General features: G+C 42.4%; 10 protein-coding genes and 1 non-coding gene across 20 annotated transcripts; 7 read left to right on the top strand and 4 right to left on the bottom strand.

Annotated features, from left to right (window-relative positions):
• The first annotated feature begins 2371 nt into the window (after positions 1 to 2371).
• LOC139608993 (ras-related protein Rab-37-like) lies at positions 2372 to 21738 on the top strand. Its single transcript, XM_071463176.1, has 9 exons — positions 2372 to 2642; positions 12748 to 12858; positions 14760 to 14801; positions 14995 to 15061; positions 15157 to 15209; positions 15398 to 15463; positions 16010 to 16066; positions 16349 to 16425; positions 18029 to 21738. Exons 1-9 carry the CDS (start codon positions 2487 to 2489, stop codon positions 18132 to 18134), a joined length of 735 nt encoding a protein of 244 aa, XP_071319277.1. The 5' UTR covers positions 2372 to 2486; the 3' UTR covers positions 18135 to 21738.
• A 1702-nt stretch (positions 21739 to 23440) lies between these two features.
• On the top strand, positions 23441 to 46154 carry nherf1a (NHERF family PDZ scaffold protein 1a). Its single transcript, XM_071463556.1, has 6 exons — positions 23441 to 24109; positions 39027 to 39197; positions 41237 to 41390; positions 41525 to 41571; positions 44592 to 44696; positions 45324 to 46154. Exons 1-6 carry the CDS (start codon positions 23633 to 23635, stop codon positions 45477 to 45479), a joined length of 1110 nt encoding a protein of 369 aa, XP_071319657.1. The 5' UTR covers positions 23441 to 23632; the 3' UTR covers positions 45480 to 46154.
• Positions 46155 to 46943: 789 nt separating this feature from the next.
• On the bottom strand, positions 46944 to 101887 carry LOC139609238 (caskin-2-like). Of its 7 annotated transcripts, XM_071463555.1 has the most exons (24): positions 101744 to 101887; positions 98971 to 99057; positions 97748 to 98232; positions 81922 to 81985; positions 79664 to 79715; positions 75582 to 75679; positions 73419 to 73564; positions 72859 to 72954; positions 70174 to 70307; positions 66894 to 67002; positions 66512 to 66620; positions 66279 to 66373; positions 62384 to 62501; positions 59587 to 59715; positions 59283 to 59369; positions 57618 to 57745; positions 57232 to 57313; positions 54382 to 54455; positions 54084 to 54194; positions 52861 to 52962; positions 52619 to 52757; positions 50288 to 52531; positions 49945 to 50182; positions 46944 to 49320 (listed from the first exon to the last, which is right to left on the bottom strand). In XM_071463555.1, the coding sequence occupies exons 7-24, from the start codon at positions 73560 to 73562 to the stop codon at positions 49224 to 49226; spliced, it is 4236 nt and encodes a 1411-aa protein (XP_071319656.1). In that variant the 5' UTR covers positions 73563 to 73564; positions 75582 to 75679; positions 79664 to 79715; positions 81922 to 81985; positions 97748 to 98232; positions 98971 to 99057; positions 101744 to 101887; the 3' UTR covers positions 46944 to 49223. The 7 variants fall into 7 exon arrangements, with proteins under 7 accessions (XP_071319656.1, XP_071319649.1, XP_071319650.1 ...); XM_071463548.1 differs by lacking the exon at positions 81922 to 81985; XM_071463549.1 differs by lacking the exons at positions 81922 to 81985; positions 101744 to 101887 and adding an exon at positions 99829 to 99935.
• A 4701-nt stretch (positions 101888 to 106588) lies between these two features.
• Positions 106589 to 112208, top strand: mettl9 (methyltransferase 9, His-X-His N1-histidine). Of its 2 annotated transcripts, XM_071462489.1 has the most exons (6): positions 106589 to 106765; positions 106955 to 107116; positions 108057 to 108247; positions 108332 to 108541; positions 110381 to 110565; positions 110652 to 112208. In XM_071462489.1, exons 2-6 carry the CDS (start codon positions 107021 to 107023, stop codon positions 110879 to 110881), a joined length of 912 nt encoding a protein of 303 aa, XP_071318590.1. In that variant the 5' UTR covers positions 106589 to 106765; positions 106955 to 107020; the 3' UTR covers positions 110882 to 112208. The 2 variants fall into 2 exon arrangements, with proteins under 2 accessions (XP_071318590.1, XP_071318589.1); XM_071462488.1 differs by lacking the exon at positions 106589 to 106765 and having other exon boundaries at positions 106791 to 107116.
• A 552-nt stretch (positions 112209 to 112760) lies between these two features.
• Positions 112761 to 118821, top strand: kdelr2b (KDEL endoplasmic reticulum protein retention receptor 2b). The gene is made up of 5 exons (XM_071462490.1): positions 112761 to 113017; positions 114472 to 114572; positions 114849 to 115007; positions 116149 to 116401; positions 117723 to 118821. Exons 1-5 carry the CDS (start codon positions 112927 to 112929, stop codon positions 117755 to 117757), a joined length of 639 nt encoding a protein of 212 aa, XP_071318591.1. The 5' UTR covers positions 112761 to 112926; the 3' UTR covers positions 117758 to 118821.
• A 2509-nt stretch (positions 118822 to 121330) lies between these two features.
• Positions 121331 to 127562, top strand: LOC139609160 (uncharacterized). The gene is made up of 7 exons (XM_071463444.1): positions 121331 to 121507; positions 122384 to 122586; positions 122764 to 122865; positions 122991 to 123086; positions 123552 to 123662; positions 123749 to 123872; positions 125359 to 127562. Exons 1-7 carry the CDS (start codon positions 121483 to 121485, stop codon positions 127365 to 127367), a joined length of 2670 nt encoding a protein of 889 aa, XP_071319545.1. The 5' UTR covers positions 121331 to 121482; the 3' UTR covers positions 127368 to 127562.
• A 989-nt stretch (positions 127563 to 128551) lies between these two features.
• Positions 128552 to 135260, top strand: LOC139609159 (zinc finger protein 135-like). 2 transcript variants are annotated; one of them, XM_071463442.1, is made up of 7 exons: positions 128552 to 128740; positions 129914 to 130116; positions 130781 to 130882; positions 131151 to 131246; positions 131437 to 131547; positions 131823 to 131946; positions 132775 to 135260. In XM_071463442.1, exons 1-7 carry the CDS (start codon positions 128713 to 128715, stop codon positions 134841 to 134843), a joined length of 2733 nt encoding a protein of 910 aa, XP_071319543.1. In that variant the 5' UTR covers positions 128552 to 128712; the 3' UTR covers positions 134844 to 135260. The 2 variants fall into 2 exon arrangements, with proteins under 2 accessions (XP_071319543.1, XP_071319544.1); XM_071463443.1 differs by having other exon boundaries at positions 128691 to 128821.
• A 1007-nt stretch (positions 135261 to 136267) lies between these two features.
• trnar-ccu (transfer RNA arginine (anticodon CCU)) lies at positions 136268 to 136340 on the bottom strand. The gene has a single exon. It is a non-coding gene; the product is annotated as a tRNA-Arg (tRNA).
• A 508-nt stretch (positions 136341 to 136848) lies between these two features.
• wdr45b (WD repeat domain 45B) lies at positions 136849 to 147924 on the top strand. 2 transcript variants are annotated; one of them, XM_071463447.1, is made up of 10 exons: positions 136849 to 137043; positions 138179 to 138253; positions 139881 to 139982; positions 140464 to 140551; positions 140907 to 141001; positions 141182 to 141372; positions 141463 to 141548; positions 143256 to 143357; positions 143458 to 143579; positions 146090 to 147924. In XM_071463447.1, the coding sequence occupies exons 1-10, from the start codon at positions 136977 to 136979 to the stop codon at positions 146194 to 146196; spliced, it is 1035 nt and encodes a 344-aa protein (XP_071319548.1). In that variant the 5' UTR covers positions 136849 to 136976; the 3' UTR covers positions 146197 to 147924. The 2 variants fall into 2 exon arrangements, with proteins under 2 accessions (XP_071319548.1, XP_071319547.1); XM_071463446.1 differs by lacking the exon at positions 136849 to 137043 and adding an exon at positions 137713 to 137984.
• A 2455-nt stretch (positions 147925 to 150379) lies between these two features.
• On the bottom strand, positions 150380 to 159621 carry foxk2a (forkhead box K2a). Its single transcript, XM_071463445.1, has 9 exons — positions 159151 to 159621; positions 157693 to 157887; positions 157415 to 157556; positions 156959 to 157105; positions 155422 to 155615; positions 155118 to 155320; positions 154638 to 154895; positions 154356 to 154553; positions 150380 to 151031 (listed from the first exon to the last, which is right to left on the bottom strand). The coding sequence occupies exons 1-9, from the start codon at positions 159444 to 159446 to the stop codon at positions 150817 to 150819; spliced, it is 1848 nt and encodes a 615-aa protein (XP_071319546.1). The 5' UTR covers positions 159447 to 159621; the 3' UTR covers positions 150380 to 150816.
• Positions 159622 to 167110: 7489 nt separating this feature from the next.
• On the bottom strand, positions 167111 to 171754 carry LOC139609163 (transmembrane protein 238-like). The gene is made up of 2 exons (XM_071463448.1): positions 171099 to 171754; positions 167111 to 167396 (listed from the first exon to the last, which is right to left on the bottom strand). Exon 1 carries the CDS (start codon positions 171657 to 171659, stop codon positions 171108 to 171110), a length of 552 nt encoding a protein of 183 aa, XP_071319549.1. The 5' UTR covers positions 171660 to 171754; the 3' UTR covers positions 167111 to 167396; positions 171099 to 171107.
• Between the last annotated feature and the right edge of the window lie 67589 nt (positions 171755 to 239343).

Below are 239343 nucleotides of genomic sequence, written 5' to 3' on the forward strand. Positions count from 1 at the left end.
TCACCTCAAATTTCCCTGAGGAAGAAAGAAAAAAACTGTGACACAGGCTCTGCACAGCTGAGTCTTGTGCAGACTCTAGTGGAAGTTACTGAAACTGACCTCAGGCTTTTTAAAAGTGATTAATGATTAATAACCAGGATGATTCGTGCCTGTTGAAAGGACCCTACTGTTACACAATACATTTCAAAGGTTGCCCCTGTGTGTGGTAGATGTAATGGGTTCAGTGGCAAACACAGACAATGTTGGTTCATTATATGGAAATAAGAGATATGTACTTTACACTTGGACCAGAGAGGCACTGAGGTTTTTAAGTGGTTTAAAAATACTCTATTACAAGTGAAACGTTTTCTACTTTCAAAAATGGTAAAAGTACAACTAGTGACAGCAAAATGTACTCACTAAAATGCAGCTGAATGGCCCCTGTCAAGGTTTTGTTATTATTATTACTGTTATTATTGATATTATTATTATTACAGGGTTTTTTTTGGGGGGGGGGGTTCAGAACATTTTTAGGGAGTTGAGTCTCAATTCCTCATTTTTCATGTTTCGTCCAGAACTCTTCTAAAATAGAATTATGAGTAATTATGATACGTTGGTAAATTTGACCACTTTACAGAAGGAAATGAGAAAATGAGGAATTGAGACTTGACTGTAAAAGACCTGCAGGGTCTCCCTGTGGTGAGACTTGACTCCCTAACAACAAAACTCTGTGAAAACTGTGAAAAATAGACTATTAATACAGCTTAGAAAGCAAAATGTTAATTTGTTAATAGCCAGCAACCAGAGAACTGAAAGAGTTGGACACTTGTGACTTGACTTGGACCAAGCTCTGACACTGGGAAGACTGGGAACGGCTGCAAGAAGTCTTATTCCTCCAATCAGAAGCTGCACATACTCAGTTAGACCCTCCCCCAGCAGATTTGGAATATTAAAGTATTTTTTTTCATGAGCTGTCTTTTATCAAACTGTCCTGACCTTTTGTGTGAATTAGTCATAACGTCATTGTCAATCATTGTTTTGTTATAAATGGTTAGTTTGTGTCACACTCAGAGTGTCCTGCAAGCACCTGATGGTTGAGGACGGTTACAACAAGTTGTTGTGACTGTCCCCAAACTAAGCAGCCAAATCAACACAGACCACACAACAGTAGGCATCAACATTTTCAGTTCAAAATAGACAAAATATGCAGCTAATTTTGTCCCATATAGATACAACAATAATTACTCAAGAGAAAACAAACAAGTTATAAAATATTTGCCTGTTCTGTTTATCATAAGCAATAAAATAGATAAATTGTCCCTATTTAATTAATGAATTAACTATTAATATCAATATTAATAATATGCTTATTGAGACAAGGAGCAAAAGCTAATTAGTGAAATTTAATGTTTTTTCAATATGTGGTAGGCCTCCCCACGGTCGGCCTCATATGTAATTATCTTTAAATTGTGTGGATAATTAGCAGATGTAAGCTTAATACATACAACTTTTGTTGGTCCGGTCCAAAGAACCTCTGAGCTCAGTTCTGGTACTTTTAGATGTAAGCGCTGCCTTTGACACGGTCGATCAACCCACTCTCCTGCACCGTTCAGAAACCTGGGGGGGTCTCCAGCAGAACTTCCTCTGGTGTCATAGAAAATGCCTCTTCCTCTGTTGCCCTCTGTGGTATTCCTCAAGGTTCTGTTCTCGGCCCTCTGCTATTTTAAATGCACATTTCCTCTCAGTCTGATCATTCATTACCACGGTGTCTCCCACCACTCTTACACAGAAAATACACAGTTACATGTTAATTCAATGATTCTGATAGGTCCCACAAACTCTGCTTCACAGTCAACTTGTTTCCTTGCCCAAAAACATTAAGTAATCTGACAGAAATCTTTATTTTTGATGCACAACTGGAAGCTTTTACAACTCAACAAAATCACCCAAATTAGAAAAATCCTGTCTCCATTTAATTGTTATTTTTCCTCCTTTTATTTCCCCTTTTCTTCCTGTAAAGCTCTTTGTAACTTTGAAAAGTGCTTTATAAACAAACTTTATTATTATGATGAACTGAGAGAAATACAAAGAATTGTTGCAGCCGTCCGCAGTTTCTCCCACAGTGATACAGGTCGGTGCTTGAATGCAGCATCTTCCCTCTTTCCTCATCCTCACATCCCCCCATCCTCATGTGTCATTCTAAATTTCACATCCTTTCCAGCTGATGATGGCCTGCTGCCATCATCATCCTCACCTCCCCCACCCTCAGTCTATTGTATGTGGCGTGATGTGGTTGAACGATCACGACGTGCCTTTTAAATGTTAAGTGATGTAGGCAGAAGACCGTGATTCACTCCAAAGGAGGAGCTTATTGAGGAGCGTGGAGCGCAGAGCAGAAGGTGGCGTGGGGGGGGGGAGAGAGAGAGAGAGAGAGAGAGGTGAGGTTTGGTGTTTTTATTCTCCTCTCCAGGATCCTCAGTTGTAAAAGCGCAGAGGAGGACGACAGCATGGAGCGGATGGAGTCGATGGAGCCGATCTCGGCTTACTACACCACGGCTTACCCGGAGATCCAGCCCGACAGCGGCTACGGTTCCGGAGAGACCACCGAGAGCCAGGCGAAGACTCCACCGGCCCCGACATACGACGAGGAATTAGTGCACAAGGTATGAAATGAATTTGAAACTTTGCAGGACTGCTCTCAGGTCAGCTGTGAACCAGCTGGAAGCGAATCTTTGACACCGCGCCCCGTGCTCCTGGCCCGGTACGCGCCTCCTGCGCTCTCCGTGGTGCTGATCCGCGCTTGGACGCGGTTTTGCTGGGTCAGGTTCCAGCCTCGTTGCGCGTCACATTTGGCCAAAGCACACATTTCCGTCAGAGACGAGCTTCCTGCGTCGTGCTGGGGAATGAGGCTTTGAGCAAACAGTTCCAATCCTCCACACCTGTCAGCATCACTCCTCAGTCATTTCTAAACATAAATCCACTTCCGTTCTTTAATGAGCAATTGGCCTGTGTGGGAGGGGGAGGTCTGCATCAGGGTGATGTGCTCGTGCTGATCTGACATCCGGACTGTGAACATCTCCAAGAACAAGCAATTCAGTGATGCTCCCCAAAGTTGAAACCTTCTGTCTTTTAACCACGACTCACAACAATAGAGTCTCAGTGGTGAGGAGCCTCCTACACAACATCTCATCAGTGAGGGGGAGGGCAGACAGAGGGGGTGCAGCGGGTCCAGAGGACACTTCAGGCCACATCAAAGTCTGGTTCCAGGTGTTTGGGAGACTACAAGTTTATTATTCCAAAAAAAAGAAGATGGGTGATGAGTTAGAAAGCAGTGAGTTTTAACCCGCCCCTCATCTCTGCTTGATGATATATGACAGATTGAAATGTCCCATAGATACAGGTCACCCACATCCATATGTCAGGTCCAAAAGCCTTAGATGGAGACAGACATGTTTGAAAACACTAAGAAAAACATAAGCATGTAAAATTTTTAAATGTGTTGTCTTAATAAACCTGCATATGTAAATTAAATACAGATATTGTTAAGATACATGGTCACAACATGTTACAAACATATGTACATGTACAATATTTTACTGTGGGTATTTCATATATGTTCTTCATATATCAAAAGAATGTATAGTAGGATGATAATTTACCCCCTTATAGGTGACATATATGACAACATCACTCTTAATGTAGACACACATTATGTCACAGATTATTTTGGTTTGGATATGTGAGGTAACTCTGTTTGCTCAATGCAAACTGGGAGATGAGGCAAAAGTCTCTGAAAAGCTTGTAATTGAAACTTTGAGACTTTTATTGTACATATGCAGTAATACAAGTACTTCATGTTGCTTTTTAAATAGCAGTACTACGATGTAAAAATACTACATTACAAGTAAAAGTCCTGCAGTTGTAGTTTTATTTAAAGCTGCACTCATCAATATTTTCACATGAACATCTGATGAAATGATGATGTGTGATGAGAAAAGTGTCACTCCCAGTGATGAAGCTTCCCTCAGCTCTACTGAGCGTTTTAGCATCCTTCAGCTCATTGTTTCGCTTTTACGACTTGCACCTCTAATGTTTCAGTCTGAATGTTTTGGTTCAGTCTTTGGTGGAGACCAAAACAGAGACTGAATAATGGACTCAGATTTCTCAGGTGTCCAGAAACATGACTTCAATGTCATGATGATGTTTCTCTGTAACTCCTGGGTGATGCGACTTAAATAATCCCTCTGTCGAGCACAAACTGGCTAACATGAGCTAATTGTCATGTGATGGCTCTGGTTGTACTCACAGAGAGTTACAGTGACATTTATAGCAGTTAAGGCTACGACAGCCTACATACACCAACAAGCCCTGACTTCCTTCTAGTGCTGACCTTTGACCTGTCTACAGAGGGAAAGGAAGAGAAGAGAGAAATTCCCTCTGGGCTTCAGAGAAATGTCACATTATATTATATTGTGTTGCAAAAACAGCCTCAAGTTCAGAGTGAGGGAGCTCAGTCAACGCTCGTGGGTTTTTTTTAATATCTTTAGTTCACAATGTCCTACTTCCCTTTTAAATATCCGTCACTGTAAGAAATTAGTGCACAGGCTGATTCTTTTATATCTTAATGTATTTTCTAAAGTGAATGTAATAGTTGCTTAATTATAGTTTAAATTATTTTCATTATTCTGATGATGTTTGACAGTTGAAAGAAAACACTGAGCTTGTCTTGAAAACTAAACACAGACACAGTCAGTTTCATGTTGCTCCTCAGGCTGCTGATGCTGCTGAGTGACTCTGTCATTAGTCTGAGTTTAGTGAGAACTGAGTTTTCCTGACGCCTAATTGGTCTGATGAGACATGAAGCTAATGCATCCACGCCGCTCCTTCACCAGCTTCCTTTAACTGCCTCAGATGCTTTGTGTGTCTTTGTGCATCAGTGCTCCTGTTGTGAGAGGAGCAGGTGTTTAACAAAGGGGCAAATTATAACAACACAAGCTGTTCTTGAAAAATCAGGAACGGTTCTTTAAGGTGAACTGCATCAGTCCATTTTATCCCTGTCTCACTTTTTTTTGTTACTGTCTCTTACATTGTCTTTTTTTACTGGGGGGGTAGTGTTTTTAGTCATTACACAACAACAGTGCTCTTTCTTTGAGTGCTCTTTAGTTATTCCAGTGGCTGGACACGGGGCTGAAATGACTCTGTGGTTCTGTAACGCTCCTACGTCTCAGCACCGCGGTGACGCTCCCCATGCACAGCCAGTGTTAGCATCAGGTGCTGGTTGGTTGTGGGAACATCTTAAGTGAAAATAAAAAATGAACCACCACACACTGAGATGTGTCTTCTGACCTGTGGCTTCTTCAGGTTCACTCTGCAGAATTACAACAGCGTTCACATGATTTTAATGGTTTTAAACAGGTCTTTAAAGAACAGTATAATATTCATAACTTTAAGACCAGAACAAGCTTTCAGTTCTCTCTGAATTCACTCCTGTTTGTGGCTCTCAGTCTGGAGCCCACTGGTTCCCATTAAAGGTCTTTAAAGCTGCACTCGTCAGTATTGTTGATGGGAACAAGGACCATGTGTGCTCCGAATAATGTCTTTCATAGTGACTGAAAATTATCACCAACTCTGCAGCATTGTTTAGGTTGTATGGCCTTTCTTATCAGCCTCATTTCAGCAGCAGCAGCTGTTGTTTTGATCTGACGTACCCAGTGTTCCCCACCTGAGTGTTTTCAGTCATCTGTCTCTTACATGTCTGATGAAACAGCTCCTATTTTAATCAGCCCAGCTGTCTGCAGAGGGCTGCAGGAATGACTCTTACACACAGTAATGAGCATTTTACCACCTCTAGTTCCCTCATCCTGAAGTCGGTGGATTTTTTTTAAAATGGGTTTTTGGTTAGAAATAAGGTCTGTAATTAATGTGATTTTATTCTCTGTGTTCAAATCCATCAGTAAATCCCTCAGTCCTGATTTCTTCAAGGACGGGGGTAGACTGTCCTTGTAGAAAAGGCCAGTTGCTAACAAGAGTCTAAATGAGACGACAGAGGTTGTCGGGGACGTTAAACGTCATCAGTCCAACATGAAACCGACCTCCTCACCAGTCCACCTTTACAGCCTCGCTGTGTTTCTACAGACTGTCACTAACTCTGTCAGAGGAAAGGCTTCTGTAGAAGAGCTCAGAGCTGAATCAGACTACAGGCTGGAGGTTAGTGGTGGTGACGGTGAAGTCATGTGACCGTGGTGTCGTTGGTTTAGAGCCTAACACGAGCTTTTTACTGCTGCTGGTTGGCAGGATGATGCTAATCACCTGCAGCTCTCTATAAGACCGGGAGCACGCTGGCTGTGTGGGGTTTGCATGGTGCCATGTTAACCAGTTAGAGTGGACACACATGACATTCAGCTCCCAGCAAAAATAGCTGTTATCGTCATAGTGACATCATACCAGCCACATTACATCAAACTGACACCTTCCACTCGTTTTCTGTGTCTGAACCTGAACATGACACTGACATGAAAAAATAGAGATATACTTTTAAACCATTTTATCAACTGCTTTTGACATTTTCTGTCAAAAATGAAGAATGAAGAATGAATTTATAAGACAGAGCTGGCAGCAGCAGACACACACACACACAGCCAGTGTGTTCCTGGCATCAGGTTGTGTTACAGCTTTTTCTGACCTTATCTGTGAGGAGTGAATCATTCTGTTTGTTTGCTTTCAACACTTCTCTAAAACACCAGTCGAGAGCCCCACATTATATTTGCTTCATGCTGATGCTGAGGTTGATTTATTTATTGCACTCTGCTAATTTCCATCTGGTTATTTTATCTATGAAACATGACATAAACTGTAACAGAAGATTTCAAGCTGTTTGGGATAATGCACAAGCATCTTCACCCTCCTACAAAAAGATCAGCACACTTACAGACGCACACACACACACACACACACACATACACACACACACTATTTGTGTCAGCCATCGGTCTGACTCTGGGAAGCTACAGTAATCTGCCTCAGTTTCAGTTCCCAGCTGTGCAGCGTATCAAACAGTAAATTAGCAGCAATATGAGAAACGTCAGGCTGAGTTAGATCCCAGCCGTGTCACACACTTCATGTTCCCCAGGAGAACAAAAAAAAAAGTTCCCACCTCAGGCAGAGGTCTTCAGCACGTCACAACCGGGGAGATGTTATTCTGATATACAGTAGAGGGACGTTTATGACCATGATGGCCTCTAAGTGGCCTGTTTCTCAGGAAGTGCTGGGTTTGTTATCTGATTCCTTACACACACATACACACACATACACACTATACATCCTCTACAGCATCCATGTCTAATGCTCGAACATCTGCGGAGCTTCCACTTAATTGCCTTAAGTCTCCAGGGGGATTTATGAGACAGGCTGACTTCCCAACTCTTCCCAGCCCTGTTACCACGGAAACAGCATCATAACACCCCCCCCCCCCCCCCCCCCCCAATACAAATACATGTATGCATGTATAGTTGTTTCACTCCACTGGTTCTTTCCTCACACACACACACGCAGGCGTTATGTTACACACTCTCAGGAAACTGATTCCAGTAAGTCTGATGAAATAATGATATTGCTGCTGGTTTGTAATTTGTGTTGTTTCACTCGAAGCCACAGGATTCATTTTTGTGTTGTTGTGGCCCCGAGCACAAAGTGTTAGTACTGAATAAATCATTGTGTTTATCTACTACAGCATCAGCTGCAAATGCTGTTGTTTGTCTCTACATATTAGTCCTGTGATAGACTGGGGGGCCTGTCCAGGGTGAACCCCGCCCTCACCCAATGTCTGCTGGGATTGGCTCCAGCTCCCCCGTGACCTTGTGAGGATAACCTGTATAGAGAATGAATGAATGAATGTCTTACTAATCAAGTTTTACGTCCAAGACAAAAGAGAACGACATTAACCAACTACATTATAATAACAATAAAAACAAATCAAAAGGCATCACACAATAAAACCTTTTTATATAAATGTGTCTTAACTGAGATAAAACAGGGATCTGACAGTTGCTGCTTTTTCATTAACCTGCTTAATTATAATAATAACTAAAAAAAAAATGAGTAAGGGAAATGTGAATTTAAAAAATCTTGACTCCAAATGTCGCAATAAAATGTATGAGCTGGTTTTTCAGACTATTCCACGCAGCAATATTTCACAGAAGTTAAATGTAAAAACTTTTCCTGCATGTAGGTCACATGACATCCAAAAACACTGCAGACTATTATCTCCCAGAAATCCCTGATACAGGTGTAACAGGTTCCATCCTTACAGACACTATGGCTGCTGCAGTGGATCCAGTCGCCCCAACAATTAGCAGATGCTGGAAATCCATCACCATGTTTGATTGGACTGATATCACGAGCGGAGAAAGTCACTTCTACTTTGTGCAAAACTGCAATAATGCAGCTTCTATGAGTCTGATCTCTTCTGGCAGGTTTAGGGGCCCTGACAGCAAAGGCCCCGTCTCCTCTCACCTTAGAAAGGCCAGCAGTGCACAACAGACTGTGTCCTGGCTCACAGGTGGATAAAAGCTCAGAAATATAGTGGGGGCCCAAACCTGGCCTTAAAAGTCATTGAAAGAATTTTAGAATCAGAAACAGGCAGCTGGTGTAGAGAAGCTGAGACCAGGCTGATGTGAACACATTTTTTTGGACTGAGTTTGGAGCTGAGCTGCAGCATTTTGAACTGACTGTAGGCAGAGGATGGACTTCCGACTGAGACAGGATTATAGGGAGTTACAGTTGTCATGGTGGGAGGAAATCACAGCACGGAGGAGTTTCTCCAGACCTGAGGAGGAAATAAAAAACGGAACCTCAGCTATATTTCACAAATGATAAAAACTTTGTTTACCTGGGCTTCAAAACACAAGTCAAAGATTACACCAAAGTTATTTAAAAAACCCTCCTGACTTGTCCCAGTGTGTGAAAGCCAGGACTGAATGTTATTAGATTATAAACACATCCACAGTCCTCATCCCGAAAAGTTTTCCTCTGGTAAATTTAAAAATAAAAGTTTAAAATACAAACATTTATGTGAAATCTTATTTTTTCCTCATCATAACTACTTAGTTATAGTAAATAGTGCTGCTTTACCTTTTCATCACTGAACAAACAGTTTACTTTCAGCTGCTTCAGTGACTTCTCTGTCAGCAGTGTATTTGAAAGGTAGGGTCCTCAGCGTGTCTCCTCCTCCTCCTGAGGCCCGACTCTTCTCTGAGAGTCTCTAAAATCCCTCAGATCAAAGCGAAGCTATAAAACCTGCAACTGTTGAGAAAAGCTGCTCCAGCGTCTCAGCTCTAATCCTCTCCTCTTCATCCCCCCTCCCTCCTCTTCCAGTAATCATCATCCAGAAAGCATTGAGACAAAACTCAGCTATAGTTAAACAGATGTTTGAATTTCACTGATTCCACTTTTCTTGCTGTGTCTCACTTGTGTAGTTGCTCCAGGTTCAGGGCTGCTTGTTGACCACCTCTGACTTTCCATGGATGTTAGAACTGGGTCTGAATTTGGATTTTAACCTCTACTAGACAGCAGATACTACAGAGATGACAGCTGCATTTTACAGACGTCCCCTAAACGCCTCACAAGCAGACTGTTGGTTGACACAAGCTACAGCACACATCATCAGGGGCCCCACTGACAGGGTTTTGGGGTTACTGGAGGTTTAAGTGGGTTTATAGTTGTCATTGCAAAATGTGCCAATATGAGGGGCCATTAGGGGCCCCTGTGTCATTGGAGGCCCCAAACATTTTCCTGATTTGCTTCTCCTGATGGTCTCTGTAAACAAACCACTACATGAAATCATTTGGATTTAACATTGTAAATGAGCAGGACATTGATAATATTTCTCTTGTACAGTCTTTTTATAAAGGTCTTTGAGAGTCAGGCAGGAAAACCCCAACTTTTTGTTGTTTTTTTTTGTCTTAGTTATTTGAATTGGTTTGGCTTCTCTGTTTGGTATTTTATGTTTTAAGTATTTACTCATCTATTTTTTTGTATTTTATTTAAATTTTTCTTCTTGTTGGGTGACCATAATTTAATTTAGGTAGTTGGTCTAAATTGGTCCTAAATTGTTTCCTTCTTATCTATTTTGACTCATCAGATTCATTATTCTTGTTTGCAACTGAGTCTCATAGAAAGCTTTAAATGGGTCATGAAGCAGTACAATAAAAAAAAGATAATATTGGCTGTAATATTACAGATTTTTTTTCCCTGTTTCCTGCTAGAAGCTCACTCGTGGCAGCACTATGCAGTAATTGGCTGCTTCAGCCTGTTGCTGCGATACATCATCATCTCCGCCATATTGGACCGGGTAAGACTGGCCTGGGAACAATATGAGTTAATGGAGGAGCTACAGTTTCTCTGGATAAAAAGTACTATGACATTTACATTTTCCAGCTAATTTCAATGAGTCGTTATTATATTCAAGGGTTAACGATCTATGTGGAAATAAATAAAGGTTTTGTCTCCAGTTACGTGATAGTTTAGGCTGCAGTGACTGTGCATCAGCGTTAGGTTCACACCTCGCCAACATGGTGGAGATGTTGACGTATGATCCAGCGCTCAATGCGGCGTCTGCGTATATATGTCTCTGGGTGTGTGTGTGTGTTTGCTCTGCGTTTACCCATAACACCCTTCTGTACGTTTCTCTATGTTTATACATCTCTGTACGTATATATACCCGAACCAAGTTTTACAAATTCTCAATATGAGCTTCAACTCACTTACATTTCCAAAGCTTTCGAGAATGAACCATGAAGATCAGCTGATGACGCACTATGTCCAGACGTTCACAACAGGGTGACGCACTCGACTTGCATCAAAACTCCCAAATCCTTTCTCTAAGAACAGCCTGGCTCACTGTGTGTCTTGCTGACTGTATCTGTCACAGTTGGAGGTCACAGTGTGTGTGGAGGTGTCGGGTCTGAGTGACTTCTCTAAGTGGGCTGCAAATGAAAGGCAGGCCTGTGTGAAAGTGCTGGTCACGGTGACTAAATCGTCGGCCTTGAATTCATTTAGTTTTCTTAAAGGTTGTCTCCTCCGGTTTGTGAGTCACGCTGTAATAATGGTTCTCTGCCATATTATTATTTGTGTTGCAGCAGAAATGTCCAGCGTGACGCAGACGCTGACTCATAACTCAACATTAGAAAATGATTGAGTTCAGCAACAGAGGGTTTTTAAGGTTGACTCTGATTCCAATACAGTTTTTATTGAACCTGACCTGAACTCATTTTACTCAGTTTATCTAGATATACACCACACTAACACCAGATTACCTCCCTTTGCTCTCAAAACATGGATTCCACCATGTTGACATGATTGCATCACATCATTTCTGCAGATTTGTCAGTTCATGCGTCTGTAACCCTGAGTCTTGTCCTGTCTGGTCTGTAATCACCACCAACACAGGAGGACAGTCGACACCACTTTGTTCTGCTCTCTTACCAGCCCCTGTGCATCAGTAGACTGTGACATTCGCACCTATATTTTCAGATCCTGCTGTTGACTTTTCCAGCTCTTCACAGCCTCTCTCCATGTTGTACATCTGACCTTTTTATAGCAGCTTGTAGCCTCAGATTCTTGGACAAAGATCTTTTAGTTGTTGCTGAGGCAAAGCAAAAAACTGGAGGTGACAGAGCTTTCACAGTCAGAGGAAGCCAGGTCAGCAGAGTCAGTGAGCTCTTTCTAATCTCCACTTAAAACGTACTTTTATCGATGAGCCTTTCCCAGTTTTACTTAATTCTGCTTTTGCTGGTCACACTGCATTTGGTCTATTTGCTCTATTTGCACTGATACTAAGACACTTTAATTTTAATTGTATTTCTGATTGCTTGTTTTCGATGGTTGCATTACATGACCTGCATGTTTTATTTTGCTGCTTTGTGCAAAGCAAGAAAAGTGCTCTATAAATTAAGTAATCAGACGGTGGGAGGTTCAGTTACTGGTTCCCCCACTCTACGCTTCAAAGTGTCCTTGGGCAAGATACTGAACCACAAACTGCCCCTTGATGTAACATCAGTGTTTGAATGTGTGTGTGTGTCTGTGGGAATGGGTGAATGTGGCTCCTATTGTAAAGCTACAATGCTGTAATGTCCATTTACCACATTCCAGAGGTTTTCTACTGGATCCAGGTCTGGAGACTGACCTGAACTCACTGTCAAGTTGATGAAACCAGTTTGAGACATGGAGCATTATCTTGCAGGAAGTAGCCATTAGCAGATGGTGAACTGTGACCATGAAGGGATGAACATGGTCAGAAACAGGACTCAGACAGACTGAAACATTCAGACCAGGACTGACTGGTATTAAGGACTGAAGTGAGTCAAGAAAACATCCCCCAGACCATCACCCCACCATCACCCCACCACCAGCAGCAGCAGCCTGGACTGTTGGGTCCATCAGGCTCTCACTCTACCATCTGCTGCTCACTAATGGTTTTTCTGAAAACTGTTTTTTGTTTGTTGTAAAAACTCTGCAGACTGTTTTGTGTGAAAATCCCAGAAACACTGAAACCAGTGTCTGACACCAACAATCATCAAAGTCTCTGAGGTCACATGTTTGACGTGAACATTAACTGAACCTGGATCTGCAGGAGTTCATGCACTGCTGCCACATGATTGGCATAAGCAGGTGTGCAGGTGTTCCTAATAAAGTGCTGAGTGACTGTGTGCACAGAGATAAAGGTTGGGTCGGTGTTGCTGAGTGTGTACGTGTGTGTGTGTCTTCCTGCAGACGATCCTGGTCGGGGACAGTGGAGTGGGAAAGACGTCTCTGCTGGTGCAGTTCGACCAGGGAAAGTTCATCCCCGGCTCCTTCTCTGCCACAGTTGGCATCGGATTCACGGTGTGTGTGCACAGTCTTTTACGTATATGTGCACTACATTCAAGTCAAGTCAACACACCACATTTTCTCAGTTGTCTCTTATAGTATCCAGCCATGCTGTTAGTTTTTTATTTATTGGCCTTGTTTTTGAGATGTATCTGTGTAACATTTCTGCTCAGACCAGAGCAGCACGAAAGCTGCTCCACAGTGCAGCTGCTGCACGGTGCAGTGAACTGTAACTCCTCCTCGTCACGCATGTTGATTAGTAAGAAAACTTAAACCAATTTGAGACAGTGCATCACAGAGTAATTTGCTGGTTTACTTGCTACTGCTGCCTCTCGACACTGTCACAGTGATTCTCTGATGCACAGTTTTAACACACATCTGCACGTGTGTAGGATAACATGCTATATCATAACTAATCTCAGAACAGTGGAAGCAGACAGCCTGATAAGCACATTTCTCTGTAGCTAGCTAAAGTTAGTCACCCGTCGAAGATCGCAGGATTACCCACAATGCACCAATGTCCACAAACATGTTGTATTTTTAGCTTTAAGTGTTGAGGCTGCACCTTATTCGTCCTGACAGCCAAACACTGAATGATGGTAAATAGAAATTAGTTCATGTCAAGTCAAGTATTGGAAAAATTACACATAAAAAATTCAACAGCAACAGATCTTTCCAGATGTTGCTCCCCTGATGCCTCTGATAACACACACAGGCTTTTGACTCACACAAACAGAAAACAGAGACACTGCAACTCAGCCACGCTAACGTCCTGTCAACAGCCTGCTAGTGCTCTGTGACGAGAAGTCAATGAGCTGTGAGTGATGAGTGGAGAGAGGGCCCTCTCATCACTGTGTGTTGATAAAGGGTTAGATAGTGACCCCGGCCCCTGCTCGACATCAGGATGTTCCTATTTGTTCTATTTCCCTGGTCTGGGGGGGCAGACCCTCTGGACTGGGCCACACCACAACATCCTCCTACAAGTCTGGTGATGACAGTAGATCCTCTCGATGCAGACACTTCAGGTTTTGTTTCAGAAGTAAAACGGTGGATCAGCAAAGTTCATCTCCACCAGTGGTTCTCAAACTTTTTCACATCACAGACTCTAAACTGACACAAACTAGACCACGAGCCCCCGTCTGGTCACTCAAACAGTAACACATATATTCTGTTATTGAGTTACTTATTGAGGAATTGAGTAACAAATTACTCCTCTTGTTGCTGGGGCCCCCCAGGAACCCCCTTTAAGGGCCCCACTTTGAAAATCACTGATCTACACATCTTCATTCAACAGCCAATGCTTGAAGACTGGTGACGCAGGCGCACCAAGGACAAGGTGGTGCACTACAGTAGCTGGAAGGCTAATGGCCTGTCCCAGAGCACAAGCAGAAATCCCTCACTACTTATTCAGGGACTTCACCATCTCATATTACTGTCCGAACATATAGTGAGAATTATCATACCCTATATAGTAGACTCATAGTATCCCATAATTTCCCCTACACTGTGCTCGCGCTGAAAGAAAGAAAAGCGCTTCAGTGAAAATGAGCTGAGTGTCCGACCGTGTCACCTTGAGTATTTACTTCAGCTCTGCAGGAGAATCCACTAAAATAAAATAATTCTGCTGATCTGACTCAGCCTTTAATCCCTTAAATGAAAAAACTGATCATTACAGTAGCTCCAAGGGAAACAGCTGACAGTGAGGTCTGGATGATCTACACACACTGATTCTTCAAAGAGATGCTGCTGTTGACTTTTTACCATTTTTTTATTATTATTTGAGTGGAGGCAGAAATCTCTAAACCTGGACAGATAAACAACCTGCATGGAGAGATACACTGAAACTAACAAGATGTTTTTTCCTTCTCCGTCTGCTCATTCTCTCATCATTTAAAATCTGTCTCTGCTCCTCTCAGAATAAAGTGGTGACTGTGGACGACGTGAAGGTCAAACTGCAGGTCAGTGAGAAAATCAGTTCCAGTGGAAAAAAAACAAAAAAAACTTGATGTGCTGTCACAATAACAGCCTATTTCTAGAGCACACACTGGTTTCATTCTGGGCAGCAGTGTTGTAACTGAAAATTATAGTTAGCCATGTGAAACCAGGCCACAGCACCAAGTATAGCTTTTCTTTTTCCTGCCTCTGTTTCAGATTTGGGATACAGCGGGACAGGAAAGGTTCAGAAGTGTGACACATGCATATTACAGAGACGCACATGGTGAGGCACAAATCTACAGCACTGAGTCACAGAGGACTTTTCCTCCATGACAGTTACTGTGTTTATTCATCATCTCTGTTGTTTTGTCCTCAAAGCCTTGCTCCTCCTGTACGACATCACCAGCAAATCATCCTTTGACAACATTAGGGTAAGTCTGGGATAAATCTACAGCCATGGAGACGAGCGGGTCAGGAAGGGGAGGGCCTTTAACAAAAACTAATAAAGCCACAGAGAGCTGACACCAATCAATCATCAATTAACCTCCCTTCTGAGTTTCAGTCTCATTTTCTTTGACTATGCATTTATGTGTGTGTCTGTCTGTCTTTGTGGTTTCAGGCCTGGTTAACTGAGATCCATGAGTATGCACAGAGCGATGTAGTCATCATGTTGCTGGGCAACAAGGTGAGAGGGAAAAGCTTGAGAAGCTCAGTGAGTGAGGGGAGGAGATGGAGGGGGAGGTGATCTTTGGCGAAACCTGAGTGGAAGACTGAGGTTTCTAATGAGAGGAGACAGTACGATACATGTGGGTGCTGGATTAAATCAAGGTTCAGAATATTAACTGAATAAACTAAAGGAAAGCTACTGTATCATACAAATGGAAGGAATTACATCCAATTAGCAGGTGAATTGAAGAGAGGTTTGATGAGCAGTTACTGGTCAAAAATCAGCGTCAAGGATACACACAATGTGTTTAAGTGAGAAACCCTGAATGTAACTATATCTTTACTTCTATTTTGAAGGAGTGAATATTTTTATACTGATGATTCTGTCTTATTCTGCAGTCTGACAACGTTTGAGACTTTTTAAAACAAGCAAATTTATTGTGCAACTTAAATCTTGTAAGATGCAAACACCTCTCACACCTTAGACATCTTAGATTAAGAACACGTGTCTTGTGAGATGTTATATTTTCCAGCTCTGTCTTAATATTGTGAATCTCTGTGTCAGGCCGACATGAGCAGTGAGAGGGCGATCAGGAGAGACGAAGGAGAGAGGCTGGCCAGAGTGAGTGCTCTGCTCACAACTGTACAACCATGACTGATGCTGTTTCTACTGTTTATGCAACAGGCACAATGCACAATACACTGACTGCAGCTGGTATCAGTGTAATATTTGCATTTCATTTGAATGGTGCTAAATATAACACAGCTCAGTGGCTGTTGGTGTCCGTCAGTGTATTTAAGCTAAATGTATGTGATAGTAAATGAGCTCATGGCCTATAATAAACCAACATTAGACATAAATATTAAATATTCTAATGTTGTTTGCTCCTCTTTGTGTCTGCAGGAGTATTCAGTTCCCTTCATGGAGACCAGTGCCAAGACTGGAGTCAACGTAGAGCTGGCCTTCACCGCTGTGGCCAAGTATGAAACTATGTTCTAACATTAACACAATACACACCACAACTTCTGAATCTGCATCTAAGCAGCCTCTGTTTATTCATTTATTAGATCCTTCTTGAATTATCATCAATATGTAACTGATCACAATTTTACATTTGTTTGAACTTTTGGCACTTTTTTTCTGGAGTACAATTTTGAAAAAAAAATTAATTTAATAATCCACATTACTGCACTAACACATTAAACACACTTGAGGTTAAACATTTTTTTTTTATTAATTATGCAATAATAACATTGTTAGATAATCACAAAGTTTCAGGTATTTAGCAATCTATTACAGTTTGAAGCCATTTTTGTTAAATTGTGATGTAATAATAAAAATAAATAAATAATTTTGAAAAGTTTTTACCCCCTTACTTCCATGCAGAAAACTAGGTTTTTTAAAAAAAAACTATATTAAATTGCAACTAGTGTATTAATGTTATTATATATTTATGAATAATGAATAGAAACCCATTCAAATATGATTAATTTGCAACAACAATTATTGTGATTTAATGAACTTTAATCATATTACAATACAAATGGTCACATTGTTTTCTTTAAATAAAACACCTTATACCATTGATTAATATGATTTATATGATTACCGTGATTAATATGAAGAATATTAGACAATACAAAACAGATCTAACTTGTTTATGTTAATACATCAAAACTGTTTTAATTTACATGAGAGAAGATTTAATAGTTAGCATTACATGAATATGTTACAGTGGAGCCAGGACCACAAGAGAAGGATCCAAAACAAAGAGATGCAGCTCAAAGATTCATTCAAGAATGGAAACACACAAGTTTACTCAATGGTGTCGGTGACAGGGTCAAACTGCAGCTACAAAATAAAACCAAACAAGTCCAGTGTTTCAGCAACGAAACAAAATCCAGAGCTCAGGTAAAAAAAGTGAAAATGTAAAAAGTACAGTAAATAAATACAGACGAGGGGAGACACCGGTACAACACATGAGGGCAGAGCAGGTAATCACAGAGACAGCAAACACTCTGGAGCAGGAAGTAAAACAAGCTCAGACAGCTAAGGAAAGTCATTTCAAAATAAAACAGGAAATAACACAGAGTCCGAGCAGTCACACAGGGGCAGATCTAACCAGGATATATTTTAATAAAACATTTGACTTATTCTGTTTATTTACACTATTCAGAGATACACTGTTTCCATAGACGTTAGTCACTCCCCTTCTCTCAACACTGCTCAGACTAAACCACTCCTTATTTTATTTGCATGTTCCTGCTTCCATGGCGAAAAAGCAAAATATTTGTTCCATGCTTCCCACAGAATTTTCTTGTTACCACAATGTAAAATTCTCAACAATAAAACAACAGTTTTAGATCGGCAGCTCTTTGAGGCAGGGGAGCACAGCTGGCTTTACGCGTGGTTGAGCAAAATTACCCCACACCACATAATTTACTTCAGAACCCAAACAATACTGAAAGCATCAGCTCGCTGTGGTCAGGGAGGAGCCTCCATTTCATCAGAGGTGGATGACACAAACTGACCTAAAACCATCCTTCTGTGCCGGTTTCTAAACTGTCTGGTTCTGTTCCTCAGGGAGCTGAAGCACCGAGCCATCCAGCACCCGAGTCAACCCAAGTTCCAGATCCACGAATACATCGAGGCACAAAAGGAGAAGTCAGGCTGCTGCAGCTACTTTTAGATCTCCTCTCCTGAGTCCTCCTCCCACGGCTCCGGGTGAACAGACTGTCAGAGACACACCGAGAGCTACCGAGTGGGAGGTGGCCCCGTCAACTCACCGCTGCCCCCAAAATATGATGCTGCCATTCATTCAAGACTGAAAGCCAAAAGTAGATAAGGGGAATCAGAGGAAGACAAACCAAGCTGCAAACTGATCTGAGAGCAGTTTCCCTAACACTTTAGACTGACATTTATCATTATGAGCGACTGGTAGGTGAAATAATATTTAAAAAAACATTCATATCATATGTAAATATAGCCTCACAGTGTGCTATTTGCTTTCTTCATGAGAGTGAGATGAGAGTGTGTTAGGTACAGAGCTGGAGTCAGGATGTGGTATTAGCTTAGCGTACAGACTGAAGGTAGGAGGACACATCCAGCCTAAATACCCCATCATTACAGTGTCAGTGGTTGGATTCCCAGCTGGGAGGGGGCACTTTGCTGCATCTCATGTCCCTCTCTCTCTGCCCTTGTTTCCTCCTGTCAGTAGTTCCTTCCAGTAGTTGTTGAGACATTTCACTAGAAAATATAATTGTCAACTTCATGGTAGTGCTACAGCAAAAATTAGGGAATCATCACAATCAGTAGGATTCATCCTCTAATTACCATGAATGGACACATTTTCATGTTGATCTAACCAATAGTTGTTGAGATATTTCAGCCTGAACCAAAATGGTGTGGACTGACATTACCATCCCTGCAGCCACGCCACTGACTATAGGCACAGAGTTCATGCAGGAGATACGTCCCCCTCAATATTTACATCTACGTTAAGACATTTGACAGATGCTTTTATCTGAAGCAACTTTCAAGTGAAGGAGATGGGTAAAGCTTCAGTGCAGAGGGAAACCTTGGTGTCAATATTAAGCACTGCATCTATTTGATAAGTGCAAGGAGATTGTGTAAGGAAGTGCAGCAAAAGTGCATAATAAGTGCTAGTTAGACATGGGAAGGTTTTAGGAGAGCAGCTCTTGGAAGAGATGAATCTGGACTGAGACTGTCTTGTGTGTGGGGATGACAAAGCCAGATAACGCAGTGGTGGAGAAAGAGCACATGGCTGAATGACTGAGGTCAAGTAGATGGTGCAGATCCAGAGGTCACTCTGAGGGCAGCATGCATGAGTTGAATTTGATTTGTGCGGCCATGATTGGCCAGTGTAGGTCCATGAGTAGCGGAGTGACAGGTGCCCTTTTGGGCAGATTGAAGACCAGGTGGACCATCTGCCAGGGTTTCACTGCGCACAGAGGAAGGCATATTTAGAACATGACTGATGATCATGGAGGAGTCAGAACGGAAAAATATGAAGACATTTCTTTCGCAAAAAGTCTCAAACACAAGTAAACAGCAGCTGTTTTTAAGTTTACTTTTAGAAGTGCTGTTTGCTAGATCCTGGTGTCTGAATTCTGCTCTTTTCCTTAACATAATTAAAGACATTTTCAGCTTAAATTGATGCATAAATATTCACCAGAATTTAGGAAATGAAGTCATTGCTCCCCCCCATTGTTCAAACGAAACCTCCGCCCATGCTGCTAGCTTAGCTAAAAATACACCTGGGAACATTAGTCAGCGTCAGAGGCTTTAGATTGTATCTTGAAATGTAACAAACAACACAGCAACTATTTCTTTCGGTGTAGGCGTGTAGTGACTGTGCCCAGCTGTTGTTAAGAAATATTTCCAGCACAAAATTCCTTCCAAAACCACCTTTTTTTTTTTTTTTTTTTTTTTTACATTTTTGTTTGTTAAGCAAAGGAAATACCTGATGTCGATCAGTGAGCTGTTAGCTGTTTCCGCCTGCTTCCAGCCGTTATGCTAAGCTATGCTAACTGCCTGCTGGCTCTAGCTTTAAAGTTAGCTTACATGAATAAGGAGTAGCATTAATCTTCTCATCAAACACTCAGCAAGAAAGCAAATGAGTCCAAAATGTCAAACTTTTCCTTTGAGGAAATATATAATTCATACTTTCCTTCAAGGTTTTTATTTATTTATGTATTTATTAGTTGTTTGCCTTATAAAAATGACTGATACTTGACGTTTGATTTAGCACCACATCACAGCTGATACAGGAACAATAAGGCTCTGTAAACACACAGTTTAGCCGGAGTGGAGGATATTGTGGAGCACCCACACACCACTGACATAAATCAGCTGAGAACACTGACAGTCTCTGCTGAACCATCCCGAGGGCCCCTCTGAAAAAAAAACTATATCGCTGCAACCTTGTGTATAATGCAATCCACCAACAGATCCAGACGAAGGCCACACACTGTGTCATGGATGCAACTCAAAGCCAAGTACGTGGACAAAAGCCCCGTCTGTCTGTGATCCAGTCAGACTGGTTCAGTCTTGACAAACTGCTCCTGATGAGTGACAGGATGCTCAGTGAGTCACCAGAAGCTGAGGGACACATCTGGAGAAAGAGCTGATGTGCTGAGTGAAGTGCACTCTGTTTCTGAACACGTCAGAGGTTAAAAAATGTTTGGTCTCCTGAAATGTTTCTGTAGAGGAGGAATGCTGCATAAGAAAACAGAATACTTGACAATTATCTGTGGTTGGATTTCCAGTTTTGTCCTTCACTAGGAAACTATGTATTTGTGAGTGAGTGAGAATTCTTTTTTGACATGTTGGCTGCATTACGTTCCTCCTAAAAAATGTATATTTTGCTTTAATGGCCTGATTACGACCTTCAGTTAAACGCTCAGTTGCATGTTTGCTGGATTGCATGTACCAAATCTGTGTGCAGTGCCTCCAGAACATCTGAAACTCTATTTATATTTGCATCAAGATGAACATAGAAATATGAACAACTAATTAGCATATCTAATCAAATCTGAACTCAGTTCTCAGGGGTAAATTTTGTTTTGAAATACAAGACTGAGTATATATATATATATATAAATCTACATCTTCATAGCTAAAAGCTAAAGTCCTTAGTGAACATGTTAGCTAACTGTTGCCATTAACACATCCAACAGACACAAGTTGAATCTCTGGCCACCAGATAAATTGAAGTTCAGTGTTTACTCTCCTTTTACCTCTGTGTTGGTCTCCACCAACACCTGAGATTCATATGTGGTTCTTTAGCTGCTCAATGCTACGCTTCCGGTCACCAGCTAGTTACTAACTTTGCCATTTGTGGGTACTGCATGTTGGTTTTTGCTGATTTTTATTTTTTAAAAAAAGCTCTAAAAAAGTTGCAAACCAGACACCCAAAGCAATTACTTAAACATATTCATTTCATTCATTGGTAATATAAAAATATTGACTAGTGCAGCTTTAAAGCACTGATGATGTCACAACAGATGTTCAGGTTTTACTGTCGCACAAGTGACTTTATGGACTTCTGTTTGACAACAGTATGCAATGCAAATATTTCATATTGATATTATTGTTTGCTCTGAGTCAGCTCAGGTCTAATACAGTTTATAACCTAAAGTTATTCAGATCGTGGCCGTTAGACTTTGTCCACACTGAACACTTGTTTGTGTTCAGATACGCTGATAAAAGTTGTTTTTGATGTTGTTGTATGCTGCATAAAGAATAAATTATTTTTAACTGAACACACTTTATATCAAGAGAAGTCTCCTCCGCATGTTGTTGTAGCCACAGTGTGTGTGTGTGTGTGTGTGTGATGCTGTCATTCACTCAAGACTAAAAGCCAAAAGTAGATCAATGGAGTCTCCTGATAGATAAACTCATTTAATAATTTTTGCCATCTTCACAGTGACAGTATTAACATCTGTGTGTGTGCATTTCAAACTCTAACACTAGAATCTGGTATTTTTTGCATCATCACCTTAAACATATACCATGTATGAAATTTAATTAATAGATATCTTGCTCAAATATTGAATCTATTGATGAGTTTTGCCTAATTTAATATTTCATTCATAAAATGATCATGAAACATGTTACTTACTGCAATAAGCCATCATTGTAAAACTTACAGAAATAAATAGAAACAAAACTTCCTATTTGCAGGTCCAGCCTTCAAAATAAAATAATAAGTAGTAAACTACTGTATATAGAATCAAAATAATATGTCTTCACTGTTGTCAACCTGAGGTGTTGCCTCTCAGTGCCCTTTGAGACAGTTCTCATTTTGTGGAGGTCATGCAAGGATTGTGACCTTTCTTTGACCAAACTGTGCTGCAAGAAAAAGGTAATTTGCTTACTGATCTTGTAAAGAAAGCCCTGACAGCACTGTCTCCTGACATGTCTGCAAGTCTGAGCATCTTTGGGCCAATGAAGAGCAGCATCTAAATGCACCGGGCTCCGTTCATCTCCCCGACTGTGCCACTGGTGCTCTGATCAAACTGAACACTATTTATGGCAGGTATTAATCCTGACCAATATTCACCACCATGCTCCTGCCTCCTCTACGACAAGTAGCTCAGGAGATCAGAGAAAAGTAACACAGTCGGACCTCACTGTGTACCTGCTTATACATAACTGAGGCCTCTGTGTTTTGCGTCTCGTCAACCCACTGACAGGGGACCAATAGTTTTCCAAAGCAGAAATTTTGCATTTTCATTATCACCATCATCATCAACCTTTAGTTTCTCAAGGTTAAACTGAAGGCTGACCCTCATTTTAAATGATGCTGAGATTAAGCAGAAAGGAAAGACACCAAACAGCAGAAATACAAAAATCAACAAGTAATCCAGTTCTGAGAGCAGGTTTGATGAGCACCGACACTGGGGTCTGTTAGTGAAGTAAGATAATTTGGTTATTTATTCAAGAGTGCTTTGTAATGTCTGATATGTCACAGTAGGTGAAATGTTTTAAATGTGAGATTTTTTTTTTTTTTCCAAGCGAGATGAGACTCGGCCCAGCATATGCCTGGGTCCTCAGCCTGGGTCCTTCCTGGGTACTTCCACATCTGGGTAGATTCAAGCTGTTATCCAGCTGCCAGCAGGAAGATTTTCTGTGTGTGTGCACCAGAATATGGATAAGATTCGGGCAGGGGAACCGGGGCTTGACTGGGCTTGAAGAAAACCAGATTTATTTTGCTATTTACTTTTTAAGATACTCTCATTTTAAAAAGCAAAATCTAGCTACTCACATTTTCTGGAATAAAAAGATGCACGACCACTGTTCACATTGCTCACGGGTCTCTGCAGCCCTGATTGCTAATAAAGTATTGTCATTTATTTTGAAAACCGTGTCAACCTTCTTGCCATAGCTTGACAGTGGTACCTCCGCCCAGAGCGGGACGCGTCGGCTGCAGGCGGAGGAGAAGAGCGCAGCTCGGCGGGGCGGGGAGGAGGCCTGTGACCGGCGGGGAGGCGTGAGAGCTCAGCATTAGCAGCGGAAAGTTGTCTGAGACTCAGTTGAGCGGAAGTGAACTGTGGCGGAGTCGCTGCGCGGTACAGGTGTCACTTCTTCTATGGTTTTCGCGTGAGTCCTGACTTTCAGGCTTTGAGGCGGTTTGCAGAGCGGGGACAGAGAGCCAGAAGCAGCATGTCAAGCCTCCGACCCAGACTGTGTGTGCTGGAGAAAGGGCCCAGCGGGTACGGCTTCCACCTGCACGGAGAGAAGGGCAAGACCGGCCAGTTCATCCGGCTGGTGGAGCCCGACACCCCCGCCGCCGCGGCCGGGCTCCTGGCGGGCGACCGGCTGGTGTTCGTGAACGGGGAGAGCGTGGAGGGCGAGAGCCACCAGCAGGTGGTCGCCCGGATCCGGGCCACCTCCGGGGCGCTGGAGCTCATCGTGGTGGACGACGACACGTCTGAGCTGCTGAAGAAACACAACCTGCAGTGCCGCAAAGAGTTCGTCACGGAGGGGATTCCCTGCCCCGGCGGGGACAGCGAGTCAGACCGCGGGGACTCACAGAGCAACGGCACCTCCAGGGAGTCCAGCCCGGTGCCGGTGCCGGGAGAGAACGGGGACACTTCTTCAGAGAGGTCGGGGAGGCTGAGTGTCAGCTCCAGCACCAAGGTGAGGGACAGAAGCTCGCTCCCTTTAAGTTGCACTTTACTTATTTTATATTCTGTTCTGTTCTGTTCTATTATAAAGATAAAGCCTTCCAGAGGTGTCAGGTCAAAAGGTCAGTGGTTAACCTCCTGCCCTGTGAACAGGAGTTGGCTGCCTCTATAAAATCCTCCATCATGTAATTTGGTTTTGTAATATCAATATACACAGTAACATTATACAGAGAACTACCTGGAAAGTCAGGTAAGAAACTTGACCATAGAATTATTTTCTGGACTTTAGATAAAAACATGTTTCAAAACACAAGTTCAACTTTTCTGGAGGCATGGGTGATAACCAGAAATCAATATCTGATACAGTCCAGCCCAAATATCATGATATGCAATTTTTTATTTCCTTTTTTAGGATGTTTTTAATAATATTTTGTTTATTTTATGTTTCATTTGTTTTTTTTTAATGATAAGACATGTTTATATGATATCTCTCTCTCTCTCTCTCTCTCTCTCTCTTTATATATATATATATATATATGTGTGTGTGTGTGTGTGTGTGTGTGTGTGTGTGTGTATATATATATATATATATATATATATATATATATATATATATATATGATATGTTTCAGGTTTTTTCCTATTTCTATAATTATCTAATGTTCAAAGTTTTATTTGTCACATGACAAGGTACAATGTATAGTAAGCAAAGTAAAGGGTCGATCTCAGCAGCAGGACAGGCTGCAAAACAAAACAAAAAAAAGTCTACTTTTATGTTACATGAAATCTATTCTATCCATTTATTCTAGTCGAGAAACAGTTATATCCATATGGAAATACATATTTATGATTAATCCAGTGCATTATCTGTATTTCAATGTAAAAATCATATTAAAAAATGAATATTGCTTAGTTATTGATCATTGATTTGCAGCATTATTCATAATGTCGAATTACACCCAGATATTAAAGGGATCACAAATTTATATCATCTCACTATATATATATCTCACTTGATATATTGTAATACTTAATCTATAGAAATTAATAATAATTAAAAATACAATGTGTTCACTATTACTGCACTGTAGGTTAGATTAGTCAGATGCATTAGCCGAAGCAGCAGTGGCCTCCAGCTTATATCTCTCTGATCTGAGGCAGCGCTGCCTGTGAGCTGGTTACGTGGGAATAGATCCCCTGCTAAGTAGCCTCCTCCACTTGCCAGTGAAAGGCTAAAAGCTAAGACAGAGAGGAATGTCCAGGCCTGTCGTATAAGTGTGTGTCACTCTCTCTGCTTCTCTCTCTCATCTCCTGAAGTCCCAGTCGAGTTTGGCTTGTTGGATCAGATGCTTTGTCAAATTTGCACCTCAACGAGGCCTCTCTATTTACATTATCTAATACGGTTTTTAGGAGATAGAATATCACCTTGTTCAGAGTGTGTAGAATTTAGTGTTAGATGAAGGTGTGTCGACATTTTTGAAATTCCTCAATGAGCTTTGTCATAAAAAGAGCTTGATTAGTAACAACGCTCATGGTCTGACTCCCTGTCTGAGGCCTTGCACCACAGTAAATCCTGCTTGTGTTGTTGGTTATAAAACTATTTTGTAACATTATTATCACTTGGTTGTAAAAATAGCAGATTTCTCAGGCTATGTAACTGTTTTAGCCGGAGCAAAGTCTGGGCCTGGTTTAAATGTTGTGTAACAGCAATGCAAAATAGCCTCATTGTGGAGGTGTTCAGCTTTGTGTAACTGGAGTGTTTTTATTTAAGACTTAATATAAAAATAATGGGATACCTGTTTTTTTTTAGACACGGCCCCCTCAGTAGGAAGGAGATAAGGATCAGCAACAAAACAACCTGAAGCAGCTGGTGGTGATTCAGTCTTGCCTTGATTACACTGTAAAATCTTTAATATCATAAAGTCAGGGTGAGAACTTATGATTCTTTTTATTATTGATCTCCTTATCTATGAAGGTTTAAAAGTTTGCATGGACAGTGGCCATGGACTTGGCACTGTTATTGTTGTACTATACTACACTGGGTGTGTGCACTTCACATGTGTTCAGACATGTGTTTTTGGTCTGGACAGTCTCATGGTGATAGAAATGGACCCTCGCACAAATGGGATAATTGATTAATCTATTAATTGTGTAAGCATTTTAGTATACCTTTACCTGAAAGTGGGACAAAGTCACTGTGTGACAAGTCGTTAGTCAGTCTTGGACATGAAGTCACAAGCTGAAGCTGTGTTTAAAATCTAAAACAGGTCATTATGAATCAGGAACAGAGGCAGACTCATCAACGGCCAAGTTTGCATCCAAATTTAATGAATGAATTTCATCAAAATTAATGTGCATTTCCATGTTGAGTCAGACACATCAGGATAAACAGCTGGTTGCACCAACAACTCACCTTGATATCCACTCTGAGGCAGCGTGCGGTCATACCGGGACAAATCCGTGTATGTGCGTGTGTTCTGGGACTGGGCTCACTACGTCGACCCACACAACAACAATTTGGAAAACAATATTGAAAAGATATTTATGTTTGTTTCATGTAACAATTTGAGGAGCGACCTTTTCAGTCCACACAGAGCTGATGTTTTTGTCACATTTTGTTTTCATCGATTGGCCAAAACTTACAGATATATAACTTATAGATATTTCAGCTGTTTTGTGATTGGCTCCTGTCAGATTGATTTAGATATATCCCTGTTTATCTATTGTCAAAATATAGATTTGATTTCAGGGATGTCCTGATCGAGTTTTTTGGCCTTGAATGTTCATTAAATATGTGTCCGACAGTAGTAGACAACTAAATTCACCACACTTTATTGGACCAGAGTCTGACTTTAGTCCAGGTTGTGACGACAGTGACCCTCTCTACATGTGGCTCCTGTTCTGCTGTTGTGAATGGGATTTCTAGGTCTCTTTCCACCTCGGTGGCTCGTGCCCCATCACTACTACTGTGAGCCCCAGTAAAGTGAAAAGCCCAGGCTGACCAGCTGCAAACCTCCTGCTACTTTCCTCCTTAATGGGAGGCATGACAGAGCCTGGCTGATGGTCTGATCCTGGCCTCTCAGTGGGATACACTTGAGTGGGCTGGCTAATGATGACATGAAACCAGCCCTGCTGAGCATAATCATGTTTAAACAATTGTTTCTTTCATATGTTTGCCTGTGGTGAGACCTAGTATTGCAGTCCAGGGCTCAGTCACCAAACTTTTTTCACACCAGAACAACCAAAACCCTCTCGGTGAAATCCTCAACAAAGAGCTGGATATCTCATTCTGCAGAGGTTGCTTTTTTTCCTGGGGAGATAAAAGCATGAACTGAGTGAGCATGTCATTGTATTATGGTAACATCCTGGCCTCCAGCGACTCAGTCCTCCACCACACCGAGGACTGTCTGCTGGTCACCATAGAGACTCCCAACAGCAAAAAGAGAAGAGGCTTTGTCCACAGTGTTTGCATGAGGAGAAAGATTTCTGGGCCAGGGAGGAAAGGAGAGAGGACTCTCACGCCTCCAGAAGGAAGCCACGCTGACCCTGAAATACCGACACCCTCTCTTTACACACACTGTCAGTAGGGATGGAGTGAAGTGAGAGTGTGTGTGTGGGCAAAAGGTTCTGGCCACAGCATTAAACAGCGATTTGTTCTGTAGTTGTGGATGTGAAATGTCAGACAAATGATGAATGAAGACGACCCTGAATGAACGGGCGCTTCCATCTCTCTCCTGTAAAGCTGTAAAGTAACTGCACTGCTGTTTTTAGGGATGGACCTATAGATGCAAATCTCACTGACTGACTGAGTGAGTGATCAAGTTACACCACCGGTTGGTCAGCCAAGTGTTGGAGTTTCCCTATTGGTTGTTAAGCTTTCAGTATGATTCGATGTAAACTCGGCACCTTTGTTGCAGCAGTGACCAACTTTTCAGACGCCTTCAGCAACTTTTATCAAAAAAAGCACCTTGAGACGTATCGAGTGACAAACCTTAGTGAGAGTGTGAGGTCAGCCACACCTCCCTGTACTGACCACACACTGCCTCTCTCTCTGAGTCACAGGGTTGCACCGTATTACATATACATATACATTTACATTCACAGTTCAGTTGCAGTTCTTTCTCTCTCTCTCTCTCTCTCTCTCTCTCTATTAGCTGTATTTGCATCCAAGAAAAGCTGCGGCTATGAAACTGAACTAAGTGGTGGTGTATGCAGGGGACGTTGTTGTGAAACTATAAAGCAGGGCAAATGTAATGAAATGTAATATTAATTTAACACTAAAAACAATAATAATAATAATAATAATAATAATAAGTTAGTACATACATGGGAAAAGAAACCAGTTCTTGTCAGAACACTGGCAGAGGCAGAAGTTATGGGCGGAGGCTCTGATGATGGTTGATCACTGAGATCATCGTCCACCAGAACGACCTCACTGAGTGATCATTTCACAGTAAATACACAGACATCACAACAGTCTTTGTCTTTAACTGAGGTGTTTGGTGAATGTGTCAGACGACGATGTGGTTATAACTTCAGGATTTTAGCAGCAGCCTGGAAGTGACTGCTTGTTCACAAATAGATGGATGGATAGATAGATAAATAGATAGATAGAGAGATAGATAGATAGAGAGTCTTAAAGGGCCTCGTTTCAGTCACCGTTTTAAACTTGTTTCGTTGTCTGGCAGCAGAAACAGAAAACATGTAAATGAGAACAGCTTTATAGTGAAACTGACACGAGGGAGAATGAAAATACCCAACAGAGCCTTATATTAGGTTTTGATCTGGTCTTGTCAGTTTTTAATGAACAGCCCATTGGTTACTCATTTGGAGAAAACACTTACTTATTAAATTTTCCCCACCACCTCAGACTGGGTGCTACTTGGCTTCACAGAAGAACTTCAGACTTTGATCCTTGTACCCGGAGTGAAGGCCTTGAGGCAGCGCTCATCTTTACTGAGGAGCTTTTCTTCTTTAGTGTTTCACAACATCTCTTATCACTCAGCTCATATAACCCTGGGAAAGAACAATTAATCTGTCACTTTATTGGCTCAGGTAGTGAATGTGCTGTAAATCAAGATTACTGTGATGTTACTCAACATCATTGACAGGCTGTTTCCAGCTGTGGAGATTAGAGACAAGATCTCAGATCTGCACATGGTCAGTTCAGCATTTTATAGTTTTTTCATTAAAAAAATGTTTAAATAAAATAATATAACCCAGTACAGTCCAACAGCACCACAAATGACCATTAAAGTAATTCAACACCCTCTCAAAGATACTCACTAAAAACTTTAAGATTATGATCCTCATTCAGGGAGGATTTAGTACATGTTTGTTGTATTATACATCATTAGTCCCGTCTAGGTGTACCTAATAAATTGGCATGTGAGTGTCGATTCATTTAAACACCATGTGGATCTGTATGGCCTGGATCTATGTAATTACTGGGGTAATCTGCAGTATTATAAACTGTTAGAAAAGTATTAGAAATGATTTACAGACATTTTTTTATGGCTGTTAAAGGAAACAGAAAATGTACAAAGGCCAAATAACAATGTTAGATGCTGCATGTTGTAAGGTCACGTTACCATAGCAGCAGCAGTGTGTAAATTACTTGCTCCACCTATTAATAATCCTGATGTATCAGACTGTGCTGTCGTGCTGTTGCTGCATCTTTAATAAAGCGCTCCCTGATGCTTCTGCTTCAAGTGACCGTGCATACCTGCGGTACTGTTGTCATCAGACATTTAAACCTGCAGAGCTTGGGTCTGAAAACCTCCCACACTCCAGACGATCCTGCAGGTTGTGAGGCTGCAGCGTGCATGCTCTGACCGGGCGCAGCCATCTTTGTGACACACCATTGTTGCAGTCGTTGTCAGTAACGTGGTTGCGTCGCCCCAGCCTGAGCCGACTGCCGTTTAATGTTTTTCTTTTAAACTTCTCTGTCAACGCTGCACTTCCTCATGTTTTCATATCTGAAGTCGATCGGAGGAACAGTTTTCAAGAAAATAGAAGGACAGACAGAGATTTCTTGATTTATTAGTCTATTAGTATTCAAAAGTTTGAAATTATTGTTTTAATTACATCAGAAACAGAAGGGTGAAGTAATATTAAGTAAATAAGTAATATAATAACTTTTATATTTTTATTAGCCGTCCACCCTGAGTCTTGTTCTGCTTGAAGTTTCTGCCTCTTTAAGAAGGTTTTTCCCTGCCGCTGCTCCCAAGGGCTCATAGTGAATTATTGGGTCTCTAATCGATGTTGTAAAGATTACGATCCAGACCGGCTCTGTTTGAAAAGTGCCTTGAGATGACTTGTGTTGTATTTTTTGACCTGACCCTCACGTGGAGCGCACGCTCACGTTTAAGAATTTGTTTTTTGGATTCAAGTTGTGAACAAAAAAGGGAAAGGTTGTGTTACTGAGACCAGATCTCGATGACATCGCCTGGGGCAGCAACTTTTCATCAGCTGGGTCTTTATCCGGGCCGCCGTCCAAAACAAACTTCATGAAAGGACTGCTGGCGTCACCTGACTGAGATCCTCACTGCCTCACTGTTTTCTCAGTGACATAGTCTAAATAAACACGCACCCAGATACAAAACTGCTGCTGGTCAGCCAAGCTTCCCTCAAGGTCCTTTATTCTTAGCATCAAACAACAAGGACACGTCCATTCATTTTTCAGCATCTGAGGTTAATGGAGGACATGTTCCCAACACGGACTTTGAGCCGTTGCTCCTGTGATCATTTTATTCTCCTCTGCACCGACTGGACCGTGATGTTAAACTGTCCACTGAAAGTCTGCAGATCTATCACAACTGTATCAGGGTCTTTGGGACGACAGGGATGATGATTACAATTGGTGCAAGTGATTTTGAAGTGTCTTTGCAATCTCTTCCCCTCTCACACTGAATGAATTGCTCCTGTATTACATGTGAAGCTGTGCGCTCCGCCGGCTTTCTGCTCTAATCACTCAGCTGTTTCTAAGTTGAGATTCCAGTGTGACCAAACAGACTGACATGTTGAATAGGTAGAGATCAGTGGGGATACAGAAATGTAATATGTTCTGAAATATGGACATTTGAGATACGTTTTACTGATGAATTAAATAAGGATTCAGTAAACCATCTATTTATAGCTGCGTATCTGAGTCTGGCCGAGGTGGCTACGTTAGGTAGCCCAGACGTCCTTCCTCCTGACTGCAGCTTCAGACCGAGAGTAGCGAGCACGTCAAAGTGACAGGAAGTCATTCATTTTCCCTGTGAACCCTGTGAACCTCTCTTGGCAGCGAGCAGCGGCATGCCCGTTGGTGGTGCGTCTTGGGTGGTGTCAGTGTCAGAGGAAGGTAATGAGCATTTATGTGGTTTGTGGTTCATTTGTTCCCAAATGTTGTTCCTCCAGTGGAGGACAAATTGATAACTGTGGTGGCAGGTTTCCTTTACGATGAGTTCCTGTTTGCTTTAAATAAAAAGTGCAGTGGTTAGAGAAAGGTGTCTGGCACTGCAGTGTTCAGGTGAGTGTGTTGTGTTGTGTAGCCTATAATATATTTTGTAAAAACTGTGGTGATGTGAACTGATGTGAAGTAGTTGGTAATTAAAAATATTAAAATATTAACTTATACTATATTAAGTACCTGTGGTGAGTTGGTAGAAAAATACTGGCTGACTTCTCTGTTTGCTTTGTGGAGCCTTTAAATAAAGTTTGCAAGATAAAGCATTCTGAAAAAAACTTGCAAGCTGTTATTCATCTGTGTCAGTGCGACCACAAACCTCAACGGCCTCCTTTGGGTTTGAGCGTACAGCAGTTCTTCCTCTGAGTCTAATCCCAGCAAGATATGTCTGCACAGTCTCTGGGGGGGTCCAGGGGGAATCCTGATCAGCTGCTGGAACCACCTCAGCTCTTAATGTGAGGAATCTCCTTTCGTCTTCGCTCTGTCTTTAAGGGTGGACCCAGAAATTTCAGTGAAGAGTTTAAAGCTAATCCCAACATATGTAATAATCAAGAAGCTTGTTGATATTAGCATTAATGCAATCACCTGTACCACCCGCCTTATACCACTCTCTGAGCCCTTCACCCTTTGGCTAAAGACGGGCCCGGACACCCTGCAAAGGAATCTCAGTTTGGCCACTTGCTAACAGTGAGCTAACAATAGCATCAGCAGATATTTCTGTAAATAAGACTGTTTCAGTTCTCCTGACAAAATATTATTAATAATTATTACAAATATTAAAAAATATATTTATTTATTTATTTTATTATATTATTTCAGCAAATGTCTGTCAGCTAAAATTTAAAGTAGCTTGGCATTAGCAGGATTCTGATGTTTTGTGAACTTTTCTTTACCACAACAACAAATTTCAGCAGGTAGATTTTCCTTGTAACTCTCCACCTCGACAAGAGGCTCAGCTGAGTGGCTAAAACACGACATGAGGTTGTAACATGAGACGCAGGTATGAGGGGAAAAAAGAAAGCTGAAAAGTGGTGCATGAATCTTTCTCATTTCTCATTTCAGAAGTGGAGTTTATGTGCACAGGCTGTCTCTGTAACTACACACACACACACACACAGCAATGCAAACATGGGTTCATACAGACACACAGCAGGTTCCTCTGTCAGCACACAAGTTGTGCCGTTGGGTGGAACCTGTGAAGAAACCACTTCCTGTCCTTGCAGCTAGTTGCTATAGTGCTGAGGCTGGATTGTTTGTTTTGTCTCAGCCAGTTAATGATAACCACAGTGCTCCAGTAACGGCAGCTCAGTGTAGTGTGTGTTGGATTATGTAAAGCTAATAACTTCCTCTGGCAATAAACGCAAAGCGACCACGCTCACCGTGTTGGTCAGTGAAGCCCGGTCAGGACGTCACACAGAGACACAGTTGACTGGTAGTCAGTGTCAGGAGCATGTGCGTCACAGCACATGCCCAGACAAACCTGTTAGGTTGGTCCTGCAGAAATAGTTCAGCCCATAGATTACATGGGACTTTTACAGCATGTGTGGGGGATCGCCCTCTCTGCGAGTCAGCCCTCATTATACCAGGATCTGATGTTTGACTAAAACAAGCTGTAAAATCATTCACCTTGAAAATGACAAAACACTTACGTCAAGTTACTGAAACAACAAAATGAAGAAACTCTGCGTCTGCAAAGAGTGAAAGAGGCTTGAAATCCAGCCACAGAGACAGAGTCACTCTGATCTCCCCCCTGACTCAGACACATGCCTCTGTGATCAGCTGACACAGCTCAGATCTTTCATCAGACCTGACAGTCAACGCTTCCTGACAAGTAACAAGCCCGTACCATATGTGACGCCTGCTGTCAGGCTGCAAGAGAAAATGTCAAACATTAAAAACTGAACCGAGCTCAGGACACGGTGTCACCACTGCGTCTTCACTTCTCTGAGAGCTGGATACTGGATGTGTTTCTCAGATACACTTGATATGACTCATGTCTGCTGTACGTTCAACACATAAAGGGTTTTCAGACAGTGAGCTGAGTCAGGAGGAGGTGCAGGCGGGGGGGGCATGAGACAAAGATGCTGCATGCAGTGAGAGGGACAGGTGTGTGTCTGTGTTGTAACAACAGGAGGTTAGTGATGGTCATTTGCTGCAGTTCTCACCTCAGACAGCAGCAGCTCCACAGGCACTGAGCTCACACACAGTAATTATACACATATTTCTAATTTTTTATAAATCTTAGAAATCAGAGATTCTCCAAACTTTCCTGAGAATCATCATGTTTTAAGTTTTCCTCAGTATCAACATTTTCAGTGATGGTTGTTTGTACATCACAACCTGCGTATTGCTTCATTGTGGTATTTTCATGGTGCCACTTTGCTTTAGGGGCCACAATTGTCTGCACAGTTCTGGTCAGTACACGTTGTGTGTGGGTTACTCTGCTGTTCAAGTTCATGTGTACTGAGCTGGTAATGAACATGTGACTGATGGTGGCTGATGCTCCACTGGAGAACTCTTCCCATCATGCCAGGTGGAGTAACACTGGTCAGCATCATCCACCAGCATCAGGATCATCAGGGTCGTTACTGTTGAACTTGGTGAAGGTGTGAAAACAGGTCTGATGTTTATTGTCAGGACACGGTTGCTTTAGCAATAAACATTAGAGGTGACATCAGTGCAGGCATGCTGCAGACTCTCGGCTGGACTTTACCCTGTGGTGTCATTTCTAAACAGCGCCTCTGCCACTGCAGTGTTGTGCTGTGTTGTGTGTGTCTCTGCTGATACTGTGGTTTTCCTGTGTGTACTGAAAATCAGAAAGTGCTCGAGTGTCACTTTTAATGCAGGTTGAGCTTGAGACGGCTGCTGTGGAAGCTGCTTTTCAAATCAACACAAAAACCTTCTCATGTTGCTAATGTGTCTAAACGTTACTCATGACTGCTGCCGAAATGTCTGTTCACTCAGTTCTCAGCTCTTCACACTGCTACGCCTGCTGGGCTGCGTATTAATGGTGTCTGTGGTGCACGACTTGACCCACTCCTCACTGACTGTGCACAGACTGTCAACAGTTTTGAATCTGATCAAAAGGAAACTCGGCCTGGCATCCTTCCTGAGCCTCTGTTGCTCCCTGCATTATTCCTCCTCCAGCTCCCTGCTGGGTGCTGTCACTGCGCCCGGGCCTCAGCCCTTTAGGCCTCTCTGGGCCCAGCTGACAGAAACAACAGATTTAATCCTGTGGGAGAGAGAGATCTGACCAGCAACATGTTAGCAGGAAGGCAGAGATACAGACTCATCAGGTGGGAAAGTGATGCTCCTCCTCAGGTCGTATGTAGAGTCACTGGTTTTGCAGAAAGAGGAAGCTAAAGTATGAGTGGTAGCCTGTGTCTGGTCACTTCCTGTGCCACAGGCTGATTCTCTGCTTCCTGTGGTGCGTAAATGGATTATGAGGAGCTCGTTCACCTTACATGACACGAACTCTCTTTGGCAGCCAACAGTTGCTCGTCAGATCATTCACCTGTTTGAAGGTGGAGGTGGAGGTGAGGGAAGGCCTGGCCGCCCTGCTGCTGAACAGTGACCTTTAGGTTGTGAACCCATGAAGTGCTGAAGCTGCTGATGTAACACTGTCAACTAATGTTAGATTCATCTAATAGATAATGTACTTTGTAGTGTTTCCGAGTAGAGAGCTACTGGTGTTCTAACTCGCCTCCTCCCTGTCGTACCCGCCCACAGCGCTGGTTATCAAATGAAAGCCAGGGAAGGGACCTTTAATCCACGAGTTTATCCTTAAAGCTGCGTTCAGCCTCAATCAGAGTGTTTCTCCCAGGATGCAAAACGTGAAGTACACCTCACTGTCTGTTTATTGAAGCCTGTAATTAAAAAAATACAATGTGGTGGTTTTTTGTTTAGTTTTTTTCATGCTGGACAACAACTGAATCACCTGTGCTTAGTCTAACGCTGAGTCTGTTGTGAAGTAAACACATTACTGAAACATGCAGAAGCCACAGGTGGAGGACACTTGTTCTGACTGAGGATGAGAAGCTGTTTCCAGTAACGCAGGGGACAGGGAGAGTGGACGCAGCTGCTTCAGGAGCTTCACCTGGAGGATTTTAGTCTGGGAAGTTTGACAATCAGCTGTATTAATGAAAACAATAGTACCACAGCTGAAGATTCCTGTTCACGTCATGGTAACTGCAACTGGTAAAGTCATGGAGGTTTCTCCACCATGACTGAAGGGAGTCCCCGGGGGGCAGCAGATTAACTTTCAAACAAAACACTGATGTATTTTCATTTAATAAAGGTGAACATGTTGACGTGTTAGCAAACATTTGTCTACTGGCAGCAGACACAGCCACGTTAGAATTCACTGATGTTTCCGGTCGCCGAATGAATGTGAAGCTAATTTTCTCTCTGTTTTGGTCTCCACCAACTCTTTCGTTGCTCCACTGTGTTCACCAGCTGGTTGCCAACGTTGCTGGGCAGGTTGTGTAGAGTTTTCTAAAAACAGCTGTTTGCTGCAGTGTGAGGCGAGGTGAGGATGCTAACCACGCCCCACAGAGCTGAGGTGGACTCGTGGTCATTTTCTGCAGGTTCATCACGTGTCACAAACATGTAGTGAACTGATGGACTGTTAAATCCTCTTATCAAGAAGAAGGTGCTGGCTCTGCATGTGAGAGGAGGTGATTGTAGTGTAGAGAATTCCAGTGCACTTTGCACCTCACCTGTTATTTCATCCTTATCATCTTCATTAACTGCCATGGTTGTGCGGGTTTTGTCATAAATGTGTGATCACATCCAAAGGTTCGACCTGACAGTCAGCTCCTCTCCAGTCCTCTCCCAGGACGTCTCAGCAATCATCAACCACCCTGAGTCCACATTAACCTCTGGATCCGCTGTGAGTGGCTGAGAGTCCGAGCCCCGTCCTGCCTGAACGCTGAGGATGCAGTAGTTGATCTTAAACGGTCACTTGGCAGAGAATCATTTACAGATGCCCGTGATAGCTGCGGCTTTATCAGGTGGTGGAAGTTCATCAGCTGGGTGGGGGACGCATTTTATCAGAGCGTCACAAAACTGTTTCTGCTTCATGCACATGTGAGCTGTAAAGCGTTTAGAGGCTTTCTGAAGGTTTCTGCCAGGGCAAGAAAAAGAGGAAACATAAGGAAAGAAGAAAAAACAAGTGAGATGGACGTTTGAATTTTTATCTCACATTTAGACTAAAGATGATAAATGAAAATGACTTTATGTCAATAACGTGAGGTGGAAGAAAATATCAATACACTTGAGTATCAACAACAGGTTTTGTGATACTGTACATTCTCATAAACACTGTATAAATTCTTAATGAATAGTTTACATGCAAAGATTCAGAAATGAACAGTGATTCATTTTGTGTTGCACAGCTAACGTTAGCATTAGCACCAATAACGACTGAATCCAAACGAGTTGGACCGCCCACCCAGGTAGATAAAATCCCTCAGTGTCACCTCATTGCATCACTTTATTTCACTCTTCTCAAGCTTACTCATTTGTTCCAAGCACCTGTTTGTGTCACTTTCACTGCAGTAACTGGGACAAAGGAACCAGAGCGTCCACCAGATGTCTGCACATGAGGCGTTTAGGGTACATTTGTAAAATATAGCTACGGAAAATAACCTGGGTTACACTCTTCACCTCCAGATTGCACAACATATCACCTTATTTACAGTATCACAATATGTCACAGTTTATTGAATCGTAATTATATTGTGATTCGTATCATGATCACCGGCTTCCTCCCAGTACACAGCTCTGATGCCACAGTGAGTCAGAATCATGAGATTTTAAGTCTAAAATTAAACTGTGTAGCTCATCATTTTGACCTAAAATAAATAATAATGATTATTAATAAATCCTTATTATCTGATACTTTAGTTGTAGTACTTATGAATTTTGACTTATCATGAATATTTTTACTTTCCTAACTTTTCATCCATTGATTTTCTTTTCTTGGTGGAAGTGGCTGCAGCTCATCCTCAGACTGGACCATAAGTCAAATGTCCACAGTTGAGGACAGGATTGTGAAAGAGACTAATTGTCTTTACTGTGTATGTTTGAAGGACAGTTGGCAGCTGCCCCACCTGGAAAATTTTTGCAACTGACGTACTGGAAAATGACAACACCTTTATGGAGCTGACCTGTTTATTCATAGGAGCTGATGCAGCAATCCATCTAGAGTCGCAGCTCCTGACGTCAGTGCAGCAGTTTTCTACCTGCACGTCTGTTTTTGAGGCTTCTTTCATACTTGTATGTAAATAGGGAAGTTAGATGACGTGCACAGCATGTAATGATTGTGTTGATGTGGAATCTCAGATTGACGTGAAGCACATTCACTGGAGAAAATGGAGATAAACTGCACTAAATTGTAAATGAGTGACCATGACTGAGAGCAGACTACGTCACATCCTTTTAATCGAGCACAGTCAGCGAGCTCGCTCTCTGCTGCTGTGTGTCTGTGATTCACTTTAAAAACCATTAAACCACGAGTGTCGGAGGCTGTAAATATGAGAGCTGTCAGCTGTTACATTTACAGCTGTTGTTACGTTTAATCTGAGTCATGAAGGGTTTGTTTTTATGATTTTTTTTTAAAGAAATGTCCAAATCAAAATTCTATGTATTTATATCAGAATCTGAATTTTCTTAGTCATTTAATAATAATATTAACTGACAAACAGAGTCTAGCACTGAATAATTCCTGTGTTGCATTAACTGGTGACAAATACTGTAAACCTGAAGCCTTAAGCTAAATGTTGGAGAAAAGTGCAGTGGGAATTTATGGAAGAGAGGTTAGGGATGATAAAAACAAAAATTAAAGTTATTGTAAAATGATTTCAAAATGTCCAAACTTTGACTTTAAGTGAAAGTTAAGAGACAGTAAGTTCAAATTTAAATGAAGGCATATTAACTAATTTGTAATATCTCATAATTTTAAGTTAGTAAACATAATAATCAGTTCACTACTGACTTCATATATTATAATTGTGACTTAAAATGTCATAAATTTGACCAAAATTGATTCAACTTAAATCATGTTCAGTTTTATTTAAACTTCCGTCAGGGGAAATAAAATAATTCTTTATTGTTCATTATTTATGCATTAATTGATGATTCATTGTTAATTATGCCCTAATATTGTATGGAATTCATATTTGAATTACTAGTTAATGTTTTTGACTTTGTCTCTCATATTTTTTACTTAACTCAACATTTGAACTTGTTACCGGTTATTTCTTTTTTGAATTTAGTTATTTTTCATTTTCTTCCTTTTTTCTTTTCCTGGTTGAGTTAAAAATTCCCAGGAAATACACAGAGCCGGGACAGAGGGTCTGACATTGCTACACATTTGAAGTTAAAGCCTGGTTGAAGCTATGTAGTGTGTATTATTATGACTGTTTGCACCTTTAATTAACACTTACACTGATTTTCTCCTGTGTGTGTGTGTGTGCAGGATGAGAGGGTCGGGCTGCGGCCACGTCTCTACCACCTGAAGAAGGGAGCTAACGGCTACGGCTTCAACCTGCACAGTGAGAAGTCCAAACCGGGTCAGTTCATCAGAGCTGTGGACGAGGACTCCCCAGCACAGAGAGCTGGTCTCAGACCACAGGACAAGATCATCCAGGTACAAACACACTCCTCCCACCTCCAAGCATACAGTCACTGTTTTCATAGTGACTTAGTGGCTTAATACTGTGTGTGTGTGTGTGTGTGTGTGTGTGTGTGTGTGTGTGTGTGTGTGTGTGTGTGTGTGTGTGTTCCTGTGTTTGTTTGTGTATCAGTGTATCAGCTGTAATCCTATTACACCAGTGGGAAGCAGGAAACTGAAATCCCTGTGTGTGAGCTGCAGAGTGTGTGTAACTGTACTGTGCATGTTTTTACGTGTGTGTGCAGATGTGTTCATATGTCTGTATCACCTGTGTGTGTGTGTGTGTGTGTGTGTGTGTGTGTGTGTGTGTGTTGTTGAACATGGCAGGTTCAGAGTTAATCCACTTACTGTGTCTGCAGGCCTCTCACATGCGGGGGGGGGTATTTACATTATTCACATTAGGGCAGTGTGGTGTTCAGAATGCTGAGAATGTGATGAGTTCTCTGCAGAGGTCAGAGGTCACCTGAGAGAGCTCTGTACCACCTGTGGACATTCACAGCCGGTGTGGGAGCTGCTGAGGCCGAGAGGTTCCTGACAGTGATCCCGACCTGAGCTCGTCCTCCCACAGGAATTCCTCAGTCACTTATCTCCCTGGATGCTTGATTAGTTCCAGCTCCAGGAGTCGGTCTGTGTTTACCCTGCCCTGTAAAAACAGTGTTACTGAGCATCCTCCATCACTGGCACCATCCCTCTTCTCACTGTCACTCCATTCATTACTGTTATCTTCTAAACATCACACTAACTCGGCTCCTCGCCTCGTCTGTGAGAACGATCAGAGACACAGTTTATGTTCTGTGTTCCAGCAGTGAAAGTTCAGCCACAGTGAAGGATCAGCTGATCAGGTCAGATGTAATGACTTGTTTTTGGATGTAGGCTCTGAAATTAAGAGACTGTGGTGGCAAACCTTTCTGAAAACTGACCATAACGTCCTGAATTCAGAATATTAAATATATCAGACCTCTTGTTCTTTGTAAAGGAGGTAATGAGGCACGACTCTGTGTGACTTGTGCTTCTGATCAAGTCTCCAGCTGCTGCACAGTCGTTGCCCTGGAGGCTTCTGGTTTTTAACCCATGAAAACGTGGAGGACAGACTCTTAAGGTTTCCCAGCAGCGACAGAATCTCCAGTTAGACCAGGTCCACGCTGACGTGCTGGGTGTGGTGATCCTGACGTGGGTGTGTTGTAAACGCTCCACCTCCAGGGTGAAGCTGCTGCAGCAACAGCTGTGACACACATCCAGCAGTAAAATCAGTTCACTGCTCTGTAGAGAGGACGACGGAGGCTGGGATACAGAGAGAGAAGTATGAGAAACTCACTGCAGCAGAACGAATGCTAACAATATGAAAAGAGGAATGAAAGTGAAGTCATGTTGGGTGAAGTTATTGATGAGTATTGATTGATAAAACCTGCAGACAACAGTGTGAAGTATGTGAAGCTCAGTGTGAAGCTGCTGGAGGTCAAGAAACATGATGTGAAGACAAGACCTCAGGACAGATCTGTAACTTTAACAGCCAATCAGAAGAGAGGCTCAGAGCTCTTCCTGAGAGGCTCAGAGCCTCTCTTCTGATTGGCTGACTGTTTTCTGAGTATTTGAATAAAAATATAGCAGATTTCAGGTAAACACTCAGAGAAACCAAATCCTGCAAGGTTGGATGGTGGGTCCAGGTGGGCGTGGGGCAGAGCTGAGGGCGGTGAGGGCGGTGACTGCGGTGACTGCAGTGACAAGTTGTGACATCACAAAGTTCCAGAAGTCCTGACGGCTGGTTTTAAGGCTCAGTGTCTGAATACAGGCTGTGTGCATTTCTCTGTGGACTGAGGCTTTGATACTTTCACAGTGTTAATATAGAACCTAGACCTGCTTTATAATCACAAACACATGGACATCTACCTTTAGACTGGATGGAGCTTTAACATTTATCTGAAAATCATTTAACATTTAGTTGTTGTTCTTTACAAATGTAACTGAAAGACATTTTCCTCCCCTCCTCCCCCCTCCCCTCCTCCCCTCTCTCTCAGGTTAACGGTGTGTCAGTGTTTGGGATGCAGCACTCGGAGGTGGTCGCAGCCATCAAGGCCGGAGGAGACGAGACCAGACTCCTGGTGGTCGATGCTGAGACTGATGATTTCTTCAAGAGGTGCAACGTGCTGCCGACTGAGGAGCACATCACTGGTAACACACAGACACACCAGCCTGTCAGGGTCACTTTAATTCCATGTGACAACATTATGATTAAAAACGATGAACGGCAGAACGATTAGAGATCTGACTGTGTAATGACACCAGGCCTCTGTCCTCCACTGTAGGACCTCTTCCTGAGCCGGTGTCACCGAGAGCATCAGAGGAGGAGGAGGTGAGGACCACTGCACACACACACACACACACACACACACACACACACACACACACACACACACACACACACTCACACTCACACTCATACAGAGGGAGGCCTGGAAAAGCCCTGCTGATCCTCTCTGAACATTCCTGGTAGCAGATTAGGATTCTGTTCTGGACAGTGTTGTGTGCAGCTCAGTCACTGCCTTTACACACACACACACACACACACACACACACATACAGCTGATAATAATAATTTATAAACTGAAGGTTACAAATATTCAGTGAACTGTAAACTGAGGCTTGATGATGTTTTAAATCAGATCACAATATTTAAAATAATTTCAAACGCTGAAAAAATCAGCACATAATAATAATAATAATAATAATAATATTAATAATAATAAAATAACATTTAAAATCAAATTAAAAAGATTAAAGCAAATAAATGATAGATAGATGAAGATGTGATAGAAATCGAGGTTCACTCAGAGTCGCAGGAGAATCTGGGTGTAAATAAAGTTTTGGGGGTTGAAGTATTGACACTGATTCTCTGAGTTGGTGATGGTCGACATGAAGACTTCACAGGGTGAAAGATGATCACAGTGATGTGTGATGTCACAATATCATTATAATGTTATTATTGTTCTTATAATTATATCATATACAATATTATTTTATATTTATTTATTTTTCACATTAACATTATCTATATATTTATATTTATGTTTGTGGTTGACGGGACGGCGGAGCAGCCACATTTTAATGACACAGTTTAGATTCACACTCTGTTGGAATGTCGGGAGCGACAGATGTCTCACGTCCTGAGTTTGGGTCAGAAACCCTGAATCCTACATTTCCCATGATGCAACTCATTAGTGCCTTTTGTTAAGATGCGTTCCATTCACCTCAGATGTACGAGCTGGGAACGTCGTCGACTACGCTCCAGTACAAGTCGGAAGCTTGTTGTTGTTGATAAAGCGTTACACTGTATTTCTCGCATACAGTCACCATGGCAACATGTCAGCAGATAGAAGGTGGACAGTTCTGTGTGTGCGACACAAATAAAACAGAAGTGCGAATAAACAGCCCCACATTAATGCACAGGGCAGCCATCTTGGATTTTCAGGCCTGGGTTGAGGAGGTTTGTTCCAGTTTGACTTGTCTCTGGGAACTGGGGGATTCTGACATCCAGGTTCAGATGGAGCTCATCATCAGACCCCCACTGCCTTTAGATACCCAGTTACCTCCATCATCATCACTATGACATCATCAGGATACTCTACCCTTGGCGGTGGCCTCCATGATCCTGATGTGTGAAATGAGTGGCGGCCCTTTAATGAACAGGCGGTGTCGGTGTGACGCTCCACAGCCAGAGCAGGCTGAGTTTATCAAAGGTAAACAAGGAGCAGGTAAACAAGGACCCCCCCCCCCACCCCACCACCCCACCCCACCACCACCACCACCACCACCACCACCACAACCACCACCACCACCACCACACACACACACACACACACACACACATTGAAGGTCAGAGGTCATCATGAGTGTTTATGGCGAGCGCTGTGTTATGTAATAGCTGGTGAATGAGTGATTGTTCCTGCTGCCTGTGAGTGAGTGTGTGAACAGCTCGTTAGTGACCTCATTTGCATAATCCCCAACTCGCCTTGAGAGTTAAAGCCACTTCAATCCCATGATCCTCCAGGACACAGAAAGGGGGGGGGGGGCGGGGGGCAGTGCTGAGCTCTTGTTGCCATGGTGAAGGGTCAGCTACAATGTCACCAGAGGGGCCAACCCTCTGTTCCCATGTTGTCAGTGTGTGTGTGTGTGTTTCACCTTTACAGAAGCACAGAAACTTCCTGCAGCAGATTAAACTGAAACTTTGTTCTGCAGCTGTTTGTTTGATGTCACATGACGCGGTGGTTTTCAGTCACGTGACACAACGTCGAGTCTGAAACACAAAAATATAAAAGAGCAACAAACAGTTTCTGAGCTGCAGCCACGAGGAGTCGAAGACGAGGAGTCTGTACGTGACTGTGCAGTGTGTGCATGAAAAAGCAGTAGTTCGGTGTGTGTGTGTGTGTGTGTGTGCGTGTGTGTGTGTGTCTTTAGAAGAGCAGCTGCTGAACATGAAGTGAATCACAGATCAGTGACTGTCGACTGTCCAAGCTGGGTCGGGGTTGGGGGGGGGTCACTGCCCTCTGCTGGACAGCAACAGGAACTAAACTGCACAGTTCACCCTCTTTTATCAGAATCAGAATCAGAATCAGAATCAGTGCAAAACAGTGACAGCAAGAAGGAAAAGAGTAAAAACAAGAGTGAGAAGAAGACACTCATCACAGGAAACGCTTCATCATCTTTTCTCCATCACTGTGTGAAGAGTTTTAACTGGAACGTGTTTATTGCAGTAGAGAAACTGTCTCTTTCAGAGCTTTGACTGTGTGTAGAGGATGTTGATCTATATTTCTGTAACTGTCAACAAGTCTGTGTGGCTGCAGCTAGTGACACAGTATCTGACCATGAACCACAGACCATGAACCACACTCCAGATTTAATTGGACTCATAAAATACAGCAATTATATATCAATGTGAATAACAGTCAAATCACAATAAAACAATATAAACACCCCCCCACCCCCCACAAAAAATAAATAAATATACAAAATAACTGAAGCTGAAAGTCAAGACACATTGGAACTGTTAAGATAAGATGAGATCGCCTTTATTAGGCCCACAGTGGGGAAATTCACAGTGTTACAGGAACAAAGTGGCAGTGCAGAGAACAGGAAATCTGCAAGAAACTGCAATAACAAATATTTAGAAATATAAATAACAACAATATAATAATGTACTAAATATATAGATACAAAAAATTACATATTTACAACAGTAGCAGCATTTGTGGGATGTTGACAGTTGCATAATCAGGGTAACAGCAGATTGATACTCTGAGCTCCTCCATATACGCTGTGTGCTACACATGACCTGTGTGTGTGTGTGTGTGTGTGTGTGTGTGTGTGTGTGAACAGGCCTCAGCAGTGATGAGGCCTAAAGGCTCTGTGAGCTCGTCGGCTTCCAGCGCCTCCTCCAACGCCTCCCTGCCAGCAGCGACCCCCGGTGCCCCCCCTCCTCAGGTACCATCTGCAGCCTCACTCTTTCTTCTTTTTAAACAGTAGATGTGTTAAAGCTGAGTCAAGCACAAGAGCTGCGTCCGTTCATTTCCTCAAAGCACCGCTGGTTCCACATGGACCCAGTTTTCTGTTTCTATGATGGAACAAAACGTCAGATCAGGAATAAAGTTGAGATATTTTCAGAAACAATGTAGCGTTTGACAAGTTAAATTATGACTTATGAAATTATGACTTTTTAATTTGAAATATTATGAAGTCTGTGTCAAAATATTTCAACTTTATTCTCAAAATCGGAGATTGTTTTTCCTCTAATACTGTTCAGATTTAGTTTCGATCAGTGGGTGTCCTGAAACGACATACAGTGTAAATAATGCTGCATATAAGACCCTTCAGGGTACAGGGGGGTGTCATGATGGTAGACTGTGGATTATGAGCTGAAAATATCAAAATAGGTTTATTATTAAAGTTTGTTGAATTTACTGTTTGTGAATAAATCCTGAAGATTAGTTTTTACATTTTTCACCCCAGAGAGAATCGAGGCTCCTGGAAACAGTTTGACATGTTTGAAATTCATTAAACATCCTGGTTCAGGCCCAGAATAACAACCCGTCTGTGGATTTTTTTTTTCAGGTTGAGAGGGCCCCGGAGCCGGCCCCAGGAGCCGACAGCCTGAGTCTGAGTATGTCACTGGCTCAGGCCAGAGAAAGAGCCCATCAGAAACGATCCGCCAAGAAAGCCCCAACCATGGACTGGAGCAAGAGGAACGAACTGTTCAGCAACTTGTAAACACCATCATCATCATCATCATCATCATCATCATCATTCAGCTCCGTCTCCTCCAGACCCGTCTGTCCTGCCCCCCAGTGGAGAATCCAGAGAGATAATCAGTCTCTGGATTTGGTTTTGACCATGAAAGACATTTGAAGTCCCGTGTTAAACAGTATTATTTGATGATTTTATTGTTTTAATTTAGGGTTTTGCCACTTTTGAAAAGTCAATGTCACACACAGGAATGAATGTTAATATATGAAGAAGAATGTTTGATGTACAGTTCCTCACGTGAGAAGGACCACAGCAGGAACCGGAGCCGTAGGGAAAATAAATTATTGGCAGATTTTAAATCTACAGTTGAAATGAAGGTCAGACGTCGGTGTCTGAAATCAGCAACTAGAATGAAAGCATAAACCTTTTCGTTACTCAGTGTCTGTGAATGACTGGCTGGGTAGCTCTGCTGAGCCCTCACTGCCAAAACAACCCGACAGTCTGTCTCCCCTCAGGAGCAGCGTTCAGACACCGTCAGCGTGTTCACGTCGGCCCATGGCTGAGGCCACTGTGTAGTTTTAGAATCGTGAGACAACCTCCAGGGTTTCTGACATCACGATATATGATTCAGTAAAATTATTTTTTTCATGTTGCTCCTGTTCGATTTGTACATACATGAATAAATGATTTAAGAAGAAACTTTGTTTTGACTGATTTGCTGAAATTTATGAAATTTTAAAACTTCTGTACTTGACTTTAACTTCTGCCTCTAAGGGTCTCTCAATCAACTCAGTAACAAAAGACGGTGCTGGGTGACATCATGAAGCAGTGTGGGATCATGGGATTGTAGTCTCCTCCTGGTCTGGACCATCTCAGTGTCAATTCTCCACAGAGGTCTCCTCCCCTCCACAAATAACAGAGCAGCTGATTAGAACCAGTAAAAAATTAAAGTCACTGATTGGTCGATGCTCTTCAGTGACACAGGACGTCTCTGATTGGCTGGAGCTGTCTAACATTTCCTCAGCTTGTTTCTGTGATAACTTCAGATCCAGACGTCGACGACTGAAATCCTTCATCTGGTTCAGACACAGAGCTGAAAACCACCGAGGAGGAGAGAGAGGATCTGAAACATGAGGCTTCAACCTGAGCTTCTGTCTGACAAACACAACACTGACACCTGACCAGACAGGATATGACATCACTGACAGGCCACCAATGAGACGGAGAAGTCTGTGATTTTAATCGTGGTCACACTTGATGGAAACATCTGGGATAAAGCGCAGCTCTTGTCATTTTTAGACATTTTAATGTGGAAAAGTTTCAGATTCTACTGTTTACACTAATTTCTCATTCAAACTGAAAAATTTTCAGCGTTTTCACCGATGACGCCAAAAAAAAAGTCAAAAATTTGCACCCACTCACATCTTTCCAGTGAATCTAACGTTCACTTTGTTTCCTGTGTGCATGCACCTGAACAAACAACACGTCCTCAGTACAAATTCTCCTTTTAATGATTTCCAGGATGATACAGAATTCAGTGGAAATATTAATAAAAGCAACATCCAAGAACAAATAGTGCTAAAACTTTAAAGTGTTGATGTCAAAACGTCTCACATCTTGAAATCTTCAGAACACGTCGACTCCCTGATTTAGTTTCAGTTCAAAACTCAGGGAGTGCAGAGGAGGAAGGGTTAAAGATGGCTTCAGGTAATGGCTTTTCTCTACTGGCCTCACTGAGAGAGGATGGCTCACAAACAAGCATTCGACCGCACAGTAAGTGAATGACTGACAGTGGAGTTAAAATCAACAATAAAAGCATCTTTTCATCTTTTTGTGCAGGGAATACTCAGTAAGGTGCATCAAGAGGAGAGCGATGGGGAAATAAAAGAAAGGAGTAAAGTGAAACATAAATTTCGCTGCAGTGAAACAGTTGAACTTTGAATCTCTTTGAGATCTCAGGCTAAAACAAACCTTTGGGCATCCTGAATCAGTTGTTTCACAGAGTTGGTTCTAATATCTAATCCCACTACAGGCTCAAACACATGGAGGAGCTGCTGCCAATCAGATGCAGCAGCATGGAGTCTCGAGGAGTGTGTGCCAAATTCATTTAAATGAAACATTATAAAATTCAACATGAAAAAAGAATAAAAATATAATTACATTTGCCAATTAGTAGTTTCTATTTTCTCTATTATGTCTCTAAATGATGTTTAATAATCAAATTCCACTTTAAGATGCTTCAGTTTCCTGCTTTAACATTAACAGTTTGTCATTTAAAGACAACGTATTTCATCTTTAAAGCTACAACACGGGTTAGGGTTGTAGCTTTAAACCCTAACCCTAACCCTGGAGGTCAAACCAGAACTAGCTCTCAGCTGACGCAGGAACCAGGAGCCTGAGTCAGCGACAGCACCGTCTGCCAGCAGCTCATATGAGCTTGAAGCCTCAATGAAAGTAGTCGGCAGCTCCTACGCCTGACTTTGGCCTCCTCTGATTGGATAGAAGGTCAAACTGCAGAACTTCTACATATCATGATATGTTTTGGAGCATGTTTAAACTAAAAAAATATCAGAAAAAAGAAACTGTAAATGTTAAAGGTAGAAACTAATGAATTGTGAAACTGAAATATGACAGGCAGACACAGTAAATGGTATAACAAAAAGATTAAAAAATTCATCTTGTAATTCCATTTTGAAATTCAATTCTTAATTTAAAAATAAAACAGGGAAATAAAAATATTAATTGGAAAATGTATGTTTCTTACTTTTTTATAATGCATATTTTTTATGTAATTTTAATTCATTCATTAATTTTTTTTTTTTTAAATATATCAATATACAGTATAAACTGACTTTAACTATTCTGATGGCACACTACAGCCTCCATACGAACACAAGGCTCCTCCACAGATACACAGTCTCTTACAGTGTTCAGTCACTCACAGATTATTAACCTGGTCGACCTCACCTTAACATGCTTCAACAGGTCCCACAGTTCAAATGTCTCCTTGTCTTTGGAAACAGCACAGTTACAGTAAATTCACTTCATAGCACCCTGAGGCGAGCTGCCACACCGTCCACACCGTTGACGGGAGGCGGGCTGAGCTCCACACGCTCTGAATAACGACTTCAGTCAGAACTGATGAACGTGTTTCCACCGACAGTGACAGACCGAAACCTGCTGAAGACTTTGGTAAAAACCTGTCAAATCAAATCTTCATAAATATGGAATATGCTGCTTTTAATACAATAAACAATATTTCCCCATGTTATAGACAATAAGCAGCAGTGTACATGGATATATTTATAAAACACAGTGATGCTAATATACACCAGAATGATTTAAACAGTGGATCAGTCCATAGGAACTCCATTTGTTAAAAAACAAACATTTAGAGGTATAAATACACTCAGTACAAAGATACTGACTACACACATACACAGTGCCACCACACACTTATCTATACATTTACTGGTAATGTGAATTTAATGGACCCTCATTCCCTTTAGTGATAATGTAGTGAACACACACGGGCATCTGCAGCTGATCTTGCAGCTACTCTTTGTTTCTGCTCCAATAACATTCCCAGGTGTGTGTCCTAAGGCGAAGTGCTCGCGTTGAACTGGGCAAGACTGAGGAAAATTTGTGCAGGAAATCCTCAAATGTGACTCGTCCAGAGTCAAGTCTGGGTTCTGGGCTCCACAGTCTCTGGTCTTACCAGCATCACAGGGTGGAATCCTGTTGGCTGGAGTCTCTGGATCTTAGAGGTCACTCCAACATGGCGTCCAACTGGTCAGCCAGGTCATCAAACATGTTGCTGATGTCATCCAGAATATTTCCTGCAGCCTTCACCGTGCTGCTGCCGCTGAGGAAGAGACGGGACAGAGGAGCATCAGCCTGCTGAGTCACTTCTGACAATGGTCCTAAAAAACAAGCTCTGAAGTACTTTGTTGATTCTCATGAGGAACCATCTCAGTTCAGATCAGAATAAATTTAAAAAAAGTCTGACAGGCAAAGAAACAGGAGCAGCCAGACTGTGGTAGATAAACCAACAGTTTAGCCAGATGATCTTAACCAGATAATCTAAACCAGATTATCTACACCACTTTATTTGGAGTTAAAACTAGCGATACAAAAAAAAAAAAGTAATATTGTGATTATTTTCAAAGATATTATGATATGAGTCACAGCTTTAGTAGTAATGGTAATTTTTGCATTTTATTTTCTGTGAAAAAAAATATAAAAAAGATGATGTGATTTTTGCTTGTTCCCTCACATCTGTAGAACATGATTTGCAGACAGGGGATTCTCTGTAGCACCACTATGCATTTAAATTGCATTTACACACTGACCCTTATAAACCTACTGTCAAAGTTAGATAAATTGCAGTTACACTTAATTTGTCGTGGAAACAACACCACCTCACTGATGTGTGTGTGTCTGTGTGTGTGTCTGTGTGTGTGTTTGTGTGAAGATCTCAGGTCTTTACCCGTCCACATTGCTCCCCTGTGCCAGCTTGTTCTCCACCACTTTCAGAGCAGCCTCCAGTGACGTGCTGGTTTGTTCCAGCCTCTTGTGAGCCAGCACCTCAGGAGCAGCCCCACTGGCCTGGGGGGTCGCCGCTCGCCCTGCCTGACCCACTGGTGCAGGGGTGGAGTACGAAGGAGCCTGGACTGGAGAAGATGGAGCAGCTGAGGCGGCGCTGTGGACCCCGGCGAGGTTCGGTCCTGTGGGAGATGAAATGCTGGTTTAGATTTGAAGTGGGAGAAGTGAGAAGTGTAAACGCTGTGTGTGTGTGTGTGTGTGTGTGTGTGTGTAGGGGGGGGGGTTACCTGCTGCTGACGGCGAGCTGAACTGAGGGAGTCTTGATACAGAAACACCAGCAGCTCTGTGTGGACTCTCAGGCTTGGACATCACTGTCTGTGGGTGCTTCACAGCTTTGGGGCCGGGGGCACAGGTGTGTGTGTGGATGCTGCCCCCCAGCTTCTGGGACACTGTGTGAATCTGTACGCTGGTCAGTTTGGGGATGGCTGTTTGTGCACTGGGTTGTCCAGGAGAGACTGTTTTCTGTGGGGTTGTTGGTTTGCTGCTGGGGGGTTGTTTGAGAGGACTGGAGGGTTTCGAGGACACTGGGGGCTTCAGGCCTTTTCCCATGGAGCCGACTCTCTGGAAAACGTTTCTCTGAGGTTCTTCGTCGCTCTGTGCCCGGACATCATTGTGTGCGTTTGCACTGTGGTGTGTGGTTTGCGGGTGGGTGTTGGAGTGGTTGTCGTCTCTGCTGGGTGGAGACGCCTCCTCAGGTGTGGATGCGTCTTTGTCTTTGGGTTTGTGTCGTCGTTTGACTGTGTCAGACTCTTTCAGATTGAACTCTGGGAGCTCCAGGCTGCTTGGGGTCTGGACCGGATGCTCTGGAGGAGCCTTAACTTCAGCATTGCCCCGGGTGACGACCACGATCCTGGGTCGCTGTTTGATGGTCAGGTTACCCTCCTCGGCGAAGGGCAGATGGTCACATGAGCTCTGCTTTGGAGACGCACTCTTTGATCCTCTCTCACTTTTTCTTGCTTTCTCCTCAGTCGCTCCCTCAGCACCTCCACCTCTCTGTCTGTCAGCATCTCCCTCCGTTCTCTCACTTCCTGGCCTTCTTAAGCCCCCAACGCCCAAGGCTGGCACAGGTTTAGAGTGCTGTAGGACGATGTGAGGAGGAAGTCCGTGTGGAATGGGGGAGGGAACGGGGCTGAAAACAGGAGATGCAGGGATGTGTGCTGGTGGGGGGATGTCTATCCTCCTGGACGGACTGCTGCTGCTTCCCTCCAGCCGGGCTGCGATGCTCCTCACGCTGCCTGCGCTCTCCATCTCCACCCCTCCCTTCACCTCTGGCTCCACCACTTTCCCGTTTCCTGGTTGGCGTGCTGGACTGCCGCCAACCGAGCTCATCCTCTTGGGTGGTGGCGGGGGCGGGCCTTTGCGTCGGGAGCGCACCGCGAAGGAGTGGCTGCGGTTGATGTGGCGTTGGGCCCCGGTGGCACTGGTGTGCCCGCGCCCTGGTCTGCGGGACAAGGTGGCGTAAGAGGGCATGGCTGCAGAGGAAGCAGAGGTGCAGGGGGGAGCCAGGTCGTCGTCTTCGTCTGGCTCGCCATCAGACAGGGCGTAGCGAGTCAGGCTTTGGGCTCGCTTCTTGTGGGGGCCCCTCTGGGTGTCATTGGCTGGGGCCTGTCCAGGCCAGGGCCCCAGGAGAGCGACCGCTCCAGGCAGAGGCTTGGACAGCACACGTGGAGCCCCGTTGACGCCTCCTGTTTGAGCCTGGATGTAACTGAAGGCCTTGTGAGTGGGGGAGGGCTGCAGGGATGGAGAGGAGGGGGAGGAGGGGGGTTGGTGCTGAGGCTGGTAGTGGCGGGTAGGGGACTGGAAGTGTTTGGCCTTGGGCGGGACGGCCGGGTAGGCAAAGCGAGGCATCTTGCTCGGGGTCAGTGGAGGTGTGAGGGGGGAGAAGGGGAGTTTGCTGGGAGTCACAGACCGACTCTGGTGCTCCCACATCTCAGTCGGTCTCTGTCTACTTCCTCCACGCTTGACCTCCTCCCCTCCTCCGCCCCCCAGACTCTCCTCAGACCGGCTGGAGCTCCTGGCTGCGGCTTGCTGCTCCTGAGAATATCCTGAATTTGAATGTCCAGAATTCCCAGAATTCCCTGAGCCACGTGACCGCGTACTGATGCTCTCCTGACTGACTGACATGGCGGATGTAGCCACCGCAGAGGTCACGCCCCTGATAACAAATGTCTCTGCGGCGCCTCCCGCCGCCCTGCCCATCATGGCGCTCTGCAGCTCGCTGCTCAGCTCGCTGTCCTGGAAGGAGAGCAGGGCCCGAGGGGTGCGAGGGGAGGGGCAGCAGTTGTCAGCAGGAGCGCCAGAGTGCATGTGAGCGTGCACGTTGTGTGTTGGTGTGTGTTCGATAGCCACCAGCTCCAGAGCGGCGGGGGGCTTCCGTCTGAGAGTCCCGCCTCCAGTTCTGTCGGCATGGTTACAAGAGCGCTGAAGATCACAGAGTCTCTTCACTGCTAACATCAGCTTCTTTTGATGACCTGAGACACAGACCAAAGGTTCCAACAGGTCACAGTCACATCATCTAATTATTCCATAAAAAGACAGAGTCTGGTCTCCTCTCTCACCCAGTTTGGTGATGCCGATCTCCTGCAGGTCCTCCCAGGTGATGTCTTTGACTATAGTAATGGAGTCGTAGCCGTTGTCACACAATCTCTTCTGGTACTGAGGAAGTCCAATCACACTGAGCCACTCCCCCAGGTCAGGCTGCAGCAACACACAGAGACACACACAGAGTAATGAAGTCATAATAAGAGGTGCATTTCATAAATGTCAAAACATGAGTGGGACGACGGAGGTGCTCTCTCACAGGGATGTAATCAGGCAGCCACTCAGGGATGCTCAGTTTGCTGATCTCCATTGAGATCTTCTTCCTGTGGCCTGGTTTGGTCACTCCGATGGCCGTCAGGTCCTGAAGAACAGATGATATGTAAAAACAAAGAATCAACAATTGACAATTATCCAAAATATAACGAACCATGGTGAAAATATCAGTGACTACAGTTTCTATACCTGATGAGCACAACAGGGTTTATATTGTATAGAGTTTGAATTTTCTTTAAATAAGTAATGTGTTAGTATATAACTCAAGAAGATGAATATAAAATGTGCATTTCTCAATTTTAGAAAAATTTGGTCAAATTTTTATTTGGCCAAAAACAAATATGACAATATGAGGATGAAAAAAAAGTATAGAGGTAGAGGATGGTAAGAGATGAACAACAGAGAGAAACATAAGCAAACAGAGAAAAAACAAACAGCAGGCTAAAAATGTTGCCAAAAAAAAAAAAAAAAGCATTTTCCCATTCAAGTCAATTTAATTCAATTTTATTTTATTTGTACCAAATCATAAGATACATTAGCTCAAGGCACTTTACAGGGTAACCCTGACAATATCACATCACACATTTAAGTGTCCCCTGTAAATCTCCATTGTCTTGTGTAAAACTTGCAGTATTTGTGTATTTGCTGCCTGTGATGTCAGATGAGTAAATATGTTTATCAGTTTGTTTGGTTTAGTTTTTTACTGGTAAGCTGTTCTTTCTAAATTCAGTGTGAAACTATCTGAAACTGTCTGCAGTGCAGTGCTTCGTTTTGCTTGTCACCATAGCGACCTGAAGATGCCTTATGTAGCAATTTTCATATATCATAGTAAAATTTGTTATTTTTTATACAATAGAGGAAGATTAATTGTGATATTCTGGTGAAAATAATTCACAACAGAAACCCAATCAGGTCAGAGGTCATCATTAAGCTCGGCCTTTCACCTTCAGTTAGAATTAGTGTTTCCTCCAAACACTGTAAAGAGGATTTTTCTTGTCTCCCTCTGGTTGTTTGTTATATTACGGACACAACTGTACGACAGAAAATCAACATATTAGAAGTGATTTTGTTCTCACTCCCTTGAATCACCAGAAGTTCAGAAAGCTTTGGCTCCACCCTTTTCTCTCTGTGCTGTAAAGTAATCAAACTGTTTTCTCATCTGTGTTAAAGTCAAACACTCAAAATTCTGACTGTGACACTGACACACACCTCAGGGGTCATCCTGCTGATGGTCGGGACGTCATATCCTGCACTGATGAAGTTGGATGTGTACTGCTCCAACTGGAACTCACACAGCCACTGATAGATGGCCTCAGAGTCCTGACGACAGAGAGGAGGGAGGTTTATGAGACTTAACCCCACACACACACACACACACACACACACACACACACACACACACACACACACACACACACACACACACACACACACACACACACACACACACACACACACACACACACACACACACACACACACACACACACACACACACACAACTCACCTTGCCCTCCAGAAGGTGCTCTGGCCTAATGAAGCCTTTCTGAGGTGTGCCGTTCACCTGCCGACGGGAACCACCTAGAAAACACACACACACACACACAGATGGTTCATTGAGAGTGACTGCAGGGTCACTGAAGGAAACAAGAGGCTCATCCAGAGGAAGACAGGACAAAGAGTCAACAGTTTTCTCCATACAGGGGTGTGTGTGTGTGTGTGTGTGTGTGTGTGTGTGTGTGTGTATGTGTGATGGGGGATGGGTGAGGTGTGTTTTGGGTCTCTCCAGGTGAGTGAAGCTGTGTTATCTACCTGCTCTGAAAACCCACTGAGCCATGGCTCCTCTCTCTCAGATCTCTTAGGAATCGTTTCCTGTCTTTAGCCTGAGGTGAATGTTTGACCACGCCGTTCTCTCTCTGCTCGTCCACGCTGACAGGATCCATCTACCTTTTAATTAGCACCATGCTCAATAACCTTTATCGATAGAACAGCTCTGAACACACAGAGAAACTATGCAGTGTTCAGGCAGATGGGAAAACTCATCTGATTACAGAAATGTATAAGTTGGAGTCAAGAAGCTATTAGCTTAGCTTAGCATGAAGACTGCAAACAGGGGTAAACAGTTAGCCTTCACAGCTCACACTGTTTGCTGTTTGAAGCAGTAAATGGACATTATAACCTCTGACCTCCACCATGAACATTCAACATGACTGACACTGATGAGCAGACAAAGTTATGACGGCAGAGAGGAACAGAGGATAAGTTCATTTGAGCATCTATGAATTCCCACATTTATGTGACTCTATCAGGACTTTAATTTTAAAAACAAAATGTTGCAGAAAAACATCAAATTAGTTGTTAGCTCCTAGCTCCAGCTGCTTTGTAGGATCATTATATTCTCTACTTCGTACAAACTGTTTGCTTTTGGTCTGAAGCCTCAATCACAGTCTTGTTGTGACAGCTATGTTGTCAAATTTGATTAAACAGCATCTAGTGAAGAGGTACAGTATTTGTCCTCAGGGTGAAAGACAAAACTTCATCTTCAAATTTAGGTCGAGACACACTCTTCTTCTTCTTCTTCGACATCAATATTATATAACAATACAAGTCTAGAATTAATTCTTTAAAAGAGCCTGTCACATTTGAAGGGTACAGACATTTTCAACAGGTCCTGAATAATTCTTCATAGAAGTTCAGAACAGTATCAGTCCATCAGGAGAATCATCTTCACTGTCTCCCTCTGCCTCCTCCTTCATGTAAAGTGTGAACAAATCCTCTGACAACAACATCAGATCGGTACATGACTTCTTACCCCTCAGGAGGAACGAGAGCGGCAGAGCTCCTGACGTTTGGCACTTCATCCTACCCTCAGCCTGTCCTGCATCACACTACACACATTTCTTCTGTTTCTCTGTTTCTCCTTCATTTAACAGATGTGCTCTGCTCCTTCCTGTCTCCTCCCTCCGACCCCTCCCTCCCTCCTACTCACCCTGAGGTCAACAGCGTCCCTTGGCTCTATCTACCATGTCATCCCCTAATATTTTGAAAAGCCCCTTCTCAGCAGAAACAGTGACTTCTGCACCTGCTGCTCAGATCTGACACATTTTCCTGCTCTTTATTGTTTCCTTTGAGAGGTGATCAAGTGCTTTATGTGTTGTGTGACTGAGAGACTCTGCTGGTTTTATTGGTTTCTGTGGTGAGGTGAGGTGAGTCCATTCTCACTCCCTTCATCTCATTTCCTCTCAGACTGACGCCGGTAAAAACTCAGTCTGCAGAACCAAAGCGCTGCAGCTACATTCCTCAGGTAAAGTGATGTTACACAAACAGGATCTCTCTGGTCTTTGACGCTGTTTACCATCATGTGTGCCTTGGATACGGATCCTAAAAGTGGTTTAAGTTAAGTTTTCCCTCTTACCTGTTTTTTCAAGACAGAAATAAATATTTTATCCCTTCAAAATAAAAGTGAAAGGAATGACAGATTGTTGAGACGCTGTTGGAGTAAAACATCTGAGATTTCGAGGACAGAAAGTCCAAACATTTGAAGGAAAAAGTCATAATATTAAGTGAATAAAGTCATAATATTAAAAGAAGAAATACTACTCCAATACATTGAGAACAAAATCAAACATTTCCAATAGAAAATGTCATAATATAAGGAGAAAGAGAACCTGCAGTTCTGCAAGTGTGAAGTCAATTATTTATGGGAAAATGCCATAAAAATCATTATCCGTCCAAATTTACAAGAAAAAGTCATATTACAAGAAAAAAATACATTTACCAGAGGGAGGCGTAGTATTTCAAGTTAAAAAATCTTACAGTTTTACAAGAAAATGCTGTAACATGTCAACATAGAGTCAAACATTTAAGATATTTTAAGATGTGAATGACAAGGATGTGCAGCTGCATATCACATGTAATAAATAAATGATAATAATAAATGCCAAAACCACTCAAAAAAATAATAATGTGTATGATCTTAAGTTTCCCACACTTAAAAGAAATGAAACCAATCACAATACCTCAGAAAAGGATTAAAGCCCTGGTTTATGAGGAAGGGAGAACTGTCTCTGGCTGAGAGAGGAGGTGGGGTTATTTGAAGGAAACAGTCCTGACCCAATCTAATAATAACCTGCACATAACTTATATAAAACAACATGCTTTTCTCCAAAATAAATATTTTTATTCTAATACTAAGACTTTATTTTCATGATATTATGACTTTTTTCTTGTCTTGTTTTTCTCATTAAATTACAGCTGTTTCCTCAAATATTTCAACTTTATTTAAAAAAAAATTCAAAAGGAGATGAAACAGACAAAAAACACAGATGTCTGATGTTTCACTGATTCCTTCACTTACCTGTGGATCCGTCAACCTGTTTGCTGCGGTCGGCTCCTGCAGTGTGGAGGTGGTCTCCTGGTTCACCAGCAGAGGGAGCCATCTGCACACAGAAAACTCCACCTGAGCAGGTCAGTTTATTCAGTAATAAAATCTTCATTCTTTTGCTTTTTACCAGTGAAAAAAATCATCTGTTTCATTCTGACATGTTTCAACATGTCACAGGAAGATTTTAGGGAAATTATACAACAAGCAAATCTGTATCTGAAGACCTTTGATCCACAGTTTTCATGGTGAGTTCAAGATTAATAGATAAAAATTTTCTAACCCTTTGTGTTTCAGTATTACAGTCCAATGGCTTGCTGTTATTTGTAAGTAACATTGTGGTCTCTCTGAGCAGGTCTAACCTTTCCAGTGTCAGAGTTGTGGCGGTTTTGAGTCCCGTTCTGCTTGTGGCTGCTTTCAGAGCTCTGGCCACTGCCGGCGCTGCGACTGCTGCCCACACTGCCAGCACTGCCAACGCTGTTCCTGTCACCTGAGAGAGAGAGAGAAACAAGAAAACAAGAAGAAACAGAAAAAAAACACAGAGAGAGAGAGAGTCGTTGCAGAGTAAAGTGAGACTTTGAGAGCTCAGAAACTGGGAGAGAGGAAGAAAAATTGTAGAGTGTAATTCACTGATAAAAGTCTGTGGTCTGAGTGCACTGCAAAAAACAAAAAACTACTTTAACAAGTCATGATTTCATTCAGTTCTCTTCACCCTGAGGAGTAGTTTGACATTTTAGGAATTACATTTATTTGCAAATGTTAAATGAAAAAAACTCTCATATCTGTGTGCAACTATGGAGCTAAGGCTGAGAGGTAATTAGCTTAGCTTAGCATAAAGACTGGAGGCAGGGGCAACCAGCTGCTCTGTGCAAAGTGCAAAAACTCCAAAACTCACTTGTTGTAGATCGTGTTTGTTTAACCTACACATTAATATCTTGATCACAGCCGATATACAATAATATGCATGGGGGGGTTATGAAAAATGTGCATATGGCGGGAATATCGAAATTGGATATTATCAGATATCATCCCAAACCTCGAAATATAAACTATTCGTAATTTTAGCTGCAGTTACCTTCATGTAACTCCTGTGGCTGTGGTTCAGGATCATCCACCAATCAGAGGGTCAGTGGTTCGACTCCCAGCGCCTCCACTCTGCATTTCGAAGTGTCCTTAGGCAAGATACTGAACCCTGAATTGCCCCGATGCATCATCGGTGGGTGATTGTGTGTGTACGGTAGAAAAGCGCTGCATTAAGCTTTTTGAGTGGTCAGTCAGACTAGAAAAGAGCTGTAGTGCAGTCAGTTCAAACCTTCCTAAAGACACCAACTGTCATTTTCACAGTCTGTTTATGTCTAAGATTAAGCAAACAACACACACAATGTGTTAATTACTGAGCTGTTATGCTGAGATGGAAAATTACCTCCCGCCTCAAGCTTCATACGTCACACAAAGACATGAGACTGGCAGCTGTCTTCACGTCTCACTCTTAAAAAAAAAAAAGCAAATAATCTTCCCTGTTACTTATTATTATTTATTCATGAATGATCTGGTTATATTATCTCTGTGCTTATTAAAAGAAAAACTAAAAAAAAAATACAAATGTCTAAACTCAGCACCACAGGAAATGACTTGTTTCAGTTGTTTTTTAAAGTTTTTGCTGGGGTGGAGGCAGATGCACCAACAAGCTGCAGAAAACCTGATACCAACAAAAAACACTGGAGTCAAAGAAAAGGCTCTGAAGGAGATACTTACTGTTATGTCCTGCTGAGGGAAAATAACTGTGGTTATTGTTACTGGATCACTGGGGGTGTGAGTAGTGAGTGTGGGGTGGTGGAGGCGGAGGGGGAGGGGGAGGGATTTGCAGGGTGGCATCGCAAGGTCAAGACTTTGGGATATAAAAGGATAAAGATGGGAATAAGCTTCCTCACAGAGGCCCCGTTTATCAGGGGCTGGAGCTGGTCTACGGGTTCACACAGGGTCAGGATTTGGGGGGTGGGCAGGCGTTTGGGACCACACACTCTTACCAGTGGGAGAGCTCCTGAGGACCCAAATGTCCTGAGTGGGGCTAGCAGGACTAGCTGGGGCTGAGAGCTGACTGCCAGGTGGAGCACCTAACAAACACACACACACACTTTAGACCCACACTCACTGTTACCCTGCACACTGTAGAGCTGGGACTGGATCTACCAAGCTCACCACAGGACTGATCCAGAGGAGACGGGGATCAGGGTGGTGTTTGGAGGGGAAATGTGAGACCTGGGGGGTATGAATGTGACACAGGTGGTGAAAAGAAACCAGAGTGTTAGAAGTGTGTGTGTTTGTGTGTACCTGAAGGATCATAGCCATGGGTGTGTGAGTCATCAGTCTGAAAGGAGGGGCCGTGGCTTGAGGGAGGAGCTCTGGATGCAAAGTGTTGTCGTTGGCAGGGCATTGAGGCTTGGCGGGAGAGGGTGCCCCCTGGGGTCAGGGAGACAGGTTTGGGTGGAGACAGACATGCATGAGTGAGGGAAAGTGGATCCTGCACATGCATGTGTGCTGGTGAGTTTGAGCTGCATGCACAGGTGTGAGATGACATCGTGAACTTCGTCATGTTCATTGAGTTTATGGAAAAACCGCAGATTCACTGTAAATCCCTCTGGTTACATAAGACGCTGCTCAAAGGGAGCGTGAGATCACCAACGACGCAGAGAGGGCTTACTCCTCCTTTGTCTGTTGTTGGTCCATGGTTCCCACCATTGACATTATCACAGAGCTCAGGCGCACGCACACGCACACGCACACGCACGCACACACACACACACACACACACACACACACACTGCTGAGTTTGCCTCATAAGCAAAGAGCCTGTCACCGACTTTAAGTCAAACTCTCTTTCTCTTGTCTCTTCTCCCTCAAGCATGAGCAAACACACACACACACACACACACACACACACACACACACACACACACACACACACACACACACACACACACACACACACACACACACACACACACACACACACACACACACACAGAGCACATAATATTCCAACGTAGACTGTGAGGGCTTTAGCACTGAGCTGACACTCGGCAATCTGGCCATAGTAATCCTATTAATGTGTGTGAGTGCCTGCATATGTGTGTGTGCAGCCTGGTTTGTTGAGGACCTAGAACTGAAGTGTTTTATCTTGTGTGTGTGTGTGAGTGTGTGTGTGTGTGTGTGCGTGTGTGTCTGCGTGTCTGTGTGTCTGTGTCTGCTGCTGCTGCTGGGCCCCTCGCTGAGCTGGTCCCGCTGTTTGAATGTCAGTGGCTTTACAGCTGCAAAACAAACACGGGGCTCATATTCCTTTTATTCACAGGGATTAAATCAGATGATTTACAAGCTCGCTGAACCCCCCAGTGACCACGCATGCCAACATGACAGATCCTGCTTGTGTACAAGTGGCGAGATATATTCTTAGCCCAGATATAACCATTGCCCTGGGTCAAGTTAGCCCTTTTAACACCACTCTGGCAGCTCAACCCCCCAGTGTACCAAGTCTAATATGGCCCTGTGACCCTGAGTTATTATAGTCAGAGGATGATATGATAGTGAGCATTTAGTCTTTTGCTCCATATGTCAAGTCCATGTTATCTGGTGTTTCACTGCAAATAAGTGGCACATTTTCACAGTTCTCATCAGTATTATTAGCATATCAGTGCATGGATTCTTTATTCAGCACTGTAATGTGGAGCTGCTGTAGTTAATGGAGTGATATCAAGTATGGGGCTGTGGGTGTGGCTGTATAAACCTGATCCAGGGCAAAAACGTGCCTCCATGACCTTAACTGCCACCTGTCTCCATGTTTATATTGTGTATGTGCCCTACAGGGCAGAACAGTGGGGCAGCTGACTGCTCTGCCTGGTTGGTAATTCAGCCTCCACTTCCTGTGAGTTTGGGGTTAAACGAGGCCACAGATCAAAGTCATCTCTGAGATGGAGGAAATGTTTTATGTTTTTTTAAGTTATTACGACGTATAGAGTGCATAACAGTGACGTTATTAAACATTATTCCTAATAAAAAATCCCCCAAATAATGAAAAAACACACTTTTCCAAATGAAGTGTTGTGATACAACCAACAGGAGACTACTGATGTGAGAAGATTTTCGAGACAACACAGTGAATGAGAAGGAAGATACTGATTTTTTTTGTAGTATCTGTTTTCGTTGCTGCACTTTGCAGACAGCCCCTGAGCCCTCGACTCACAGCTGGCTGCACATAGAGACCAGTGTTGTTTCAGCTCCGACGACAGCTCGTTTTGATGAAAACTGGGTTGTAGCTCATTGTCTAAACTGACTACGGCAGGAGAGAGGGATCATTTGTGTCATAACAACAGAATCTCTCCATGTCTCAACCCAAGCATGAAACAGAACTTAATCAAATCCTGTAAATGAGCCATTGTTATGTCCACTGATGTCCCAGTGTGTTTTCCAAGTGAGTTGCAGGTTTGCCCCGCCCCCCTCCTCTTTCCCTCACTGGCTGCCTGAACCGTCTCACCTGGAGCTTGTGCCAGATCATGGTCAACTGTTTGTCACTTCCTCATCAGTGGACATCAGCCTCCCAGAACTGCTGTTCCTCCCCTCTTTGGCCACCAAGCTGCCTATTAATCTGTTGTGTTGTTGCTGTGGTTGTTTTTTGGACCTTGTGAGTAGGATTTGTTTGTGTCCTTGTGTATTGACTGTGTTTCTAAGTGTTTCTGCTGAACAGGCCACTTTATTGATGTATTGATGTCTTTTTGTTTGGCTGTGTAGGTTACCTGAGATTTAGTTCCTAGATAGCATGGGGAGTTTTGTTTGTTATTTTGACCTTGGTGACCCTGACATTTTCTTTTGCTTCAAAACCAACCCCTGCTACACTTGCTATGTTCTTTGCTGTTGTAGTTTGTCAGAGTAAACTTTTGTTACAAAAATATAAACATTATATTGTTATAACAAGAAAGGTTTCTTGTTATAATGTGATAACAACTTGAAAACATCTTGTTATAACAATAAAGTTTTTATATAACGTGATACTGATCCTTTTTTTTCTGACGTGGCAGCGACACATTTCTGTACCACTGAGTGTGTTGAAGTTCATGCAGATGTTGTGTTTGTCTACCTGCTCGTCTGCTGAGGACCTCCACCACTGAGGGGGGGAAGAAGCCCACCCGGTCCGTGCCCCGCTGGCTGTCATGGATGTGACCTTTCCACCGGCCGTCTGAGTGCTGCTCCAGGACCTGATACCAACAAATCATGAGCACAGAGCGGCTGAGACGTGTGTGTGTGTGTGTGTGTGTGTGTGTGTGTGTGTGTGTGTGTGTGTGTGTGTGTGTGTGTGTGTGTGTGTGTGTGTGTGTGTGAGACTGCAACCAGCATTATCCTCGCAACAACTCACAATCAGATCAGACTGTAGAACACAAACAATCACTGTCAATTAATTTAACCGTAACTTTGGTGACTGTTAAAATTTATTTTCCCTTTGTGGGGAACAAAAACAGCTTTCCAAACATTTTCTCTTGTCAACTACACATCAGCTCTTAAGTATGCGTGTCATGTGTGTGACTCCTCCAGGCATGCTTTTAAGACCATAATGAGAGAGCCAATGAGCTGGAAATGCACAGTCTATTCATTGTGAGTGTTAACAAAATGCCTGCAGAGGACAAAAAAAAAAAAAAACACCTCTGCCCTGACAAGACACAGCAGCACAACAACACATGAGTTCATACTGGAGTCTGGGATGTCACAATGACTTGTATAAAGATATCAAAATACACATCAGTAAACAGATAAACACGCACAAATGCACGCACATGCATGAATTAGTGCAAACATCGTGTGAGGGAACGAGCAAACAAGCTGGTAATGAGAGAGTGACAGCAACAAGTTAGCGCCTGTTTCTCTGCTCCTGCTCAGGGTTCACTAAATTACCCCACAACATCCCACACAAATCCTAACAACAGGACTCCACTCACAAAAATCTGCATCTCCTAATCCTGTGATTCCACTGCCACTGAGGGAAGCAGCTGCAACAAGCTGTAGACTGAATTTCAGCTGAACTGATTTTACAGCAGCCGCAATAAAACAGGGAAAACACATACAACACACCTGTATATGACCAGTGTTAAAGCACTCGCTGTACAACACAACAAGCCTTCACTTGAAAAAGGGGCAGCACAGTGAATATGTGATATGTGAACATTAAGAGAAATCCACACTGCAGTGTTTTTGAAAAACACTGCATGAAAGAGGGAAGTTTCTGTCTCCAAATGTATTAGTCCAGAGTGACTCAGAAAAACAGACTTTAACTATGTCAAGAGGTGACTCTCTGTGCTTCTTTCTCTCTGAGGCTCTATTTTTTATTTTTTTTTTGTCAAGATCAGACAACACCGTGTTCTTCTGAGACGGTGATCAAAGAGCCACAAATTCTTGGTCGACACACAGACGACAGCTCACATGTCGGACCCTGATAAATTACAGCTTGCAGACTTTCACGACTTGCGTGACGGTACAGAGGTCACTGGAAGGATGTGGAACTGACTTCCACAACATCGCAGTGTTTACAGCTGAGTTCATTCAGCCACTCTGTGTCACTACAGGTCAGTGCCACAGAATGTGGTAAAAACTGTCAAACTAGAAAAGAGAAAAAAAAATCTATCCATCATGTGACAGCCGACACAATAACAAACAGTCACCTGTCACAACTCAGTCTCAGTTTTGTTCCTGACACTCAGCATTAGGGCTGAATGATATGGGAAAAAACAAAAATATATCATATTGTGATTATTTTGGCAGAGATTGTGATTGAGATGAGTCACAATTTCAGTTGATCACTTTTTCATTTCATTTTTTTACAGACAAAGTTTTTTTAATGATGATGACGTGATTTTTTTTGACGTCTGTCAAGCTCCTGAAGTTTGCAGACGACACCACTCTCATTGGACTCATCTCTGATGGCGATGAGTCTGTCTACAGGTGGGAGACTGAGCGTCTGGTGACCTGGTGCAGGCAGAACAACCTAGAGCTAAACGCTCTGAAGACAGTGGAGATGATAGTGGACTTCAGGAAGAGCCCAGCCCCACCCACCCCCATCTCCCTGTGTGACTCCCCCGTGGCTACCGTGGAGCATTTCCGCTTCTTGGGAACCACCATCACACAGGATCTCAAATGGGAGCTAAACATCAGCTCCCTCATCAAAAAAGCTCAGCAGAGGATGTATTTCCTGAGGCAATTGAAGAAGTTCAACCTGCCAAGGACTATGATGGTGAACTTCTACACCTCCATCATTGAGTCCATCCTCACCTCCTCCATCACCATCTGGTACGCTGCTGCCACGGAGAGGGACAATAACAGACTGCAGCGTATCATCCACTCTGCTGAGAAGGTGATTGGCTGCAATCTTCCGTCCCTCCTGGACCTGTACACCTCAAGGACTCTGAGGCGTGCAGGGAAGATTGTAGCTGACTCCTCCCACCCTGGACACAAACTCTTTGTGACACTCCCCTCTGGCAGGAGGCTGCGGTCCTTCAGGACCAAAACCTCTCGCCACAAAAATAGCTTCTTCCCATCTGCTATTAGCCTTATCAACAAGGCTAGAGAGCCCCACTGTTGCTGATCAATTGCACCAATCACCAGAAGAAATTCCTTGTATGTGAAAACATGCTTGGCAATAAAACTGATTGTGATTCTGATTCTGATTTTTGTTGGGTCTCAACATCAATTGTTTATGGTCTTTTTTACCTTCATCAAAAAAGTGGAGCTTCTGTGATTTTCAATTAACTGTGCAGCTCAACTCAGCATCTGTTGGCTCAGGCTGATACTGTGCAGACTGATCCTAGTATCAGTAAAGTTTAGCTAAACAGGCAGAAAATTACAAAAATCTCCTACTGTCTATAAGATGCAAACCTTTGTATTTGTGATGATCAGTTAAAGCCCACAGTTTCACTGTGAGTTACCTGGAGCTGGTACTGAGGACAGTGATGGTCGAACAGAGCTCAGTATCAGTGAGAACTGTTGGGTGGACGGTTGAGTGGTGCTAATCCAGGGTCATATGGATGAGGCACTGCTCACAAATAAATTTGTTTTCTTTTTAAGCCACAATGTGTAGAATCCATAGACTTTTTATAAAACTGGACGTAGACTCTGGGTCTGAAAAGTGAAGCCAGTGATGAAGAGCCTTAAAGCTTCATTCTATCTAATGACCATCAGGGGGGCGACTCCACTGGTTGTAAAAAGAATCTGATTGTATTGAAGTCTATGGGAAAATGTCTCTACTTCTCATTTGATTTATTACCTCAGTCAAAGTTTTCCTGATGGGTTTATGTCTCAGTCTCTAGTTTCAAGTCTTCTTCAACACAACATGATGTTAATTTTTAAATTATGCTGCATTTAGAGGAAAATAGACCATAAAGCAGGGGATGCATTGGGGTGTGGCTACCGTGTGATTGACAGACTGAACCTGACAATCAGGATAGAGGACAGAGCAGGTCAGATCCACCCCTCACTTGTCCTCAGCTGCACCTTCTCCTCCAAATATGGTTTCTTCTGGTTTCAAAAATCCCACGTTACGGTGGGTTGATACGTGGTAGAATCTGAAAGTTACTGACTTTGGCACTAACCGGCAGTTGCACCAAAAAACAGTGGCACTACTACACCCCGCTCCCTCACCCAATGTATCTGATCCGGGGAGATGAACAGGCTGAAAGGAAAACCAAATCTGAAAATGTTCTGATGCAAAGTGGCTTTAAACCACTATATGAAATAAATGAAGATAACAAAGAGAAAAAAGAAAAATAAATTCATTATTTTCTGTCACAGACGAAGGCCAGGAGCCGCAGCTGAACATAAAGCAGGAGTATGGCAGAACTACTAAGAGTCTGCCGAGGCGCAACAACTCAAAACTTATCTCATCAAGCCAAAACAGGAGAGCTGCAGAGTGAAGCTACAACTCAGTGTAGTGAACAGCTTTTAAAGAGACCTGCTTCTCTCAACAAACACACACAGACAGACACAAGTACCATAATGAGGTCTCCAGCCCGGAGGTTGAGGGCGGTGGGGTCGTGGAGATTCCAGTAATCCTTCACCGCTCTGACCTGGAGAGAACTTGATGCCTCTGCACAGACAGAAAAGATGGAGTCAGCATCAGAAGACACAGACGGCTGAGTTTACTCCACTGATTTCTATTCTGACACCTAACACCACCAAAAATCCACATTTTCTAAAGGTGATAATGAAGTGAAGAGCTACCGACCTCTGAGCAGCTGTTTGATTTCCCTGCTGGCTGAGGAAGTGGTGAACTGGTTGACAATATCCAGAGCTGTCTGGTTGTAGGTGTTGCGCATGTTCACATTGATGCCCGCCTAAACACACACACAGACACACACACAGACACACACACACAGACACACAGACACACACACACAGACACACACACACTGTGGGATTACTGTGGACTTTTAAAACAAACCCTCCTTAAAATGCCTCCCCCTTTTATTAAAGAACAACAGTGGAGTTGTAGAGTTGTGTTTTCAACATTGTCTTTCTTTCTGCGCCTTTAATACAAAATGATCAATGTCAGCCTTCGAATCTCATATCAGCTGAACTGACATTTTGTTTGTGCTGTCTTTGCTTACATCAAGCAGCAGCCGCACCACTTCAGTTTTGCCGTACAAGGCAGCTTCATGCAGGGACGTTCCCGCTTTGGTGGCTCTGTTGATGTCAATACCAGCTTTGAGCAGCAACCTAGGAAATTGAATCAGAAACATGCATGTAAGGCCACGGGCAACACTCAGAAACAGAGTCATCCATTCAACTGTTGCAGACATCTGCAACATCTCATTAAGCCATATACCCCCCACTCATCCACCCACACACACACACAGATATCTCTCTGGTTCTGTCAGAGGCTCAGATAAAGGAATGCTGATGCTGTTGTATCCAGAGTATGGTGCAGAAGGAAGAGGAGGAGGAGGAGGTCCTGGTCCTTCACAATGTGAAGATTGAGTCTGGTTTGGAAGATGTAAACAACACTGAAGCACTGCTATCATCCAGCTTCATGTGCACATTCAGTGGATCTTACACTTCTGCATCTACTCTCTTTATCTTTGAAATATTGTGACTTTTACTGTAAAATTACAGCTTGTAATCATAATATCATGATCCATTTTTTTCTTGGAAAATTATTTTTTTCTCATAAAAAGTATTATAGTATTATTAAAATAACGTTAATTGAATTTTATGAAAAAAATTACAAGATAAACACATTTCACCGCATTTAACACATGAAAATTGACACAGATTCCACTTGTTTACTACACCAGAGTAAAATAAATATATTGTGATACTGCAACTTCATTCTATAAATATTAAACTTTATATACTTTTAATTTATAACTTATAATCGTAATATCATGATAGATATAAAAATTTATAATTTTCCTTAAAAAAAATACATAAATATATTTTTCTGTTATAAGTGCAGATTTTCTAAAAAAAATCCATATCACAACATTAAGTTGTAACTTTGTGAGGAAAACATGATTGTATTATATATTATTATATATTATTTTGAGAGTAAGTTGTAATTTTATGAATGTAAAAAAAATGCATTTATCATCTTAACATTACAACCTTTTAAATTACAATATTTCAAATGTATTCCCTTTATACTGCATCATAAGACTGAATGATTTCTTGAAGTACCACATGTGTAACAATTGTTTTTCAATTTGCGAATATAAAAAAGCTGGCTGTGGATAAAAAAAAAAAAATTATGGTGACTTGTAAAATGTGAATATTGCTTCCCTTGTCTTGATCACACTAAGTGGAACACCACTGGGTTGGACAGACAGGAGAAATATTAAGCCATGATGCAGTATGATGAAAAAGAAGCCTGAAGCGAACCTATTGTAACTTGCACCTTCATCCTTTACTCAGCAGAAAAAGCTTTAATCTTGTTGGAATGAAACCTTGAGAAGGCTGAAAGTCTGAACACTGTCATAAGGCTTAGACTTCTCTGTCCTGCAGATTATCACCTGCTTTACTCCTATATGTGTACTCTACAGAAACTGCACTGCATGTATACATTAAGTATAGCTTACTAGTGAGTTTATATATACACAATACTAAATCAACAACAACCATTTCCTCTGGGACAAAGTCTTCTGTGTTCACATGTTTGCAGCTGCTAACCAGACCTAGAAAGCTTCTCCTGCTACACAAAAAGTAAGTACCATAAAACGTCTGCTGCATAAGTATGGCAGTCTTTGAAGAGACGTAAATCCCTTAGTGGGAGATCACAGGCAAATTCTCCTGAGTAAACTCTGAATAAACTTGCGTGCTAATGCAGTGAAATTTTTTTATTTCTTTTTGTGTGACTTCTCTCCTGCACGTCTACTGTTCAACATTGCAGTTCAGGCAGAGTGGAGGATGGAGCGGGTGTTGCAAAAGGACTGATCAGATAATTCAGAAGATGGGAATCGTTGGCAGCATGTCTGAGAGGCAGGGTGGAGCTACTTGGCTAAGTACATACATATTTACACAGATATGCTGGTATAAAAAAAAAACTGCACCAAGCCACTCTCGGGTATCTGAAAAGTGTGATGTCAGTGGGATGGAATATCACTACAGTATAGCATGTGCTCTTTTTAAAAGAGGAGATTGTGACTGGGTTTGCTTTTTGTAGCTACTGCAAACTGATAGTACTGTTAGTGGTTGTTGTGTATATAGTAGTTAGTAGTTAGTAGTGGAGTAACAGCAATAGTAGTAGTAATACCACTCAGTGAAAGCCCTAGTAGATGGTGGTAGTAGTAGTAGTAAAAATAGTTGTTACAGTAGTTGAACTAGTGATTAAACTAGCTTTAGTAGCAGCAGTAGTTGTAATAGTTGTAGCAGTAGTTACTGTGTAGTGGCAGCAGAGGTTGTAGCAGTAATAATAGTAGTAGTACCAGGAGCAACATTTTAATACTAGTAATGATTGAAGTAGCATTAGAAGCAGTAGCAGTAGCAGTAATCACAGCAGTGGTAGAAGTACCATTAGTAGAAGTACAGGTAGTACTGGCAGTAGTGGTAGTAGTGGTTATATTAGTAGTAATAACAGTAGTGATGGTAGCATAAGAAGCAGCACAACACTGGTAAAGGTGATAGTGTTAGCAACAGAATTAGCATTAGAAGCAGTAGCAGTTGTACCTGTAGTATTAGTATTCCTAGTTACTACAGTAGCAGTGTTATCACAGCAGTAACTGTAGTAATTTTAGTTATAGAGGTACCAGAACTGATGGTAGAAGAAGTCATCACATTACCACTAGCACAGGTTGTAGCTGCTGTAATAGACCAGTAGTAGCAGTGCACTGATAGCCTTAGCAGCAGTAATGGTAGTAGTAGTAAAAACAGTTGTAGTCATAGTAATGGTGGTAGAAGTAGCATTAGTAAGAGTAGCAGTAGAGTTAGTGGTGGTATCAGCAGCAATAGCATTAGCCTTTAGCCTTTAGCATTAGTAGTAGCAGTAGCAGTGACAGCAATGATAGCAACAGTAGTAGTTGTAGTAGTAATGGTGGTAGTTGCATTAGCAGTAGCACAAGTTGAAGCAGCTGTAATAGTGATAGTAGTAGCACTGATAATAGCCCTAGCAGGGATAATATTAGCAGTAGCAGTAAAAAATAGTGGCAGAAGTAGAAGACACAGGAGTAGCAGTGGTATTTGTAATTCTTGTAGTAGCAGTATCAGCAGTAGTACTGGGAGTGGTAAGAATAATTACAGTAGTAGTAGTGGCACCAGTGGTAGCAGGGGAAATAGCAACAGAACTGACAGCAGCAGTAACAGCTGTGGTTGAAGTAGAGAGAAAGTGTCGGGAAGATGAAAGAGCAGAAATACACATGTAGACTTCTGTCACGCTGCTCCTCGCTTCAGCCTTACTTGATGATGTCTTTGTGTCCATTCCTGGCTGCCAGGTGGAGCGGGGTGGTGGATGGGGAGTCCAGGCTGTCATGCCCTCCCTCCCCCTCTAACAGCGCTGCCACCATGTTACTGCTCAGCAGCAACTGAGCCACCTGAGGAGAAACCAAACACACCATAATGAAGATGAAGCTGCGAGAACACAGAGTGGCAGAATTAGGGCAAGAATTACAGCATTAGCAACATGAATATATATGCAAAGCCAAGCTAGCTGAGGCTGCATGGTAGAAATATATGAACTAAAATAATATACTGTATATGACGTCTTAGGGTAAAGATAGCCCAGAGAAGCTTATCCACCACTCAGCAGCTGTCTAAAGATACTTTAGCCTCGAATGACACAAACACACACACACACACAAAGTATGGGTGTAACAAAAACAGCCCAAAGCTTGAAACTGCAAATTCAGACCAGACAAGAGAACATTTTAACAGGCAGGAAGTGTGTGTGTATCTCATTCTGAATTACAGGGAGAGCTATACACAAGAGCCGGGCTTATCCGCTGATGTGACAGACAAACAGCAAAACACACTGCGATGTGCAATCTCTTTAATGTTAGTGTGCGTGTCCAAAAAGAGCCACTGAAGCTTATTTCCCTTTCACTCAAACAAGTTTAATTTATCTGGGTCACTTCATCTTAGCCGTAGTTCATGTTCATCAAAAAAGGATGAAATAGGGTGTTTTCACATACAAGTAATTGGATTAGAATAACTACACGAATGAAGCAAATCACTACATGGAGTTTTAGTCTCTCAATAGAAAGACCAGCACAAGTTCACAGTTCTCCAAATGGCACCGTGAGGTCCTTCAACAGCACTGGAGCACTGATGCCTATGAAGGTCAACGTGGCTTGTTACACATCTGTACCGGTGTATCTCTTAGAGCTTCATGAAGGGGACTGGTCTAGCTTCAGGTTCTTGAAGACGTTTCACATCTCATCCAAAAGGCTTCTTCACTTCCATCGATCCAAAATGTGCACATTACTGTCCTTAAACATTTGTCAACTGTCCTTTGGATGTAGGCGGACTGCCGAGTCCTGACCTGCAAAACTGGCTCAGCTGTGTTGTGTCATGCACTTGTGCCGTTGTTGCGTCTGTGCATTCTTCACTGCAGTGATGATTTAGAGGACTGGCGGTTTGAAAGACTAAAAGAAGCCATCTACATCAACCTGGAACGACCATCACTAAACAGAGGAGGTGGGCTACGACACTTACAATGCAGTCTGAGATCACTCGCCAGGCAGGTTAACACCCATCCACACTATAACCCAGGTGACAGTAACAACTCATATGTTGTCCAGGTGGGTCAACGGCTCTCCTTAATCCTCAAGGATTTAAATACCTGGAACTCCCCACCAGTCAGCCAGAACTGAAGAAGCCTTTCAGGTGAGAGGTGAAACGAGTTCAAGAACCTCAAACAGGTCTGGTTGTCTTCATGAAGCTCGAAGAGACACCATGACCTGGACGACTTGGAATCTTCTTATATGTTGATCAATGAGCAACAAGAAATTGTAGAATAGATTTATCAAACATATATTTGAGGTCATTTCAAAATTTACCAGGAACCACCAACATTTTAACAAACTAACTAACTTTGATTAAGGATCAGTTTTAATTTATTCGATAATTTGGATTATGACCAAACAGCTGCAAAACTAATGACATTCTCAGCAGCCTCAGCTGTACTTTGTATTTATGGCAAATTAACTAAGAAGGTGAACATGTGCATTAAAATGTATGTTAGCATACTGTTGTTAGCATTTCACTAAAAGCATTGTTGTGCCTACAAACAGCCTCACTACCATGGCTCAAATTGGCCTTAAATCTTATTTAATGTGTCACTATCCTCAGCAGTTACACTACAGGCTACAGAGACCCTGAGAGCTCAACACACTGCACCTTAAGAAAACATCTTCATCAATTTGACAACGCGTGTGCTGCAAATACACACAACACAACCAAATACAGACACGCGCTGCAAGTAGAAAAGACGACAACAGAAGTGTTTCCAGGGGACACTAAAAAGTGATGAACCTGGCTGGGACACAATCTGTGCTTTGTGATGTTTGAAGTTGAAGTACTGAACAACAAGCGCGTCCCAGACGGGTTCATCACTTTTTCTATCCCCTAGAAACACTTCTGTTGTCGTCTGTGCTACTTATAGCACATTTGTGTATTTGGTTGAGTTGTGAGTATTTGCAGCATGTGTGTTGTTAAACTGATGAAGATGTTTTCTGAACTGGTTTGTGTTTTTTCCTATTTGCATGTGTTTTGAGTGTGTTGAGACACGTTGAGGTATAACAGGTACTGACCTGGATCTCAATTACTGTCAGACATTATAAAGTTAATCAGGTTTGATTTACTTCAGCATCAATATCATTTTTATCTTTCTATATCAGACCCAGCTTCTTCTTTTATGAATCCAGTTAATGTGTGTATAAACTGGTATGTATAGCTTTTGTGTATATGTATTGTCTCTCTTGCACCTGAATTTTGAAACCTGCTACTGATGTTTTTGTATTGATGATGCTAATGATGGCAGCGAGGACAGGACAAAATATCTCATCTCGAGATACAATTAAACACATTCTGTCAAATACATCATGCTGGAGGTGGCAAAAATATGACACACAAATGTTCTCATACCTTCAGTCTCCCAAACTCACAGGCCAGATCTAGAGGAGTCTTCTTGGCCTTGTTCATCAGGCAGGGATTAGACTGGTGCTGCAGCAGCATCTCAGACTGAGAGTGAAAACAGGAAAGACAGTGATGTCACCTCATGTATAATAAACATGCACTCACATGCTCCTCATCCCAACATCCTCTGTGTGTGTGTAGATTTTTTGTCTTTGGACAGAAGTAGAGGAACATATGATAGCTCTGGTCCAGCCTGTGTTCAGTATTGTGTCTTGTGACCTATGGCTTATATGACAGGTTCAGATGTGTGTGTCTGTGATGTGTGCATCTGTCCATTAAGACATTCCAGGAGCCAAAGGGGGTAAGGAATATGTGTTCAGTGCCTGTAGACTCTTGTGAAAAACCTGTGTCATGGTATTGATGGTATTACTGGTATTGTCAGTGGACAATACTGGCTGAGACACAAAGGGGGTAGATTTCAGTGAAATGCGAGGACAGGTAATGCCTTGAAACTTTGCCTTTGGCAGCCGTGTGTGTGTGTATGTGTGTGTGTGTGTGTGTGTACTCACCACCTCATAATGTCCATACTGAGCAGAGAGGTGTAACGGTATCTGTCCATCATGTGAAGGGGAGTTGACTGAAGCACCGGCTCTCAGCAACAATAAGACGGAGTCAGCTTTACCCTGCCATGCTGCGTAGTGGAGAGGACGCATGCCTGCAGACAGGAACCAGAGTGAGGGACAGAGTCAGTGAGACGGGAGAGGAAAAGACGGAGCATGAGCTCACTGATTGGTCTGGTTCCCAGACTCAGTGAGAAGTGAACTAAAGAACACTTCTGATTTTACATGTCAGTTACTTTACTAGTCACACAGTGAGATACTCAGTCAATGTCTTCTGTGGCTCTGACAAGGGTGATAAAATAACCCTGATGATGTCATATGTGATGTCACCATGGTCACCAGGATATCCCAGCTCAGGCTTGGAGATTACAAAAAGCCAGTTTTACAAAGTTGGGGCCATGAAATGTAGGCTCACACTTACATATGTCTGAATGTCTCTCGTAAGTTCCCCATCTTAATCAAAACACAATGCTGAATTGTTGGAGGGCTACGGTGGCCCTGAGAGATCAAGACACTGCAGCTTAGAAAACACATGCAAACAGACAAAACAAACAAATTCAGAAAACATCTTCATCAATGTGACAACACAGGTGCTGCAAACACTCACAAGACAATGGAAGTGTTTCCAGGGGACACTGAAAAGTGATGAACCTGCTGGGACACCCTTGTTGTTCAATGCTGTGTAACTTTTGAAGGTAAAAGCATTAAACAAGTGCACATAGATGTATCATAATACATTTATTATAACACATCTATGCATGTGTGTCCCAGTCAGGTTCATCGCTTTTTTTGTGTCCCCTGGAAACACTTCTGTTGTGTTGTGAGTACTGATGAAGATGTTTTCTGAATTTGTTTGTGTTTTGTCTGAATTTGTTATGTTTTGCATGTGTTCTCTAAGTTGCAGTGCGTTGAGCTCTCAGGGCCACCGTAGTGTATCTGATTAAAGTATAATACTGGCATTATTTTATATATTTGTTAGTGTCAAGAAAATTCTATGAAAAGACCAAAAGGAACAATGTGTTGTGTTGTACTCTCTTGTGTCCGATGTGTTACCAATCTAGCAAACACAGAGAGACATTAGTATTGAATTTGGGCATTTATCAGGAGACTGTGCAGCTCAAAGTGTTGATCTGTGCAGCTTTAACAACAGGTCATAAATATACAGTATGTATAAGGCACAGAGTCTAAATAAACTACAGTGTGTGTTCATGGTAATGAAAGAGCAATGCAACAGTGAGGCTCACTGTGTGTTTTTGCACTTTCAAAAAAACACTTGGCAGATGATTGGATGAACTATCTGTCTGTCGCAGGATAACTTCAACCAATCAGATTCTGCAGCCTTTCCATTTTTGCCATTACCACAAGTCTGGATATACACACGATACTTGTCAGTAGAAAACATTCCTTGTTGGTTTTGGTGTTTTCATGTTGCCAATGAGAAACAGATAAAACCAAATAATTTGTGAGGAGATGAACTCTTCACTTCAACTCTGAAGGTTTACGTTTCATTGTGCTGCTCATCCCCCATCCAATGTCATCTGCTGCCCTGAGGGCGTTAGATCTCAACACATCTTGTCTTGTGATCAAGTAGTTAATAAAGTTATGGTTGCCTCACTCATAGTGCATCAGCTCTTTTTCCCTGAGGGATAATAATATATTTCATAAAAGTGTAATATTCCTGACAGGTGATTTTTATTTTAACAGTGAAGCGGCCTGCCACGGCTGGAACTGGCTGCAGGAAACTCTAGAGTCCAAAAAAGTTGCAAGGAAGCATTAAAATTTAAATTCAACCTGTAAAATGTAACTTCAGAAATCTATAGCTGACCTAACAGAAGTTTTGAGTGCCACACGCCTCTGGCCTGAGTGGCCGAGATGCCACTCCTTCACAAATTCTACTAAATCTGTTCCACTTGGGGTCTGAAGATATTTGTCGTTGCACGACAGTCAAACTTCAAAGTGAATCATATTTATTCATATGGGTCAAACTTATTTTCAGCTGAGTGTCAGAAAGTTTCAGGCTCAATTTAACCCCAACTGACTTCCAGAAATGAACTTTTTTTTAGTTATGGGCTTGTGTGGTGACGCTGGTTCAGGCGGTGAAGCTGTTGATACCGTTGATGTCCTTGATATCCACTGTGGCCTGGGCCTCCAGCAGCAGAGACAGCAGCTCCGTGGTGCCCGTCAGAGCGGCATGGTGCAGCGCTGAGAAGCTGTGGGCGAGACGGAGGAGGAGAGAGAGAAGAAAAGGGAATCAAGGGAGAGCGAGAGGGAGATGAGAGGGGTCATAAATCATAGCAATGACTTTACAGCAGGTGAGTCCTTTTCAAAACTCAGACTGAAGTGTCTGTCTGTGTGTGTGTGTGTGTGTGTGTGTGTGTGTGTGTGTGTGCAATCCCATCACAGTGTGCATCTGCAGGATACCACATTACAACTATAGGCTAAGATAAGAAGTGATGTGTGTTCATGTGTGTGAGCTCCCTGGTGTGTGTGTGTGTGTGTGTGTGTGTGTGTGTGTGTGTGTGTGTGTGTTTGAGTTCATCCAATGATTGTATATAAAAGGTGGATGACATCATAGCTCCTATGAAGTGAAGCCAAAACATTTCGATCGCCCCCTGTTGTCTGACTGCAGTATAGGTTATAAGCCCCGCCTCCTCCATGTTAGCGGATGGGACATGAGCTGAACTAAAAAAAATTTTTCCCAAAGAGTTTCTGTCATTCTGTCAGTTCTTATCATACTGATGCTCAAGTGTTAATTTTTCTTTTAAGTTTGTTTTTCATTAGTTAGATGATGCCAAAAAAAGGGGGCGTATAAGCGATTGGTGTATAAGCGAGACATTGATACCGTGGCCCACCCCCTGATCACTCTGGACCCAAACATCGTCACCAGCCCAGTACGACAGCGCCTGATCTGGAATATTCTGGCTTCATTTAGTGCAGTGGGAGGAGGTAGAGATGTGTCATCCATCTTTATTTACAGTCATTGGAGTTCATCAAAGCGTCAGAGATGAAATGCGTGTGTTTGAGTCAGGGCGTCTGTCAGGTCATAGTAGATTCCACAGAGGGAGAAATTAAAGACATAAATCCTTGGCGTGGAGTTTTTCTTTTGCTTGGGGGCAACACAGACACTGAGAGTGTTCCAGGGGAGGTGACCCTCCGAGGCAGAGCTGGAGCTGGAGCTGGAGCTCGCTCCACTCATAAGGGGGGGTGAAATAAAAACTACAGTGCAGAGGGCTCTCTGCTGAATTCACACAGCCTCAGGCAGGCACAGCAGAGGCCCTGAGCTTTTGGGCACCAGTGGTAATAAACAGCTCAGCTACACATGGAAAGAGAACTGACTGTAGCTGTGTCAGTAGAAGTCAAAAACGTGAATTATCAAGTTTTCACTGTAAACAGCATCTTTCATCATATGTTAAAGCTCCATATTTTAACTTCTTCTGTGTTTTATCTGAAGTGTTCATCTCCATAAGAAAATATATTTGTGTGTTTAAAAACCAAAAACCATCTCAGTGTAGTTTTACATCTCCTCTCTCAGGCTTCTCTCTGGAGCTCTAGTAACAACAGGTCAGTCAGCCAATCAGAAGAGAGGCTCTGAGCATCTCTTTTGATTGGCTGATTGTTTTCTGAGTGATCTACTAAAAACAAATCAGATTTCAGGTAAACACTCAGAGAAACCAAATCCTGCAAGGTTGGATGGTGGGTCCAGGTGGGCAGGGCTTGGGGCGGGGCTGAGGGTGGTGACTGCTTTGTTGTGACATCACAAAGTTACAGAAGTCCTGACGGCTGGTTTTAAGGCTCAGTTTCTGAATACAGGCTGTGTGCATTTCTCTGTGGACTGAAGCTTTGACTCTTTCACAGTATCAATATAGAACCTAGACCTGCTTTATAATCACAAACACATGGACATCTACCCTTAGAATGTGGGACCTTTAAAGTGAACTGCCATAGCTCACATGGTAACCTAAGGTATCATCAAACAGTTAAGCTCTCAAACACTTTGTCATTGTATTATGTAAAAAAGTTAGTTCATTGCAATAAAAACAGCATAAATGTCTCAGTTGTAATGGATTTCCTTCCCACAGGAAAACTATCTAGTTACAGACTGAAAATACAGGTTGTATTTAAAGGATTACTTCAACATTTTGGGAAATTAGGCCACTCTTATGTCTGTGTGTTAATTACAGAGCTGGAGCTGGAACAAGATTAGCCTAGCGTAGCCTAAAGATTGGGAGTAGGGGAAACAGTTAAGTAGATGAAAACAAACACTACTAGTACCTCTAAACTTAGCTGAGTAACATGCTGCATCTCCTTTATTTAATCTGTATTAAAAAATAAATGTAAAAACAACTACTTGTGGTTTTAGGGGGAGTTATGTGAACAGTTAGCTTTACTAAGCTCAACTCACATGGGGCCCTATTTTAACAATTTAAGCGCATGGAGCGAGTCATTTTACGGTTGTGTCCACATCCACTTTAGCTTGTTTAATAGCAGATAAAACAAGTGCAAGGTAGTAGGTGCGCAGACTGTGTGGGCGTCTCCATGCAGTTATATCAAGTTATAACCAACCAGTGGGACGTATGCAGAGGTGTAAGTGGTTATAGTGCAGCCTGGTGTCGTTTTCAGGTGATTTAACGAAGGTAAAAAGTCAAATGTGATGGGGCTGTGCTCTGGAACAGCTGCACAATGCTAAAAAGTGGTTTAATCATGCCACGATACACCTTTAAAATATAAATAGTCACATCTGTTGATGCTTTGCGCTGGTGTGAGACAGGGCCCTCTGTGATACTCTGTGGTTCCAGCCAAGTTAGACATTATCAAGTTTAGACGACTGTGTAAGTTGATAAAAAATCCAAGAGATCTTTCTTTCATCTTATCAGTTACATTGTTTAGGTCCCGATGCTCCTCAGCCACACACCCACAAACAGAGACACACACACACACACGTTCATTCATCCATCTATCCACTTGTCCAGCTGATCAGACCTTGTCCACATCCTGAGTCACCTGTTACAGCCACTGTCTAAGTCTCACCATCTGAATCTGTCTCAGGAATGGTGTTGACTCAGCCACTGTTTGCTCACCTTCCCCTCTCCTCTTCATCCTCTCTGCACTGATCTCATATATCACAGGTAACCTCCTCCTCTGTGTCACTCACTTAAACACACACACGCACTCAGAAATGAACATGTTTGATTTCAACACCCCTATTGTGTACCACCTCCCACACACTGCAGTGACCCTGCATGTAGACACATGCATCCGGCCTAAGTCAACACATACACACTGCACATACACTAACCTGATGGCCTACTTTGATAGATAGTAAAAAAAAAAAAAAAACACATTTGATGGATAAGAACAGAGACTAAACAGCTTGAATAAAAAAAGTGTCTTTGAAACAAGAAAGAACACATCTCAGTCCAGAGAGGACCCAGTGGAGAGAGTAGTGTAGTACTGTTACTTTGTGAAGTCAATACAAAATAAAAAATAGTCATTAAAATAACTGTTTGTGCAAAATTATCTCCAGAAAAACGCTTCACAAATGTATCTTCTTCAACAATCTACCAACAAATAAAGCCCCAGAAAAGTGTAAAATATGGGATCTTTAATAATATATAATTGTATTGTAATTTCTTTTTTAGTTAAAAATATTGCATATGATTGGCCCAAGCCAATTTGACAGGTGTATTAACAGGACTATGAGGGGGCAGGGCTTCACTGTGTCAGTCAAATCTCCATCTACAATTTACAAGTATAATTAATTCAAATAAAGTTAATTAAAAGTTACTTAAGGAGAAAATGTAATGTGTTACCACGCACATCAGGAAACAGTTACAGTGAATCTCATTGATAATTTCCTCCAGAACACAGTATATCTGTCATATTCTAATATTTGACAGATGAGTTGTCAGATATGAAGCAAATCCTTGCTTCTAACTAAACAAACTCAATTTCCTGTCACTTTTACATGAGATATTAACATATGTAGTACAGTCACTACATGTGTGTGTGATTTGGTTATGAGACTGCCAGCCACAGGTTGGACACTTAAGACGGTGACTATTGCATTGTATTCTTCTGACTCATGCTTCTCTCTCTCTCTCTCTCTCACTCTCTCTCTCTCTCTCTCTTTCACACACACACACACACACACACACACACACACACACACACAGAGACAAACACACTCCTCTTACCCCTCTGAGTCTTGGTAGTTGATGTTGAGCCTCTTGGTGGAGCCCAGCAACTCTGGAAAAAGATGGAGAAAGGAGATGGGTATATGGTGACATATTTGTCTTTTCATCAGAACTCTCCAGAAATCCCTCCATCCCCACAGGACCCTGTGTATTTTCACAGTGTTTTTTTTTCCCCTGCACTTCTCCCCATCATCACTCCTTCGTTCAAACAACCTGACAGCCCTGACAGGACAGAGAGCTTTCCTCACCTCCTCCTGCCTCACCCTCCCTCCTCTCAGCACGTCTGACAGCCTCATGGCAGACAAATGATTCATAAACAAATGATTCTGCCTTGCAGAAATGTACCATTCCACCTCATTTACACTGCTATCTCCTCACGGGTCTTTGGAATTAAGAGTGACAACCATAAAACATAAGCATGCCAGGACAAAACGTGTATATGTGTCCTTTTCCACAGGAGCGCTCGCTGCAAAAATAGCATGACTCTGTTAGCAAGACTGAACAAGTTGTTTTTCACTCACCTTGGAACAGACAGACCGCTACTTGTCCCATGTCTTACTCATTCATTCTGTACTCCAAAAGGGAACATAATGTCATCTACTCATCTAATCTCTTTCACCAGTCCTGCTTCTGCCACAGTAAAATCTATACAGATGTGCTGGAGAATAAAATTCAATATTTCCTGCGTTTGGTTTCAGACTGTTTGCAGAGATCCTAGTTGAATACCAGCTGCCTAAACTGGTTCGCAAACTAGTCCCAGCTGTTACATAATATAAATATTTTCCAGAAGAACTTCAAAAGACGGCTACAAAGTGGTCCAATGTTGTTTTGTCAAAGGTATCAAAGTCAAAACTTTTATTGTGACAACACTAATTTCCTCTTCTACATGCATAATCCTCTTTTCTCCAAGTATCCAAGGCAAATCAAAGGTGGCCATCATCTCAACGCTCTGCTCAACCCTGACATCCTCATTTTAAACTGTATCAAACCAGACCTCCACACATCTAATGGGATACATCTACCTCCGTCTCACACATTCATCTCCGGCCCCTCAGCGGGACTGGAAACTCTCCTCACACAGCTAAATATCCTTGGACGTCCTACAGCAGAGAGCTACTGTAAAGGCCCCACAGTCCACCAAGACCCACACAGGATCCGAACTGCCAAGCCCTCAAATACAGAGCCATTCATTGCAGTCAATCTGCCTCAGTGTTTTCTCCCACATAGATGTGGAAAATCACAGAAGTATGTGTGTGTGTGTGTGTGTGTGTGTGTGTGTGTGTGTGTGTGTGTGTGTGTGTGGTGGTATGAATAAACTGTGTAAACTTATTGTTCCATTAGCAAACAAGCTAACAAGTTTGATAACTGGAGGTTAGCTCATTATTAGCGCATGGTTTTATTTTCTTCTATTATTTTCTTTTCTCATTAAGCTTTTATTGAATTAAATGGTCAGAAAACAGAACAGTAACAGAAAAAAGAGAAACTCAACCTATCTGATAGTATGTGGTCCATCTGAGTTTAGAAATGTTGCTGCTGCCCTGATGGTAGATATTAAACTGGTAGAGCAATGATTTTATCATCCATAGGAATGACAGCTAAAGGTGGCGCAGTGGTTAACACTGTCACCTCACAGCAAGAAGGTTCTGGGTTCAAACCTTCCGGCTTCCTCCCACAGGCCAAAGACTTGCACGTTAATTTTTGACTCTAAATTGCCCATAGGTGTGAGTGTGAGTGTGAATGCTTGCTGTCTCTATATGTCAGCCCTTTGATACACTGGTGAACTGTTGAGGGTGTACCCCTCCCTCGATCCAGTCAGCTGGGACTGGCTCCAGCCCCCAGCGACCCCTAAAAGTTTAAGTGGTATAACTAATGAACAAATGTACGATGGCTAAAACTGTGAAATTAAACCCATAATAAAAGAAACCAGAAGAATCTCTCAGTGGAAATGAGTGAATTTCCATGAATTAATCTTATGTGGCAGAAACATGGATTACATCATCAAAGGTGAATGCTGCTGTAAAAAAGCTGAGACTATAAATAAAATAATAAACAAATATGAAGCAATTTGTGAATTCATAGCACAATGATCCCCACTGGAGCCCAGATTAAATATTCAGTTGTCTTCTTTGTGGTTTATGTATGTTATCATAAAGGGAAACTATTCTGATTTTATAAATATTTCATAAATATTTAAGGAACTTAATACAAGATGTCCAACATTTCTCCTGGAGCTCCATGGATAAAGAATAGATTCTCACTTCCATAGTCCAGATATCAGTTCCCAACGGAGCCTCCCATGTCAGCAATGCAGAAATTCACGCCCTGTGGGGGGGGGTTGAAGGAAACTCTTGACCAAATGACAACATCTATATGCACAGCCTGGTCACAACGAGTCATGCTTTATAGTTGATGCAGTCATTTTACAGCAGTGAAGTGAGGTTTACCAACAGAGCCGTGGCAGAGCTGCTGCTGCGGAAAACACAGACACAGAAAAACAGGAGCCTGAAGGCACAGAAAGGCACATTGATAATGAGACAGATAGAGGGGTTGGGCTGCCTGCCAGGACGGGGTCTAAACTGTCCCAGTGGTATGGAAAGAACAGGGCCTTTCAGGAGTTCTAGTTACAACATGAGCCAACATTCCTCACATAGCACACCCACTATGCTATCCTACTCGCTCGCTGTCTCTCCAACTGTGTTTCTACACAACTGTCAACCACCTTCTCTCTGCTCTGCTCCCTCCTCCCTGCTCCCTCCCTCCTCCCTCCTTCGTGCAAAAGTAGTAGGGGGCTCAGATTCTGACATCACAATCAATTAAATTACCAACACGCTGACTCTACTTCTGTGTGTGTGTGTGTGTGTGTGTGCCCCCACTCCTCACCCTGTAGGAGCTGGTGCGAACAGATGTGTAGTAAATCTCAAGCCTTGTGTTTTCTTGCAGAGACAATGAAATTACAGGGTTTGCTCTTTGCAGAAAGACGATGTCGCTGCAAACAGAAATTATTGAACGCTGTGAGCTGAAGAGTCGTCCGTGTGGAAGCCCTCCATTGTTTTCTGTGGTTACAACAAACAAAGCAAAGAGACCACGTGATGCTGTGTTTTGATAGCCTCGTCAGGTGCATGAGCAATGCTCCGAACCACTGCTGTTATGCTCCCTGAGCACCTTTCTAATAAGAGCTGAAGCATCTGGACAGAAGAAAGGGATGTTGGTGCTTTGATGTGGAGAGAGAGGAGCAAAGGAACGCTCAAAAGAGGAGGAGGAGAAGTTAGGGTCTATTCCTCCTTTCAGGTGAGATAGGGGGAATGTTTTTCATTGTGTGTGTCAGGTGCACAAACAAGAAAACATGCAAAGGACTTTCTGAAACACATCAGTGTGCAAACAGCTCTGAACCTCTTCAGAGGAAGACGAGAGAGGAGGGGCAAGAGCTGGAAAATGTAAATAAAAAAATAAAAGACAACAAAAAAAGATGGTTTGCTTGTGTTTGTCTGCAGCTAACAGAAGCGTGTGTTCTTTTGGTTTTCACAGCTGCAAAACTTAGTTTAAAATGTCTTTGATCATCTTCCACCCGTCTGAAAAACTAGAGGGAAATGCATAAAAATAAAGGGAAAAAACCTAACCAAGACAGTGAGCTTAAAGGCATCAAAAGTCATGTGATAACTCATATTTCTGTGTGGCTCTTGTCACTATGGTCAACACTTTTTACATTAAACAGTCATTTAATTAATTGTTATTATACTAGAATCACCACCTTGTGGATGTTTCCTCCACCAACCAGCCAAGTTACAGGAAATATGGTCACAGTCTCTCTTTCCTCAGTTACAGCATTGAATAATGGTCCGAAGCGGTGCAGTGCAGACTTATGGCAAGAAATGTATTCTGTGAAGTCATGTGACCTTGACCTTTGACCCCCAAAACCTAAGTGGTTCATCTTTGGGCCCAAATGAACATTTGTGCCAAATGAAATGTGAAGAAGAGGCATAAAAATGGATCAGTGCAACTTTTAAGATGTAATATTGGCAAGTCCAGATGTCTCCATTCACTCTCTCTCTCCTACAGCAACACTTTGTCTCTTAGGCTGATAAAATAAGTGGATTTTAACATAAAAGTCTGGTCCAATTTTATAAGTTGCACTGACAGAAAACCAAGTCTTCTTTTGCTGTGTGCAGCTTTCGGACATTTGGCCTTTTCTTTTACTATCTGAGCACATCTGTGACACTTTGTCTTACAGCATCTTGCCTCGCTGAACTCTGTTGCCACATGTCACCGTGGATAAGACCATGTAAGTGTCAAGACTGACTTCTGAAGAAAGAAAAGCTTTTCCAGAAGGAGTAAAAATAACAGAAGCTACTTGCAGACTTTGTTCTTTGCAGTTTTAAGTTTTTACTCTATATCTGATGGAAAATAGTCCCTGCAGTCGTACCACAGGGAATTCAAGCCCGCTTCCACCCACACCGGCTTCTCATTAACAAAAGTAGAGAGACACACTTGATTCAGGAGTTGCGGGTTGGGACCACAAGGAGCAGAAGGTATCCAGCAAACAAACAGCAAATCCACAGCGGCCCAAATACAGGGGAGAGAGAGAGAAGGGGGTAATTTAAGGTCATCATCTGTCTCTGTCGATAAATGGTTTGTGGTCAGGTAAGGACCTCATCAAGGGAAACACTTATCTAAGGAACACATCCATCTCACTGTGCTGATTACTGAGAGGGTAAACACAGCGCCTGAATCCAAACCACCAAGGCAGAGCGGGGACTCGACTTCACTCCAGCTGTCCCACAGAATTCCTAATACGGCTCCAAAAACATGGTCAGGAATGCACATGTTTCTGCCTTCAACACACTGTTGTTGTTCATCATAAGCAGGACGACAGATGTTTAATATTAACTATACATTTAAAATGAAGGAAAACAGAAGGAAAAACACAAACTCATAACCCAGGGAGGAGTCCGCAAATTGAAATTATCTTTTAAATCCAGCTGACAGTGTCTCCAGCTTTAACAGCGCCAGTGTGAACTGGGATGTTAAGTCTCACCAAGTGGAGCCATCGTGCACATCTCTGCAGTGAGGAGAACAGAGGGAGAGTTCGACTGTGTCAGCCTGAACTGCTGCTGCCACGGCTCTCCTGAAGGAAACACAAGAGTCACTCCAGCTTCAAAAATAAATCACTTCAGTGCTGAGCAAAGAGCGTGATGTCGAGGTATCTGTCGGTGTCAGAACCCAGTTCCTACTGAAGATGGTGAGAAAATGTTTTAAAGGCTGGATGCCAGAGTTGGCAGCAAAGATTTAGCCTTTTAAACACTTGATGTGTCTGAGCTCTTTTGTTTTATGGTTCAATTGATCTGTCAAGTCTGTTTTGTGAGGCCATCACAGTTTAAAGCCTGAAAATATAAATGGAGTCTCCCTTCAAGCTTTTTTTAAAAAAGGTGCGGCCTGCTGTGCTATAAGTACTAAAGGCATATATTATGATTCGTCACACTTCATCTTCTTCCAATTCATCTTCCGAAAAAGTTTTGGTGCGTAACTCGTCCCGCAGATTTGAGAAACCCAGACAAATTATTTTTTAAAACATACTGCTCGATCGGGTATGGTGTGCTATACAAGTAACCATGGCGATGAAAATGGCAGAAAACTGTGAAAAATTCCCCATAGAAATGAGTGGAGCAACATTGTGAAAGCGACCGAACCCACCGCTCTTTGGAAACTCACAACTTCGTCAAACTTTAACATAGAAACATGGTTGGAATTTTAAAAGAATCACGACACTTGAGGCTTTTTAGGGTTAAATGTGTATGTTGACAGCCATTACACTTTTCACAAAATCACAGTTTACGATTTCATTACATTTCAGATTTTATAATGGGTGTGTATTACACAGAACGTTGACTTAGAATTGATGAAATCACACTCACTCCAACCATCCCTGAAAATTTTCCTCTGACAACCTCCTTTAAATGCTATAATTTCCAACCTTAGTTATTAACTAACATTTATCCATTAATAAGAAGATTCTTTGTTCTGCATCCCTACAAAAATCAATTAAACCAAACAAGCAGTAGGTGAACTGTCTATCAAAATAGTGGAGTGCACAGCAGGACTCCAACTGTTTGGTCGTTTTATGATCTTGCCTCTGTGGTGTTTTGGTTCTCAGCATGCACAGCACAAGAGCAGGTGGACAGCCATAAACAGGTGGAAATTTCAAGCCAGTTGTTTGGTATTTGCTGGGAACAGACACCTCCAATTCTGAAGTCACTCTGCTGCCAGTTACATGATTCTGTCAGCAACAGAAATGTAATCACAAAATTGTGGCAGTTATGGAAAAATGCTGAAAATTGTATTTATTGTGTAGATTTTAGTGAGCTTTCACAAACCAGTAAATTACTTGATAAATCTGATGCATTTAAACTGAAAGTGTCACATCACACATTACACACCTGTACAGATCAGACCGGCAAATTATAACTGCCTGGTAATGTGTGAGACACTGGATTATCATGCCTACTTTCCAACTTTTCTTAGGAAAAAAAAGTGGCATTTAATGTTCTATACTTGACATGTATTATAAAGTTTTGCAAAAATATGGTCCTATATGAGCTCAGAAAAATATATCTGAACCCAACAAATGCAACTGACTGTATCACGCCTGTAGCTGTCCACGGCTGCTACCTGCATCACCTGAATTTGAATTTGGACACTGTCAACACTGTCAGACACTGCCTGTCAGAGATGCTGAGGAAAGACATCTCACTGTCAAGTGTGATCAGCTGTAATCCTGCTAAGTCATAGACACACAGCCTGATTTGTAATGCATGGTAATGCAGCAGGGTGAATGGAGGTCTGTACAACTGCCTGCAGAGACAAACAAGCCCTAAAGCAACATCAGCATCAGTCTTTAAATACGTGAGTGAGCAGCAGCCAGATGGGTTTTTCCTGACAGAGTGCTACCTGCCACAGAAGCTTTTGTTTTACCTCTGCCTGCACCAAGAGACCATGAGTTTGTGTTGTACATACTGTAGATGTGAATGGAAATGAAACTAGTTTGCTTGCATGTGTGTGTGTTTATGACAATATGTTCAAGTCAACAGTCATAAAAATGTTGTGTAGGCTGTGTGCATATGCTGTTGATGCAGCTGTAGTTCACTGGCAGAGTTTCCTACAACTACAGAGGGAAGAAGGGACAGTATAAACAGAGCACACCCCACACCCAAGGGCATACACATACACCAAATTTGCAAAGTGACACACTTTAGCCTCATCAATTCTTCATCAGTTGCTTCACTGCTGCATCATTTGCCATAAGAATAAACTCTGGAACTAGGTCTTGAGAAAAACCCTTAACATCAAAACAGCTCTGGGATGTATCATCCAATAAATTTGCTCCATTGTTAAAAATGTAGAGAATAATCTCCCGTGGTGCCGCTGGCAACTAGGTCAGAGGCATTCAATATTCGCTGACAATGAGCCAGTGTGGAAATGAAACAGATGATCTGTGGTGATGTGTTGCATTCTGTGTATTAGTGCGTGCACGTGAGCCAGCGTTGCTACATCTGTACACTTCCCACAAAACAACAGCAGATTAGAACAAGTGTAAACACACCTGCAGGTTTCATGTTTCATAACATGTCTCAACCCTGCACCTCAGGGACAAAACACTTTACATACCATTCAAATAATCTGTTTACTCGACTTACCCAACTCGCTGCAGAGCCCCTCCTTTATTTCCATGCACTCTCTCTATTTGACACGAGTCTCTGGGTTCGACCGGTTTACTACCTCAAAACGCTGGCCTTGGAGGTAAAAATTGTGCTGGTTATTAATATTTTACATAAACCTATGTCTGGACAATGTGATGGCATAATGTACCGCAAGACATCATTATTACAATACTGGATTTAATATCATTTTTGCACATCACAATATTAACTTCCATAGACTGTGGTATATGATTTTACATACTTAGATTTACTGTGGCTGATCAATATATCTCTGGGTTTACTTTGGTAGTACTTTAATGTTTTAGCATTGGAATTTCAAACTGGATTTGAAGCAAAATTAACCCTAAATTGCACTAAAAATTACTCTTTTTCTTTCACATCATAATTTTGAGCCAAGCGTGTTAGTGGCAGGAGACAGGCCATCCAGGACTGAAAACAACATTTCCTATAATGGGCAGCTATGCAAAGTTCTTCCAAAGAGGCTACAAATGTCCTGCAAATGACCCTGACAGCTACACAAATCTGTGCAGCCGGAGATTTTCACACTCAAACAGAGGGAGTGCGTCTCTGTGCTCAAATGTCTTCACTCAGAAGCCGTAACAGGCACATGATAGACTCTCATTTCTACTAATGATTATTTTCAATAGTTTATATTTTAATTATTTAATCTGTATAATATACATCTCCAAGATATCTTTGACCCACAGTACAAAAGAGCATATTTACAGAACGTTTAGCCTTTTTGCCTGATAATTACTTAAATGATTGATCAGTTACCAAAATTGTTGTTGATTAATTTTTTTTGTGGATCAACTTAACAATTAGCAATGAACCAGTTCACTGTTTCAGCACTGTTAAAAAAGTAAAAGTTTGTACCAACTACAGTAAGTGTCTTCTAATAGGAAGACCTGTCACACAGTATGATAGCAGGTTTAATATTACTACTGACTCTGACTGTTACCATTGGCAGCAGTGCTTCATGTGCTCCACATAACACAGTGTGCAGGATTCACTGGTGGGAAACCGTTGAGGGATAAGGTATATTATTACTATTTATTATTACTTGGAGCCCAGAATGCAAAATCTAATTTTTGATGCATGGATCATCTTAGTGTAAGAGCAGACACAAGCTTCCCAGGTCACAGAGCACCAGGGAGAACACACAGTAACATTTAAATGAGCAGGTAGATATTTTAACAAACCAGCAGTTCCTTTAAAACATCCACAGTTTCAGCAACCTGGTAAAGTGACAAGGACTTTAGAGACAAAGAAAAAAAATGTAAAATAGCTTCCTCAACAATAGCTTTTTTTGTGTAGCGGGAACATCTGGGGCGCTTGTGGTACATAAATGTACTTTTGTTACAAATGGTGGTCAAGGTAAAGGCGATGCTTTATTTTATGGGTCCACAATTTCCTAATCAATTCCAAGACATTTTCTGGAAATGTCTATTTTCCATATAATTAGGAGCAGATTACATATTACTCACCAGGAAACCACCTTGGAAATTAGAGTACAACAGGGTACTAAACCAATTATTTTACCTTAATTGGACACTGTAATGCATCCACGTTTGAACGTGTTTACAAAGAGAATCACAACTCCACTCAAAACTTTTATAAGTCTCTAATAATCAATGATTATTTTCAACACACAAAGAAAGATCTGTTTGGTCTAATGAGATGTTCCACTCCCTTTTCTTTTTCTCTGCTGTGTCTGGCAGCAAGGCGAGCATGGATGAGAGAAAAATCTCTATCCCTAAACCACAGCTATTACTGAAGAGGACTGGGCTGTAATCAGAGGAAATATGACACAGGTTCATGAGGAGTTCACCTGCCTGGAAAACTTTTGTGTATTTGTTGTACAGCTCATCGCTGTCTGCTCTTTGATGCTGCAGAGTTGTCTACTGTACAGCGTCTGCTGTGTGCAGTGCTTTACTACATTACTTTACATTTTAATGCAATTTTTCAAACAAAGCTAAGACCTTTCCATTTCACTAATGACGGCAGCTTCTTTGCCATGTGATTTGTTTTGATTTGTACAATCTCAAAAAGTAAGTCACACTGAGCTCAAAGTCCTGGACTTGGACCACAGTGGACAGCAGCTCAGCCTTGAGGCCATCTCTGATTTAGCTGCTGAGGTCAAAGAACAACGAACCAAACAATCGATTTCACATGCGCTACTTTTCTCAGTGACCCCTCCAGCTAGTTAGTTAACCGTCATGTGATTATTGGACTTATACACCAGCATAAGGTCACACATTCCTACATGGACGGAAAAGTCATTAAATTTCTCATTTAGCCTTAGAGGCATGGATGGATACGCTCTTGTGCCTACATACTGTGATATGTTACTTAAATGTTTTCTTAGGACCAGAGTGACGGCTGCTCCTTGCTCATGGACACCAAAGTGTCCTACACTGTGAGGTAGTGAGGTAGTTATCGCTCCACTAACCATATCCAACCCCCTATGATAACAGCGTTATCATAACCATTACATCTCATGGCTGAGGAAACGAACATAAAGATTCAAGATTCATGATTCAGGATTGTGCGGTGTCACTTCAAATCACAAGATCTAAATACTAAGTACAATAAAAGACATAATCCTATGGTGGGTGGTGCAAAAAAATGTAGTAAAGTGACCACGTGCAGGACATGAAAGACAGAAAGACTTTCTACAGAATACAGCAGGTCTACCGAGCTATCACACAACCAGCTTTCAGCAGTTCAGACCACAACTTCATGTTCCCACTTGACTCCACACTACAGCTGCAAGGTGGGCTGGAAATAACAGACTGGAGTGTATTCAACAACACAGACGTGGATGCGTATGCAGATAACGTCACTGGATACATGGAATGTATTACCACCAACACTGTACCTTCATTTCCAAACCCCAGACCATGGATGAACCCAGACATTTGTAAGAAACTAAGGGAACGAAGAACCACCTTGAAATCACTGGACTCTAAACTCCACTCCAAGTACGATTTTCAAAAGGCCAGAAAAACTGTAAAACCAGATCACAAGAACAAACTGGTAACCTACTGTTGAAGTACGTAGGCGCTCTGACGTAGATGACGAAGATGAAACAGACATCTAGCAAGTTTGTTTGGAAAGCTTGGTCTTGCAAACTTTATTTTAAGGGCCTGCAAAGCAAACAGACACACCAACCACTATCTTTGTGCTACACATTTAAGGATGGGTAAACCCACCACTGCAATTATCAATTCCTCCTCCACTGTGCTTAGGAACAAATGTTTTATGGGAACAAAAGTTTACACGGTTGTGTTCTCTAGAACAGAGCACGTCTACACTCCGATTGGCTGCGGCCAAACCGCACCAGAGCTCATTACCATAAAACTGTCTGGACTTCAACTTTTTCTGACGTTCACACAAACAGAGCGCCACCTACAGGCTGCTCGCCACAAAGAGACGCTGGCTAACATAGAAAATGAATGAACTCCATGTATGTACAGTTTGGCTGTAGTAGCTGTGACATTGCTTCTCTTGACAAACTGAGCTTCATGTGTAAAATCGATGTAACGCCCCTTTAAATATGACCTGAATTACATCTGTAAGAGCAGAGGCACCCTGACTCAACTCCTGCCAGAAACACAAACCCACATAAACATCTGTGTTGTGAGTGCATGCATTATTGAAATAATAACAACAAGTTTAATAAAATATAGGGCCCAATTCACCCCCAAAACAACAGCACCAGAGCAAATTTAAGTGGATTTAGGCAATATAGTTTTGATAAATTGACAGTTTGAGTTACAGTTCTGCAACTGATATGTTAATATCACATCTTAAAAACCTGCCCACACTCTGCTTTGGTCTGTGGGGAAACCAGATGATGGAAAACAAACTGCAAAAAGGTTGCACTGAAAATTTGAATACATCAGTAAAGCAATCTCTGATTCCACTTGTTCCCTCCATGACATACTGTAGCTTTATCTGACACACACACACGCACACACACTTTATATGCATATCTTTACACTTCTCATTGCAATGAATAGTGTCTTATTCTAATGCACAGCAGCTTCTCTAACAACTACAAAGCCAGCAGATATGAGCAGCCACCACAGATGATGACTTCTATTTCCTATGCACAGTAGGTGAATGAAATGAAGGTAAAAAAAAAAAAAAAGAAGAAGAAAGAAAAGAGCGAGATAACGTAGAAGATCAAAGCCACAACAGCAACCTCTCCTGCTGATTCTCATTACTGCTAACAGATACTGACGCAGCCCAATTCCCAATTGGGAGGCACATTCCTCACACACACGTATATGCATTCACATGAATACACAGATGCACACAAGTGAATCCTGCTTGTCAGACAGTCACATTATCCCTGTCTGTACAAGCACAAAAACAGTTCCACACTAACTGGAAGCACTCCGCCTACAGATACGTTTTCTGTTGTTGTTTTATCACAGAGCCAAATCCAAACACATGAACACAGTTGCAGGGCATGTAGAGGCAGGGCAGCACCCAGCGACACCGCGCCTCACTCTCTGAATGCTGCATTCATACGTCTGCCTGACTGATGGTTTGTTTTTTAGAGACAGAGGAAAAGAATGGAGCTAAATGGAGATGAGTGGCAGACTTAACTATGTGCAGCCTGTAGCAAGAAATAAAAGGCTACTGCAACCACACACACGCACGCACACACGCACACACACACACACGCACACACGCACACACACACACACACACACACACACACACACACACACACACACACACACACACACACACACACACACACACACACAGCTTAATTCCTTTGGAAACTTCCTCAGCAATCCTAGACAGGCTACCCCATCTGTCAGAGGAGGAAGGGGGACAGGATTAATGTGTGTGTGACTCTGTGTGTGTGTGAGAGATACAGTGCAAGAGTACATGAACTCGAAAGCCGTTCACACACTACTTGGCTGCTACCCAACTGTCTGGCTAATAAAAGCAGAAGACTGATTAGCCCAGTTAGCTTGTTAGCTATTGTGCTAACCATAACAGCATGCTCCTACAGACTCAAAACACCATGAAAGACATGAGAGAGAAGTTACAGAGTTGGAGGAGAAAGAAGTATGGTTGTGTTTGGACATGTGCAGTTAACATGCACATAGATAAGACACACTTGTGCACATATGCATGCATACAGCTCTTCTTAGGTACTCTTAAGTCTGACAGACTTCTAATCTGACACTAGGCCAGATGGGTTATCCCTAATTCAAGGTAAAGGAATGAAGGCAGGAGGAAGCCAAGATGAGGGATGGGTGGGGGTGGGGGTTGGGGTGGGGGTTGCTAAAAAAAGGAAGGATCTGCAAAAGCAAGAACACAGACTTAATGTCTTAACAAAATTGTTCTACATTTTGGGAGATACGCTCATCAGCTTTCTTTCTGAGGGTGAGGGGCTACTGCTCATAGCAGACACAGTCGGACTGATCATCAGGCACCACACTGCTGGGCCGCTCTCTACCAACTACAGGGAAATAATATCTGTGTTTCAGCTTCTAAATGTTCCACTATGTTTACCAGCTGGTCTCTAATAGTGTCTGCTGTTTGGTGCTAAGCAGGTAGTGGAGGGTGGGTTTTTAGAGCTGCCTGCTGTGGCTGAAAATGACAGAGTTGTGAGAGTGAAGTTGTGGGACAGACAGCTGAACAATGAGCTGAAAATCACTACGAAGTTCCATAAACCCAAGGGGAGCTGCAGATTAAGGTGATAATTCTCTGGAGGTTTTTCACAATGAGCAACCTGTTTCACACTGTCATTCAATTCAGTTATTATCATGAAAATATCCACTATAGCTGCATTAAAGCCAAGTAAAATGCATCTTAATATAATGTAACTCCTGTTGCAATGCCCCTGTGGCGGGCCTCCCGTCACGTATAGTCCAGGTCCAGAATGTAGCAGCCCGTCTGGTCTTCCATCAGCACAAAAGGGCACATGTCAATCCACTACTCAATGACCTCCACTAACTACCCATGGCCACCCCAATCTAATTCACCTCACTAATGCTGCCTTCAGAGGGACTTCTGGGTAACTCAATCATTCAGCTTCTCCTCCACTGCATTCCTCCAAGGAGGGTTATCTGGCACTGTCATCCCTGCACACAAGACAGTCTCAGTCCAGGCTGTTCTGGTCTGTGGTTCCAACAATGGTGGAACAAGCTACTGAAGACCATCAGAGCAGAGCCGTCCCTCTTTATCTCCAAGAATCTCTTGAAGACTCATCTCTGCTGAGAGCACCTCCTCTCCTATCAGCTCCAACACCCGAAAATGCCTAATGAGCACTTACTATGCACTTTCAGTTCATTTATTTACTTGATCTCCTTGCACTTATTGACTAGATATAGTGCTTGGTACTTGCATCAAGGTCTCCTCCTCCAGAGTCACTTTGGATAAAAGCACCTGCCAGATGAGTAAATGTAAAAGAAGTGAAGCAATGCAAAGCTGTTTCATCTGAGAGCAGAGAACCGGGATAACTTCAAAATCTGAGGACTTTGATTAGATTTTATGTTCATGTCTGTGCAGGACAACATACCTACAATTGTTCATTGAACTGCGTCTTTAAGGAGGGTGAGAGCATACGGCTGATGGAAGGACTGAAACAAGAAATGGAATCTTAAAGCACAATTATTCATCACCAGCAGAGCTTCGAATTTGACTCAACACTACAGGGGCCTGGCTGCATAACAAAGATGTGAACAGAGAAATGTTTACAATGAAGTTTGTTCAAAAAAATTAGAAAGTATAAATATAAATATAAAGGTCATCAATGATTAATCAGAAAGAAAAAAAACTACCAGTATGAATTGTGAATTTCTGTTTTTGAGGTGTGAACAGAATATCCATTGATCAAGTATTTTTTATCTCTCTGAAAAAAAAATAAAAAGAGATAAATCATTAGTACAATATTTTACATACATACTTTACAAAATGTGTTTAATGTTGATGTGAGAGTTTGTGGGTGGTCATTACAAGTATTCATCTGGGACTCTGCTGATAATAACAAAGCAGTGACGTCATTATGTTACTCACAACTAAGTGTATCAATCAGCTTCACTTTGCATGGCTTCCTGTGGTTAGCTGCAAGTCTGATGGTGATTGTGCCCAAGATTTGTGAGTCATCAGTAAACTATATATGGATCAAATGTCTGACACAACAGATGTTCAAATATGATCTTTTGCCTTTGTATCGTGGCTGTTTGTCCATCTGTCCGTTGAGAATTACCCAAAGGCCTTCTGTTTACCGTGACAGAGGAGAGGGTGGCGCCGTGGGTCAAGATGAAAGAAAGCATGTGTTGCAACAAAAGACATTGTAATCATGAAGCCTTTTGAAGAACCTCTAGTCTTTAATGGTCCCCATTCCAGGAGGGGCAAACAACACCCACTCCAATGAACTCCCAGTCAACAATGTGTGGGAGGGGGGCACTTTGGCCAAGATGACTTCACGAGTCAAGCTGTCACTCTAAACGCAACAGAATGCATCAGGACAGAGGCTGCAGCCCTCTGTCTAACCACTGCATCTGTATACACCAAGCCCACCTGACTTGTCAGCTTGCAACAGCTAAGCAAAAACTGAGACTGTGGTAAGTCCACTTAAATTGACTGAACACCCAGCCTGATGTCAGCAGACGGCTGATCGGAGAAGAAACCTCCCATCTCAGCTCCCTGTCCATCAGCCAGCGTCGGTGCCGTCGCTAATCCCCTCGGGACACTGCAAGTCTCCTCAGCCACCTCTCAGCCACTTTTATAATCAGGTTCCTGCACCTCGCAGAGCAACTGCTCTGATGACACAAATAATGGTGTTCAAAGGCTGAAGCTGGTTTCATTTTCAGATTTGTCTTTAACTAAGGCCACACAAAACACCAAGTGACTCCATTTAAACCGAGACAGTTCGTCACATCTGAGAAATCAGTGCCACAAAATAAGGAACTAAACCTGTTTGTATTTCCACCTCAGCTGTAGAACTGTGAAGATTAAGAATAGTCACTGATAATCAATTGACAATACTAAGACTCTACAAACATGTTAGCAGCTCAGTAAGGCACAGTGGTGCTCTGAGCTAAATGCTAACGTCACCTGGTATAATTTTCACCATCCTAGTTTAGCATGTTAGCATGTTAGCATACTAACATTTGCTAATAGACAACCTTGTGTTGCTGCTAGAGGAGAAATCAGGGGATTACTAAAGTCATCAGAACATTGTCTGGGAACAATGAAAATCTGTAGAAAATGTGGTGCCACTACTTGAAGAAGATGTTGATATATTTTGCTGAAAGAGTGAAAAGTTTGACCTTTTCTACTGGCTATTTTTTTGATTAATCAATTATTTGTTCAATCCAAAGATGTTAAAGATGACCATGATAGAAAAGATCACCAAATTAACAAAAGTGTTGTTGATTTATCATCTGTTGACTGAAAAATTGATTAATTGCCAAAACACCTACAATGAATTTTGAAAAGGAGGATACATCACTGAGGGGAATCTTTTAATGTGAAGGCCCCAGCCCAAGGCTTAGTCTGGGGCCTTGGGAATGTCCAGCATGCCGACCTGACACCACCCTAGCAGCTTATAAAAGCAGCTGACCCCTCCGGAGGATTTGCACTTAATAAGTTTTGTTTGTTCCAACAAAGTCACTTAAACACTGGCAGATCACAGAAGGCTGTGAGTATAATCATGGGCAATCAAAATCTTTGTGTTCCCCAATATAAATCCCCAATAATGTCCACTAAATGATCCATCAGTGACATTGCACAACCCTATTTTGGGGCAGCTGGCTTCAAAGCAGGTCACTACACACCAATCAATCAGCTCTTATTGACAAGACGGTGGAGGTCATCTGCAGCTCTGTCAGACACTGCAGGTTCTGACTGAAGTGGCAAATGACCAACTGCATTGAAAATGTTCTTCCAGGGTCCTTGAGGATCAGTGGTGTTGAAAGCACAGTGTGCACAAGTGTGAAAGCGAGTGTGAGGAAGGTAAATTAAGAGAGACACACAGACACGCACAGTTTTCTGTTCATTTGTGCAACAAAATAACACTGTCTTGCACAGAATTTGGAAAACCTTTATCTAATGTTCTTGGTCTGCAAGTGCAGTAAACTTTTATTTAGCACAAATGAGCAAGTGAATCGAGGCAATTTCCCACGTCATTCCACACAGCTACACATTTTCAAAAATGACTTAATCAGCAATAAAGAACATTTCTTCATTCATTAGTTTGTGTATGTAACTTACCACATTTGTCTGGTTTGCTCAGCTGAACAATCCTGCTTTAGAGTGAGGTTGGGACCCCCTGACTGTTATGTATGCAATTTACTTCAGCTGCTTTCAGGACTTCCGCTTCAACTGACGCTTTTCTCAACCAACGTCCTTGAACTTGCACTTGAACTTCAACCAAATCTACATCTTCCTTTATTGATTCAAATATTTGTGTATTTATTTTATCATCCATTTATATCTCTTTAATGAAGAAGTCACTTTCAATCCTCTATAATTCTCACTTGGGAGCTACAAATTTGAATTTGGCTACTGTGCCTTGCTCAAGGGCACCTTAATGGCAGTTACTAAAACAGTTGAGAAAATTACTCATTCACTTTCCCAGCTGCATTGTCCCAGCCAGTGTGACAGTCATTCATTGTTCTCAAACCAAAGTACACATACACTGCAGTGCAAAAACAGACAATATCATTTTTCATATTTTCTGCCAAGTGGCGCTCGCTGTGTGTGCAGTGTGTAAAGTGTGTAACAGGCTTTTTCCCGACAGCCACAGCTTTGTTCTCAGACTTGTCATTGAGCAGCCAGCCATACTGATGAAAGCCCAGAACAGATAACGCACAAAGAGAGGCTTCAACTTCACAGCCTGCTTGGCCTTAATTTTCCCCGGGCTTGGATAAGGAAGTACCCTGTCTTTTGCAACAATGCTACTGTAAAGAGAGCTCGCTTGTCGCCTGACTTGGAATCTACACAGATAAGGAACTCTGAAAGAAGAAGAAAGCCCCCTAAAACCCACACAGCAAGACGTGTGAGCTGCAGGGGTCTGCGTTCAGGAGATTAGCCTGTGTTGTGCCTCAGTTTGAATCCACTTAGTTTCAAATTGTCCCTGACCCGGCTGCTGGAGGGGGCTGTGTTTTGTGGTCGACAGCTGAACCCGATCCTGTGGTTATCTCAAAGAGACTGCACTTGGTTTAGAAGTAACAACAACATCGCCGCTGGCATGGCTCTGGTACTGCTATCTAACTTCTGTTTCACAGTGGAAACAATCACACTGGCAGGCCCAGAGCTCAGAACAAAACAACACTGTACAGAAATAATAGAAAACCAACTATCCCCCTGCCTCTGATGGCTGCACACTTACTGGTTTTGTTGCACTTGACTTTGGAGAGAAGCTTGTGAGCCAGCAGCAGGTCCCCACTCTTCACTGCCACCAGCAGATCTTGTTCTTTCCCCATGATTACAGACCTAACCACAGACACACAAACTACTCGCAGTCATCAGCCAAGGTCACTTTTTTTGGTCTCTTCAATGCTCCTTCAGGCGGATGGTTTCAGCAAACATTTGCCAGAGAGTTAACAGGCAGCTGCTGAATCCCAGCCATGAGGTGACGTTGTGAAGGGACAGCTAGAGAGAAGAAGCGTCAGGTGAACTGGTCCAGGAGGTCTTCTTCCTCATGTTGTTGGAGCTTGGATCCATTATCTCTGACGATGGTGATCTTGGGTTTGGAGTTATACTAGAACTAGTGGATGTTTAGTTTCCTGCAGGGCTGAGCATGTGTTCATAGTCTGTCTCTGTCAACCTGGAGGGAGCAGCAGCCCAGCCTGCCATCACACCGCAAAGAGAACACTAGAGAGACAGAGACAGAGGAAAATTACTGTAAGTCCACAGACACTGAGAAAACACATTCAATGAAGAGAGTAGTCTCTTTATAGTACTTCCATAACAATGACTCTGTAGGGCTGGGAACAAATCTCCAATGCTTCTTTATTACTTACCAGAATGTGTATCTGAACTGAGCTCTTGCTCAAATTCATACTTTTCTTTACTTATTCTTTGATCATATCGTTATAATTTAAATCAGAACTTTGCTCATTTTAGACAATTTGATTTGAAACACTGGTGTTACTAATAACATTATTAACGGCTCTGATGTATTTAAGTTTCTCAGTGTTGCAGTGAGGCAGCGTGCACAACAGCAGAACTGTGAAACTGAAGCAGCTTATTGGAATAGACATCATTCATTTTATTATTCACAAATTATTTTTTTTTTCCTTCTGTGATATGTCAAAATATCATCTGTGAAAAAGCCCTACAGAGCCTAACCAGTAAATCAACCTGCCTGATAGATCGACCCATATTAACTCTCTCCAGATGCACCAGTATCAGTGTATGTATTGACCAATAAAGTAACAAGAAGCTGCCGTATAGATTTGCAAAACATATAATACATATACATATATTTGAGGCAATAGAGTGCTGCAGGAATGCATTTTGCACTTCCTGTTCCCTCATCCTGAAGACTCTGGGTTTTTTTATAGGTTTTCGGTCAGATGACTGAAAGGGGGGGGGGGTTACATATCCCACCTGGCCTGGGAACGCCTCGGGATCCCCCAGGGGGAGCTGGAAACTGTGGCTGGAGAGAGGGGCATCTGGAGCCACCACGATCTGACCCTGGATAAGCGAAAGAAAATGAATGGATGGATGGACAATGAAGTCATGTGACCGTGATGTAGTTTCTTTATAGCCTGACATTAGGGGTGATTGCGTTTAGGCTTCAGAAATCATTAAAGTGGTATTCATGAGTGAAGATTATAGTGGGGGTTTTTTTTCTTTTTTTTGCAATAATGCAAAAGCCATCGTCATGGGAACCAGAGTGATGCCAACATCCAAGTTGGCCAACAAAAATACATCATCCCTGCAGCACTCTGTGCAGAAAGTGTCTCATTATAAAGTCTGATATTTGTCAGCTAATACATCTTTATCAGATACTTTAAACTCCAGTATCAGTTGAGTTATGTTACTGATTAATATGTTAATTGTTTTTTTAATCATTGAATCATTTAGTCCAGTGGTTCTCAAACTTTTTCATGGGCCTCACTGTAGTAACTGCAGTTTCCTTTCCACACATGGGTCTTTTACTTTACATCTCATTTTCCTGTCTAAATAAATCTACTAACCTACTAATATTCAAGATATTCAGTTTATAATGTTAAAAAAACAGTGAAAAGCAGCAAATTTTTGAGAATTTTTTGAGAGAGAATTTTTGTCTTTTTTACTTGACAAATGACAAATAATGAATTAACAAAAGTTTTCTTCTAATCATTGCAGCACTACTTCTGCTCAATGCCACATAAAGTGCTGTGCCTTCAAATCAATCAACAGAGCAGTTTTTGATGGATGAATGCTGTCAGGATCAGGCACACAACTTTAACTTGACCCAACTTTTGTTTGTTTTCTCTGATCCAGGAAGTCCAGTCCCTCGGGAGTGTGCAGCTAATCTGTTAGTCTTCCCGTGCAGGAATAAGGTCTCCATCCACTGATAACATTCCCTGAAATTTAAGGAAGCATCTCTTCAGTCAAATTGTGTCTGGCATTCTGCCTGCTTACGTATTTGGAAAAAGATCAGTATTTTTCTCTCCTAGAAGGAAAGTGAGGCAGAGCTGACTGCTGCTTCAGAACCAATTTCGCTGAAATCCTAATTGCACAGGACAACAAGTGAAGAAATGACACTAAAAATGACACAATATGACCAGGAGAAATGTTCTCCAGCAGGGTAAAACAGCCCCCTGGGTTAGTCTGTTTCTACCAGTGAGGCAACATCACTCAGACACAGCCTCCAATTAGAACAGGGGTCCATTCTGTGTGTAAAACAACTACAATTAGGACTCCCAGTGAAGCTAAGCTCTGCTTGCATTCTCTGTAAGCACAACACAGTCTATTTTGTTTCTAAGTGAGTATTTATGTATGTATGTAAGCAATCAAGAAGTTCTGAGAGTAAAAAAAAAAAGGCAGTTGAATTTGTTTTGCAATTCTCAAAAGCATTATTATTCTGTTTGTCATCCCGACGGACATGACAAACCCACTCATGTAAATATTCCTCCTCAGCAGCAGGCTCGTCTTCGGCTGTGTTTGAGATTAGAGTCTATGTCGTGCCTCGGGTACACTTTGCAAGTCAAAAACATGAGTAGACTATCTTGTCTACCAGCTTCTTTAGGGCAGATGGTTCAGTTATTTCTCAGGACTACTGGGTGATCGTGCAGGAGTGTAGCCCCACAGCAGATGCCAATGCATGTCTCTGCACTGACACATGATCTAAAACTAGCCAGGCACCTTGCCAGGCAGTAAACAACTGCATAGCCCTTCAGTGGCATCAGCCAGAATGTAAACAAGGAGTCCAACATGGGCTTGTTAGCCTAAATGTCAATGGATGGAGCAGAAGTTAAACGGGGTTCTCATGGAAACCTGAGTGACAGGTGTCACACACGTAAGGAAGCTTATAATAAATCCTTCAATCAAGACACGACGGTATAAAATAATGATAATAATCATTAACAAATAACTTGGTATTATAATCAGGTGGAAATTGTTATATTAAGAAGCAAATGAAAGCAATTTATTGTCATTGTTCTGGCTCCTTTAAAAATTGGTTTTAGGTTGAAAAAGCTACAGTATGTTTTCGAGCGCAAAATACAACGCTCCGTCCCATCATGTGCACACCAAACCCAGTGCTAGACTCTGGTAATTTAATCCAGTGACGCTTTTCAGCAAATCCAATATAAACAGACCTTTAAGAAATCATTACTGTTGCAAAGCTTGTAAATCCGGCATTTACCAAACCACAAACAAAATCTGCAGCAAGATATTATTGACGTCTCAAGTTTAATAACGAGCTCACTGCTTTCTTCCACCAAATTAAACCGAGTGGGATGAAACGATTGCTCATATTTGATTTTTTTATCTTAAAGTCATCATACATGTGCTGCCGTTAGCTTGTGAACTACAGCTCATGACCGTCAGATATTTGACAGCGCTGGGAGAGTTTCCCCTGAAGTACTGGGGATAACGACCACACACATTCAGCCGGTACCTCCGTCTGAAAACAGCGTTTTTAAGCTCAAACGACCAGGTCCGACTTTTCAGACACATTCGTTAAAGTTCGCCCGCCGCCATATTCATCGTGTAACTCGCGTCTCTTTGGTTTGCTAACTTGTCAAGTCTCAACTGTCAAGGTGTCCCCCCCCCCCCCCGGTCCTCAACACGTCTTCCCATCCATAACGACACAACGTCTGTGTAACTGGAGGTCGTGTCAGTGAATTTCTGTCTAAATAAATGTGTAAAAAGAGATGAGCGCTCTCACCTGCTGCGGCCGGACAGGACAGGTGGTGACGGGCGGGTTCTGTGGAGAGCCGCCGGGGGAAGCGCCGGGAAGCGCCGGGCGGAGGAGGCGGCGTCAAGCCCACAGCAGGAAAACAACACACTTCCGGTGCCGCCTTTCACAATAAAGCTCGAGTCATTCACGTGGTACGAGACATTGAAACTTTGGTTGTTAATTTTTCTGTCTTTTTACACGTTTGGTTCATAATGTGCCATTGAGAATTAGCGAACTATTTATACGCAGAAAATATTTGCTTTGAATTTCTGAATCAGCTAAGCGTTAACCATTTTATGGCTTTGCCCGCAACTTATTTAAGTTTTTATTTTGAAGACAAAATTACATAACATCTGAGTATATAGCATCTCTTATCCTTCTTAAATCCGACTAACTTTACAGAGATTTGGTTGTTTAAGCTATTCCTGGATAACCGGAATCCCACAGCCAGAGTACAACAGAAGTTCCGCAATCAAGAGAACAAGTCATTAATAAATAAATTCAACTAATGTGAGCTTGTTTCCTCAAATAGTTGGCTTCCTCAGTGCAGACCCTGGATTAATCGCACACTGGGAGTCTCTCTCAGTTTAATTTATCCCTCAGGGGCTCAAATGTAAAGGTTTTTGTTGTATAATTGAATTTACCTGTCTGGGTGATGGCGGTGAAAATGAAACTTCCAATACCATCATGTATTATTTAGACAACTTCCTGCCAACATTAAGGGAAATTAAACCGTGGCTCCTCTCCCTGCGTTGGACCCCCTGGAGCCCCAGCGAGGACCCCCGCGGAGACGTCGAGGAAGACGGTGTGGTTGTGTTGTGGCGACACCTGCAGGTGGGAACCTGGTACTCACACGTCATTATCAGGCGTCTTTGGTGTTCCCCTCCACAAGACCGCAAATAGACCTCTATCTCAACATGTTGTCAAGACATAAGTGAAAATTTTAAAAGAGTATGTGTTAATTTTATACCCAGTGTGCAGTATTTCTTTCTATTTCTTTCTCTCAATTTCTGCGTGAGCCCTCACATTCGTTTGTTTAATATAATGCGAACATTAAGTACTAATTTTAGGATGTTCTAAAAATCTACCAGTTTGTGAGATAAGAAGTGTAAAGCCTATGTTCAGAAATCTGCCCCCTGCTTGATTTATAGTAGTTATCAGTAGCAGTTTTTTTTTTTTTTATGCTTCAACAGCCTCACTAATTCAATGAAACTACAAAGAAAACAGACCGTAACATTTGACAACATGATTTTCATCCATTTCAGCCTACAGAAGTAGACTTTTGAGGATAAAGGTTTGGATGTGAAGGGAAACTGAAAAAGGCTGTTTTTGAGACAGAAATGCTCAATAGTTTGTTATTTATATGTCACCATTCTAAAGCTGAGAATAGATTCCTCTGGAGATTCCTGCAGGAAAGGTAATATCAGGTTTCTTTGAGGAACAGACAGCATATGTTCTATTATTCATAGATTTCTTTTGTAAACTCTCCCTGTCATGTTTTTCACCGAGTGTTTCCTCCTGAAAATCTGCAACGGCATAATATGGGCAGAGAGCATCTTATTCAGAAGGTCACCTGTGAAGAGTTAGAGTATACCCAGGTAAACATCAGAATCACAGCCATCACAATTCCTGCAATTCTCTATAGAGAATATGTTTTTATTATCTCAACAGCTAAATGAATCCATAGTCCTAATCACTGTGTAAAAACAGATTCCAACACAATTTAAATAGACAAAACAGATAATAAAGATAAAATATATAATACATTAACAATGTAAAAAATGTTATGTCTTACTACAAGTTTACAATTATGTGATTCCCCTGGTAGGGTGCGTACCATGAAAGCTTAGTCTTAACCGCAGTGGCCAGAGTTTGACCCTTTGCTGCATGTCATCCCCTTACTCTCTCGCCCCAGCTGTTTGGTCTCTCTCACTGCAGCTATAATAAAGGCATTAAAAAAAAAAAAAGAAATCATAATGTTGACTTAGTGCATCAAAAATATAATTTTCCAATTTTTAAGTTACTCTATCAAAAATATTAATTAAAAGGTCTAAATTATGGGGCAATGCGTTTTTACTTATTATTTTTGACTAGGTCAGAATGATGAGATGAAAAGTCAAAATGATGACAGAAGAGAAAAGGTTTCGGTCCAGAGGGCTAACAGCAGGGCTTTAGCGCCTCTGCTTTACCAATGAAAGCTTCAGGTAAAGGTAAACTGATTTCTGTAAACATTAGACAGCTGATCTTCGTCTTTGGTTTTCAAGTTTGTTTGATTATGAACTGGTGGGTTTATTCATTTATTCTTGTTTGTGTCATATTTTTCTCATACACACAGAGCAATGTGAAAGCCACCAGGAGTCAAAGACGCCCAGAGAGAAGGGCGGGCGGACCGCTGCAGAGACAGCCGCACCTAATACGCACACCAGAAGAAGAAAGGTAAGCGGAACCGGAAGTCACCACAATCGCATATTTGAAAGATGGCGGTGAACGATGTTTACACTGGTCGACCCAGGTGGTCTGAGGATATGGAGGTGAAATACTCAATAAAACACCTCATCACCTAGTTTTCCATAATCTTATATTAAAGCTGTTTAAGTGGCCCATATCTTATAAAGGTAGATGTCCATGTGTTTGTGATTATAAAGCAGGTCTAGGTTCTATATTAATACTGTGAAAGTATCAAAGCCTCAGTCCACAGAGAAATGCACACAGCCTGTATTCAGAAACTGAGCCTTAAGACCAGCCGTCAGGACTTCTGGAACTGGTTTATCTGAGTTTTTACTGTTTTATCTGCTATATTTTTATTCAGCTACTCAGAAAACAGTCACAGACCTGTTGTTACCAGAGCTCCAGAGAGAAGCCTGAGAGAGATGTATTACACTGAGATGGTTTTTGGTCCTTAAAACCACAAATACATCTTTGTATTGATATCAACACTTGTGTCTAAAGCCTCTGCTAAAGGCTCCATAGCAATGACAAATGATAATAGGGACAGAGGATACTTCTGTCTCCTTCTCCCTTGGCTGAAATAAGACTATTTCTTGCCGTTTGTTAGGACAGCCGATAACAGATTATTATATAGTAACTTCAGCCAGCTGATGAATGCCTCACTGAAGCACAGTATGTCCAGAGTGGGCGCCAGACTAACTACTAATGGATGAGATACACTGGGAAACAGATCTTCTGTGAAATAATCTCATCTATCCAGGGATTTATTTTGTTTGCTGCCAAATTCATGTAACTTGTAACTGTTAATCGAATCTGATGCTCTGTTTATGAGTGAGCCAGGGGTTCAGTAGAGCCTTGTTAGCCAAGATTGTTTTCAAATGTGTCTCAGACGGGTTTCTAAAGTAAGTCTTTTCCACTTCCGTTAAATCTCAAGCGCTGTTCATCATTTACTCTGTGGATTTTGTTAACTGTGGACAAAGCCACTCTTTCTGTTTCCACTGTTTCAAATGAGTCTGTGGGTGCTGAACAACACTGCATCTGAAGTCTGATACACCCAGTATGCAGACGCCTAACATGCACGTTCCCTCTGTTACAGCTGGAGCAGTCAACAAAAGACATGAGCACACAACAGTACAGTGAGGACAGTGACGCAGAGAACACGACCTTTTCCCTGGACCATGACTCCGGCAGGTCTCACTCACCTGCTGAGAGTGCTGCTGCTGTCCGGAGCAGCTGGACCGTGGAGAAGGAGGACAGGTTTCTAGAACTGTGGCAGCAGCACGAGTGTCTGTACAACCTGTCTGCAGACAAATTCCACGACAAGATGGAGAGGGAAAAGAAGTGGGCTGAAATCGCTTCTGCTTTGGAACTTCCAGGTGAGGGCGTCGTGGGTCTGTCTGATATTGTGTACGACTGCAGCTGATACTTTACTTTTTAATCAACTTATCTGTGTTATCTCTGAATTAATGGACTTATCAATCAGTCAGAGTAATTCCTCAGAGCCCAAAGTTGATGTCTTCAACTGACACGTTTTCTTAACATTAATGTAAAAAAAGAGGCAAATAGCTAATTCTCACATTTGAGCACATTACATTTTTACTTAATAACTCACTTAGTTTATCCTCTCATCATTTCTTTCTCTCACTGAGCTCTTAGCTGGACACAGTTTATTTTAGGTTTCCTCATTAGCATAATTCAAGTCTCTAAAATCGCCATAAGGCTACTGGCTCTGTTCTGTTTGGAGGAAGGTTTCATTCACAAAAATGTTACCAAAGAGTAAAAAGTCAAGTCCCATTTCCACAAACATATCAAATGTTGAAATGCTGAAATTTTATTGTTTTATGACAAATATGGGCTCAATTTGAATTTGATACCAGCAACACATTTCAAAAACATTGGGACACTGGCAGAGCATGATATGGTGAACAGAATATTAATATGTGTTTTACTTCCTGTTGAGCAGACAGACAGTCTGTAGGTGACCTGTGTGACATGTCTGGACCATTCGGAAACAGAAAAGTCTAAGGACAAGAAAATCTGTGAATGTCACACATTGTTTTAAATCTCACATACGTGTCGCTTAAGAATAAATCTGGTCTATAGCTAGTTCTTGTGTGAGGTGGCTGTAACACACAAGATGTGCTGCAGTTTCTTTTCTCTTATATAAATATATCTTTTCGGGTTTTCATTCTTTTTATAGTCTCCTTTTGTACTCATGTCAGTTAAGTTCAGCTAATATGTGCTGCTGTTTTACCTTTTTTGTTTAGTTTTTTTGGTCAATAAAAAATTATTGGTACCTTTCTCCTCAGTTTCATGAAACAGTTTTAACAATTTTTTGTTTTGTTTTGTTTTTTTTAAAGAAAGCTGTTCCCGGGGACACATTTAGCGGTAACTCAGGAAGTGCAGAAAATGCGGATGTGAGTTATTGTTGTCACAATGGGCAGGTACCACGCCGGTGAGAGACCACCTGGACCTCTGTAACAGATTACCAGACAATGGATTCAGGGCTTTAAGATGTGGGGTAAATAGCAGCTGGTTTTCTTAGACCCGCCGCACCCTCAGGTTTGTTGGTTTGTTGTCTTGGAACTGGAGACATGCTCCGGCGTGTTGCTTTACAATTGGCTGCCTTTACCTTCCTTATCATCTAATATTAGCCACGTCTCTGCGGCCGGTCTGTCCGCTTCTCGCAGTGCCGCAGCTGCCTGTCAGCCTGTCTGCTCAGAGTTGTTGTCCGTTATGTGTCACCTGCAGCTGAGGACGCTGGTTTTTGTAGCCTGGGTGCTGGGCTACGTCGCCTTTCTGCTCTCCGTGAGAAGGATGTGGACGGGGAAGTACGTCCGCAGTCCGCTCGTCCGCTCCCTGTTTGTGAGCATGGTGAGCGACAGCGAAGCCGCGGCGGCCGAGACGCAGGAGGTATGAATTATTGATTATTGATCATCAGTCAGGTAGATGAGCTTCACCTGGCCACAGCCTGTGCAGGTTTGAGAGACTACTTGCAGTAATGTCCCTGTGGAGCCTAGACTCAGATGTGTGCTCGTTTTCCACATGAACAAGCTTTACAGGTTAGACTTGTTCACACTGTCAATGGGATCTGAGGCTTATCAGGCATCATGGGGCATTTCTGTGTGTGGCTGCTTCTCTCTGAAACATGCATCTGAAATAAGTTAGCACAGGTTGTTAGATAGCAGCCTGGCAGATTTATAAGAGTGGCTTTAATGGGTGATATCAGCATGAAACCTTAAGCTTTTATTCTGTTTATAAACACTGATATTCATGAAATATAATTCATAATCAGTAGGTCACAAAAAAACAGGGAAAGTATCAAGAACACTCATTTAAGGTGGGGGGCATAGTTTAACAAGACCTTCTAAAATGTTTGGTACATCAAATAAAAAATATAATATTCAAAAGATTGTTTTTCTATACATAGATTAAGTATGGTGTCATATTTCCTTTACTGTGAACTGGATTTTTTTGATGGTAGTCTTGGATATATTGGCCAATAGTTTTGTTTTCTTGATACATATCCCTTTGACTTATTTTCATTTATTTTATTTTTAAAATTGTGACCAAGATACAAGATACAGGGAAAAATAAAGGTGACAGTGGTCTCTGGAGGACAAACACTGTTTCTAATTTACTTCAAACCTGCTTTCGGTACTGAAATTTATATATCAATATATTTGCTATAAGCTGATATTTGCCGATTTACTCATTTAAACTATGAGGGTACCTGGTGTTTAGGGAGTAGCTGCTAAACAAGTCTCCGAGTGTCTCTCAGTGAAAGCTTCTTTAATTTACTCTTGAAGTTAAAGTTGAGTTGTGACTTTTATTTTTTCCTTTCTCTCTCTAGTGGTACCGGTGCTGTCCTGACCTGCTCGGAGAATCAGTGCGGCCCCTGTTCGTCCAGAGCCACCTGGACTCAGGTACCAAGGCTTTCCTCAAGCGGAGTGTGGAGAAGTCTGGCTGGCTGTTCACCCAGCTCTACCATTCTTTCGTATCAACAGTCCTCGGCCCTATGGTCTCACGCACCTCCATCAATGGGTCAGTAGGACAGACACGCCTCCGCCCTCTGCACGTCAGCAGTGTGTCGTCATATGACGTGTTTTTTTTTTTTTTCTGTCTCAGGTTCCTGGGACGTGGCTCGATGTTTGTGTTTTCTGCAGAGCAGTTCCAGCAGCTGCTCCAGATCGGTCCAGAGTGGAGGGCCGAGAGACTCCTGGACCTCGGAGCCGGGGATGGAGGCGTCACAGAGGTGATGGGAGCCCATTTCAGAGAAGTCTATGCAACCGAGGTCTCATTACCCATGAAATGGCATCTTCAGAGGAGGAATTACAAGTGAGTAGGCTTCTCTGTGTCTGTGCTGTTTCTTTATTTAGCTTTCTCTCAAATCTTGAGCATATCGTGTTGGTTAGCTCGATGCTCTGTGCACAGATTCAAAATCTGGAGAGAACGGGTCCTTTATTTGGAGAATCATTCATTATCATTATTTCCCCTGTGATAAGTATATCTGTAGGCCTGGGTGATACAACGATAGACACTTCATCAATAGGAATATGAAAATTCTTTGATAGAGAGTCCAATAGTTCACACATGAACAAACCCAGATGCTTGCTCCTCCCTGACTCATAGACAGCCAATCATATCTCTTGATAAGGGAGCGTGCTGTGAGTGACAAACAGCCAGTTGTTTAACTGGTGTGCTGTTTGGTTTCACCAACAACAACAGAAGCGTGGAGTGAGAGAATAAGTACACAAGTAAGAATACAAGAAACTTATTTTATCACCTTAGCTGCTTCCTCCCTTTGGATTATAAAACATGTTGTCAGTCACGACCAACATCTGCTGCTTCTCAAGAAACAACCCACAGACTGTCCACAGTGGTAGAGGTACTCTGCAACAACACTGTGACAAAACATCCAAACGGTACTAAGACATAACACACAGTAGTGTACTGCTGTTCTCATGGTCTTCATTAAAAATATCTCATTCAAAATTACCAATATTGAGTGATATGAAAGAAAAATTTAATGTGATTGCACTTTCTGTTCATTAAAATTTTAGATGGATAGCAATTCAGGGCTACTGAGTAGGAACATTGTCATATTTGGGTTTAAACACAGCATTTTCATCAGGAAGTGTGAATGGTAAACTCACAATTCAATCGCAATGACCCTCCAGAGGACCACTATAGAGTGGGGCGGGGGGGGGGGGGGGGGGGGGGGGGGGGTACAGTACAGTGTGTTTACACCTACTTCATCAATACCCACTGTGTAGACCACTGGCTCTGAAAACAATAGTGTCACTCCAAAGTTCGTACACTTTATGAGTCAAACCACATGACATTTCTGTGTCATTTAAGCACCTGTGCAGCCGACACCTGTTTACAAGGTTCAGAGCTCAAACGTCTCATGTGGTTTTGTCTCAGCACCTGTGAAAATAGCTTTTTGAAAATGGTATGTTTCCAGTTGATTAAACAACTAGATGTATAAAAATGTCCAGGCATGTGCAGCTACCTCAAAAGTGGCTGACAGGCCTCAGACTCCAGGGGGTTCAATCTTTTTACTGCTGGTGAGCTACTGTCAATGAAACTCAGGAACTGGAAGTTTATTGACCGTGTCTTTGCAGCAGTCTAAAACAGCAAGTAGTAGTTATTTAATTCATGAAAGAGTAAATTAAACCCATCTGCTGCTGTTTTTTATGACTGCTGTTAAGTTCCTGTCATTGACATTCAACTTTTCCTGCAGATATTTCAAACTAAAAGCCTACTGAGAACAGGAGGGATTATTTCCCCTGAGCTGCCAGAAGGCTTTTAATTTGACAGTAACTTAACAGTGATCAAAAAGTCGGCATAGTAGAAGCATTATTAGTAAATTAGTAAATGGAAGCAGCATTTCTTAATAGTTGAGACTCAGAACAGCTGAGTATGTATATTATGCTGAATTTATGTTATACAATTTGCAAAACAGAGAGACTCCCAAATCGAAATGTATTGTCCCTTCTTATCAGCATCTGAGAATCTTTATTTTACTACGACAGAACACACCTGACCACATACTCTCTCTCTCTCTCTCTCTCTCTCTCTCTCTCTCTCTCTCTCTCTCTCTCTCTCTCTCTCTCTCTCTCTCTCTCTCTCTCTCTCTCTCTCTCTCTCTCTGTGTCATGCTGCTGCACTCAGTGTGCTGGGTATAGACGAGTGGCAGGAGACTGGTTTCCACTATGATGTCATCAGCTGTCTGAACCTGTTGGATCGCTGCGATGATCCAATGCATCTGCTGCGGGACATCAAGCAGTCGCTGGTTCCCAACACGGGGAGACTCATCCTGGCTGCCGTGCTTCCCTTTCAGCCATACGTGGAAGTCGGTCAGTTGGGATTCAGTTCACTCTGTTTTTAATATATTTGGTGTAGCATCATAATTAAACCATTCTGTATTTTTTTTTTTTCACAGGAGGACAATGGCAGCGTCCCAAAGAACACCTAAAAATAAAAGGAAAGACATGGGAGGAGCAAGTTACCAACCTGTCCAATGAGGTTTTCCAAAAGGTGGGGTTTGAGGTGGAGGCCGTGACTCGGTTGCCATATCTCTGTGAGGGAGACATGTACAATGATTACTATGTTCTTGATGATGCAGTTTTCGTTCTCAAGGCTTCAGACAACAGTGAGCAGTCTGCTCAGTGAAAACCAAACACAATATAGGACTGAGACCCGTAACTTTACCTTGGTAGGTTCCTCCTGGATGAATTTTAGTGCAATTTTCATACGCTTTATTCATGAAACACAGTATTTCTGACTTGTTTAGAAATGGTGATACAGGCATGAAGCTCAGGTACTGTTGGTCCTACATTTACCAGCCATCTTGTGTGACAGTGATACCTCTATCTTTTAAGCAAAAAATAATGAACGGCACTTTGCCTCCATTTAAATGCCACTGAAGATAAAATCCTCTAAGACATATCACCACGTTGTCGGTGTTTGTTCCATAAAATGTGTTCTTTGTGGGACGTGTTTACTGTTAATGTTTCATCATTCTGTAATAGTATTGGGAAGAATCATGGTTGACGCTTTGTTGAATTTGTACTTTATTTTTGTGTCTTATGCAAAGGACCAGTTGTATGCACACACTTCAAATAACCAATCAGAATCGGGCTCCTTGTGTTTAAATTGTTAATTTTTTTTTTTTTTTTTTTTACTTGATATTAGTCATTTCTATTACAATTACAAAAAAAACATGAGGCCTTCTTAAAGCAAGCCTTTGTAACTTATGTTAAACAACGGTTACTGTAGCCACAAGTGACAATTATAGAATCATGTTTAAAGCTGCATTAATTGATTTTGGCCACTGGGTGGCAGCATAATAAGTGTTTGCATATATATGTGTGTTATCACACAGTTTTGAAGGCAACTTGTTAGAAACCAATTGCATATTTACACATGTAGCAGTCATTGGGCAACATTAGCATTCATTTGGAGTCATGTTTCTGGCCACTTGGTCTCCACAAATTCAAAAAACGGTCTAAAAGGCTCTGTAGACGTGCAAATTTGAGGGTTAACTCCCAGAGAGTTTGTCATTTCACCCACTAATATAAAAAATGCAGCTTCAGTGATAAAACATAGTGTAACCATAGCACAAGTAGAAAAAAGCCATATAGTTGCCAAACTGACTCAGTGATGTCAGTTATCCAGCAACATCTAGCTAAAGGTTGCTAATATTAGCATTAGCCACCTCATACCAGACCAAGTAAGACTGTCGTAGCAGAGCTCTTGGGTGTATTGAATCAAGCAAAGGTGTGTTTTATTGCATTATTGAATTTGACTTCTTATTTCCAAAGGAAGATTGTGTCATTTCGTCTTTCCAAAGTCACACTGTCTTGCTTTAAATCGGTGCTGTGCAGCAAAAATGCTACTGCACATTGGACTTTTCAAAATGTGCCACAATTAATGCAACGTTTGTACTGAAAGAGTATGAAATCCGCTCCAGAATAAAAACTACATATTGCTTTCTGCATTTCTCAGCTCTTGTTTGTCCATGTTGTTGAATGAATGCCATGTGTAGTTATTTATCTTCACTTTAATTCAGTTCACTGGCTTCAGTTGGCCTACCCTGGAATTGTCAAAACACAATATTGTGTATTGTGTGTGTTTCCTGCCTCATAAGAGCAGTTTCACACTCTATTATACATTTGCACCTGCAGCCTCAAACCAGTCCCATCACATGCCTGGGTCCTCCGCCCAAGTCTGGCCCATACACTTCCACATCTGGCCAGATTCCAGCTGTTGTCCACCAGTATTGACTGAAACAAGCCTGTGGCCCGCAGCTATCTGCATGAGACCTCAGGTATTTTCTCCACATAGCTCAGGTGAATTTACTGGTCCGTTTCCTTTTACTGTGAAATACAACTGGCAGCTGGAACAGGAAGCTCTGATTTCGTATCCTTTCTACAGAGTTTGAAAGTGGCATTTGCGGAGCACCCGTCTCCCTCCTCTGATTGGCTGAGCGCGCCAGCGGTTCCCGTCTCTCATTGGACGCCGTTGTCTTGGCCACGTCCCCGGGCCACGTCGCGCTTTACTCGCCATTTTCCCGTCCTCTGAAGCCGGAGTCGGTCCATTCTGGTGTCACGGTGTCGTCCGGCACTGTCAGGTCATCGTTAATCGCTGCTGGAGACGAACTGAGCTCTTTACAGAGTCTTAAATATCGGTTTGCTTCCGCTGGAGCTCCAACAAACATGAACATTTTCAGGCTAACCGGCGATCTCTCCCACCTAGCAGCCATCATCATCCTGCTGCTAAAAATATGGAAAACCAGGTCTTGTGCCGGTGAGTAGACACACACCTGAGCTTACAATGTGCTCGACCGCTGTCTTGCACATAATGTAAATGTACAGTTTAAACGAAACGGTCTGCATTGTGCTGCTTCCTCTGTTTGAGCTCATTAGCCGGTTGTCGGCTAACGTTAGCTAGCCGGCTAACACCACCGGAATGCCCTGTTATCAGGTAATGAAAGTCATTTCTGACACTGTCGCTGTTGTCGGAACGAATATCACTGGTGTGCGACGTGAAGCTTGATAACTGCTGCTGTTGGGGAGCAGTGGCTGTGAAGTCTTGGCTAGCAGCAGCTGTCTTACTAGTTAGCCGTGTCAGTGTTGTGGGCCCCGCACCGACGAGCGGACCGGAGGGCCAACGCGTTGGTTAGTTCGCTTTAGCAGGCAGGGACCCGTCATTTTTAATTGTTGGAGGTCGACTGAGCAAGTTTCACGTCGGCCCCCAGTGTTTCCTTTACGTTACATTAGCCTGTGGTGACCTGTCTGACGTGGCAGCACAGGATCCGTAGCCAGTGAATGAGTACATGCTTTTGCTTTTGCCCAGCTGCAGGCTGTATTACCCTGGTGAAACTCTGCTGTGTTTTTATATTGAGCTGTGCTGTGCCTTCCTGTTCTTCAGTGGTCAAAGGTCAGGGCTGTATCACTGCAAGACAACCAGCCACCTGACCTGTGTTACTACTGCTGTTTGCTGGAGATTAAACTAGGTAGCTCTGCACACAGGTCAATTTTGTTCAGTCTTTAGTGTTTTAAACCGTGGCTGTATTGGCTGTATGAATCGATACCAGAATACCACAGCACCAGCCCTTTTTATCTACAAATAGTAGTGATTACTGCTCATAACCCTCTGCTAGTCTCTCACAGTGGGTGTGACTGTGGAAAACCTGCCAACACGCCAGATAAACAGAGCAGGTGTGGATGTAGACTGTTCATACACTGAGCAGACATTGTCAAACACACATCCCCCAACTACTTATTATTAGTGGGCTGCAGTGTAACTGCATAACATTACATGCTCCTGGAAAGCCATTGGCTTACAATTTAAAGCTTGCAATTGCTGTATTTCAATTTATTTTTGCTGTTTTAGTGTGGTATTACACATTTATTGTCTGTGCATGAGCTGGCTGCAGGGACTGAACACTGGGGAATGATTGAATGAAACATTTTGTTCTTCCTGTGCAGAAATAGTGGGTAGGTGTATGTTGTTAGACAAGAGTTGCAGGCTAGTGAATAAGGTCTGTGGTTTACTGTGAGTGACCGCAAGTTCCTTTAGAATGGGTTTAACCACCAAATACTAGAAGTGATGTGTTAGCGGCTGGAGGTGAGTTACAGCAGGACCAGGGCAGTCTGGACAGACAGGGTGAACGATCCCTTTTTAAATACCAATAAATTAGTATAAACCTGTTTCCTGGTTGTGTGAATGTTTGAGTGCCCTCTGCCGTCTTTTCACAGGTATTTCTGGAAAGAGTCAAGTGCTGTTTGCCTTGGTGTTCACCACTCGTTACCTGGACCTGCTCACCTCCTTCATCTCTCTCTACAACACCACCATGAAGGTGAAGTACACACACACACACACGTTGCTCCTCATTTTCATATCCTGAAGCATTTTGTTTTTTCAAGCATTAAACACACATTGCCATGGTTTACCTAGTGCAGCGAGCCAACACACCCTTGTTTGCCGAAGGGTAAAGCTGTCCAGCAAGATGCAACAGATTTGTGTGTGTTGCCGCTGTTGCTTGAATGTGTTCATGTCAGACCATTAGATGCTGGGCCCTGTGGGTGTTAACTGTGCGTTAACTTTATGTTTTGGTGCTGTTCTTATCTTTCAGATCATCTACATTGGATGTGCATACGCCACAGTGTACCTGATCTACATTAAGTTCAAGGCAACTTATGATGGGAACCACGACACGTTCAGGGTGGAGTTCCTGGTCGTCCCCGTTGGCGGCCTGGCTTTCCTGGTGAACCATGACTTCTCTCCCCTGGAGGTTAGAAATTCTGCACAAACACATCCTGTTCCTCTTTTCATAGAGCAGAGATGCAAACAATTCTGAATGGATCCGCTGTCATTGTACGAACAGACTCCAGTCATAAACACACATTTTCACTTCAGTCACTTCTACACCGTAAACAGTGAGTGTCAAACACATAACTTTACAAAATAACAGCTGCAGGAGGCCAAACTATACATTCAAATGTGGCTGTGACTTTCTTTGCTTTTGTGTACATGCATATCTACAGACATTTTTGCAAATTTATTAAGAAGCTAAAAACTGAAATATCACATTTCAGAGACTTTGCTGTGACCCATTAACATTTAGCTCAGTTTCCAACATTTCTCTGGTTCATCTCTGAGATTTTTCTACACCTTGATTGGAGTCCACCTGTGGCCAATCAGCTGATTGGTGTGTCTAATATGTTAAATCAGAACTGCTGTTCAAACAGAATCAAGACCACAACAGTCAAGGGTTATTAAAGGTCACAGTAGTCCCACAACCAAACAGCACTCAGTAGAGAGCATACCTCTGCCAAGGCAGAACATGTTCCTCCACCAGATCTGGATTATTATCAGGATCTGCACCAAACTGTACAAACTCATGCATCTCAACACCATAAATATGTCTGATCTCTTCATATTCATATCCAAACATTCTCTCTAGAAACATTAAGGAAAGTGCCCCTTTAACTGGATCTGCACCAAAATTTGATGTGTTCTTCCTTGACCCACGACCTGTCCCTCCACCAAGTTTGGTGCAAGTCATTTCACTAGTTTTAGATTTAGTTGATTTATTTATGTAATAGGGACGATGCAGTTTAACATGGTTCTCGTACAAAGCATGAAACTGATGTGCTGCACAGAGAGTTTATAGCTGCTACTAATTTTCAACTTTAGTATCTAGAGTAAATACTAGAGTAGAGTAAAACACTATATCTAAAAAGCATTGATTGTGATGAACAATCAATGAAAGAGACAACAACAGCAAAACAGAACAAACACCTGAGCCTGAAGCTTCATGTAGTGAATCCACTGAGCAGGATTCTTGCTCACAGGTTTTTACTTCAGTCTGTTGTCATGTCAGTTCTCTCTTGTCTCTCAAACGCTCTGTCCTCCCGTCTCTCTGATCCCAGATCTTGTGGACGTTCTCCATCTACTTGGAGTCGGTGGCCATCCTGCCCCAGCTCTTCATGATCAGCAAGACGGGTGAGGCCGAGACCATCACCACCCACTACCTGTTCTTCCTGGGACTCTACAGAGCCCTATACCTCATCAACTGGATATGGAGGTTCTACTTTGAGGGATTCTTCGACATGATCGCCATAGTTGCTGGAGTGGTGCAGACCATCCTCTACTGCGACTTCTTCTATTTGTATGTAACAAAAGGTGAGTGCAGCCGCAGCTTTCTTATCCCTCCCAAAGGACTCTTGCACTCTGTGTTTGTTATGTTTTGCTAATGTTTTCAGGGTTCTGCCAACTGTAGTAACAGTTTTCATGCACGTAGTTGACGCCTTTTTGAAGCTTCATTATTATTCCTGTAGCTGGACGACAGACAAGCTTCTTTAGAAGATGGAAACGAACACAAACAGCTCTTTGCTGGTAGACAACTTAAAGATGAAACACAATGCAGTTTAATTTACAGCCATGTTTTGTACACATTTAATTAATTCAAATGCTTTCACTCAAAAATGTTTCCTGCAGTAGGCTGTGATTTAAAATGAAATAAAAAAAACCTGCCTAAAATCTTAAGGAAAAAAGTTTTCAGAAGATAAAGCATCAGTGTCAGCTTTTCACCCACTCTGAGGTTGTATTCAGCTGCACTGAAAAATAAGATTTATCAATCAATCAGTCACTTAATTTGTCCCCAGTGGGTCAGTTGGTTATGCAGCAGTGGGATATATCCACTGAGTACACATAAAAACACAGGGCACATAAATACAACATGGAGATGGCAGAGGGTTTAAGAAAGAATAAAGAAATCCAACACTGTTCCAGTCACTCTAAATCCACAGATGTCACTGAGAACTACTTTATTACTAAAGAAATAATCCCTATACTGCAGACAACCACAGACACAATCTATTTAACCCCTTTATACTGAATATCTCACTGTTGGTCCCAAACAGGAGGTTCCTGTTAAAACTGAGGTGTCATGAGATGTTATGTCATAAGAAACAGGGAAGAAACATCCCTGCGCACAAAATGTTCAATTTTTTAATAGCATTTTAAAAAAATTTTATCTCTAAAAACTTGGGGGGAAAAATGCCTCTGAAAACTGCTCTGATGCCAGTAAAGACACAGAGAGGGACAGTAAAAAAAATTTGAATTATAAATTATTTGAATAATTTTTTGAGGGCCCATCGCTGTAGCAGGATTTTGGCCCTCCTGATGGCCTGTCCCACTATGACAGACGGGTGCATTGTCACCATGTTTGTTAGGGAGCATGTTAGAGTGGGTCAGTGAGGTGCTGAGGGAATCAATGTGCTGCACACAGTCTACAGTGAAATGAGATTTTAGCCATTTAAAATAGTTTTTAAAAGTGTGTGGTAGTCAGTGTTGATGTCGTGGTGGTCAGCAACCCACAGAAACCCTGCTGCAGGTCCAACAGATTGTTTGGTTTGTTTTGGGTTTTTTTTGCATTGTAAATGCTGTTGCTCTGTCATGTGACCTGCTGCGCTAAACATAAACCTGTTATGTCTCATTTCAGTGCTGAAAGGAAAGAAACTGAGTCTGCCAGCCTAAGTGCCAAAGAGGAGTATCTTGGCAGACTCTGCGCGGGGGGTCGGAGGGGAGGCGGAGTGTTAGTGGACACCTCTGACACCCCTGCCCCACTCTCCCACCACCACTCCCTCCTCTTCCCCTCCCGCCAGCGTAAGATGCCTGAGACAGAGAGCGAGTGGGAGCTGCTGACTGCACCTTCTTCTGATCCAGAATCAGTGGAATCAGAACACCTGCAGAGGCTGATCCAAGGCCTTCGGATTTCTGTTTGACGCATCTTGCCTTAACTGTTTTTTATTACTCTGTATAAAGGAAGAAAAAAGCGAGAAAAGTTTTCTACATAAAATGTGTACTCTGAAGATTCGACACATTGGTGAATAAGACCTGAAGATAGAAAATTGCCTGTGATTTGGCATTGTACCATACTGAAGCGGACTTCTTGTGGTGGGATATTATTGACTCGAGCGTTTGTAAAAGTATTTGCAATGGAAATAAATGTGTATTGTTTTTCCTGAATTCATTTGGGGAGGAATTTGTTGAAGCCTGAGCAAGTCGTTCTTGTTTTGCTCCTCTGTTTCTGACCAGTTTGCATTCCCATGTATAAAGACTTTGTTTCAGTTTCCCCACGCCCTCAGTAGAAGATAAATCTAAGATGGACACCATCATTTAATATTGTCTTTAAAATAAAAAAACAGAATCTCAGACATAGTAACAGTTAAATTATATTTGTTCGGATGCCTTCAGAATTGACCAGAATGCATTGCTTCTGTGGTATCTTGAGCAAAATACTTCATAGGAAAAGTTAACATGAAAGCAAAGGTTTGACAGGATGCAAGTAAACTCTCATCACTGTAAATGGCTTAATTTGTATACTTCATTACCCAACAAAGGTCACCTGTAATTATGCTTCATCTCCCAGCCCATTTATTTCAGACGGTTCCTTTAAACATTTGAGATGAGTAAATTGACTGGTAACGAGCTGTACAAGAAGTTTCACTACGGAAATTGATTTTTTTTTTTCTTTTAGGTGCAGATGTATTTATTTTTTATCTTCCTGGTTTTCAATAAACAGAGTCCATCGAAGAGTCCACCTGTTGTGCGTAATTTTAACCTTTAGGAGTGAATCCTTCTCTCAGACCTGGAGACGAGAAGCACACACCTGTGAACACTGCTACAGTCAAATCCTACATGGTTCTCCAGATGCATCTGCTTCCATCTTTAGTTTCCTGCACATCATCCCAAGTCTAATGTCTTACTGAAGCTTTTGCATGATGCTGCCACCATGAATAAAGACTTTGTGGGAAATATTTGTCTGTTGTGGTTACCATGAGGTTAAAGAGTTCTCCACCAATCAGGCGAGCTAGCTGCGAGCTTCAAGCACACCCCTAGACTTATTTCTCATTTTCAAATTTGTACTCTTCAGTGCCAGACAATGCTGACTCAAGTGACATCACTCGAGGCAGTTTATCAGACCTCACCCAGCTCCCTCTGCAGATACAAAAGTTTTATGCAACTATACAAATGTCACTGCTGCACAAATGCGATCTTGATTGGTCGTAAGTGGCCCTGAGAGCTCAACACACTGCAGCTAATGAAAACACAAAGCTACAAGCAGCTTTGTCAATTTGGTAACACATGCACTGCAAATAAGCTACGTTGCAGTGTGGTTGTGTATTTGGTTGTATTGTGAGTAGACAGTTGCTGTTTGATGTGTTGGTTCTATATCTGGAGAAGACCAGTAGTTGTTTCCTCATCCACAAGTCTTTCTGTCATCACCGACAGCCACGGTTCTGTCCCAGTGCAACAGCAGGCGATGTGTCCCGCAGGGTTCAAATACAAGGACAAGGGCAAAGTGAACAATGCACAGGTTAAGTGAACTGCAATGTGGACTTCAGAGGGGTCTGACTTCACATATGCTAAAAAACACTGACTAATTGAGTTTGTTTTGAGAGCTGAAAGGAACCAAGTGTGAAACCACCCTTACGTTTTGTGAGCCAGGAGATGAAGCTTAGGATGCAACAGTATAAACTACTTTATAAACCAAATACAAAACAGTTGAAACTGGAGGTAGGTTTGTTCCAGTTATGGTAAAGTACAGTGTCAATCTATGAAGAAACAAAGCAGAGTCGTGTTGTGCCTCACAGCAGTTTGGACCCTTGATGAAGTCAATCGATATGCCTGCAAAGGTGCAGGAGGATCTGAAGACTGAAGAATGATATATTAAAAGCAGATTGTAAAACTCAGTATGTTTGAAACTGACATTAAACATCTCTGGACGCTTTTTATGGAACAAGACACAAGAAACATTTCAAAAGCAAATGTTATCAGATTAATCAATTTGAAGCCTGAGATAGTGTTGATATGTAGAATATTAAGAGTGAAGTTGGGTGGTATTTATTTATGAACAATAATTTATTCATAAATCATTCACATTTTTAAAGTATTAAAACCCAAATTGTTAAATTTTAAGACATAAATACAACATTATCTCATGAATATATTGTGTAAAATATATAAATGAGCCAACATTTTGTCACAGAAGGGTTAGGATCTTGATGGATACATTTTTATTCTTTAACCCTATAATGCCAAATGCATCAAATTTGATATAAACATTTCTGAGACCTACTGCATCACCTTATGGTAAAAACTTCACTCAAAACCCTCTTGTATCCAATCTGACACTTGTCTTCCAACCCCTGGTGGAAACCTTTATCACTACAACAATTCAAACACAGCACATGGGACAATCCAAGTTGGCCACCTTCAGATAGCTCCCAACTCACTGGATCAAGGTAAAGAAAACTGCGATTTTTACGATTTTCCAGTGACATTTTCTTTGAAATTTTTAGTAATATTCTAACATGAACACTTAATCTGTTGAAGCAAGTTATAATTACATAATTTTTTGCATTTTAGTATGTAGTAAAATCGTGTATAAAATTTGGAAAAACCTATATGCAAATAATTTTTTGTAATTTTTGTAATCAAATTTTGTGAAAGGGCCAAATAAAGGTTCCAGATTCAAGAAATCAGAATTTTCTGTCCATTATTTCTGGGGTCAGGCATTACAGGGTTAATTGTTTTATTCATATTTTAAAATGGCCATTTCTAAAAGTCTGTTTTTCTCTCACTGACATTTTCATTAGTTTCTGTGTTGATTTACAGCAGCAGCAGCTGACAGGAGCTCACTGGTGAAGGACAGTGACAACAACAGTGTCATGAAGAGTGACATTATGAAATGTCAAGTCCAAATTATAACAGAAGTTATCTCAAGGTACTTTCCAAATGGAGGAGGTCTAGACCTTCATGTGAACTCATGATTATTATTGCCATCAATAATAATAATAATAATAATTACATTTGAGCCACGATTGACCATAAACATAGTCTCACACTTGCTTGTCATAACATCCCTCGAGCAATATGAGACACATATGAAGAGACAGTGATGTTTTATTGATTGTTTATTTTTTGATTGATGATTTATTTAACAAATGTAATTTGTATTTAACAGTTACATTAAAATACATCTTAATCAGACGCCTGGGGGGGAACCATCGAACAGATGGTCAGACAGCGCGGAACAAAAACACTGTCGGACAAATACACAGTTTCAGTCCAAACATTCTGAGCGGGTAGTTAACCTCAGTCATATGTATGTGTTAAAGTCCAGACTGTGACATTAAAGGGTAAAGAGGCGGAGAGGAGTCGATTTTCTTCTGCTAGCCTGAGAGCAGGGGACAGACATGGAAGATTTGTCAGAGGGAAACTGTGAGTTGTGCTGCTGAAACACTGACGGTAGCTTGTTAGCTGAAGCTAACCGTGAGAGCACCGAGGAGTCCCGCTGTTCGCTCCCGTCAGATTCCAAGCGTGTGTCGAGTCTAACCCTAACCAGTCGTGTAAATGCAGAGATACACACACCTTCTGCTGTAGAGCCACATCTTCTATCTTACACACAGCGTTAGCCAGCGTTGCCTACATGTTCACAGTCTAATTAGATGCTAATATTCCTGGAGGAAAACACAAACACATCGTCCAGAAACCACGTGATACATCACATGTTTGTCAAATCAGAACACTTCTCTTGACAGGTTGGATCAACCGAGCTTTGGAAATGTCGTAATCATTTTTAACTAACTTTAATTATTTATTTCATTCATTTTATCCGTGTTATTACTTTATTATTATTCTCATATTAATCTCATTTTACCTTAATGCTTTTCATTCTACAACGTTTTTAACATGTTTTTATGTTGCATTTACTTTGTGCTGCTATACAAGTGCAATTTATATTATTATTATTATTATATTATTATTATTATTATAAGGCTGGTCTGGTGTCAGCCGGCTGCAGTGCAGTGTTGTTCTAATGATGCATCAGAGGATGTAGTAACAGTTTGTTTCAGCACTGTCTCTGTGCAGACAGACGGTTTGTGAAAAAATCCTGGGATTTTTGTGTCATTTCCATGATTTTTTCAGTTTTTGGTGACCAAAATGTTTTTTTTTTTCCTTGGGCAGTTTACCACTGGCCTTTGAAACCATATAATGTTTTTCACTGGACCTGAGCTGCTTAAACTTCAATAAAAACAGAAGCATGGGGACGTTCTAAAACTTGTGATTAAGATAATCCTCCATGTTTGCATCCAGGTACCTGCCTCCCTCTTCCTGCTGTGCGCCTCCTGGTCTCGCCTATGCGCCTGGTCTCGGCAGCGGTCTGGCAGACCATCCAGCAGAAAGCTGTGGCTGATTATGGGATGCTTGAGGAGTTTGTTTCCCTGGTTACAGACATTGTCCCAGAGCTGCTCACCCCCTGCCAGAGGGCCCAACTGATCCTGGGCCTCAGAGCACGGGTGAGAAAGAGTAGCAGTCAGTTATTAACCACTAATAATCACCTCATAAAAACTGCTGTGACGCTGATTTCAAGGTTGATAGAAACGTAGTAATGCTAAGCTATGAAGCTAATAGACCTGGTCACAGTCAAGAAGTTTCAGTAAAGTGTTTTGTGCTGCTGTTGTTTGTGGTTCCAGCTGATCCTGGACTTATGTCAGTTTGAAGCTGCTGCTGACTCTGAGATCATTCAGCCACACCTGGACAGGATGCAGACCCTTATAGAGGGGTGGGTGACCGAGGTGAGGTTAAATGAAAATAAGCACGTTATTGGAAATCAGACAGACGTCTCTTTTTAGGATGATTGCTGTAATTTGCTCGTTGCCATGGCTGTGAAGTTTTATGATCTTCATGTCGTGTCTTGCAGGCTGGTGCTACGGACAAGGAGGCACCAAACTCAGACTTTGTGGATCTTGTTAAGAATATGATGACAAATCCTGACAAGAGGAAAAACTTCTTTCAGGTCAGTGTTGAACTTACACATTAAGTACAACAAATGTAATATAAATCAGAGTAATATAAATCAATTTGCTGGTAGTTTTCCCTCAACAGACGACTCTGTAGAAAACGTCTTAAGCCACTGGAGAAGTCATTCGTTTAGTTTTGGCAAATTTCTGTACAGGTTGATTGAATCATAATTAATGCTGCTTTTATTTTGTCAGTTCTTTATCCAGACATTTAACTAGATGTATCAACAAACTTAAACCACTGTATGTTTTGACAAATAAAGATGAAGAGTTGACAGAGGATTCAGTGTTTAAATGAAACCAATAGAACTGAAGGCTTTAAAATTGTAATCTGTCACTTTTTACTGAACTCTACTAACTGCGTCAGTCTTTGTCTTAAATCTTAAGATTCTGATTCTTAAATGATTTTTTTCCTTCATGTTTGTGTAAGAACTAAATAAACCACACTTGCCTTCTTTCAGGAAGTTTTCCCTGAGGAGTTTGGTCCCACGTTTGATGAAGCGATTCACACCTTGATGTGGCTGCTTCTGTCCAGACTTGAAAAGTTTCTTCCTCTTCAAACTTTCCAGCAGGTTCATAACACACATGTCACCCTGATATCACGTCAAGCTAATTATCACTGTTCTATAGAGGTACAGTTCTTTTTCGCTGTCCTCAGGTTGCCTCCATGCTGGGTGATGTGTCGTCTGTTCTGGAGGACTGTCTGGAGTCTGTGTCTCGGTGTGAGGAGCTCAGGACCACGCTGCGCTGTCAGAAAGACCTCAGCCAGCTGGATCACAATGGCAGGTTTTCATAGTTCCTGACTCATGGGTTTATACAGTTTTATATCCCAGCATTGAACTTCCTGAGGGAACATCATCACTCAACCTGTAATAGAACTTTGCTTTGGTTTTGGGTGTAATAACAAATCACAGCAGAGCACATTGATGGAGTTCCTGACGTCACCGTATGTTCAAGTTGCAACTTTTCAGCCTGAAGTGATTTGTGCTGTTTGTTGTGAATCTGCAGCCGTTTGTCTTCATTCAGCTCTTTAAAGGAGCTATTTGTACATTTGCTATAGCTACGTAGCAAACATTAGCATTAACAGCTGTTTACATCTGGAAGAAATGTTCAGCATCAAACTGGAAAGCAGCTCTCTTTTTTTTTGCTTTTATTTCTATCACTTCTTTTCTTCTGCTGAAGTTAGCATGCTAACCAGCTAGCCCTAGTTTGGCCGGCCTCTCCGATACTGTGTCACTGCAGCGTCCAGTCTGTCCTGAAGAAGCAGCTGCTCAGAGGACGTATTGTAACCTCTTGTCTTGTAAATGCAACGATGGCTAAAGCTCTTGACAAGACTGGTAAGTAAACAGCTGTTAATGCTAATGTTAGCTATGTAGCAAAACCAAAATTACAAATAGCTCCTTCAGTCACATCATGTTCTTTATCACGTGATTTTGAATTTGTTTTTTTTGTGCTTTTTATAAACAAGCAGGAATACATAAGGACTCTTCTTCAGTCATACTGCATTGTCTGTCAGGCAGTAAAATATTGAGTGCATCAAACTGAACCCTGTACTTTGAGGGGGATAGACATTCAGACTGCAACTAATGATTAATTTCATCATCAATTAATCTGCAGATAATCAATTCATAATTATTCTATCAAAAATCAAAAATAGTCACAAAAATGTTACAGTTCAGATATTCAGTTTATTATGATATATGACAAAGAGAAGATAATTTTTCCATTTTAGAAGATGAACTTTCATCAGATGAAGACAAACAACTTGAAATGAGAGTTAATGTTTGTCGGTATCTGATGGTTGTGTGATTAGATTAACTCATGTTGTATGCCAGTTTGCGGCAAGCATTCACTCACCCACCTGTCACTCAAAGAGGCCACACCCTCAATTCTCCATCACTGTAGTTTCAGTTTCTGTACCAGGCTGTAAACATGTTTCTTTCTGCTCTAACGTTGGACATTTGAACATGGGAGTCTCTGGGACTGACTCACTGCTGGAGCCAGACTCTAGTGGTCGTTAGAGGAACTGCAGCTCTCAGCTCTTCACTGCTGAAGCTTCATGTTTCAGACCTGGAGGGTGATGATTGGTGATAATGCGTCAGTGCTGTGTGCAACTTCAGATATTTAGACCAGTCAGTGTTTTCTCTCCTGATGTCTGTTTACTTTCTCCATCATGTAGCAGGTGTCATTTGACTAATGACACTGACTCAACAGTTGATGTCAGAATGTTTTTCACTCTTTTATTCCAACATGTTTTTCTCCTCTCAGATGGTTTCTTGGATGGTGCCTGCATCATTTCAGCTCTCAAACTTCCCTCTGTAAAAACAACTGAGACTCTTAAAACACAAGCACAAGACGACATCACGGATCAGGAGCTGTCATGTTCATCAGAGCTGGAGAAGGGGCCTTCAGCATTGACTCATACAAAACAGATAAAACCTGACACATTCACAGAGCATCAGACATGTGAGATGATGACTGACAAAACGAACTGGATTCCTGGGGAAAATGGAGCAGCAGTGGTTTTCAGAGATATCATAAGACATGAGGAAAATGTGGGTCTCCTCCAGAGCCCAGCAAGGGATGCACCTCGCCTCCTAAAACAATGCTGTGTTCAACTAGAAAGACTTGACGTGCCGCTGTCTTTGCCGCCACGACCTGTGAGACGAAACAGAGGCTTGAAGATGAAAGAGATTCTGCTGAAAGAGAAGAGAGGAGGTCGTGAAGAGGTTCTCGCTGCCAGCAAACCTGCTTCTAGGAAAACAAAACCTCTCAGCAGGGCTCCCACAGAGGTCCCTGAGAATGAGGATTCAAGCAGCTTCAGCAAAGACTCCTCGTATATGGCTCCTGTCAGTATCTGCAGTGAAGATGAGTCGTGGTCGTACTACTCAGAGGACGACTCCTGCCATAAATCTAGTAGTAGTAGTCTCAGTACAGCTGATTCATGGTCTAACTACTCAGGTGATGCCTCTTCCTTGATGACTCCTGTCAGCAGTTCAGCTGAATATGATTCATTGTCTAACTGCTCAAATGAGGATCCTCCTGTCACAGGTCCTAATATTTTATCAGCCACTGGCAGAAAGCAGAGTATCTCTGACGTAAAATCTACCACTCCCAAAAAAACGACTCATATTTACTGCTTCATCTGCAAGGAGCATGTAAACACGAGCCTGAGGACTCACATGAAAACCCACTTTCCCACCGGTGACTACGCCTGCCCGCGATGTGACAGCAGGTTTAAACTCTTCACATCCTTTAAGATGCACCTGCGCAGAACGTGCTTCGAGTACGGAAAGCAGCGGGTGGACCCGGAGAAGCCGGACGAAGCCAAGAATCTTTACAAATGTGACGAATGCCAAGAGGCGTTCAGGTACAAAGTTTCACTGGACAGACACAAACTGACCCACAACGACCTGTACTGCAGCGTGTGCAGGAAGGTGTTACGGGACACGGCGACGCTGGCACGGCACAAGGCCTCACACACGCTGTTTCAGTGCACCCGGTGTGAGGAGACCTTCACTCTCTTTATGCCCTTACTCAGACATTGTGAAAACATCCATAAAATCAACAGACCGTTTAAATGCAACCACTGTCCCAAGACGTTACCCAAGCTCCGCTTCTTAATCCTGCACGAGTGGACGCACACGGGTCATCTGCCGTTCCAGTGTGCCCTGTGCAGCTGCAGATTCAAATCCGACGCAGATCTCATTTACCACGAGAGAGTCCACACCAGAGAGAAGCCCTACCTGTGTTCAGAGTGCGGCAAGACCTTCTCCCAGAATTCCAACCTGTTGCGGCACTTGAACCTCATCCACGGCGAGTTTCGAAACGAGAAGAGGCATTCGTGCTCTCAGTGTGAGAAATCCTTCAAAGAGAAAGGAGCCCTGATAAAGCACCAGAGGAGCAAACACTTGAATGAACTGTTCCGTCATCCGTGTCCCTACTGCGGGAAGATGGTCTCCGCGACAACGCTCGCCAGACACAAGTTAATCCATACGGGAGAGAGACCTTTCAAGTGCACCGTGCCTGAATGTGACAAGTACTTCAGGTCAACGTCTGAAGTGAAGAAGCATGTCCTCATACAACATACCACAGAGAGACCATATAAATGTGATATCTGTGGGAAGGGCTTCATAAAAATGTGTTTTCTTAACTCGCATGCTAAAATACACTCAGGAGAAAAGCCGTTTGTTTGCAATATCTGCGGAAAGGCTTTTCTCAAGCTCTACAGCATGCAGAGACACAAAAATCTTGTCCATACGTTTGTATCACATTAACCCCTCATGGTGGGCCTGATCATACTGGACCAGTAACTGATGCGACAGCAGGTTTACACTCTTCACGTCCTTTAAGATGCACTTCAAATGTTTCATATGAAACTGAATTGAAAGAGTTTTGCACTCCTATAACACTGTCAGACTCATGACGGACAGTTTCTAAAACTGGATTAAAATCAATGCAGCAGAACCAGAGATATTGTCTGTTTTATTTGACTCGTTTGTCTTCCTTGATAAACAGCACCTCCATTTCCCACAGTGGAACTTGCAGACACTTTGGTTGGCAGTTTGGGTAATTTATTATTATTGTTTTCACCCTGTGAGTCTGTGGCTGTGGTCGAAAAGTAAAGAAATCTCCTCTCTAACCACTTCTCCTCTGTCCTGAGGTCAAGAAAAGGTGTGAAGGAGAATTCATAGACTTGAGGAAAACAGTACAGTGGTGCTGAGAGAATCTGACTGCACTTATACTAGGATTTTTAACAAACCTTATCTACAACACACTGACGATAGAGTCTCTTTGTACATATGGGTGTGTACCTTTGCACATCGTGTCCAGTCAGTTAAATTCACCACCACAGGTGGACTCCAGCCAAGGTGTAGAAACAGCTCAAAGATGATCAAGAGAAATGGGAGGAACCTCTTGCAAAAATTTCTAAAATTCTGTTTTTACTTTGTCATTATGGGGAATTGAGTGTAGATTTATGAGGGAAAACATGAATTGAAACAGTTTTAGCATGAAACAAGTGAGGAGGTCTGACGACTTTGTGAATGTTATAATTTACTCAACTTAATTTGTAATTGAGAGTGTACATCAAACACATGCCTGTGTGAGACTTTGTTGTTTTATTTGGTATCTCCGTTTTTTTTTTTAACTAATTAGTTAACAAGGTTCGGGACACTTTACAAAGTGGAACAGAGCTGAAGTTATGGAGGATTTGGAGGAAGGACTGGAAAGAGGAAAATGTTATCACGACGATGAAGCTAGACTTATACTTATTGTGATTAATGAAAAAAATAAACAAAAGCTGTGATATAACTGTACAGAATATAATACGGTGCATAACTTAGATATATTTTTATTTTAAATATAGCCGATGTACATAGTACAGAGGTGGAGAGAAAGTGGAACGCCTAGAACGAAGATGCGGAACTAATGAAACCTCGCTGCCTTTCGTCGGATTGTTATTCCGGACGGAACGCAAGGCACCGTTGACGCACAAAGATCGGTTGAGTTACCTCGGTCTTTTGACTCAGCGATCTCAGAGATATTTTGTGTGCCCTGACTTCGGTCGAGCGGCGGACATTGTTTCCCCGGAGTGTGATGTGAGTGGCGCCGGCCCTCAGGATGGACGGAGGAATCCCCGAGTTACCGGGTGAGTGAAACGGTCGCGGACCGATTTGTTTGGCTAGGCCGCAGCCCGACCCGCGCGCGGGAAGAGCACCGCCAGCTGACGGTAAAGAACCATTTCTGCATATTTCACTGCTCATTGCATTTAAATTGAATTTGGGCCGCTACTGGCGTCCCCTTGTTCATACTACAATTGAAACACAGGGCTAGGTCTGTAGGTTTATTCTTTAAGTAGCAGTTTGGAGATTCGTGCTAATGCTAGGTGTCGGTTCTGCCATTTTGGCTAATGCTAGCTCTGTGCTACTCAGGGTAGGGGGACAGATGTGATGTCCCTGCCACAGCCCCCAGACAACGGTTTACTTATACTTGTGTGGTGTGTGTTTTTGAACACGTGTACGTGTGTGTGGTCTGATGTATTAGCACATTAACTTGTAACATTAGGCCCATCTTTGATCACGGAAATGAACGAAGACACATCCGTCTGTAGCAGGCTGTAAACATGACACAAGCAGAGGCTGACGAGTGTTCCTGCAGAGTTCTCAAAGATAAACAGCCTTAGCCTGAGACTATTGGTTTGTCAACAGTTAATAGAGTTATAATGCTGGGGCACCAAAGAAAGGTTCACGGATTAAACTCAAGCATTACTTAGCTCCTACAACCAACCAAGATGCTAATGTTGGGGTCTGACTTTACAGATTTTACTTTGTCTGGTGTGGAGCGGGATTAACTGCTTCTGCTTCTGAACAAAAGAAATAACTTTATCATAGATGCAGTTAAGATATATGTTGTGGAAGATGTAATGTCTCCTCTGTTTGTGCCTCTGGTGTTATTACATTTGAGTCACTGTGCTAACAGCAACCACTTGGCAATTTCTAGAAACCAGAGGGCCTTTAAAGGATCAGATCACGCAAACAGAAATTGAAAAAAACATGATTTCATTGCTTCCATGTCTTGGTATCTTAACATGCAGATTGTTTTGGTTTTATTTGCCCAGGTTTGGAGATACCCTCTCTGACATCTGTTTCGGAATGAAAGGAAATTTGTTGTACCAATGGCATTGAAAAATAACATAAATTAATAATTTCTTTCCTGAAATGGCATGGGGGGACCCATGCTATTTTGTCTAAAATAATGCGTTCCCAATCTACGAAACATCTTTGGTCTCTAACGTAAAAGTGTTCTTTTCTCCTGTTTACAGGTCCTGCTCTCCCCCTCTCCACTCTGCGCCTCCTGGTCCCACCAATTCGGCTGGTTTCTGCAGCAATCTGGCAGACGGTGGAGCAGAAAATTGTGTCAGATTATGGGCTGCTTGAGGAGTTTGTCTTCATGGTCACAGACATTGTTCCTCAACTCCTGTCCACGAGGCAGCGGGCTGAACTCATTTTGGGTCTAAGAGCACGGGTAAGAAAGTCTTGTGGTTCTTGTTAATCTGTCTTGGTCTTATTTTTGCTTCCTCCAAAAAGGTCTTTGATTGTCCTTAAAGGTCTCATATTGTATGAAGTGAGACTTCCATGGTTGTTTTGATTATAAAGCAGGTCTAGGTTCCATATTAATTCTGTGAAAGTATCAAACCTCAGTCCACAGAGAAATGCACAAAGCCTGTGTGCATTTCTCTGCACTTCTTGAAACTTTGTGATGTCACAACAAAGCAGTCATCTCCCTCAGCCATGCCCCAAGCTCAGAGTTGTCACTGGAGCTCCAGACAGAAGCACGAGAGGGGAGATGTGAAACTACACTGGGATATAATATATAATATAATAATATATCTTCTTATGGTTATCAAAACCTAAAATACAAGAAATCTTTATGGGTTGTCTGGAATTTATCACACCTCATGCTTCTCTTCTGTTCTGCTCAGAGATCGTACATTGAAGAATTAGAAATATCAGACCTGAAACATTTGAGTCAGCGTGGCAGATTAATTATTTACAGGTTGATCATTGTCTGACCATTGATACAAAAGAGATGATTATTTTAGACTCGGTGTGAATGGGAACATAGTAGCAGCCAGATCAACCTTTTTCCTAAAAATCACTTGTTGATCATTGCTGCTGTCTGGTTGTAGCTGATCCTGGAGTTGTGTCGCTCTGAGGAGACTGCGGACCTCCAGATCATTCAGCCTCATCTCGACCGAATGCAGAACCTCAGATCTCTGTGGAATGTGCAGGTGGGTCTGAATCTGCACTTAACAAAGTGAAATATCTGGAGTGTTTTTTTTTTTGTTTTTGTTTTTTTTTGGTTTGTCTGTTTTTTTTTTTTTTTTTTACATTTGTTCACATCACTGTTGTTTGACAAGTATGGATCAAAATGATTGTTTTAGTGGGGTGTGTTTTCTTATTTTGGTCACCAGCCATTACTATTCTATAATATTTTCAAATCAAACGGTTTTGGGGCGTAGATCTTCACCTGCCATTTCACACCATCTGTTATTGCAGGCTGATAATGCAGAACAAGAAGTATCTGACTCACATTTCATGCGCCTTGTCCAAAATCTGCTGAGAGATCCTGAAGAGAGAAGAAACTTTTTCCAGGTATTTTCTGGTTGTTTATTTTTATGCATGCAGATGTGTTTAAATTTATTTTTTTTTATCTATTGAAGGTGATTGTTAAAGTTAAGTTTTACTAATAATTCATTGTTTTATGATCTGCTTTTGTTCAACCTTGAATGGTTTGTATGGACGGCTCAGAGATCTGAGATTTATGGAATTGTTTGTGCTCCAGGATGTTTTCCCAGGAGACTTTGGTCCCACATATGACAAAGCAATCCAAACACTGATGTGGCTGTTTCTGTCGAGACTTGAAAAGCTTCTTCCTACCCAAACCCTCCAACAGGTACACTCAATATATCTCTGTTTTTCTGTGCTTAATTCACTAAAGACTGGCATTTTGCATTTGAGGAGCAGTTTCTCCAAGTCGTGTCCTTTAATTTCAGTCAGTTTAATTAGGTCAAGTGCCTTTGTTTTTGAATTGACTTTCAAAATTAATGTCTGATTTCATTACAGTGTTGATAAAAATATTTTTTTTGTGTTGTGTCACATGTTAATGACCTAATCTAACGTTGGGGAAGTGCTGTTGCCTCACACTGGTTTTCATTTTGTCTTTATCAGATTGCATCTTTGCTCAGCAACACCTCATCTGTCCTGAGCGAATGCATGGAGACGTTTGCTCAACCTCAAGAGTTTAAGACGTTGCTGGACACTCAGAAAGACCTCAGTCAGTTAGAGGACATTGGTAAGCTTCTTAGAATTACCACAACGTATTCACAGAATATAAGAGATGTTAAGAACCAGAACCAAAACACTGTTGCGCAGTCAGCATCCTCAGGCCACTTTGTTGCAAAAGCATAAATATATTGTTTTAAAAGTCACTGTTGCTCAAGTGGAGTCCACGCCACAACTGTAACAACAACGACACAGGTGAACACAGTTGTTCAGAGTGATTTGATGAATAATAGAAACACTGACAACCACTGAAAGTACATGAAATACACAGCATTTCTCTCTCTCTGTCTCTCTCTCTCTCTGGTGCTGACAGACCAGATAGACAGTCTCTATGCGTCACAGTGGCGTCTGCTTTTTCAACCATTTCCTTATTCTTTTTTACTAAGAATAATGTTAAATAAAAGCTGAATCAAATGTTTTATTAAAGTTGTATCTGCTGATTCTGCTGCCTCTTTTATGTAAACTAATTGATGCTACAATAAACTATTTTAGGTCAACAATAATCATTTGGGGCCCTGACACAGCTGCGGCTCAGCACCACTAAGATCTTCTCATTATATACTATAACGAGCAGGCCTAGACCTCCTCTATTTGGAAAGTGCCTTGAGATTTCTTCTGTTGTGATTTGGCGCTATAAAAATAAAAGTTGACTTGACTTGACACTATCAAAGAACATTATCCTTCATCAGTGTGGATACTCACATCGTTACTGTAGTTTCTTTCTTGTTGTGTACGGCCCTTTTATAATAGTTGTGAACATAGTCTACAGTTTTTTTTTCCCATATGAATTGGTTTGATTTGTCAGTTTAACAGTTCTGTTGTTCTGGTATCTTTTCAGAATCGTACGTTGTTGACAGCGGCATCCTGTCAGCTCTGTGTCTTCCTCCTGTGGAAAGAGTTGTGATTGTCAATGAACAGACAGAAACGGATGCAGAGAGCGGACTCATCTATACAGTCTGCACAGAGATGGAGGTGGAGTCTGAGAACAAAGACGTGTATGTGGAGGGAAGCGGGAACTCAGATGAGTGTGTGCAAACTCAGTGGTTTGGTCTCAGCGGCGAGGTGAAAGCGGAGATGGACGGCGTGGTCACAGATCCTGTCGAGGGCGCTGAGGCCAGTGAGAGTGAAATGGCTGACGAGCACCATGATGACCAGTCTGGAACACTGATCATCGGAGAGGACGGGCAGGTGACTGTGCTGGATGGCGTGGAGAAGAAACCAAACAGACGTGGGAGAAAGAAGAAACGTCCGGCAGATGAAGACTTTGAAGTGCCAAACAAAACAAAGGGCGGAAAAGACGACCCAGAATTTGATGTTTTGTGGGAAAGACCAGTGAGAAAGAACCGCGGACTCAAAATGAACCGGTATCTGTCGCAGTGGCGAAAATCAGGAAAGACACAGGGCAGTAATATCACTAAAGGCAGCTCTAAAAAGTTTGCCAGATCCCAAGGTTCAACCACAAGCAATGATTTGGACGAGAGAACCTGCAAAGTCTGTGGCAAAGTGGTGAGTCGAGCCAAGTTCTTAGAGCGACACATGAACCGACACTCTGAGGAGCTCCCTTATTCCTGTCCTGCATGTAAAAGGTTTTATAAGAGCCTGCGTTACTTGCAGCAACACAGATGTCCAAGTTCAGCAAAAACAAAGGCTGATGGGAAAACAAAGGATCAAGAGACTGCAGCAGAGGAGGGCGAACAATCATCCAGCGGGAATCCTTGTGATGCGACCAATGAAGAGCAGCCGTCAGACAACACCGACCAGGACCCCGACTACGCCCCTTCAGCGGAGAGGAAGTCTTCCAAAGAGTCTGGACAGAAAAGCCCAGAAGGAAACAAATCTGTGATCGAAGGTCCGTTCTACTGTCCTCACTGCAGCGTCGAGTTCAAATGCAAACAAACGTTTCGGTTCCATTTAAGAAACATCTGCTACAACGAGCAGCAGGTGGATCCTGAGAAGCCTGAGGATGTTAAACATTGTTTCAGGTGTGATGAATGTGACAAGGCCTTCAAATACAAATCAACGTTGGATTCCCACAAACAGACTCACAACCCGCTCTACTGCGAAGTGTGTATGAAACTGGTACGAGACTCAGAGGCACTGGCAATGCACAAAGAATCCCACACACCATTCCAGTGCAACCAGTGTGAGGAGAACTTCCCTGTGTTCAAGGCCCTTCACAAGCACTACATCGACGTCCACAATCCCACCGAGCCTTTTACCTGCACCCACTGTCAGACAACTTTTGCCAGTTTGAAGCGTTTTATCAGACACGAGTGGAAACACACTGGTTACCAGCCGTTCCAGTGTCCTCACTGCAGTAAAAGATTCAGATCGTACTCGGACCTCGTGGAGCATCAGAAAAAACACACAAAGGCGTATCCGTTCCTCTGCTGGGAGTGTGGCAAGAAGTTCAGGCACGGGGTGACCCTGACGAGGCACGTGGAGCGCGTGCATCACTCCGGCGAACCCGTAGCGGAGAAACCCATGCCGACATTCACATGCGCGCAGTGCGGGAAGACCTTCACGTCTAGAAGATGCCTTCTGAAACACGACAACTTCCATCACAAAGGGCTGCGTTTCCCATGCGAGCACTGCGGGAAGGGGTTCTTTGGTAAGGACGCGTTGGTGAGGCATACTCTGATCCACACAGGCGAGCGGCCTTTCAAGTGCGACGACTGCGAGAAGTCCTTCAGATCCGCTGCAGAGTTAAAGATACACAGGAGGTACCACACTGGGGAAAGACCGTTTAAGTGTAATGTGTGTGAGAAAGGTTTCGTCCAGTCCTGCTTTCTTACCTTACACATGCGAACCCACACAGGAGAGAGACCGTATGTTTGTACAGTGTGTAGCAAAGGCTTCTCAAGCCTGCATGGCCTGAAAAGGCACAGGAGGCTTGTTCATGCATAGATAATGTTAACATGATACAGATTCCCATATGGATGTTCTGTCTAATATTCCCTTATTGAAGGAGGTCAGACTCAGCTAAAGAGTCAGAACTTGAGGAACTGTTGAGGGTTTGGCCTCTTGCTCAAGGACACTTAAGCTGTGTGGACATTGACTGTGGGGAATTAAAACCAATTTTTCCAGTTCAGAGACAGTTTTCTTAACCGGACAACCACGTTGGGATCTGAGTGGCTCTCACAGCCTTGATTGTTAGGAGCTGTGTAATTGTATAGTGCATAATAAAAATGTAACTTTGTATTTTTTACAGAAATATTTGCTGTAGCTCTACATAAGATTTGTATGTATAAATGATATGAACCTTAATTCCTTTGGGAATTGATTTCTTCTTCTTTAATAAATTAAACATTTGATGCCAGGTGTCATTTGATTTAAGAGTGAGATTGTTCATATGTTTGTTCGTATGAATTGTTTCTTGTAGTAAGAGTTAAGGGCAGGATTTAATGCAGGTATTGGCGCATTCAAAAGGTGTCCAAACAGAATATGGGAATCACTAAATAGTCTTTTGCACAAATAAATATGGGATTTTGGTCTAACAATGTAGCCTTTTAGTGTCAGTAAACCAATGTTTAAGATTGTGGTTATGAAGTTATGTTATCTGCAGTGATCCACCACTGGATAGCTCAGTTAGTTTGGGCCAGAGTAAGAAATGAGCAGCTGCTTCATGACCAGTAGGTAACCAGAGATGTTTAACGTCAGATTTGTCTTTGTAGCTTTACAACTCAAGACATTTTGACGAATCACTAAAGGAAAAGCACAGGTTATATATAATAAATGATGTGTGAGCTCCATTTAGCTGCTTCAGTTTGGCAGTCCTGGTGTTGTCCATGCTGCTTTGCTGTCTCACTGTCACGGCCTAACAGACACTTGATTAGGATGGAGCTGTTGATAATGTTATTAGTAATGCACTTTTCCTCCTATGACAAAATATGCAGCTGCTATTACTGCTTAAAATGTTACTATAAACTTGTACTTGGGTTATTGAGTATGCGCATGGTTTTCCTGCCCAGATAATTAAGATGTTTCATGGTGAAAAAAGCCTATTTGAAAGTGGAAAAATAATTAAATCTATATAAAATGCAACACATGCTGTTCAAACCACTTTTTCCAGCAAACTACAATATCATCATTCAAACATGGTCATTGGGCAAAAGTTTTTAAACATACATTACATTTTGAAAATGACTTTAGAGGTTGATCTGTATTCAACCCTGAGAACCTAATCAATAAATCAATTAGCAGTGTAATCCTGGGGAATGCTTGTTGGTATCAATTTATCGCACGATAAGAATAATGCAAATGTATTATGGTACCAGTGTTTGACTATATTCTGCCATTAGAATACATATTTAAAAAAGAAAAAAAACGTTCACCCCAGATGGGACTCGAACCCACAATCCCTGGCTTAGGAGGCCAGTGCCTTATCCATTAGGCCACTGGGGCTGTGTACCTTGTAATGTGACCTCTTCTCTACAAATAATTATTTTCAGACATATAAATTTCCCTGTATCCTGAGCTCTGCTAAACCGGCCACATCTCGTGTATGTTAACATGACGGATTGTGACATTGTGACACCAAAATCCTCCGGCTCTATCAGTACCTTTCACTTTAATCATTTTGTCTTTAAATCGGTGGCCAGTCCGACTTTTCAGTTAACTCAGCAACAGTAACATTGGTGATACACTTAACGAATCATCTGTAATTATCATGACGAGAAACTAATTTATTATCGATCATCGATTCGGCTGCTGAAGTCATTATTCGCTGATCGAAACTATTCTTTGACCAGTGCTGGTGATATGTTTTCGTCTAGTTAGCACAATTAATGAAGCTAATCAATTGAATTAAATTAAACTATATTATCGTTAAATGTCTGCTTAAATACGTCAACGGAGCCCAGTAAAACTTCCTTTGATCCTGGCTGGTGACATCTCTCTACAAGCAGGAACCAGCCTCAGTTGTTTTCCTTCCCCCTGCCCCGCAGACTCCGCAGGAATGGTAGCCGGTTAGCTCACCAGGCAGCAGCTGTTGGATTAACTTGTTAACGTTGTTTGGCATTCGGTTGTTCTGTTAAAATAATGAATTTACTACCGTCTAATCCTCACGGGAATGGCCTCCTTTATGCTGGATTTAACCAGGATCATGGTAGGAAACAGCACTGACATGTTTTTTTTTCTCCCAGAAATTAGCAGCGCCGTTGATGCTAAGCTAATGTTGCTAACCCAATGTCTTTCCAGTTAATAAATTAACCACAACATTACGTAAGAACAACAGTTTAACAATTTCCAGGCGTGAAATCATCTAATGACAACAGTGATGTGTCGTTGTTGCTCTGTTAAGTACTGAATATTAAGTTAATGTTAGCTTTAGTTAGCCAAGTGGACCGTAGCTAGCCAGCTAATGTAGCTTTTTCATTTTTAGCCAACACATAAGTCAGCTAACGGGCTGTTGTTGGGTCAACATAACAAGGGCTGTTAAGTTATACACAAATATGTGGTTAAAAATTAAGTACACAAATACTAACTGTGTATTGGTAGTTACTGACGTGGGCTAACTTAGCTTAGAAGCTAATGTTGGCTGGCTTTCAAATGAGCCGTGCCTTGCTTACCGTAACGGCTAGCTACGCTAAGTTTGACAGCAGTACCGCGGTATTCTGATATTTTTATGTGATCCATTTACAAATTACGTCCAGTCTGTGATTATGTACTATCAGTAATACAGACTATATTAGTTGGTTCGCAACGTTGCACAGTAAAACTCAGCCCTGTTTAAATGGTCTTTGCTCCCCACCCACACGTTTACACGGGCCGTGAAGTTAAAGTGTTTTTCTTGACGGATTGTGTGAGTGAACAGTGATTTCATTAGCGCTGTGGCTAATAAGCTGTGTCAGAGGTGAAAGTCGGTAAAGTGACCAGCGACCCTACATGACCCATCGAGAGCCATGGCGGCCAACATCACTGTCATCATTTTGTCAAGAAGCGACGGTGTCCCAGTGCCATGTAAATTCCAGCGCAGGTTAATCATTTATCCCAGGCTCCCTGGCACCTCTGTCATTGTTAAAGGCCGCTCTTTTATCATTGCACCAGGTCAGTTCTGTGCAACTTACATGACCCTCCCATTGTCCTCATGTTGTCAGCACCTCGAAGACTGAGTGTGTTTGGGTTGATTCCATTCATTGATGCATGTGAATAAACCTGATATGACAACAGCTGTTGATTAACGTTATCTGTAGCTGCTGATTGATTACTGATTGCTGTTCTGCCTCTGTGCCTCTCTCCAGGATGCTTTGCCTGTGGGATGGAAAATGGATTTCGTGTGTACAACACAGATCCTCTCAAAGAGAAGGAGAAACAAGGTAACAAGACATTAACAAAGAATATTTCACAATTAGCTTGAAAGGTTGATCACCCACATACTGTACAAGGTCAGTGGTAACACTGGGCTTGGGCAATATCAAAAATGTAGTATCTCAACACAGTGCAGCACAGATGTTGCAATATATGACACTGTTGCTGAGGGGATTTTAATGTATAATTATAGTAATGTATTTAATGTTTCAGGTATAAGTGACGCTGCCACTAAAGCAGTTCAAAGTTTTATTTGTCACTTTATAAGGTACAATGTACAAGAAGCAAAGCAGTGAAATGAGGGTTGGATGATGTTATGGAAAATATTGCATATGGCGGGAAATATCCCAATATTTGATATTATCCAATGTTGGCCCAAGCCTAGTTGGCACTGTTTACTGGTAACAACCAGTGAAGTAGCAATGTATTGATACTGAAGCTGTCATATTTGTTTCAAACTGAAACTTATTATAAATCAAAATGTGTGAAATCTTTGTCGGCCTCTGCTGTGTCAGCTCTGTAACAAGCTTCCTATTGATAAAAAATAACAAAAATAGCTGATAGAGGACTGAGCGAAACAGAAGAACTAACAGAACAATGCATGGTTTTTTAATAGATTTACCTGCCTAATCCTTACCCTGTATCACCTGTAGCAGTAATTCAGAGCTTACCTGGATGAAGAACAGGAGGATCCAAGCTGCCTGTCACCTGCTGCCCAAAATATGATCAGTTGATTGTAGTTGCTGTGTCATGGTTATGCACATATTCTTAAATAAAAGCAGTATATTTAGGTTTAGATTTTATTAACCAGATGTCTTTTATGTTGATATAAGAATGGGTTGGTCTGTGTTTAGCTTCCCTGCATGTTTTATTCTCATCTGTTTTCTCCAGAAAGGTCTATAGACAGAGTGGTGCAGTGTTTAATCTGTTGAATCATTTATTAAATAAAGGCAGGGGGACGGGAGCAGGAATTTTGAGTGATGTTACAGTTTCACATAATTGTTCTTTTGTATGACTCAAGTACAAAATATACTGTAAAATGGTTCCATCCGTTGTTGGAGAAATATGCATTTCTATAAGATTTTATTGATGCAGTTATTCCAGACCAACGTTGAGATAATCTGAGCTCCATGTTCAGAGCTTTTCAGCTTATGTGTGCAGAAAGAAAATCTAACCAGGCACTTCTGCTGCACACAGGAACAGTGTTGTGACAGAAGTGCAACTCCTTAAATATGGAGGGATATAAGAAGGAAGCTAAAAATATGACTCAGCACATGACTGGCTGGAGAGTCACTTCTCTAATTCATCGGATTTAACTCATGTAGGCCAGGAGTTAACCAAGTCCTCATTCACAGGAGCAAGTGAGGGTTTTCTTTTTTCTCTGCTGATCCTCATGCAGGTCTTTGATGGCAGCTCTTTACAGCTACTGTCTCCTGCTAATGTTACTCATGTTCTACACAGAGAGGCGCAGGCTCACTGTGTGGGATTCAGAGGATTTCTTGTCATTGTCGTTGCTGCAAATGTCATTTATTTTAATCACAAGCACAGTCAGTTGTGATAATAAGACCTGCAGTATTTTCTGACTGTAAATGCTTGTTGTTATTGTTGTCACCAGCCTGTGACTTTACCTTTCAGAGTTCCTGGAGGGTGGGGTCGGACATGTGGAGATGCTGTTTAGGTGTAACTATCTTGCGCTGGTGGGAGGAGGGAAGAAACCCAAGTATCCAACTAACAAAGGTAAGTTCTGCCGACTTTAGTCAGCAGCTTTGATACAGCATCAGTAATATTGACAATATTGGACGGGATTAAAAAGTTCTCTTGTTACGGTAGCTTCCGAATGTTTTTGTGTGCGACTTCAGGATTGTCAGGAGATGTTACACACCTCTAAACTAAAAGTGGGATTGTTGTGACTGTGTTGTGCTGCAGGAGGCTGTTCAGTCGTGATGATGTTCAGTTTGGCTGTAGCTAGGAAGCTGTTCCACTCCAAATGGACATTTGTTCATTTTAGCAAGAATTTAAATGAATGAGTCCGGATCACACTGATTGAATTAATTATGTCATCAGGAATCATTATATGCTGCTGGTAGTACAACCACTGCTGCCAATGAAAAGGTCTTAAAAAGTCTTTAAGGTAACTTGATTAAAGGGAGAACGCAGCAGAAATGTTCTCACTGTGACTCAGTTGAATATTTCCTCTTTGTTTTCTGGGGCGTTCCAGTGATGATCTGGGACGACCTGAAGAAGAAGACAGTTATTGAGATCGAGTTCTCGACAGAGGTGAAGGCGGTGAAGCTTCGACGTGACAGGTAATAAAATACATAAAGCTGCTTTATCATCAGTCAGGGGTTCTCAGTCAATTTGGGGGTGAAATTCATTTCATCATTAGTGACGGTTGCACAATGAGTGTTGAGTAATTCATTAGTGAGTAGATGGGAGTTTTCCCCTTCAGGGACAGTTATAGTGTTTACATGTGTTTCAGAAATGCTTCTCTTTAATCACACAGTGGTGCTGGTATAATGAGACTGACACAATGATGTGGTGACACTGGAACTGCACCAGTGTTTTACCTGCTATCTAAAACCCTTTGAGACGAGCTGCCTCTGTCTTTATCACAGCGGCTTTCAGATTAACGTTACCGTCATGGTTCTCCTCTGTTCTCAGGATTGTGGTGGTCCTGGACTCAATGATCAAAGTGTTTACCTTCACCCACAACCCCCATCAGCTGCATGTGTTTGAGACCTGCTACAACCCCAAAGGTCAGTGCAGCCTGTTTGAACCCTCAGCCTCTCGACGCTTGACTGAGCTCTTCAGTCACACACACTCTTTGACATCTACAGTTTGAGTATAGTCACTCAGCTTTAGTGAAGCACTGGAACAGTCAAATATGAATTGTTGACATCAGTATTTCAACCAGCCTTCTCCCTCTTCCTCCTCAGGCCTGTGTGTGCTGTGTCCCAACAGTAACAACTCTCTGTTGGCGTTTCCTGGGACTCATTCAGGCCACGTGCAGATCGTGGACCTGGCCAACACAGAGAAGCCCCCAGTTGACATCCCTGCCCATGAGGGGGCGCTGTGCTGCATCGCTCTCAACCTGCAGGGCACAAGGATAGCTACTGCGTCAGAGAAAGTGAGCGCTGCTAAGACTGAGCAAAAATAATATTGCATGATGGGATACTTCTCCAGTTGTTGTGACCAATCCGTGTGTCTGTGTTTCCAGGGGACTCTCATAAGAATCTTTGACACATCAGCAGGTCAGCTGATACAGGAGCTGAGGCGAGGCTCTCAGGCAGCAAACATCTACTGGTGAGCACCGAGCAATGATGTTGATCACATCTGTGCCGACAGCATAGCAACAGTTTCCTGTTTGTTCATGTTTATAACCCTGGATGAAAATATAAAGGATGTTGATGAGGGAGATCAGGAACATCAGCTTCTTCTATCTGACAGAGAGCTGAAGTAAACTGTTCCTCAGGCTGTTCCTCAGGCTGTTCCTCAGGCTGTTCGTCAGGCTGTTCCTGAGGCTGTTTGTCAGGCTGTTCGTCAGGCTGTTCCTCAAGCTGTTTGTCAGGCTGTTCGTCAGGCTGTTCCTCAAGCTGTTTGTCAGGCTGTTTGTCAGGCTGTTCCTCAAGCTGTTTGTCAGGCTGTTCATCAGACCGTTGTTGTCTCAGTTGCACTGGTTCCACCTGCCCTCCTCATCCTGTCTGCAACCTTTACCCCACCCCCCGCAGATACCTGCAGTGTATTGACAGGTTGATTGACGGGTTGCAGCTGCAGTGGGAATCAGAGTTATGGACAGTCTGACCACAGTCTGAGTGCTCCGCTCAGGAAGTAACGTAACCACAGGAATGTGGTTGTACGTCTGAGAGAAGAGCAGGGTGACAGGGATAGAACTCGCTGCCAGTTTAGACTTCAGTTACCTAATGGTCTGGTCTTATGGTCCAAGTTTCCATTCGACTTGAAGTCACGGTCCACACATCATTGTTATTTCCATTCATGACCATGAACTCAGACCAACGACCTTCTTGCTGTGAGGAGAAGAAAACAATAAAAACTACATTAAACCGCAGTAATGACAGTTACAGTGTATTTAGGCTTTTATAGAATAACATGTGAACAGGTTCAGTTAAAAACACACAGCTGCTCCTCTGAAGATGATGGAGGGAACAGGAGTAGTTTAAGTCCAGGTCAGGTTCACTGCATCAGTGAAGAAAAACTTTTACACCTTTAGTGTCATATTTGTGTGCAGCATGTTGTAAGGTCAGCGAGTGACGGTCACATGATCGACAAGCCTGGTGTCTATAGCCTCACTCATACCATTAAGGTGTGTGTCGTAACAGGGAAACGGTATTTCAAAATAAAAGCAGTCTTTTTGCTGTCCATATAAACAATATGGACAGCAACAAAAATCATCAATTTCAGCTTCCTGCCAAAAAAAGGAAAGAAAGTTGGTCATACGTGTAACTGTCAAAAATAAATCTACAAAACCAAAAGCAAATTACACATTTTAAAATTAATATTATCATCGTACTAATACACTAAATCACTAAATTTCATAGCATGAGAATTTAGAATCAATAAATTAGTGTGATCACGGTAACCAGCCTTATTAATAATGGATAAGGCTGTTTTTATAGTGAAACTACTGAATGTAGACTCGTTTTTAACGTCAGCCCCACACAACCAGTTACATGGGGAAGTATAGAGCAGTGAGTCAGATACAAAGCCTTATAATCGAATGTATCACCAGATTTATACAGAATTGCTACAGACTGGATGTATTTTCTCAAATATAATCAATATGTTTCCATGTGGAGAAGAGTGAGTCAGTGAACTGACTCAGTGATGACAAACTTTAAAACCCTGCATTCACTGCCCAAAGCTAGTGTGTGTAGTTTAAGTTTGATATGAAACAGCATGTTTCATCTTATTTCCTGTGTGGATGTGAATGTGCTGCTGTTGTGACTGAGCTCATGCTCTCTTCCTCATGTTCACCTGCTCTGCTCTGTGCAGCATTAATTTCAACCAGGATGCATCGCTCATCTGCGTCTCCAGTGACCACGGCACCGTGCACATCTTTGCTGCAGAGGATCCCAAAAGGAACAAACAGTCGAGGTTCGGTTCTGCACCTCTGCTGAATAATGATGATAACTACTACTCGCTGATGTTAAGAAGTGAATTAAACCTCCTTTTCCCTGTGTCCCTCTCTCTGCAGCTTGGCATCAGCCAGCTTCCTTCCCAAATACTTCAGCTCTAAGTGGAGCTTCTCCAAGTTCCAGGTCCCCTCAGGTTCTCCCTGTGTGTGTGCCTTTGGAACAGAGCCCAACGCTGTCATCGGTGAGTTCAGCTCCCACTGCGATGCTGTCACATTTCTCATTCTTTTTTTTTTTTTTTAAACCTTTTATTTATTTACATGTACAAAGAACATGAGATCATCATGGGTGATACAGTTAAAATCAAAATATTCTTTTGCACATACATACACATACATCATAGCCTAATGTCACACTATTCAAGGTGCACACACGATCCATTTTTCCCAGCGTTCCGTACATTTCTCCAGCTGAAGTCTTAAAAAAAATGTTAGTCTCTCCATACAGTAAATTTCTTGAATCATCCCATGCCGCTGGACCAATGTTGGGGGATCTCGTTGCAACCACCTTCTGGTTATGGCTTTCCTACCACTTGCCAAAAGAATCTTCAACAAGTACCTGTCCTTATGTAGGACTGTTTCCGGAATTTTACTGAGATATAAAATAACAAAAGAAAAATCTAAATCCACCCCTATTATTTTATTTATCTCGGTTGACACCTCCCTCCAAAATAACTGGATTTTCGGACGGGCCCAAAAAACATGAAAGTGGTTAGCCATAGAGGCTCCACATTGTCTCGAAGCAGAAGCCTCGGCTCTGTGTGCCTGTTTGTAGTGCTGTTAATTTAGGAGTTATGAAAAATCTCACTACATTCTTCCAGCCGAAATCTCTTAATGATCTTGAATTTGCAGTGGTCGCTTGTGTCTCACATATTTCTATCCAGGTCTCTTCTGAAATTTGTGTTTCTGACTCTACTGTTTGAGATGAGGGAACAAAAAGATGTGATACCTCTCCTAACCCACTGTTTAAAGCCCCCGTCCAATCTAGCAGGTTCAAATTCTGGATCATATGCTATCCAATTCAAGACTCTAACCTGTTTCTCTATTTGTAACTTCCTCAAAACCTTAAACCATAGTTTTGGAGTGAATACAGTCCATTGATTCAAACTATTATAATGTCCTTCAGCTTGGTTTTTATTTCCTATTATAGATTGTATTGGAATTCACATTTCTCATTCTGACCTCAGACTAGGTGCTTTAGGTAACTTGGTTTAACAGCTTGTTTGTCGCAGGTACACTCATCACACTGACATTGTTTATTGTTCCCACTGTCACTGGATCAGTTTCCAGTCCAGATGTAGTGGGAGCCAAACTGCTCATGTTAGAGCAACACTAACGAACCAGAGAGACTGATTGGTCAGTTTATTAGGTCCAACTAGTTAAAACAAGTCCAGTCTATTAAACCAGTCCTCCTTCAGTTTGGTTCTAACATTGAGTTGTTGAAACTGTGTGATCACTGTGAAGCTGTAGTTTGTGTTGCTGTGGAGTTGTGCTGCTTTACACTGAGATGTGTGTCTGTTACAACATTTCTGACACTGAGGTTAAACTCAGACCCACATCTGATCAGATTTTTGCTTTTAGATGTTTAACTACACAAAGTGTTTGAAACCCATCATTTAAACAGTCACACATTCTGTTGCACATTTAATTTTAAATTGATAAAATTGATATTTTACTCTCAGTAATGAGTGTTTTTAGAACCATTGAAATGTATTAAAAATGAAAAACTGAACTCTGCCTTTGACAAACCTTTGCTGTGACACTTCAAGCTGCTCCCTCTTTGCTTTAATGATCCTTCAGATGAGTCGAGAATGAGACTGAAGTCTGTCTGTGGCACAGTGAATTTATTGGTCGGAGTTCAGAAAGACACACACCTGTGTGTGTGTGTATAAAGTGCCACAGTTGACACTCAGGTCAGGACATGAACTCTGTAGACCTGTGATAAAACTGTGTCCACACAGTCCACACTGATCTGAGTCAGGTCAGGATACTGCAGCCACACACAGAGACGTCCCGACGTCACAGTGACCTGAAGCAAACAGAGTCTTTAGACCCTTTATACAGATACATGGTCGTTTTATCCTTTTACACTTAAATCCACAGAATCAAGAGTTCAGTGTGGATGAAGGGACACAGATGAGATGTGGGTTGTCACAGTAACAGTGACGGTTACAGCTCAGGGCCACAGAGAAAACATTGTCTTAACTTGATGTTTAAATTTGATCTATGCAGCAGACACTGTTCCATTATTACACAGACTAGACCTGTCTGGTTCCCTGTGTGTCTGTGTCTGTCTGTGTCTGTGTGTGAGTCTGTGTGTCTCTGTGTGTTTGTGTGTGTCTTCGTGTCTGTTTGCTGACTCGTATCCCTCTCCTGTGTGTTTGTGTGTGTCTCTGTGTGTGTGTGTGTGAGTGTGTCTCTGTGTCTCTGTGTGTGTGTGTGTGAGTGTGTCTCTGTGTGTGTGTCTTCGTGTCTGTTTGCTGACTTGTATTCCTCTCCTGTGTGTTTGTGTGTCTCTGTGTGAGTGTGTGTCTCTGTGTGAGTGTGTGTGTGTGTGTGTGTCTGTGTGTCTGTTTGCTGACTTGTATTCCTCTCCTGTGTGTTTGTGTGTCTCTGTGTGAGTGTGTGTGTGTGTGTCTGTGTGTCTGTTTGCTGACTTGTATTCCTCTCCTGTGTGTCTCCCTCCTCTGAGCAGCCATTTGTGCTGACGGCAGCTACTACAAGTTCCTGTTCAACCAGAAGGGGGAGTGTTCCAGAGACGTCTACGCCCAGTTCCTGGAGATGACCGATGACAAAATATGACCTTTGACCTGTCTGCAGACTTACACAGCCTGTTTTTTTTTGTTTTGTTTTTTTGGTCGAGGCCGGAGAGCCCCCATGTTGCTCTTCTCCTCATCTTGACAGACTCTGTAAAGGAGCATCAGATGAAGGGAGGACGGAGAAAGAGAAGCACAGACTCTGGGGGAACCTGGACAGATGGACACAGACTTAGTCTCTGACTCCTGAGGACCGTCTCTGGACGGATGGACACACACTTCACTGACTTTACTCCCAATCGAACAAGAGAAAAGAGGGAAAGTTATTTTTCTGAAAGGACAGCCTGCCGCTTTTTAAGACGTCTTCCGAGGACTCTAACAGAGGATGGCTATTTTTAATCCCACGGATGATTCTGATAGTTAGATGGACTGAAAACACTGAGATTTTTGTCAACTAACACCACCTAACATAACTGTAGGGAGTGCCTCTGAGACTGGAGAGAGTCTGTATGTGTGGACATATTATTGTCGTCATATATACATATGTGTTTGTGTATATACCAATGTACCACATCACAAAGCAGGATCAGGATGAGGCGACTGTTTGTCTGCTCCTCTGCCTTTAATGTTCACAGTAACATGAGACAGACTCTGATCCTGCTTCGTGGAGCATCATCTAGTCTTACTAGAGTTTCTTATATTCACTGTATAAACACAAAGCGCCAGACTGAACCTCTAACTACGTAGACCTGTACAGAGTAGTAGCGAAAAGAAAAAATATCACCATGTATTTTTGTTTCAGTCTTCCTTTTTTTGTTTTCATACATTGTGCAATATGTGTTTCCCCCCACTGTTTGTGTTCAGTTTGTGGGAGGTGAGTTTGTTCCTACCTGCAGAAGGAAGCTTAAAGAAATAGTTCATCTTTCATCAGGAAACATGGCTGCTCCCCTTCCTGCTGGATTTAGCAGATTTTTTTTTTAACCTTTGGACAAAAAGCAGACCATTTCCCTGTTTACAGTCTTCATGCTAAGCTGAGCTAACTGCTGCTAGCTTTAGCTTCACATTTACCCTGCAGACACAAGCGGCATTGAGCTCCTCCGCTAACTCGTGACCGAGTGCGTCTCCTAAAATGTTGAACTGTTTCTTTGAAAGTTTGAGTTTGTTGTTTCTACCTGAACTGGAAAAGCTGAATAACCAAACACACACACACACACACACACACACACACAGATTTAAGATGACAGTTTCTTCTCAGCAGCTCAGATCAACTGTAAAGAATATTTTAAACTTGGTTCAAGACAGCACTTCCTGTTTAATGTTTAACTTTAATAACCTGAGACGATTCAATCAAAAATAGGTGATTAATAGTTTGCTTCATATACTTTTCATTGAAGAGTGTAGAGGTCCCCCCCCCCCACCTCAGCTAATGTAAATCAGGGAATCTGAAGTGCTCTGTTGAACCTGAGTTCAGTTTACTTCAGTTCAGGCTTCACCACAACAAAACTTGTGTTAACGCAGAATCGTTTTGTGTTTTCATTTGTCATGTTACTTCACAGCGTTTTTGATTCATTGCACAAAAAACAAAAAAAACACAACACATTTCCTTTGTGTTACATTCTACATGGGATTGTACATCTGCAGGTGTCACTCTGTTTAACACACACACATGCGCTGACCACAGTAGGGACGCTGCACAAAGTGAAAAGCCAACACACTCAGAATGATTGTAAAACCTGCATTTAAATTTGTGAATAAACTTTAACATCTGCTTTTACAGTTGCACTCTGAGCTCGTTGACACTGAGAGGAGCTGAGTCTGATCGACTCGACTGATGATCTTTCATTTCTTCCTCTGTGAGGATGTAGACGTCCCCTGGATGTACGTCCTGCTCTGTGATGATCAGTCTTCCTGATTCTGTACTGGCTCAGTCTCTGGCTGCAGCCGACCACCTCCTCCACATCTGTCTTTTGAATATCAACGAAATGAGGCAACAGTTCCATTAATTAGCTGGGCTCTTAATCCACACTAACTACTAATTGTATACAAAATAAACCATACTACATTTGTACTGGAAGTACTGGAAGTCAAGATACTAGCGTATACGAACAGGATATGTGTGTATGCAAAAGCAACCACTTTAAATCACCACTGCCAGCAACTGTTTTCCCCTAAAGTCGTTTTCTGTTAGTTTTATTTTTTACAGCTCCTCCACTTCCTGTGTCTGTTGCATTGTGGGTGAACCACTCAAATGAGTTTTTTGATGGACTGGTATAATACTTTATGTTGACACCTCTCAGGTGTGAACATGCTGCAGACCTGCTCAGAATCAGTGGATCACCTGGATTTGTGGCCCTTCAGAACAGGTAGAAAGTGTCAGTGCCTTTAAGCCACAGTGTTTGATGGTTAAACAGCCCGACCCCACCCGTGTCTTTCTGATGTCAGACTGAACATTTCCAGCTGTGCTGTTGCCATGGCTTCACATCATTAAGGAGTGAGAGTGTCCATTGTTACACCCATTTGTATGATTTGTATGATGCATCTCGTACAACAGCTGGTAAGTTTGAGCCGATATTCGATGATATTGATCATATCAGATATTGCGATACTTCCCACCATGTTCTTCTCCAGTTTCTCAGTCGGTCCTGCTACAGTCTGACCCTCATTTCACTGCTTTGTTTCCTGTACGTTGCGCCTCAATAAAACTTTGAACCGCTGTTTAGTGGCAGGATCGTTTACACCTGAAACATCAAATACAAAAAATAAAACCCCAAAAAACAACTAACACACAAAATACCTGCGATAATATCTCATGATATCTGGGCTGAACTGTATAAAGATATTAAATGTTGGATATGACGAAAGCCAAACAGGTTCACTCCAGTCAGATCAGCTGTTCACACCTTTGGCTGTGGACACAATCAGACGACTCAGACAAACTAGTTTAAAGCAAACTGAACCCTTCAGCTCCTCCATCACTGGAACCAAGGAAACAAGGGAGTCGAGCTAGTCTCGTCCCTTAAAAGCAGCTGGTGGTGTTCAGAGGAAGCGTTTCCACCCCTGTGGTACTCACACTTCCTGGATCAGCCTGAGCGAACTGTGAGGAATGTAGCTGCACGACCTTTACAGCGCGTTCGGCCTCCGCTCCAGATGTTAACTCTTAATCAGCTGGATGACTTCATGAGTTAATAAGAAATGATTCTTCACACACAGATTTCCAGTTTGCGTTTGCCCAGCAGAAGAGGCTTTTACTCAAAGAAATACAAACTAAGAGGTTATGTGTTTTAAATAAATTTATATTAAAAAAAAAAAAAAAAAAAAAAAAAAAAAAAGCATTTACCCACTGAAGCAAGAACAAACACCTATCACTTGTTTTTCCTTGTGTAACATAGAATACAATCTGAATAGACCTTTAGTAGCCTGAACAGAATAAAATAATCAAGCAAAGAGACAGTCAACTTCAACACAAAGGTAACAAACAGCCAATGATGACAGAGGGAAAAACTGAGAGCAAATAAAAATACAAAAAGACAAAAAAAAAAAACCTAAGAGGGTTAAGTGCAGCACTGGTCAGAATCAAAGCGTAGATTCAGTCTAAATTTTCTTCAGTTCCATATTCAGTTACATCTGCTCAAGTACATTGTCTCTAGATCCGTAACATGCAAGCTCGATGAAGCATATGGTCAAATACGCATGGGAATATACTTTTTATCTCATAGGATATTTGTAAAATATGAAAAAATCTGTAGATGTACAGTGATAAAGAAATTTCATTTGCATGAATGAGCAGAAAAAAAGAACATCCACTCCATAGATAGTGTTTTGTTTAAAAGGAAAAAAAAGGAGACTACATTCATTTCACTGAACAAAGAGTCCACATACAAAAACAAAGGATTCCCAAAATATCATGTTGTGTTTAAATGTTCTTAAAGACCCACTTATAGCTTTTATTATCTTAATTATTACTAGAGAGTATCTGTGCCTTGGGAAATGGAGAAACACTCAAAAAAAGATCCACAGATACACTTGTACAACGGAATACTGCATATCTACTCACGACTGGGTTAGGTAGGTCGACATGGAGGCTAGCTGCCGAAGATGGGAATGTCCACACGTACGTACACACGCTTCCCTTTGCGAATACATTACTGGTGATGTCACTTGGTTGCTTTTTCTGTCCGACACGCTTAAGTGCTTGTCTGTAATGCTACCAGGTCCAGGCTCCTTTTCCGTTCTTTGGGGAGGGTCAGAATCAGAAGTCTTTTTTTTTTTTTTTTTTCCCATTTGGATTTTAAATCTGTTTTTCTTCCTGGGAATCTTCTTGCCATCTGGGTCTCAAACGTCAGGGTTTCACAGTCATCAGCGCCGCTTCTTCACTTCTTGTTTCAATTTGGTCTCTAGTTTTTGCATCATATTTCGTGGTCTTAAATATATGGAAGAGGAAGAGTGGAGTGGGGGGGTCCAGGAGGAGGTTTTGCACATTCTGCAGTCCCGTTTGCGTTTCCACGTCTCTTCTCTTTTTGGCACCTTGAAGTAGATGATGACCAGGTAGGATGGAGGATGGAGGATGAAGGATGGAGGATGAAGGATGAAGGGGGGGGGGGGTATGGAAGGTGTGAGGCTCAATGCATACAGGAGACCAGGGGTCAGGATGCAGATCAGGGGGAGGCTACTTGTCGCCGACCTGTTCACTGACCCCGCCCTCTCCGGCTCTGTCCGTGGTACCGTTGTTGTTGCTGGCAGCCGCTGCCTTACCGTCCTCATCCTCCGTTTTCACTCTCTTCGACTCAGGCTGGTCTTGCAGTTCTCCGTTCTGCCTCTTGGTGGGGAGGGAGGCGGAGGCTGAGGCGTGGGTCGCCAGGAGGTGCAGAGGATTCGCAACAGCTGGAACAGAGAGGACAGATTTATTTACTTCTGCATGGAGGCTAAAGTGCGTCAGAATGATCAGTTAATAATCAGAGCTGAGTGATGTGACCAAAAACTGAAATCTAGATTTTTTTTTCAAGCTTGCAGACAATTCATGATTTAAATAAATGTTTATCCCTGAAAAATGTAGAAAGACTAAAACATGAAAATGAATCCCGGTGGTCGGTCTGACGACAAAGGTTGCAGGTAGTGGTGTGTGTGTGTGTGTGTGTGTGTGTGGACTACGCCGGCAGTCAGAGTGAATATCAACAGGTAATAAAAATCTATCTGACTTAATGACAGCTGTAATTCTATCTTCTTCTCTCCCTCTCACCTCATCCAGGAGTCGCCACATGATTCCATCTTCACCTAATCCGTCATTTCAAATTAAAAGCCTCCTGCAGAGTCACCTAATTGCAACTTCGTGACATTGCAGCACTGGCAATAATTTCGCAGCAGTGGGCTTCCATAATAAACTTAAAACAAAAACTTGAATCAGTCAAGTTCATTTATTGTATTTTCCAGCCACAGGTAGATTTCTGGACTTCTGATTGGTGTGACATCACATGACTCCGCCCAAAACATAACTGCTGTGTTGCTGTTCTGTGGGTTGGACTGGGTTTTTAGGGGACACATTTTCTTTGTCTTTAAACAGAAGAGACTATGAGGAAATATTAAAGGAACGATTAGTTGGAAACAAGATAAATCTGCAACTACTGTGATAATTTTTTTTCCCCAGTGTTTTCAGTCTCTGATTCCAGGTTGTCAACTGTCCGTGTTTGATAAATTAAAAAACTAAATTTGATTCTCTCACAGTATTTTATACACAAAATCTTACATCGAACATTTTTAGTTTCAGCCCTGAAATAATAGAAAAAAAGCAAAATTTTAAAGATTACAAATTAATTTTTTTAAAGTATTTTATGATTAATGATTAATTCACCATTTAAAGACAAAATAAGGAAGTAGAGTTGAGTATTTCATAGTAATCTATTTTACTGGGCCAGTTTCCTGTTATAAAACATCAATCATCAGGGTGACGTCTGCAGCGCTTCACTACAGTTTACAGCTCTGTTCACATGATGACCTTTGACCTCTGTTTTATTCTTTTACGATGTCGTTCTAAACCTTGACATATCGCTTCACTTCGTTACCATTTCATGTCGTTTGTTCTCACTGTGAACTCACGGTGCTGCTGTTTGTTGCCTTTCAAAATAATAACCACGCCTCTGCATACGACTTCAGGCTTCTGCAAATAAACACTTTACACCAATGAAAGCCCAGACTCCTCCCAGCTCCTCCCAGCATGACCAGGCCGAAAGTCTGTTATGACAATGGTTCTCAACCTGGTGGTCGGGACCCCTGAGGAGTCATGAGATTAGTTTTGAGGGTCAGACGATGTTTTTTTTTTTAATAAATGCTCAAAGAAATTACATCTCCCACATCACTGTTATAATGTAGTCATTTAAACAGATTTGCGTGAGTGAGTCAGTCAGTGTGTGTGACTCTGGGAGGGGGGAGTCGTCTCCTCCAGCTGGAGGCAGACTTGGGATAAACAGAGCAGAGAAGTGTGTGTTTGCAGCAGAGGGTCGTTCAGTTTTCCACCTGCTGTGAAGCCTGAGTCTCGTCTGTAAATACTCGCCGGTCACTGTGTGAACAGCAGTGCCAACAGGGCGGGGCCTAAGGCGAAGGGGTCACTGCAGTGTGTTCCTGATTATAAAGCAGGTCTATATTAATACTGTGAAAGTATCAAGGCCTCAGTCCACAGAGAAATACACACAGCCTGTAGTCAGAAACAGCCTTAAAACCAGCCGTCAGGACTTCTGGAACTTTGTGATGTCACAACAAAGCAGTCACTGCCCTCAGCCACGCCCCAAGCCCTGCCCACCTGGACCAAGTTTGCAGGATTTGGTTTCTCTGAGTGTTTACCTGCAGTCTGCTGAATTTTTATTGGATCATTCAGAAAACAATGAGCCAATCAGAAGTGAGGCTCAGATCCTCTCCTCTGATTGGCTGACTGACCTGTTGTTACTAGAGCTCTGGAGAGAAGCCGGAGAGAGGAGATGTAAAACTACACTGAGATGGTTTTTGGTTCTTAAAACCATATATCTTGTTGATCTTGGAGATCAACACTTCAGATAAAACAGTGGAGAAATTAAAATATGGACCTTTAAAATTTTGGGGAGGTCACAGCTTAAAAGGTTTGAGAAGCTGCACTGCAGCTTCCTGTGCCAGAGGAGCAATCAGCTCCATATTGTTGTCAGTCACTCTTTAATAAATGTGTTTGAATCATGTGCTGTGTGTTGACTGGTGCAAGCTACACATTAAAGACTGTACCAGCAAGTTTTACTGCCCATGTCATTTTGAGCAGAACATTAAGTTAAGATGAAAATGATTTTCCCAACTCAAATTTCTTTTTCTTTACTTCTTTAGGACGGATGATACTGAATTCATACCCACACTGTTAATCTGAGTTTCCTCTCAGCTCAGGCTACGATCAATCAATCATCTGAATCTCTAATAATCAATACAACAACCAATGACATCTAACCTTACTTTCAATCATCTTAAATTCCACAACCTTTCCTGGTCACATAGTAATTAACCCACGTACAGATGAAATCAACACATTTCTACTCAGAAAGAGGAACAGTTGTTTTTAAGATGCAGTTTTCAGTTCTCCATCCTGCTGGTGTTGAAATGGAAAGGTGGAGTTTTCACTTGAAGCACTGCAGAGAAATTTTTTTAGGAGCAGGTCCTGTTTTGTTTGCATGTATGTGTACACGTGTGTGCATGCAGGTGACATTACACTCACACAATCATTTTAACGCTAATGCACTGATTGATAATCAGTTTGAGTGACACATAAAGCAGCACAAACCAATGCAGGGAAGAAATCTACAAACGTGGACGTAAACAAAGCAGGATGTGAAATAATCAGCTTTAAAAATGTGTCATGAGGAAGGAAATGAGACGCAAACAGAGCGCACAACACACAACTCTCCTCCAGTCCACCATGCTTTAGTCAACAAACGTTTCCAGCTGTTTTGTACATATGATGTCTAACACACTGATCACGTGACAGATCGATGGAGGAAACAGGAAACAGCGTCAGACGCCGCCCTGATGGAGACAAGAGGCTGAAACCGTGGTGAACACAGCGTGGTGTTCTGGAGAGGAGCTGTGCAACCAGTTTTCATTCTGGAGGAAACACTCATCGCTTTTGTTGTTGGACCTTAGGGATACACCTGTGTGTGTGTGTGTGTGTGTGTGTGTGTGTGTGTGTGTGTGTGTGTGTGTCACCTGTGCTAGCAGCAGTACTGATGGGGACCAGATGGGTCCCGTTTTGTGTGATGGCCTTTATAGGCAGCTGGTGCTGACCGAGCGGGGCCTGTTGCACGATGGTAACCGTCGTCAGGGGAGCAGCCTGGGAACTCTGGATGATGCGACTGACTCCACCTATAGACGAGGCTGTGATGGATGGCACTGGCTCCACTTTCACTGCAAGGGAGAGAAACTCACATCAAACTCGACACACACACACAAACTGACAGAAACGACAACACAACATTTACCTGGTCTCACCTTTGATCTCTTGGTGCTCCCCCCCTCCGTTCTCCTGAGGTTCTGGGCTCACTGTAGCAGAAGACTGTCCGCCAACAGTTGCCATGGTGACTGCTGGGATCTGGTGGACGACGTGCACAGTCTGCATGACGGGGGCGGAGCTAACTGTCGTCGTTACAATGGCTGGGGTGGCCATGGTGTAGGTCACAGGCTTCATGGTCGTTTGAGGCATCTGGCGCTGCACAGCGATCAATACAGGCTGGTTGTTGAGGGGGGAGCCTATCGGGGGGCGGGGTTAAAGGTAACTGTCAGTCACTACTGTACAAACAGACATGTAGAACAGAATTAAACAAAACAAAAACAAGAAAAAATAAATGAAGAGACAGTGATCAGCCAGTGTGTCACATTATCTCTCCAGGTGTTTATGTGTCGTCTCTGTGCCTGAAACCTGTTACATGCTTTGGTGAAATGGACAAAACCCTGAAGACTGTGGGGATTTACCAGGGGAGTTCTGTGCAAAGCGGGCCTCTTGGATGACGGCGAGTTTGGGCTGGACTGTAGCTGTTTGGGTGGGGGCTGGTGGAGGGGTTGGCTCTGGCTCCATGGGGACTGGGGACCCCTCTCTGGAAAGGCTGTCTGGGGTCTGGACCCCACTGGAGTGGGCCGACAGTGCTCCTGTGTGGTTGGGAGAAGCTGGGGCACTCCTGGAGGAGGAAGAGTGACACAGGGTTAAACCTACCATATAAATGTAAAAGTACCAAACCTTTTTAAAGTAACAGTCACTGTAGATTAAAGTGGTCTGTACCTGGAGGACAGAGGCCCCACAGGGGTCCTGAAGCAGGGCACTCCCCTGGGCCTACGCTTCCTGAAGGCCTGCTCTATCAGCTTTCCCTCGGAGGCAGGGTCGATCCTCCAGAATGAGCCTTTGCCCGGCTCCTCCTGAGAGCGGGCCACTTTGATAAAGTACCGGTTCAGCGACAGGTTGTGGCGGATCGAGTTCTACAGCAATAAAAACCAGACACACATAAGTTGCATTTGTGTCATTTAGTGTTAGAACATCCCCATGTGGTTGTATAGACTCTCTCTGGTTTGGTTGTCGGAGCAGCTGAATTTCAAGTGACTGGTCAAAACAAATTCAAGGATGTTTATATCAGTTGTTCTCAAACTTTTCCACATCAAGGACCTGAAACTGACACAACTTAGACCACAGACCCTAATCTGATAAGGTTTTTGCTTTCAGGTGTTTTATTACAGGAAGTGTGTGAAACCAATGATCAAAACAGTCAAACGCTCTGTCATTATGTTACTTATGGAGGAAGTTACAGTGAAAATAAATTATTATCAACCTGTCAAAGAGCTTTACAGTGGAAGCTACATTCACACGCTGATGTATCATCAGTCTGGAGGAGCCGGGACTCGAACCACTGACCTTATGACCAGTGGACGACCCACAGTCGTGTTCTATGTACCAGGCTTGGGCTGACATTCAATGATATCAAATATCACAATATTTCCCACCATGTGCAATATTTTTCATTATACATTTTTTTTTGTATTTTGCAGTTCTGCCCCGCTGCTGCGTCTGACCCTCATGCCACTGCTCTTCTGACTGTACATTGTACTTTGACATGTGACCAATAAAACTTTAAACGGCTGTTTAGTGGCAGCTTCACTTATACCTGAAACATAAAATACAATAAAATACAAAACTGCAATAATTGGGCTGGACTGTATCACAATATTAGATTTTATTTATCACCCAAGTCTACTTTATACTAATCTTTTCAGTATACTGTTTTAAAAGAAATCGATATAATTAACTGTTTCATACTAACATGAAATTACATAATATTTGCACCATTTTTTATTTTTATTTTTATGGGGTGTTCAAATCATTTTCCATCTCTGAGCACCAGCCTCAGCTCAGGATGAGGGTTTATGATGTTACTGATCTTCTGATGAATGTTTCATGATGCAGGTGCATGTTTGACTAATGAAAAATGCCTGAACTCAACCTGACATCTTCAAATTCACCCTAAACCCCAAAGGTATTTAATTTATGATAATATAAAAACAAAAAACTGCCAAAAAAAAAAAAAAAGCCTCATACCTGAGAAGCTGGACGCAGCAAATGTTTGGCATTTTTTGCTTGTACAAATTATTTAATGTAATTTGAGTAACTGATTAATTGTTGCCGCACTGCATGTCCCAGTATTTTGCATGTGAGTGGACTTACAAATGATCCCACTGTCCTGACAGACAGGGTAACTGAAGTGCACATGTTTTACCATGAGTTGTAATGAGTTATGAATATATACGGCAAAACCACTGAACACACTGACCTGCCAGCCTTTATCAGCTGTTCTGTAGTAGGGGTAGTTCTTGGTGATGTGGGTGTATATTCCATTCAGTGTTAGCTGTTTGTCCGGGGCCATGGTGATAGCTTGGACTATTAATTGTGCATATGAATATGGAGGTTTGGAGTCGTCCTGTGGAAGATCACAAAAAGTTAAATTCATGTTCTGCTGGGAGGAAATTTCTTTTGTTCGTGACACGTTCACAGAGCAACACTGCAGTCACACGCATGCACAAACACACACAGGCTCAGTTCAGTTCAACCAGGAACTGCACTCCAAAGTCTATGTTGTCGTGAGTGTTATGCAATTTTTAGACTTCAATGAGTAACCAAGGATGTTCACAGTGCTCAAATCCGTAGAGAGTTCTCTGAAGTCTGCCGCTTTCATCATGCAACTCCTGCAACCCAGTTCTCACTCCTCCCTGCACAGTCTCACTCTCACCTTTGGGCTGTCTTCACCTGAGGCCTCCTTGTCATTTTCTGATTGGGAGTTATCTCCTATAAGGTCAGAAGCCAGAACACGGCCCGTCCTGTAGCTAGAGAGTCCTGCCCCCCGTGGACTTGATGGACAGGAGTTTGCTGCACTGTAAAATTGATAACAAAACATCTGTAAGGACTGGTATCTGGAAAACTGACACGACAACCAATTAAATCACAAAATTTGCACAATATTGTAGAAGCTGATTTGTGTTTTGCATGTAAACTGACAGAGCCTCTCACCTGATGGTGCCGGTGGGCGAAGGCAGTGGGCTCATGAGGTGGGCGATGTTGTCAGGAATGTTTATGGTCAGTGGAGAAATTTGGGGTTGGACGGGCTTGACCGGTGATTCCGGCACGTTCCTTGGCTCCTTCTTATCACTGGACAGGGCTGTGAACGTGATCTTTATACTTGTGCTAGGGAACCGGAAACAACACCTGAGAATGAAAGACAAACACAGACAGAACAGCATTAATGCAAGTGTTCAATGTCGATGCATCCTTTTGCATCATTGTGCATTTGTCTAATTGAATGAGTGGGAAATGATGCTTATTACAACGTTACTGAACAGACTAGCCTCATGCATGGCAACGAACAGGCCAAAGTCTAACTGAAGCACAGGGAGGAGCACTGAGATTCAGCCTCACACAGTTTAAATATGGACATCCACCATGACTATTATATAACAGATCATGTCTGACATGTCTAATTTAGTATTAATGGGGTATATTTGGACCAGCTGCTGATACCTTAAAATGAATGACTACTATGGAGTGGTGACAGTATCTACATGTCCCACCTAAACATTTATTAAGTTTCAATGTAAAATGTGATTTACCATAAAAACAATGTGAGTTTTGGGACAAACAAGTTGAGCAGTGTAAACATATCGACGAGTAACATGAGGCCATGTTGACATTGAGCCACATCTAATTCACAACAGCCCAAAGCTTCGTGGCTGTCGTTATACTGTGAAAATTACACCAATTACACAACAACAATACATTACCAGTCTTTATGTAAAATAAAGTACAGGTCTGAAACATTTCCTATACAAGCACAAATTCAACTCGAGTTGCTGGCACGTTAGCTAGCAGCTGGGTGTTAGCCCAAATACAAGAAGTTCTCCGGGTTTGAGAACACCTTGAACCAAACTCCATTACAATTCGGACATTTTTAAGATTACTTATTTGAGCATCCACAAATACAAACACTGGAGAACACATATTACAATAGAGTTGAATTATTAGGGGCCACTTTGCAATTCGGCATTAATTAAACACATAAAAATAAGAATAAGTCAACTTAATATATATATGTAAGAAGCTAGCTTCCACATAACAGGCAACAGTCAACCAATAGTTAGCTTAAATCATGACTGTCCTGTGTGTCACTGGGGTCTGCTAGGCGGGATGTATGTATGCCGAATGAACCGCAATACCCAAATAATTAACACCAGGTCCTGAATAAGGTGAAATGTGTTTATGTGTGTGGCAACCACCAACAACTTGTTAACATTAGCATATCTGGCACAGAGGTTTCTTGTGACGTTATCGCCGCACAGACGAGCTCGGTGTTGCTTGACACAACACGTGTAACGCCGCTGCGGGATAACAAAACAATAACAACGCGTTAACCCACAAACCCGCATGTTTTTTTTTTTTTTTACAGTTCAAGCAAACAGGTCATATGAGTCTTACATTCGTGGAAGCTGGAGAGGTGGAGCCCCTCTTCTCTGGAACACCCCATCAACAAACACCCCGTTTTTTCCCAGGCATCGGAGATAGAATTCCCCCGTGCCGGTGCCGTCCTCTCCCGCGGTGAATATTTCGAGGTGCCGCCGGGAGATGAAGCTGGAGTGTCCCATGCTGACGTCCACCGAGCCCTGCGAGGAGTTCCGGCCGATGGTCACCGACCTTTTCTTCATCAGATACTCGAATTCTCGGCCCTCTAGCCGGGCTACCGCCGACCCCGACATCCCGCTTACCACCGCCATCTTCTGAGGTATCTGGTGGAGGTTTGTAAACGTGTTTTAAGCGCAAACGTAGACGCGGTTGCAGGGGGCTGGAGAGGGGGTATTTTTGGTTTTGTGAAAAAATGGGGGGATCCAATTTTACACCGTGGAGAATTTGGCTAGGAACGTGCCAGACCGGGGACACAGCGGCTCCGACCCACCGCCGCGAAGCAGAGGAAAAAAAGAGGAGCGTTGGCCAATCAAAAGCGGCCAAACGGGCGGAAGTACTGCGACTGACAACCGCTTCGACCAATGGGAACCCGGTCTGGGTAGGCAGATGTGTGATGTTTACCAATGACAACAATAATAAAAATAGCCGTAGAAAATGGAGTTCGGTTGCAGCGCAGGCTGACACGCAGATGGATGGAGGGAGGTAAAAGGCGGTGCAGGGATTTCGAGGAGGGGAATTTGACGTAAGATCAGAGGAAGACCATGTGGCCCGGTTGTTCTTCAGACATGTGACATTTCTCTGCTTTTCTTTCCTGTTTAACACGGATAAACCAGCTGTCTTTCTTCTGCACCAAACCTCTGTGCCTCAAAAATACACTGATGAAGAAAAAGAGCAATTAATCCCAAGACAAATTGGTTTTTTTGGTTTTTTTTGTAGGCCTTTAAAATGTCTCAAACATCCATGAACTGATTTTTGGGCACTTGGGGGCAGTGGAAACAAAACTGACATATTCACTTAGAAGCAAAGCACTTGCCTATTTACTCATCCAGCAGACATGAAGGGTTGTGTCTGTGCTGTATGTTAGTCCAATATTTTTACTTACCTTACTTTGGCCACCTGTTTTTGTCTGGCCCAGTACACGCTCCGTTCCACGGCCCAAACCTGGCCCATACGCTCATGATGGTCAGATGCTACTCCCACATCTGGACCAATTCTGGGGCACAAAAATCATCCATCTGTGAGCCAATACTGGAGGATAACAGCCCCAATCTGCCCACACGTGGAACTGTATGGGCCAGATTCGGGCCCAGGCATATGTTGGTGCAGGAGTTTCAGCTTTAGTCACTAACTTGTCATTTGGCTTTTTCACTGAAAACATCTGCCTGCTGCTGGAATCAATGCTAGAGAACAGTGAGAGCGAATTAAAACAGTCACACTGTGGGACATAAAACTAAAACAATCAGCTGAAAGACACTAAGACATAAAACAGAGCAGAGTGGAGCTGTAGGGTCAGGTAGTAATCCTCTCAGGGTTTGTCACTCCCTTTACTTTACACAGTTATTTGATTCAACATTAAGATATTAATAGTAATTAGACCATCTTTGGAGAAAGTGTATCCCAGTGGAAAAACATCCACAATAATCTCTAATTTTGGATTACCAAGTATCTTTTATAATTTCATTATTTATTTACCGGTTTGTGATGCAATTATTAAAGTCATTTAATAGTTAGATTTATTTTATTTCTATTTTTATGTAATTATCAAGTTCTGATTCAAATTTGTCAGTAATTTGAGTGTCCCTGCAGTTTTATATTTTGTTAGTGTTTTAATTTTTATTTTCAAATTAAGAAATAAGTAGATGTTGGTAAATTACTCTTTGCAGACCCCGCTCTCAGATCTGCCAGGCAAGGACGGAAAGCTTTTCTCTCTCCATTGTGTTTGTTTTATGACATTATTAGATAGTGACAGTTGACAGATGGCAGGAAATGGAGACAGAGAGAGAGAGATGGCATTTAACAGAGATCATCGGCTGAACATGAACCAGGGAGGTTGTGATTCATGTTAGGTGCCTTAACCCTTCAGCCACCAGGGTCCCACCATGACGTAAACTTGACACTTGACACCCACTTTGATTTGCTCCAAAAACTGTCTTTGACAGGACAACTACATCTACACGAGACTAATTCACGCAGGCTTAATTCTGAGTAGGTATCGTGAACGTTGGTTCTTGACCTCAGTATTTTGACTGAAAAAGGAAAGTAAAAAGTAAAGGTGCACTTTCATTTTCTTCCATGATTTCAAATTATTATACATTTTCATGGTTTCTCATGACCAAGGTGCCGCAGGTGATGACAGTAAACACCTGCTAACGAAGACCACAGATGTGAAGCACTGAAAAAAGTGAACATTGATTTAAGAATGACACATATTCAACATACAGGAGTTTTAAATTAGCCAGTAATGACCCTGTTATAATATTTACTACTGCATGAATCCGGTTCCCTGCGAAGATCCATGCAGCCGGGTTTTCTGAGCAGCGGGTTAGTTTACTAACTGTAGTACAGCAGCCACCACGCTGTGAGTGTGTGTGTGTGTGAGAGTGTGTGTGTGTGAGTGTGTGAGTGAGTGTGTGTATGAATGTGTGTGTATGAATGTGTGAGTGTGTGTGTGTGTGTGAGTGTGTGTGTGTGAGTGAGTGTGTGTGAGTGAGCGTGTGTGTGTGTGAGTGTGTGTGTGAGTGTGTGTGTGTGTGTGAGTGAGTGTGTGTATGAATGTGTGAGTGTGTGTGTGTGTGTGAGTGTGTGTGAGTGAGTGTGTGTGTGAGTGAGCGTGTGTGTGTGTGAGTGTGTGTGTGTGAGTGTGTGTGTGTGTGTGAGTGTGTGTGAGTGTGTGTATGAATGTGTGTGTGAGTGAGTGTGTGTATGAATGTGTGTGTATGAATGTGTGTGTGTGTGTGTGTGTGTGTGTGTGTGTGAGTGTGTGTGAATGTGTGAGTGTGTGTGTGAATGTGTGTGTATGAATGTGTGTGTGTGTGTGTGTGTGTGTGTGTGTGTGAGTGTGTGTGAATGTGTGAGTGTGTGTGTGAATGTGTGTATGAATGTGTGTGTGTGTGTGTGTGTGTGGAGGTCGTGTTAAATGATAATATTTCAGGCCACCTCAGACCGTGTTGGACTGTGGTCCTCACAGGGTCGGTGCTGTGACGTCATCACCGGACCGGATCAATATTCAGGAAAACGTGCTGCACTCACAAAACCCACGTGTTCTCTGCCAATGACGTAATCATATCCGACTGAGCTACATTCAGGAGCAACACGGTGTCTGTTCAGTCCCGTTCAGCAAGTCCTGTTACTGAGGGACGGAGCCTGACTCAAGGGCCACTTACTGACTTTTAGTGATTCTGACATTTCAACCTCATTTTATAGATATGATCAATATGACATTATGCTCATATACAATCTAAGAATAATGTACAGTTTAATATAAGAATACTGATTTAGCTCCAGTCCTAAAAGCAAATGTAATATATGTATATAAACAGGATTTCCATAAATAACATATATATGCACAAAATTACATAGAACCCTCTAGAAATTGCCATATTGACATATTTCTATTTCTATCTCATACAAATATGTTCGTGTGTGTATGTGTGTATCTATCTATCTATCTATATATATATAGATAGATAGATAGATAGATATATACAGACTTGTATGTTTCAAATTAAAAACATATATGAGGATATAGAATTTCTATAAGTATGTTGTTTTAATTCATTTGGATATATAGATTACATATATAATTAACAAATATGATTGCAATATTTTATACCATATGGAGTTTAATAATACAGATAATTGTAATATATGTCCATATACAAATGTTACTATGGGTATTTGAAACCTACAGTATATTGTCATTTATCCAGAGGATGTATATATTTGATAAAAATATATCCCCTATAGGTGACATATATATGGCACCACATATGTATCATATATTCTGTATGGGGCCACTGATTAACTGCAAGAGTTAAAAGCCCCAAAGAAAGATACTATATGAACCTGGAGTTAAATTATTTTGAAACCAGACTGAAACCATTTAGTAAGTCACATAATAAATGCTCTTTTTATTTAATTCACACCAGATTAAAGTCATTTATGAGGTAAATCTGTTTAATGTCAATGTCAATAGTAGTAGTTTTGGTTGTAGTAGTAGTAGTAGTATTGGAGTGTATCAATAGTGGTAAAACATCAGTCCAGTGCTGCCACCTGCTGGTTTATTATTGTCATGCAGGTCTTCACCCTCCTGTGATCAGAGCCTGCAGTGGGCTTTCACCTCCACTAAGTGTTTCTGTAGAGTCCACCAGTACCTCTTCAAACTATAAAAACATCTGGTACTCATCGACAAGTTACATATCATATGAGTTTATATACACATTTAGATGTTGGTTTGTATGTTGCCTGAACATAGAAAAAGTCTGCAGGTACCACAGGAATGAATGAACTGAAATATTTAATCTCAGTAAAAATAAAACCAATAACCACCACAGTGGTTTTCAAAAGTACTTTCAGGATCAGTACTGGTGTATTAGAGTAAAGTATAACTCACTGAGAGAACAGTGTAAAGGGTGGCTTATTAGAAAATGGTAAAGAATAGTTTTTATCCTGGTTTATTACAGAGTAAAGAAAATGTAAATGAAAAAGAAAGGTACAGTATGAAGACCAGGCATCACTCTCTTAAACAGGCATTATTTTATGCCACCATTTCACTGGGAACAGTTTTAACTTATTTATACTCCTCATTTAAACACATCTTTTAATTTAGTTAGTTAACAGCTGGTACCAATTAATTTCAGTGGCAGCTGCTTTTCAGTTTTTCTTACCACAGAGAAAAGTCTCAGCAGCAGCAGCTCTCCGCTGTAACCTCATTACTGCACTGAGAACTCCTCCTCGCCCGTTCAGTGCAAGGGAAATAGGCTAAATTACATCCTTAAAACGAGGAGTTCATTTACAGGAAACATAAGTGAACAATACGTTTTCTGTAACCTGAAGCCTTCATCCTATATCAGATTTTACAGTGTATGACTTTACTGAAATTCTGTATTTAATGACAGTTTTGAGACACTTGTACTTTACCTGAGATTTTTCCATTATGATATTTAATACTGAACTTTTGGAATTTCTGAACTTTTACTTCCGATACTTGAAGTATGTTTTGCGGATGATACTTCTGTGCTGGTGTAAAACTTTAAATGCAGGATATTTAAAGTCAACCCCGGCCTCTGCTCTGAAACACCATCACTTTAAAGTCACTGCTGCTGCAGCGTGAAGTGCTGGCAGGACCAAACACCACCCGACAGGTCCCGCAGAACCTAATCCCTGCCCCCTTTGTCACCGCCGTGCTCAGTCAAAGAGTGTCATGTTCAGTTGACCCAGGCCAGCCATAGGTGTGTGTGTGTGTGTGTGTGTGTCCTGGCTGTGAATTGTGCAGCAGGTAATGGAAAGACACATAATGTGTGAGGTGGAAACCGAAGCCTCAGTGACAGACAGACAGACAGAGGGAGGGAGGGAGAGAGGGAGGGATTGTGACACCTTAGAATCACATGTTGGAGTAATTCTCCTGGAGATGTTTGTTATGAATTAGTGATGAACAGCTGACACATTTCCAAATACTCCCCATTACGCAAAGTCTTACTGGCTGTAGGCCCTCGCCTTGAAAACACAAACTGTGAATACAGAGTAAATATGGATTGTGCAAACACATTTATGAGGCAACTAACGTTTTTTAAAAATCCATTCTTATCTGAAATCAAACGTTAAATTATCTAAATAATGTGTGGTAATAAATTCACAGCAGGTAAATGTGGAACTTCTTTTGTTTTCTCCTTCGTCCTGGTGTTAAATCTCTGTTCTTGTGGTCAGCATCTTTACCCCTGAGGATTATTCTGATGTTGAGATTAAATATCAGCCACACTGTAAACAAGGTGTGTCCACTTTAGCTACAGAGAAACAAGCTGTGCCACATACCTGATGTAACGATTATACAAGAGCACGACTAAGTCTGAGCAAACAGATTGTGCCACAGTTCTGATTCTGAGGTGTTTTAATGTTTCATAGACAAGAACATTTTCTCCCTTTTCTGCTCACACAAACACATTCTTGTAAAATGAGAGGACTCCCCTGCTCCAGTGGCTGAGAAACCCAGTTTGACTGGTTTCTGTTGAATGGGTTTGAGGGACCAATACTCAGATTTCACAACAGGAAAAACACCACAGCGACCGATCAGAGCAACGGCCTCAGGGGGAAATCAATAAGAGAAGAAGGGAATGGGTTCACAGCGGCATCGGGATGTTAAAGAGGTGAAAATGTGCAAATGAGAGATTCTGGTTCTCGATTTTGAAGTCAGAGTGAGACAGCACTAAAAATGTAAAGTTCACATGATCTGACAAAATAAACAAAACGTATATTATCAAATAAAACAAGAATCTCAGCACAGGATCATCAGGATCAGTTTGACAGGGAGCAGAACCAGAGGGGTGGACAGGGGGGACATGGGCCCCCCTTGGTCGTGGCCCTGGCAAGTTAATGACAAGACTGCAGAGAGACGCAAGACGACTACAAACAGCCTGAACGCCGAGAAACAAAACTTTAAAAGACATCAAAATGACGACAAAATGAAAATAATTAAATGCCTGTATCCAGGGGGCCGTTGTCTTATAAACTGTCTATAGCTGTATGTGATTATCAATAAAATTGTCACATTTTATTAAATAAAATAAATAAAGAACCAGAGCTTCAAATGTGAGTCTTTACACATTTTTACTCATTTCACAAATGCGCCCCCCCCTTCTAAACCTGCCCCTGAGTCTAAGGTGTCCAGCACACAGATACCCTTTCAGATTAAAGTTCCATGTTTGTCCTTTCATAATAAAGTTCCATTTAAAGTGGAGCAGCAAAGATCCAGCAGAGAGATCAAGTAGAGGCTGAGGATTTTCTCCCTGAAGGAAGAAGAACAGAGTTTTACTAGAGGAAAACCCTTCACTTCACAACACGTCTCGACTGTGTAATGCTCTAACTGTGAAGATCTGCACCTGTAGCTGCAGCTTTGGTTTCATCCTCCAGCCTTAGTTGAACAAGCTGTGAATCTTATCTGAGAACTAACTCCTCCATCGGCACCTCCAGGTTTCCCAGGTACCAGAATATCCAGAACACCAGGCTGAGAAAAATAATGAGGGGCCCTGAGAGGACTAAGAAATCCCAGAAGCTGAAGGGAGCGAAGACGCCGATGAAGAAGAGGATGAGGCCTACTGCATCCAAGAGGACGGCGATGAAGAAGAACAGCAGGCAGCGGCCGAGATAGGAGCTGTAATCCATGACAGGAGCAGCTGACTGCAGTCCAAGTTCAGGCAACTCTTCTCTGCTTTACCATCGAATCAGAAGAAACACTTCCTCCCTCCTCAGTGCCGCCGGTGAGTCTGAGCCTCTGATGAGAAGGAAGAGTTTAAACACTCAGGTCACATTCCTGTCTGTATCTACATCTCATGACTCTGACTGAAGGAGGAGAAATATGCTTCCTTAATGATGACAAGAGATTGGATGTTGCTTCATTTCATAGACACATTACATCCACAGCTCCGGGCCTTATCTCAGACCCACAGGTGGATTCAGAAAAGCCAGAAATATCAGCCTCACATTCTGGCCCGAAACATTTTTACATTTTTTACATGATTTTGAATAAAGGAGGAAAACACCTGGGCTGCTGTTTACAACCTTCAAAAAGTGACATTAAAAAGTGACGATGAGAAGATAAATCTGCGTCTGCATGAAAGTTACTAAACAAACTGAGGGCGAACGCAGACGAGGAAGAAAAGACAAAAAAAAAAAAACCTGTTCATTGTGCAACTGTGTTGTTATCTGGCATCAAACAGTGTCAGTCGCCTGGATGCAGAAACACACTCCCACAACCACCACGTCCAGTTACATGTAAACTTTATTTCCCAAGAAAAATAATTTACATCTGTCACAAATCAGCACATAAAAATAGAAATTTGCTTTGTACAAGTTAAAGACAGCTTCTTCCTCTGTGCACAGCCCTGCGGTTTACTCTGGGTGCAGGGCTTTTCCCTGATTAAGAAACTGTCTGCCCTATTATTAAAAAAAGTGACTTTAGTTCATAAGCTCAAGGTTTTCAGTCTGTTTTTTGGAAAGCAGTGTGTGGAGACGGTCTGTCCTTCAACGCCAGGAAAGGTGGATGTCTCCTGTAAGGAAGAGAGAGAGGGTTGAAATCAAATAAATGATATTAAAGTATTGATGGGGATGAATGTGAAGGGAGGGGAAGCGCTCACTGCTCTGAGACTGGAGGGGAGATGTGATTACACTGAGGCTGTCTGTGTCTGATTGAAAACTGGTCTCTGCCTCAGAGATGTTTGAGAGGATGAGAATAAGATAACAGTCTGCAGAGTGACTCTGATAGGACATGAAATAAGATAAATAAGATAAAAAGACATGAAATGATTCGGAAGATTTCCCCCCTTTGAATTTCCAATAAAATCTAATAACATACATTTAGGAACTTGTTCTTCCTGCGATAAAGGAACCGGTGGGGTGCAGGAATTTGTGGCAAATTTAACAGTGTTTGAGGAGGAGGACGTTTTCAGGATGTTGAAAATGTGCTCACTCATATGATGCTGCAGGATGAGGAGAATAAGTCACCTTATTATCTGTGTTCTCTCCAACCCCAGCTCTTATTGACAACTGTTCCAGAGGAATTTTGTTGAGCACTGTTGAGCATCTATGAGGCTGCAACTGATGGTTATTTTCTCAGTTAATAGATTGATCTCCCTGTTATTTTCTCTATTGCAATATGTCATAATACAAGAAAAAATGGCCATTAAATTTCCTTTAAACCCAAGGTAACATCTTCAAAATGTCTGGTTTTGTCTGAGAAACAGATGAAGAACAGCAGCTAATCCTCAGTTTTAAAGCTGGAACAAAAACATGTGGTATATTGCCTGAAATTTTAATTATATGAAAAGTTGATGATCAAAATATTTGCAGATAATTTTCCTTTGCTTTAAAAATACACCTACATGCACCTCCAACGCTCACTGATCACCACATGGTGTCTTGCTTTTTTCTTTCTGTCTCTATGTTTCGATCCACCCTGTGCTGTCTGTCCTAATGTCAACCCACTAAAATCACAAACTCTCATCACAGGTGTTGATCCGGACACTGTCTAAAAATGTTTGAGCTAAAACTGAACTGAAACACTAATAACTTCATTATTTCCAGCTCGCGGCTTTAAGTTGTCATAACACAGACACGGCAAACATCACTGAAACCTGACGCTCATCTAATGTTGCCCAACTGTTAATGGCATCACTGAATGCACGTTGGGTAATTCTTGTTGTCTATATACGTGAGCATTTTACTGTTCCAACACTTATCTGCACACTGATAAACATTTATGACTGATAACAGATGGAGGCTGCTACAGTGGCACTGTTGTCTTTGGGTGGAGACCTGTGTTCATTGGTGGAATGTCCAGTAATAAAAACCCATAAATCTGCTCTTAGTCACAACTGTAGACAGGATTTAAGAAATACTGAGGCCTGGTTTCCTCAGTGTAGCCCTGCCCCCTTCATTGTTTTGAAAAGCCGACCAAAAACAGCCTGTGAAACATTAGTGTCCCAGTTCTGAACTCCCTCCTCAGCAGGTCCTGTTCACACTGAATAATGAATAAGAAAAATCAACATGGATACAAAAACACACTTGATTTTTGACCATGAGTGAACTTGCCACTGCAAAAAAACAAAAAACAAAAAAAACAACAAGCTCCAGGAAAATCTCACTAAAATATGTATTAAATGTTTTTCTCATATTCATTCTAACGCTGTGATCTCAGTGTTTGCTGTTTTATACTAATATAAAATGGTACAGTACAAAGTGCTGTGTGTTCATTTCTTTGATACTGACACTATTCTGTAGTTTTATATTAGTATATAAAACTGGTACTAGAGCACAAAAGATTTGTTGACTAACAGGCTTGGGTGATATCCAATCTCTCGGTACAGTACGATATGAGTGCGATAAGTGATGCTGAAACTAAACAGCAGTCCAAAGATTAATTTCTCACATGACAAGGTAAACAAATTACCACTATTTCATTGGTAATTTGAGTGGTAATTTGAAAAAATAATGCAAAATGCCAAGACATCCTGAGATACAGCTCCTACACTGAGAGATTTGTCTCCCTGTCTTTGGTTTATGTGATTAGTGAACTGAATATGGGCGGGTTTCTAAGCATTTTTCACTAAAGTTCAACTATTAACAGACCAAATGATTAATCAATTAATTAAGAAATAATCAGCAGATAATAGAGCAGCAGGCAATAACTGGTAACATCAGTTGGTTATTTTAAGTTTTTCTCTTATTTTTGATTAATTTAACTGTTTCCTTTTTCAGAGTCTTTGTGACCTAAAATAGTCAAATATAAAGATAAAAACAGTGTCTGTGCTGTAAAATTAACTTAATTGGTGTTAAGACCCCAAATGCCCAGAAACAATAAGGGGCACGGCCTCAGTGGTGGCCCCCGCCCTGCTCTCAGTGCCTCTTTGTCTCAGGAAGTTACAGTAAAGAACTGCCCTCATTGTTCAGTGCTGTGTTTGTTCTTTCGACCACACCATTTGACACAATTCCATATCTCAAGATCATTAGCCAAGTTAGATAATATGGGAATCAGGCTGGGGACCATTAAAGTTAACTATGTGGAACTAGTGGATGGAGGGAATGTGCATGAAGCAGACTTTATGATCCCTGCACCTGATGGCAGAGTGATGGGCCCGGCCGTGCCTACACCTCCATTCCACTGGATCAATAAGCACTGCTGAGTTCCATTAAAATGCAATTGCGCCTTTTGGCCCACAGGCTGTCTGGCTTGCCACCCGGTTACAAGCAAACTGACGGCTAAAATAATGCAGAACTGTGAAGGTGAGCTGAAACGGTCAGGCTCATTAATTAACAGCTGCCACGGGCCACTGAAGATCTTTTCACAGCAGCCGGGGAGAGAAAAAAATTAATTATTATTACAGATATTCATGAGCAGAGTGAACTGGCAGGGTCCTGGGGGGGATCAGGCAGCGTTTGCGTGAGGGCACCCATTCCTCAAGACTGGCTTCACCATGGGTGTCATCTGATCTCTGACAATAATGTGAGAAATTTCATAATTATGGCTGGGGTGAGAGCCTGGGGAGGGGGGGGCTGCCATGCCAACGTGCAATACAATCAGGCTGCCAACAGTGATGATGAAAGAGTTACAGCTGTGGCACTGAGCAGCTAATGACACACACAACAACAGAGAGGGTCCAGCGCGCTGAATATTTATGCCTGTTAATCATGACTGGCTTCAGAGCGTCCTGCAAAGACCTGCTCTGACTTTTTGAGAGTGGAACAGGTGACTACGGTGGCCCAGAGAGCTCAACACACTGCACCCTAAGGATCACATGCAAATAGACAAAAACACAAACACATTCACACTAAAAAGTGATGAAGCTGCTGGAGACTTGTTGTTCAGAGCTTTAACTTCAAAAGTCACAAATCATTGAACAACAAGTGTGTCCCAGCTGGTTCATCACTTTTTACTGTCCCCTGGAAACACTTGTGTTGTGTTGTGAGACTCTGCAGTGTGTCTGTGTATTTGTTTGTGTTGTGAGTCTTTGCAGCACATGTGTTGTGATGTTTTCTGGATGTGTTTGTGTTCTGTCAGTTTGCTCTGCAGTGTGTTGAACTCTCTGGGCCACCGTAGATCTCAGGGTCTGGACTGAGTGGTTTTGGGGAAAATAGTTTTCAAAGTGTGAACAGCAGTTACCGAGTTACAGTCACAGACTCTGAAGATGATGAGGATGATGAGGATGATGAGGAGGAGGAGGGGGGGGGGGGGGGGGGGGGTTTAGGATACGCACCGTCTCCTGTCAGAGGAGCCTCTCTGCTTTGTCACCCGCTGCCTGCAGAGCCACGTCCGAGCTCCTCAGCACCCCCAGCTCCACGGTCTTACCAGCTGGAGATGGGCACCCAGTCCCTCCATCGAACCCTCTGTTGTCGTGGCCCGACACGGACCCGCCGCTGCCGCCCTCCCAGGTGACCCGACACGGCGCAGCGGGACGCACAGACCCGTTCCCCAGGGGCTTCATCTTCTTCTTCTCCTCCCCGGCCTCCAGCGGCTTCACGCCGCTTTTGGAGAGCCTCTCGGACAGCTTCCTGGCCCAGTGCGTAAAGCGGAGGTCCAGGGAGCCGGTGCGCTCCTCCCCGTACAGCTGCACGTTCCCCGTGTACCACAGGACCCACCACACCAGGCTGAGGAAAATAATCACCGAGCCCGTGTAGATGAGGAAATCCCCATAGAAGCGGCCGTCCAGGTTCAGGTTCCCGAAAATCCCGACCAGGAGCACGACCAGACCAGCTGCATCAAAAACCACAGCGAGGAAGAATAACGGCGCGCAGTTGCCCACGCAGCTGGGGGCCATGGCCTCCCGCAGCAGAGCCGAGCCCGAGTGACGGCACCGAGCTGCTCCGCCGGCTTTTCAGGGCGCACACTCCCACCTTACACCTGCGCGGCGCTCACCTGAGCCAATCCCCGCCTCTGCTCACGTCACTGTATCCAGTGGGCTCCCAGGGGCCTCGGATCAACGTGGTGCCTTCACGTGCACAACGTAAATGCCACGCTTCAGCATTCTTGAGTCTCCCTTTGGAGAAAGTGAGAACAAAACCGCCTCACCTCCCATGTGGGCCCGGATTTCTCTGACCTCCTGAACTGAGAACCGCAGAGATCAGAAACAGACCCCCCAGCCCCTGAAACCCTCTTTAAGCATGAATGTGTAGCCGTGCTAACAGTGTGGTTCTGGCCCATCAGTCCATACTGGATGGATCGTCACACTCATGTTCCCTCAGGACGGAACCACTTTGCTGATCCCTCCACTTTACCTCATCAAGTCAAAATGTTAATTTGTACAATGCTTTCAAATCTTAAATTAATTATGAGATAATACTGCAAATATTTTAATTACCAAGTACTTTGTGGCAAACTGAAAAATACACATTGATTTATAATACAGTTTTAGTCCATTCATACTCTTCTTCCTTGTCATAACTGGGTGCATACATTACCCACAATGCAACTCCGGTGTTGACATTTCAGTTGGAGATTTGGCTGTGTCATGCAATTTTGGTTGGGTCACCTCCCAGCACCTGGATGAAGAGCCCGTTCACTGTCCCCAGACTTTTATCTGGAGATTCAACCAGTGACAAGCAGCATATTTTATATCTCCAAAGGTTTGGGCTCCACTTATTGTAGCATCACAAATACTAATAATATTGTCCACACAGGCGACAAGCACTGCAGAGCCCTGACCTGACGCCTAAACCAATGAAATGAGTCATGTTGGCAGCAACAGAATAGCTCCTGCTGCTGTGGTTCATTTCTGCTTTTTGTTCTTGAAATGATCTCAAGTGTGATTATTGCTCTAACAATCTAAATGTTAAAATCTCCATGTTGTCACAATGACGTGAACTGTAATCATAGTTTAAGTCTTCCTCCATTAACACGTCCGGACTCTACAGCAGGGGTCAGCGGCTCATCCAAAGGTTCGGAGAATACAGTCTGTACAAACTTTAAGCAACACAGACTCCTGCTCTACTGTGTGATTACATCATGTTGGCTAATGTCTTCAGGTTTGTTGATTGTAAATAAGAAAACAGACACATTAACAATAGTGGTGTCGCTTTTTAATTTTATTTAATAAAACTGAACATCGCTCTCTGGAGAGGATGAATGTACAGTTCATTTTTCAGTTTCCTGGGCTGACATGGCCGTGTGTGTCTCCAGCTACTCAGATTATCAGTGTAATGGTGGAAAAATGAGTCCAGATTTTTTACAGTGTGTTCGATGTCTGAAATGTCACAGAAGAAATAAAAAAACCCTCCCTCTTCAGTTGTAGTTTCTGCTCCACTGTATGTGATCCTTTTGTGATTCTAATATTTCCAGCGGCACTTGAAGGCAGCAGTACTCTGCCCCTCCAGATGTCTGAACGGAACACAACATTTCCCAGCAGCCTCCTGCGGCCCGGCTCGGTGACCCCACACCTCCACGATCCATGCGGGCGGCGGCGCACTGAGAGTGAGGCCTCGTCACAGTGCGCATGATTTCATGACTTATTAAGCTCCATGATTAACTGGAAGACGTGGCGGATTACATGGACTTCCTTCAGTGGAGTCCTTCATGGCTCAGAGTGATTTCTCCGCCATATGTGAGGCATCTGCTGCAGAAAATGACAGGAAAATAGGGATGAAATGGGGGATGATTGCAGCGTCGTTCTCACAGCCAGCAGAGAGACACAGAGGATTACAACTACAGTAACAGTCCAAATGTGAAACTCACTAAATCACCCCGCTGCATGAGCATAATGGGGGGGCCCTCACAGTGTCTGTTCACATCCATCTGCTAGAGGGCGCCAGTCCTCTTTAGAAAGCAGCTGAACCTGCACTGGAAACACTGCACCGCTCCTCCAGCTCCTCCAGCTCCACCACCTCCTCCAGCTCCACCACCTCCTCCAGCTCCTCCAGCTCCACCACCTCCTCCACCTCCTCCAGCTCCACCACCTCCTCCAGCTCCTCCAGCTCCTCCAGCTCCACTGAAGCAAAAAACATCTTTGATAGAAATAAGTAACAAATATGGCAGATATGCAAGCATCCATAACACAAATAGATACGGACATACACATGGAACATCAGACCCAAGAGAATCATCTCCTACAGATTCACCCCAACACCCCAACACATACACCAGATAAATGACTTCACACATACACTAGACAGAGCCCAACTGTCCAACAACAGTCTGTTGAAGCTGAACTGCAGCCTGATATTTTAAGGATGTGTCTCCCTGAGGATGAAGTTCTCCGTCTGCATTAACACTGGGTCAGAAATGTAATATCTTGATGCAGTCCAGCCCAAATGTCGCGACATACAGTATGATATTACAACAATGTAATATAATGACGTTGTTGTATATTATGCTTCAGTTACAGTGAGCAAAGTAGTGAAATGAGGTCCAGAGTCTGCAGCAATTATGAATATTGCGATATTCAATATCATTGAATATCAAGCCTAATTAATACACTGCAGTAGAGTGATGCTGCGCCTCTGGTTTCATGGTAGCAGGTTATTTTCTGATGGACTTACCTGAGACACACTGAGACAATGAGCAGTCTTCATAGTGATAAATGTTACCTATAAATTTGCTACTGTCATTACAGGAGAGGTTAAGAGAGAGTTCTCACCTTCATGTGTATGAAACATTCATTTAAAGCTGCACTAATAAATATTTTTGTATTGACAGTAGACCATAATTACCATAATTTAAAAAATGAACGTCACGTTGTGTTGAAGAAGACTTGAAACTAGAAACTCAGACATAAACTCATCAGGAAAACATTCACTGAGGTAATAAATCAGTGAGAAGTAGAGACATTTTCACATAGACTTCAATACAGTCAGACTCTGTTTACAACCAGTGGAGTTTCCCCCTGATGGTCATTAGATAGAATGAAGCTTTAAGGCTCTTCAGCATTGGCTTCACTGTTCAGACCCGGAGTCTACGTCTAATTTTGACATAGTCTGTGGTTGCTCTGTGCCTCTTGGATGTAAATAGCATGTTCACCTTAACAGCTGCTGCCCCCATGTGGCCACAAAAATCTGCACAGTTTGTTGCAGGTTTAAAGCTACGATGAGCAGATGCTTATGCTGCATCTTCAAAATTAATCTCAGTTTGTCAGATGTTGATTAGCTTCAGAAACCCCCTCCTCACACACAGCAGCATTGACAGGGCTGTGTCTGACATTCACACCCACTCTCCACTGTGACTGACCAGGTGTGTGCAGCTGAGAAAGGAGCCGGAGTTTGAATTATTATTATACAACCATTTCTGGCAATTTTAATGTCAACGAGAGTGACAGCTGAGTGTGTGTGACACTGAATGTCTTTCAGGAGAGAAGTGGCCGAACAAACAGCCTGTACAAACTAGTTTTTAACCTTTAGACCAGTGATGTACAAAACAGCAGGTTTAAACAAGTGGCTGATGAGAGACTAAAACAATTAGCTAAAAGAAGCTAAACTGGAGCATAGACCTGACAAGCCATGTGATAATTCTCTGTGGATTTGTCACTACAATCAACTCATTTCACATTACACATCTGATCAGTTGTTAAAGTATTGATCAGCACAGCTTTAATTTGCCTTTCTTACAAATCACTGTGGAGTTTTCACACATTTTGCTGCAGATTGTGAGGATGTTTTTTTTTTTTTTGGAAAATGCAAAAGCGAGTCCATGTTTGTGCGTTTGAAGAGTTTTCATTCAGTCAGTCAGTGGCTCTGTTTTCTCTTACATTTGCAGTTTATCTGATGTGGATGAGGCAACAGGAAACAGCTGTGGACGTGAGTCAGATCAGTGCATATTAAACATTCTGATGTTAAAGGGAAAACACAAAAAAAACTACTCTGAGTTGTTATATATGATATACCAAACCCTGGGGTAGTTGAAAGAGGTGAAAACAAGCCAAATAAAATTCTTCAAAAATTATGCCTGAGAGACATTTACATTCGTAACAGCCTGAACTTGTTTTTCTCCCCTCGCTCAGTGAAGAGGAGCTCATCACTCTGCTTTTTTTCTTTAGGAAGAGATGCTGCTGCTGCAGGGTCATTACTGAGTTCAGTTACTGTGTCTTTAGCTTGCAAAGACTTTCAATAAAGTGAAGTATACTGATAAACTCTGGTCGATTATGGTGCTGTTTGATCACTGGCATTTGCCAGGTTCTTAACTCACGTCACTTGTAACTACACATCATGATCTGAGCCTCTGTGAAGTCGTCAGTGGTGGGAAAGCTACCAAATACTTTACACTGGAAGACACTGAGCTACGGCAAAGCTACGCTGGGGAGAAATCCAGTTGATTTTACTGTAAAATGTTCCTACTTGTTCACAGATAATAACAAACCAACAAAATAAAATACCCCACGAGTCACAGGAAAGTGCTGAATGTCTGCTTTGGTTCCATGGTGGTTCTTCATCAGGCTGAGATTCAGGAGGTTTTTCCACGATGGCGTTACAGCTGTGTGACCACTGAGCAACACTGAGCTGCCTTCACCGCAGTCAGGATGAAAGACAAAGGGCTTCAACTACAGCAGAGAGGCAATGGTAAAATAAAATAAAAAAATCACTGCTTTCCTTTTATGGCCCAAAATTGTTTGTAGTTATAGTAACTACACAGAAATGGCAAAAATATAATTTATCTACTTCAACATATGAGTGTGGTTGAACTACCAGCAAACTAATGCAAAATGTGGTTAAACTACCAGTTTGATTACAAGTAGTTCACCATTCCCCAACACTGGATGTTGTGTGAGCCTGTGGGCAGGTTGTTATGACCCATAGTTTTGTTTTGTTGCTAGGCGACATCTCGTGGTCGTAGTAATGACGACAGGAGCAAAGGGAAAAGTGCGGTGACGTAGTTTATAGAGCGACAAAGTCCACGTCAGGAGGAGGTTGGGGTGGATGGATGAATATGACACAGGAGAGCGGTGTTCGATTCCCATGTGACAGTAGCAGTTTATGTTGTTTCTATTCTCCATGATCTTTTCCTATACCTAACCAAGCCATGACTGTTATTACAGTAACCATGGTGACAAAGGTAGGTATGCTACTCTGCGTAGAGTCCACAAGTTTATTATTGTAACCATGACAACCAAGGTGTGGTCCACCTGCCACTGTAGGGGCAGTATTTCAGGAGACGCTGTTACGGGTCGTATCAGAGGGTTGATGGTTGTTCAGGTTGAGGCCTGGTTGAAAAAAACAAGGTTTAAAGCTTCATCCAAAAAAATTCACAGTCAACGCTGCACCTTCTTCAGGCGTCAGAGCCACACCCACGAAGTCTGGAGTTGATTGGACACAACAAAATCAAAAGACAGACAGACAGACAGACAGACAGACCTCTCTTTATATTTACATACAGACTGTTCCACAGGCTGTACAGTGACTTGCAGAGACATTACGAGGTGCAGAGACCCGGTCACCTTGGCAGTGCTGGATGACTTAGGAAATGCTTGCTTTACAAACCAAGACCCTGGAGATTGCATTATAGTGTAGAATCAATCAGAGAAGACATGTAGCACAGAAACACTTTATCTGTGCCAGGAAGAAGCACGGCTGGAGAGTTAAACCTTCATCTCTTCCCTTTGAACAACTTATGGATGTGAAAGAGCTGGAACTGTATTAAATAATTGAGAGTTGGAAGGTAATTGAGGACATAGATCAATAATATCTAGGGGGTTGTTCTCATTACAGAGATACCCAGACACTTCCGAAAGTTATGGCACAATGATGATGAATCTGGAGAGAAAGGCAGAGAGAAAGAGAGAAGAAGGAGGAGGAGAAAGGGAGCAATGAGATCTAAAAATTTAACAAATGAGACCCATTTCCCATCCCTGTCTGTCTCATCAGAGCCTCATATCAAACCTTTGGATGTGGCAGGTGGTTTGGCCGCTTCACATTTCAAAATGTCAGATCTCTGTGCTTAGAAATGGGGATCTTTCCAGGGAGCCTGACGGCTTCCCGGGCCCTGATTTCCCAGAGGATTGGCAGTCTCGACACGCATGGGCGTCTGTGAGCATTTAAACAGTCAACCCCCCCACCACATCCACCCATCCAGCCTCCCAAACGGCACCCAGCTCCCTATTACAGCCTCTTCTATCCTCTCATCCGCTATCTCCGCCCTGTTTCTCCTCCACCATCAAGCACACTTCGCTTCTGCTTCTATCACCTGTGAAACGGGACTCGCTAAACTTTTACGGAACTTGTGGGATTAAACGGAGTCATTTCATTAAATGTTTACACTGCCTTAGCCAAAGTGAGCGATGTGGAGTCGATGAAGCTGGAGTTTCAAATCAGAGATGGTATCTTTTCCCCACCTGGGGTGGAAATTGGAGAGCTAAACTGAGAGAGTGTGTTTCAGGGGATCAGTTACTTTTCTACCTGTTTATCCCGAGGGGCTCAGCATGAGAGGCACACACACACACACATACACACACACACACACACACACACACACACACACACACACAAGCCACATGTGTTAACACACTTTTCTTTTCCTTTGATTCTATTAGATTCATTCACTAGTTTCAAAGCCTAACTTCTAACCTCTGATCTCACCCACATCCACTTAAAACTACATTTAACCAAACCTAAACCTTAACCTAAATCCAGTCTAATTCTAAACCCAGATTCTGAACTGAACTCTTATTGAAGTGAGCTTTGACCAAATCATCCTCACTTTGAAGCTAAACTCAAATTGGATCTCAAATGACAAAGGGACAAAACTTCATGGTTGGATTAACCTTCTATTGGCCCCAGAGGCAATAAGTCCATATTGATCCCAGTTCTTCCCGTCTCATTGTGTTTATCCGGTCACCCTCCCGTTAATAACAAAACTTCACCCTGGGAACCAGTAAACAACCAACACAACCTGCGACTGATTTACTGTGTGTGAACACAAAACATATGGTACCACTGGAATTAGCTTCATTTACACTTGTCAGTGATGGTGGTGTTTCCAATGTTCATGTGGGATCAGCATCCACAGATAAAAATTCAAATTCCTCAAAATTAGTGGGAATGGTCAGATTAAACCAAAATAGACTGTGGTCATAAAATAAAAACAATGAGCTGAAGCCACAGAGCAAAATTAATCCAGCCCATACTTGGGCCACATGTTCGTTTTCTTCCGGCCCAGTATCACGGCCTGAATCTGGCCCATATACATGATTGTCACACATCTGGACCTGTTCTGGTGCACACACAGAAAATATTGCAGCTGATAATACCAGAGCATAACATCTGGAATCTGCCCAGATGTGGAAGTATGTGGGCCAGACTCGGGCCGAGGACTCAGACATGTGTTGTTTCATTTTGCTACATGGGAAGATGCTAAAACGCTTCACAGAGCTGAGGGAAACTGCAGAGGTGACTTTCATCAACCGACACTATGTTTAATCAACACTCTGATTCAACATAGTGAATCTGGGGCCCTCAGGGGCCCTCAGGGGCCTGGGGTTACTAGTTAGACATTCAGCTGTGACTAAGAATAAGTAACAATCAAAACTGCTTTTTATTCTCAGATTTTTCTCTTTTTTGCTTCTGTCTGTTGCCCTCTGCACACACACCTACACAAACACACATATACACACACACCATTCAACCAGAGCGTCTCTTTGAGGTCGAAGGTCATCTCCTATCAGCTGTTGTTCGGAGAAATCTGCCCTCCAAGGACAGTCGTGGCTGTTTATAGTCGCCGACCTTGGCGTCTCTTATATCTCCTCCACTTTAACATAGCCCAGGAAACCAACTGGGAAAGTGGTGACGCCAATGAAATCTCTCCCCCTCGACTCCCATCCTCCACTCTGAGTGGCTATTGTCTTCACCTCGGTCATATAAATCAGACGGTGAGAGAGCGGAGGAGGATTAAAAGAGGAAGAGGGAGGGAGGGACAGAGGAAGATGGAGTGGAGGAGAAAAAAGAGAAACGGGTCTTATGGCCAAACTGTCCTCTTCAAGGTCGTCACGGTGATTGGGTTGGTGTGAGGAGGATGGGACTCAGGGAAATGAGAAAGCACAATGTCCAGTCTGCAGTGTGTCATTTGCTCCAAAACAAGTTTTTATTTCTGGAGCCCTCCAGCTGTTTCTGTTCCTTACAGCTCTTAAAGGAACATAACAGGAATTTCAACACATTCTTATGGTGAAATATACAAGACCAGGTTTCACAGCGTTGCATAATTCGGGCGTGATCATCCTACACTGACGAACTGCCGACCCACGTCTGAGAATGTCATTACTGAGGCCCAGTATTTCAGGAAATCTTCCTCTAAATCCATATCACATGATGTATGTGACGTGTTTCATCACATCCTATGTGCTCTAATGCAGATCAGTTTCCTGACAGAAAGCAGAAAGCTGTAACTCCTACTCTAGTTTCTCATTTGCCCTGAGAGTAGGTGTGATGTAACATACTGTATTTGAGCTTTCCAAGAAGGCTAGCAATGGTGGGAATTTATTCTGGTAAAGGTTTGGTTATTATATTTGTGGTAATTGTATTATATGGTACATTTGGAATATTTTTCTAGTAGTATCTGATCATGCAGACTCTGTATTTGAGCACTGTTTCCTGAAAGAGATGTTGCTGTTGAATTTATTTTAAATGTCTTTTTTCAATGCTGAGTGTCTTATCTTAAAATATCGTCAGTATCTTAAAATAAAGAAATGTATGAAGTAAATGAGAAAATAAGCAAAACTATGTAAAACAAGTAAATCTCATGCACTGTGCCATCATCCACCTGTGCTCACAAAACAGGTGATGGTTGAACCCTGGTGATGTGGTAACTACTCAGAGGGCTAGTTGGAAAACTGGTGAGCTAACAGCTAATGCACTAGCTAACTGGGAACATGCTTCATTCATTAAGGCTCTCCCCTAGCTAATGAGCTAGGTATGGAAGCCTGAAGCTGCCAAAATCAAAAAGAAATGACTAAATAAATGATTCAATAAATAAATTAATATGCCATTAAATGCACCACAAATAACAATAAAAAGAAATATGGCTACAGGGAGAAAGGACGAGGGTATGAGCGTGTCAGTATTTTTAGGAGGGGGGAATGCAGAGAGGAAATAATGAATGGATAGCTGAATAAATTTAAACTTAAAAAATTTAAATGAGAAAGAAAATAAATAAGGGAATTCATTCTGTAGGTAAATGAATAAAGAAGCCTTCAACCCTGTTGTGACACTTCTTTAATCCTAAAACATTAATTTCATCGACTGTATCTCTGCAGGGCAGGACTCTTCAATCATTTGATGATGCTAACGCCTTCAAATCGGTACTGTTTCAGATTAAAATTCTGTTTTTCCTTTCAGGTTTTGCTTTGTTAGATGTGATTCTGGGATTCTGACACTTTGCAGTGTGAACCTGAAAGAAGAAGAAGAGACCGTTGGAGGCTGAGAGAGGAAGGGAGAGAGAAATGGAAGCCGGTGGCTTGTTTGTGTGAGAAGAAGATGGGGAGGAGGAGAGATTTCCCTCCTTATCTTTCACGGCAGTTACACTTTGCAGATTTTTATCTCATCTGGCAGAGAAGCATATGAGGTTCGCTTCATCTAGCTTTTAACTGATTATCTATTTGTCAACATTTCTCACCATTTCCTCTTCTCAAAGCCCCGGGGGAGATCTGGAAATATTGACTTCCCTCCGACAGAATCTAAAGTCAGACTCCAAATTGAGTGCAGAGGCTTCTTCTTCTCCTGCCAGGCCTGATTCTGCACCTTCAAATGTACACCAGGGCTCTAAATCAGGGTATTTAAAGATTGATCTTGCACACAACAATAGTGTGTCAATTACTGGACATCTCATGTATAACCTGCAGGGGAAGGGCCTGTGGTTGAGCAGACATACTGGCTGCAGTTGGCGGGAGGAGGCAGCTAGAAGCTCACTGTTGATTTTCTATTCATTGCTTATTAGCCAGACTGTCATTCCTCCGTCCTCCCTGAGACTGTGTTTCTGGAGCAATTCGAAACAAACAATTGAACCATCTGAAAGGCTTAATATGATTAAAACATGATCAGCTACGTTGGCGGCAGCAGCCAGTGTGCGTAATTGGATTACTAATGAGGGACACGGCTGGAAAGTGGTGAGGAGAAGAGAGAGCTCCGGACAACCTGGATCAAGTGTGATTTCTATTCTGATGCAGTGAGCATCTTGTGGTGGGAAAATAAACACTATAAATCATGTCACTGTCCCAGATGTAAGGAGCCATTACATTTTTCAAATGAGTGAATCTGAGATAACCTCAGTCTGTGTCTCTGTGGAAATGAATTCCAGGACAACAAGGCCGTGTCTCATTAATTTGATCAAATGAATTATTTTCCTGTGGAGGCTGTCCACTGCTGTGACTACTGTGAGAATGTTAAAGGGTCAGTTCCCTCAAAATTACAAAAAGCATATCTTCTCTCTCACCTATTGTGGTATCAAGCTGTGCAGATAGTTTCAGAAACAGAGTCACTGAGGATCACTGCATGAATTTGAATTGAAAAGGTGCCTGAACTCTAAACTGCCCATAGGACTGATTAATTTGATGCTACATGTGGCTACTTCATCATGCAAAATACTAATTAATGTGAACAAATAATGACTGAGGCTCTGACTGTTTGCAGACAGATGACTGTGGAACTCTTATTGAACCCTACACAGCTGCACATGTTGCTTCTTTCACAGGTTGTTTATGCAAGAGAATAACCTTTGTCCGACTCCTAGAATAAAAGAAGCGAAGCCTGACAGCTGGTTCAGGGACGTTACTTTGACATGGCTCACCCGTCTCCTAAGCCGTCAGTGCTCTGCTCACTCTTTTGCTGTGTTCCTGGCGCCTGGGAACTACTTGCTGCTACAGCTACTGCTTTTCATATGGCAAAATTCCCAGCATCCACCTGTAGGCGCCAAGTCGAAGTTTCCCTAGGGGCGACATTTTTATCATCACTCCAGTGTCCCATCTGCACTGAGCTTGGTGTACTCTTGGGGTGAGATGATAAACATTAATGCTGCACATACTCTACATTCACAAAACGCTTCTACATCAGCTGGCAGACAGACTTACACTCTGAGTAATATATATATACTGTATATATGTACAGAAACTGGCAGGTTAAAAATAACTCATTAAAATCAAATAGACATGTGACACCAAAGACCATCTTTGATCATCCTTGATGACAATTGATGGCATCTTCTGATCTATCTGATCAGAAGAAATAGTCCCTGGATAAAACGTTTGACATCCTGATCTGTTGATTATTATGACTTATTGGGGAGGGACAATGTTTTTTTTAGAAGTGTTTTAAACTTTGTAAAAAAAATACTCTGCTATGATTAATACTTAATACTAAGTTTAACATGCTTTTCATATATTAAAAATTTGAAAAAAAAAATTGGGGCAGCACATCCATACTTACTTCCTCATTGAGAAATCTGGATCAGGCCTTGTGCCCCGCCCTGCAAAAACTGCAGGCAGTTCCTCTAACGACCACTAGAGTCTGGCTCCAGCAGTGAGTCAGTCCCCAGAGACTCCCATGTTCAAATGTCTTTACAGCAGAAAGAAACATGTTTACAGCCTGGTACAGAAACTGTTTTGGAGTCAAAACTGCCAAGATGGCGATGGCAGAGCAGCTCACTCTGAGCTTCAAAACCGTTCTTCATAAACCTGTGGGTGACGTCACAGAGGCTACATCATCTTTATTTACATTCTATGATGCTGATTGGTCAAAGAGCAGAGAGGATGAAGATGTTAGAGGAGGAAACATCAGAGAGACTCAGCCTCATGTTGGAGCCTCAGTCAGACCCAGACTCAGATGAGGAGTCTGTTGAGACCAGAATCAGAGACTAGCAGACGGACCAGAACCGTTAGCGTAGTTAGCATCTTTTATTTGTTTATGTTGTTTGTCAGCTTGTAACTGGCAGTAACTGACACAGTGTTGGTGGTTGTGCTAATGCTAACTCTGGCTCTCTGTACTGACAAGGTTTCAGGTTTATTTAGCTCCGCCCCCCACCCCCACAAGTTGACAGGATTGGTTCCTGAGGTTCTATGACGTATGAATCCCTGACTGTCTGAATCTGTTTTTATGAGACTGTCATTGGTTCAAGGTGGAAACACTCAGTCATGGTGTCGACTGATTATTTCACTCATCATGTGTCTTTATTATATAAAAACAGCATACAGACATTAACAAGGTGAAACACTTTCAGAGGGTTTTTTTAAAGGTAACTGTTCGATGCTGTGAGCTGTGTAATCAAAATATAAAATACCCTCTTGGATTTAAAAGTGTGAGATATTACTGCCTCTCCTGTCTCCTGTTTACTGTTCTCAGCAGCTCCTGCTTTTGTATAGGACAACACCAGCTATATTAGATGGCGGCTTATGTGTTTGGGGACTGGATAGATGTTATCCTCTCTTCAAATGTATTCTCATATCAGCTGGGCTATTTCTGCTGTTGTTCTCTCTCTTTTTTTTTTTTTTTGGCCAGAATGTGGAGATCTGTCTCCGGTCCCTCAGATTCTGCTGTGCCTGCAGGCAGTAATAAACTACAGACATGTTTCTCCGGCTCTAACTCCACCTTCGCTGCCCCCTCTCTGCGACACAGGCCATATCATTATCCTCACAAGCAACAAAAATGCCTCTGCAATCTCGGTGTTGGAGGAATTTCTCCTGCCTCCTGTCAGCCGCCCTTTTGTCGGCCTCTCCAGTCGTGACTTACACTGAATGCACAAAATGACAAAAAAGAAAATCCACAAACGTGCCAGTGTTTTTGTGTTCCCGGTGAGGAAGAGGGGAGGCTGGGGACATGTGAGGATTTACTGGGAGCTGGTTCAAAGTGCTGCATGGTGCAAGATCCTGTTGTCTAATAAGAAAATAACCTCGTCCAGAACGCCTGTCTTAACATGAGGAAAGTGACACAGGTAGTGAGCACACACTACAGTTTTTTCTGGCTGCAATCCCAGAAAGCTATTGATCCTACATGTTGTGTGCTATGAATGTGTCTGCTGTTGGTTTCTGTGCCGCTCACATGTATCTGTTTGTCTGGCTGTGGACCAGATAAGGAAACAGAGAGCAGGGCTGCAGACAAGGCGGCGCAGATGACCGTGCAGCGAACGGCGAGCAATCTAAAGGCGTTCCCAGCTGAGGTTCTTTCATCCTCGCTCGTCTGCAGGCAGCAGCTGCAAACAACACTAGATGGCGCTGTTTATTTCTAGTAGGGAGCTTCACTTCTCATGCACATTAATACTAAGAGGAAAAAAAGTTTCTCCTATGCAATAGTAGGCCTATAGCACCCACACACCATTAACTGATAAATGCTGTTGTTAGAAATGCTGGTTACCTCTGGTGTTTAAGCAGCACCGTTTTTTCATGTATTGATTTTCTAATTAGTGTGTATTGGGATGAGGCTGCACCATTCCAGCACAATCTCTCAGTTTTCTTCATCTGCTCCCCGAGGACACGACTCTGTGTGATGCTCCGGACAACACAGAGGCCGTGACGGAGGAATGCAGGCAGAGCTTGTTGTGTCAAGTTTGAGCGAACCATCGATGTGCCATTGCCTGGCAACAATGATTTTCCCAGCGTAATGTGAAAACTGGATTGCAGGTCTCTGTGTTCCTGCTATCACTGAGGTGTTACTGTGTTTGTCCTCTCAGCAGCAGCACGCTCACTGGCAAAATGCACACACTGCTAAGTGACAACATGATATTTCATGTGTGTGCGTCTATTTTCTTGTCAAAGAAGCATGTGTGAGTTTGACTGTTGGCCAGAGAGAGAGAGAGATGAGCATCACTACAGAACAAAATGCAGTGCACAGCCCCTGTTACAGCCACTGGACCAGCCGCAGATCACTTTCCATGTATCGATCAAAGCAAATGAAACGACTTGAGTGGCCAGAGTTAATGTGATTCTGATATGTGTGTTTGTGTGTGTGTGTGTATGACAGGCAGGTTGACGTGGAGCCTGGGGAGACCTCATTACACCAGACCTCTGTCCATGTGTGAGACAGGGCTCCCGTCTTGTAGCCGTGTCCTTGACACTGCTGTCACATCCACTGCACACACACACACACACACACACAAAGTTTGACTGTGCACATTGGAGAGATTGGAGAATAAACTCATCAATAGAGAACCTCTGTTATCTGTCATCCTGTCCTCCTCTGAATCTTGTCCTGGGCTTGGAAATTGGCACCGAGCAGCTCATGACAAAAAGGCAGATTTGTCTCCGTCCTGTCTTCACCCTGAAGGACGGCTCAGGTTCATTAAAACGTTGGTCTTATTTTGATGTTGTGATAATACTGTACACACCTGCGGCAACACAGAGGTATTATCACAGTCCAGTGGGCCCGGAAACAGCAGCATTCAACAAGGATTTATCTAGGTTTTTTTAAGCTATGTTATTTGGATATAAAACACAATTATATTAATGATGATGAAACATAAAATGAGCAAAGCTTAGTTTGCATAATAATTGTACTGTTAACTTTTGTTTTGTAATCCAAAGGTCTATTTAAAACCAGTTTTTCCCCCATCTCACTTCTTTTAAATGACACTGCAACTAACATGGTCAGTGCATTATTATCACCAGTTAAGGCTCAGTAGTAGTGAGGAGCAGGAACTGGGATCCTGATCTAATCCAGTGTCTCAAGAAAAATGCCTGCAGTATCCTGATTGTTATTGTGTGCAGTTACAGTGTGTGTCAGGATGCACCTGTGTGTTATATCCTGGAGATCATAATGTCTCTGCAAACCTCATTAATGCTACCAGACAACTGTCACAGGTATACCCCAACCTTAAAGGTCCATCTCGTATTTAGATAAATGTCCATGTGTTTGTGATTATAAAGCAGGTCTAGGTTCTATATTAATACTGTGAAACTATCAAAGCCTCAGTCCACAGAGAAATGCACACAGCCTGTATTCAGAAACTGAGCCTTAAAACCAGCCGTCAGGACTTCTGGAACTTTGTGATGTCACAACAAAGCAGTCACCACCCTCAGCCACGCCCCAAGCCCCACCCACCTGGACCCACCATCCAACCTTGCAGGATTTGGTTTCTCTGAGTATTTACCTGAAATCTGCTGTATTTTTATAGGATCACTCTTAAAACAGTCAGCCAATCAGAAGTGAGGCTCAGATCCTCTCTTCTGATTGGCTGACTGACCTGTTGTTACTAGAGCTCCAGAGAGAAGCCTGAGAGAGGAGATGTAAAACTACACTGAGATGGTTTTTGGTTCTTAAAACCACAAATATATCTTCTGATGGAGATCAACACTTCAGATAAAACACAGGAGAAGTTAAAATATGGAGCTTTAAATTGTGATTATTACAATAACATCACGCAAGATATGTTTAGATTAAAGTTAATAGAGAACTGCTGTCGTGAAACCTTATTCAAAACCTCATTGACATTTACAACAACACAAATAACTAAATCCAGCCTTGGAACACAACAGAGACCTAGTAAACAGTGTGAACTGTATTTTCCTCCAAGACGATAAATAGATAAATGACAGAATATTGTAAACTGTTGTTGCCTTTAATGGAAACCATTTCCCATAAGCCTTAGACCATCACAGGTTGAAATACAGTTAAATTTAGGCATGACAGCAGAGATACAGCCGACGGGCAGGTAGATTTATAGGTGACTATAATAGATACATATGTTGGTAACTGCTTTAATGAAGAAAAGCAACTAAAGTGTTTTAAAAGTCACCAAATCTAGCCAGAAAATCATTAAGGAGCCATCAGCGCTCAATAGAAAACCACCTTAAAGGTGTTTTATGTGTTAATGAGCACTGGCCTAACGATGTGGGTTATTTACAATGTGACAATGTTGAAGTTATTTAGTTATTTATTTTGGTTTTTATTGTTTTTTTTAGAAATTACAAGGTTTTTCACATTCTTCATATTTATATTTAGAAAATTCTACTAACATGAACATTTGACAGAAAAAAAAGTTTAGATTTCATACATTTTATTGATTATTTATTACATATTAGTGATGAACACTGATTGAAGGGGCCCCCTGGCAATTTTTTGCCTCAGGCCCCAGTGGGCTCTAGAATTGCACTAGTTAGGATGATGTAAATGCCAATGACTGCTGCACTAAAGTTTCTGTTCTCACAAAGTAACCATCGTAAATCTTTGTTAAAATGATGGTTTCAGTCTCTAAATGTGAGTCCTGGAGTAGACACCAGTTTGTCTTTGAACATGGACACAAAACACCAGGAACATGCTTTAAACGAGAGATTGAGTTAGAGAAGCTGGTGGAACAGAGGCTGGACAGGAAGTGATGCCTGTATTTTATGATAATTTATGAACCTATACAGGTAGTTCAACAGGTAGTTTAACACTAACATGACATTACAAGTAAATGTAATAAGTAAGAATAACTTAGGTTCATATGAGATGATCATAAGGTCACACATTACCACTGGAGAATGGAATAAAATCAGAAAATGACACATAATTTAATGATCAAACTTTCTCTGCAGCAGGAAATTCACTGAAATTAGTGACAAAGTTTAAAATCTTGGGAGTAGCAGGAGTAATGGCTGTGACACTACAAGAGTAAGACCCCAGTCGTATGATTTTCTAACAGCATGTCAGGAACACACACACACACACACACACACACACACACACACACAGGCGATTCACACTCCCCCAGGGGGAGGCTGGTTATTATGAAGACAGTGATGTGACCACACATTTCACCTCTGCCATGTGTTATAGGCAGACCGACGTGGGCGCGGCATCTCATTCTACCGCGTCTGACCTCACGTCATCTCCGCCAAGGTGGGTGTCACCTCATTCAGAAACGAGGCGTCACTCTCCCCGGAGGATCATCCGGAGGACCACCCCCCCCCACCCCCCCACCCCTCCAACCCCCCGCTCGATGACAGGACCCGAGAGCTTACCACAGGCACAGAGGTGTGTGAGTGATAAATCTAAAGAGGCAGAGTGGGGGGGGGGAGGTATGGTGAGAGGGAGGGACAGGGGAGATTGCAGGGACTGTGGGAAGAAGGGGTAGATGTGATGCAGAGGAATTAAGGTTGTAGAGGTGAAGGAGTGCATCAGCCCCCCCGTTTCATCTCAGCACGACTACACCCTCAGACAGCAGAAAATAAACCGAGCCATTTATCTGCGACCACAACTGTGGAGAACACATGGGTGAACCTTAAACCCTGATCCAAGGTCAGTTTCTTTTCTCTGAATGGCTGAGTTCAGGGGTGGCAGATTGGAAAAGCTGGTCCTCAATCCACAGTCTGACATGGAGCCGCCGCTTCAACCACCAATCAGCTGTTTCTGAATCATGACCCAGCAAATCATAAGGATGAAGACTGGTGATGGAGATCAGGCCGTGGAGCAGTTTCACATCTGTTCTCTTCCTCTTATGGCTGAAAAATGTTCAGCATGAGGAAATCCTCCCTCAGCTTCACCTGGAACCTGCTGGTTGTGAGTCTTAACGCACAAGAACGGACAAACACAAACTGATGAATATTTGATGAGCACATAAGGTGTGAAGTTGGCTTTTAGATCCTGAAGACGTTTTCACTCTCATGAGAGAAGCTGCTCTTGTCTTTTGCTACAGGTTTGCTAATCAGCCACTTCCTGTTGCTGTGGCGTTTCAGCAGACTGCCGTCGCTGCACATCCTCACTGGCTGGAGGCAAAACTGCTGCATCGCCACCCTGCAAACATTTCAATGACCTGGGGGCTGACGGCAGGTTGCACCTAAAGACTCAAGACTTTGATATGAAGCCTGAAAGTTATGTTTTCACAATAAGCTTTGTAGAATTAAATGTTATAGAATGATTGTCCTTAAAAAATCTGATCCAACCCCAGGAACTAATTATTTCAACCTACTGCACAGGTTTTGCATCTTTCCAAGATAATTCAGCTTCAGAGTCGACTCAAGCTTCTTTATACAAGTTATTTATTAATGTTGAATATTAGACAACATATGCAACTTTATTTATAAAAAGTGGCATTTAATTTGCATATTTTTAAAAAAAAACCTTCAAGTCCATTTTTGTTCATCTGTGTAAAAATGTTTTTCCAGTGCCATATTTCCAACTATTCTAGACACCTACAATACAAAGTAACGTATCATAACTGTTCATGAAAGGTTTATGTTTATATCATATTTATCACCTCCATACGGTGGCCCTGAGAGCTCAAAACATCATCATCACAATCTTCATCAATTTGACAACGTGCTGCAAATATTCACAACACAACCAAATGCAGAAACATGCTGAATGAGTTGCTGAACGCCATGAGGGTGTAGTCCTCACCACAGCAGCTGGGGCTCGGGTCCCACCTGTGCCATCACACTGAGCTCTCAGGGCCACCGTACCTCCAGCCTCTGCTCATGAAGAGAATCTATAGCAGTGATGCTTCCATCGTTTTATCTGTTTTACACTTGAACATTTTTAAAAAATGTATTGACTTAATTGATCTAATTTCCTTTTTCCATATTATTGGAAATGGACTGGATCTCAACCAGCACTACAGACTGTTGGACTGTAATTAATTCATTATAGTCACATTTCTATTATATATACACACACACACACACACACACACACACACACACACATATATATATATATATATATATATATATATATATATATATGAAGTTAACTATAATGTTATTGATTATTTTACATTAGAAAATGAATCTGAACAGATGTTGTGTGCAGGAATTCTTGAATATGGAGCGGTCGAGCTGATCCCTAATGTGAAAATGAGCAAAATCATAAACAAGTCAGTTTATCATAAAACATATCGAGACATAGCAATTTAACAATCATTAAAAGTTGAAATATATAGGCTATATATTTCAACCCCCTGACGACGTCCAGCTTTAGACATTGTTTCAGCTTTTTTTCAACATCCCGATGTCTGCAGGGTAGTTTTGCTCCTGTGAACTTGTCGTGCAGTATAACCACCATCAGATAAAAATAGAGCTAATTCAACAAATTCTCTCTTTCCTATAAGATCTGAAGATTTTAACAACCTTGTTTGCATCCCTGCTTTCACTTCAAAATCAAAACAAGGCAGTAAATCTGCAAATGGCACCTTTAAATATCGGCTCCCTCTTCAATAAATTTTCTTAATTAACACACCTTTGTTAGAGCATCACTTCGCCTATTTTGAACTGAAATCTGCTGCATCTGCTGCTCTTATTGAAACTGCCCCACAAAACTGTTTTATTTTCTGACTAGACAAGGAGCTGATGGTCTGAGGTCAAGAGATATTTCTTTTGTTTTTAGCTGATTCGAGTGTCATGCTGTTGTAGTGAAATCTCAGATACCTGTTCCTGCCATTACCAAAACATCGCCCAGATTTCTTGTCTGATTTCTCTGAGCTCTGATCTGTCATCAGTTCTAATTATCACAATATCATCATTATTAGTGACTTGAATTTACATACTGACAATAACAGACTGACCTTTTACATCTACTGGGAGATCTGAGCAACATGTTAATGAACCAACTCATGACTGTGGTCACACCTGAGACTTTATCTGTCTCTTCACAACTTAACTGAATCACAGTTTCTCTTCATACGTTGCATTTGAATTCTATTCAGTCAAAAGATGATATCTCACATCTGAAATGGCAGAAAATGTTATATTACATATAAACAACAGGTCTGTGGTTCTGCCAATGCTCTCTTCTTCTCCATTCAATTCCTGAAAATCAAAAACCACCATGGAGAGAACAGAATATCAGCCAGCCCAGATCACCTGAGCGCTACTAAATGTAATTAATTTTCTGCCTATTTTAGAGATAAGCCTGCAGCCATCAGAACAAATATTATTCAGAAAAGGTTGGACAATGTTCCACAAAGTATTGCTCCAAAATTCAAATGCATCATGTACTACTTTACTTCAGTAGACTTGGTGAATTTAAATCCTCTACCTGTGCTCTTGATCCCATTCCCACCACTTTTTTTTTTTTTTTTTTAAATGGGTGTTTAACTCAAAGTTTTAACAATAATTAATCACTCACTGCTCACAGGCACCTTTCCTGCAGCTTCTCAAACTGCTTTAATTAAACCACTACTTAAAAAGACAATTTAGATTGTTCTGTCTCTAAGTACAGACCAATCTGGTCTGGTTTCAGGGCCCAGCACAGAAACAGCTCTAATCAAGGCTGTGAATGACCTCAGAATGAACACTGATGAGTCCTGTTAGATCTCAGTGCTGCGTATGATACTGTGGATCACAGTATTCTGCCTGACAGACTTAAACACCGGGTCAGTCTCAAACTAAATAGACCAGACATGTGGTGTGCCGCAGGGCTCCACCTCAGGCCCAGTTCTGGTCAGTCTTGGGAATCTTATTGAAAATCCACTTGGCAATATTATTGGAAATCGCAACGTCAATTTCCATATTTATGCAGATGATACTCAGCCGTGCATCTCTGTAAACTCAAATAATTACAGGTCAATCAATGACATTACTGCTTCTCTGACTTCACTCCACCACTGTTACACTGTCAGCATGCGTAAGTACACGCGGGGCCGCTATGGTCTGTGTGACGTACGTTCTGTCATCAGAGGGGGGGCATGAGGCTCTGGTGCAGATGTCAGTGTGCACACCACTTTTAAATGTGTGGACACGATGCTACAAGGACACCAACTGCACATGTGCAAACGCGCGGAGCATGTAGACGTCAATCTACTGCACATGTGTGAAACGTGTCCTCCACTCCAAACTGAGTATAAATGAAAACATCCAGACATTCGTCCATGAATGTGTCCACAAGTGAGTGTAACTCGGCCTTTACAGCTACATCAACACAAAACCAGGATCCCAGAACTGTCGGAGCACCTGAAACTACTCACACCTAAAACCAACCGGTCAAAAGCCTTGGTGCTATCACTGACTCTGACTCCTCCCATCATTAAAGGATTGTTGTCAGGAATATCAGCGACCCGGCCTCGGATAAGCAGAGGAAAACAGATGGATGGATGGATGGATGGATGGATGGATGGATATTCCCTCCCAGGCAGACACAGAGAAAAGTTAACATGCTTCTGTCTGATTGGCTATTGGTCAGTTACAGCTCGTACAGAACGCAGCAGCAACATGTTCTGATGAAAACCAGACACATTACTCCAGTCTTCGAATCCGGTTACCTGTTTGTCACAGAATTACTTTTTAAATTCCCTTGTTGTTTTTTTAAAACCACCGAACGGCTCTAATCTGTCTGACGTGGTGAAGACATGTGTCTGCCGGGTCCCAGAGGCTCATCGGACTCGATCCTCTTGTTGGGAGAAGCAGCCTTTGTTATTTACGCCCTGAAGGTCTTAGAGGCTCTAAATCTGTCGACAAACAAAATCTTAAGACACATCTTTTTACCGTTTCTTCCTCCTAAGGTGTCTTTTCTTTTACCTGATTGTTGTGTCTATCCTGCTGTTTTAATTCAGTTTTATTTTAGTTTATATTACTTTCTCCTCAGGTTTTTTTCACCTGATGGCCGTTTGATCTCATCTCATCCTGCTGTTTTAATTCAACTTTATTTTATTTTCCTTGTTTTTATTGCTTTATCAGAAATGTAATGATTATCTGCTTTTTATGTTAAACACTTTGTGGTGCATGTGGTGCATCAGTGCATGAGTTGTGCTAAATAAATGTAAAGAGTGAAGTTACTAATGTCACATTCATATCAGGGGGGAGTTATGATCCAAATTCAAATTAGAACTGGGAAGGTTTCTACCTGACTTGACTCTAAATATGACAGAGATGCTCACAAGGTGGAGGCTTCATGTTGGCTGCTGTTAACAGCTGTTCAGGTAAGTAAAGGTTTGTTTGCTGTACTCACCGTGCACAGTATCCTAACTCCTCACATGATCAACTCTACAATGATTCGTAGTGTCTCAGTAGTGTCAAAATGCGTTATTAGCTAGGCAGCATTACCAAGACATAATATATACTACAACTGTAGCCAACATTTGTATTTGTCTTTTTATTTTATTTTCATTTTGTTATTAATAATAATATGGTTCTGTCTATTGACATTACTGTGGAAAAGCAGCTTTTATTGTGACAGCTCTTCTGTTACAGTGTCTGAGGTGGGCTGTGAGGAAAGCTGCAGTGCACCAGGAGGAGCAGGCCTGTGCTGAAAACTCAAATTATTTTAAGTGAAAGACAAAAAGCGGATGACTTTTGTTTCTGTGCAACAACAAACCAGACACAGAAAGATGTTCACCTGCAAATGGTTTGTTACTAAAACACCTGCTTGGTTGATGGTTTTATCTCAGAGCTTTGGATGCAAGTTGCTCAAAATCTTATCAGTCTCATTTTGTGTCTGCATGTTAAACCATGAGCAGAAACATCACTTCCTCTGACTGCGTGATAGATAACACATTACAGCTGGAGATGGAGGGAGAATATGAGCTGCTTACGTCTGAGGTTTCTTAAATCTCTCTGCCTCCCGCTCTCTCATCTTCTCAATACACACTTATTATTATTTTCCATCCTTTCATAAGCAGCAATAAAGAAAACAAATTGGGACTGTGTCAACTACGTTTGTGAGAAGTTAGCAAGGGTGAGCGAGAGCAGGAGAGAGAGGGAGGGACACAAACCAATTACAGGCATTGATTTACTTCCAGGCTGCCTTATGGGCGGCTTAGCTTGCCGGTCAGGTTCCAGGTAATTCAGGGGATTGCATCCATCGCCATGTACTTCAGTTATCGCTGCAATCCCATCTCAGCCCCCATGAAAGCACGTGGTGAGACAGGAATATTAATGAGCAGCCGTGGCGTTCAGAGTCTGGGCCTGTAAGATGTTGCATGATCCACAGTGACACCTCGTCCCCCTCTGTCTCCACTCCACCATTTCATGTTTCATATTCTCCTGGTGTGCGTGGCGAGTGGAATACAGAGATAGCTCGTGGCGTGTTTCTTTTGTACGCCAGGTCTCAGATGATTCCAGATGAAATGCTTTTCACATGTGCCACAGTGCTTCTCCTCTCAGACATTCGACTAATGTGGCACTCGCTCTAATCAATCATGTAAAAGGACTTTTTCTTGTTGGACGTCTCTAATTGTCAAGAGCTCAAAAGACCTCATTCCCCTCGCCGTCTGATGGCTGAACACACCCGTTAGGAAATCACTATTGTACAGTTGTTCATTTTCAGAGGCTCAAGGACAAGATGTGGAGGACAAGAGACAAAAGAGAGGCTTGGATGTCCATTATGACCCCCTCCACCCCGGCTCAAACACATTCAAACGCCCTGCCTTCGCATTCCACCATCCACTCTTTCATATTCCGTCTTCATCCTTCAAACTCGTCCTCTCACCTCTTGACTTTCTCCTCTTTTTCTGTCCGCCGCCCCCTCCTCTGACTCTTCAATCACAAGCATTTGGCTGCCAGTGGGATCAAGCCACTGAGAGATGTATGAGCGTGGAGAAAAATGGATGGCTAATTCAATCAAGTCTATTATTCCTGAGGCACCGCAGTGTTATCAGCAGCACTGCAAAGGCGTTTTGATGCATTGCCTTCGTGCTCAGCCTCGCCCCCCTCCCCACTCCCACAGAAATCAAAGTTGTTGTGGTCTGTGGGGGGGGGTCGGAGGGAGGGAGTGGGGAGGAGGAGAAGAGCTTCACAGAGTCATCAGAGACCAGAGAGGGCTTGTTTCAGCAGCAGGGCGACACGCAGCAGTGGGCCGTTTACCTTCACCACAAGGAAGCTGCTGTCACTGCGCCGAGGAGTCGAGTGTCAGGTGTCAACATCATGTGCAAACAAGGAGTGAATCATATCAGTCTGACAGCATCACACTGATGTTACAGCAGAAAACAGTCTTTTAATGGCAGTATCTGCTCCGATGTTGCGATATTATCTCAAACCCTAATTTCACTTTAAATTTCACCTCTTTAAAGCTGCACTAATCAATATTTCTCTGGGACAATCACTTGCTCTCTCTGTCCATTAGGTTCATGAAAATCCAGTAAATCTTCAAGTAAATTACATGCCTCGTATTTCTGAGCTTCTCTTCTGCTCTCTGGATGTAAACAGGATGTTTCTCTTTTTCTTGTGTTGAGTAAATTGGGTTTTTTTTGTGTTACATTATTTTCTCTGTAGACACCATAATATCATATTCAATATGCAACTAGTATTTCACTAGTCTCTGACGTCTAAGGAACCAACTCCATCATACTAAATATTACACCACCACAAACTGTATCCATAAATACAATAATGTTAGAATTTCACTCACCTCAAAAAACAGGAGCACAGACATGTTTGTGTTGTTCCTCTGATTCACCCATCTGTCACTCAAGGGGGCCACGCCCTCAATTCTCCACACCTTTAGTCCTTAATAAAATGTAAACAGGTGAGTACAGTTGTCATGAAGGAGGAAATGATCTCTAGAGACCAGAACAGTTTCTGTACCAGGCTGTAAACATGTTTCTTTCTGCTGTAAAGTTGGACATTTGAACATGGGAGTCTGTGGGACTGACTCACTGCTGGAGCCAGACTCTAGTGGTTGTTAGAGGAACTGCAGCTTTGTTGATGCTTCATGTGTCAGCCTCTGAAGTTGCCGCTGACCAACACTTCACCTTAGCTCCTTCATCATTTGGCCTGATAAATGTGAGTTGCTGAAATTAGACAGAACTCTGTTTGAGGGAATGTCATCAGCTTTTGGAAGTGTGTTCACCTAATTTCTGTTTTTTGTTTTTAATTCCCCCAGGTTAAGTGGATGTGGTGATGATGTAGATGTTGCTTTTAGAAATAATAAATAATAGTAATTGTAATATAATACTATGACAATAGCAATGATAAATGGTGAATAATTTTAAATGCTCCCAGGTTTCATTCATAGCACAACTCATGTGTCATCTGCTGCCCTGCAAAGCAGTTTCCATACTGATGAAAGGGAAAATGGGATCAACACAGGTGGAAAACATGAAGCTGTATGTTCACTACACTGAATCACTAAATCTAAAGATTAAAGAGGCACGAAACAATGAGTTTAATGACCTTATTACAGACAATAAAAGTAACTCTACAATTCTTTTTAAAACTATCACTCACCTTTTAAACAGTGAAGCTCTTTACAATCAGAGCTTCAGTTTCTCCATCTGACTCCTTCACCCCCCTCTCCTATTTAATGAACTAGCTGACTTTGTATCCCACCTTTCCCCGAGCTCTTTAAGTATTAAACACCATTACCCCTCGCCCATTTTTTATTTATGCAATTGCTTGATCATCTACTGTGTCCATGGAGGACTTTGTAACCCTGGTTTTGAAAAGTGCTATAAAGTACTTGAAGTAATGACTTAGGACGTGGATTTTGTTTCAAAAATACATCTGATAAATATTAAAATAATGATAATAAAGTCCTGTTTGATTTCAACAATAGATATTTGAACAACATGAGTTTGTGTGGGTGAGCTCTTCTCTAAAACCTGTGTTAGACATCTCACCAGCATATTGACGAGCTTATTAACTCAGCATCAGGTCAGTTTACCTGCAGTAATGTGTTTCATTGTATGTGCAGTCATAGCCTTGATAAGTCATTTAGAGTTTTAACCCCAGAGCAAAGTTTGATTCAGAGACTTACTCACACTCCATCCTGTAAATCTGGCACGTAGAAAACTGCCTCAGCGACCAATCCTGAGCTTCACAGCACAAAAAGTCCACAAGTGATGAAAGAAAGAGTTTTTAGTAAATGTGTTTCTCAGAGAGAGATGACAAGATCTATACACAGACATGGAGCTAAGGGATTATTAGCCTAGCTTAGCATAAAGTTTGGAGACTTGGGGAACAGCTAGCCTGGATCTGTGCAAAGTGAAGATGTGTTTTTATCACATTTTATTTATGTTCCACTATTTCCAGTTTTATGCTAAGCTAGGCTAACCACATCCTGACTTCATCCCTGTCCTTCGCTTCAGTTTTCTCATCCCACCATTCCTTTCAGTTAACTTACTAACTTTAGGGGCTGAATGTCACAGACAGCACCAACTGAAAATGAGGAGCTTAAATGCATTTGATAGCAGCACATAAATGGCGGCAGCATCAAGATGGTTGGGAATAAATTGACAGGAGGGCACAACGTGAACGGAGAGACATTAGAAATGAGAGTAAATAGATCTGGACAGTGTGAGAACTGAGACTGGAGACAGAAAAACAGGCAGTGAGTGAAATATAGACTGATATAAAGGGAACAAACAGATGAGCGTCTGCAGACGCCGACATGTGAGTTCATAAATGACATGAAAAAAACAGCACAATGATGGAGTGAGAGAGACAGTAAAGCCAGAAAAGAGTGAGCGAGCAGAAGAACAGTAAACAGAATCTCTCTATTGAAGACAGGCTGTGTGAGAAATCATTCACCCTCACGTCCGAGCTGTGTTGCATTTAGGCCATTAATCACAGCTGTAATGGAAAGCTGAACCCTGCATCACACACATGCACCGACACACAGCTACATGCTGCATGGTGGAGAAGCAGCCATAATGGCCACACGGGAGGGAGCTGAAACACTACTGAGAGCAAAGCTGATTTCAGAACACTCAATGGTTTCCAGAAACACAGACATGCCCCACCTGTGAGTGTGACTCCAGGCATGAGATAGAGGAAATTGTACAGATGGATTTTTGGTTGGTTGTCAGTGTAAGAAATGCCTGCTGCAGGGCTACTTCATTTTCTTTGGAGAGTGTATCTGAGACACAGCTGTTGATTTTGTGTTTGGCATTGAAAGCTGATGCTTCGTTCCTCTGTGTTATCAGAAGAAACAGCTTCAAGGATTTCTGTGTATTCTCACATTTTCAGGAAGAAACTTTTCTCCTTCCATTTTTTTTGTGGCACTGAAGCTATTGTCAGAGTTTTTCCATTTTTCTACAGAGGACCAAACTATTTTTGGACGTATTTGTGAAAACTGTGTCTGAGCCTCGAGTGTCTGAGTAGGCGTCTCCCATGACAGTGTGAGCAGAGAGTTGGAAACGCTCTGTCAACTTCAGTGGTGCACTAGAAAGTCCACATAACTGTCCCTTCACAGCATGATGCTGCTAAGTTTGTATTTCACTCAGAGAGTGGGAGCTTCGAAGCCACAGATGTTCTGGAGGAACTGGGCATCAGAGCTCAGGGTTAACTCCTCTTCATTTGAAGAAAAACTGTTTGTCTGGTGCTTCAGCTACTTAAGTTCTGTTTGCTCTGTGCAGCCAACTGCACATGTGCATTAAGGTTTCTCTGCCTGGCTTCACCCACATGATGACACTCGGCCTATGGACAAGTTCATAATACAAAGTGTAATAACTGACTGTAAGTGGCCACTTAAGTGTCTTAATGCATCCATGATGGACGCTAGCTATCCTAGCTTGCTAGCAGGCTTATTATTTTCATAGCTGTTGTGGATCATTATCAGACCTGTGTTATAGAAAGGACTGGGTGTAGCTGAATGGATGCTACGTTAGCACAATGAAACCTTTTTCAGGACTGGTGTTTGTCCTCAGGACCAAAATGGAAATAAGTCATGTGACTTCATTGAGATATTCTGATGACTTCAAGTACTGTGTGCACAATTATGTAGTGTAATTTATCAAATAAAGTCAATCAATCAGTAACTCAATCAGCTAATGTTAACTGTCTGTCTTTTGGGTCTGGTTGTGTTGATGGCAAATGACCAGACTGTGTCAACGCTCTTACAGTATGTTACCCTGTGAGTCCAGCTATGACTCTGTTGGCTATAATATGTAGAGTATCACAGTGAATCTCAGCTCACAGATGGGGCTGATCAGTGGCTGAATTTCAGTTGATATCTCTCCTAATTTCAGTATCTTTAAAAAATTGCATATTTGCACATTTATCTTGTATTTAATTTTTATGATTTTAATTAATGTGATTTGTTGCCTCCACCAAGGAGGTTTTAACTCATGTTTGTTCCTTTGTCATCAACATTACACAAAAAGTCCTGAATCGAACTGCACCAAACCTGGTGGAGGAATGGTTCATGGGCCTCATTAAGTTTTGGTGCAGATCTGGTTAAAGGGGCAGATCCAGAAAACGTATCAATAAATTAGACTTATTCATGGTGTTGATCGGTAAGTTTGTACAATTTAGTGCAGAATATAATGACATCTGGTGGAAGGAAAGCTGAATCTGCATTACACACAGAGTTCTACTTCATTATTAATATCGTACAGTGCATATGGCACCAGCAGCTTTTAGGAATGCTTACATCAGTATTTCATTCAACATGCAACTAACACAATTACATAATAACAACAGTGGTTACGACGTAGCAATGAGACAATTCATACAGCTCCTTAGCTGTTTGAATTGTCATTATCTGAGTTTTTGATAAAGTGAGGTGAGAGAGGTCACTTTCATAATAAAGGAAAAATGCCCCCAAAAAATAGCAACAACAGTCTTGCATAAAGGGTCAAGACAATACATAAAGTTATACTTGAGAACAAAACTGACTACAGCCAATCAAAAATCAGACACGACTAATTATGAACTCATCCAGCTGACCTGTAGAATAGTGTAAATATAATTTCCTCAGAGTACCAGACCTTGTGATGTGAATTTCTGTTAAAGTTATAATATTCCATTTTTCCACACTAAGATGTCTGAAACTACGAGACCCATGTTATATATATTTTTGATTTATGTACTTTCATTATCCCAAATGTTTCCACCAATTCTCAAACCAGAGACATAGTGATTTTAATCATGATGACGCTCCCTTTCATTTGGTCACCTGTCAAAGTTGTCATATCCCCTATTCACATGTGTCAGCGTTGTGATTCTCCTGAATGTTTTTCAATAAAGACTGGAGAAGAAAAAAAAGTGTTGCAGAAGCTCAAAATGGACTTTTATCCTGTTTTAAGCCACATTTTAAGAAAATGAAGTGCCTGCTGTGTCCACTGAGGAGCATCGACACACTGATTTCTGAGGTTTGTTGGGAAGAGGAGGGCACCTCTGCTGATCAGCCGGTAAAAACCAGTAAAGAGTGACAGGGAGAAGGGGAATGACATGCATTATTATAAACTCCTCAGCTATTGGTTTACCCCTCTGTCAGATTTGATCCCCTGGTTCATTTGTTATGGAGATGAGGACTTCTCTGTGGATAAATTTTCAAAGAAACAAAGGTAAGGAGTCTCAGTTTCCAGTCATTTCAAGATGTCATCTGCCGTACAGCGCCAGTGAATCGCAGATTTTTAAAGTGGCACTGCTTTATTTGGTGTTTCTACTGGTTTTAATCCCCTGGTCCATTTGCAATGGAGGGGAAGACACCTCTGTGGATAATTTGGCTGCTGGTAAAAAACTCCTAAATGTCTGATTTATAAGTAAGCTGTGTCCACCGTACAGCATCTGTGAGACACTGACTCTAAATGTGAACCTTCTGTCAGTGCTTTTAATGGTTCTAATCAGCAGGTCTGAGGAGACTTCTGTGGAGAATTCAGCTCCAGGTTAAACCCAAACTGGGAGAAGTTTATGGCAATGGTGGTGAAGACAACAACTCCCATGATCCAACACTATTTCATGACATCACCCAATGCCGTCTTTTGTTATTGTGTTTATTGAGAGACTCCTAGAGAGAGTAAAATCTGACTGTGTATTTAAAAATGTCTGTGTGCTTCCTTTGGTGAAGCTCTACACTAATGAGCTCATTGACCTCCACCTGTTTGCAGGTAGGCCTAAAGACCAAAATGATGTTAATAAGGAGACCATGAGAAAATTGAGAGGGGTTTTTGCTTTTAGATCTTAGGTGAGGAGTTTTTAATCCTATGAAAATACAGCTGCTACAAGAAGTTTTTTAATTACTAGAAGTGTAAATAATAAAATGAACATTGGTCTTGATGTGTGTATATTGCTTCACTGTCACATGTGGTCAAAGCTTCCTGAGACCAGTCATTGTGCTTTACCTCCCATGACAAGTCAGAGGCCAGCTGAAGAGACAGATACTGCACCAGTCATAACTGACATCAGCTGTGTCTCACTTCAGGGGCCACATCCTTCAAAGGCTGCATTTAAACAGATTGTCCCATTTCTCAGTTTAAAAAATGTGGACCAGTGATCAATTACTTTTCGAACAGAGAATACGAAGGAGTCCACAAATAAAAGCCAAGGATAAATATGAAGTCCTCTGAAGACCAGACCATCTCATTTTCGTTTGACCATCACTGTCTATGCATCCTGCGGAGGACATGTCTTTGTAGTTCATGTCTGGGACACAGCATTAGTCAGTCGATAGCAAAAATTGAAGCCCCCTGGAGAACACTAACGTAGGCGGCGACATAATGGTAGAACCATGAATCATATTTCAATTTCTTCTTTCTGGTAATAGCAACTTTGATCCAATAATTCAAAATGAACACAAAAAATGAATTTTAGTTTTAGTTTGCTCTGCTCTGTGGTAGTTTGGATGGGGATAATCAATCTTCTCCATCAGAAGAGACGGAGTTGCTGAGTCTCTGCTGTCCTCATAAACATAAGCATGAGGACCAGACAAATCTTAAAGAGGAAAATGAGTGAAGGAGGCAGAAGATTAATATTTTACCTTATTTAAAAACAGAAATACTCTTGAAAGTTGTGCTTTCAGTGCAGCCTCACAGCGCTGTCCTGAGGAAAAGCCTGGAGTCTGTCCTCATCTCATGATGTCACCTCCTCTTCCTCAAAACTCCTTCATCAGCAAGGTCAGGAGGCTCTCAGCATGGAGCTCAGTGTGGCAGCGCTAATGCAGTCAGCTGGAGATAATGGAGAGTTTTTGGGGAAGTGGACCTTCAGCGTGACCCTGGAGGCGAGGTAGAAAAGCTGACTAAATTATTCATCAGCCGTCACTGATCCCAATATAAAAATAAATAAATATGCGATGAGTCCCATGCAAATAAAGATGAGTGTTTCTGCCTGTTCTGGCCCAGGTTTCTGCAAAGGAACGGAGTGAAATGCATGAACAAATCAAAGAAAGCGTGCACGCCCACCACCTTAGGAGCTCCTTTAAACAGAAATCAAAGCAGAAAATCTGTCATTTTGGTTCTTTCATCGCTCCATTTCACCATATGTTATCCCGCATTGTGTACAAGAGCTGCAAGAGACAGCCTCTCTGTGATGAGACATTATCTCTGAGCCAGAACGTGTGGGTGTTCGTCACATCCCCGTATACAGTGCAGTCACAGGCACCGTCAGGATGCCATTAGGAGCACATACACAATGCAGTGAACAATCAGTGGGACATGGAGTGTACGTCACATCACATGCTCAGGAACACATCTGCATGATACAAAGAACTGTAACAAACGTTTTGTTTATTGGGTCGGTTCACTGAAGCTGCATTCCTCCTGACCAGTAGGTTGGATTCATAATTTATCAGTTTTTCTGCATTTTGAGTGCCCTTTATATATTTATACCGTGTGTATGCCAGCATGATGTTTGGGAATCTAAAGTTTGTGGCCCATTTTTGAGCTGCAAAAAGGCCACCAAGTGCTTTTCCATCCTCCAACGTTTATTGTTTGACGTTGTGCTCTGAAAAGGGGGTTTTGTTGGGATCCATTAGCGTGTTTTTGTACAGTGAAAACCCCTCAGTACCCCCGCTGCGGCGCCCATAACTCACATGCATGCACAGAAGTAGGCATACACACACACCCCCCCTTCATTCCCAGCCCCATCCCCCACGGCATACAGACACACTCAGTGGGGGGAAATAGGTGGGAGGTCAGGCTCGAAAAGGATGCGAGTCGGTGTTAGTTACTATGGTAGCCGGTCAGACCCTGCTTCCCTGACAGCGCAGCGTGGAGGGTGGCATTACTGTCAGTAAATAGATATTGGAACACCACTTCACCAGAGTGTGTTGGCGGCTTATCAGATCCACACAAACCAACACCGCATGATCAAATGTGTTGCACAAAAATCAAATGCTTTGCAGCCTACACAGTGTCAGCAGTGTGCAGAGCAGTTTTTTTCCTATCTTGGTGAGGCCACCTGGTAAGTGGTGAAATATGGGACAGGTCATTCAGTGAGCTAGCACTTGCCTGGGGGGGCTGCGAGTAATGCACAGTACACACTTCATGGCTTTATCCAAACTGACAGTCCGTCTGCTCATCTGATCACTTCACTGGGCTTCTTTGTCAAAACTACTTCATCTACAAGCTTTTTACTTAAAAGGCTGAAATCATCCAGATTATCAAAAAACATATGTTCTATCTTTCCTCTCGTGTTGTTTATCCATGCACAGTGTTTTGGTTTTATTTTGCTAGATTTTGAAATAGAAACTAGTTCTTTGATCGAACGTAATTCAACTGAAAACTGTACAATATCCACAGTTATGGAGACTCTTTCTGCAAAAAGATATCGCTGATGACTGCTACTTTTTTTTTTCTCTAATGTATATGTTCATGGTGGCACAAAGAGCTGTAGTATTATTAGACTGCATATCTAGTACTACAGATAATCATTATTCATGTAATGAAGGATGACGGGTAGATAGGACCTGCAGGATGAAATGATACTGAGTGTTACTGTGTGTTTTTAATGGAGAACCAGAGAATACTCATGCTACTGCTTCTGTCTGATCAGGTTAGAATCCCTATGCTGCACATACGTGTTACCATGGTTACCAAATTATTTACATAAATAAATCCATCACTTCCACAGATTGATTAAAAACTGGCATGAACAGATGGATTTATTAATAGTTTCAATTTTTAATGAACCTTGTTCTAAAGCCACACGTGGTTGGTTCCTTTGCTTTCAGATCACAAACCAAAGAGTCTATTTGGTGTCTGGTGCGACTCTTACAACTCTTTTCAAACAGTCCAGTGGTTTGAGGTTTGGATGGACAGTAATTTGAAGTCTGAGAGCTTCGGCTGGTGGCTTCAGATTTATTACAAAAAGCCTGCATTATAAACTGGGTTTGCAGTTTGAAGGATGTGGGCATTTACCAGGCCGGGTGATCTATGAAAGCAGATGCATTATGGAACAGATCCAAGTTTTTACTCATCCTGGGGACAAAACGTCAGGATTTCTCAGCCTCTCCTGCTCCAGTTGTTTTTTAGCCATGAGCGTCTCAAGGGCCAGTAGTGTCAGTCGGTCCAGACTGAAATACTATCAGATGGATTCCCATTAGACTTTGTACAGAGCTGTGTACTGACTTTAATAATCCTCTCACTTAACCTGCTGCACCACCAGCAGATATCCTGTGGAACATCTGATCATTTACCAAATGAATGGTCACAAAACTTTCGACAAATGTTCGTGACTCTGTAAAGACTTTGGTGATCTTTGGTGACTTTCGCTGTAGCGCCACCATGAAGCAGACAGTTGTGGTTCTGGGTGAAAACCACAAGTGTGTGGGTGAGCTATCGGATGGATTTCCATTAAATCTGGTTCACACATTCACATGTTCCCTTCCTGTACCTTTTATTAATGCCAATTGCCAAATTATAAAAATAATAATTGTTTCTTCATATAACACTTTTTAAATCACACAACAAAGAAAAATGCTTCATGTGCAGGATATTTAAATAAAGGCTAAGCTATAGAAATGAGTTTTAAAACAAACCACAGATTCAGAAGATCTGATGGAAAGGAGACGGACGCTGCAAAGTGTAGTCACAGAGCAGGGAACAGATAAAAGGCATTGATCAGATGATCAGCTTGGCCGACTGATAGAATAAAGGCTCAAAATCTTTGCTGCATAAGCAGGGGCCACAGGGCCATGCAGGGCCTTGTACGTAATTAATAAAAGTTTGAAATCGATTTTATATTTTACTAGAAGCTGGAGCAGGGAGAAGCAAATGACAGCATGCTAACTTTAGATGCAAGACATGCTAAACTAAGATGCTGAGCATGTGAGCATGTTGATGTTAGCATTTAGCTCAAATGCTCTGAAGGAATGCAGCCGGGGCAGCCATGAGGAGTTTTAAAAACCAGCTGTCGTAAACCTGGATATTGATCAGGCTGGTGAACCAAACCTGAATGAATGAAGGAAGATCCCCGGAACATTCCCTGTAAATTTTACTAGAGAGTGTCAGTGTGGCGTACAAGTCTGGTACGGTGACCTGGCAGCACAGGTAAAGTCAGGTAAAGTCTAAGAAGGCACATCTCACCCAGACAATCATGAAGGTCATGGGGAAACAGGACATCACTTCCTTCAGTCCTTACAGCAGAAATCTGCGCTGAGGGAGTTCAGAGGATTCTGAGCAACTCAACCAACATCCTGAACCCAGAGTCTGAGATACTTCCCTGAGGCCGACAGTTCAGGATGCCAAAAAAAGATTGAATAGATTATTAAAACAATAATAGATATAAACCTGTGTATCTGGTTTTATTGGAACTATTGTCCTCTGTTACAATTCATTTTTATACCTGGTTTTATTACTGTAGTCACTGTTTTTATCACCTTGTCTCACATTCAACATGTCATCACATAGGTACATTTTTTATTGGTTTGTATTTATGAACTCGAGAGTGTGCACTGTGACGTTGTTGTGTTATGTGATGTAGTGGGAGCCCAAGAGTTTCCAAAAGTTTCCTCTGCAGGACAATGAAGAATAACTTCCTTTCTTTACATAAATCACCTTACCTTGTCTTACCTTACCTATACAGTTAGACATGATTTAACTCCAAACATATTTGGAGCAGTTTACTCAGCCCCTGCACATAGTGTTCACTCTTAGTTTGGTTCAGCTTCAGCTGGGTGAGAACAGTTTGAACACCAGTGAATGTTTTCTGGGCAAAGAGCCCAGAGGAGTCCATCATGGGCTGCTAAAATACCAGGGATTGGAATTAGATTTGTTTTGCTTACTCTATCACAAAATCCCAACCCATGCATGATCACAGGTTAGGAGAACTCGTTCCAATGAGCTAACACCTCCTCCCGAGTTCATATTGTCAGGCTCTGCTTCTCTTGGAATTGGCAGTGATCTACACAAACCAAATTCAGAAAGACAAAAGAGTTTCTCCTGTGGTTAAAGACCAAAGAAAACCAACTTCATCAGCTTCAACATGCCCTGAAGCACTCGCTGAGGGTGCTGTTTCTGTCACGCAGGAAGTGCAAACACACGCCAGGCTTTTACTTATCCCTCTTCACAAGACACCATTTGCCACTGTCTAAGAACAAAAGTATATTTCTTAGAGACCAGTACTTTAACTGAGGCACTTATCTGTAAGCTTTGTTCCAGGTTGGAATGACTCAGAAATGACCACAAAGGCCCTCGAGACACACTACAAACTCAGCCCGACAAAAAAAAGACTCTTTAAAGTGGCTGTGCTGCACTTCCACCCTGCTCTAAGCTGTTAGAGGCTTCCCTATGAGTCACCTGAACACTTCTATTTATCACTGTCTCACTGTTGCAGCAAAGTCATTCCTCAGCTGGGACAGCAGGATGTGTGAGAAATGTTTTTTGAGACTTGGGGAAAGCACCAGGTTGCTGTCTGATCTCACGTTGTCCATGTGATGCTTCTGAGCTGACCCTCAGCAGCAGGTGGAGCTGGTTTCTCTTCAGTGTCACACGCCACTCATCCTCCCATGATGTGAACTGGAGGCATCGAGGAGGATGCAGCAGCTTTTGTCTGGCTCTGGTGATGATCTCTCTGCTGGTTTAAATATCTCAACAACTGCTTGATGAATGTCCTTGAAATCTTATACAGATATTCTAAAGAGCAAATGTGATGAAATTAAGTAGATAGAAGACGTAAATCCAACAAACAATAAGGAATGAAATAAGAGAATATCAAAAGAAAAATATGTTTTTGCTGATACTGTTAAGCAATCATATATATATATATATATATATATATATATACACACACAATGTGATCCAATGGGAGAGTGGTCTAGGACTTTTGGACCCCACTTTGTCATTTGTTAATTTTCAAGATATATCTTGAAAAATTAGTCATTATCAGTGGTATGAACCATTATTTAACTTTATTATTAAAAGTTAGTTTAATTATCAAAAGTAAAAGACTGAAACAATAATTCATCCCAGGCCCCCCTCACACAAACCATCAGACCGCTAATTTGTGATTGGCTAAACCTGTTTGGAACAGGAACCAGGTTATAAACTTGGCGACCATGTTCATCTGGGAGGACAATCATCCAGATTACAGAATCCAAAAAAATGAAAAAATATGTTCACATATAAATATTATTTTTTTCAACCATTTAAACCAATGAATTGCACATTATTACAGGAGAAGGTGGAGGTTACTACATAGTCATAGCAGAAAACCCACGTATAATCAATAAGTTAACAGAACTCACTTCTAGATTAATTTCAAATGAATTAAGTAACTTCAATGTTGTATCTTGATTTATGAATCAGATGAATTTGCTCTGATTGGCTTTGTCTCTATAGCACCAACAACTGAGCCTCATGGATATTGTAGTATTTAAATGAATGTTACCAATGTTAGCATGCTAATGTTAGCAACAAATATTATAACATGCTGTGAGCAACTCGGATATAATTAAAGGTAATATTAACAACTATTTGATACTAAAATGCTAACATGTAGTATTGAAATAATAACACTATGCTAAACCCATTGTCATGTTAGCATTTTTACATGTTTACAGGTAGCATAGGACAAGACAATTTGTTAAACTGGGTGGTTTTTAAAATGCTAACTGTTAGCATATTTAGTCAAATCAAAACTTTAAGGGAAGGTTCAACAGTACAACTATACTTATCAGCTTTGTTTCTCATTTGAAAACATTATGATGATTTTATTTGTCATATCTGCTGCTAAATACCACTGTATGGTTTACTTTAACAGTGAAGGTAGAATTCAAAATAGTCTAGTTTTTTTTCAGGTATTTCTTTATATCTGTTAAATACACTCTAAATGTGCCTGTTCTACATGGAAACATGATTTCTGACAATCAGATAATTAAGTTCTGTACTTTCCTGTTTCATCCTCATATTGTGACATCAACAGGGTCCTGGTATGATCCACTAGTACACTGACCTGAAGAGTCTCTATCACATCATGTTTGTGATGGCAGCGACAAGTCTTTCTGTACCGGTCAGACTCGTTAAGAAGAACCTGGAGGATGCAGCCATTTCCCCAGTTACCTGGTGTTTTGGATTCAGATGCCAGGGGAGGAGAAAGGTACAGACAGTCCTGAAGAACTTATTAGTGGAGAGTGCAGTTTTATGTGTGAACTGTTATCAGCGTGTCAGTCTCCACCAGGCCTGTCGATTTGCAGTAGAAAATGTAGAATTAAATAATCACAAAAGACACATAAGCACAGAGGTTCCTGTGGTTATTTCTGTCAGTCTGGTGCTTGTTGCACATACATTAACCAGCTGATCTGCAGAGCATAAATGTGGCCTCACAATGTGCAACAACACTTCAGTCAGAGAGACTGAACAGATACCTGCTGCCTCAGACGCCTGTAAAGACCAGCAGGACAGCTGTCACTATAGACCACCTTCTACCTGCTGTGGATTACAGACTTCATGGAAGTTTATACAGGTGTGATTTCACCAAAATGACCAAATTACTATGGAACAGACATGGAAGAAAGCAGGCAGCACTGGGTGTGCACGGTGAGTCACCAAGAAACCGAACCAACGCAAAGGAATGATTCTGCAGGACTAGTAACAGTGCACTAGTCGACCTCAGTATGAATATAGAGCCCTGAGAGTGAGATGAGAAAAATGACAACAGGTGCATTAAGCCAGGACATTGTTAGCATAGCTTAGCATAAAGACTGGAGGCAGGGGGAATGGCTAGCCTGGCTCGGTCCAAAATTTAAAAACCAAATACATTTGTTTACCAAGAAACAGTTAAAGAATGTAACTTCTCTAAAACCATAACATGTTTTTACAGTTCACGGTATGTGAAAGAGATTAAAACAGTTAATGAGTGAGATTTACAGATGTAGGTACTGTATGGGGAGCATGTGTGGGTAAGGACATCATGTTCAAGTTAAAGTGACACTCTGGTCTTAATCTTGAAATACTGGATCAAGCACAGCATGTAGTAAAGAGAATTTATCACTTCACTTTCTCAAAGGCTTCAGCTCTGGACGGCAACAATACAATCGCAGAATTACACCCAGCCGTGTCACTTACCGGTGAATGAAACGGGACGTGTGTGTGTGTGTGTGTGTGTGTGTGGTTGGCAGCAAACTGGAAACACCAGTGAGAGGATCAGGGATACATGAAAATAGATTAAAGGGATTCATCCAGTTATCAAGCCACTGCAGACAATCTCTGCGAAGTGATAGCGTGGCCATTCAAAGAGGACTACAGCAGCCCTGCCCCGCCCCCTCAACCCCAATCTGCCGTCCACCACCTCCGTGTGTGTGTTCGCTGTATTTGGGCTCTACAACCATAACTATATATTTAATTAAAGTAGGAAGAGGATTAGTGATGAAATGCTGCAGTTTAACAGTGTCCGTGTGTGCCGGCTTACTCAGTGTCACTTTGAGCCCTCGGAAAAATGTGAGAGCTTTGAGAAAGGACTGTGATGTGGACAGTCAATACTTTGGTCCCTCTACTGAGGATTTCACTGTAGCTGTGAGTAACTGTGACACTGACAGTTCACCTTCTGTCTGGGTTATTGTGTTGTTTCCTCTTAAATGAATGAATATACTGAAAAGTTGCTGCAGTGACATCAGCTCTTCAACAATCTACATTAGTTTGACAAAAAATCTTCCAGCAAACCGAGGAAGACTGAAATGCGGTTGAAAGCTCTGGAAAAAAAAGCTTATAAGTGGGCCTTTATTTAAGTGACATTATGATGAACAAGGTGAACGATGACCCCTCAAGGTCAGTCTAGATGTTGTGACACCTGCCATGCAGGCAACAACCCCAGACTCTGGGGGCCCTAAAAACCTGAGGCTCTCCTCACCACTGAATTCAGTAAAGTTAAGAAAGATATTTGGCCCATTCCTGGTTCTTTGATAAAAAGTCAAAGATAGAAGCCTACATGTGTAAAAATGTGTATATATCCTGACAGTGGTGATCCTAGACTCTGAGGGAACTTTGCAGTTGTGGCCCTTTGTAGCCGTCATGGCCCACGAAGGCTGAGTTGAGATGCTCTGGGTTGCAGAGGATTTTCAGCTTCTGTCACCAAACAACACTGACAACTGAAAACTGGAGGTTTTAAGGCCTTTGGTTATAAGGGGCCATAGGGGCCATTGGGGCCCTCATCATTTGCCTGGTTTACCTCTCCTGATGGTGCACCTCTGCATACTGATCTCATTGTGTGTGCAGAAATAATCTCTGTCCACACTAACACACCTGACAACACAATCACATGACCATTCACCTGCACTGGGCATGTGTGAGCCGGTGTAAACAGGAAGCAGATCGTCTCCTCTGCAGGTGGTTGCAGTAAATCCTCTGAAGGAGGAACAGCAGAGACAGTTGTAGAGTTAAAATACAGAATTTAACTGAACAGCTGCTGCTGCAAAGACAACAAGCTCAGTTACACTTTAATTCATTATCCATGTTGCTTTCACTACTGGTAGTCAAGGCTGATAAGAACCAATCAGGAGGCGAGGTGAGTCTCTGTTTCTGCTCGTCCAGACTACAATGCAGATTTCAAAATAAAAGGGTCCAGCAGCGTTTCCAAAAGTCTCTGTTTTTGGGGCTTGGAGTCGTGTGGATGGGAGGAGTAAACCAATCAAAAGTGATGTGTTTTAAAACTAAAATGTTGTAGTGTGGAGCCTGAAATAATAAGTGCCAATAATACAGCAGTGATTATCATGTAACCTGCATATATAGTTTTTATTCTTGTCGTTTCAGTTTATATGATGACAACAAACCCAGAGCCAGGCAGCATTAGGAACCCTGGTTGTGATATGAGCATCCAGCCAAAATGTAATGAAGCTGCTATGTAAAGTCTGCTGTGGGCTCTGTGTGTGACGGGCACATGAAGAGGATTGGATGGCTACACAATGCACAGAGAGACGGGGTCAGTCCGTGCCCGGAGCTCGTTTTGCCCCTTGCCTCCCTGGTTGGTTAATTCAGCCGTAATTGAAGCCAGAAATTATTTTTTTAAAAATATGTCACAGAAGCTAAACAGCAAATTATTTGGCAGCGTGGGTCAGAGAGGAGCTCAGGCAGGGTAAACAGCCTGGAGTGCTTCCTACACCACAGCTTTCATCCCAGCCCTTCACACAGAGAGGAGACATCAGAGCCAGATGTGTCACACTGACATCGACACCAGGGCTTGGCCCCTCACCGTCTACAATCATGAAGCTTGGATCGCACTTTGAATGCTCCCCTACCTCCATGTGAAACCTCTTTTTCCTCCTGCGCGTTGGCTTTTCTCTCGGCGCCGACACGTCACTGGGACTCCTTGGCAACCAAATCAGCTCTCGCTCTGTGTTTCATTCATATTTTTCCTGTGACCCAATTTTCTCTGGTTTAGGCAGCATAAAAAGATGAGGCACAAAGGCAATTTTACACAGGGCTTAAAGCCTTTTTCATACGAGACAAATTGTGCAAATGGAAAAGGGTCACAGAATTGCTGTAATGTAATCACCGATGCCATGTGAATTAAGCCCCGTTGTATCACACAGCCATGTACTGTAAGAGCTGATTATGCTAATCCACAGCAGCCTTACTGTACATACAGTCACAATTACCTCTGACTGATTCAAAAACAAAATCACCTGCAAATACCTGCAGACTGTGCAGAGAATCAAGTTTACAAAGTCAGAAAAATGTTGCATATCAAAACAGAAATATGGATTCACATTTGTGCATTCACTGCAGCAACTCTGACATGAAATAAGAACCAGATGATGAGGACAGAATGCATTTTCATATGGATCCAAATGCAAAGGGAAAACTTTGCTAAACAGATGGGCAGAGAGCAGAGTTTTTCAAGCATTTATCAGACTGAGTGTAGATTCATTTGAACTTACTCCTGAGACCTCGCTTAATGATCTGTGTACCTATTGAAATCAGCCTGGGGGATATTGATGCCTGTCTCTGATAAACTAAGGAGAGCTTGACTTGCAAGAGCAGCTCCTGGATCTGGTCCAGGTGAGCTTTACTTCACTTTGTGGCTCAGTTGGCCGGAGAATTAGAATGAGGCCTCTCCCTCTCTCTCCTGCTTTGGCCTATGGCCCTGAAACAAAATGATTATTCCTCACATTTCAGCTAATGACTTTGGCACATCAGCATATCTCGCCCTCTAACACATATCAATTAGTTGGGACTGCGTGAACGCCTGAAACACTCATGTGAGCAGAGTGCTGACACCAGCAATGTGACCAAGTCATCCTCGTTTGACTCTTAAGTAGCTGTGATAACTTGGGTTTCAATCCAAAGTCAAAAGGTCCCAATTTAGAACCAGAATAACTTCAGCTCACAAGCACTTAGTCTAAAATAATTACCAGCTGTACACTGGGACAGACACATGCAGCAAAAGTACTGATGATGAAGAAGAGTAAAGTTTAGTCCTGCTACACAGATAGAAACTTAACAAAAGACGCAAAGTAGGAGGAAGGACTTAAAGAAAGAAGTGAAGTATGAAGTAAAGATGGGAAAGAAGTAAAGAAAGAGGGTCAGATAAAGTTCACCTGTTCGTGCAAAGAAAAAAAAAACGTGACATCAGGTGAGGGCGCTGCTAGACCCTCTACAGTTTGCCTACCAGCCCCATTTGGGAGTGGATGATGCCGTCATCTACCTGCTGCAACGAGCTCATATGCACCTGGATGGTGGAGGCAGCACTGTGAGAATCACATTCTTTGATTTCTCCAGTGCTTTTAACAACATCCAGCCACTGCTGCTGAGTGAGAAGCTGTGGGGGGTGGGTGTCGACACCTCCATTGTCTCCTGGATTGCCGACTACCTGACGGGCAGGCCACAGTTTGTCCGCCTGGGCAGTGTCCTGTCTGACGCGGTGGTTAGCAATACAGGAGCTCCACAGGGGACTGTGCTGTCCCCTTTCCTCTTCACCTTATACACCACAGACTTTCAATACAACTCTGAGTCATGTCACCTGCAGAAATTTTCTGATGTTTCGGCTGTTGTTGGGTGTATAGGTGGGGGAGGGGAGGGGGAGTACAGAGCAGTGGTGGACAACTTTGTGGAGTGGGCTGGACGAAACCACCTGAGGCTGAATGTCGGCAAGACCAAAGAGATGGTGATTGACTTCAGGAGAAAGAGGACGGCTTCACAGCCACTGTGCATTCTGGGGGAGGATGTGGAGGAGGTGGAGGACTACAAGTACCTGGGTGTCCACATCAACAGCAGACTGGACTGGAAATCCAACAGTGACGCTGTGTACAAGAAGGGGATGAGCATACTCTACTTCCTGAGGAAGCTGAGATCCTTCAACGTGTGCAGCAAGATGTTGGAGATGTTCTACCAGTCTGTTGTTGCCAGTGTACTTTTCTTCGCCGTGGTTTGTTGGGGGAGCAGCATCAGAGCCAGCGACACCAACAGACTCAATAAACTGATCAGGAAGGCTGGCTCCGTTATTGGCTGTAAACAGGACACTGTGGAGGCCGTGGTGGAGAGGACGACACTGAACAAACTGTTATCCATCATGGATAACCCTGACCACCCTCTCCACCAAACACTGGACAGACAGTGGAATTCCTTCTCCAACAGACTGCTACAGCTCCGCTGTCGAAGGGACAGATACAGGAAATCATTCCTGCCACAAGCCATCACCCTATATAATAAATCAGTTTAAATAAATAATAATAAATTGTAGATATTGTAAGTTATGCTGCTGCTGCAATGCAACAATTTCCCAGTTTGGGATCATTAAAGTACTTTGATTGATGGATTGATTGATTGATAAATTTACTGTAAAATGATCAGAAAGTTAGAAGAGAAACAATATCTTCCTCATTTTGTCTCTCAGACAGAAAACAGCCAAGACTGAGAAATGTGAGACTATAAACCATCCGACATAAACTGCAAAAACTATTACAGTGAAAGATCTAAAATGGGAAAAGGAAAGAAATGTAAAATCACAGTGTTTTGGTTTGTGAGTCACAGTTTTTATGCCTCTGTGCCGACAACAGTCAGGGCACCTTGAGGGAATTTCTTCAGTTTTGGTAAAAACGTTCACCTGGATGAAGAACTGATTAGATTTTGGTGGCTAAAGGTCAAATGTGAAAGGTCAAGGTCATGGTGACCTAACTAGTCTGAGTTGTGGAGGCAGACAACCATCAGGTGGTAATTCTGGTTTTCATTTGTGCTTATCTGAGCTTCCCAGTTTGTCTCAGTTTGGTCATGACAGTAAATGGACGAATGTTTTCTGAGCGGTGATGGTGTGGTGTCTCTGTCATCCACAGAGACCAGCAGCATTCAGGTCTGTTTTCATCACAGATAGATTAAACTTGCTGCAAGCAGCAGATTCAGACCTTCTGGAAAATATGATATGGGTCTTAAGGTACTGACATTTGTTGTGATTGGATTGTGTTGTTGCTACATTGAACAGCTAATGCAGGAAAATCTTAATAACAGCTGGATAAAGTCAGCTGACATCTCAGATCTTGAATTTTTGACTTTAGATGGACTCACTCAGTCAGACCACTGACACTCACAGTGGATGTCACTTTTACAGACCGCGTCATGTATCCATCTGTGTGCATCACTGTATATCAGGGCTGATGCTTCCTACACGTCCACTGTGCTTGTTGGTACATTCTCTTTTCCCTCCTCAGACCAGCCACCATATGTTGCCCTGCCCTTAATTCCTAATGACAAGAACAGGAAGGTTAAAAGCAGCAGAGTGAAGACAAGTGACAAGAGTCAGTTCAGACCTGAGAACAGCAACCAGATTTTAAAGAGGCCAGTCTCACTCTTGTCTCTATCTATTAGAGGAAGTGTGAGAAAAAGTCTTTTTTTTCAGGCTCAGGTTGCTGGTAGCAACTGATAAGCTAATACCTGCAGGATGGAAACATGCGATAACTACAATAAAGTGTATACCTCCACCAAGGCACCTGATCTGGATCATCATCAGGATCTGCACCAAATTATAAAAATATGTACACGACAGCAACCCACCTGTCAAATCTCGTAATGTTAAGATAAGTGATTAAAAAATCCTGGATGTGCCACTTTAACCAGATCAGGCATCACCCTGGTCAATTGTTCTAACCCTCGGTGGCAGGTGTACTGGACCCTTGTCGCCATGGTTACAGTTATAAATGGTCATGTCTTGCTTGGGTTTTGGAAAAGATGGTGATTTGGGTTAAAATAAGTACTTCCTCAACATCTTTGTTGTCATGGTTACAATAACAATTAATGGTCATGGACAATAGAAACAACATAAACTGCTACTGTCACATGGGAATCGAACACCGTTCTCCTGTGTCATATTCATCCATCCACCCCAACCTCCTCCTGACGTGGACTTTGTTGCTCTATAAACTACGTCACCGCACTTTTCCCTTTGCTCCTGTCATCATTACTACGACCACTAGATGTCACCTAGCAACAAAACCTAACGATGGGTCATAGTAACCTGCTGACTGACGGTTCTGTCCCTGCTTCATGGATCTGACCCTTCACCAATTAGGTGCCAAGCAGCACTTTTTTTGTAATCCTGAGGACAAACGAACAAACAAACAAATAAATAAACATGGGTGAAAATATATATCCTCTATATAAATATCCTTTACAGAAAAAGATTATAAAATGTACCCTAACCCATCTATCTATCTATCTATCTATCTATCTATCTATCTATCTATCTATCTATCTATCTATCTATCTATCTATCTATCTATCTAATAATCACACAAATATCACATTTAATTACTGTATTAAATGTATATCTTGTCATTGGCTTAATATAATTGTAATTTAAGATTAGTCAGTTTTATACAATGTATTGTAAAATGTGTAATTTTTTTTAATGACCTATTTAAATTTACATCTGTATCATATTTTAACTCTGGCTGTTGACTAAATTGACTATAATAAAAGTAATTACAGAAACATTAGAAACGTTGTCTTAACTTTTTATTCCAGGCCTGGAATTCATCCACTGTGTACTTGATGGGTGTACCTGCTGTGGCCTGTTCGGTGAAGGGCACTCTGCTCCTGTCACTGGACTGGACACTGGTACTCAGTGTAAACTGGAAGCTGAAGAACTGTCCAATATGGACGTAACAGCCAGATACACTGGACTATATTGTCATTTTACTCTTATTTGGCAACAACCAACAGGTGACCAGCTGCACAAGCAGTCAGTCTGTCTCTTACAAACTCAAATGTGTTTTAAAATGACACTGGCTGGCTGGGTGGAGGAGGAGGAGGAGGAGGAGGAGGGAGAGCGCAGAATGGTGATGGGGAGCGAGAGTGACAGCAAGAAGAAGGAGGTGAGGCAATGAAAACGAAGACAGCCCAACAAAGCGAGGTCAGAACGGGGTGGGTGGGTGAGAAGAAGTGATGCTGATACCTGGACGCTCTGACAGAATCAGGGCTGGTGGTTTCATCACTGTGGTCAGAGGCTGATCAAACAGGCGGCTGGGAAACAGAGCCCAGGTCGTCCCACTGTGCTTGGACACTTACACGCTGTTTGTTTCACTTCTACCGCTGCTGGGGTTGTCATTGTTGTGAGCCCACAGTACAAATGGAGAGTTACAAGAGCCTGAAATTGGTCAGAAATCTCACAGCCATCATTGTGCTGGCCATCAGAGTAATACACTGTCTGCATTATCTGGTTGCATTATCTCCCTCTGGCTGCAGCAGGGGCTTGGATAGAATCCCAGAGCAAAGTGATTGAGAAGCAAGAGGAATCATGCACTGGGGGTGAGCGAGCAGAGCCAGTAATGTATGATAAAATACAGCAGTTTGACTTCAACATGGAAGTCAGGAAGGATTCTTTATAAATGATGAGCAGGAAGACGACAGACTGAGAGAAGAAGCTTGAAATGATTTAGGATGATGGAACGAGCTATTTGTAGGACGACAGTTTATGTGGCAGAGTGGTACCTCGCTCAAGATGCATGTATGCCCTGCACGTCAGGCAGCCCACATCTACACACACACACACACACACACACACACACACACACACACGTACAAAGAACCAATGTCACACTCTTGGTCAAACTTTCCACATCCTGAAATGAGAGGCCACTCCCCAACAACACCCCTGTTGTGAATGAGTTGCACAGCTTTATAATAACCTGTGTCTGCAACAGTGGAAGTAATAGGACTGAGCCTACGGACTGAGACAAGCAGCCATTTTATAATGAGGGATGGAACCGCTCAGCCATACAGCTCCACTCCTCCTGTTAGGATCCTTAAATTAAAGAAGCAAACGATGCGTGCAGCAAATTCTCGCCCCTAAAGTCTCCAGGGCTACCTTCCTCTGAGTGGAATCTAACTCCACTCTCTACCGGCTCAACTCTCATCTGCTCCAGTGAATCTGCCCCGCTTTCGCTGTCTTCAGTGTATCATTGAATTGGAACTGTATTTATCTGTGGACCGTTTTCATCAGTGCAGGAGAGCAGTTACTTGTGCATTTCATCACTCTGAAATTTATGGCACTTTACAGCAGTGTTTCTTCAAACTCTGCAGTGTTTACTCCCCTTTTACTTCAGATTGCTGGGCTTGTTGAGAACACAGCATTTCAATTTCAGATGCCACCAGACACTCACAGTGAGATGCTGGGAGAATTAAGGGAGATCGTGACCACCTTTCAACTGAGCTGAAGTGCACGAGAGCGAGGATGTAACGTGAACTAATTACAACTTATGCCTGAGTGTAGGCTCAGTTGTCTCCAAGGTCTAAAAGAGCAACAATACTAAATTATTAAGATGCTAAGAGCCACAATGTGGTGAAGTTATAATGATGCTTTAATCTTTAGGAGAGAGAGGGAGAGATTGATAAAGAGAAGTTTAACAAAGCAAAGCCCCGTGTTAGTTAAACTCAGAGCTTTTAAAATTGTCACTCTGTACTATGTCTGCATGTGGGAACCAGCGGCCGGAGGTCCATATATATCAAGTATGTCATGATTTAGTAGAGCAGGTGGGAGGAAACAAAGGATATTGACAGTGTGCGAGCATCTGCTTATTTCCCAGAGGTAGTCCACATGAATAACTGGTGCAAATTGAACTTGGCAGCTGTGGTGTGGTTGGGTCTAGGGAACAAGCCCGGCCATGGTTAATAAAGAGGTGGGTGTTGATGGCAGGTAGGTGATGGGGTGTGACTCAACTATCAGCTCGTTTCCAACCTGTCCGGCCCTCTGACCGCTCATGTTTCCTGCCTGGTCAGACTTCCATTCAGCAATAACCACCATCAGCTGTTTCAGACTATTACTCAGGTGAGTACACTGTTATAACTGAGACAATGAGCTCTCTCATCATTGGGGGGTTTCCTCCGCAGAGCTGCTGCTCACTGGATGGTTTTGTTTCTGGCTCCATTCAGAGTAAAATCTTCTGATGTTTGATGTGAACATTACCTTAAAAACTTCACCTGTATCTGCAGTTTATGCACTGCTGCCACATGACTGGCTGATTGGATAATCACATGAATGAGCAGGTGTCCAGGTGTTCCTAATAAGGTGTCAGGACAGACCAAACCTGGGTCGTCTGGTTGGGTTTCAGAGTCTATAGCAAAACAATTCTCTTCAAACTTCACGAGCCTGTTAACAAGAGTCATATCATTTCACACATGTATTTGTTACACTATTCCCACGTTCACTGAATCTGACCTATAGCTTGAGTTTCGCAGGTCTAGTTTACATTGGGTCGAATGAACCTAAAGCAACAACAAAACTGCATCAAAGTCAACGTTTTCCACTCTGGTCCAGAGCAAAGAGAACTAATTGCAGGTGTGAATGCACTCTGGGATTTTGCACCCTGACCTGCATTAAATCCACTCTCCTTGCACCTTGGAGTAACAGGGAAAAGCTTCTCTCTTCCAGCACCTTCACAAACAGAAACCGCCTCTGCTCCAACCTGAGCGGGATAAATCTACAAGCAAGTGGACTAATAGAAAATCTCTCAGCCATGCATCATAAACTTTGAAGGCTCAAACTGAGGAGAAAGAGGGGAGAATGAAAATAAATGAGGTGTAAACACACACTGGATGAATGTGCGCTGTCGAATCAGCGTAAACACTGGTTATTCATTATCAAATGGGCAATTTAATTGGTGGCAGAATATGTGCCAGCAACCTGGCCAGTATGAAAAATCATAGAACGGCTTTGACAGAAGGTCGACTCCTCCACGATTTCTTCTGAGAAATTAGTTCCACTGTTCTGATGAGAATCGTAAACCAGCAGGAGCTCACACACCGGCTGGCACGCGTACATATGGATTATAGAGAATTTGCATCTGTTAATCAAGCTTGTTGGAAATTATATAAATAACAATTGGCAATTTCTGCAGATGAAACTAATTATCCACATTCTTTATTAAGCAGTGTTTGGTAATCCCTCTGAAGATTCTCCGCAGTGGCAACTTTCCAACGCTCGCCCCTGCAGTCAGCCAGTCATGAGACAGAAGCAATTGTTCTGCATGTATACTTCGTCAAATCCTGAGTCCCAGTTGGCTTGGCCACCTACTGTATGCGTGGAGTTTAGTCCAAGACGGGCCTCAGAGAGATGTGCGGCAGAGACTCAGATCAGCTACAGAACTGAACTCCTCTTGAATATTCTCATGTTTTATTGTTTTACAACAGAGTCATAGAGTTGATGTGTCTTTTTTGATACTGGTCAACAGCTGATTGGTTTTAGAAACCAGATGATGGAGTTCAGCAGTGTGTAGTTCAGGGGTTTCAACAGATTGTTATATTGTATAAATATAATTGTATCTAGAAAGTCTGATGTCTGGTGAGTCTGTACTGCAGCAATGAAAGCAAATGAACTCTTCAGGCAACTCCATGAAAATGTAATTGAAGAGCACAAGTCAGGAACATTTCCAGGAAACTGAACATCCCTTCAAGTCAGGTGGAAACAGTTATTAAGAAATGATGAGAGCATGACACAGCTGTAAATCTTCTGCTGAGGGGGGGCATCAAGAAACCTGTGAAAACTAAAAGGGTTCCAGCCCTCACAGGTTCAAGCCGGAGAGACTGTACATACAAAAACAGTTGGGGGTGTTTTACACCCCCATGCTCCAGCTGCACAGGTGTTTTCACTTACCTGCCTGATTAGCCCCGGTCTGACGACCATGTGGAAATGTCATTTAGTTTTGTTGCACCTGTGAGGGCGGAAGAGGTTTGATCCTTTTCATTCTGGTGAGTTGATTGGTTAATGAAGCTTGGTGACCTCACTTTCATCCAATTTAGCTTCATGGTCCCAACTTCATCATGAGCAGGAGTCAGAAAACACCAACGAGGACATGCAGAGTTTAAAACTAGTGTGTATACTGTGTATAAGTGAACACATGTGCACCAGAATCGAGGTTTCTGGCCATCAGACTGAACACTGTGTTCACTGCACATCATCATAAACATAAGCCCCAGTATGAAGCACAGCGGTGGCAGCATTATGCTTCTGCAAGGACACAGGAAAATCCTGGAGGAAAAACATTTTGCATTCTGAAAGAAACGTCCTCGTTGGGAGATGATTTGTATTTCAGCTCCAGCCACATCAAAGCTATTTAGAGTCAATACTGTAAAATAATAAATCATGAAACCTTCCATTGGGAATGAATACTTTCTATAGGCACTGTACTGGAGCTGCTGTTGTGAGGAAGGGACTCCATGATGTCAGGGACCCTTTGCGCCAGCCCAGGGAAAGCCATGCATAATTTAGGTCAATTTATGGCGAAGCCACTTGGCGGCTGATGAGCTGTCAAGAAACACGAGAGTAAAACTGGGTCTCTAAGGGCAATAAACAATCCCAACTCACAAGCCTCTGCTGGCACAAATAAACACAACAGTGTTGGCAGATCAAATGAAAGCAGACAAACAGAAAAGTTTCATGCGAAGGAGGCAGTTAGTGAGGCGCACAAATCACACACACACATTGTGGGAACGTAAATGTGCTTTTGACGATAGGAGCGCTGTATGAAAGCTGGAGTCAATGAGACTTACTGGAGGAGGCATGCACACAATTATATAATCAACACCATATTCTCTTGCACTCGTGAGTCATCTTAGAGATTTTGGGCTCTGCTGTTGCCTGCCATCCGTACGGTGTGTGTGCACTGCATCTCTTGGTGGAGCCGAGCCTTCGAAGGCATTCATAGTTTAATCAATTAAACACTGTCAAGTCGCTGGCTGGCTAACAAGCAGGGGGGGGAGGGGAGGGAGGATTGGGGGGGGGGGGTAGGCCTTTCCTCTTCAAAAGAGGCTTGATTTGCTGTGATTTAATCTCAAAACTTATTCAGTCAAAAGTTAGGGAGCATTTTCTAAGATCTGTGGGAAATTCTAAGGTTTGTTGTGTTGCAAAATCAGAAGGAAAACAACATAAAAAGCCCCGAGCCTGAAAATCAACACATCTCTCTGCTGAAGTGCCGAGCGGAGAGCCATCTTCGTGAGACTCGTCCCATGCGTGAGTCATCACGCCTTTACCCATGAGTGTCCAATTTGCATAACTACAGTTGCAACCACCGGGGAAAGTCGCCTCCTCTGAGCTAAGTTCTGTCCTATCTTGTTTCAATCGTCGCCGAGGGAAACGCCGGCGTCATCTCGGCTCCTGATACTGTACAAGGTTCAGGATTGAATCTTTTATCTAAACACCAGATGCCAACGTAATTAGATGGAGCAGAATCCCCCTCACACTTCCTGATTGATCGCGCAGGAGGGTCATGCTGAAGCTCACGTTTCACCCTTCTCCATCAGTCACACCTTGTAGATTCAATGACTTCTTTTCAACCATCTGTTACCACGGTGTTACCGCGGTGTTTCGTACACACCAGCACGACGCAGCCCTGCAGGGAGGACGCTGATCATAAGCAAATCTAGTTTTTGCTGTTTCCTGCTGGGCAAGGTTCACGTCGAGGTTTCAAGGCCATGTGACTGATCAGTTGGGCCGGAGCAACTTCTCCTGACATCAGCGGTTGCTGGAACTGCTTTAATACACTGTTCTACTACCTCCACCCCCAAAGCAGGAACAGATGGTGATTTCTGGCAGTGTTTCGTTGGCTGGAAAACACCCTTTTGATTGAGATGCCCATTCTCTTACATGTCTGAAAAAATATGTGCAGAGAGCAAACAAATCAAAAAAGAAAAAAATCACGGAAGCAGAGCCAGATTTCATCTTGCTATGTATGCAGTGTCTTATGGACCATCTGGATGGTTTATATGGCCTTTCAGGTTTCACTGCACGTCCATGAAATCACTGTGAAAGTCAGAGTCAGTGAGCACAGTCAGGTTTGCCCCTCAGACAAGCAGTCCAGTGAAGACTGTGGATGCTGCTCCTGTGTTTATTGTGGCGGTGTCTTGGTTGTTGGAGTAGGTCTAAAAGGATAAATGCCTTTATTTGCCTGCTGTTCTACATTAACTGTAGTAATCAGCTAATGGGCAACTTTGGTCACAAACCACAGGCTCTTCAGGGCTGTGTTACAGTCACCATTAGTCTTATATTGGTAGTGACAGCACATGTACGCCCGGGTTTCTAAGTGACTCCTGGTAGTGTCCCTTCTAATCCAGTAATTGGTAGAGAGAGAGAGAGAGAGAGCGAGAGAGAGAGAGAGAGAGAGAGAGAGAGGAGAGAACACACAGAGAGGATTGACCCTTTTCTCTCTTTCTCTAATTAGCAGTATTAGACAAAGAGCCCTGGGAGAAGACAGATTGCATCCCATCTCGAGTGTGAGATCACTCACGTTGGAGTGGCCCTCAGAGCAAACCCAGAGCAGCGCGCCAGCATCTGAAGTGAAGCTGGCAACACAACACACCTCCTGTGGCTCGAGAAGGACGTGGGCAGAACCTCTGTAGACTTATCGACATCACGGCCACAGGGCCGGGGTGGATGGGAAATAAAATCAGTGAGACGACTATTTGTTCTCTGCATGGGTCTTCAGTGTGTGTGTGTGTGTGTGTGTGTGTGTGTGTGTGTGTGTGTGGCTCAGCTCAAACAGTTTAAAATTTACCCAATTTAATTAACTCTCACAACAACAGGAGCTAGCACGCATGGCGAACGTCACCACAGTGTGATGATGGACCGCGGTGAAGTCTGGCTTCACTGTGGAAAAAACAACGAGTCAGATCTGAGCAAACATTTAAGGTGGCACGACGCTGATCTGAAACTCTGTGCAGTGTTTGATGCCCCAGTGTAACATGAAGCTCGGCTACTGCATCAGTTCACCTTTAGTTTCACTCTGATGTTGGTGTGGATTTACTTCTGATTACAGTTTAACTGTGTGACTCATGGACAGCTTTGTTTTTTTCCTTAAATATTTCCAGAGTTGTATTTTCTTCCTGCAGTTTTGCAAAAAGTAGAAGCATTTTTTTAAAACTTTTTTAGGGAAATCAACAAAACACAGTTGTGAATGTTCTGTTTCCATTTTGTTATATTATGAGAACAAAGCAGGTTTTCTCCTTTCATGATATCATTCCAATTAAACATGACAACAGATTTCCAGCAGTCTGCCTCTCAGTTGGAGCTGGCCCCCTGGGGCCTGATACGTCAGGGGCCACGACTTGAAACAAGTGTTGCCATTTCAATATTACTTTGTCGAAATAGTTTGAAAAACAATCTCATGTGCGCAAATTAATTTTTTGGTGAGAATTTGTGAGTTCACTAAATTCTCTTCTTTGCATCACTCGTTTCAAACTGTGCAGTAAGCAGGTTAAAATGAAACGTACCTGCTGAAGGTAAATAACAGACAATGAGCTGAGAACTGAAGGAATAAAGGTTGTGTGTGGGTTTGTCAGGGTCAAGGGTTAGACCCTCCACTTTCACTGGACGTGTGAATATAAGAATATTCATTAGTGCAGCTTCAGCCCCGTTTTAGTCCATATATATGTTATATTAGAGATGTTCCTTCCCAACACTGATCCGATACCACTGCACTACAAAAAAAAAAAAAAAGAACAGCTTTATACTGTTGTATGAAACATACACAGATGCATGAAAACCACAGAATCTCTTAGTATCTAATCTGTCTTCCTGCACCAGTTGTCCACACATCAGTGCCACTCCTCCTAATGAAGCCTTGAATACTGCACAGCAGGTGTTTTCAGAGTCTGAGCCTGTGGGCCTCTCCTCAGACAAACCTGACCCCTGACCCATGACCCCTCCTGAGTTTACCTGCTTTGTTTCACTTAGTCCCTGGATGAATATGGGATCATGATTATGTTTTTTATTCGATGGACACTTAACAATTGAGCCAAGATTTCCTAATCCTGCGGTTTGACACAACTTGAGACTAAACCAGACATAAAAAAAGATTCTGTCCTGAGGCTTATTTGTTTCTCTGAACTGTCTTGGTTCAGCTCATTTACCTGAGCTTCTTTAGATAACTAATGTCATAACTTGTAATATTGTGTCCCTCCCATTCACTGAGCCCCTGGTGAGGCCCCCCTCACACTGTGAAACCCTCTGCTGTACACACTGCCTTTTTACTGCTGGAACTTTACTGTGGAACAAGTTGCCAGACTGCTAACAGCTGACATTCATCAATTCTTCTTTGCTGCTTTAAAACAGTAGCTGCCACTGGTGCAGGCAACTCTTTTAGATCAGCGAAGAAGAATTGATTTGTGGGAAAACTGCTGTCTATAAAGTCCAACAGACAAGGCAGGCAACTGCTTGGGGCCCCAGGCTGTGGGGCCCCCCTGCCCTTTGCTTCAAGCCCAACAGACTCTAGAATCTCCACTGATAAAATCAATAATCAATAATTACACGGTATCCAATCACCCCACAGACTCACATATACCATGTTTAAGGTAGTATTAGAATTCGCCCCGGCCATTATAAGGCTGACTTCATGATCACAGTTTAATGTAGCTCAATGTGAGAGTGAGATCCAACGAACACACGTCATTTTGTTTGTCTGAATGTAGCTGCTGCCCTGAACCCAAACCCTCCAGCTTTACTTTTAGATTTAATGACATTAAACCCTTCAGATCTTTCACTCTGTAAAATGAGGGAGAAAACAGAGGGAGAATCACATCTCCCTCTGCAAAGAATTTGTTTCCCACTTTACTTTATTCATTCTGCGTATATGTGTAGCCAAGAGACCCAGGGCAATTTTCCGAGTTGCACTGAGGCAATTGCACTAAAAAAACATCCTCCTTCAAGTCCTGCGTCAGAGCTTTTAGCAGGATAATTTTGGAAGGAAGATACAGTTTATCTGAGGACAAAAACACTGCTGAAGGTGTCCTCGGCTCTGTAAAGGCTAACAGCCTTATCCATCACATGAACACATCCAGACCAAAGCCTCTGATTATCTCCACAAACAACATTAATCTGAGCTGAGGCCGGATGAAATAATGATGAGGTGAGATAAAACCACTGATGGACTGAGAATGGAATATGTCTTTATCATTATCCTCATCTCTCATGCAGAAATACAATGAAAAAAAACCTGGAGTTGTTCTTTTCTTTCCGTTGATCCCATATTGAAAAGTGCTGAAGATGACGCCTGGAGGCTTACAGAGAGGAGGTGGGCGGGGGTTACAGCAGCCCATACATACCAATGACATTTATCCCTGAGCAGGTCCTGGAAGAATGCTGAGACGGCCATATGCACATTTTTTATAGTGGTGAGAAAAGCTGGCTGTGTCCCACCACCGGGTCGTCTCAGGGCTGTTTTGATGAGCGGGGCCGTATCTGGGATGAATGTGGCATTTCTGTGTCCTTCACTTTTAAAACAGCAGCCGAGCAGAGAAAAGGTTCCTTTATTGTGTTAAGTAGCAGTAATCCAAAAAAAGGACCCTTCGCAGCTGCTCCCAGGACCCCCACCCCCACCCCCCACCCTCAAGGACCCTCGGGTGCAGTGTTGTACCAGGCCTTGAATCACAATGCACTGTTGCTGTGGCTCCTGGAGCTCCCGCCGGGCTCCAAACATTATTCTAATATGTGCTCACACTTTCATGTGCAGCCTTACATGTGTGAGCAGCTGTTAATATTTCATCACTTTGTATCATCCACACTCTCAACCTGATGCAATATTGAATACATGGACACTATTACACTACTGCACACTTCTTGTAATTATGATTTTTTTTTTTAATGGCTGCACTGTTCAGCTGCTGTGGGAACTGACAGCGAGTTTGTACTTTCAGAAATATTTAAAGTATGTTTTTTTCACATTATAATTCACCTCCATTCACCTCAAACACATTTATCTCTTTGTAAAGTGCTGACAGACTTGGTAACATTAAAAACAGCAGATGAGCTGGTTTCAGGTCCTGGTGTTGTTCACCGGAGCAGAGCATCATTAATGTTATGAGCTGTTACTTCTCTTCAAGTCTCAAGCTTAACAGTCAAAGACAGTGGTCATGAAAAGTTTAGTTTTACTCTCATTAACGTGACAGTTGTGGTAATTTGACGTGGGGTTGTGTGAGGCAGTCACCTGCAGTAGATTCAGATCAGCTGCCAGTGAGGAGAGGCAGCAGGGAACTGAGCTGCTGTGTTCAGGGCCAGCAGAAAAAACGTGTTTCAGACACCACCAAAAGAAAGACGCCCACAGAAACAATCTACTATCTTATATATATATATATATTACGTTTAAATGGATATTGGATTGTTTCAGTGGGCGTCCTTTAAAAGTGTCAGAAACACGTTTTCTCTCCTGAACCCGTCCTGCTCCTGCTGCCTCTCCTCACTGGCAGCTGATCTGAATCTACTGCAGGTGACTGCCTCACACAACCCCACGTCAATTACCACAACTGTCACGCTAATGGAAACTGCTGCAGCTGCTCAAACCTTAAACATCTGACTGATGTCTGACTTTTTGTGGCAGAGTCCAGATATGTGACAATTATTGTAATTATCTTATTATTATCGTTATTATTTCATCCACCAAGGAGGGTCTGTTTTCTCCTGTGTTTGTTTATGGGGCCAGAGAAGAACCCTTTACATTTAAGTGCTGATCTGGTTGGAGGGGAAGTCAAGTCCATTTGTGCTGTCTGTCTCAGGCCAAAGTCACAGGTTGAGTCTTTTATCAGAGTTGGTCAAACAAGTCTCAAGTTCTCAAATTTGTCTGATATGAATCAATGTGACTCAAGTCCACCCCCTCAAATAAACACTAACCCAACCCTAACCATGGTGTGTAACATGTAAAACTGATCAATACTGATACTGACAGATTAGAAAACATGTTTATTTGGATGACTTTTATAATTTTAGCAGTTTTTTTTATGAGTGAAATGTTATTATTGTTGACAATAAAATACGTAAACCACATGATGCACAAGATTGTCAACCTTATAAAACACAATTCACCTAAAAAACAAAAGGAAAGTAGTGAAACAATATTGATATTCAGGATTACATTCCACCTGCACTTGCTCCCAAGCTGCACGACAATAAGAATTCATGTGTTAGTTAGTGACCTAATTGACTTTAATCATTAGCACTGCTGCATGAAAAACTTTCTGTACTTCAGCCTTTCTTTACTTCATCTAACTAGAGACTGACTTCAGCTGTATAACTCGCCTACAAATGTTCCTATTGTGGCAAAATAGAAAACTTCATTTATTGTTTGCTTTGTTTATCTGAGACCTAACTACAACAGAGAAGGAATATTTATTCATCTGTCAACAGGAAGAAGGGATCAGATGCATTGTGGCCTGACTGCTCCTGTGCATCCTGGCCCTGTCGTTCCTTTGTTTCCCCGTCAGAGGCAGCGTCAGGCAGCAGACATGGACTCATGATGAAGGGCAATCTGAGGCCGCTCGTCTCTGAGGTCTCAGCAGGGAGGCTACTGTTTGTTCCCGACACTTCTCTACACACGCACATACAAGAAAAACACACAAACACACAATAACATGCATATAAACACTTATGCATGCACGCATGCAGACATACACACTCCCAGCGACACAAAGCTAGCTCAGCACAGCTGTGGCTCGGTCTGATGTGAGCATGGCCATCCAGGCAGAAGAGGTCATTTCCCAGCTTCACTCATGGGTACAACCTTTTGATCTCTCCGTCTCTGCCTTTCTGTCTCTGTCTCCATCTCTCTTTCTCTCTTTCTGTGTTTCCCACAGTTTTTCTCAGTGTCTTCATCATGATCCCTGCAGGGTGACTGTAAAGTTCAGGACGTTAAATGTAATGTAGATAGTATATTATAGTCATCTCTAGCTTGCTCTAGTTCCTTTTAAATGAGCTGAATTGTCTGTATATGTGTGAACATTGGATTTTATTTAGGTGGAACTTCCAGCAGCAGCGGCTCTGAGGTCGTTTTGCCAACAGTTTGTCGATGACTGTCAGAAGTTCCTGATCGCTCTGATTATGAATTAAGGGCCTGACAGAGAGTGGCCATATTTTCAAACCATTAAGTACCACCTGTTCATGCACTCACACATGTATGCACTTATGCATGTTCCATAGGTGTTTTCATAGGGAAGGGGGGGAATTATTTCAGGGCTTAGCACACCTTTCAACATCATGCACACCAGGTATCTTACCTTAGTAGCAACAACCTTGACAACGATGCACTGATTGATTGACACACATACAGACCAACCAGTGTTGAATTCAGAAACATGGCTCATTGTTTATGTTTTTATATTTGGTTAGAAATTAGAACGTGGGATGGAACAGGAATAATATCATAATTATTATTTTAACTGTGTCGATATTTTAGTGATTATTGTCACCCGGGTTGAAACCGGGACAAACCCAGATGAATCATATATGTCGAGGACAGAGAGCATTTTGTTGGTGGTGGTGATGGAGAAAAGAAACCACAGCATTTTACAACTAAACCGACCAACGCTGACATTTGCAGCTAAGTTCAAAGTGCTACAGCTGAGCAGCTAATTAGCTGCTAACTGAGGGAAAAGTGCACCGCAGGCTGACGTTAGCAGTGACTGCTTGATAGCGACGCACAAGAAAGCTAATGTTATAGGTGGCAGACAGATGGTTCATCCAATCACCTGCCAAGTATTTTTTTTGAAAGTTTCCAATGAAGCCTTCCAGATGGTTCTTTATAACAAACCATCTGACTCACCAGATTAGCTGTTAGAAAGGAGCTAATGCTTGAATAGTTGCAACACATAACACATAACTCAAGTAAGAATTTGTATAAATATAGTTTTAGAAACGATTTTATAAACATTAAAGAAGACTGACTGTTGTCTGTCTGTGTCTTCGTCAGCCAATGATACAACAGTGTCTATAATGCATTATGCAAATAGTTTAAAATGATTTGATTGGATATAGAAGGAATTTCTCCATCTGTGTAGACAGACACCGTCACTGCTTCACGACTCTGTAATCTAATTCCAATGTAATCTAATTCCTGCACATATAATATGCCACACACTGCATTGTGGGATTGTTAGCAGACAGTATTATGCATATTCTGTTGTGGGAATTCTGGTAAAAGAGGTTTGTAATTTACAGTCATTTGGAGAGCAGATTTTGTAGCAGAAAAAACATGAAAATTAATTTCTGATGTGACCATATGTGAATGTCTTAATGAAAACTGTGGCCGGGTTTTTGACGACAAGCCGAGGCGTAAAAAAAAACCTGAGTGTGTATCATGCACAGAGAAGGTGAGAGAGGGAATAGCCGTGTTTACCTGGCAGCCTTCAGGCAGCTTTCAGTCCCCACAGCAATGAGACAGAAACAGTTGTCGGGAGATACAGAAGCTGAGGCATGTGACATCATGTGACTATGGCCCTGAACATATGGATGCTGCAGAAATCCAGAGCCTGCAGCGCTCATTAGTTTCCTACAAACCATAACACATAAAGGCTTTTTGCTTTCAGCCTCAGATACTGTTTGTTTTCTCTTTGTTCAATTATCAATGTCCACACTGTTGCTAAATTCATGTGCTGGGTGTTTCTGCAGCTGGAGAGATACACTAAAGCACATGAACACATGTCTCTGGAGAGACACGGGGTTTGAAGGAACTCTGGGTAATGAGCTGGAAAACTGCATTGATAATGTTGACTGTCACTCTGCGGACTGATGCGAGTGTGTCAGACTGGATAAATAATGTGTGAGGTGCTGTCTCAATTTTGTGGACGCTCTCCTTGCTGACCCTCTTAGTGTACATCTCACTGAGGCTGTTTAATTATTGGGGGGGGGGGGGGTGTTAACAGAAAGGATGGTTGTTGTTTCATAAAGTGAAAAAAATCAAACAAGAAAAACTGAGGTAGAAGTGCTATCAGAGGAGCTTGTTAGTTGCATCTGGCATCCCCTGCAATCTTCAAGTACAGACAGACGATGCTGGTTTCACAAATAAACCTTGTGGTTTTTATTAGCAGGAGTGTGTTTGAAGAAAAGCACACAAAGCGAAAATATTTGCAGCCCCACAATCTGTGCAGAAATTGAAAATGCAGGAGTCTAAAATGGATTTTCTTCAACAACAAAGATAAGGCCGGCCTGGGAAACAAGCACGGCTCAGGTTCGGGCAACGGCGCAGATATCAAAGAAAAATGGAGGGATAGTTGAGAGGCCTGAGAAAAATAGAGGGAAGGATGCTCATCAGTTTGACAGCCTATTTAGAAAATGTATGCTCCGGTGTTGCCTCTGTGTTCCACGGGAGAGGACATGTGGTTAGAAACGTGGCTGGATGAGGGCAAGAGAATGACAAGCCTGATGCACTCGTCTCATCTCTCCTCTTTGCTCAAGGAAAGCCCCAGCTTTGAGAAAATGGTCCTATATTTGCAGCTGTGACCCACTTTTACACTATCTTACTTGAGCTAGAACATGTGCACTCACACACACACACACACACACACACACACACACACACATAAGCGCGCCCACACGCCCACACATGCCGTAACGCATCAGTGGAGAGGAAAACAGAGGCATCTGGAGAAGTCGTCCTCTGGGAGGCATTGACATGATTTGCGGGGGCTCGCTGCGTTTCCCGTAACTTTGGTAGTGCAGCGTTCTGTCAGGTGACTTCCCAGCGCGTTCACTGTGGCTGCCCAACTAATTGGTGAAACACATGAGCAGACCAGTGAAGGGAGCTGAGGAAATGTACTGTTCCATACTGTAAGGAGGCATGTGAGACCACACAATGTATAAATAATTGCACATTAATGTTTAACTTCGGTTTAAGTGTCTCCTCAGGAGTGAGGGCGAGCGTTTAAGTTCCCCGCGGCTCAGCTTGAGCTGAATCGACAAACGTCATCTCAGATGTGATGACCTTCTTTGTGGTTTGAGATGGGTTTTGAATTCCCCAACATACACTGCAAGCTCGGGTAATCGTTACTAAAGGAGCTCAGAAAGAAAGAAAAAACATTTAACACACAAACTGGTCATGTGCCCCAGGCTGTGAAACCTCTATCTGTTGGATTTGAAAACCTGAGACCCTGGAGCCCCAGAGGTCGTATCAGAAAGACACTGGTATCGTTTCAGTAGGTGATGGTCACCACTGCTGCTCTTTGGAGGAAAAAGATCATATGTTTATCAGTCCAGCTTTATCTGCTTTTTTTATTTTAACTGATAAAATATATTAATAATATTTTAAAATAAAAATATATTTGTGTAAATTGTGTAAATCGTTGCTGACACTAGAACATCAACATCTCAGATCAAAACAACCTCGAGCTTCCCTTCATGTTCTCAGTCAAGCACAACTGAAGAAAGTTTCCACGAGAACCAACAAAAACAATCGAACCACAACTTTTAGCCCACGCTTGCACTGCCGATACCGATATGCTCCACAGCTATACTGACAGTTAGCCAGATAGCGATAGCGACATTTCCCTAGCAATATCATAACACTGGTAACAGCAGGTTAGCTAACATTAGCATGCTACTGTAGCCGTCACTGATGAAACAGACATTAACATGTAGCATCAAGTCACTGACACATGGAGGAGAAGAAAACCAGGTCTGAGTCCAGCTGGACTTTAGCAGCTGGTAGGGTTCTCCGTCTCAGTACAGATAGACCAGGACTGGATCCACAGTCGGACTGGGAGAGAGATTCAGCCTTGGACTGATCCACTGGGACCTGCTGCATGAATGACACTGATGGAGACGGTGAAGACACTGATGGAGCTGGTAAACACTTTATGGATGTTTTGACAACTGATAGTCATGGTATCCAGTCCTCCTGGGCTCTGGACTCTCCGATCTCTTTCTTTGTCTGAACCTTTTTAGACAAAAACCTGGTTTCTTCTTCAGTGGAGGAAATTCTGGGAGGTCGCTTCACACGTACGTGCACTGACATGCACGCTGGCAGACCTGCTACCACAAAAAAGAGCAGAGAAACTCAGATTATAACAGACACACAGCGGGTGTGACTTCTCAGATCAGGACGCCATGACTCCACTTCATACAGAACGTTCGCTATTATTTAAAATCTCATTTACAGAAACTTTAATATAATTGCATTGCTTTAAGAACAAACCAATAACATGTTGACTGGAAGTTATCAGAATATGCTGAAGTATCTTATGGGAGCAACATCCACCACAGCAGAGTGTTGAGACTGGTGCTGGAATTCCTTCAATGACCAGTCAATGTCTGTCTCCAAGAAAACTCAAATTGTATTGAAATGAATAGAACAATAAATTCTATCTACATTAACTTGTCTCTTTTAATTATATAAACCCCCATTTAATGTAATTATTGGATGCCTATGACCTGTGTTGTTAAAATGCACCTTCCATTACCACAAGTAAAGGAAATAAATAAATACACCACAACTGGAATCTCAAGCATTGTCAGAGCTTTAATGCTGTATTAATTGACTTTGTTGGCCACTTGGTGGTAGCACAGCAAGCTGTAAACTGACATGAAGTATTATCAGCTCATAAAGCTGATACACTACCAGCCAAAGGTTTTACAACGCACCCATTTTTCCAGTTTATAATGAAACTTCAGCAGCTCAAGTTCAGTGAATAAGCTTCAATGGTACAAAGGTAAGAAGTAAACTGGTCAAGGTAAAGAAAAAAGTTTGGGATGAAACGGGGATGAAGAAGTTGGTAAGCTTCTATCTTTCCAGCAGCAATGGAAGTAAATGAATCCTCAGAAAACCTTGTGTTACTCCAGCCTCTGATGCATCATGAGGACAACACCGTGCTGCAGGAAGTAGGACTGTACACCGCCATCAGGATGGTGAGAAACAAACCAGTAACAGAGGAAGACAGACTGGTTGGTCAGGACATGATGAAGACCAGCACAGTCTCCAGACCTGAACCCCATGGAGCCGGTTTGGGATGAACTGGACAGTGACACATTAGTGGGATTTAAGAATCTAAATTTTGGTCTCTACAAACTCCTGAGGGACATGTCTGGCTCCTTCACTGCTGTAGCTAGTTGCTATCTTAATGCTAAAACCAGCCCCCTGACGCGGCTACATTAAAGTTGGGGGTCATTAAAACAAAACAATGAGCTGAAAGATGCTAAAACACTCTGCGGGGAGTTCATATAAAACAGTTCAACAGTGCAGCTTTAAAGAGCTGCTTGTTTTGGGAATCGTCTGCATGGTGCAAAGGTTCCACTGGCCAATCACAAGGCTTGAAAATGTCATGTCACAACCACAAACACTACATCATGTTTGTTGCACTGTAGATGTGGAATATCTCCAGATTTCCAGCAGATTATCATAATCTGTAAGTGATTACGCTTTGAATGAAAGCTCCCAGTTACCATATGAGGACATCACTCTCCAGACACACACACTACACCATCAGCTGCCATTCATTATATTCTAAAAAGCGGCACTACAGTAATAATCATTTATAACGCCAACCACTGAGCTCTGTGAATATATGGCCCTGATCAAAAGCCAACGCTGAACATCAAACGGGCTCATTCAGTTGTAAGTCTGGCTGTAAATTAGTAAGACATTATAGTGTGCCAGAGCTGGTGCCAGGGACAGGAGCAGGGACAGGATTTTAGATTAACAAGACAGGGGAGTGATGACAGCGTGCTGGCAAGTGCCATTACTCCAAACCCGACACACCATCCGTCCCGAGGAGGCAGCTGGTGAACTGCTAAAAGCTGAGAGAAATACAGGACGCCGTTAAAATGTTTTAGCACTCGCAAGCGTGACCTGACGCCTTCAGTTGGTTTCATTTGGCATTAGGACGCCACACGGGAGAGAAAATATGTGTATTATTCACTTTTATTGACAGCTCACAAAGCTAAAGAAGCGAAACATGACACGAGAAACACCTCCTCATCGTGTTCTTTTTGGGAGGTGCTCTTTTTCTCCATATTACAGAAGCTGTCTGGGTTTTAATTCTCTGCCCGGCTCAACTCTGCACTTGTAGCCCTGTGGGCAAAAAATGGAGCATTATCAGAAATTCTTGACAAAGCACTTTCTGCAGCAGGACTCAGCATCGCGCATAGTTAAACTCAAGGGGACAGTTTCTCTTAAAAGCTCTTGTACCAGCCCCGGCTCTTTCTGCAATTTGGGAAACACAGTTTTCAAAAGAAATTGGGTCATGGTAATGGCAGAAGAACATGGCATGTATAAAGGATCGGCCCCTGGAGAGAGAGCAAGAGGACTCAAGAACAATGGTAACCCGTTCAGACGAGGCTGCGCTTCACTGCATTGTCAGTGCTGTAACAGCAAAGTCTTGTCCGCTGAAAGACTTTGGTATTCTCCAGTCTTCCTTTCTGTTTCTTCCACATTCAGGTAATCTCAGGGCAGAGAGCGGCACACCACTGATCCTGGGTCATTTCATAAACAAATAAGAAGCTTAAGGTGTTTTCTAGTCTCTAATGATTGTGGAGTTCACTGCTTTCTCTGGATGAAAGAAGGTCTTTAGGTGGTCATGTGGAAAAAAGAGAAATCCAAGGCACTCTGAAAACGTGTCTGAAGCCCTTTATTCTGCATGGCTAGTCATAATTGCAAGCTTAAAATTAGAGAAGGAAAAAAAGAGAGATCCAAGGCACTCAAAAAATCAGTTAAAAAGCCTTTATTCTGCTCAGCTGGTCACTGTGAAGTTTTTAACTCGCTCTTATGACTGCACAAACAGAAAGAACTGGCTTTTCACAGATTTTGCAGTGACTTAAATCTTACTTTTCTCCTTAATGATAAACAAATCTTAGAAGTGGCTGAATATATTTAAAATGCAGAACTGAGACACGAGTTGAATAAAAAAGTACAGAACAGAATGGAATTGCATGGGGTAACTATTAACTATTGAGGAGTACATAAATACTTGGTGTAAGTTTATAAGAGACTATAATGTTTATGTTGATTCCTGTGAGTGAATGAAGTGCTTGGTTTTCTGCCATAGGGAGGCAGCCTGTGTGAACTGTGGGTAGACACAGCACAGAACTCAGATTGGAGACTGTGGCTCCTGCTCTCGAACATGTGGTTAGGTAAAAGAAATGAAAGAACTTTGGTCGAGGTTTTCGATTACACTGACAAATATTTCTGCCCTTTGAGTCACTTTTGGCTTCAGTACTTAACCAAGACCACAGTGTTTCCCTGAACTTACCACGTGCTAGTTGCCTAAAACCATAACTAGCTTTATTTGCTAATAACAGATATTGTAAGACTGGATCAATCTATTATTTAAAACATCTTTAATGTTGAGTAAAAACATGATTCAGGTGGGATTATGTTTCTGTCAGAAGTTAAAAGCTATTGAAAAATTCAAGGAGACAGGATTGTAGAATAATATATGTATTTACATGTGCTTTTATTGTGAGGTACTATGACCTTTACTTTGAAAAATACTATATCACTAAATCCTTACTTACTTATTTGAGAATGTAATTACACATAGATAAATCCTCATAGAGTGTCATGTCCTCCTCTGTCTCTGAGGTCATGCTTTTATTTATTTCTATTGTTTGCAGTATTTCCTGTTTTATTTTGGTGTCACTGATTTTCCCTCTCATTTCAGATCCCACTTCCTGCCCTTGTGTGTTTCCCACTGCTGTGATTGTCTGTTACCATTACTTATTCTCTGTTACCAGTACCAGTTCGTCTCGTTCCTCTGTGACCAGGGTACGAGCTGTTATTGCTTGTGTTACGTCTTCCTGGTTTAATTACTCTTGACTGCATTTGTGTTTTTTCACTTCCTTGTGTATCAACCAGTTTCCCAGTTAAGAGGCACTTGGGACGATGTCCCAATGACTAGACAGACAGGCTGCGCTGCTCAGTAGGACATCCTGGAGGCTGGACAGATGGGTGGCACTGTTCTGCAGGGAACCAAGACTGGGTCTCCGCAGAAGTCAAGCTGAAGGCCGATGGTGAAGGTGAGACCTCTGCAAGGACTGATCTGGAGGCCAGTGATGAAGACAGGATCTCCCTGGGGGTAAAGCAGGAGGCCCACGGCAAAGGCAGAGCACTGGATTGCAGAGCTGGACACTGGGGTGGATATCAGCAAAGACAGCTCACTGGTCTGGTTGTGGGTCAGGGAAGGTAGACTGGGAACCAGGAGAAGTCTGCGCGGCCGCCGACAGGAGAGCAGGGGCTTGAGTTGGCCGAGCTGCTGATGGAAGATCAGGAGCAGATGTTGGTCTGAGCAATGACTGACAATGATGAACCAACATCCATGTGAGGCACTGGCTGTGAGGGTCGAGACAGGGACAGATGAGATGTCATCCAGGACCCCCGACACCTGAACAGGTGAGGCATCGGGAAGGAAGAGACAAGATGTCGACCAGAGCTCCTGATGCTTGAATAGGCGAGGTGTCAACCAGGATCCCCAGCACAGGAGCAAACAGGACCCCACAGTCTCTGTGTGGGCTGGAGGTCAGAGGTCAGCAGGCTGGGGACACAGCAGGCCAGAAACTAACCAACTTGGATACAGGCTGCAGGCTAGGCAACTTGGATGTGGACTGGAGGCTTGCAGACCTGGAGATAGCCAACTTGATTCATGATTCATGACTCATGTTACTTACTGGCTGGAGGCAGCTGACTGGGATGCAGACTGGGATTCTGGCTGGTCTTTATCTGTGATAGACTAGATGTACAATTTCTCCTTTCAAATGTTGCACTGTTTCACTTTAAAAATGTATATTTTCTAAAAGCTACACTGTTCTACGATAAACCATTTAAAATCATGCTCATAAATGCTAAACTAGGAGCGGGTAAAAATAATGTGTTGCCTAAAAAAGAATGGAATATAACACACAATGCTGAAAATAATACACTGGACTGAGTCAGACAATAATACCAGCAGTAATGATACGCCCTTAAGATAAAAGGGGTGATGTAATGACACCCAGTGCAGCTTCATGCAGGATGCATCCTCAATCATGTTTACTGCAGGAGCAGAAATGGATCTGAAACATTAATGGAACATCATCCCAGTTGGTTGCAAACTGCAGCACACAGCTGTACATGAGTCAGGCTGAAACATCACCTTCTTTCTGCATTTTGGCTTCTTATAGACCTGCTGTAGGCAGCTTCACCTATCTGAAAATAAAGTAGCATAAATCATGAATCGTGGAGAAGGCACAAGGTCTGTATTCCTTCTATGTGTTTATATGTTTTTGCTCCAGTGTATTCGCTTTTATTTGCTGCTCAGCTTCCTGCCCTGATCCATATGTCTCAGAGCACATCTATATCTCATGCTGAAGTCCCAGAGAATAGTTCAGTAGTGAGGAGTTTAAATTTTTCATCACAACAAGTATGGATGGCATCGTAAAACGTGGTTACTAAGCAACTGCTTTTCAGCCTCCCAATCAGTGGCGTTGTTGGCTCGAGTTTTCAGACACAAATATCATCACACTCTCTTTTCCTCCTCTGCATGTCACTCAGTGTGCAAAACCTATTCTGAATGGATTAATTTGATGTGTAGTAAATGAAAAAACAAACTGCTTTTGACCCGAGAGTCTTTCAGCTGAGCTCAATGAAGGACAAAATCTATCTTCTGAGTCAGTCTGTCAACTTCAGCCCGACGTGCTGAAGGTGTAGAAGCCATTCAGGAGATACTGTAAGTTTATAGGAGAGGCTTAGACTTTAAATTAGGATCTTTTGGTACCCTAACCTGCTGCCAGTCACAGCACTGGTGATAGTGAAAAAAGATGCTTATGCAAAGCATTCCCCCCCCCCTACTGTTCCTGTCAGGGAGCTTTTGAAATCCTTTTCTAATGAGAGCTGGCATTCCACCTTCCTTCAGTATTTCCTCCGGAGGGGAAGCAATGGAGGGTTAGGGACGGGAGGATGACAGCAGTGAAAGTGCCACAGTCAGGAAAACTCTTCTGCTCTCGGCTTGTGGAGAAGTCGTACTCCGGCTGGGGATTTGTCCGCTTTATAAACACAGTGGTATGATTGTGTGGCGGCGGTCAGCTGTGTGACCTCCATCTTCAGCGGCGGTATCTGATCTGGCACCGCTGGCTGTTCCTGCAAAGCTGTGACAGGCGGTGCTGATGGAGGTGGATTCAGGCGACTTTTAAAGGTCCCATAATAATCAGTTTCTTCTGTTTTCAGTTAGAACACAGCTCAGACAGAATATAGCAAAAATACTTTTTTAAATAAGGCTGATATTAATCTTTATTTTTTGTTTTTGTTGTTGTTATGAAGAGACAAAAACCAACAATTGTTCTGACTTCATTAGGACGACTTTGGCTTTCAGCCCAAATGTCCATTTGTTCCTGTAATTTTAAAATGAGT

This window comes from Trachinotus anak, unplaced genomic scaffold, assembly GCF_046630095.1.
Source record: "Trachinotus anak isolate AG129_WGS33_773 ecotype Australia unplaced genomic scaffold, CSIRO_AGI_Tana_v1 ptg000025l, whole genome shotgun sequence".
Classification (NCBI taxonomy): Eukaryota; Metazoa; Chordata; class Actinopteri; order Carangiformes; family Carangidae; genus Trachinotus; species Trachinotus anak.

What these genes read in the sequence shown, in the direction of transcription:
- mettl9 (XM_071462488.1), top strand. Translation starts at nt 106,940, where the DNA reads ATGTGTCACCTGCAGCTGAGGACGCTGGTTTTTGTAGCCTGGGTGCTG. An exon ending in CTTCAGAGGAGGAATTACAA is followed by an intron (nt 108,542 to 110,380) that starts GTGAGTAGGCTT and finishes TGCTGCACTCAG; the next exon opens with TGTGCTGGGTATAGACGAGT. An exon ending in TCAGCCATACGTGGAAGTCG is followed by an intron (nt 110,566 to 110,651) that starts GTCAGTTGGGAT and finishes TTTTTTTCACAG; the next exon opens with GAGGACAATGGCAGCGTCCC.
- LOC139609163 (XM_071463448.1), bottom strand. Translation starts at nt 171,659, where the DNA reads ATGGCCCCCAGCTGCGTGGGCAACTGCGCGCCGTTATTCTTCCTCGCT.
- nherf1a (XM_071463556.1), top strand. Translation starts at nt 23,633, where the DNA reads ATGTCAAGCCTCCGACCCAGACTGTGTGTGCTGGAGAAAGGGCCCAGC. An exon ending in GTGTCAGCTCCAGCACCAAG is followed by an intron (nt 24,110 to 39,026) that starts GTGAGGGACAGA and finishes GTGTGTGTGCAG; the next exon opens with GATGAGAGGGTCGGGCTGCG. An exon ending in CCGGTGCCCCCCCTCCTCAG is followed by an intron (nt 44,697 to 45,323) that starts GTACCATCTGCA and finishes TTTTTTTTTCAG; the next exon opens with GTTGAGAGGGCCCCGGAGCC.
- foxk2a (XM_071463445.1), bottom strand. Translation starts at nt 159,446, where the DNA reads ATGGCGGTGGTAAGCGGGATGTCGGGGTCGGCGGTAGCCCGGCTAGAG. An exon ending in CCTCTCCAGCTTCCACGAAT is followed by an intron (nt 157,888 to 159,150) that starts GTAAGACTCATA and finishes TTTCATTCTCAG; the next exon opens with GTGTTGTTTCCGGTTCCCTA. An exon ending in CAGGTGAAGACAGCCCAAAG is followed by an intron (nt 157,106 to 157,414) that starts GTGAGAGTGAGA and finishes GATCTTCCACAG; the next exon opens with GACGACTCCAAACCTCCATA.
- kdelr2b (XM_071462490.1), top strand. Translation starts at nt 112,927, where the DNA reads ATGAACATTTTCAGGCTAACCGGCGATCTCTCCCACCTAGCAGCCATC. An exon ending in GAAAACCAGGTCTTGTGCCG is followed by an intron (nt 113,018 to 114,471) that starts GTGAGTAGACAC and finishes GTCTTTTCACAG; the next exon opens with GTATTTCTGGAAAGAGTCAA. An exon ending in TCTACAACACCACCATGAAG is followed by an intron (nt 114,573 to 114,848) that starts GTGAAGTACACA and finishes CTTATCTTTCAG; the next exon opens with ATCATCTACATTGGATGTGC.
- LOC139609159 (XM_071463442.1), top strand. Translation starts at nt 128,713, where the DNA reads ATGGACGGAGGAATCCCCGAGTTACCGG. An exon ending in AGGAATCCCCGAGTTACCGG is followed by an intron (nt 128,741 to 129,913) that starts GTGAGTGAAACG and finishes TCCTGTTTACAG; the next exon opens with GTCCTGCTCTCCCCCTCTCC. An exon ending in GATCTCTGTGGAATGTGCAG is followed by an intron (nt 130,883 to 131,150) that starts GTGGGTCTGAAT and finishes CTGTTATTGCAG; the next exon opens with GCTGATAATGCAGAACAAGA.
- LOC139609238 (XM_071463548.1), bottom strand. Translation starts at nt 97,841, where the DNA reads ATGGGGAAAGAACAAGATCTGCTGGTGGCAGTGAAGAGTGGGGACCTG. An exon ending in TGGTGCGGCTGCTGCTTGAT is followed by an intron (nt 66,621 to 66,893) that starts GTAAGCAAAGAC and finishes GTGTGTGTTTAG; the next exon opens with GCGGGCATCAATGTGAACAT. An exon ending in TCAGCAGGATGACCCCTGAG is followed by an intron (nt 52,963 to 54,083) that starts GTGTGTGTCAGT and finishes TCTGTTCTTCAG; the next exon opens with GACCTGACGGCCATCGGAGT.
- LOC139609160 (XM_071463444.1), top strand. Translation starts at nt 121,483, where the DNA reads ATGGAAGATTTGTCAGAGGGAAACT. An exon ending in AGATTTGTCAGAGGGAAACT is followed by an intron (nt 121,508 to 122,383) that starts GTGAGTTGTGCT and finishes GTTTGCATCCAG; the next exon opens with GTACCTGCCTCCCTCTTCCT. An exon ending in TAGAGGGGTGGGTGACCGAG is followed by an intron (nt 122,866 to 122,990) that starts GTGAGGTTAAAT and finishes CGTGTCTTGCAG; the next exon opens with GCTGGTGCTACGGACAAGGA.
- wdr45b (XM_071463446.1), top strand. Translation starts at nt 137,840, where the DNA reads ATGGCGGCCAACATCACTGTCATCATTTTGTCAAGAAGCGACGGTGTC. An exon ending in CTCTTTTATCATTGCACCAG is followed by an intron (nt 137,985 to 138,178) that starts GTCAGTTCTGTG and finishes GCCTCTCTCCAG; the next exon opens with GATGCTTTGCCTGTGGGATG. An exon ending in GACCTGCTACAACCCCAAAG is followed by an intron (nt 141,002 to 141,181) that starts GTCAGTGCAGCC and finishes CTTCCTCCTCAG; the next exon opens with GCCTGTGTGTGCTGTGTCCC.
- LOC139608993 (XM_071463176.1), top strand. Translation starts at nt 2,487, where the DNA reads ATGGAGCGGATGGAGTCGATGGAGCCGATCTCGGCTTACTACACCACG. An exon ending in CATCCTTTGACAACATTAGG is followed by an intron (nt 15,210 to 15,397) that starts GTAAGTCTGGGA and finishes TTGTGGTTTCAG; the next exon opens with GCCTGGTTAACTGAGATCCA. An exon ending in AAGGAGAGAGGCTGGCCAGA is followed by an intron (nt 16,067 to 16,348) that starts GTGAGTGCTCTG and finishes TTGTGTCTGCAG; the next exon opens with GAGTATTCAGTTCCCTTCAT.